This window comes from Cynocephalus volans, chromosome 8, assembly GCF_027409185.1.
Source record: "Cynocephalus volans isolate mCynVol1 chromosome 8, mCynVol1.pri, whole genome shotgun sequence".
NCBI classification, from domain to species: domain Eukaryota; kingdom Metazoa; phylum Chordata; class Mammalia; order Dermoptera; family Cynocephalidae; genus Cynocephalus; species Cynocephalus volans.
The window spans coordinates 24,519,055-24,807,412 of NC_084467.1; the positions used below are offsets into that span (position 1 = coordinate 24,519,055).

At 42.5% G+C, this 288,358-nt stretch overlaps 4 protein-coding genes, 4 non-coding genes and 2 pseudogenes across 18 annotated transcripts in view; 2 read left to right on the plus strand and 8 right to left on the minus strand.

The window, feature by feature from the left end:
* Positions 1-3,796: 3,796 nt before the first annotated feature.
* SDC3 (syndecan 3) lies at positions 3,797-38,359 on the minus strand. The gene is made up of 5 exons (XM_063106775.1): positions 38,222-38,359; positions 9,300-9,417; positions 7,110-7,714; positions 4,848-5,139; positions 3,797-3,963 (listed from the first exon to the last, which is right to left on the minus strand). The coding sequence occupies exons 1-5, from the start codon at positions 38,357-38,359 to the stop codon at positions 3,797-3,799; spliced, it is 1,320 nt and encodes a 439-aa protein (XP_062962845.1).
* Positions 38,360-51,850: 13,491 nt separating this feature from the next.
* Positions 51,851-173,503, minus strand: PUM1 (pumilio RNA binding family member 1). 11 transcript variants are annotated; one of them, XM_063103881.1, is made up of 22 exons: positions 173,407-173,503; positions 168,859-169,232; positions 140,649-140,717; positions 122,130-122,235; positions 121,022-121,200; positions 111,252-111,418; positions 108,913-109,183; positions 99,002-99,095; positions 97,717-97,821; positions 92,285-92,436; positions 85,828-85,966; positions 84,269-84,412; positions 83,167-83,463; positions 81,829-82,065; positions 72,388-72,655; positions 71,008-71,137; positions 69,002-69,136; positions 65,824-65,961; positions 62,907-63,032; positions 61,993-62,114; positions 56,582-56,774; positions 51,851-53,683 (listed from the first exon to the last, which is right to left on the minus strand). In XM_063103881.1, the coding sequence occupies exons 2-22, from the start codon at positions 169,219-169,221 to the stop codon at positions 53,552-53,554; spliced, it is 3,567 nt and encodes a 1,188-aa protein (XP_062959951.1). In that variant the 5' UTR covers positions 169,222-169,232; positions 173,407-173,503; the 3' UTR covers positions 51,851-53,551. The 11 variants fall into 11 exon arrangements, with proteins under 11 accessions (XP_062959951.1, XP_062959953.1, XP_062959950.1 ...); XM_063103883.1 differs by having other exon boundaries at positions 69,008-69,136; positions 97,717-97,818; positions 122,130-122,238; XM_063103880.1 differs by having other exon boundaries at positions 97,717-97,818; positions 122,130-122,238.
* LOC134385365 (small nucleolar RNA SNORD103/SNORD85) lies at positions 55,660-55,744 on the minus strand. Its single transcript, XR_010024345.1, has one exon. It is a non-coding gene; the product is annotated as a small nucleolar RNA SNORD103/SNORD85 (small nucleolar RNA).
* On the minus strand, positions 68,025-68,109 carry LOC134385366 (small nucleolar RNA SNORD103/SNORD85). The gene has a single exon (XR_010024346.1). It is a non-coding gene; the product is annotated as a small nucleolar RNA SNORD103/SNORD85 (small nucleolar RNA).
* On the minus strand, positions 85,636-85,711 carry LOC134385367 (small nucleolar RNA SNORD103/SNORD85). Its single transcript, XR_010024347.1, has one exon. It is a non-coding gene; the product is annotated as a small nucleolar RNA SNORD103/SNORD85 (small nucleolar RNA).
* Positions 86,321-87,679, minus strand: LOC134384877 (KATNB1-like protein 1). Its single transcript, XM_063106670.1, has one exon. It carries the CDS (start codon positions 87,563-87,565, stop codon positions 86,651-86,653), a length of 915 nt encoding a protein of 304 aa, XP_062962740.1. The 5' UTR covers positions 87,566-87,679; the 3' UTR covers positions 86,321-86,650.
* On the minus strand, positions 144,057-144,122 carry LOC134385340 (U6 spliceosomal RNA; annotated as a pseudogene).
* TRNAV-AAC (transfer RNA valine (anticodon AAC)) lies at positions 154,481-154,553 on the plus strand. The gene has a single exon. It is a non-coding gene; the product is annotated as a tRNA-Val (tRNA).
* Positions 173,504-174,119: 616 nt separating the features above from the next.
* LOC134384098 (DDB1- and CUL4-associated factor 16-like) lies at positions 174,120-180,592 on the plus strand (annotated as a pseudogene).
* Positions 180,593-278,491: 97,899 nt separating this feature from the next.
* Positions 278,492-288,358, minus strand: part of NKAIN1 (sodium/potassium transporting ATPase interacting 1) — a 45,472-nt gene continuing 35,605 nt past the window's right edge. Inside the window, exons 2-7 of the mRNA XM_063106380.1 lie at positions 284,798-284,935; positions 282,147-282,227; positions 280,287-280,484; positions 279,420-279,480; positions 278,739-278,820; positions 278,492-278,590 (exon numbers count right to left, since the gene is read on the minus strand). Coding sequence (XP_062962450.1) covers positions 278,581-278,590; positions 278,739-278,820; positions 279,420-279,480; positions 280,287-280,484; positions 282,147-282,227; positions 284,798-284,935 — 570 coding nt within the window. The 3' untranslated portion in view covers positions 278,492-278,580. The remainder of the gene's footprint in view (positions 278,591-278,738; positions 278,821-279,419; positions 279,481-280,286; positions 280,485-282,146; positions 282,228-284,797; positions 284,936-288,358) is intronic.

Genomic DNA, 288,358 nt, shown 5'->3' on the forward strand with positions numbered 1-288,358 from the left:
GGCTCCCACAACCGGTTGTTGGTCACTTTCCCTGCTTGGCTCTCAATTCTTCTAATGGCAACAGTGGCTGAGGCCCGAGGTGGCACCATGGGTCGCCCCTCCCCGAATGACCTCTGTATTTATCTCACACTCTGGCCACAGTACATCCTTTCAGCTTAATTTTATTTCCTCTTATAAATGGGTACAGCACGGGAAATGTTAAAAAAAAAAAAAAACCAAACAAAACAAAAAACCAAAAGAACCAGTTCCTTCACAAGGCTGGAGCTGGAGAGGACGCACGGCGGGGCAGGCGCCTCGGCCTCTCTTCCACTGTCTTTTTCCTCTGCTTTTTCTTATTGAAAGTTTTGGCCATGAACTCAGGACAGGTACAGTTAATAAACAGGTTATGGGGGCAGAAAGGGCAGGGAAGGCCTGGGGGAGGGACAGACAGACTCCCACCCACCCCAGGCCAGGTTCTTGGAGGGCTCTGTACAGGAGAAAGGACTCACCAGAGGGAGGGACACTGTCTTCAGGGGGCTCTCTGGAGCCACACTGCCTACGAAAAATATGTACATGCATTCACCACACTGTGGCCAGGCGGGCACCTGGGGACACTGGGCCATCAGCCCTCAGATGACTCTCGGAGCCCTGGTGTCTCTGTAAATCTGTACACAGTTTGTGAGCTTCTATTTACAGGCAGGCCCAGGGAGGCAAGTCCAGGGTGTGGCTGTCAGGAGAAGAAATCCAGGAGAGCTGAGAAGGCCACTCCTGCTCCAAGAGGCCAAGGTGGGTCTGTGCCCATGGGCCCCAGCCTGGAAGCCTGACAGATGGCTCTGACCCAAGCACCCCAAGCCCCTGCCCACAGTCCTGCCCTGCACTGTACAGCCCTGGTTGCCACTCATATGCCTCCAGTGATCAAGGGGACCAGCCTTTCTGGCCCCCTGGAGAGACAGAGCCTGGGCTTTAAAAGTAACAGCCGAGGGGTGGGCCCAGCCCCCAACTCTAGCCCCTGCCTGCCTCGTGCTCTCTGAGAGCCAAGGCCCAGGAGGCTCTCAAGCCACACAAGCTCCTTCTCATTTGGATTCTCTGTGCTTCCAGGAAGTGCCAGGGCCCTGCAGGGCACTCTCCCCAGGGGCACTGATGTGTCTGCGGACCCAGTGGGCAGGCCCTGCACGCATCAGACCACGTGCCAGGGGCGAGGAGGGGTATAGGTGAGGGCCCTACACCCACATTGCACCTTGGTGAGCTCCAGCTCGTCCTTTTAACCAAACTGTCTCTTGGATTGCCTTGCCCCAGTCATGCTGGCCAGAGCAGATTTGGGCTGGTCAGGAAAGAGCCTGGACGTGTGCCTGGGTCCAGGACCCCAGGCACAAGGCCCTCAGCCTCTTCTCTACAATGCTAAGAATGTGAAGAGAGGCTGGTGCCGGCAGGCAAAACCCCAAGGCCCAAGTCAGAAGCCAGCCCTTAGATATCAGGAGTCAGGCCTGCAGGGCTGCCCCCAGCTGGGCTCCAGCCTCAGTGCCAGAGTCCCCTGGGGCCAGGGTGACCAGGATCTCTCTCCTCCATCCTCCCTGGTTTTTTGGCCTCAACGTGCTCAAACCTTCTCACCAGAACAGCTGTCCCCAAGACAGCAGCCCACAAGGGAGCTGGGTAGAAGGCGCTGAAACTTGGTCTCCTACATTCCCGTTGCCCCAGCCCTCTGCTCTAGGAATTACTGAGGCTGAGCCACCTCCTACAGGTCTCATGGGCACAAGGTGCCTCCCCCACCCCTCCCCTCCTCAAAGGCTGGGCCCAGCTGGCTTCCTCACAAGCCTCCAGGCCCTGCCAAGGGGGGCTTTAGGGTCTGGAGATGGAGCCCTGCCTGGAAGTGGGAGCCCTCAAAAAGACAGGCTGTGGGACAACTCCCTGGAACCTGCCCCTCACTGCCTCAGGCACCCCCACTCCTCACCCAGCAGAAATCTGCTGCCAGGGAATCTCGAAAAGGGAATAGAAATAAAACCTACATTCCTGACTTGACTCTGGGTGGTGGGGGTATGAGTGCCAGCCAGTCACAACTCACACCACAGCCAAGGGTGTGAGCATGCCCCCCAACAGATCTGTGACTCCACATTTAAAATACCTACAGAAATGCCCCCCAGGGGTAACAAAGAAGGGGAAGGAGAGCTGGGGCCTGTGACCCCCACCCCTCCCGAACCCTGTCACCTGCTCTAATCCCTCAAACCTCGGCCCTCAGTGCCTGGGGCATCCTGATGGGCTGCTTCCAGCTGGGGCCATTTGACTACATGGGTGGGCCCTGGGGAGGGGTGGGGCTGAAGGTACAGAAGGGCCCACCCTCACAGGCACTTTGGAGACTTGTGTCCTGGGAGGCAGACTTGTGTCCTAGCTCAGAGCAGGAAGGGGACACAGGGGGACCAGAAGCCAGACCACATGCCCCCTCCCCCCCCGGGACCTTTGGTCCTGGGAGACCCAAGCACCATCCAGTCTGGGGCCAATTTCAGGAACCAATCCCTTCCCTCCTCAGCCTTGGGGAAGGCCTGAGGCTCCCAGTTGGTGAGGGACTGGCCCTAAATGTCCCCCTTTGCAGGCTACAGAGGGGACAGAAGCAGGCAGGGGTGAGGCCAGGCCCGCCTGGTGTGCAGTGCTCTGGGTTTCTGGCACCACACTTTATTCCAGGAAAGGCAAGGGCCCACCCCCAGCATGAGAGCGGGGTCACATGGAGTGTGCATCCACATGGGATTGTGTCTGACATAGGCCGGAGTTGGTGGCAATGTGGTTGGTGTGGGTGCCCTGGGGGGGTCTGAGTGTGACAGGGCAACTCAGGGGGACCCAATATGGGCTGATTGTTCCAGCTCAGTTCCACCCTCCTCAGTGAGCCTGAAGCTAGGGACATGTGTGGTACCAGAGTGTGTGTATGGGGGCAAGGGAGAGGCCACACTGTCAGCATCTGGGTGACCATGACTAGTGACTTATATTGCACTGTCTGGAGAGTGTACAAGAAACGCATGAGGATAAACATCTCTGGAAGAATGTGTGTCTGTGATATGTCTTGATTGGCTGGGTGGTCAGGATTGTGTACGATTTTGTGTGTGACCGTGTGACAATATGTGTGGTAGTGTGGGAGATGGTGTCTGTGCAGTACCTCTTCGAGGAGGGAGATGAGAGCAGCCCCTCCTCACCAGTGGCTGTCCCAGAACCCTCAGGAAACCATTTCCCCAGGGGAAGGCGCAGAAAGAAGTGAGGCCAGGGCGCATGTGCACTGGGTGGGGGGAGGAGAGAATGATCCCAAACCCCAGGAAGGCCAGGACAAAGCAGGGAACACCCTCTCACTCAGGCAGAGAGAGGCCCTGTGACAGGAACGAGAGGCTGCAGTGTTTAGATGACTTCAAGGGCAGAGTTTGCCAAATGTCTGTCCTGGAAACGAGCTTGAGTGCCTCTCTGCCCCAAAAAGGAGACCTGGACCAGCCCAGTGGAGGCCAGGCTGGGGATCAGACCCATCTCAAGCCCCACCCCTTCTTCCACCAGCCAGTCGGGAGCTTCTTTCCTCCTGTCCGGCTGGCAGGAGGTCCTGAAGCCCCAGGCTGGTGGGGGCACGAGAGATGAGCTCGTAAGGGTATAGTCTGGGGCAGGTGGCAGCACCCCCATTCCTCGGGGCGGATCTGTGCGAGGCTGGCAGCCTTGGCAGGCCTCGGGAGGGAGGGCAGAGAAGACCTAAGGCCAGGCTCCCTTCCGGGACCAGTCCCAGGCCTGGGCTGGGAGGCGGGCTGGGGACTGGATGAAGGGCGGTGCCGAGGCTGCAGACACATGGCTCACGGCTCGGCTAGGCGTAGAACTCCTCCTGCTTGTCAGGCTTCTGGTACGTGACACTGGCCTGCTTGGGCTCCTCCAGCGTGTAGCTGCCCTCGTCCTTCTTCTTCATGCGGTAGATGAGCAGTGTGACCAAGAAGGCGGCGAAGAGGGCGCCCACCACCCCGCCCACAATCACGGCTGCAGAGGAAGAGGGCAGAGGTCAAGGCCTGGGGTCAGGGTCCAGGCCAGTGTGGGGCGAGGGCTGGGAGTCCCAACTCTGAGATTGGAGTGGGAGTCACTACCAACTACTGCTGCCAGCACTGGCTTGTTCTGATCACCTAACATGCACTAACCCACAGAACCCTCACACCAGCCCTGGCAGGGAGGTGCCAGGGTCCTCGTCAAAGGTGAGTGCCATCTGTCACAAGATGCTCCCATATTTCATAACCACTAGGAAAGAAAAAACGCTGCCCACTAAACTAGGACACATCCAAATGACAGAGGAGTTAACATAGGAACAGATGTGCATTTCCGAATTGATTAGGTACAGAATGACTGTCCCCAATCCACAGATGAAGAGAAGGAAAGCTGGAGAGGTGAAGTACCTCGCCTGAGGCCACACTGTTCCTAAGTGGGGAACCAGGATTCAGACCAAGAGTCCAGAGACTCTAGGAGATGTGGCCAGGGCAGGTCCACAGGGGCTGGGGTCAAGGATGGGGAAGGTAAAGCCGATGGATGGGTCAGAGATTAGCATCCAGGAAGTGAGGCCCCGGGGAGCCAGCCAGCGTGGCCCAGGAGAGCAGTGGTCAAAGTCAGAGGCCAAGAAGGAGTCAGAGGGCACTGAGGAACATGCCAGAGATGGAGATGAAGTCAGAGTCAGACTTCGTTAAGGGGGAAGGTCAGGAGAGGAACCTGAGGGCAGGTCCTGGGGGTCAAGTCTCTGGCTTTCCCTTCCTATCTGGCTCCTAGGAAAACCACACCCTGACTCCATTCTGGGTTCCTAAAGGGAAACTAAGGCCCAACAAACTACCTCACTCTGGGCTCCTCCCAGGCCTCCCTTTGGTCCAGACCCCAAGCCTTACCTACGAGCACCTCCTTCCGCTCCAGGATACTCTTCTGAGGCAGCTGAGCAGCTGAGCTGCCCGAGTCGATGGCATTGTCCAGGAGGCCGGGGCCTGGGCGGGCACCCTTTGGCAGTGTCCCAGGTGGAGGTGACGGCTTGGCCGCAGCCCCTCCCACAGCCACCACCTCATTGGCTGTGTCTGGCTGTGTGGGCTCTTCTTCCGGCAGCTCGAAGTCCCCACTGGGCCCCCCAGTCACTGGCACCTCTGGCTCATCCCCAATCGTGGTCAGGAAGGACTCTGGAGTTGGGGTCTGCAGAGGATGGCATGAGCCTAGGAGTCAGGCCTCAGCACCCCTTGCCACAGGGCAGCCACATACACACACAAGGCCACCACCACCATTCTGCTGTCCCAGCAGGACTAACGCTAAGCACTCACCATGTGCCAGGCATCAACCCCATGAAGGAGGTATTATTACCTCCAACTTACAGAGCAGGAAGTAGGCTCAGAGAGGTTAAGTGACTTGCTCAAGGACACACATCTAGTAAGTGGCAGAAATGGAACTAAAATCCAGATCTACCCAACTCCAGGGTCTGTGTTCCTAACAATTCTATTTCACTGCCTCTGGTTGCACTTTGGCCACATCCTGTCCCCATCCTGTCTCCATCACTTCCCCTCCAGCTGCTGTTGAGAAGCCGTTTGGGGACTGCTGGGTGCAGCTGTTAAGTACTTGAGCCTGGTGCCCAGTCCACATGCCCGAAGTGGAGGTGAGCCCCTTAGCCTGGAGGTCAGCTTAAGAGCACAGCCCACTGATTGCGATGCCCTTGGGGGCAGGTGTCCAGGGAACCAACCCAGTGACTGCAAATCCCAATAGCTCTCACCACATCAAGGCAGGACAAGAGCTAGGAATCATGAGACTAAACTGGGGGCTATGGGAGCCACGAGGGCAGGGGTGTAGCTACTTCCTAGGTGGGCATGGAAAGAGTGGGCCTGGTGTCCAGGCCAAGAAGAGGCTACACAGGGTACACCGTGGCTATACCAGACTGGGCTTTGTGTGCCAGCCACTCTTGGCTTCCTGCCTGTCACTGTTTCCCATTCCTGCTTGGCTGAGTCTCTGTGAAAGCACCAGGCTGCCTCAGCTGCTCAGAGGAGCCAAGAGAAGGGCCTGCTGGGGCTGGCTGGGGAGTCTGAGGGGCTGACACTGACCCAATGGCAGTTCCATGGCCTGAGGGGCCTCCTCTGTGAGGCCGCCTGCAAGGGGCATTGGTATTCCAGTGTTGCCACCTCCTTGCCCAGTGCACCCAGCAGGGACCAGACCACCTCTCCCACTTCCCTATACTCACTATGCCCAGCATTCCTGACATCTTTATCCTCTTCCTTGCAATCCCCCACCCTATCCATTGTATCCCAAACACACACACACGCCGCCTGAGCCTGGAAGACTGCCCAGCCTTGGAGCCAGCTGCCCAGGTTCAGATCATGAACAGCCCTAGGAAAGTGGCCTCACCTCCCTGTGCCTCCACTGCATCACCTGTAAAACAAGATGACCATAGCGCTGCCCTACAAGGTGGGGGTGGGGGCATGGAGGAGACGGCTCAGGCGGAGCGCTGGGCACCGGGCCTGGCACCCCGGCGGTGCAGCGTGTGAGTGAGGCTCCCGCACAGCCGCGCTCTTCATCACCCCAGACCCATAACAGTAACCACGACAGCATCACAACACTGAGCGCTGGGCTCACTCACCATTGCCAGCCACTCTGTTCTAAGCACTTTGGATATGTCAGAAAGTTTAATTCTCACAACCTTGTGATATGCATTCTATTATTTTCTCCTTTTCATAGATAAGGAAATGGAAGTATAGAAGAGATCGGTGACCGGCCTGAAGTCAGGTGGCTAAAAAGTGGCAGTAGAAGGATTCAAGCCCACACTGCTGGCTCCTGGGTCTATGCCCTTAACCAGAACACACAGGCCCATGGCCCTCCCCAGCCCCAACATACACATTCACCCAATTCCTTCCTGTCCTAACATTAAGAAGCAGCCACCCCACCCCTGGCTTTCTGTCCCTCTCCCATCCCCATCCATCTGATCCACGTCCCCGTCCTGTGACTCACACCCAGCTGTGGTCCTCTGCCCCCCCTCCCATCCCCGCCCCGTCTCCTCCCCGCCCCCACCATCTGGCTCATCTAGAACCTCCCAGTCCTCACCCCTGCCCAACTCCATCCTCCCCACTCAGGCCCTGACCCATCCTCCTCTGCTCTCACTCCCTGTCCCCTCCCAAAGCCCTCACCTGAGCCACTTCTGTAGGTCCAGGGGCAGTGGTTCCCAGGGGCAGGGTGCTCCTCTGGGGAATGTCAGGCTCCTGGGTGGTAGCTGGCCTGGGAAGGGCTCTTGGCCGGGAGGTAGCTGTGCTGACCAACCTGGGTGTTGGGGCCTCTGTGTCCAAGACAGCCACCGTGGTGGGAGGTGAGGGTCCCGCTGGGGTGGTGGCCCGGGCCGTGGCTGCCGTGGTCAGTGGAAGAGGCAGAAGCCTCCGTATACCGGTGGTCCTTATGACAGCAGTGGTGGCCGTGGAAGGGGGCACTGCAGGGGTGCTGGGGGTGGCAGTTGCGCCCACTGTGGCCACAGTTGGGGCCCCTGTGGTGGTGGCAGCAGTGGTGGCCGTGGTAGTGGAAATGGTGGTAGCTCTCTGGCTGGGCTCTTCCGGGACCTTTGTCACCACCAGGGGGCTGGTGGCCGGCTCCGGGGTAGGGCGCTCAGAGGGCAGCTCTTCAAACGGGGTGCCCACAGGCTGGATGTCCGTGGTGGGCAGCGCAGCAGGCGTGGTAGACACCGCCAGGGCCACATCTGGGCTGAACCGCATGGCTGTCTCAATGCCCGACTCCTGCTCGAAGTCTGAGGGGGTGGGGGAGAGGGAGAGAGCTAGGGAGCCGGTTGCTTGTGAGGGGCATGAGGATCCCAGGCAAGCAACTCCCGGGACTGGGGGCTCCCAACCCCCTCTCTCTGCCCAACTCTCCCAGGAAAAGATGAGGGAAAGGAGGAAGGTGCAGCCTGGCCAAAGGGGACCAGTTGCTCATGTTCCCCACCTCCCCTCTGCCTCACAAAAATTCTTCTGGGAACACCTTTTCCGGGAAGCCTTCCCTGACTGTTCCAGTCCACCCAGCCGGTGGCTTCTATCAGGTTGAATCCAGGCAGCAACTAAGTCCCTCCTGGCTGTAAATCTCACTGGGGGATGAAGGGAAGCAAGGGAGGGGCATTCTGGGAAGAGTCAGACCCAAGTGCACCCTAGCACGTGCCCAAGGCAGTGAGTAGCTAAGGGCTCCCCGCAGAGGCACAGGCAGAGGGCAAGAGGGAGAACAAGCTCTTCCTACTGGAGAACCTTCAGCCACCTGGCTGACTCAAAGCAGGGACAAGTGAAGGGACCTGGAGGAAATGAGACTGGGGGTGGGGAGAGGGCAGGGAGAGAGAGAAGCCACCACCAGCTCCTGGGGGCCTGCGCCAGGCAGAGGAGGGGTGTGAGCCAGGGAGGTTCGGGAGTAGAGATGTAACCCAGCAGAGATGGGTTTGTAGTCATTAACTTGGAAGAGGCTTAAAAGAAGTGGGCTAAAGAGGGGAGACCAGAGGCTGGGTGCTATGGACAGCCAATTCTGTGGCATGTAGACCTCACACCCTTGCATCGGACACCCGCCTGTCCCCTTGCTGGGCCCAAGTGCAGCCCCCCCCTCTTTTTGCTACCATTTTTAAAGCTCCTTCTCTGTGCCAGACCCTGACTTCCTATCCTACCCCTCCTGAGGAAGGAATATTTACCACCATCTGCGGATGAGAACTCAGAGGCTGAGAGGGAAGGTGCTCCAGGTCACACAGCTGTTGGGCAGCAAGGCTGGGCTGACCTCCCTCATCTCACACCACTCTGCTGGACCCACGAGGGCTGGACTCACCTTCCCCAGGGCAGGGCCAGTAACCAGATGTCCCACCACACAAGACACCTGCCCTTTGTCATCACTGCCCGAACCCCACCCTTGGCTACTGCTGACTGGACCCAAGTGGGCCAGCTGACCCAAGCTGGGCTGATCAAATTGTCTCTGCTGAGGATTTGCCCTGCCAGAGAGATGGCTGCTAAATTCCTCAAAGTGGCTGGAATCATAATGTGAGCCCTGGGCTACTCAGCAGCATCTGTTTCCCAACAGAGGCTGGAGGACACAGTCCACAGGTCTGCAGAGACCCAAGCAGTATACACAGAAATGCAGAGATGAGACCATGGGGCACTGGGAGTAATGGGCTCTGAGGTCCTCCAGACCTGGCTCCATCCCTGGGAGGATGGTCTGCCCTTCCTGTTCTTGGGGTCCATGACATACCTCTGCCTGACCTCTGCACAGTAACTCCCCCGCCGTGCTTAAGCGAGCCTGATTGGGTTCCTCAGGGGTGGGCGCTGATGCAGACTGGTCATTGCAGACAGGCAGGGAAGGAGGGCGATACTTACAGCCCGAGCCTGACCCCGAGTAGAGGTCATCCAGTTCATCATCAGGAAAGGAGTCGTCGTCCCCAGAGCCCTCAAGATCCACAGGCCTCTCGAAGTTCTCGCTGCGCCAGCGCTGGGCCTGAGGAGGGTAGAGATGGGCACAGCGCTCATCACCTGACGCCAGTGGCCTGAACAAGCCCAGACAGATGACAGGCATGCTCGTGGGTGAGCGACATCCATGTGGGCAACAGGGAGCTGGGGACCAGGCTGATGGTCACTTCCCACCCACTCAGGGACCAGTGGAGCAGCCCATTCTTCCTCCCTGACAGCCACCACTGGGGAGCCCTGGTTGCTTCCCCAGCCCCCGACTAGAACCACTGAGTGACAGAAGGTTTAAAGCAGGTAGCAATGCTGGATTTGAATGCTGGCTCTATCACTTACTAAATGTGGGACCTGGGGTAAGTTATTTAATTTCTTCATGCCTCAGTTTACTCATTTGTAAAACAAGCAGAAGAGTGCCTGCCTCACTGGGTTATGAGCACGCAGTATGCTAATTCACATGCAGTGCTGAGCACACCCTGGTATGCAGCAGGTGCTCAGCATAGGCTGTCACTCTCTGTGTGGCCAGTGTCATCAGCCCCACTTACAAGTGCCTTTCACAGACAAGACCCCATGGAGTCCTCAATACAGGCAGACTGGGGGGGAGGGAAAGGGGTATGTAAAGGTCACCCCATTCCACAGATAAAAGAACTGAGGCCCAGTTGCCCCAGGTCACCAGACAGCAGGTAATGCGATGAGATCCAGCTCCCACTTGGGACCCAAAGTCTCCCACTTCAAATTCCCACAGGTTAGTTCTATCAGGTAGACATGGGTGATGGGGAATTTGGGGCTCTGGGAGGGAAATGCCTTGGATGGGGGGTGGGGGGAAGGAATAGAAGGGAGTGCAGGCTCCAGCCCTAGCCCTGGCTGTTCCCCAAAACAAGAATCCAGCCCACCTCCCCTTTCCTACCCCAGAGTATCTCAACACCCAGAGTCAGCTCAGACTCTGCTTCTGCTGTAAGGGGCTTCAGGGGGTCAGGAGGGGTGACAGGGGCTTCTCCAAGGGTCCAGCTTGCCAGGCCCAAGACTCTTTCAAGAGTTGGAACCTAGAAAGGCCGGGAGCGAGGGCTCCTGTGCTGACTCTCTTCCTCCCGCCTGCAAGCCTGGGGCTGGAGTCAATGCTAAGGACCTCAAAGGCAGGAGTGCAGACTCACAAAGAAGGGCAGCCTTGGCCCTGCTCCTTGGCACAACTCCAGCCACACCTTCGACCCTGGTTGCAGACTGGCCCAGCCACAGTCCCTGTTCCCTAAGAGCTTTCAGGAGGAAGGTGAGATTAACTCCTGAAGCTAGGATATGAAGGACATGGCATTTGGGTCTTAAACAACTGAAATCAAGAGTGAAAGGCATCTCAGGCAGAGGGAACAGAATAGGCAAAGGCTCTGAGGTGGGGAAGAGCAGCCTATGACCTTGGAGCTGCCCCTGTCCCCCTCGAACCTCACCCGGTGTCCCTCTGCACACCCCCAAACACTCGACTCAAGTCACACCGGCCTCTTTCTGTTCCTGGAACATGCCTGGTCTCCTGCCTCTTTCACTCAGGCTATTCCCTCTGCCTAGAACACTCTTCCTTCCCATCCCCTCAGCCTCCAACCTGTTGCTGGCTAACTCCCACTCCCAGGTCACCTCTCTCAAGATGAGTTCCTACTTTGAACTTTCAAAGCATCCTGCACTCCTACTTCATAGCATCTGCCACTACTTGTGAGCTGGAGTGTGCGTTTGTCCAATGGCTGTACCCACCTCCACTAAACTAGACACACAATGAAGGCAGGACAGTGTCCCGTGTCTTGCACGGTGCCTGGCACATAGCAGTTATGCAAAACATGTTTGTTAAGGAATGGAGTTGGAAAATGTGACTAATTCACAAGGCAGGGGTGGGGCAGGGCAGGGTAGGCTGGAGTTGAGGTTGGGGAAGTCAGCCGAAGTCTGATCACAGAAGGCTTTTAGTGTCCAGCTGATGATTTTCTCTCAGAAATTGGTCACTTTTCATCCTGACTGCACATCAGAATACTGTGAAAGCTGAACTCAGTGGTTCAGTAGATCTGAGGTGATGCCCAAGTGTCTGCAATGTTTGGCTGACAGTGGGAGCCATGGAAGGTGTGTGAGCAGGAGAGGGGCTGGATTGGCACTGTATTTTGTGCTCAGCCTCTCACACTCCTGCCACTGACGGGCCCCCTTCTGGAGTTCGTACAGAGCCAGAGAGAGGATCTCAAACCTGGCTTACTGCCCCTAGCCTCAATCACCTGCTCCAAAGCCCTACCCAGCCCAGCCAGGGCAAGAAGCCAGGAGAGGCCCCTTCTCACTGAACGCACACCACACACACACTCACAGTCTCAAAGTAATGAATTAATCAGTATTTACTTTCTACCAGTGAGTCACGGAGTGGAACAATTAGTGTAATTGCTCCTGTGACTAATTGCTGGGTCTTCCTCCTTTTTAGACATTCCAGGAGCAGCTACCATCCAACTTTCCCCAGCTCCCTCTCTGCCCAGAAGAACAAATCCCAGGACCCAGGTTGGGGGAGCTAGAAAGCTCCGTACACCACTAGGCTCCACAACCTGGGCTAGCCAAGCTGGAGTCCTTTAGGGACTTTCTGCTCCTGTCCCCTCCAGTTCTTTGGAAGCAGCCGGGAGTCACACAGCAGAATGGGGACTGAGCAGCGACCAGGGCTCAGGCTCCTGCTTCTGGCCATCTTCACTGTTTCTATCTTTCCAGGCAGGCCAGGGAGTGGCTTGGAGGTCTTTAGCTTGGAGGAGGGATTCTAAGCGGTCTGTGGTCCCTGGGACCCCCAAACTGGGGTAAACGTGGTGGCCAAAACAGGGAGTCCTCAAGATTCTTCAGTGACCAGTGCCACATACCAGCCCCCAATATCCTGTTCCAGAAAGGCCTGCACAGATCCAAAGACCACTCCCCCCGATGCCACACAGACCCTTGAAACAGCCCACCCAGAGACATAGAGAGTCTGCACACAGACACACCCTGACACGCACTCACCTAAAAGCAGCCAAAGAGAGGCACGGTGTGTCGACGTGCCTTTGGGTGCAAACAGGCATATGTATGGGGGGGAGTGGCAGAAGGGGGCAGACTGTGCAGCTCTGAGGCTCAAAGACAAGCACGAGCCTCCTGTGAACCCATCCGCCTCCACTCAGGTAGCTCTCACCTAGATACTATTCACCCCTAGCGCAGCACCATCGACATGACAACTGTTACCATGACAACCATCTGCTCCATGCTAAGGACCAGGAGCTCCAGCTCCCCACAGAGATGGGGAGGGGGGCACAGAAGACAGATCATGGAGGCACAGAGAGGATAACAGGAAGGGGATAAGGAGGAGATAGGGACAGAGAGGCAGAGGACGGGGGAGGCCAGGGGTCCAAGGTGCAGAGGTGGGGAGGGCTGGGTGTGGGTGTGAGAGAGGGAGAGAAGGCGAGAGTGGGAGTCAGAGGGAGATAATTCTCTCACATCTTAATTTAGCCTCCCGCTGATGAGACGAAGCTGGGGAAGGGGCCCACCTCAGTGATTTTCCAAGCCTACGCCCAAGAGAACACTCTTTGCGAATAATAAGCAGCCCCCAGACGGGGTGGTGGGGTGAGGGGTCCCAGTCATGCCTGAGCTCACCCTGGGAATCTCAGCAGGACCTTAATGCTGGGGACACCTGAGGCCTGGCAGGAATGCTTTGGGGGTGCTGGTAGGTTCAGCTCCCAGAGGGACAGAGAGAAGAGGGGTGCAGGGAACAGGGCCCGGAAGCAACAGGGAAAGCCTCAGAAGTCACAAAGTGCCTGGAGAAGGGTGACAAACAGCTGTTGACCCCCAGACGACCCCTTCATCTGCATAATTCCATGCATAATGAGCATAATTATCTATGCCATTCTCTTAAAGGAGAACTGAATCCAAAAGCCCCAGCACTCTGCTGGCCTCCAACTGACCCTCCCTATGCCCTCTCCAGGTACACTCACACCTCCTGTGCCTGACAGGAGGCATCTGCACATCCACGTAGCCAACACACTCACACACTGCAGTCAGCAGACGATACAGCCCTGTGTCCTCAGGCACACAGCGCACACCCCAGCAGATGCACACACGGGACAGCAAATTCCCATCACAACCCGTCCGCCGCTGCGGCCTCCAGGCAGCACAGCCCCGCACCTGCCAGCACCTACTCACCACTTGCTGCACCTCAGCTGTGCATGCCCACCCACCCAGGGGACCACAGACACACAACACAGCCCTGTCCTCACCTCACACACCCACGATACCTCGCACGGCCTCAGCAGTGTACGAGCACCACACACGCACTCACCCAAGGCACGCATGACACGTGTGTTCCCTAAACCACACATCACTCCTGCAGGCTTACACAGCCTTTCCCTCGCCACACCCCCACACCCACCACACACAGACAGTGGGCACCCCCACTGTGGAGGCCCCGGCCCTTCCGCTTCCCACCACCACCCGTCCTGGGAGCAGACACCCCATGGAGGATCCCCCAAGCAGCCAGTGGGGGTCTGAGCATCAGCCCAGGGAGCAGCTGAGGGTTTCCAGGGGTTCCAGAGACTGCCCACCTGAGGCCCACCCAAGGCTGGTGCTGGGAGCAGATCGCCTGCTCTGTCGCAACCCCCCACAGTTCATTATCTTCATTCCACAGATGCAGACACTGAGGCTGGGGTTTAGAATTGAAGTGTGAGCATGGGTCCTCGGTCTCTGAAACCCCTGCCCTGAACACTCCAGGGCCACCCGCAGACCCAGTGCTTGTCCTGGGTTCCTACACACATGACCCATGTCCCCTACTCACCCACTGCACAACATCAACTCAGCAATACCCACAGCAATCCACACCCACCCAGTATCTGCACACACACTCCAGCACACAGCAAACACACTGTGCACTCCCAAACACCCACTCTGCTCCCCAGATGCTCGGCCCACGCATCCCTGAATAGGCACCCCCCGACCAAGTGCACACCCCACTCTCGCATGCCCACCACCAGGCTCCTTCCCCTACATGCACACACACACCCAAACACACAATACTGGGCTGTGACATGGCATCCTTCCCAATGGACTGTCACCACTTACCATTTTCCCTCAGGGCCCCCTATCAACCACCCTATTTTGAACTGACCCAGAATGTCGGCCCACAGAGGCATCTCAGAATCCCAGCCCGGAAGGGACTGGAGGGCCCCCCTCACTAGACACCCGCCCCCATCGATCCTCCCCACAGAGTTTTAGGGCACCTGGGTTCCCCAGGGCCTGAGGCAAGAAAGCTGCCCCTTTCCCTCCCTGGACCACCTCGCCAGGGCTAGGGTGGGTGAGGGACCCAATCAGCTGGGTGTCAGATCATTCTCCTCACATCCACGGCCACCTCTTCCCACCCACGCCTCACTCACTGTGAGCGCAGGGGACACATTCAGGAAAGCCAGGGCATCCTCCCGCCAGCCTCCTTCCAAGCCCATTCAGGAAGTCTGGGATCTCTCATGCCCAGCATCCACCACCTTCCCCTCCCCAGCAGGAGCCTCCCCAGAGAAAGAGGACAGCACAGAGATTAAGCCAGAATGAATCAGCTCCTCCTTTTACTGCCCACTGGCTGCCAGGCAAGCCACTTACTCTCTCAGCACCTCAGTCTTCTCATCTGTAAAACAGGGATGATAATAACAGTATGTAGCTCATAGAGTTGCTGTGAGGATTAAAAAGGTCATGCAGGTACTGGGCTGAGCACAGGACCCAACACAAAGCAAGCGCTGAATAAGTAAATGTAGCCATGATTATTGTTACTTTTACGTTAATATTACTATTACTGTTTCTGAAGACTTTGTCTCATTTATTCCTCAACCTCCTCATGAGGGAAGTAGAATCTCATGCTGTATATGAGACTATTAATGCTCAGAGAGGTTAAGTGGCATTGCCAAAGCCACACAGCAGGGGAGAGTGCAGGGAAAGAGAGGCAGGCTGGATGATGGGGGAGAAAGGTCAAGTGACAGAAACAGACACAGACAAACAAATTAGGTCAGCTGGCAGGGTGCCGGGAGCCCAGCACCCTGTGCAGTGCTAATCACACTGCAAAAGCTAAGAATAAAATCAAGTGTAATTAGTTCTGCCCAAGCTTCCTTCCCCTAATTAGCCATACTCAGCTCCACTCTCCTGGTGACTAGAGGTGACATGAGTAAGGACTGGAGACCAGCTTTAGGTTCAGATTGTCTTGGATTCAAGTTCAGTTCTGCTTACTTGCTGGGTGATTTGGGGCAAGTTACTTAACCTCTCTGAGCCTCTGGTTAAATGGGGACAATAATACATGCTTCATAGAGCTGTTGTGAGTCAAGTGAGATAACGCACTGAAAGTGCTCATGCTGCCCAGCACACAGTCAGTGCTCAATAATCATTTGTTGGTACGCCCATGGCATTTGTTCCCCACCTCAGGCCTCAACTTTAAGGCTAAACTAGGCCTCAGAGATCACTGAGCTCAACTCCCCCTTCCTACAGATGTGGAAACTGAGGCAGAGAGAGGAAAAACCCCTGCATTACCCCAGCCCCTGAGAAGAGGGGTGGGTTGTGGGGAATTAGCCTTCCAAGCAGCACTCAGAGAGGTCAAGTGATTTGCCTGAAGACACACAGCAACTTAAAAGCAAGCTCCTGGAAGCAGGGTGGGGGGGATCTCAGCAGAGCCCCTTGGATCCCTGCAGGCCTGTCCCTCCAGTTCACCCCCCAAAGGCTCTCAGTGCTGTGAGAACTCGGTGCCCCTCACGCTCACCAGCTCCACCCTGGAGACCCAGAGTGTCACCACAGGAATGTGGGCCCAGGCCAGGCTCTGGGCAGCAGGACAGCCAAGGGGGCCACACAATGGACAGCCTGGACTGGGAGGGGGATGCCTCAGTCCCCACCCCCCAACCATCCACAGCTGCCCCAGCTGGGAACCCAGCGCCCCCACATTCGCTCGTTGCTGGAGATGAGGGCCATGAAGACTGCACCTGCTGGGGAAGGGGCCACGGAGCCCACACCCCAGAGAGCAGAGGGCCTGGGGGAGGAGTGCGGGGAGGAGGGGCAGAGAAGGCCCAAGCTGAACTTGACAGACTCCCCACCAATAAAATCAGCAAAGCCGAGACACACACTGTGACACTCTGTCCCTAACACCCCCACTTGTCCTCACTCTTACACTCACATACTCAAGCTCTCCCACCACCCTCATCCTGCCAACATCCCCTTCATCCATAAGGACAGCTCAGAGAAGAAGAAACACCCCTTTGGGCCCATCCCAGGCCAGCCAACTCCTCTGCAAAGGAAATCCTGGCAGCAGAGCCCTCCGTCCCCCAGGCCTGGTTTCCGCCATCAGCTCCAGCCCTCCCTTCTCCACTACCCAGCCCTGTGTTCCCGCCATCCTCCCCAGGATCCCCCTTCCCCACTGCACACCTGCCCCCATCCACACACACACTCCAGGCACAACAGGAGAACAGGCAGCATCCCTGGCTCAGGAGGCCACGGCCTCCAAGAACACGGACAAGCCCCCTTCCCTATTTTCTGCTTTTCCCTTGCCCCATTTGTAAAATGAAAAATTGAGCTTGATGATCTAAGGGCCTTTCTGATTCTGACACTCTAGGCTTCCAAGAATTCAGTCATTGTGCCAAGGATCCAGGTCAAAGAGAGGAAGTAACCTATATACCCAACAATAGGGGACTAGTTAAATAAGTTAGAGCACAGCTATAACATGGAATATTATGCAGCTATCAACAATTGTTTTCGCAAATCCACATTGTCTAATAAGGTCATTAAAAGGCATAAATACATTATAGGAGGCTTTTTTTTTTTCTTTTATCTGTTTCAGAGAATATTTAAGGATATGTAAACATACAGACATTGATGGTCAGGAGGCGGCGATACAGTATGGGTTGTTGAAAGGATCTACAGAAGGTCTATCTCTCAAAACCTGTGTGACCTTGGGCAGACACTTAGCTGTCTCAGCCTGCTTTTCCAGGTACAACAAAGGAAATAATACCCACTTCATGAGGTTTGCTGGAGGAGGCTGGGCATGCCTACATATTAACAAATTGCTCAGCAAATGTTGGCTATTAATACTATTATCATCATTATATTTAAAAAATAGGTTGCAAAAAATACATAGAACTGATCCTGTTTTAATGAACTCACTACCAAAGTGAATTTCCAAACATGGAATTAAACTAGAGGTTCCCAGAGGCTCTCTCTGGGTGATGGGATTACAGCCAGTTTCAATTTCTTCTGAGGACCTTTCTGTAGTTTCCAAATTTTCTACAATGAACTCACAGGACTTCTATTATGAGAAAATAGCACCTTCTTTCTGGGTCCCCATCCCTGCCCTTCTCTGGTCTGTGAAACCCCTTGGCCCCTTTGTTCTGCCGAGTCCCCATCGGGACCATTCATGAGGATCCCTACAAGGAAATCGAAGGCGGAGCAGAAGAAATGAACACAAAGGCCCCTGCAGGAGCTGGCAGGGGCCATACCCACGTCTCACCGCAGACGGGCTGGCATGGCAGGGCCTGGCTCCCTCCCCTGGCATTGCCCGCCTGGCAGCCGTGTTGACCCACAATGCCCAGACATCCACCTGTTTGCCTTCTCCCACCAGCCCAGTTCCTGGCTCTGCTGGCCTGGCCGGTCCCAGTCAGGGTTCAGGCTGGCCACCCTACAGCTGCCCACCCTGCCTCCTGCACCTAGACGGAGGACAACAGCCCGGCCCTGGGAAAGCCAGCCCCTCCTCACACAGGGGCTGGGATGCCTCTGTCACCCCTCCATCAATCCCAGCCACCTGCCTTCTCATGTCACTCCCTCAGCCACCCTCACACTGCTCACTGACTCCTGTCCCCAAGCTTGTGCCTGAGAGCAGGACCACCCACTGAGGCCCCTTTTGCAAACCCAGCAGCCCCAGTTCCCAGCTGCCCACTCCCACGCTCCTCCCACACTATTCCACTTTATGGCTCTGGGAACACAGGGCTCCTTTAGGCTTGTTCCTGCTTCCTGGGCCATCCTTCCCTACCACGTCTGCCTGGCCAGCACCTACTCAACCCGTTAATCAGTACAACCAACTTTTACTAAGCACCTACTGTGTGCCAAGCACTGTTCTAGACACTCAAGTTCCCACAGTCAGCAGGACAGGTATGTCCTTGTGAAGCTCAGTCAGCTTAAACAAGCCTCCTCCGTGAGCCCGCTGGGATGTCACATACACACCAACCACCTCCCTGGTCCAATGGTCTTGGGGACTCTGCGCCTCCACTGTGTTGCCGTTCACCAAGGGAGGGGGCCTGCCAAAACCACGCTCCCATCACCCCAACAGGTGCCTTCCACCAGATCTCACTGAACCCACTCGGCCACTCTGGGAAGCAGGCCCTACTGTCCCCATGTACAGATGAGGAGTGAGGCTGTTAAGCCAGCAGTGGTGGCACAGCAGGACCTGAACCCTGGCCTAGCTTACTCCAAATCCTGTGCTCAGTGATCTCCTGGACCCCTGAGAATGCATTCAGGGATCCCAGTTTCCTTTCTACTGGGCGTTTTTCTGGAGGAGGCCTGGGGTTGCTCTGTCCCTTACCATGAACAGTGGTTCCAGCCCCCACAGAGGGAGCACTTCCCATGTGCCAGGCTCTTCATATGCACACTGCCTCCTTTCTCCTCACAAGTACCTGACCGCTGATGGATTATCATCCCCATTTCACAGATGTGCAAACCAAAGTCCAGGGAGGTGAAGCCACCACCCAGGGTCACAGAGCAACAGGGCCAGGATGTGAACCCAGGGTTAGCTGAATCCCAAGGACCACGCTCTTTGTACTGTAGAGCATGCCCACTCCCAGCCCTCTTCAGTCTCCCCCATCAGAAAGCTCAAGAGCAGGGCAAGCATCAGAGACCATCACCTGCCACCCCACCCCTGCATACAGACAGACTGTCTGAATGTCTGCAAGAGGATAAAAACAGAGGACAGAGCATGCTCACGTGACAGGTGGCTTACCTCAGGTGAGCAGTCCCACCCACCACTCCAATGACTCACCAGCAGGTGCCTCTGGAATTGAGTCTCTAGGCTACACAACTATCCTTGCCAACACCTGCCACAGAGCTGCCCACTCCTGGGGACCATAAGTCTCCATGGGACAACCCAGTGTGTAATGAGGTGCTCCAGCCCTGGCTTCCCACTTCCAAACTGGGTGGCTGGTCAAGTCCCTTTACCTCGCTGGGCCTCGGTTCACCCTCCTATGAAACGGGGACAATAATCCCCAGCACATTGAGACACCAGCGAGAATATACCTAGCAGTTAACAGGCAGTGAGTAGGCGCTAGGACATGACAGTGTGCTCCTACTCGAAGCTCCCCTCTCTGACCACCAAATCCACCCACATGACCTCCCTACACACCATGCTACTCTGTCAACACCAGGGTTATTCCTCAAAGGTCACCACTGCCCAATATTAGCTTGTTTCTTTACTTAATGTCTGTCTTGACCTGCAACAGCTCCTGGGGGCAGTGTCTGGGTCTGTGTGGTCTATCCCCAGGACCCAAAATATTTCCGGAACACAGCCAGCCTCCATCAATATTTGTGCACTGCACACTGCAGATGGGATCACTCCCTACAGACCCACATCATTTACCTCCTGCCCCCACCCTCTATGTCACCCTGGGCCAGGCCCTGCGCCCTTCTCTAGGCCTCAGTCTCCCCATGTGTGAAATCAGGGGGTGGACAAGGTTCTCTGTGGTTGCTCCAAAACCCAGCCAGGAGGACTCCAAGTGAGCTGGGAGGAAGGAAGAGAAACTGAGGCTGATTCCAGCATATTTGGTCCTAAAACATCTATGCAAATTATGTGCAAAAAATGCAGATCGGTGGGCTCCCAGTGGAACTGACAGTTCTAGCCATCTCCAACCAGGTCTGGGCTGGGAGGAAAGCAGCATGTACTGAGCACCCACTAAGCACCAGGCCCTTTACTGACATGACCTCAGTTCATCTTAGGAGGCGGGTGATACAGGCTTCCTTACTCATGGACTCAGAAAGGCCAGGCAGCTTGCCAGAGGTCAGTGAACTCAGCTGGAGAGTCAGGATGGAGTTAGGAAAGGGGAAGGAGGCGGCGGCAGGGGGTAATGGGAGCCCAGTGGTGGGGAAGGTGCTGGGAGAGCAGGCAGAGGCCCCCCGTGCCTGCCTGGTTCCCACGCCCACAGGACCAGCCCTGGAGACAGACCCTTGGCCTGATCTTGGGGACCATCTGAAAGCAGGGGAGGGGGCTCCAGGAACCCGGCCAGCCCTAGGACTCCACTGGGCTGACCCCCAGGCTCCCCCAGTAAATCAAACAGACCCTGCTGGAGTCAGCCTACAGCAGGCCCAGCCCTTCCAGCTGTCCTTGGAGACCGAAAGGCTCCAACACCCTCCCCAGGCACATGCCAAGCATGCACCCTGAGGACACACACCACACACCCACACATAACCAAAATGTCCCTGTGTGCGGGTGTGTGTGTCCAGGCCTAGCCTCCCAAGGAGTCGGCTGTGGTTTCCCTCTTCCTCCTGTTTGCTGGGTTATTTATAACCAGCACAAACACACAGTGGAGATGTGACTCCCCACCCCCGGTCCGAAGCTGTCCCACTGGCTTCTGGGCTCCTCCACTTCAAGGGACAGAACAAGCCAGACTAAGATGGTCTGAGCCACAGAGGCCTCAGGAGTTACCACCACCATCACCAGATGGGAAACTGAGGCACAGAGCAAGAAGGTGGACAAAAGGACTGTGCAGAGGGCTGGCAGAGTCCCCAGAGCCCTGCCTAGGGCCACCCTTGTCCTCAGGGCTGCCTCCAAGCCAAGATGAGGCTCTGTGTGGGACACAGATGGACCTGGGAAAGGGAGGGGGCAGATGACATCTAAGCCCTCACCATCATCTCCTGAGTCATGGGAGACACGTGGGACCTTGCAATGAACAGAAAGTCCAAAGCTAGACCACTTGGGTCCAAATCCTAGCACTGGCCTTAAGCAGCTCTGCAACTCTGGGCAAGTAAGTCTACCTCTCTGAGCCTGTTTCTTTGCCTACTAAATGGGCATAATAATAGTACTGACCTCAAAGGTTGGAAGATTAAATGAGATGCTCCAAACAAGGCTCTCATTCCAGAGCCTGACTACTTCTCGGCCTGGTGACCTGGGGCAAGCTGCCTGGCCCGAGCCTCAGTTCCCCATCAGCAGGTGGGACAAGGACACGTGCCGGAGGGTCACGAGGACTGAAGCACCAGTTCTCCCACACAGTATGTGGTCAGCATACACAGAGACCTTCCTCTTTTCCTCTGCTCTTAGAGGGCCCCATGATTCCTCACCACCCCCAGCTTCTCCCCTTGATAATCTTTATCTCCTGTCACTGAGCACCTACTCTGTGCCAGGCCCAACAGGGGTTTTAATAGATTTCATGCCACTGGATTTTCTAAACGACTCCTCAAGGGATAATTCCCTTCCCACTTTTGCAGTGAGCACCTGGCCTCGTTGAATGTGGATGTTCCCTATACTCGAGGGATGAAGAGATGCAAGGACGTGGAGAACTCGGAGCCCTCACACCGCGGGTGGGAACGTAAAATGGTGCAGCCGCTGTAGAAAACAGGCTGGCAGCTCTTCAAAATGTTAAACACAGAGTTACCATATGACTCAGTAATTCTACTCCTAGGGTATATATTCAAGAAAAATGAAAACATATGTCCCATACAAAAAATAGCATCATTCAGAATAGCCAACAGGTTGGAAACCACTCAAATGTCCATCCATGGATGAATGGATAAATAAGACATGGGACATCCATATAATGGAATGTCATCCTGCAAAAAAGGACTGAAATACTGATACACATGGCAGTGTGGGTGAGCCTTGAAAACATTATGCTAAGTGAAAGAAATCAGTCACAAAAGACCACGTATTGTACGATTCCACTTATATAAGATGACCAGAGTAGGCAAATCCAGAGAGACACAAAGTAGATTAGTGAACGCCTAGGACTGGGGGTTAGGGAGAAATGGAGTAACTGCTGAGGGGTACAGGGCTTCTTTGGGGGTGACAAAAATGTTCTAAAATTGGTGATGGTTGTGCAACTATACAAATATACTAAAAATCATTGAATTGTACACTTTAGGTGGGTGAAGTTAAGGTGAGTTATATCCCAATAAAGCTGTTTTTTTGTTTGTTTGTTTGTTTGTTTGTTTGTTTGTTTAAAAAAGAATGAATGTGAGAATGAAGCTCAGAGTGTAAGAAACTTGCCCAGAGTCACACAGCAGAGCTTGGGCTCAAGTTCAAGTCCTCCAGAGAAGCCCAGTGTTCCTTCTCCTGGCAACACCCTAAGCTTGTTCCTGTTCACACCCTCCCGCAGTTGGGCACCCCCCAACAAAGCCCCAGGTTAAGCTTCCCCAGCCCCCGCCTCTGGACCGGCAAACACTTCCTCTGCGGCCCACAAGTGGGAGAAGCCCAGCTCAGCAACTGCCTCTTCTGTGCTTGCCTAAGGCCACTTTGTCACGTGGGGCCCCTGCAAGGGGGGCAGGCTCAGCACAGGGTATTGAGAGAGACCCAAGGGAAGGAAGACAACTCCATTCAGGCTGGCTGTCATCTCCATCTCTAGACCTCAGTTTTCCCAGCTGCAGCCCGCAGTGGTTCTGGGATGCCCTGACCTGGCCCTCTGTCCACGTGGCCGGCCCCTGACTGCCCTTGGAAGAGGCCTGAGGCTACATCCTTGCCAGGGAAGGGGGCCATAAATCTGTCAGGGCCCCAGCAGTGAAGCACATCTGAATTAGAATGCAAGTCCATCTGTCCTCTGTCCCCTGTGGCTGTCTAGGACAGCCTTAAGGACAGACACCCCTGCCCTGTCTCCAGGATCCAACCCTCGGCCCTGTGCCACCTCCACTCGGCCCCCAGTGCCCAGCCAGCTTCCGCTGTCTATTCTCTGCACAGAGGCCCCACTGCCCTGAGGGCTGGGCAGAGGCTTGAGCACCAGGCCTCTGTCTGGCAGGTGCACAGGAGCCCTGCCTTCTCCCTACCCCCTACACACACCCTTACTGAGCTGCACTCAGGTGAGAAGACTGAACCCCTTAGTCCCCTGCCTTCAGCCCCACCACTGAAGCTTCCCCCTCCCTGGCCTGGTCATTAAGTAAGAAGGAGGAGACCTCACAGAGACTTCTGTCTCAGACTGCCAGGCAGGGACCACAAAGGATCCCAAAGAGGCGGAGGCCAAGAACTCCACAAGGACCCCCCACTGCTCAGTCTCAGTGATGGGGTGGAGGGAGCCAGAGAAAAGCCCAGAGCCCATCTCCTCTCCCCTGACATCCTGCACCAGCCTCCTGTGGTCCATCCATGTGTCTTGCCAACCCCTCCTCAGCCCACAGCCTAAAGGCCGAGCAGAGCCCTCCCCACTGAGCTCAGTCAGACAGAGGCCAGACACTGGCCAGGGCATAAGGACCCTAGGCGCCCTGGACCCCACTCGCCCTACAGCCCAGGGATGAGGCCCACTGTCCACTCCTCACACATCACTGGAACATGGCTTCCCTGACCTAAAACTTCAGGTCTCAGCTGACCCATCCCCTCCACAAAGAATCGCTCCCTGACCCTCCCCAGGCGGGCTCAGAAGCCCCAGCTTCCGCCACCAGAGCCACAATCACACCAGCGTGGCCCTCCTCCTCTGTAGGGAACTCCACCAAGGCCAGGCTATAGTCCAGGGACCTGGTGGCCCACCAGCCCCCACACCCAGGTCACGGGGAATGAATGAATGAACAAATGAATGAGTCTGACATGGTCTAGCCCAGGAATCAAAGCTCTCATGTAGACAGTGCTTATGGGAGAAAGACCTGGGCTGGAAAAGATGGACTCAAAGCAGACGTCAGGCAAGGGGCCGTTGCCGGGACAGTCTTGTTCCCCAAACCCCAGGACAAGGATGGGGGTGGTGATGGCCCCCTCCATGGCGATAGAGGGCTCTCACTACCACTCCTCCCACTATCCCCACTACTAGTCAGCAGCCTGTGGGCACTGCAGTGTGCTGGACCCCGGCCCAAGTAAACCCAATCCTCACAATACCTGGGGCACAATGGTTTCCATCCAGCGTTACAGAGGACAATCCAGCTCAGAGGAGGACACAGGTACCGTGGCCTGCCCAAGGTCGCCCAGCTGACAAGTGGGGGGTCAGAGTTAGAACCCAGGTGGGGCTGATGCCCAAACCACCTTCTGTCCACCATTGATCACAGCCATCCCCTTAGAGACACACACACCCATCTAAACACAGAAGGGACGGAGAGAGGGAACTGAGGGAGCAGAGGGGACACAGTGGGGTGACTCAGCCTGCATAAGCTAGGTACACCTCTGCAGTGCCCTGGGTAGTGTGGGATGGTACTCCCTCCCACAGCGGGACAGTCACCTCTGGGCCATGGTCCCCACTGACCCCCTCCCATCAGGAGCACTCACCATGCCTCATGACCGACCAGCATTTGTCAACAGGAGCTCTACTGATATCCAGGCAGGACCATTTCCCACAAGTGGGACTGTTCTGGGTACTACATCCACTTAGCAGCCCTAACTCCTGCCTGGTAAATGTCAACTGCACCCCATTATTATGACAACCAAAAATGTCCATATACATTTCCAAATGCCCCAGAAGCTGACACCTTCAATGCCCAATTCAGGCCTCACCTCCTCATGGAAGCTTCCCCATCCCATCCTAGTCCCTTGAATCCACCCTCCTCCTCCCTGCTTAGGGTCCCAAATTCAGTATCTCCTGGTTGGGTGTCATTTTCTCACTTGGTCAGAAATGCTCTGGCCAGAAACAGGGGACCCCAGAGATCAGAGTGCCGAGGATGCCTCAGTGCAGAAGATTCTGACTCAGGGCTCCCATCAGGCAGGTGGTTAAATGAAAGGACCTACCTCTCCTGACTTATCTGACCCCAGCTGTCATTTTCCTTAAGGACACACAGCCACACCCTCTTTCCTCCCCCTCCCTAGCATGTCTGCACCCAGGGTTTAGTAAATTACATATAACTGAATCTCTGAAGGAACCCAACGTTGGTTTTTTTGTGGAGAACATGGGGAGGTGGGGAGATAAGTGCCCCTAAAGGTCAGGCAGAAGACAAAGCTCTGAGTCCCTCCACACTCCCCTCCCTTGCCTTAATCACCTCTAAGGAGGCCAGATGACCAGCTGCCCCTCTGGCCTGGGCTCCCTAGACCCTGGGATTAACAGCTGGGATTAAGGATGGACACATTCCTGGTAGCTCAGAGCTCCAGCAACATGCATGCATGTGTGTGTACATGTATACATGCACACATATGCGCACACTCGGGGGTGTTTCTGGGCATGTGTCTAGGTACATCCATGTGTGTGCACCTGGGGGGTGTCTAGGGTGGGCTTAGATATCAGTGTCGGTCTGGGTGCATTCATGTGAGCACGCAGGGCTGTATCTCTGACAGCAGTACGTGTGCATGTGGGGGAGTGTGTGTGTCCCTGTCTCTGTCTCTCTGCATGTGCACACAGGACAAGGGTGTGTGCTCAGGTCTGCATGTTCCTTCATGTACACAGATGGGTCTGTATGGGTGCACATTCCTAGGTGTGCATCCAACCTTCCCGAGGTAGGGAGAGTGTCTCCCAACTTCCTCCATCAAACTCCCAGAGCTGCTGATATCCACAGCCCCCCACAGTGCTGAGGACAAGCCCCCTGCAGCCAAGAAAGGGGGAGGGATAGCACTGGGGGGACTCATGTCCTCCCTGGCATAGGCCACAAACACCCTTTCCCTACACAGATCCTAGGACACCCATGCATCAGCACAGGCACATAGCAACACACAATCACACACATGCATGTACACACAAACGCAGCCCTTTGCCCAAACCTGAGACTTAAACAGAAACATGGCCTTAGCTTCACAAGGAAAAAGGATTATCCTGGGCTCAACCATGGCCTTGCAGAGTATCTCTCAAACACAGAGCTGGAACCCCTTCTGGATCTGAGCTCCTCCCCACAAGCCTCCCAGCTCCCCACTTCACATGAGAACAGGATTCAGCCAAGCCAGGGCTCAGCTCCCAGCAGCCACACGGCAGCCACTGCCCTGGGGGAGCTGTTCTGCCCCTCACAGCTGTGTGACTGACCCAGAACAGCCACACTCCGTCTTTGGGCTCAGTGTCCTCATCTGAACAGCAAGGCCAAAGGCTGATTCCCGTGATTCTGTTCCCTGGAAACTCCACTTCTGGAGGGGCAGAGGAAGGCAATTGTGAGTTCTGGGCCCAGGAGGGGGAGGAACTAAGAGTCCCTCTAGCCCTGGCCCTAACCACCCCCACGGCCCTAGAGACCCTGTTCCCCTAGGGAATCCTCAGGTCCTGGCCCCACTGCACCAAGACCAGGGAGATGAGAGGTTCAAACCACTCAGAGTGAGTGAGACAGAGGCCTCCAGGGAATCAGAGCAGGAGGAGGGAGAGAGAAAGTGGGTGGGGGCGAAGGGAGAGAAGGAGAGGCGCCCAGCAAAGACAGAGGAGGAGGAGGAGGAGGTGAGCAGGGGGCAGACGGGGAAAGATCTCTCCGTAACCAAGCCTGAGCCTCTGCAAGCCCACGGCATGTCCACCCTCCAGAAAGACAGAGTCCCAAAGGACCGGGCACATCCTTCCCTGCCCCACACCTCCTCGGCTAACTGAGGCCGGAGGCTGCGCCCCCTCATGCCCACTGCCCCCTGCAGCCACACTCCACTCTCCACTTCTCCCAAGCTTGGGGGTCACATGAGCAGGGGGCTGGGGAGAAAGGACAAAGCGTGACAACAGGCGACAACCAGAAGTAGAACAGACTGAGGATGTGGGAAAGCAGGGGAAAGAAACAATGTAGCAATGTCGGGATTGGGGAAATGAAACAGAGTAACATGTGCGCTGAGCAGGGAGATGATGTAACCGGGGATAGCGGCTGCTACAGTGTATCCAAGCGCGGGCTCCCAGGAGGTAGCAATGTAGCCCTGTGGGAACCAGCTCCCATGAAGCAATGTAACAGAACTGGGGCTTGGCAAAGAACCCTAACGTGTAGAAGAGCAGCAATGTCTGGGAATCTAGGAGAGGTTGGCAGGAAAGAAGAGGCTAAGGAGGGCTGGGAGGAGGGGTCAGCAAAGGATTCCCAGAGGAGGGAACATGTGCTGGGTTTTAGAGGATGAGTAGGAGTTCACTGGAGAAGGGAACAGGACATGGAGAGGAAACAGCACGTGGGTAGGCATGAAGAAAAGAGAGACAGCCATATGCTCTGTGCTCAGGGAACAGCCAAGGGTCTTGAGTGGCAGCAATGTGGGATGTACAGGGCAGAGGGCTGAGGCTAGAGACGTACACTGAATGCCCTGATGGGAACTGACTTGGCATAGAGTATTGAGCAGGAGGGCAGCTGAGGAGTCAGGGAAGGCTTCCTAGAAGGGGGGGGCGGGGAACTGGACCTACAGTCTGGGCAGAACAGAGACAGGTAAAGAATAGAAACATGGTACATGGTGCCCTGCCCAGGTGCCCAGGTAGTTCATAGTCCCAGCTCAGCCACCAATGCACTGTGTTACTTTGGGCAAGCCACTGTACCTCTCTGAGCCACAATTTCGCCAAATGTAAAATAAGTAGGTTGAACTACAGGATCACAGGAAATACTCACTATGACTTGAGAGCAATGCTTTGGATCCAATTTCCCTTTTGGGACAATGAACAACTTGGACAAGAGTATTTCCAAGAGCCCTTCCAGCTGAAATCATCTCCAGTCCTCTGATCTTTCCCCTGCCTGGGCTAGCCTCAGCCCATGGTCCAATACAGACAGAAAACAGGCAGCAGGGAACAGACCCACATGTAAGCCGAGCAACCCCAGGCCTGGGTCTGAGCCTCCCCCACAGCAGCCACGTAAGTTCAGGTACCTAGCAAGGCCTGACTGGCCTTATCATCCTCTCAGGATAGTTTGCAGTGCACGAGGCAGCACAGAGCCATGCTTACGCACTAGATAGGACTCTGGGGCCACACTGCTCGGTTCAAATCCCAACTATGCCCACTTACTAGCTCTGTGACCTTGAAAAAGTGACTTACCCTCTCTGTGCCACAATTTCCTCTTTTGTAAAATGGAGATAATAATGGTATCTCTCTCATAAGGTTGTTGTAAGGATTAAGTGAGTGTTTACATATGAGACATTTGGCAAAGTGTCTTGCACGTGGCAGGCTCTCCACAGGCATAATTCAATATTAATACTGTCATATTCATGCTCTTATTGGCATCTCACACCAGCCCCTCAGGGCAGCAGGGCACCAGGGCAGCACTTATTTTACAGACCAACACCCTCTACCTGCAGGACAAGACCCAAATGCCTTGGCTGGTACTCAAAGCCCACCTTGTGAGCCACTGGGGTTTCTCAGTCCATTGGTGTCTTCCATGCTGAGGCCCTGTGGGATTCAACCACTGAGACCCAGAACACCCTGAGGCTCAGGGCCAGGCACCCAGAGGTGCCCAATGAGTGCCTATTAAATGCATAAAACAACATGCTCTTATCAGTAACAGCAGCCCCAACAGCAGTGACTCCACCCCAGAGGAAGGTGTGTTCCCCTCTCCACACACGGCCCCTGGCCCCCCAGCCCCTGGCTGGGAATTGCTGCTTTAACCACACTTGAGCTCCCTAATATACCATGACCTTTCCCACTTCTGAGCCTCAGTCCCCTGGTCCCTCACCCTATCAGTGTGCTGCCATAATCCTTCAAGGACAGGGACCAAGGAGGCTTCCTCCATGAAGCCCTCCCTGAGTCTCCAGAGTCAAAACCAACCTCTCATTCCCCTGACTCACTCCCCTGGCCCCTGTCTCATGCTGGCTCCCTCACCTAACTTGGAGCTTCCTGAGGTCACGGACCAAGCTGAGCCCCCAGGGACCCCTAGCACAGCACAAGCCAAACACAGAGGGGGCATCAGCAAACAGTGGCTGAAGTGGCTGGCTGCTCAGCAGACAGCAGGGACTCCCTGGTCCTGGACTCCCTGCCCAGCGCTCCTCCTCTGCCCAGCCCCCAGATGGCCTGGATTTGACTGCTCCATCCCAGGGGCCAGGGAGAGAAATGCTGCTCAGCATGATGGCAGCGGGGCTCCGACCCTTCCCGCAGCCCCGCAGGCCTGTCCTCCCTTCCATGCTGGGCCACCCTAGGTCTGGCTCTGCCCTCTCTGGCCTCAGGTCTTTCTGATAGTTCCTCAAATGTGAGGACTGGAAGGGCTCCTGGATCATCCCATCCAGTCTCCCCATTTCAAAGACATGGAAGTAGAGGCCCAGAGAGGAAAAAAGTTGCCAACTATCATTTGATAAGCGAGTGGCAGTTTCACCTCTGAGACATAACAATCTTGGGAAAAGTATAATAATTAAAATAAAAGTAACCACCCAGCAGCAGCTGCCTTTTAACTAGTTAATAGTGTACCTCCCAACACTCCTCCTCACCCCAGACTAATGAGTCAGGAATCAGGGGCCCCCATTTGACAGAAGAGGAGATTAAGGCTGAGTCAAGAGTTACTTGCCCCAGTTCACTCCACTTCTAATAGCAGAGCTGGGATTCGACCCTGCTGGGAGAGAGAGGCAGGGCTCCCCTCCCTGCTTCTCTTCCATGCCTCCCCCAAAGCCTCACACAGGCACAACACATCTGCCACAAATACACCTCCCCCACGCAAGGCACGGTCAGATGAGACACAGGAAACACACAGGTGACACAACTGAACACTGATGGCCCCCAGCATAGGGCCCTGCATACAGCAGGTGATCAATACATGCTTGCTGATGAACAAAGCAATCAATCAAGAGACAAGCCTCTACCACCACATGCTCACCTCATCCATCCAATGCTCTTGAACAAGCACCTTGGTAGGTACACAGATGCCAGGGTCAGAGTCCCACTAACTGCCTCGCCTGGGGCACACTAGCCTCTGTGTCACCATCTGTAAAATGGGGTAACAATACCTACCTCAAGGGGTCATGGTGGGGACTGACATAAAGCATGTTATGCACCTAGCACCATGCCTGGACATAGCACATTCTCTGTAAGTACCGGCCACTGTCATCATCATCAGTGTTGTCATCGGTGCCTGTGTCTGTCTCCCTGACACAGGGAGCATCTTGAGGGCAGGAACCAGGTAGGATCCAGCTGCAGACACCCCACCCCACTCCCAACATCAGCCTGGCCCTGAGGAGGGAGCAGTGAACACGTGATGGATGACAGGAGGGTAAAGACTGAGACAGGCATGCACACCCCACTGTGGGCCCTGGAGAGGGGAGCAGTACAGAGGTTCCACCAGGCACCCCAAGAGCAAAATCAACCTTCCCCTGCTCCCAGTACCAACAGCCCTCCCCTCCCAGCTCTCTAGGAGCCTTGCCTGTTCAGTCCCTGCAACCCGCACAGGGCCCCCCCAGGCCCCAGCCTGGGGAGGGGGACAGGTCTAATGAGCCACCCGCAGCCCCCTGGTGCCCACAATCGAATTGACAATCAGTTTGCTGCAATTAGGTTTCCCAGATCCCGCTGGTGATTGATTCTAAATTACTCTCATTAAAGTCTGGGCTGGTGAGCAGGAATGGGAGGGCAGGATGGATGGGGGGTCTTGCTGGCAGTGAAGGGGGCACAGGAAGCTCTAGAGGAATGTGGGCCAAGGCTGACCCCAGGGTGAAGCAACACTGGACCAGCAGCCTAGAAGCCCATGGCCCAACCCAGAACCAGGATGAAGACCCTGATGAGCATTATCCCCAGCCCCACCCCCCATCCCAGCAAACCCTGGCCCTGAAGGGGTGTGAAGACAAGATTGGCAATGGGGCAGACAGAACTCCAGAGGAGGGAAGGGACAAGCGAACACCTGCCTCCACCAGTTCTTGGCCGTGTGAGCTCTGGCAGGTGACTTGACATCTCTCAGCCTTTGAATATCAGCAGCCTCCAGGAGTGGTTATAAGGTTCAATGAGGCTATCAATGCAGAATCAGCCCCAGTCCTTGGGCAAGGCCCCAGGCCACTTCTGGGCTATAACCAGTGGGATGGCAGGCTCTGGGGCTGGTCATCTCTCTAGGGCTCTCCCACCCTGAGGTCCTATAGAAACATCAGCAGTCACCAACTGCCGGTCAGGACCTGCACAATGAACAGAACACAGCGAGGTGCTCTCTGGCTGGGAGGAAGATGGAAATCACCATGTCCTGGGCTCATGCTGTAAATAATAAGGACTCTCTGGAGTTCCAGGACTGGAATGGTCATCACATATAATCCTCTGCCTCCAGACTGGACTGCAGGCTGCCCAACAGCTCAGGAAAACCAAATTTCCCATAAACTCGGTGCCCGGAGATACTGGAAAGTGCTTCCTCTAATCTGGCCCAAATCCTGCCTGCTGCAATTGGGAGTCCTTGCCCAAGTTCCCCCTCTAAGGATAGTCCCCACCCCCAGGTGCTTCGGGTGATAAATGATTACTCAAACTTGGTTCCCACACTCTCCAAGGGAAAACTCTACCCCCCCCATAAAAAAAAATAAAAATAAATAAAAGCAATTCTGCAGTAAGACCAAGAGAGAAACAGGAAAAGAGCAAAAACCAAGGCAGGTAATGGAAGAAACCAGCATTTGCAGGAGCAGCCCACTCACTCCTTGTTTACTTTATCACTTTAGTTTATTTACTTTATGACTTCATATTATTAATTCTCAAACACCCCTCAGGTCCCATTTTAAAGAAGAGGTAACTGTGGCTCAGAGAGGTTAAGTGAACTTGCAAAGGTCACACAGCTAGAAACTGGCAGAACCAGGATTTCAACCCTGGACCGTTTGGCTCCAGCATCCCTGATCCTTCCACTACTTCAAGCTGCACCTTCAGGCTTAGAGACCCCCAAACAGACATAGCACCAAGGCCTGAGTGGGGCCCCCTGGGTGGGAAGAAGGCAGGCCTTGACCACTGGGTCAAAGGGGGTTGTAGAGCCCTCTCCACTTGGTATAAAAGGCCAGCATAGGCATTCCCTGCACTCCACTCTCAACAGTCAGGTAGGAAAGGGGCCAGATCATTTGTTGGGGCCATCCCCACCCCCATCCCCACATCTGGGCCCTCAGCCACAGCGCTCAGACTCCCCCTGTAATCACAGCTTCCTGTTTGGCGCTGAAACTGGGCCTGGTCAGTGGGGGAGGGGAGCAGCCTCTTCTGCGACCAGGGCCTGCTCCGGAGGGAGGGGGCCGGAAGTGAAGGCTGCCCAGCCTTCTGGAATCTTGGGAGGCTGGGAGCCAAGGCAAGTGGGGGTGGGGGGGGTCAGTCAACAAATATTTACTGGGTACCAGCCTGATGTTCCCTGGATGTGGTGGAAGGTTATAGGGCACAAAGGCCTGGAGGGGCCAGCAAGACAAGCCAGGTGGTCCAGGACCAACCCAGACTCTGCTCCCCGCTGGGATGGGGGCTAGGCTCCAACCACACTGCCCCCCAGACACAAAATCACAGGGCTCCAAGCAGCTGGGCTGAAGCCCAGAGCCACAGCCTCTTCGTCCCACCCAGACATGGTGGTGGCAGTGCCTTGGCCCTTAAACCACAGGCCCACCCCTTGTGGCCCCCCTGGCGCCTCCCAGCCCACGGGCACACGCCTTGGACCCAGCAGGATCTGCCAGCCTCACTGTTCCCCCTACCCACCTACACAGGAGAGGACACAAAGCCCCAGCCTAGGCTCCAAGCTCACAGTCCTTCCTTCCTTCATTTATTCCCTCATTAATTCACTCATTCATTTGAACCATTCAATTGTGGGCCGGGCACAAAGTGGCCCCTGGGGGATCAGGAGATGTGAGGCAGCCACAGAGCCTGCCCCAGGAAGCTCATGGTCTATCAAGAAAGCCCTCTGATACCACTCCTGACTGCTGGGTGACCCATACCAAGTCACTCCCCCTCTCTGGGTATCAATCACTGTTGAGCCAGAAAGAATCTTATGTGCAGTGGGGCCAGGACTCAGGGACGGGGCATCAGGGACATAGATTTGGGCTCCACTTGGATTCAAGGCAGGCTTGGTCACCTGCAGGTTGGCAGACAGTGAGCCCCCAACGCTGGGGCATCCTATGCACATCAGGGTGGCTTTTTGGACCCCTCATCCTCAGGATCTAAACACTTCCCCCTCTTGTGACATGACCACAAGACCCAGACATGAGCCCCCTCATGCATGCACACACACACCCACAACCTTTTTGATAGCCCTTCACAGTTTACCCAGCTCTCTCCCCTGATCCATCCCCAGTGACCCTCAGAGGAGCTGCTTTTACAGATGACAGAGCCTTGTGAGGCAGTAGACGAGGGCAGGCCCTGGGCAAGTAAGTCCCTTCCCCCATCTGTCACATGGGATAGCATCATCAACCTCCAAGCCTATGGGAGAATTAAATGAGAGAAGATATGGAACATACCTGGCAAGAGCGGGCACTTATTAAACAGTAGCTAATGTGGGCATAATTTGGGGGGTAGGGAGGCCCCAGAGAGGTAAAGTAACTTGCCCAAGATCACACAGCAGGAGGGGGTGGAATTAGGACTACAGCCCAGTTCTACTAGCCTGCCAGGCCCTGGCTCAATCCAATTCTGACACTTTCTGGCAGTGTGACTTTGAACAAGTCACTCAACTTCTCTGTGCCTCAGTTTCCCCATCAGTAAAATGGGGGCTCTAATAATTCCTACCTCAAAAAATTGTCATAAGGATTAAATAAACCAACACATAGAAAGTGCTTGATGGGCTGGGCTCTCAGTCAACATTAGCTGCAGTTTTTATTACTAAGCCCTCAATGGTGTGGGAGCCTGCCTCCCAAATCATGCCCCTGGCCCTTGCCAGACTGAGCAGATGGAGACTTTTCTGGCCTCCCATCCCCAGCTGGCTCCAGTCTGCTCCAGCCTTCAGGAATCCTATCACAGCCCCTTTTACAACGATCCATCCATCCCTCTTCCCCAAACTACTTTGTGTGGGGGTCCCAGCTCCAATGGGAGGGGCAGGAGAAAGACCTGCAGAAGGGCCTGGCTTCTGCAGAGAGCTCTGTCTTGACCCCTCTCACCCACCCCATCACTGCCCCTGCTCTTTCCAGAGCCCAAACCCAGCGCTCCCCAACCCCAGTGCTGCCCTGGGGCACCCACCCCCAGCCTTGAGGTGGGAGGAGCCATTTGTTTTCAAAAGGCCAAACTGCTCTTTTCTCCAGCAGAATCACCTTACACCAAACTCAACAGGAGACAACAAGAAGAAATACACTGAATTCACAGCTGGAGGCATCACACTGCTCCCCAGAGAGCAGGAGACTCCAGGTTCAAATCCCAACTCTGCCGTAAGAATATCGTCTCTCTCTCTCTCTCTCTCTCTCTCTCTCATACACACCCAATAACAGTCCTGTCAGTTAAGTATTTGTCCCCAGTTGACAGGTAAGAAAGCTGAGAGAAAGCAGGCTACAGCTTGCTCAGTGGAATGCAGTGACCATTTTCATAGCTTAACTCAAAACCCTCCTCCTCCAGGAAGCCTTCCCTGACCCCCTCCGGGCTTCCTCCTGGAAAGGTCCCATCTCCTGAGAGCTCACAACAAGGCAGGCTGTGCTCATCTACTTAAGAAGCTCATTTCCTCATCACAACATCCCTGTGAGGCTGACACTGTTATTGTTCCCATTTTACAGAAGAGGAACTTGAGACAAAGAGAAATCCGTTACCTGAAATCACACAGCAGATGTCTATCCCTGGAGCCCCTGCCACCTTGAGAGCTAACTGGCAGCAGAATCCTGTGTTGTCCCTGTGTCTGTCCCCCAACTGCTGGAAGGGGAGATAATTCACCCTAGGGCTTGGCCCAGAACAGCCCATGGGCCCCCAAGTTTTCATTTTTATAGTGAGGACAATGGCACAATGGCCACCCAAGGGTCACATTCAAGCATAGCCTGGAGGGGTGAAGGGTAAGGAGCTCCTGCATGCTTGAAATGGTGCAGTGGGAGGGAGCAGGAACCACTAGGCCTGGGGGGTGGGGCTTTAAAAGAATTCCCTGACTGAGCCCTTCCCCAGCACACACACACACACACACACACACACACACACACGCACGCACACGCACACGCACACGCACACAAGCACAAGCACACGCGCACACGCGCGCGCACACAGTCACCCACCCTTCCACTCCCTACCCTATCACATTTCCAACCACAGAATGGCAACTTTGTAAAAGAACAAGAAATCAACACTTGTCAGACATTTACTATGTGCCAAGCACTTCCAAATTCCTCCCTTTCATTCCAGTATTCTCCCCATTTTACAGAGGTGGAAACTAAAGCACAGAGAGGGTAAGTAATTTTCACAAGATCACACAGCCACAAAGTAGTGAAGTTCCACAGGTGTATTTAAACAAGACTAAGTGACATCTAAAACCCTGCACTTTTAAAAGAACACGTTTCAAAAGCTACAATTTCCAGGATCCTCACACTCCAAGCTTTTCTGGGTGGTGACTTAAGTACAGTAGCTGAGGTGGCCCTGAAGGCAGATGTCCCTCAGAGTCCTGGTTGCCTGGCCTCTCAGGAAAGAGAACTCCCCAGAGGAGATGCCAGGACACACACACCCCAACTCACCATCTGTGGCATGAATGAGACTTGCTACCCCCACCCAGGAAGTGCACACAGAGGCTCCCTCTCAGGCTCCTGAGCAGACCCAGGGGTCATCTCATCCCTCTCCTGGCTCATTTTGGTGCTATCCTTAGAGGACCCAACTGCAGAGGATGCTCCTAGAGCCACCTTAGCCAGGGCTTTTCAGGTCTAACCTCAGTCCCTCCTGCTACCAGGCATTGGCTTCTTCCTCTGCTGTGGCACCCATTAACCCTTTGCCTCCCAGACAAGATGAGGCACAAGGCGGGGGTGCCTCTCCTCAACAGCCTGACCCCTGGGAAGGTGTGAAGCTGGGAAAGAGACACCCCCCACCCCCTCACCTGGAGCCTGAGCATCTCCTCTCCCTCAAGCTAAGCCCACCATCTCAGCCTCTGGACCCAGACCCCAGGGATCTGCTTGCTCTGCCCGCCAGCATGGGGTGTAAACCACACCCCCTCTACCTCATCCTCAGATTCTGGGGCACTTGCATAGCGGAGGCCCTACTGTGCACAAGGTCCTTCAAAGCTCTCCTTTAATTCCTTCCATCCCCTTGTGGGGCATGAATTGTTAGCCTCGTTTTGTGGATAAGGAACAGTTGTTCAGCAAGGGACTTGTCTGGGGTCGCAAAGCTCCGGATTCCTGCCAGATTCCCGCCAGGTCTCCAAGTCTAAAGCATTTTGCCCTAAGGCATTTTCATTTATTTACACATCAAACATTTACTGAGCTCCTTCTGTGTACAAGCACGCACATCATCTCATTTCGTCTTCGTCTTCACCCTCTGAGGAGGGTGTTATTATCCCTGTTTCAGAGAGAAACCTGAGGCTCAGATAAGTGAGAGGACTTACCCACGGATCTGGTGATGGTAGGAGTATTTGAACCTATGATCTTCCAGAAATGTAGCTGAGAAAGGGGTCCCAACTGCTAAGGTGAGCTGGGTCTCTATCCCTCCCAGGGACCTCTCCCCCTCACTCCTCCTTGGGGAGAGCATTGGGGCCACCAGACACTCAACATTCCTCCTCCCCATCCGACAACCCCCAGATGGGGAGGGCTGATGAGGAGCCTGCCGGTGCAAGAAGCAAACTGCCTGTCCTCTTCCAGTTATACAGACCGGCCAACTGAGGCCCAAAGAAGGAAGGGAAGCCTGAGGAATGGGGACAGCATAGCTCCTGGAACCAACAAGGAACGTTGGACCCTAGAAATCCCCAGCTCACGCCTAGCTCAAGGTCTGGACATGTGCAAACAGAGGAACCCACTTGGGACCTGGGTCTCTCGAAGGGGGGGATGTGGTCCTTCCTCCGGCTCCCCCGATGGAGCTGGGACCGAGCTCAAGCCCGCTGCTGCTGCAGTCACTCAAAGGGACACTCAGGGGTCACCGCATACATGCACACTCACCCCTTCCTGCACACACTTGCCCCTGAGGGGTCCATGCCCGGGATCACCCATGCACCTGCATGCACGAGCTCCTGTGTGCACTGACACGCGCTCACACGCACTCCCATGGGTCCAAGCACACGCCCACCATAGAGGTCTTTCCTACACACACCCTCATCCCTGCAGCCACACACGGCCACGGCCGGCGGTGGCCCAGCGTGTCACCCTCACACAACCACACGCAAGGGAGGGCGTGGTGTCACCCCCCATTGGTGGACACATCCTTCACCGGCAATGGCCCACAGGTTCCAGCGCCCCTCACTGAGGTGGACACACACACACACACAGGATCCCCCTCACTCACCCCCTCAGGTCACCTTCACCGAGTCACCCTCCACCTCCCCCTCTCGGGTCCCCACTGCCCTCCCGGCGGCGACGCTGGGAGGAACCAAACGCACAACCTCCCCCAGCAGAGGGAATCGACCCGATTCCCTAAAAGTGGCCGCGGTCTGGGCACACCCACGAGGCAAGAGCCACGCTCACTCCAGCCCCAAGACACACCCAGCGCGGGCCCCGCGACCCGAGACCCCCAGCCCGCCGTCAGGCCCTCCGCACGCCCCTCCGGCCAGGGCACGGGTCCCCGCTCGGGTCCCGGGGAGGCGCTTTTCCGAGTCACCGGAGCGGGGGTGGGGGGAGCAGCGCCGGCCACCCGCTCTCGGGTTCCCGCCCGCCCGGGCTTCCCTCTGGGGAGGGGTCTCAGAAGGAAAGGGAAAGAGCCCCCGAAAGGCGACCGGCGGCGGGGACGGCTTTTGCCCCCCATCCCCCCACAGATGCCAGCAGGAGGGCGCCCGGGGGGCGGGGGGCAGGGGGCGGAGGGGGCGCCCGGGGGGCGGGGGGCGGAGGGGGCGCCCGGGGGCGGGGCGCGGGGATGCGGCCCCGGGGGACGGAGCGGGGGGCCCCGGCGCGCGTCACTCACCCCCGCGGCGCGCCCCGCCAGCAGCAGCAGCAGCAGCGGCGGCAGCAGCAGCCCGCGGGCCCCGGGCCCGGCCGCGGTCCCGGCCCCGGCGCCTGCCCCGTGGGCGGCCCCGGCGCGGTGCGGCGGCCCAGGCTTCATGGCGGCGGCGGCGGCGGCGCGGGCGCGGGCGCGGGCGGGCCTTTGTTCCCGAGGCGCGGCGCGCGGTCCGGCGGCTGGAGCGACGCGCGGCGCGGCTGGCGGGCTCCGGCTCGGCGGCCCGGCTCCGCCTCGCAGCTCCGCGCCCACAGCGGCCGCGCCCGCAGGAAGCGTGCGCCGCCGCCGCCGCCGCCGCCGCCGCCGGGCCGCCCCCAGCGCGGGCGGAGCGGGAGGAGGGGCGCGGGGCGGGGCGGCCGGAGCGCGCCCCCCGCCGCCGCCCCCGCCCCGGCGCGGAGGGAGCCCCGGCCGGCCCGCTCGGGCGCACCCCGTCCCCGCCGCAGGGTGGCCTGCCTCGCTGAGCCTCGGAGAACCGGGATGCCGCGGCTTTGGTGAGGGCTGGAAGGATGGCGTGGGATGCCAGGCGGGGCACGGCCTGGCTCCTTTCAGGGTCTGAGGAGATGGGTCGCAAGCCTCCCCCGTTAGGGTTCCAGGACTGCCATCATCATCCCCTCACACCCAGCCCGTCTGCAGAGTGGGACGGAGGGCGTCTAAGACCATGGCCTTAGACTTGTCTCCAGGATACAGGTGGCCTGTGTGACCTCCGACCAGGCCTGGCCCTCTCTGGGCCTCAGTTTCCCTAAGGTACCATGGGGAGTGTTGACTTCCGGGACGTGTCACTGCGGATCTGCAGAGGAAAAGTCAGGCAGCTGTGTAGCCTCAGGCAAGCGCCCCCAGATCTCTGAGACTCAGATTCCTCGCGGTAGAACGGAGACCACCCCTCAGGGCAGGGCGATGTAACATGTATGCCTCTGAATGGCAGGACCTGGCCCTGGCCGTCTTTTCTATGTGGTCATTGTGCGTTTTTCTCCTTTGCCTTTATCCCCACTGTAGTGATTTTTTTGAGTCTCCATTGGCAGGTGAACTCCAGGAGGCAGGGGTCTGGGTCTGTCTTGTTCATTGTTGTGTCCCCAGCACTAGTGCAGGGCCTGGCACATTCTGGGTGCTCAATACAAATTGTTGAATCAATGAATGTGTTTCCCATTCACCTGATCTCAGTCTCACACAGGTATTTGGGGGAAGATGGGGAAGGGGGTAAACATTTATTAAACCCTGACCACATGCCAGGTGCCCAGCGCTTTCCTTGGGTTATTTCATTTCATCCTCTCAGGAACCCCATAAGGTCGGTGTTGTCAATATCTTCACTTCTTAGATGAGGAAACTGAGGCTTGGAGAGGAAGGGTTGATTGCCTTCAGCCACTCTCTTCTGCTGCCCCTGTGGCCCCACAACCAGGTCAGAGCCTGACATCAGGAAATAGGAATTGAGTTGAGTTGCAACTGGAGCAATTCCCCCAAGGAAAGGGGAACCAAAACCCAGATCATTGGTGCAAATAGGGGAGGGTTGGGCCTGGAGGAAGAGATGGTGGGGGGTCAGCCATGGTTTTCAAGGGTCAAAGGGACCTGTACTTGTCCTGCAGGGCCTTTGGGAGAGGTCCAGAGGATAAAGATCAGCTCATCATAAGGTAAGGCTGAATTAGAAGGCATTCCCTGAGAAGGAATGGGAGTCCAGTCCCTAAAGGGTATGTGAGGCCAGCCTAGCTGCCCTTTGGCAGAAATCCCGGAGAAAGAGGGGGAGACTTTCCAGCTCTGAAATTCAGAAACCCCTAGGAATTCTGAGGTCCCAACCTCTGGAAACCCCATTCCCAAATCTTTTGGAATTTTGACCCGTAGACACCTTGGAGAGATGGGTGGGGAGAGGCTGATGGGGCCAGTAGAAGGGAAGCTGGTTTGAGTTGGGGTAGCATAGCTTGGAGTTGAAGAGCTCTGGCTCTGGGTTGGGCAAGTATGAGAATTCAAATCCTGGATCTGCCAGTTATGAGCTGCGTTACGATGGATGTGTAACTTTACCTTTCTGAGCCTCCATTTCCCAACTGTAATATGGAGATAATGATCACACAAGGTTCATTCAATCATTCAGCAAATATAGAGTGCCTACTGTGTACCCGACCAGGTGCCGAGTTATGAAGACAACATGAGCTCTTCCTGCCATGTACTGGTGGGTTCAACAAAGGTGGCTTATAAAGGAAGGGGCCCTGATGAAGGGATACCATTACCTTCCAGAGGGGCTGAGCAGACCCAGGGAACGCACTGGTTCTGAGAAGTTCCTAAAGGGCCAACAGGGTTAGGATGAGGATTACGAGGAACCAGATATCAGCTTGGTGTAAGGAAGGACCTTTGAACAGTTGGAGCTGGCCACAGATGGCACTGGCTATTCTTAGAGAAAGTGAGTACCCTGTCTTGGGGAGTATGCAGGGCTCAGAGCACTATCTAGCAGGGAGACCATTAGGATGGTCTCCATGCACAAGGTCAACAGTGAGCATGGGCCTGCTTCAGAGGTTCCTGCCAGCTCTGAGACTTCTGGAAGCAGGAACCCCCCTCCCTGACATCCTGGGGAGGAGGTGGGGAGGGGAGCAGTGTGGAGAATCTTAGGCCAGGCCAGGAGCGCCACCTGCTGTTCCTCAGATACACTGGTCACAGCCAGAACTGAGACAGGTCTGGGCCCTGAGGGTCTCATCCCGCTCCCCACCCCCTACCCCGGGTCTTCCTGGAGTTCCCACATGCACGTATTCACCTATCCTCAAGCACATGGTGCATCCACACAGTCACCTCCCCCATGCCTATCTGTGCATTCGAGCCACATCCCAGCATAATCAGGGTCTCCCTTCACTGTGCCACCACCACCCTCATGGCACCTGCCACTGCTCCTGCCAGCACAGCTCTCACAGCCCACCTGGCCCCTCAGAATGCACATCGCCTCCGCTGGGAAGCCTTCCTGACTCCCTTGGGGTGGTCAGGGCTGGGCCTGTCTCACCGGACACCTTGATCATGCCCGTCCTGCACTCCCCACCCTGCTTTTAGTCTCTGCTCTCTGTCTCACCCAGAAGTGGGAACACTGTACCCCCAATGGACAATAGCCACAGAGCTCAAATAGAACTGATTATGTGCCAGGCACTGCTCTGTAAAGTGCACAGTGACATTATCCCCATTTTCCAGATGAGAAACCAAGGCACAGAGAAGTTAGGAGACATGCCCAAGGCCCCACAGCTGGCAAGTGAGAGCCGAGGTCCCCACCCAGGCTAACAGTTACACTGTAAGGCCAGGTCCAGAGGTGTGTTGTGAGACATTTGATGAATGAATTAAAGAGTCACGGACACACCTACCATGGACATACTTGGATGCATCCTGGGCCCCAGGTAACCCCTCTAGTGGCTGTGTCTCACCACCCCCACCCCCACCCCGACCTCCACTCTGGTCAGACTTTCCTCTGCCCTTGGCCAGGCCCTCTGGCTCTAGCAAGGCAGCAAAGGGGTGAGAGGGGGCCTCAGCCAGTGTCTCTGAGCTCCACTTAGGTGGGCCTGAGATACGTATTCAGAGTTGCATCCCCAGGCCTGGCACATGCTGTGGGCTCAGCAACCATGACCTGACTCCACCTGCCCCACAGAGGTTTGGCTGAACATCTAGACCACTCTTCGGAACTGAACATTCCCGCGTAACAGCAGGAGCGGGATTTACGGAGGGCCTACTGCTTGCCAGGCACTTGCCAAGAAAGCTTCCATTCCCACCTCCCCTCAGTCCTGTAATCTGGGTACAACAAACAAACTTGTCTCCCAGGGTTGTTGCCCTGAGGACCAAATGAGCTAACAATCCCAGCAGAGTCCGGCTCACAAGAAGTGCTATCCACGTGTTTATTCTTTACTTCGTCCCCATTTGACAGTTGGAGAATCTGAGGCTCAGAGAAGTTCAGTAACTTACCCCAGACCACACAGCCAGGAAGTGGACAAGCCAAGATTTGAATCAGGCAGTGTGATGAGAGCCCAGCTTTCAGCACTGTGCTGTGCTGTCCCCCGTGGGCACAGAGGGACTTTGTGATTCTAACCAGACCTCCCACACACAAGCTCAAGGCAATCACTGGGCTAGGAAAATAAGTTCCCGTCTCCCCTAGCCACCCCCAGTCTCCATCCTGATCCCTCCCCCCATCCCCCAACCTTCTCCCATCACAACTTCCAGTCCTGCCCAAGAGTCAGGGTGGAGGCCAGAGCCAGGATTTGCTTCTGAGAAAGTCCGAGTGATAGCAGTCTCAGAGGTCAATGATCCTCGAAATTCAGGAACCAAAACAGGATCCTGGTGAGAAGACTCCAGATCAGTAGGGCCCAAATCCGGGGAGACTCAGAGGCTGTCTGCTGCCCCAGTGAATAGAAGTCTCACATGGGCAACGGCCACCAGAAGGATCCGCGGGGCCTGCGAGCGGGAAGAGGCCTGGCCTTCATCCATGGGGCCTCCATCTGTGGGAGCTCCTTCCCACCCAAGGGACCTGGCCTGTGTTAGGGCCTCACAGGGCCGTGCCCCTGGCCTTGGTGCTAGGCCGGGCAGGGTGAGCTCTGCCTGCAGCCCTATGCGCTGGGCAAGACCTTTCATGATGAGGGGGCGGGTGATGCCCGCAGGGTACAGCTGCTAGACATGGAGCCAGGATCTGAACTCAGCCCTCTCCTAGGTCTGTTAGTGGGGGGTGTGCAAACTGTGGAGCTCAGAGAGTCCCTGGAGGTCCCTCAGGGCTGGTGTGAGTGGGAGGGCAGGGAGAAGTCAGATTTCATTTGAGACGAGTGGCCTGTGGCCTACAGAGCAGGGCCTGGGCTGGCCTTGCAGGAGCTGCGAGCAGAGGCTGCGGAGACCCCCCTGTCTCTGGGTCAGGTCTGGCCCAGGTGCCAGGCTAGCTGGGGGTGGGGGTGGCCTGCTCAAGGGGAGGGGGAGAGGAGGGCTCTGGGACCTCAACCTGAGGAAGAGTGAAAACAGGGTGGGTCTTGCCTCTGTGGGGCCTGAAACTCGTACAATTCAAGGGGAATCACAAATACCAAATGAGGACCAAGGCCTTGGAAGGGAACTGTGCAAGTGTGGGGCCCTGAAGCCTCAGCATCACTCATTTTCTGGCAAATTTGCCTCTGGATGGAATCCAAAGCCTGGTTGAGTGCCATCGACTGAGTCCAGCAAAGTCAGAGGGAGATGGGGCAACGAGGGGCTGCCACCACTCTGAGGGAATCGAGCAAGGCCTCACGGTGGTGGTGACTTCTCCTCTGGGCCAGGTAGGCCTTGGAGAAATGGGCGCTGTGAAACAGAATGAGGCTGCGCGAGTCCCACCCTGGAGCAGGGCCTCTGAGGCCGTGAGCTCCAGCTTGAGGCTTCATCCTAATATCCAGTGTGTGGATGAGGCCGAGAACATCCTGGGGACTTGTGCAGTATGACCTAGAATGATCAGAGCCTGTAGGGCCCTGTCCTGCTCTCCCCACGCACCCTACTTCATCAGCCCACTTCACAAATAAGAAAACTGAGGCCCAAAAGGGGAAGTGACTGGCCCAAGGTCACACAGTCAGTCTGTGGCACAACTGGGACTAGAACCCAGGTCCTGGAGGCTCTCTCTTACCCACCCCTTTCTCCTAGACCAGCTGCCCTGTTGGTCGCAAAAATTCTTAGGATATGTACCCCCTCACCCACACATCCCCCAACCAAGACCCTCATTTAAGTCCCCGTCTGGCCAGTCCGAGGTCACAGGACTAGAAAATAGCTGTTGGGGGGTGGGGGCAGGCCCAGGAGCATGTGTTCACACACCTACCTTCTTCCATGTGTGGGGGCACAGGGGGAGCAAGGATGATGAGGGAGGGGAAGGAGGCAGAGGAGATGAGAAAGGTGAGAGAGGACGGCACTGTCCCATAAGCCATGCCACTAACACACCCCCACACCTGGGAATGAATTGCAGGTTTGGAGTCATTTTCCTGGAAGGAAAAAAAAAGCCTCCCTAAAAATATTTTTTCCTTCTCACCTCATCCTGGGGCTCGAGCAGCCCAGCAGCATGTCGCCCAAGGAGCAGGGAGGGGACAGACCAGGGCCTGAGGGGGTGGGAGATCCTGATTACTGGGTCACTCTCTCTCCAAGCACAACTGTCACTGAGATATTTAACACATCTGCATGTTTTTTATTTTGTTTTGGTTTTGGTTTTTTGTTTTGGTTTTCGTTAAGATTCTTGGAGACTGGCATTCAAACCTCAACCAACAGTTACTGAGCCCTGGCGAGGAGCTGGGCACAGGTCTAGGCACTGAGGGAACTAACAGCCAAGGACAGAGGGCAGGAGCGGGCAGTAGACAAGTAACCACATTCAGCTGGGACAGTCCCTGCCCTGCTCCTCTCCACCTGTGTGCCCCTGAGCAGGTACTTCCCTTGCTCTGGGCCTCAGTTTCCTCCTCTGTAAATAGATCAGATCCAGGGAGCCCAGCTTAATTTCCAGCACCCTGCGGGCAGCCCTGCCACTAGGCATGGCAGAGGGGAAGGGCGGCACTGGCGCTGAGGAGAGGTCTGGGGCACTCTGGAGTCAAATCCTGGGTCTGCTACTTCCTGGCCAGTGACCTGGGTCCAGTTTCCTCCCATGCAAGTTAGAGTCAGTGGCGGGCCACAGGGTCTGAGGGAGAAGAACAAGGTAATGCCAAGGGCACCCAGCACAGGACAGTCACAACTCAGCTGGCCACTATTTTTAAGTCACTCTCTGCCTGGCACATCCCAGGCCTGAGGTGGGAGGGCTGGAGGACCCCCCACTTGAACCAAGAGTCAGAAGCTGAGGATGTGGTCCCCTGGAAGTCACTGTGTACAGCCCTGCCCAAGGACATGTTTCCACACTGGGCTCTGAGGCGCAGCAGGAAGTGTCTTGGAGTCCTGGTGCTGGGCAGCTGGGGAGAGGGGGGCCAGAGACAGGCTCTCCAAGGCCCTCACAGGCTGAAGGGCAGGGTGTGCCTCACAGGTCAAGTTCGATGTGAGGAATGGGCCTTCCCATTGCCTGGGACAGTCCTGGGCTACCCCAGTTTTTGTGTTGTATATTATTTATTGCTGCATAACAAACTACCTCAAAACACAGGGGCTTTGAGCAGCAATAAACATTTATTATCTCATGCAGTGTCTCTGGGCCAGGAATTTGAGAGCAACTTAGATGGGGGCATGTGGTTTGGAGTGTCAAAGAAAAATCTGAGGCACAATAAAATTTTAAAGAGTTTGAGTAGGAAGCAATTCATAAATTGGAAAACACCAAACTGAAAAAGGTTTAATGTTCTGATGACAAATCATCAGAGGAAAATATTTATGGGGTAAATGTGGAAGCAAAATAAAGGGATTATTTGATTGGTTGTAATTATACAGTTGCCTCATGTGGCCTGTCCCACTGGAAAGTCCCTAGTTACATAATTATAAGTTTGTTGGCTACTTCTGATTGGTTGAGCTTAAGTTTTGTTTTCCTTTAATATAAGTATTTACAAGAAATAGCTCCAGTTAAGTTTTGTCTATGTTCGCACATCGAGCAAGCCTGAGGTCACTTATGAGGCCCAACTGGTTTTGTCTGCTCAGGGATTCTTCAGGCCTGGTCTGCATTTTAACTCACTTTCACAAAACAAGCTGAGAGTGTAACCAAACAGGGTAGTGGTAGTTACTCTTGGTTACCACTATCGATGTATTCCCTGGAACAAAGAGTCATGGAGATGTTACTATCATCAACAGTTGCATTGGGATGTAAGGTCATGTAGCCACCGTTATCCAAGATTGCACGGTCACCGTAGGCTTGAGCAGTCAGGTTGCTGAACTCTCCAAGTTGTCTAAGCCTGATTGCAATCGCTTGATGTGCGAGTGGCTGCTGGAAAGCATTTAATACCCCTGAGGGATACAGTGCACTGGGGAGGTGAGTACAATGACTGGAAGGGGAATAAGAGCGAAGGGCTGAAAAATTCCCCGGAGCAGATTCCCAGGAGCCAAGATTTAACCAACTAAAGCCCATGAAGGAAGCGGCACCCATCTGATAAAAGATTTATATTTGCTTTTCAAGAACCTTTAAATTTTGGCAATGATTTATAATTTATTAACATAGAAACAACATTTTTCATCAATAAGAGTACCAACTTCTCTTTATGAAGCTGTTAAGGTATCAAGAACTTCTATTTCGGAGCAATATTGAGGCTAAATTGTTCATTTCAGATTGCATTGCTTGAAGGGAATTCAAGGTATTGTTCTATGAAAACAAAAGAAAGTCAAAAGTTACTATTTGGAACAATTATGATTGTAGTTGTTGAGTCCAGGGGGCAGCTAGGTGAGATTTCTAGATTTAAGTTTGAAGTAACTTTGGGGGGTAGAATGAAGATGGCAGTTGAATGTCTCTGGTGTGTCATCAGGTGGTGTTCTGGTGAACTCCCTGAGTGACCCATGTAGCAGCAAGCATGAAGGCTATCTGTACATGGTCTATTGTAGTGATTTTTCTGGAGCTTAAAGTCACCTAGCTCCACCTTACAGGGCTTGGGTTAAGGGCAATTTTAGTTTTTAGTGAAACTAGAAAATCTTAGGATTTAATTTAATTTACAGGTAGATAACAAAGCCTCAAAGAAAATGAACAGGACTTGAATTTGACAATTGGTCTACTATAATTTTTAATTGAAATGCAATGTTTTATAAAGTCACTCCCATTTTTACGAAAAATAATCATAGTTTTTATCTTTTTCTTTTTTCTTTTTTCTTTTTTTTCGCAAAATAAGTTGTTTCATTAAACTGGACCTGATTATTTTTATAAGTGTAACAAGAATAACAATTTCTATGTATATTTTAAAACATATTTTAGTTAGTGCTTTGGTAACACCCAAGGGACTTTACTGACTTTGTATCAGTCAACCTTGGTTTTTTAAAACTATCTTGTAATGAGAAATCTCAAATTGAATCTTTAAAAATCTCTCTAGTCTAAGAAGGCAAGCCCAGGATGGGCCCAATTAAATTCTTTTACAAGGAGAACAGATTCTAATTGAACCAATGCAAATATGCATATTGCAAATAAGAATATTTAATAAGAGTTTCCAAGTTCTGGAGTGATCAGGTAGGGACGAAAAGATTAATGTTCCATTTTTGCTTTTACAAAGGTATATTTTATCAAATTGGTGTAAGTTATAGACAGCTTAAAAGAGGGCAAAAGGCTCCTTAAATCCAGGAAACAAGACATTAAAGTACCAGCAATGTTCCAAACAAAAACTCATAAAATTATAATTATTTTCATCAATTAATTCAGTCCCATATAATTAATTTCTATTTTGCTTGATGTTGGGTTAGCGGTTTCATGAATCCATTAGTCTTCCATTAGAGTTTTGGAAATTTTTATCCCGTTCAATAATACGATCTTAAAGTTATCAAAAACCTGTACTACTTAGAGTCTCTTTTTATAAATACCTTGCAATTTTGTATCATAGCTGCTTTCAAAATCTTTCAGGAAGGAAATCTGGTTGTTTTTCTGGCATACAGCATTTTAAGATAATAATTATATTTATTAGTAATAACATTATATATCAGATTCCCAGGAATTTCATACAATTTCTGGAACACTCATATCAATAGGAAATATAACTTAAAGAAGGTTCAGTATCACTTCGATGCCTCCCATACAGTTTACCATTTCAAATAAGTCTAATTAGCTTAACATCCCTCTTTTAATAAAGAGAGAAAATAAAATTTTTTGAGATATTCCAGGGATGCTGTGGAAACTCCCGAAGTTAATTTGAGGTCAAAAAGACTTAATTTAAAATTTGATTTCGGGAAGCTGTCAAAACATCAAAAAGTTTAAAACACTTTATTAAATAGGATCATAGGTCACTGTGAAACAATACCAGAGTCATAAAAGATTTTAAAGGCAAATACAGAAAGTTACACAATCGTTTTTTAAAAGCTCTGCTTTTTTAATATTGAAAAGACTCACTTTTCTTAACCAAAATCCTGGTAAGAGACAACATGAAGCATAAGAAATTATCTTGATAAAACACAAAATCTTGTTTTCTAGGCCAATTACTTAAAAGGTAAAGAGAAAAACTTTAATAATCAAAAGCAGATCAGTACTCCAAGAAAACTTTGTCCTTTTAACAGACAGAAAACCAATTCTAACTTTGCATCCGTATGTTACTGAGCTTTTTTTTTTTTTTAATATAAATAAAATCTATCTAATCTTAGTGGTTTGGTCACACATAAAATTCCTCTCTCAAAGACTTTCTACAACTTTTTACATTTGCTCCATTTTTGTTTTAGTCTTTTTCTTTTTTATTCTGGAACAATCAGTCATCTTGCTTTAAGAAAAATTACTCTTTTCCTAAATGAAAACACATATCTTGTATAATTTTCTTTATTAAAAACACATTCTACTTTCTTTGTACGTTTTTTATATAGTTGTTTCCTTTCATCCTTATTACTTCTAGTAATTTATATTACATATATTAATTAAAATTCTTAGCCCTTAGTAACCTTAATCTTTAGTAAAAATTAGGAAGTATGTAATTTCATAGTTTTTAATTAGCATGGTTCCTCATAGCACAGGACATGCTTACCAGTGGGCCTTCTTTCTAGGTCCTCTTTAATAAGATGCCCAAAATACATAAGCTTAAGTTTATGTTCAGGAATTAATGTTTCAGTAGTTTATCTTATTTGGACATGATCTAGATATTTAATGGATTTCTATCACTTAATTTAATTTAGTATAATTTTAAGGTTTCAAGTTTTCAAAAAGATTTTAGAAACTTTTCAGGCAGACATAACATTAAACAATGTTGTATGATTGTATAACATTAAACAAAGATGATTTGTAATCTCAGATTTTTGTTGATAGATTTTATAATAGAGATGAGTTTACTTGACTAGTGAAGCTAGGTAGAACATTTACTCTTACTAAATCACCAATATTCTTACTTATTTAAGATTATTGAACTCATGTAGACTTGAAAAGCATTTGGGCTAGCTTCTTTTCTGAGAAAATAATTTATGTAAGCACTTATTTTTTTTCTAGGCCAATTAAATAGAGCTCTTTTAATATTATTTCTAATCATACCATTCAGAGGTAGAAAAATATTACATGTAAATAACATACACATATACGAGCATTCTTCAGAAGATCATAGAAAAGTAGAATTAAAACAATATAGGGCTAACTGGTTAGCTCAGTTCACGCGTGGTATTATAACACCAAATTCAAGGGTTCAGATTCCCTTACTGGCCAGCTGCCAAAAAAAAAAAAAAAAGATAATAGTAATCTTTCCATTAACTTTTTGAAGTACCCTTATATAGATATACATAAACATACAGAGAGATGCAAACAGAAATTCATGGCTTCTGTTCTGAAATTTTAGCCATACGTCAGGCACGTAATATAAAACTTGCTAACTGGATCCAAATTGTGTTCTTGACAGTTAAAGTTACCTGTTCAGATGGCCAAAGTCTTTTATTTATATTCATGGAAAATGTTTTTAAGATTTTTCATTTCCTAGTTTATTTCTGAGTTTCTTTCTTTTCCCTTCTGATGAGTTGTTTCTCCAAAGCCTAACTTTTAAACATCTCTGAGGGATGTCTAAACTGAGATAGGATGTTTTCTTCAAAAAGGAGTTTGGGGGCATAGTCACCTGTTATTAGGAGTCAATCTTATTGAGACTGTGGACTAAATTTTAGGTGAGTGGTAGAGGAGACATCCAATCTCTTTCCCCATTAGTCTTAGGCAGCTGCTTTTGTAACAGCTTGGAGTTGTGTGTTTTAAGACCAAAATTTGAATTTAGTTGCTGCAGATACTCTTGACTCAGTTGGGGATCCAGTTTTTAAATTAAGGAAGTTGGTGTTGAAATACTCCAATGGAAAAGGCCATTGTAACTCTAAGTGATCTTCCTGTAGTGCACCCACTCTCTAGAAAGGCATGGGTCTGGGTCCGTAGCTTCTGAACATAAGATTAGCTTGAATTCCAGACAGAGGAGTCGCAGACTCCTTAGACTCTGATGAACCCATGATACCTTGTCCTCCTAAACTTTTACTTACCTGAACCCTCCAATTGAACCCTATTCAGTTCCTGTCAAACACCCAGTTCAACCTAACACCCAGTTTCACCCTAGTAAAAATTCCAAGGGCTCCAGTATCTCAGGGAAAAATTGGAGGCAATACTAATACTAATAATGTTAAGGGCGACTCCTGTTCATGGCTTACTGTGTGTCCAGCCCTGTGCCAAGGGCTTCCAATGTACCCTGTGAAGTAGAGTTATTACTATCCCCATTCTACAGATGAGGAACAGGAGAAATAAGAGCAGATGACTTGCAAAGGTCACATAGGGCCAGGTGAAACTGGGATTTGAAGCTATCAGTCATAAAACAACTTGGACGTTGGGGTTGTTTGAAAGCTTGCTGCATAAGCCAGGGACATGGCCCCAGAAAGACGCATCAGGCCTTGGGTTGCATTCACAGAGGAATCATGCTGCTCTCCTCAGCCCCACCCATCTGACCTCATAACAGCCTTGTGAGAGTAGCAGGCCTGAGCTACCACTTCGGGTGACAGTTGGAGAAAGCGAGGCCCAGAGGAGTCAGTGATTTGCCAGCGATCACACAGTGAGTTGAAGCAAAGCCAGGGCCTGTGAGCCAGATAGCTGACCATACCCTCCCACACCAAGCCAGAGTGAGGGCCTAGCCCTATGCACTGGGGATGCTAGAGGGAGGGGAGTGAAGGAGGAAAGCTTAGTTTCAGGGCAGATGCGAGACCTCTGGTCTCTGGGTGGGACTCCTAATTCCACTCCTGAGCCCCTCAAGTCAGGAGAGCCATCCCAGTCCTGACCTTAGACCCTTGAGCCCTTTGGCCTCCATAATTCTTGCTTTAGGAAGCAGCACCCTCATGTGGCTAGAGCTGGTAATTACATAAAGTCACAGGTTTCCTCCCTTAGAAAGATGCTTCACTCTCCCAGTCTCACCCTTCTGCAACCCCATTCTGAGCCTCAAAAAAAGAAGACAGCCATTCCTGGGGCTGACAGGATACGGCAAGAACAAGATGGCATGGACAGAGCACTGAAGTGGGAGTCAGGAAACCTCAGATAAAATCCTCACTTGGTTACTAACTCACTGTACAGCTCAGGTCTCCAACTTGTACATATGATGGGCTAAAACATCTCCCCTGCCTTACTCCCTAAGGCTTTCGCGAGGACCAAAGGAATCACAAATACAAACTGCTTTGTAAACTTTAAAGCACAGTGACCAGGTAAAGGGTCATTATATAAACCATGTGAGGAATGCACATTGGAAGGACTCTGGTGGAGTAGAGAGAATGGGTCAAACCGCAGGGCACAGGCCTTTAGAGCACTGGTGTGCAGACCCAGGGGCCCAAAGTGGCAAATATTTTGATTTTTCAATATTAATTGGAAATCTAGGTTTTATGTGGAATACCCTGATTTTGAAAGCACTGGGCAAGCTGAACCCAGTATCTTTGGGTCAAATTGGGCTCAAGAGCCTTCAGATTGACACCCCTGCCCTATTCCAATCCCCCCCCCCCGCCTCCCAATAACAAAACCCCCAAAACAAGCAGAGAGAAAGAGGCACAAAAAAAGGGCTGTCCTGGGTACTACAGCGGGGGGGGGCGCATAAAAAATAAAGCATAAACCCAGATTCCAAAGTTCTGTATTTTTCAAAATAAAGATCACACATTGTTTAGAGACAATCTACACAAGAGTTACAAAAAATAGTTGCCCAGGCATAAGCATACACAGGTTTGTTAATTATACACATATGGTTACAAGTGTGCTTGCAAAAAAGTTCATTGGAAATATACACAGGCTCTGGAAATGTACACCGTGTAGTGTTACAATTCTATATTCAAACAAGGAAAATTGACAGTATGTTACATTCACTTACAAGTAGACAAAATGCAAAATACAGTTCATCTTCTGTACAAAAAGGGCAATTCACACTTTACAAGGTGAGGGGGGCTCTGATTGTAAGGAAAGCTAGGGCAGGGCTGAACTTCTGCACGTCCTTTTGACTGTCACAAAATAAGCAAAACATTACTTTTTAGGATTAAAAAAACACTAGTGTGAACTGAATCGTGTTGAATAACATTTAGAAAGGATCTCGCTATACTGTCTGACTAGATGACAAATAAAGCCAATCTATTTGTTTTCTTTTTAAACATTAACTAGGCTGTATAAAGAACATTTATTCCTTCAAAAGAAAAAAATTTACTTCTGGTTGAAATTACAATTTACAATATACAACACTATATGCTACGACCATAAAAGGTGAGAATATACACTGAATGCACAGGGCTGGCTAATTCTCTTTTCTTACCAAAAAACGTGTTTATGTTGATTCAAACTTCTCCACATTTACATTACAGGTATACAAATGTACAATTGTACAATCAAAAGTATGTTCGACTACTAGGGTACATTATAGATACAGATTAGACATCAAAATGAAAATACTACAAATTTGTATATATGCAAAGTCTACACCAAGTATACACTATATATTTATAGAAGCAAGACCAAAAGCAGAGTTGGATTTTTTTTTCTCATGCTAGATAATCAGATTTTGCCTTTCAATGTTTAACAGAAAAAAATCCAGTCGGCAGTAAACAATCACACCCACCTGGCCTTGAAAGACATTCTGGGTGCTCGCATCTCCTCACAAAACAGACTGCACTATCTTCTTCAGCATAATATAGTCTCCAAAAAAAGCAATTTTTAGAAGTTTCATAAACTTAATGTCATAAACTGAAGCTTTAGCAACTCTGAAATGTTTTTCATTTTATATATATATATTTTTTATTTTTTTTTTATAAACAATGTTAAATGCCAGTTTAGGGTCTTTTAACTAAAATTCGAACTTCTCAGGTTTTTTTATTTGTTTTTGTTTTTTACTAAAATGAGGATGTGGGGAAGAGCTATCTGCAAAACTTGCCGGTGAGGCAAATGAGTTAAAAACCTTTTTTTCATTTTTTTTTTTAAACTTTTTTTGTTAAACCACCCTGAAAGTTTCCACACGTGGAATATAGATACAACATTGAACAAAATATGTGGCCTCCCATGTACATTGGTTACCTATGTACAAGTATCCTATACACCAGTAAAACAGCAGGGCAATTAGTCAATTAAAAAAAATAATTAGTACATGTTATGTAATAAAATTAAATTTACAAAGGCTTTTTCCACTTGTGGATTTGATTCCTTTTTTGGAGGAGGAAGAAATCCTGGAGCAACCATTGCCCATTTCGGACTCTATACTAGAACATTTCTGGTTGCTGGTTGGATGTGCCAGTGGGCCACTGAGGTCAGTGGGAATGGGGGACACAGGTGGCACTGCCTCAGATAATACCATTAGGGGGGCCACAGATGGGCCCTAAGTCAACACCATTCTTCATGTAGTATTTCTCCAGCTTGGCCAGAATGTGCTTGCCATAGGTGTACTTGCGAAGAGTTGCGATGTGGGGCCGGATCTGGAGAGAAAGGACAGTTCGCGTTACACTGGCCTGAGAAGAGATTTGGGCAGGCTCCCGGACACTGAACTGTGCACATGCACACCCACAGCGATATCTTCCACTGGTTCAGCCTAGTTTCCTGAATTCTAGTGCTTTAGCAGCCCATCAGATGAGGAGAGTAGCTCCTATACTTAGCTTTGACAGAGAATGTGAGGGCTCTGGAGGCTAGGTAGTCACAGGCCACTCCCAGGGCCACACATGGAGAAACTGCATCCTAACTGACAAATCGCATCACCCACCACCCGCCAACTGCACAGCACTTCCCTGCAAGCACATGCTCAGGTCTCTCTGGCCCCATGCATGGCACCCAGGCTCTCCTGAACAGTGGGGGTTCATTTCTGGATGCCATGAATCTTGAGCTCACCACCTGACCCTGTCTTTCCAGTTCACAGTGGATCACAGAAAGCTAACAATGACAATAAAAATGATGAACATTTTGTGCCAGGTGTGATTATCCCATTTCACTGATGAAAACATGAAGGCACAAAGTCGTTAAGTCACTAGGCCAAGGTCAAAAGGCTCATAAGGGATAGCACAGGTATTTGAGCCCAAACTGTCTGGCTCCATCAGGAAGCATTTTTCTCCCCGCTGTGCTCTCATGGCCTGTCTGCCCCACCAGTCTCATCTCACCCTCTCCAATCTAAGCCCTGCCTCATCTCGACAAGTATTCTCCATCCTCCCTTCCCCTCCCCAGACCACTGGAGAGGTGTTTCCTCTCTTGAAGCACCTCTTTTCTTCTGTGCTGATGGAGCATTCTATATACCTCAGCCATGTTTGCAATCATTTCCTTAACTATCAGTCTTTCCACACAGACAGTAGAGGACCATGGTTTATTAAGCTGTTTCCCCATCCAAACTCACACCTGCATACCCACACACCCTGTACGAATGCACCAGGGTAGATGGATGCCCTCTAGACTGAACGCTTCAGAAAGGCAACAATTCTTGTATGTTTATAGGTGTGTCCTCAAAACATAGAAGGGTCAAATAGATCTAGAAACCACTTATGCATCCCACACAGGACACCACCCACATCAGATATTATATTCCCACCTAAGAGCCTATGTGGAAATTGCAGTAGGTCTATGCACATGGCTAATGTTTTTGTCGTTAGAACTTGGGGTTCAGGGTCACTTGCTTTTGGTAGCTCTCCTACAATGTGAAATTAAATTGTTTTACTCCATCCCTGCAGCCACTTCACCTTTACATTCTTCTCCACCAAAGTGGGGGGGACTACTAACAAGCCACACGCACACGCACACGCACACAAAAAATATTGTTGAATTCCACTTTTTTTTACTTAATTTAATGAGAGGTGAGAGGAAGTCTACCTACACCTCTCCCAATGTTCCCTTTTGCTAAAAAGTATACCACCTAGTGTCGAAAGAGCTGAAAAACTAAGAGGAATTCTTGGAACTCTGACCACTCTCAACTCCCTCAGTCAACCAGCTGCTAAACCTTACTAATTCTAGCTCCCAACTCTGTCCACTTCTCTTCAATCCCAAAACCATCACCAATCTGTTGGCTTCAGTATTTCAACAGCCTCCCAGCTAGTCTTCCCACTGTCTCCCCACCTCCAAGTTACAATGTCCACTCATCAGCCAGGACAATTATTTAAAATGTAAATTTGATTTTGTCACCACAGTTCTGCCCTACTTGATAATGATAATGATCTGAATATTGGAAGAAAACACCTGCTTGCAATTATTTACAAACAACTTTCTTATCAATGCTACATCTCTAGTACTCAGCAATCAATAAATGAACTCCAAACTTGCTGTGTGTCTCCAACACTCCCTCTGCCTTCACTGGCATCTTTACACACCTATCTATGAAATTCACAACTGTAAGGACTTTGGACTCCCCTAGCCTTCAACTGCCATCAACAACTCTAGTGTGGTGGTTTGGTTTGAATTGGAGGCGGTAGATGTCTTGTCTGGCTCAGAACTTGAGTCCATAACGAAGACTCTCATTACCGAACTTTGTTCTCAGTGAGGGCAAGTGGGTCATCATTGCCAGACAATGGCCAACCTCTCAAGAAGGGATGGGTGAGCTCAGAGCCCAAAGGCTGAAGGTTCAGATTAGAAGCACCCTGAGGCTCGTGGCCCTGCCTAGCACAAGCACAGCTGCAGCATACTCTGCCTGCGGGTTTGTTTTGCTTCCTGGGCCCTATGGGCTGTGCAGTACTGGCTGGATCCACTCCGTGACTATCCTCAAGCCATGAACCTCTTCAGGTGATCTCTGTGTCAGCTCCCCACTCACAGCACCTAACTGTTCAGATTTCTGTCCCTTTTCCCTGTCTAGCTCTTCTTTAGCCTTGTTTTCTCCTGCAAAGCTGCCCCTCAGAGACTGTGAGCAGGGTGAAGGCCCCCCCACCCATGTGCTCACCATTGCTCTTCCCCACTCGACTGTGCTCTGTGGGCAGGGATCAGGTCTAAGTCACCTCTGTGCCACCGGTATGTGGCCAGAGTGGGCTTCAGGCCAATGTGCCAGGCAATGCACTGCAAGGGCAGGAACTTGTTCAATAAATGTTGGTGGAATGAATGAACGAGAAGGAAGAGAGAGAAGAGGAAATAAGGCAAGCAGACTGATTTACCTGACTGATCAGCTGATCCCCTCCCTAGTAATTAGGGAGGGTAATATCTCACAAAAACTGACCTTAAGACTCACACGCCAGTGGGTTATCGGGAGGGTGGATAATGGTGAGTCCACACAAAAGAGAAAAGGAGCACAGCATGGGGCATATTCATGACAAACTCCTCAAAAAGCAAGACATTCTCCTCCTGTGGGATTTAGAAATGAACTCAAGGCCTTGCACACTCTCTCTCCAATTGAGATCCTGCCCAACCTGGCCTACCTTATGCATGACAATCTTCCGCTGGCCTGGCTCTGCCACATCGATCATCTTCTGGACCACATAGTTGGCGTACTGGTCCTTCATCATGGTGTATAAGGCACTGTGGGGACCATCGTTCATGGTGCATACCTCATCAATGAGCACAGCGCGCTCCGTACGTGAGGCATGAGTGACACACTTCTCCACAACATTGCTGTAATGAAACAAATCCAGGGACAACTCTTAGAAGAGGGTATCCTGTTAGGCTGTGCTTGTCTAGCCTCTGTCCCAACCTCAGATCAGCTGCAAGAGAGAGCTAGCATTTGCAGAAAATTAGCTCATCAACTGTTTGGCTCTATATGACTCTCCACCTTAGCCATCTGTGGCGTCCAATTGTGTATCATGTCTGAGAACAGGTCCTTAAGGACATGAGACCCAACCCTCTAAAAGGTGATGGTAACAAGCCTGGTTAAGTGACGAGACTTAAACATAAGGCTCGTGGGACTGGTTAACAGCCCAACTGGTTGATGATTATTACTTCCACACTTATCAAAATCTATCAATTCTTTCCTCGCCTCTGTGAGCTTACTGAGGCCAAGAACCGATCTTACTGATGTCTGTCTTCCGACTGCCAAGCATAAAGCTTAGCACTTAACTAGAGGCTCTACAGACACAGTGAAGGAATATACAAGCTGTGACCACTGCACATGTTAACTACTATTACATGCTGCCTCTTAAGAGTGTAATACAATAGGAAGAACCCTAAGATCTGTCAGCATTTCTACATACTTCACAAATATATTACCTTAGGAAATGAAAAAATGAATGTGAATTAATCAAATCCGAGTTTTTCTATAATCCATGGGAACTGTAAAGACTGATTAAATTACGTGCTGCCATGCTAGTGGATATTTACTATCCAAGAGTGATTACTCATTAATGTTTGGTTTTATAAGACAACATTACTTTGCATCTGTGGCTCTATCAGAATGAAGCTGTGTGGTGTCAAAGAACAATACTTTTTAAATTTCATATATATATATATTATTTGTGCAGCCATGCATCTCTTAACAGCAGGGGTATGTTCTGAGAAATGAGTCGTCAGGCGATTTGGTCATGTGAATATCAGAGAGTGTACTCACACAAACCTAGAGTGTACTTACTGCACACCTAGGCTATATGATATAGCCACCTTCGTATATGAAGTCAGTCATTGACCAGAACATCATTATGCAGCACATGACTGTATTTGTATTGTTGGACCCAAGCCTAATACCTGGCAGAAAGAATATCTGCTGAGTGGGTGGCTAGATACTGAATGTTTTGCAAAGAGCTCATAACTGGGGGAAGAGTTGCTCTGGATCACATAACCCTCAAGTAGAAAAGAACTTGAAAGAGTCCATACCTAGCTAATGTAGACCACCTTTTACTAACAATCCTAAAAGATGGCCATTTAACCTCTGCTTGGGAATTTGCAATGATTGGGAAGTAACTACTTTCTAGGGCAACCTACCATACAGCTGAATTGCTCTGTTAAACATTCTTCCTTTTATATACTGAAGCAAAAATACGGTTTTCTGAAATTCCACGCATTTATCTCAATTTTGCCTTCAGGGGCTGAAAAAGGACATGTATACGTATCGGGGAGCACCTGAAGGCAGGGACAATATCCTATTCTTCCAAAGGCTAGCCCTTTGCATATTTGAATAGTCATCACAAATAGCCATCACCAGACTAATTCCCTACTCCAGAGGTTTTCAAATAAAGAGAGTATTGTCAAATGGAACTTTAAAAGGACTCTCAGTGTTATCTGGTTTTGTACACTGGGCTTATGCATACTTTTATTTAGGAAAAAAACCCAAGAAATTCTCAGCTTAAAATGTTTAAAAACTATCATCCTGCCAGATATTTCTTCAATCTTTTTTCTTAAGATATATGGTGTATATAAAATCTGGTACACTGATTTATTGAGTCTAATTAAGACAGTCACTTTTCTTCTCTCATACAGCAATAGGGGCAAACATTTTTTCCCACCTTCCTTCCATAGTACTATGAAATTCAAGCATGGGGTGAAGGTGTGGCACTGTGGAAGTAAATTTCCTAAGAGCCACTGGCTTCTCCCTTAGCAGAAAGAGAAGTTGAGATATTGCTGAGCTGGTTCAGAGAGCATGAAGCTAATTACCATCTCCAAACACTCAGGCAAAGAACTCATAACTTTTTAAGAGTGCTTGGCTGGGTTGTACTTCATCTACATCAGACCAGCCTCCTCTACAAGGTGGTCAGGATTAGAATAGAACTGTCTGCTAAACTGGGTTGGGTACAGGACACTCATTTGTGTGGATGGAGGACTCAATCCTTAGCACTGACTTGCCTTCCACGAAACCAAGGAGGCAGATCAGCTACTACCATGGGATCCCACTTTTCCACCTTAATACGATGAATATAGTTTCAGTCTTTAAAGTTTACTTTAGCGTTTTTGAAACTGCAGTTCCCAATCCATCTGTGGGTGGTGAAATATATAGCAATTTGGGTGGTGAAATATATAGCCATTTGTGACCAACAACAGTATCAGAGTTAATCACGGGCAATACTACTTCAGAGGGTGTGTGTGTGTGGGGGGGGGTGATTGCCCGTGATTAATACTACTTCAGAGGGTGTGTGTGTGTGTGTGTGTGTGTGTGTGTGTGTGTGTGTGTGTGTGTGTGTAAAATCAATGATGAAAAATTTGTGTGTGTGTGTGCGTGTGCAAAATCAATGATGAAAAATTTATTTTGTACTCTGGGTAACCATCAAAAATGTCTGAAAGCCACTAATCTATTTTACTGGTTTATTTCTATTGATCTATTTTCAAGTTCACTGGCTCTTCTGTCACCTCTAATCTGCTGTAAGGGCCATATAGTGAATTTTATTTCAGATGTTATATTTTTCTTGTCTAAAATGCCTATGTTTTTAAAATAAATTTTGTAATTCTCTATTAACATCGTAGGGGTCAAGGGAAGACATCCCTTTCAACTCCCTGAAGGTTCTCTGAAAAATCACCTGATAAACAAAGATTAATATGAAGAAAAGGCATAACAAATTTTATTATATCATAGTTTTATGTGACATGGGAGCCTTCAGAATGAAGACCCAAAGACATAGGGAAAATTGCCCATATTTATGCTTAGGTTCTATGAAGCAGGTACAGCCATGCAGAGATGTGCTTGGACAAGAAAAGTATGATCTACTGCTAATATACTGAATGGGGAAACCCAGCAAGGCGTGTTTGTTCAGATTCTTCTTGGCCTTTCTGTGTAGCATTCATTCCTCCAAGGTATTTGGCAGAGGACCCTTTCTGGAATGAGTGTCTTGTGACCTACAATTAGACAGGGTAGGACAGAGAATTTCTTTATGGCCAGCTCCAAGACAGAAAGGCAGGGGGAAAGATTAGACTATCTCTATGACCCGCATTAGGGAAGAGGGATTCTAGTTTCTATAGCTTGCCTCAGGGGAGAATGAAGCTGAGAGACAAGAGGACAGAAAAAGGACAGAGGACAAGTTTGCTTTTGAAGCTGCTTCTGAGGCCTTCACTTGGGGACTTGAGGATATATCTTTCTGGGCCCCAACACATCTATCTTTTCATTCATTATAAGCATATTTTCCTTTACATTCTTGAGTATATTAAAATAGCTACTTTATAATCATTCTCTACTAATTTCAACATCTGAGTCATCTCTCAGAACTATTCACTCATTTTTAGTTCATTTTTCTTGAATACAGATCACGTTTTCCTGTTATCCAGACACCATGAATGATACACCATAGAAACACAGAGGTCCATTATGTTTCTCCAAAGAGAATTACCTTCCCAAACTGCAAGCTTCTCCCATGCAGTAGATAGAAGATGAAATCTCAGGTTTTTGTTTTTGGTTTTGGTTTTTGCTGGCCAGTATGGGGATGTGAACCCGTGGCCTTTGTGTTACCAAGGTGTGCTCTATCTAACTGAGCTAACCAGTCAGCCTCTCAGTTTAATTATTTTAGATTTAATTGGGCTGTTTTGAGTTTACTCCACATAAATGTGTTTCAGGGGTCAGCCAGATATTTGGGAAGTTTAAAATTGGGCCTCTCCCTCTCTGGTTCTCTTCCTTTCCAGGATCTCTCTTTGTTGTGGTTACACTAAACTCTGCCCTCTAGGAACACTGGAGATTTTCTATCCCAGTTTTAGCTGCCCAGCATGGAACAGACTGGGAGGTTCCCACAGGCTAATAGCCATTAAAAATAGGAAGTTTCCCCAGCACAATTCTCTTCTTCCAAATGTCAACCACCTCCTTTCTGGTGTCTACCTGCTTTGGTCACTCTCTAGCGCCTTCAGGTACTAGAGAGTACCTGAAGTCACAAAAATACAAGAATTCAGGTAATTCTTGTATTTTGTCCACAGTTCATAGGTGTTATCAGTGGGAAGGGTTGGTCCCACCATAGCTACTCGGTCATTACCAGATCACAAATCTGTTGTAATATTAATTAATACTCACTCTGTATCCAAGGGTGAGAAATTAAATAATCTGAACAAAAAAGTAAACAGGAAAGTGACCCAAGGAAGAGACCTAAGAGATTCTGACCCCTGCTTCTCTGGTCCTGGCAACTGGTCAACAAAACAAAACAAACAAACAAAAAATAAGGTCTTAAGAGATCACCCTGATATTGTTAGGCTTTGAGACATTGGATCTATAGGTACTTTCATTTCTTTTCTCCATTTTCATGCTGTGATGTTCAAAGAGTTCACAAATTTAAAATGAACAATTTAAAAACATCAAGGATGTATGAGTCCTATCTGCCTTGCAATTTATCCTAAAAATAAGAGAAGAAAATATTCCAAAAATAGAAAGTACTGTTATATGGGCAGTAGGATATACAGAAACTACTTAGAAGTCCTTACCACTAACCCCATGGAAAGGCCATTAATTTCTTCTCCAACCTCTGCTACTTATAAGTTACCTAAAACACCTTTCACAACCTGGGAATAACCAGTGCATTTCATTCCTGAGCCTGCACAATATAAAGACTGGAGAAGAGATTATAAAAATCCTAAGGCCTACAGCAGATATGCTAAACTCCTCTCCCTTCAGGCGACAGTGAGGAAACTGAGTAAAGAACATTTCACAATTTGAAACATAAGTTAATGCAATATTGAGTTTACGGAAGTATGATACTTACATTCTTCAGAAACATATTCCCCAGATTCCAAGGTGGCTGATTCTAAGGGAGGGAGACCACTGAAGGACTTCTTATGGTTTATATTTTGTAGTATAACTATTTGACTTTTTAAGCTATGTATACTTAGAAAATCAAGCATTAATAAAAGAAAAGAATGACAATTCATTCTTTCTCTCTATAGCTGAAACACTACTAATCCTTTCTTCTGGAAAACAGTTCATGTAACTCAAAGTATTTACCTTGCAAATTTGTGCTGACTCAATACAAGCACATTGCCTCGAATTTCTGCTACAATTTTGCTTTTATCCTCAGGACGACCATGCTCCAAAACATGCTGGATTACATAATTTCCATATTGATCCTGTTTGAGAGGCAACAATCAAAATTGAATTTATGTGAAAACCAGTTCTGTGGGTTACCTAAGTCCTTACATCTGATTAACACCTATCTTTCTTGTAGCACCATGATGGCTTATCTGAATACTAACACACACGCGAGAATTTTTAAAATGAATAAGTAGTAACAGTTTTCCGTATCATTACAAAACAGGGATACATTACTAGACAATGAAATATCTATGCCCCAAAGTCCTACTTGGGTTCTTCATAAATTACTAAATACAAAAAAGTAGGCCTACGTTCTAATGACAAAGGGGGGGGGGGAATAAAAGTTATTTTTCTCAAATAGAAATGTACAAATGACTCATTGCACCTATCTATAACAGAGAAAAACTGGAAACATTAATGTCTAACAAAACAGGCACACCTAATTATTTAATCATTAATGTTAGAAGTAGAAAAAGTATCAAAGACAGAAAGAAGAAATCAACTAATCCACTTAGTTCATTTGACAATGATGAAATTGAAACCAGAGGGATTAAATGATCCACCTAAGGTGACACAGCTAGTCCATGACAGAGTCCTGGAAGCCAGATCTCCTGACCCCAAGGCCAGGGCTATATTCATTACCCACATTCATAAAACAAAAGCCAAGCTGCAATGAATGAAAATGTGCTCAAAAGATTCAATGGGCACTTGAATCTTAACACCATTAACCTCTTCTGGAAATGAATACCTAGGCTGATAAACACACAAACTCTGGGCTTCCAAAAGCCCACAGGTGTTTGCAGCTCCTCTACTGGCAACTCTACTACCTGTACAAGTTGCTCTGTGTGCTGGTGAAGCTCCTCTAAAATAGGGAGTGTCTGGTCAGGGAGACAGTGCTCCAGGATTCTCTGAATCACTCGGCAGCCATAAGGATGCGTGGACAAAGCAAACACCTAGGGCCGACAAACACAAGGTAAAAAGGCAAAAATGACAGTCACCACTTTCAATGCTTCAATATTGTTTATATACATTATCCCATTGATCTTCACAAATGAGCTTAATGGCATTTAAGCTCTCTCTAGAAATAAGGGGTGTGTGTGTATGTAAATAAACCCACTGCTTAACTGTTTCAGAACTCATAAATGTATATAAAGGGCTGAAAAGGACTTTTCCAAAAAGCCTAAAAATAACCAGAGAGTAAGTAAAGGTCATAAAAACACAATGTTAAGAGTCAACAGTGTCAACTGACAGACTCCAAGGATAGGGTTAAGAACAGAAAAAGGAAGAGCTAGAATCAAATCCTGGATGCTTTCACATAACCACACCAACCACAATGCAATGTTCTGAATTTAACTGGGGCGTTTTTCAGCAATAAGAAAGGCTTCCTCTTTTGTTAGGTTTGGAGCAATAAAAAAGCACATGAGCTTTAGAACCAGACTGCCCAATCTGGATTCTGCCCTTCCTAGCTGAACAACAGACCCCTCAGATCTGTAATTAAGAACAAGAATGATAATAAGAGCAATAACAATAGCTAACATTTACTGGATGTTTACCAAGTGCTAGTCTCTGCCCTAAATGCTTTATGTATGATTTTATATGTGTAGTTTTATGTTTACAACTGCATACTTACATAGTATACTGTATCGTTCTGCTTGAGTTTAGCTTTATAAAAATGCTACACACAGTCTGGAGTAACTTGATTTACTTCACTCAACATTCTATATCCAATATTTACTTACAATACTGTGGGTTTCTGTAGTTTTTTTCTGTATAGGTGTATAGATGCTGTTGGCTTAAAAAAGCCCTACTCATGGACATCTGGATTGCTCAGTCTTTTCCTATCAGGGGAATAATGCTATTTTAAATGTCTAAATAGCTCTCCTAGTGTACATGTGCAGATGTTTCACCAGGTATAAACCTAGGAAATATCTATGTAGAAATCTGAAAGATACTCAATTATTTTTCCAAAATGGTTGTGCCAATTCCAACCGGCAGTGTACCAGACTCCACACTCCTGCCAGCACATAGCAATCGATGGGTAGAGAAAACAGTCTCATTTTGCATTTTCCTCATTACTAAAGGAATTGAGTATATTTACATATGTCTACTGGCAATTTGTGTTTCTTGTGTGAAATGTCAATTTGTGTTTTGAGTTCATTTTTGCATTATACTGTATTGTTCTTGGTGATTTCAGTAGTTCTTTACATATTCTAGTTATCAATTCTTTGACAGTTTCATCTTGAAAATATTCTCTCCCATTTAGTGGCTTGTTTTTACATTTTTTGTTGTATATTTCAATAAATGTAAGATCTTAATTTTAAAGTAAACAGATCTACCCTTTTTTCATGAACTCAGAAACTCCCAATACCTCCTGGGTTGCTGTCTGTAATCAGCAGTATTGTATATATTATCACCAACTATTGTGGTAATTGAACAAACTGCAGAACCTAAAGAATTCTAAATTACATTTCAATCTACGCTTAGCCCTACTCATAACTACACCTGAAATATCTACTTAGCTTTGCCCATTTTCTCCCCCCTTTTTAAAAAAGACCAATTTCACACATTCAAAAAGATGATGTCTTACTCTCCTTTTCCACCCAAACTAGGAGGCCATGAGAATGTTGCTTTCTGGGGCCGAGCCCGTGGCGCACTCGGGAGAGTGCAGCGCTGGGAGTGCAGCGATGCTCCCGGCGCGGGTTCGGATCCTATATAGGAATGGCCGGTGCACTCACTGGCTGAGTGCCGGTCACGAAAAAGACAAAAAAAAAAAAAAAAAAAAAGAATGTTGCTTTCTGGCAAAGGAAACTAACAACTATAGCCAATTCTGAGATAATTCTGGAAAAAGGAAAGAATATGAAAGTAGTAACTCTGCTTGAAAGCTGCTGCTAACAACAGACTTTTAACATGCAGGTAAATAAGGGAAATTAGAAGCTCTTTCTGATTATATGGCCACTTAATACAGTTCAAATCAACCTGATGGGCATCCCCATCCCCTCCAAAAAAATTAAAGCAAGAAGCACACCTTCTCATATTTTAAAAATATATTCACGGATGACCTGCAAGATTAGTTCTGTAAATGACCTCAATTTTAAGAAGTAATAAAAAATTTTAAACATCAGAATAGTACTTAACCAAGGGAAAAATTTATTCTTCACATATGAGATTTCATCTTAACAACTCTTTTTTTTTTTTTTTTTTTTTTAAAAGATGACCGGTAAGGGGATCTTAACCCTTGACTTGGTGTTGTCAGCACCACGCTCAGCCAGTGAGCGAACCGGCCATCCGTATATGGGATCCGAACCCGGGGCCTTGGTGTTATCAGCACCGCACTCTCCCAAGTGAGCCACGGGCCGGCCCTCATCTTAACAACTCTGATGACAGTGTTTTATCCCTATGTGAGCAAACATCTGCATTAACGATGGAGAGAAGGCCCACAGACAGCTCAGGGAAGAGAATTGGAAACACAGACCTAGGTACCTGATACCAATGGACAAAATTATTTTTTCTACAGTCTAAAATATAATAAGGGGGCTGGGTGGTTAGTTTCGTTGGTTAGAGCACAGTGTTGTAACATCAAGGTCCAGGGTTTAGATCCCTGTATTGGACAGCCACCAAAATAAATAAATAAATGATAAAATACAATAAGCACGTTCAGGACATGCCACAAATCCTACCATGTTCTCTGCTCACAATGAAAACACCTGCAATTTGTTTCCCTTATTTTGCTCCTAAGTCACTTACCTGCCCCTTAAATGCATCGATGATAAACTGCAAGGACTGGGGCTGTACACATTCAATGCATTTCTGAACCACATGATTGCCATTCTGGTCTTTCACACACTTCAGGACATGGCCATCTAGTTCCCGAACCATCTCATTCTATTGGAGACAAAGAAAGCAAGCATACCAGAATCACAGCAAGCAAACACCTGGACAATCAATGTTCTCCTTACCAAACATAAAAACAATGAACAGGGAACCTATGGTGATAAAAGTGGAATAACTCAACTGTGGCACGATGACAACATGGCAACAGATAAGGACTTGAGTTTTTACGTATGTTAGCAAATTTACTATATAGTAAAATTTACTCTAACAGTAACCAGTACACAAAAGGATCTCTACTTTGGAAAAGATCTCTTGTAACTTTTAAAAAATGTAGACATCTTCATATAGAAAGGAGCCTATATCAAATACAGATGTTCCAGGGTTATATCCTGATAACCCCGTAAGTAAGTTGCTCAGAACACTTATATGAGCCCATAGTTGAACAAAATCATCTAACACAAAGCATACTTCATAATAATAATAATAATAATAATAATTTTATAATAAAACATAAAAATAATAAAAATAAAATCAAAATTCAAAGTATGGTTTCTACTCAATGCATATCGCTTTTGTACCATCGTAAAGTAAAAAAATTGTAAGTCAAACTATCATAAGTTAGGGACTGTCTGTACACTGTACTCAATAATTAATACAATTCATCATGTTTTTATTATGACAACCCTGTAAGTTATGTATTACTAATAATGACAGTAGTAAATCTAGAGTTTACCCTAGGTTAAGCATACCACTAAGTGCTTAACATGGTTTAACTCACTGAATCCTCCTAAGAATCTTAGGCAGTGGAAACTATTATAGATGGGTGGACCAAGGCACAGACAAAAAGACTTGTTCAAAATCACAGACCCAGACTGCCAAAATTCAAACCCAAGCAAACTGGCTCCAGTGTATGGTAAGTGAGTGTGTGTCAGTAAACCAACTGTCAATTATATACTATCCTGCGCACCCCCTCCACCCAAACATACGAAAAATGTAGCAGAATCAGAATTCTAGCCCAGGCTGTGACTCCAACATCTATGATCTTTCCACAAGGCTACAGGGACTACAAAGTCAGCAGAAATGGTTCTCTCAGTTAATTAATGAATAGTGTACAAACTCAGGGAGTACAGGCAATGGGGGGCGGGGGCAGAGGGAATGAGTGAAGGCAACAAGGGAACATATAGAACGAGAGACATGTTGTTTCGACTGAAGAACCCTCAGGTCTGTAGAAGTTAAATGCCTGTATCATGGCTGTGCCCTGGTGCCTGCTGCCCAATTTCCCTGCTGTCTCCAGTCTCTGTATATTATCTCCACAGTGCTGACTGTATTTATGTTGTTGCAGACTACAAGACACTATTCTGATGTAAATGAACGCAATGTCTTACATCCCTGAGATGTTTAGAAAGTCAAAGTAACTAAGATAGCATCTGACTAAAGGAAATCAAGATTACACGGACTAAAGAAGCAAAAAGTAAGAGATGCAGCTAATCAAATTTCAGAAGAGAATAATTTACTTGGGAAATATAATTATGGGAATAATAGAGAACAATGCATATATAGCAAGAAACACTTATAAACAAAATGAAGGAGAGGTGGCATCCCTGAATATGTTCTCGATCCAAGGAAGTGAAACTTACACCAGAGATGAGTTAATTTCACCTAAAATAATAAACTTGTATCTAGAAAACAATAAATTATCCATAGCAGGAAGAGTAGTTCACACCCAGAAAAAGACACCACAAAGAAACACAACCAGAAGAAAGATATACAGAAATATAAGATAGAAGAGAACAATAGCTTAGGGAAAGGGAGGTTTTTTAAAAACAAACAAACAAAAACTATGTCCAATTAGAAAACAGTACAATTTGAAAAGCTGACACAAAATCAACGATACACCACATTCATGGAAGAAGGCAAAGATGGAAAAAACACATAAGAAACTAGCATACTTCTGCTTTCTTTCAGCAAGTGGGCATTATGATCAAGACAAAAAAAAGAAAATTAAAAAGGAAAGAGTCAACTATCCATGAAAAGTCCAGGAAAAATTAAAATTAATAATGATCTGAATATTTGAAGAAAACACTCGGTTTGAATTGGAGGTGGTGGGTATCTTGTCTGGCTCAGAACTTGAGTCCATAACGAAGACTCTCATTACCGAACTTTGTTCTCAGTGAGGGCAAGTGGGTCATCATTGCCAGACAATGGCCAACCTCTCAAGAAGGCTGAGGGTTCAGATTAGAAGCACCCTGAGGCTCGTGGCCCTGCCTAGCACAAGCACAGCTGCAGCATACCCTGCCTGCAGGTTTGTTTTGCTTCCTGGGCCCTGTGGCCTGTGCAGTACTGGCTGGATCCGCTCCATGACTATCCTCAAGCCGTGAACCTGTTCAGGTGATCTCTGTGTCAGCTCCCCACTCACAGCACCCAACTGTTCAGATTTCTGTCCCTTTTCCCTGTCTAGCTCTTCTTTAGCCTTGTTTTCTCCTGCAAAGCTGCCCCTCAGAGACTGTGAGCAGGGTGAAGGCCCCCCCCACCCATGTGCTCACCATTGCTCTTCCCCACTCGACTGTGCTCTGTGGGCAGGGATCAGGTCTTAGTCACCTCTGTGCCACCGGTATGTGGCCAGAGTGGGCTTCAGGCCAATGTGCCAGGCAATGCACTGCAAGGGCAGGAACTTGTTCAATAAATGTTGGCGGAATGAAAGAACAAGAGGTAGGGAGTGAAGAAAAATGGAAGGTGCGTTGGATGAATATTTGGTTTGTTGGAATGTTCAGTTCAGGTTGAGAAAATGGCAACTTACTAGCATTTTATCTGCTTAAATTCTTACTCACCTGTAAAACTGCACCTACTACAGTCTAAATTCTGATCAAAGGGAAAAGTGTTGGAAATCACTCGTTTTAACACAAGACACTTGATCCACTATAAATTTACAGAATTAATTGCACAATTCATGCTTGCCATGCACAGAAAGGCAGCCATAATCACCAAAATAAAACTGTAAAAGAAAACTAAAGACTGACAGATTTACAGGGTTCACTACATATACCATGGTGAAACATCAAACACCAAGAGAAAAGTTAAAGGGGAAACTTACAATTACCTGCTGGTCTGAGGGAATAAATTCAAGAGCCTTCTGGATAACACGGCAGCCATACATCTGTAGTGCCAACGATAGGACATGGCCTCGAATCCGTTCTGCCAAAGCCAGCTTCTGTTCAAGGCTGCCGAACTAGACATAATGTGTGGGTGAACACCATTACTTAGGTAGAAGGAAAGAAACCAGAGAAAGGAAAGCATTCTTTATTCTGCATCAACAAGCATAACCTCTGTTATCCCCCCTGTTACCTATGATTAACTAAACCTTTTAAATAGCCTTTGTTTCTTTAAGCCAGTCGTTCTCAGCCTCTGATTATGAGAAACCCTTTTTAATATTAAATAAACTTCTCGGATACCCAACAGTAGTAGTTTCTCTACTAGTATCTGCTAAGCAAATTCCTCAAAGTTGGCATTAATTCATTTAATACTATTAAAATATAATTCACTTCATACTATTATATAAATCTATACTCCATTAGTTACAAGAGTGCTTACATTTTTTCTATATGAATAACATGTGTGGGACACAATGTTTCTTTAGGGTTCTAGACAATGTCTTGGGAAGATGCAAGGACTTCTTTCAGCAAATCTACAGCACTTCAGATGTCTGAGGCCCACAAGTTGAAAAGTTCTTTCATCTACATGAAGTTTAAGCCAAAGCACACATGGACACTCTGTTTTGAATTAGTGTTCTACATCATTCCAAGAATTGACATTGTCTATTCATACAAGGCAACAGAGTTGGGAGAAGAAAAGTTAGTCAGAGGTAAGGCTATACAATATTAAAATTCTACTTAGAATGATTTTCCATCCTTGGCTTTTTATTTTCATTTGAATAGCATCATAATGAGAATGGAAGAGAGTATGAATTATCAACCTGCCCAACTTCCTCATTTTCCATAAAACAGAACTAAGGTCCAGGGAAGTTCTCCAGCTTGCCCCAAATCACGTGGCTGTAATCCGTCCTACATTCTGCCACATCATGCAGCATCAGCCTCCGAAGCTGGAGAGCTCTGTATTTTTATATGTGTGACAAAATGGCAGTAAAAAGACATCCTAAAATATAAAATTCTAAACATAAGACATTCTAAACACAAGAGCTGTTTAGATTGGTTTCTTAGTCCACAACTGGAGAATTTAGCGTAAAAGAACATAAGTGTTCATAAGAAAAATTGGGAAGGTAAAGGTTGTGAGTAAGCCTTTTTAAAATATTCATACAAATCAAACAAAATAAGATATTAGACGCTTACAAATCTGTCTTGTGGCAAGTAAGGGACAGAGTTACATATCTCCTCCCACCCCGATTCTTCATCTCAATGTTTTGAGCCACTCTGGATTCATAATTTGGGAATGCTAACACCAGGGAACGAGGTCTACCTACAATGGTAAGAAAAATATCCCTGCCTCTCTGAAATTTTAATTTATTAGCGGAAACAGACATTAATCCAAACAATTTCATTAATTCATCCCAAAAACAATGATAATAAAAATCGACATTATTCAAATTAACAGGTAAAATAAGGAACCAAGGCCAAAGGATTACCAAGAAGAAGCATTTAACAATCCTCATGACCCTAGCTTATGACGAACAATATTGGCACTGGTATTCAAAGACAATTCTCTACAATTTTTTGAATTTCATTTTTCATGATATTTTATTGTGATCCTGCTAAAATAACCTTACAAGGACTATTTCCTCCAAAAGTGACATTTTTAATATAACTATTACAACAATAAGAAATAGCATGCTGGGTCCTAAATGAGGACAATAGTTCTCAAAAGACATTTCCAAAATAGACTGGCATCATCTGGTTGAGTATTTAAACCATATAGAATAGACAGAGTGCTGCTAATAGTTGGAAAAACACTAAAAAGCTCTTCAGAAAGATCCCACACACTTCATTTTAAGGACTGGAATGGGATTGCTATTCTTTAAAAAGCTAGTGAAAATCAAAATGCTCTGGAGATTCTCTAAAGTCAAAGTAAAGAAGAACAAAGGCTTACTTCAAAGAACTTCTGAATAACATAATTTCCAAAAACATCCACCATTAGTTGGTAAGCAGCCTGGAGGATTTCATTGAAGACAAGCTGGCGCTCAGCTGGTGTGGCACGCTCTAGTTTCAGCTGAATGAATCTGAAGTACAAAGAAAAAGCACAGCATTTAAGGAAGACTTGGAAATAAATATGGGTAACTTGACTTATGAACTGTTTCAGTTCAGAAACCGTATGTATAAGTGTGCATATACAAATGCACACAATAAATTAAGTATTATTTGAATGCATCACTTGAGCTCACTTAAAGAAAGAATTTCTAAAAGGGGAATTATCCCCTAACATAACTGAGCTTTTAAAAATATATTAATGTTAGCATATTTCATTACAGTAGGGGACATGTAAAAAATTACATTTATGTGCAGAGTGGCAGGGAAGACAAAAAAGGAGGTGGGAAAAGAAAGGAGGGGGTGGAGGCAGGCCTAACACAGGGTAAACTCTACTTGTCTTTTTTGGACTAGTCCCACGTTAATGAACTCAAAGCATAGGGTCTTTACTATATTCTTTAATTTATATTCATACAAATCAGTATTCATTATCTTCTGAAGTAGTAGCTACTTAGTCTGCCTTTTTTAGTTCAGGTGACTATTGGGAAAATCATGTTGTCCCTGAATTGGGCCTACAAGATTCAACCATGAAATCCTTGCCCACTAGCAAGCTGGGAGAACTTAAGGAGGTAGGCTCTTTAGAAACTGTTTCACTGGACACAGTCAAAGAGAAAGAAATGCAAAAGGAGAGAAATGGGAAAGAAGGATGGGTGATGTCACAATAATTATGAATCATCCCTGGGACTAGGTTCCCTTTCTGTGAAGCCCACTGGAGCAGTCAAACAGGAAAGGGTAACCCAAGCCAGATTCTGTCTTCTATAATAGCCTCTTCTCTCACCTCTACACAGACTCTCACTGCTACAGAGAGGAACAGCAAAGAAAAGTGATAGAGTTGTCTTACTCCTAAGTGCTGAGATACAAAGTTGCATTCGAATAATGTCTCTTTGAGAGCAAAAGATTCTTTGTACATAAAGTAGCAAAGTGTGTGCATAACTTTGTGTTAAGTATTTCTGATTGTTATGAATTAGAAACACCAAGCTACTCTTTCAGAAAGGTAAAAAAAGATTTTAAAATGTGATCCAGACTAAAGGCTATTTTTAAACACTTGTTTATCTGGTGACCCTCATATCCACATCCCTTTGAAATAAATAATGGGAAGCATACTAAGAGGCATGCTTTGTTTAAATTATTATATGAACACTTATTTTAACATATACCTATCTGAGGAATGGAATTTAAGGCATTAAGATTTCAGTTACCTTAAGTGCCAAAGCCAAGTCCTCACCTGGACCCATGCTGGTCTTGGGAAAATTCCATTATATGTCCAGCAATCTCCCGCAGTTGTAAATTGGGATACCGGTTATTTCGGAAATCTTCCAGAAGCCTACTCCTGCCAGAAGGCATGACATCAGACATTCCATATCGCAAGCGAGAGGAAGAAAAAAGAGTGCTGCTAGGGCTGAAGAGGCTGGAAGCACTGCTTGCACTGCGGTACTTGGCTTCAGCGCCTGGAGCAGCAGAGATGTATCTTCCACTACCATTTGTGAGTCCTCCTGTAGATTACAGAATAGAAGAACTTAAGACCATTCTTAAGGAACTTCATTCAAGAGAAGAAAAATCATCCCACATATAAAGCCTGCATCATCTCTGATTTCTTCAATTCTGTTGGCTTTTGTGTTAAGACACAATTCTATTAATGTCAGGACTTTCATAAGGCCAACTCAACAACCTGGAAGGAAACTACTGCACAAAGATTGAGGGGGGGGATGCTTTTACCACTAATAGTAGACTGTTAGCAAGAATAGAGCAATGGTTAGCAAAGCCCTTAGCAAATAAAATGAGGAGAAATCGTGCCTACTGTGTAAACCCAGCACCTGATGACCAACAGTATGGAATCAGAAAATACAAAACGCACTGAAATCTCAGTGGGTTTTCCACTCTAAGCTCTACAGAGATTTCTTCCATTCTTAAATAACCATCACTCCCAACTGAAACATACCCTAAAAAATCAGGGTACCTAGATTAGTCTGTTTTATATAGGGGACCCTCAAAAATCTTTCTTTGAAAGAATCACTTTGTCTCAGAATAGAAGTTTGAAAATCACTAAGATATCCCAAGTCAAGGATTAGACATAAGGTGTAGAAAAAAGGAGATATACTTTGAAATAGAAGGTTTTTAAATTATTCATCACAAATGTGTAGCCCCAAACAATTTCTATTGGTACAGAGCCTGAAATGACTACAGAAGCAACAACCTTTATGACACTAATGCTGCTGGTTTGACTGATGAAAAGGGAATAATAATTGTGAATCCCACAGATAAAAGTGAGGACCAAAAGGCTTACACCAAAATGTAAAACAGCATTATAAATTATAACAAGTATATTTTTTCAATCTTTTTTTTTAAACAACGGTTGTTTGTCTGTTTTTTAACTTTAAATTGAACTATAAAAAGGATATGGAGCCTATTTGGAGTTGATTTTTCCTACTCTTTTTTTTTTTAAAAAAAAAAAAGCAAAGTAGGTAAGAAATACCACATAAACCACAAAGAGCTTACATGAATAACAAAATTCAGAATCCATGGGGAAAATTGCCCAATATGAACTGCTTGTTAACATCTTCATGACTTTTAATGAATGTCTGGTTTGTAGTTTAATGGTTGTTACAAAAAGAGACCTGGCTTGGGACTTCTCCACAGAAGTCCAGGGCCCAGTTTCAAAGGTCTGGGTCTCAATGAAAGTGATGAAACCAAAAGGAAATGGCTCAATGTTAAAATTTATAAAATATTTACTGTGTATTTGTCCTATACCTAGCTCTTTGCTAAAAGTTTTTAATATAACTCTCTAGGGAATTCTCACTGGCATTTTGGAAAAGGAGTTTTAAATTCCCACTTACGTAACAGGACATTAAGGCCCACAGAGATGAAATGCTCATCCAAAGACACAAAACCCAAAATTGTCATGACCAGAATTTAGAACAGGGCTCTTGACTACAGGTTTAGGGCCCTTGCAATTACATGAGCCTCATTGTCAGATTTAGTTACATTCAAGTTTTCTTGTTCTACAGGACATTGCTATTCTTGTCAAATTCCACAGTATTTCTTAACCTAAATGGAAAATATTTTTCTAAAGAAAGGAAGAAAGTAGATTTATATGAAATGAAAGCAGCCATATGACTACTCTTTATTCCATTTCAGAAACATTTTTTTTTCTTCCCTGTCTGAGATTAGGGAGAAATGTGCAAAGAGGTGGTAATAAGGTAGGCCAGTAGGGGCTGGGAGAGTGTGGCAATACCAACAAACATGCCTAAGAAGGAATTGCACAAACACATGAAGTTTTTAAAACAATTTAAAGGTATCTTAAGAACCTAGTCACTGACCAAGGTGGAAGGTATACTGGAAGGTAACTATGTCCTTGGTGACAATGTTGAATGATGGGACAAACCAATCCTGAATACTGCACTATCATATACTTCTGGTTATACAAGCCAACAAATGCACTCATTGTTTAAGCCATTACTGGTTGGATTTTCTGTTACTGTGGCCAAAAACATACTGACTAATCCATAACACAAAGGGCTAGAGTAAATAACAGTTAATATACCTACAATAAAGGTTTATACATTTGCCCTGAAGTTTTGATTTTTGGCTCTGATCTTTGTGGATGCCAGACAGGTATATACACAGGGAGGCAGGTGGGCGTGTATGCGCTCACACGCATGCACTCGCACGCATGCACGCACACACACAGATTTTATTACTGAGAAAGAAAGAAGTATGCAAAACCCTGAAATGGAAAAGAGAAGTTCCCAGATACTAAATGGCAGGCTGACAGTCCACAGACATATTTTTGATTGGGCCAAGTGATATTTCTTTAAACATAAACCAATGCTTAAATTTTTGCTTAAAATTGTAGTTCTGCGGTGGTTTTTGAAAAGATGCCTGGCAAATAGTAGACCATCAGTAAATATTTGTTGACTGAATCTCATTTAGATGGGGAATATGCCAAAATGTATTTTCCAGTTCACAATAGTCTGCACACCTACACGTACTTGCACACGAACAATTATAGCCCTAGAGTTGGGCCCTGGAGGTGCTTGAATATGCAATCCCTGTTTTAAAAGGAACATTTCTCATAAGACCTTCAAAGGAGTCTCTTAGTGATTTCATGGTATTCTACAGTATTGTGACAGTGGTGGATTTCATAGGGTTGTGTCCTATGACAACTACCCACTGAAATTAAGGATCTAAATGTTTTATCTATGTTAACATGTGCTTCAGTTTTTTCATTAAATGTTTTTCTGCCAGTGGCCATCTAGTATTCCATCTTATTGCTATGTGGAGTGTTCTTGTTTGTTTTTTGTACTCACAGATCTAAAAGATGCCTAATGGACAAAGCCCTGCCTTCCCAACTTTAAAGAAAAATTCCCTAGGTCCCCAACACCTGGCTTTGTCTTTAATACAGGTAGAGGCAACACTGCTCATCAACATGTTTTAAAAATAAGTTCTCCCCAATTCACTCCCTAATACCACAACAAGGTAGCCCTAAATTAAAATAAGCCAAAGACTGATGGTCTTTACTGCGTGATAATAATAACTGCAAAGAACATTAATTTCCAAATGGTTAGTTTTACGGATAACTCTCTTTAGGAGAACCAGGGTGAAATCACAAAATACTGCATTTCAATTCAGAATAGCGAAGTATCTAATGGCACATATGTGACAGGCAAACAACCAAAAATTAGTACAGGTTACTGACCAATAACTTAGAAACTCCTATTTCAGTTCAGAAAAGGACAGAAAAAGGCATTTTGCAGTTGAGTCTGCTTTTCCTAAAAGATTAAGGAAGATAGAACCTTGAATTTAAGGACAGAAAGAATAAATTTTGGGAAGACAGTAATTCTATCATGATAATAAAACTAAATGAGTACACTCTTTTGAACTTTTGAGCTCATTTTTACTGGATTTCAACCATGTAGGAATGAACAAGCACATACTCTCTTCCAGGACACATGAAAAGCCCAGGGATTGTCAACTATGCGCTTAATACAGGTTGAACATCCCCAATTCAAATATCCAAAGTCCAAAATGCTCCAAAATCTGAGACTTTCTGAGCAATGATATGGCCCTCAAAATAAGCGCTCGCTGGAGTACTTCGGATTTTGGATTAGGGTTGCTCAATTGGTATGTATTCTGCAAATATTTCAAAATTCCAAAAAATCTCAAATCTACTCTGGTCCTAAGCATTTGGGATAAGGGATACTAAACATGTAATAAATTGTATCTGCTACCTCTTGATGCCTTAGAGTTTTTAAATGGTATAACCTGGGTACTGTGCAGAAAACCCAAAAGCATGGAGAAGCATTCCAGTAGATGGGGAGGGGATGGGTATAGGATGAAGAGATCTATGAGGAGCAAGGACATGAAGCCATTAAGTAACAGACTTTTGAGACACATTCATATCCCTTATTTTTCTTTTTGAGATAGGAGGCAGAATTTACTAGAAATGGGTGCTTTAGCTATAGGTGAGGGCCTAATGGCTTCATCTAACCCACATATAAGCTACAAATGAGGGCTATAGATCTAGTGGTTAATAATAATGATAATATTATTAACTAACATTAATAATTACAAAAATAGTATGGTTAAATTGAGAAATATAACACATACATAAGCCAAGCAAAATAAATACTTGCAGTATCTGCCTTGCTCAGGATCACAAAAAAATATTATATGTATTACCAAGCATGCACATTCATGTGTGTGTATATATGTACAGGGTAAATGGAAGGAAGAGACTGTGAGAAAGAAGATTTCACTTTTTAAAAAGTTATAACTTTATGCCAACAATTTTGACAGCTTAGATGAAATGAAAAAATTCCTAGGAAGTCACCAATTACCAAAATTGACTCAAGAAAAATTACAAAATCTGAACCTGTAATACCTATAAGAGGTAAAGAAACTGAACTAGTGATTTTAAATCTTACCACACATAAATAAATGCCCAAGCCAAGATGGCTTCACTGGTGGATTTTACCAATGTTTAAAGTAGAAATGATGCCAATACTCCACAACTCTTCCTGAAAATACAGGGGAGTGGTATACTTCAAACTCATGCTATAAGGTCAATATCACCCAGATACCAAGTCACACAAAGAAATCACAAGAAAGGAAAATAACAGATACCCTTTGTGAATACAAATGCAGAAATTCTCAACAGAAATATTAACAAACCAAATCCAACATGACCATGTAGGATTTATCCCTGGAATGCAAGGTTGGATTAACATCTGAACATAAATGAATGCAACATACCATATTCACAGAATAAAAACCACATGATCATCAGTAAATGCAGAAAAATTATTTGACAAAAGCCAAAACCCACTCAGGGTAAAAACTCTAAAAAAAAACTTAGACTAGAAGGAAATTTCTTCAGCCTAATAAAGGGCATCCATTAAAAGCCAACTGTGATCATACTTAAAGGTAAAAGATGAACACTTTACCCCCAAGATCAGGAAAAAGGTGAGGATGTGTGCTCTCATCTATTCTATTTAACACAGTACTGGAGGTTCCACCCAGTGCAATCAAGCAAGAAAAAGAAATAAAAGGCATCCAGATTTGAAACTGTCTTTATTCTCAGGTGATATGATCCTTTATACAGAAAATCTTAAGGAACCCATGCAAAACCATTAGAACTAATAAACAACTACAGCAAAATCGCAGATCAATATACAAAAACCAATCGTAAAGCAAGCAAAAAAACAATCCAAAAATAAAACTAGAATGCAATTCCATTTGTAATAGCATCAAAAAACATATATACCTAGAAATAAATTTAACAAAAGAAGCATAAGACACACAAAATTACAAAACTTTACTTAGGAAAATAGTGCTGGAACAACTAGATAACCACATGAAAAAAGATGACTCCTTACCTCACACAACACACAAAATTAACTCAAAATGGATCACAGACTTAAGTGTAAAAGCAAAAACAATAAAATTTTTAGAACAAAACATAGGAGAATATCTTCAAGACCTTGAGTTCGGCAAAGACGTCTTAAGGACTGTACCAAAAGCATGATAAATTGGACCTCATTAAAGTAAAAAACTAGTGCATTTCAAAAGACACCATTTTAAAAATGAAAAATACAAAAGATCAGGAGAAAATATATGCAAAGCACATATCTGTACTTGTATCCACAATGTACAAAGAACTTCAATAACTCAGTAAGACAAACAACCCAAATTTTAAAATGGGAAAAAAATATGAGCAGACAGTCCAAAGATAAACAAATGGTTAATAAGCACACAGTAAGATGCTTTACATCATTAGTCATCAGGGAAATAAAAAATAAAACCACAATGAGATACCATTTCATGCCCAGTAGAAGACAGACAACAACAGATGTTGGTGAGGAAGTGTAGAGAAACTGGAAACCTTATATAACTGCTGGTAGGAATGTAAAATGGTGCACCAATTTGTAATGCTGTCTGGCAGTTTCTCAAATTTACTCCTACAGAAATGAAAACATGTCCACAAAAAGGCCCACACACAGATGTTCACAGCAGCATTATTTCTAACAGCCAAAAACTGATCAAATGTCCATCACCTGTGAGTGAAAGACAAAATGCATACCACACTGATAAAATGGAAGGCAACTCAATAATAAAAAGGAATAAACTACTGACACATGCTATATCATGAATGAGTCTCAAAAGCATACAAAGGGGAAAAAGCCGGACAGAAGAGACCAAATACTATATGTTTCCACTTACATAAAATGTACAGAAAATGCAAACTTAGAGACAGAAAGTAGATCAGTAATTGACTGGGGCTGGGGTAGGAATGGGGATTAACCGCAAATGGGCATGTGGGATCTTACTGAGGAGATGAAAAGTATTCTAAAATGGATTTATGATAATGATTGCACAACTCAAAGTTACTAAAATTTGTTAAATAGTACACTTGAAATGGGTGAATATCATTATATGTAAAACATAACTCAATAAAGTTGTCTTGTTTGTTTTTTAAGTCTGGATTTTAAACTATTACTAATGAAACATCATTGAAGATTAGGTAGGTGCTCAGTGATTGCTGAATGAATAATGAGAAAAATTATGTCACTGATATTTTTAGAATGTCCTAACACATCTGACTACTGGAAGGAATTGTAAAAACTATGCGATGGAGAAAAGATCCACATTGGTACAACAGAGATATGGGAAGGTACGTGCATTCAAACACTTACTAGCTGTGTTGTATTAAGAAATTCATTAAACTATGCTGAGCTTAAGTTTCCACATGTAGAAGAGTTAACAAAATGCTTAGTATGGTTGATTGTTATCCAACAACTGATGGCCGGTGGTAGCAGTAAAGTAGTAGTAATAACAGAAGACATATTAGGTGTGGCTCAATACATAATCGGTAAAGAAATATTAAGTTTCTTGCACCAAAATGACTTTAGGACCTTTGTATGGACATTGTTAGAAACCAATTACCAGACCTATATTTCCTTTAGGTTAAGATTAAGGCATAGATAGAAGAGCCCTTTTCTCAAGGAAACAGACTGAGCTGAAGAAAAGCTCTACCAATCACAACATAGTGTTCCTCAGGAATGGCAAATCCAATGCTGCTTCAACGAGGTAAATTTTTTAAAGGGGAAGATATGTTAAACATAAAACTAGGCAGGCAGCAAAAGTCATTAAAACAAAAAATGAACTCATACCAACAGTTATTTCTTACTTCACAGGGAAGACATGAATCAAAAAGTATTTCATTAAATTGCTAATACACTGAAAGAGGAAAGTCACCATGCACACATATAATATTCCCAGCTTCATTTTCACACACCAAGAGCCAGAGCATTTAGTTCAGGAACTGACAAAATACATTCCACAGAATAAATCTGGCCTGCCACCTATTTTTATAAATAAAGTTTTATTAGAAGATAGCTACATACTCATTCATTTACATTTTGTCTGTGGCTCCTTTCACACTCCCAACAGCAGAGCCTACAGAGACAATCTGGTCCACAAAACTAAAACATTTACTATCTGGCTCTTTACAAAAAAATTTTTGCATTGTTTGTTTATTTAGTACTTAATATGGGATAACATACTTCAAATGTTTAAACCAAGAAATATCAAGATAATATTTCTGGGTCTGATGATACACTGGTTCAAAATATATCCTGGTCATATCTTGTAATAGGATATACATTGAATGCATGCTCTGAAGTCAAAAGGGCGTAATTCTAAATTTGTTCAAATCTGAGATGACCTAGGCAAGATATTAAGTCCTGAGATGCAGTTTCTTCACATCTGTAACATTGTGGATAATACCTATAAATTCCAGAGTTATATGTATTGGACCCAAACTATTAACACTAGCAGGTAAATGTTAGGTCAGTGAATGTTAGTTAGTTCCTTCCTTCTATCCACATATCAAACTCGGACTTTCACTTTCACCCTCCTGATTCTGCATTAATCATCAGTCTTTAAAGCCAGACATTCTGTCACTAGGAAACACTGTTGTAATGCACCCCATTCCCTTATTCATGCCTTATGAACCTACCAGTCAGGAATGTCCCTGCAACTTTTCTATAAAAATGTCCATATATAACATGAGACAATGAGTTCTACAACAGTAGTTCTTACTATATAAAACTTCAGAATACACACACGAATATGTACTATATAAGCATAGTTTTCCCTTAAAACTCTCTCAAACTCAGAGACATCACTCTTAATTCTAGAATAACTCACTATACTACCCACTTCAGACTTCTCTTGACTTTTATAAATCAATTCCCAGTCTTTGTCTTTCTAAATTGAAAGCATCCTATTCGTTTTTAGTCAGTCTTCACTTCTGAGTCCATTCATGGACTTAGTGTCCTGGTTTGCATGATAAATTTTATAATCACTACTTCTAGGTCTCAACTTTCCCCATTTAGGAAATAAATCAATATTCCAAAATACAAACTTGATAAATAACTGGGGGAGCAGAATGTGCACCATGTTTCCCATCTCCTGAAAAGACTTAGAGATTTGCCACCAAAAATGCAAATATAATTTTTTCTTCATTCTTACAGATGCTCTTTGGGATCCTCTTTTTCCTCTTTATTTTCTAGACTCTAGATGGTAATATTCTTAAAATCCCATACATAAATCAACGTAAATATATCACAGGGAAATATACATTTACTCATTAGCATATTGTGTAGTTTAAGAGTATATTTACAAATATTTAAGAATTTGGTAAAAATTTTTAAATAAAACGTTTTATGTGAAAAAGCAAGATGTTAAACACATACACAAAGGAGGGGGATACCTGAAAAGAAATGATGCAAAATATTAATTGTGGTGGTATTTCAAGTGATGTTACTAGGTGAATAAATTCTTTTTCTCTGTGTGTGTTTTCCAGGCTCACTGAAATGAGCCAGTATTGTGTTTATAATGAAAGACTCTCAGAAATAACCAAAGAACAAAACGTTCACACTAAAGCTGAAGTGAATATATGGGGGATGTATCCAAACTCTGAAAAATCCAAAACTGCTAAACTATTTATACATATAGCCTAAATAACATGAGGTATTTAAGGAAAGCAAAGAACACCTAGGACACTTCTGGGATAAAGGGGTTGTCCTTTGCTTGTGCAAAGTACTTGTAATGTCATCAGTGGCAAGAGATTGCTAGAGTTCAAGGTGGTGTTAATGATTCTTACCCAAGTTTAAGCTTGAAGAGGATCCATGTGAAGAGAGGGAAGGAGGTGGTGTCTGTGAATGTCCTGGTCCCTGACTAGGGAGAGGCATGCCCACGGGTCCAGGAGAGGAGGAAAAGCTAAGGCCGTTATAAAAACTGTGTCCAATGGGGGTCAAGCTGCTCGATGTCCTCTTATAAAGGTCACTGCTGCCAGTCAGGGAGTCACGGCGGGAGCCACTGCCAGTGTTGGAGTTTGCAACTAAAATGGAATTAAAACAATGCAGATAAGAGCAGGCCTGTTCTTCGAAGAACAAGCCCAGTGACCTGTTCCTAACGCTTTGATCCAGACTCCTTACCACCGCAAATCTGTCAGCAGAGACAGCCTAACTGTTAATGTAGCAGTTCTAGGGGCAGATAAAGTAATAAAGAGGACATGGCTCAGGTTAACATGAAACTTCTGTTCAAACCATCATACATATGCCAAATTTACTTTCCTTTAGTGTCATATATTATGGGATGGGAAGGGTTAAAAAGCTCTGACGGCCACATGAGCTACGGAAAAGGTGAAAGAAAATGGACTTGAAAGAATGCCTTTCATCAACCCAAAGGTTCTAGTAGAAAAATGGAATATAGACAAAGATTCGTAAATGGGGTACTGCCCCACTACACAAGTCTTATATATGAAAGCCTGTTTTCTCAGTGGGTTCAATGGAGAGTTACAACTACCCCCCAAATCCAATTAACATACTTTCTTTCAACTATGCCCTTCTGTTTTGGGATCACATTGTTTTAAAACCTCTGAAATTATCCCATTGTTCACCTTACTACATTCCTGCTTTTTTTCCTCTATCAAAACATTAAAAATGTCTTGGTCTAATATCCATCCTCCCAATTTCCACAATGTCTACCTTAATTCTGCTCAAAAGACTGGAGAAAACTCTCAACTCTTTAAGGCCTGCAGGCCGACTACTCAGCTCCATCTGACTATGGAGTGCTCAGCCCTATGAACTCTGATGACTCCTCCTCACTCAGTTTTTAGCATCCACACTTCTACGGTTCCCTCCACATTCTTCTCAATGCCTATAAAAATGTCCCCTGGTTTTCAACCCTGAAAACAAACTGACAATGTGAGTATAAATAAGCGGCAACATAAGTATGGACCTGGAATAGACCCCAAATGTGTAACCTGATTTCAACAGTCCACCATCTCAAAGATTATGTGGGATGGCTGGATTCCCACAGGGTTCAGTCCAGATCTGCCTGTGGTTTCTGTCCAGGGCGCCATGCATTGTCAATGTTCTAGAAAGACTGTAAAAATTATTAAAATTCAATTTTAACAGCACATCAGTCTGGTTTCTACCTGCTGTTCCAAACCCTCCAAGGGCTGATCCCAGAGTGGCGCCGAGAGAACTGTTACTTCCAAATCCCAATGATGTGTTGGCAGGCTGGGCAGAGCCCTGGGAGAAGAGGGAGCTGCTCTGTGAATTGCTGCTCAGAGAGTTGTTGCCGTAGAAAGAGCTGGATGCCAGGTTGTTACTGGGCTGCTGCTGGGGCTGGGGCTGAGGCTGCTGGGTTCCTAAAGGGCGAAATGGTCCATTTGTTGTTCCAGCAAGACCACCGGCTGCTCCATTTGCTGAAGCTGCAGCCGCTGCAACAGCTATGAAGAAGAAAGTGAACCGTATGGCTATGAAAGGGATTGGCCACACGTCCAAACTACACTTTCATCCTTTTAAAAAAAAACCTTTTAATGCTGCCTATCTTTTCAAGGCAGACACAAACTTTGTAAAGAACTATACAAATCTGTCTTTGATCCCTCCATCTGAAGTTCTATTTCTACTTTCAATTTGAAGTCAAAATACCAGTGGAGCAAGTTCACTATGTTGGTAGCTTTAAAAGCCTGTAGTTTAAAAGGGTACAAACAACAAATGTGCCCATTAAATACAACTACTTCCTAAAATCTCAAATTCTATAAGTATCTATGTTGAGGTTTTTTCCCAGAAACACTGTCATTCATATACCAAAGTATCTGAAATTCCTATTTTAGCATATTTTACTCTCTTTAACCAAATGTATTACTCTGCCACTTCTCATTCTTCTTTCCCACTTCCTCCACCTTGCCCCATGCCAAAAAACACCCACCCCCTCCAAAATTATCTTGAAATAATTACTTGGATTTCTGTGAAATTAGTCTTGAACTTCTGCCAACCATGCCATTCTGTTTAAAGCAACTTCCTATGTAGTTAGTAGAGCCGGTCTTTACTTATAACCAAATGGTACATGCCCATCAACAGAATCAGAATCTACCAAGGTCACTTGTTGCCTCTGATTCTCTCTTTGAAATATTATAGGGCAGAACTGCTATGCTGAGAATTGTCAGATAAAATATATTTCAACATACTCTAAGAATCTCATCAGTCACCCTTTTAGATCTCTGACAGGAGTCCACTAAGACATAACCTCACCTGCTTGTGCGGCTGAGGAACTAATGATGACTGGGGCAGGAGCTACAAGACGAACAGGAGCTCCAAGACCATTTCTCGCTCCTGCATTCACCACAAGGGCACCAGTTTGGTCATAGTAAGCTGCAGGAGCCAATACCGGATAACCTGGGAATATCAAGCCAACATTATAAATATATACATATTAAACAAATAATTGTCTCTAGGCACCAGCATAATGCAAACAGTCACAAATTCTGCTTCAGGATCGGACAGACCTAGACTTGTATTCTGGCTCCACCCCTTAAATAGCTGAATGACCCTAAATCTCTGGGCATCCATTTCCTCATCTGTAAAATAAAAGTAACAGTACCATCTGCCTCATAAAGTTCTTGTGAAGATTAAGTTAAAAGACAAATGTGAAGGATCTAGTACGATGTCTGGCACATAAGTACACAGTAAAGGGTAATATTACTTACCATCTGCTAAGTGTTAGTAAGGTCATTTAGTGGGATAGGGAAAAACTGTGTTCTTCAAATTGCTGGCCAAGGTTATCACCAGCAATCATACACTTGACAATTTTTTTAATGTTTTCTTGACTAAACAAATAACAGAGGCTAAAAATGATTACAACAATCATAGCACTTTTGTACCACATCATAATCTATGCACACATATCCTGCAAGTTAGTAGGAAAAACATAGACAGGCTTCAATAACAAAATCTTTCAATACTATGTGAGATGGAATCTCCAAATCATAGTTTGAGCCATGAGAAAATTCAGGTGACTTCCTAACAAAATTGCTTAGTAACTAACTAAATAAATGAAGCAAGTTAAAGTTATTCACTGAATTCATAAACAGATCTGTTAATTTGGCTATGTTCCAGTCAGCAAAGGTCCAGGTCTCACAAGGACTGTTTTCAAATGAAGAATATCAGGCTGGCCAGTTATCTCTCACATTGAGTTAAAGCGTAGTATTTTACCACTAAGGTCGAGGGTTCAGATCCCTGGTACCGAACAGCAGCCAAAAAAAATAAAATGAAGAACATTAAACAAATACAATCCCATGCGAAGTACAGGACCAGAGAGGTGACAGTGAACCAAGAACAACATATATTCAAGATATATCTTTATTTCAGAGGTAGGCAGCTAAAAAGCAAGCATCTCTACTACTGGTTTGGAAGAAATATTAGAAATGTAAGGGATAACCTCATCAAGGAATACCAGTAATTTCTTCCTAAATCATGTTGTTCAAAAATATGGGCATAAAGACTGAAGCCCTAGAGTGATACTAAAGTAGCCTGGCTGGCCTCGCCATCTATCTATAGATTGCCACCAAAGAAAAACCACATATTTCAAGCTGTGTGAACATTCACAAATCTCCAACATGTAAGACAGATCAGAATAACACCCTCATCAACTAACTATGGTCTAAGTGAGGGCAAATGTATATCATCCTTGCCTTTGGCTCATCCCCAAATCATTATGAGCCTAACCTTTCAGCACTGCCCATTCTCCTCTATTTCATCCAAAATAAGCAGACTTCTCCCCCAAAGTATTAGGAGCAACAACGCAGCCTTACCTGGCATGCCTGCAGCCAGACCTTGTCCAAATGCAAGGGCAGAATTCACTGCTGCAGCTGCCACTAGTGGATCTGTTTGCTGTCCCTGCTGGTTCTGATTTGGGGTCAAAGGACGCTGGCTGGCTCCTCCACGGAGAACCTGGGAAAGGGAGACAGAAATAAAGCAACTACTTTCTTCTCATTGAAAGTGTCTAAGACTTACCATGTGCTCAAGTTGGGATGACTTAAAAATTAATAGTTGGAAAACATTTTCCCTATAATGGTTTTACATGGCCATGGCTGTTAGGATAGAAATTCCACTAACAACATTTTATATAGTGAAACTTCATTCTTTGCTATGATGTTTTAAACTTTCAAAGTCTTCTCAACATAAGAAAATAGCTGCACACATTTAAGTGTTTTTTTATAAAACACAATCTTAAAAAAATTAATGATGATTGGTCTTTGTGGTTCCTAGTAATAAGTCCTGGCTAATTTTTTCACATAGTATAAATTATAGTCTTATGCAAGATTGCATTAAGTCCCAGTAGTTCTTAAACAATGTTACCAAATAACCATATAAATCCCAAATGCAGCAAAGGTGAGCAATCTCCATAGTGCATTTTCACCTCATTGAAGTTGAAGCTGCTCCTTTGGATTTTTTCCACTTCAATGTGAAGCAGATTGTAAGGGTTTCATTAGTGGTTATATTATGTGGCTTTTTAAAAAGAAAAAATGGATTTGACTTCTTCCACAGTTCTCGGATGAGACTTCAAAAAAAAAAAAAATTCTATAGTCCAGGGATGTTCTGAATAACCAAATGTTCTTTAGTAGACGAAATCTCTCAATGCAACTGTAATAAATAAGCATCTACATCCTTAGCTATATTACCAGTATATCCTGGAACCAAAGTAAGATGGCTTTCCTGTTCCCACAATCCACTTAATTGTTGTTTTAAAATCTGAATATTTCCATCATTTATAATTTCTGTTTTGGATGATAGTTCTGACCACCACCTTTTTATGACTGCTTGAAGCCAGTTTAAACCAACTATTACATATTCTTCAAATTTGCTTTTAAGTAGTGACTTTACTAGAGGCAATAAGTCTACACAGCAGCCAAGTGAAATATAGTGTTTTTCTTCCTGTAAACTATTGGTGAGCACAGGAAGGCAATCTACCACAACTCCAAGATCTTCTATCCTCACCAAATAAGCTACAAGTTCACTTATACTTCTCTTTCTCCAGAAAGTTAAAGCTACGTTCAACCTCAAATTCCTGCTGAACAAAACTTGGGCCATTGTTTCATGGTCCTGAGACACCTCAGAAAAAAACCCACTATATTTTGATGATGGGCTTTCTGTTTGTGAAGAAGTGGAATCACTGGAATTAACCAAATATGTTCGACTGTCATGGCGTAATTTTTCAGTCAGGTGGCCTGCACAAGCCAGTTCATTTTCCTTATTTGCCATGTCACAGCCCCCACTTTTAGGGGACTGTTTTTTTCTGTAACAAGGATTTGGAAAGGGATGATGAACTTTCTTTCTGCGACAGATCACCTTACGTAGTTTATCTGGGCTTTTCACAGCTTGTCCAACTGTTCTATTTGTGTAAGCAGCCAACTGTTTTGGAGGTTTCTTAACCTCCTTCATGTTCTTATTAGTGAAATTAGAGATCTTTTTTCTAGGAAGATCAACGGAATGATCCTCAATATTATTACAAAAGTTCCGTTTTTTAACATTGTGGGTTTCAGATGCCATAATCTCTCAAATATCGGTGCCTCATGGTACCACGGCGCCTCAGCCCAGCCCTGGCGCTGACGAACCGCACCGGCAGCCTAGAGCGTCCCTCGGCTCCGGGACGGGCCCCACTGAGGGCCATTCAAACGCAGCCACGCGCTGAAACTTCATTCTACTATTCTTAGTTGAAACACATTACCTTTATAAGCAGTCGAAAGCCTATAAAAGTGATGATCCATTAACTAATCAAATATTAATGCCTACACCAAGTGGCAGATACCAGAACAAGACAAAGCCCTGCCCTCATGGAGCTTTTATGCTAATGAATAAGAGACAATAAACAGTAATTATATAATGTCAGCACTCTGACAAAAAGTGGGTGAAGAAGAAAGAATCTGACAAAACAGGAGGGGGTGATTCAGATAGGACGTAAGTAATCTACCCACATATTTAAGTTAAAATATGTATCATTAAAAACACACACACACACAAAAGAAGTTATATTCTCTTCACAAGGAATGAGAACAATTTTCTCTACTTTTAAAAACTATTCCCATTCATCAAGGCCTAAATGGCCCCAAATGAGCTAACCAGATTTGATTTAGGAGACTGCTGACCTGTTTTAATTTCTCCTCTCATAAATTCCACAAATGTGTTCATCTAAATGGAGATGAGTATTAGTCGAATTCAGTGCAGAATATCAGTTCAGCCACTGTGATAAAGGTTCTTACTTTTTATTAATAAAATATAGGTATCAAGATGCTGGTAATCATTCTTATTCTGAATGATCTGAGGAATCTATTTCACAAGACCTATATACTCCAGCAAGTAAAAATACAAACCCACAGACCAAGGCTAAAATCACCAAAGCTTCTAACAATGTGTTTTACAATGTTTTCGCATGCACAGTTCTTATCAGATCACTTTTTTGTGTGTGTGTGTGTCTTTTTTGTGACCGGCCGCACCGCACTCAGCCAGTGAGCACACCAGCCATCCCTATATAGGATCCGAACCCGTGGCGGGAGCGCTGCTGCTGCTCCCAGCACTGCACTCTCCCAAGTGCGCCACGGGGCCAGCCCTATCAGATCACTTTCAATTCGATTTCACTCTGCTATTTACAAAAGTTAAACATGCGGTCAAGAACCAGGATACAGATTATTCTTGGTACCATTTGGTAAAAAGAGAAACACCACTAATAATTAATTAAATATTTACTGAAAGAGGATAAGGTAAACAACAATGTACACACTGGCAAGAAGAGATGTGCGGACACTTAATTTACCCAAAGTTTTTAATTTCCTTATCTGTAAATAGTGAAGAGTTAACAGCTGATCTTGAAGATTTGTTGGGAATATTAAAAATAATGTCTACAAGGCACAATGCCTGATACCCAGTAGATAATCAACAACCAATCACTAATAACTATTATTTACAAAATATTACACAATTTATTTGTTTGTGGCCTAAAGAACCTAACCAACTTTACAAGACAAAGAGTGCTTCCTTCCAATTGAATAGATAGAAGAATCAAGGGGGTGTTGCACAAGTGAGTGTTTGGGCCAAGACTTAAGAGATGACTACCCAATAACCCAGAAGAGATTCCACTCTAGGAAAAGTAAACAGCATGTGCAGAATTATGGCAAAAACTAATAGTTCAAAATTGCTGAAGAACTAAAAAAACAATGAAAGCATTGTTTTCACAGGGCATAAAGAACTAGGTTTAGTTAGGGGTTGTGTGAAAGGGCAGGGCTTGTACAGTAGACAAGGTGCCTGCAGACAGAGGAAGTCAAGCCTACTGACAAGTCTTGTTTTAAAGGGAAGGAAAGCAGCATATGTTAGCTTTTTGTCCACTTTCCAGAAATCTATGCGGTACCCATGACTATAAATCAAAGTTCTTAAGTTACCTGCCAATATTCATGCATTTCAATTTCATAAGTAGCTGTCAAGTCTATGAATTTTATGGAAACAGAGATATAAAATTTCACAAGAAAAAATTTTAAAACACTAATAAAATCAACAAAAATGACTGAATACCTATTTGTAAAACACTACCCAAGGAGTTAGTTTACTGCCTATCTTGATGATACAGAAGCTGTTAAATTCTAATTTCTTTTCAATGGTATTGATTCAAACACAGCATCTGAAAGCAAACAATACACTATAAGCAAGTACAGGCTCAATGCAGATATTCTAATCAATGATCATTTATCCTTCTTATTGGTTCTCCACTGTTCTCTCTAGAATCATCTGCAGTCTCTCTTAATCTAGAACATTCAGAAGCCATTCTGAACTCCTCCCTTTCAAAATGTAATATCCAACACCAAATTCCCAACCACTTTTACCAACTGTGTTTGGTACAACCCAATGTCCAGTATTATTATTATTTTTTTTACAAACAGAAATAGAAAAGAAAAAAAATGTCTAAAAGGTCTAAAAGGAATCTTGAAGAAGGATGAAAAAGGAATTAGAAGAGTGAGTGGCTAGAACGTCACTAATTTCCTGAAAGTTCCAGCAATTAGATTTGGAATAGTAAGCATGCCTACAACATAACATATGTATGTTTTCTGATGAAATGTAAGAACCAAAAAGGCCAAAAGTAAAGTTTAAAAGAGCCCCTCATTTTAATTACTGTGACAAAGCAGTTCACTAAGAAAGCTATATCCTCCTCAAACACTTGAAACCAAAAACTGGGGGGCAGGGAGGAACTAAAACAATGGCTGCGTACTAAAAACTTCTTCTTAGTAGAGTATACAGTTATGGATAAAAGAAAACTCTGAAAAGTGAATGATTGCCATGTCCATTTTATAGCAAAAGAATATGCATTCACAGAAGTCATGCAACTTGCCCTAGTTGTAATCAGTTAATGGTAGAAAAAAGACCAGACCTCAGATTTTTAACTCTATACATTACAATACAGTCAAAAAACAGTAAGTTGTGAAGTAGAGACTTGTGTTCATATCTTAACAACTTAATATTTGTGTGACCTTGGGCATACAAATTCCATTTCCTCTATCATGAATGAAATTAGAAGTTGAATAATCTACAAATTAAAAAAAGAAAAATTATAGGTAAAGCACTTAGCTATACACAGAAAGCTTTTAGTAAATAGTAGTTATCGTTATTATTCTTGCTCACTATATTACAGCTAACTTTTAAATACTGCAATTACTTCAGTCTTCCATGTCCACAATTATTTGCAGCCATTTAAACACAAACATCATCACACAAAGAAATGCAGACTTATCCACAAAGAACAGCTATTAGAAAATCTACTTAACATAGATCACTTATTTTGTCCATAAATTATTTACGGAATTTCCTTACACACCTGGTATTAGAACTGCACCACTTAATAACATCCCAAAAATTACCTTACTGTAAAATTACTGACTTAGGATAAAACAGAACTTTAAGACCTGTGTTTTTTCTGTAATTCTGTGGGTTCTAAAAAAAAGTAAACATGTACTTTATGTACTTTCATGTACATTAGTAAGACTGATGAAAAGCAAAGGATTCTTGTTTGAATTATATTATATGCACATGAATGAGCATGGTCTTTTGCCCAAAAAGACAGCTGTTATTTGGCAATGTGTATCAAAAGCCTAAATGCTCTTCATCTGCTCCAGAAAAATTCCATTACTAGGAATTTACTCCAAGGAAATAATCATGAACTTATGCAAAGGATGTTAATCAGTCTCATTTACAACACCAAAATATTAGTAATACCAAATATAATAACTAGTCAAAATAAAGTATGGGATACCCTTTGATGGATTTAAATGTATCTAGTTAATACGTTATTTAAAAGAACATTAAATGGCATGAGAAAGTATGAAAACAGGATACAAACCCATGTGGACAGAATAATCCAATTTTTTAAGCAATTAAATAATAGGGTTAGAATAACAGATACTAAACATATTAATATTATGGTTTTCTCACATAAGGATTTAGGGTGTGTGTGTGTGTGTGTGTGTGTGTGTGTGTGTGTGTGTGTGTGTGTGTGTGTGTGTGTGTGTGTGTGTGTGTGTGTGTGTGTGTGTGTGTGTGTGTGTGTGTGTGTGTGTGTGTGTGTGTGTGTGTGTGTGTGTGTGTGTGTGTGTGTGTGTGTGTGTGTGTGTGTGTGTGTGTGTGTGTTTTCCAGTTCATCACAATTTTTAGCAATAGAGGTATTCTACTGACCAGGGGGAAAAGCCTATTTCAAAAAAACATACGTAATTTTTAGTTTACTATCCTTTCCCAACTTAATTAAAAAGCTTACTTAAGTTAACACAGATATGATAGGTTTATGATTTTTTTCCAACCCAAAAGGTGTTTTTAATTAGGCAGTCTAAAGAACTAGTACCTTCCCTTTGGTGGTAGGACATTTGCAAAACCTTGAAGTGATCTGAAACTGGTGCTTAGCAGGTAAATATAGTATGGCAGCACAAAAATTTTACTGTCAGTCTAAAGATCCACTTTGCCACTTGCTAGCTATGTAATCTTAATTGGACAACCCTCTAAGCAGTTTTCTCATACATAAGTAAATTGAATTAATATCATCACCCCACCTAATTACACTGACCAAGTGCCTGAAACATAAAATACATTCTGTACGCACAATTAAATCTGAGCATGAACTCAGATAAAAACACATAAGACAGAATTCATGTATTATAATATTAGGAGCAACATTACCTATTAACTATATACAATAACTAAAATTCACATTTAGATAGGGTAAATTTTGTTTACATTTACCTGCTGCTGTCCTTGCTGAGCCTGTGGGGTGGTCTGCTGATTAGCAGAATTAGTTGCTGCGGCAGCAGCAGCAGCTTGCTGCTGGAAAAGACTGGCAGGGTATACTCCCCAGGGTGTAACACCATAATACTGGTGAGGGACCACAGCTGGGCCTAAAAGAAGCAAGAGAAAAGTGAAAAAAAAAAAAAATATTTGGACTACTAAGAATCATCTCAGGGCTTCCAAAGACTACATCTGGCTTAGCAGATCCTACTGTAAAATATTAAGAATATATTGATTCATGCTAGCTAATCGTAAATTCCTTTATTAAAAACAGAAAATATATGACATCCTTACACCAAAGTCTTCTAAACTCAGTAATAAACTCCAGACCTAGGGGAAGAAGCCGGACAGGGACAAAACAATGGAGATATTAAAAGGGAGAATAACTAACAGAAGTTGGAAGAGGTCAAATTCAAGAAGAGATAGGGAAATTGGCCTTAGAGGAAGGTGTTTCCCGTGAGAAAGAATGGATGTAGGAATAGATAAAGACAAAGTTTGTTGTCAGAAGGGAAATAAATGAAGGGTTTGTGTGCTTAAAGTGATAGAATATAACAAAAAAAGCTCAGTTGTATCCCACTTTCAATGGTAAGAATGGCCCCTTAGGTGATTGATAGGTACTGGAATCCTAGTGCTTCATTAACTCCAAAAGCGTGAAAATTTATCAGTCTTCTAACAACAAAACACAATCAACTGAACTCCCACTGCTCAATTTCAAACAGTCTTGGTTTTCTTATTTCTGTTCTTAAAATCACAAAAGTCATTCAACAAAATTACATTCAGACATTGACATAAAAATTTAAATTTAAGACAAAGTTGAAACAAAAAATAGAAATAAAAAATCCAACACCTTGACTTGTTAGAGACCTGCTGAGTATCCTAAACAAAACTAAGCTTTCTGTTTTAATACAAATTATCTGTTCACCTTCTTCGGCAAGCTACAGCTACACAAAGAGGAGGCAACAGAGATGTAACAGAGTTATGCACATAGCAACCTAGGCATGACAGAAATCTAAACCATGTAATTTTCTGATGAAGCTGGTGCAAGAAACATCAAGGATATCCATTTGCCAACCAAGAAAAGGCTCAAAGCCGGGTCTTCAAACCTGCTGAAACACATCTCCAATTTGAACTTCCTTAGTTAAAGCTCAGAGTTAAATATCTGCAACTTGATTCATTAAAAATAACCAAGCCTTACATTAGAGTTCCAAATATTACAGCTATTCTGACATACTACCTAATTCTGAAGAAACATATACTTAAGTAAAAATAAACTGGTACACGTTTTTGTTTTCCCATTTTAAACTTCTAGCACACAAATAAGTCAGATTGTATCAATGTCCAATAATATGCTTTGACATTTCTAATTTGGTATTTTCTGTACCTGTGGGTTAAGTGAAGATTAAGAAGCTCTGTTTACAAGCAAGGGTGCCCACTGTGAAACACTACACCTGGGTACAGAACGAAGGCACTGCTTAGAAACGGTATGTTACAATACAAACTTTTTTTTTTTTTTTTTTTTTTTACAATACAAACTATTTTATTACAATAAGCAAATAGGTTCAAACATTTTTAACCTGTCATAACCTGAATAAAATTTAAAAAACCATACCTCCAAGTTAAAGAATGAGAATGATGGGTCCCCAAACTCATCTGACTAGTTTTCATAAAGCAGAATGGCGCTGGGTAGTTGAAAAGAATGAGAGAAAAAAACAAAACAAAGGCCTCACTTGTAAAATGGGTATACTAGGTGTTAAGGGTATGGCCATACCTACACATTAAAAGGATGAGTTGCAACCTGCAATGATAGTCCCGAGATTCCCCTGAAAGGCAACAGAGAGAACCTCTACTGGGCACCGACTACTATTAACATAAACAATTTACATTATCCTGTAAATTTTTTCAACCGGCATTTCTACTACTTCACTCTAGTCATGTGGCCTATGATTGAATTTAGGAATAATCCTTGGGCAATTAATTGAGCTCGGCTCATAAGGATGCCTGCTTCAATTCCTGTGTGATTAACCCCCAATAAGAATACACAGTTCTATAGTTTGGGTAGTAAATATTTCCTGTTATGTGTGAAAGTTCTTAAGTGATTTTCAGTCTAGCTCATTTGATGAGTACAAAAACCAAGATTCTCATCAACAAACTATCATCTCAGTAATGGTAAGTGGGTCATCCCTAAGACCAGCTCTTGTTTCAAGTAACACACATCAAGTTAGTAGAGAAAAGGACCTCTAAAGTACAGAAAACACAACTCAAGATAGCACACACATTCTATATAATATAGTGAAGTGCATGCATGGGCTTTGGAGTTAAACCTGGTTCAAACCCCAACTCTACAACATTTAAATTGTGTGACCTCAAATCAGACAGTTCTGAGCCCCAAATTCCTAATGAAAAAAAACCACTCAGTGCAATGCCTGACAAATAGTTAAGTGTTCGATAAATATTAACGGTGGTTAGCAAAGATCATTTACTAGGAGGTGCTTTCTGTTTTCCCCAAAGTTGGGAGAGGAGGGAGACACACACACCTATATTAAGTATGTTCCCATTACAATCATGCCAAAATGTAAACAATTCTAAAGAAAATGCTATTGCAAATTGTATGCTATATAATAAGTGAAATCTCACATTAATATTTAGTCATGATTAACACGACTTCGACAGCTTTGCCCCCAAATAATACTTACTTGGGAAAACATTCTGTTTGTCCAAATGTTGAATTCAATCCACCATACATTTATGGTCCCACTACAAGGGGCATTCAAAAAGTTCGTGGAAAATGCATATTATGAAAAAACTCCCCATGAATTTCAAAAATATCTTGCACCAGAATAAATTCATATTAACTTGTTATAACATGTCTGAACAGGATCTGAAGACAAAGCACAATCAAAGCCATAGCTACCAAGAGGTGGAAGTCAGGGCTGGCTGGTTAGCTCAGTTGGTTACACTGTGGTGCTGATAACACCAAGGTCCAGGGTTCAATCACTGTACTGGCTAGCCACCAAAAAAAAAATAATAAAAACAATACATATATCAAAAAAAAAAAAAAAAAAAAAACGTGGAAGTGATCCAGTCAAAGCAAAAGTGGATCAGTCAAGAGCAAATGTCATGACACCAGTTTTTTGGGATGCTCAAGGCGTTCTGCTTGCCGGTTTTCTGGAGGCCAAAGAACAATAACATCTGCTTATTAAGAGAGTGCTTTGAGAAAGTCAGCCAAAGCTTTACCAGAGAGTTCTCCACCATGACAATACCCCTGGCTCATTCCTCTCATCAAACAATGGCTATTTTGCAAGAGTTTCTATGGGAAATCATTAAGCATCCACTGTATAATTTCCCACAGTCCAGATTTGGCTCTGACTTCTATTTGTTTTCTAACTTTGAAAAATCTTTGAAGGGCACCCATTTTTCTTCAGATTATAATGTAAAAAAGACTGCATTGACATAGTTAAATTCCCAAGACCCTCAGTTCTTTAAAGATGGACTAAATGGTTTTTATCATCTCTTACAAAAGTGTCTTGAACTTGATGGAGTTTATGTTGAGAAATAAAGTTTACATTTTCAGAAGGCTGGCCAGTTACCTCAGCTGGTTAGAGTGTGGTGTTGTAACACCAAGGTTAAGGGTTCAGATCCCCATACCGGCCAGCTGCAAATAAACAAATAAACAAATAAATAAATAAAGTTCCTATTTTTATCTTTTAATGCCATTTTTCCACAAACGTTTTTAAGTCCCCTTGTATGGTGACAGCAACTGTGCCACGCACAGTCATACAACAAAGATGTCTGCCTTTGAAAGATGTGAAAGCTTAAAAGGAAAAGAAAATCACTCATGTATACATCCACAAGCAAATAAAAACAATGCAGTAATTAATAATAGAAAAACAAGAGAAAATACTTGGCAAAGAAAGACTTCCTAGAAGTAATAATGGCAGCTAAGGAGCTTCGCAGGCAAAGAATGGGAAAAAGAATTTAATAAGGAAGACTAAGGAGACCACAGCATCCAAAGACAGAGACCTAAGCCACAGTGCACTATCTCCCGCAAAGTAAAATCACATCAATATTACTACTATGTATGGTGTGAGCCAACGGTAGCCAATTAGGAGGAGAAGAGAATGGTGCACATGTAGACACTTATACATATGAGACATGGAGAGAGAACCCTATACATAGTGGATCCTAACCCTAGCTAACCCTCAGAATTACTCGTAGCTCCTTAAAAATACTGATTCCTTGAAATACTGTCATTCAGGGCAACATGGATAAGCCAGGAGGACATTATGTTATGTGAAATAAGCCAGGCACAGAAAAATAAATACTGTTTGTTCTCATTCACAGGCAGAAGCTAAAAAAGAAACTCATAAAAGTAGAGAGTAGAATAGTGGTTACTAGAGGCTGGAAAGAGTTGGGGGGGATATAGAGAGGTTGGTTTAAAGATACAAAATTACAGCTAGACAGGAGGAGTAATTTCTAGTGCTCTATTGCACTGCAGGTTGACTACAGTTTTTTGTTGTTGTTTTGGCAGCTGGGTGGTAGCAGGATCCGAACCCTTGACCTTAGTGTTAACAACACCGCACTGTAACCAACTGAGCAAACTGGCCAGCCCAGGGTGACTACAGTTAACAATTATTTATTGTATACTTTCAAATAGCTAGAGGAAAGTCTTTTGAATGTTCCTAACACAAAGAAATGATAAATGTCTTAGGTGATAGATATACTAGCTACCATGATTTGATCATTGTACATTAGATGCACTGAAATGTCACTCTGCAATCCATAAACATGTACAATTATTATTACAATTAGATTTTTTAAAAAACACTGATTCCGAGGAACAACACACTACCACCCCCCACCAACCCACCCAAGTAGGTTGCAATGATCAGCCACATTTGATAATAACTATAGTATAACATATTAGGGTGGAAAAAAGAAATCAATAAAGGGTTTAAGCAGAAGGGTAAAAGAATGAGATTTGTGTTTGAAACCATTTTCTTGAACAACTTAGAGGGGTGGAGGAGGAGAAAGAGGCGAGGAAATTAGGAATATATGAGAGAGACCCATATAAGAAAATGAACTATGGTAGACTAGAGATAGTAGGAGAACTGAGCAAAGGGAGAATTTACAGAAATATAAATAAGCAACTGATGGCTCCATGGATCAAAAATACCTATGCAAGGGGTAACTGATTAATTTGCCTTTGGACATGTTCAAGTCTAAGGGGCCTACATTACAGCTAAGTAGAGATATCAAGCTGACAAGCAGATGACACTGAAAATCTCCACTGGAGACACAGACTTCAGAAAGGGTGTAACAAATGCAAGCCCATCTCAAATGACTTTAATATTAACAGGTGAGAAAATCCCTCATGAAGCAGAATGTCTCACCTAGTGTCGCTGCTGCAGCCAATCCAGCGGTGTATGGGTCTGTCCCTGGGGGAGCAGCACTGATGATGTATGGATTGGGGACAAACGCAGCGGGAGCTATACCTGCTGAAAACACATCTGTCAGTAAAAACAAATGACTAAACTGCAGCCCCACCAAATACCAACACAGCTTAGCTATCCATTCCAGGTTGTAAATGAGGAAAAAAAAGAAAAGAGAGAAGATAGACTAGGTTGAAAGTAAAGAGGAGTTTTAAAAAGACAAAATAAACCCTATACTAAAGATTATGGTGACAATTATCTACAGTCATTTTTTTTAAACCTCTGCTAAAAAAATACTTAAATTAAAACTGTTTATACAGTTTTAAACTCAGCACAATTTCTCAAAGATTATTAAAATTACAACAGGCTGTACAGAGTAATTTAAAAGACTTTTGTAAAATGGGATAGAAGAAAGGATTTATTTTCATCTAAAACAATTTTCTAAACAGTTTTTCTCAACAAAAATGTATGGGTATTTATAAAGACTACCATCTACAACTATATAATATCAGACCTAGGTAAAGGCCTTTATGCCGGGCCTTAATTTATCTAGGTTAGAAGAAGTTTTTTCTTCCACAGCATACCACATCCAAGAACATTTTGGCACATTAAAAAAAATTGTTTTTCTTCAACTGTTTAACCACTTTGTTTCAAAGAGACCTTAAGGGCAGCGTTGGTGGTACAGTGGCGAGCAATGCTGCCTTTCAAAGACACCTTAAGAAGGTTCAGAGGGGAGAAAGATCTAGGCAATAAGACTAAAATGTCCATTGGAACTTTAACAACTGCTACAGGAAAAGGGCAAAGCAACTTAAAAACCAGGAATTATATGAGAATACTTTTAAATTTTTCAATATACACTGCTTGAAAAATGGATTTATAGGCATTGTAAGATGAAAAATTGATATATTCAGTCTATACAACCCCAACTTATTTAATCAATTTTTTCCAAACCTTACCACCAAAGAGCTGATGCTAAGCACTAGTCATTAGTGTAGCAAATACTTTAAATCCAGAAACTGAGGAAGGGCAATAGCTGGATACTAAGGAAATCTTATGAGTTCAGGTCTAGAAGATATGCCAAAAATAAAGAATGTGGCTAGAGACAACTGGACAAGAGGAAGAGGCCATTTACTCTGAGAGATTTGTCTGGAATTTTATAATCTACGCTACTGGGCTTCATAGCATCCAGTTATCCTAAAATGGTGGCCACACCTATACTAAGAGAGCTCTAGGCTTAAGGACTTACCGATGTGAGGTTGATGAGCAGCTGCTAGTGCATACTGCTGCTGCTGAGCAGCTGTCAACTGCTGGACAGCAAGCGCATTAGGTCTTTGGAACAGCTGAGGTAAGAGAAAGACATGGTATGGTCAGAGAAACCATCTTATGAAATAATTTTAAAACCCAGAACTAAAAATTTTAATGAATCTTTCTTTAGGCATGATACTTTAACAGTACTCCATTCTCATGGTATTGCAATGCTTCACAGTCTGTTTTTACTCTACTCCATTCCCACGGTATTGCAATGCTTCACAGTTCTTCTGTTTTCCCTTTCTCTTTCTTCACCTCAACTTGGTGTGCCCAGTTCCCATGGGCTGACTACTTCAAGGTTATATGTCTCCTGAACCACAAACATACATACATATGCAAAAGACCTAATGATTATGGGCAGGTCTACAAGTCCTCCTTGATGCAAGGCACACTTAAAAATTAGACAAATGTTCTACAAAATTACTTACCAGATTGCCACTAGTTCTGTAATCTCCCTTCAGTTTTTTCAAGACCCCACAAATATTTTGAATTAATCCTCACCTAATCACATTTTGGAGAATATGAAAAAGTGTTCACTTCATCCTCTGGGCTGCCTCTTCCTGGGAAAATGTTATTGGATACCTTCCTCAACTAGCAGCTTATCCTAATAAGTAAATCAGACAACTGCCCAGCTTATAGGGGCTCCAGAGTCTTCTAGGATATCTATTCTTTTTTACATGTAGGAAATAAAATATCAGAAGTACAGCTACAACTAACAAAACTTGGATTATAAGCTCAAACCTAGCACATTTCTTAGTTCCCAAGAAAAAAGTTAAAGGGCCTTAAACACTCAGAATATCCCAAGATTCTATCTAAATACAAAGTCAGCCATTCATTCATTCGTTCATTCAACAAATACTTATGAATCAAATAATACCTGCTAGGCACTGTGCAAGGAACTAGGGATATAACAGTGAATAAAACAACACATAATCCCTGCCCTTGTGGAGATTACATTTTAGCGTGAATAGTACCGGTAGAAAGAAAGCGGATGGTGGTAACCTGACTTTGGATCGCCTTGATGGGCCTCCTTCCAAGGAGTCATACTGAAGACTTCATTATTTGCTGAAATAAGACTGAGAGCACTTACTGAAGAGACCTCCCTGGACATGACCTTCAACCTACTTGCTCTTTCTACAGGATTTTTCAAAAGTTCAGCTGACATCACTGGATGATGTATAATGGACACCATGGATCTTGAATTACAGATGTCCTCATAAAGACACCTGATTGTTTCAGACATTAGGAGATAATGTCATTCCACCAACTCAGCTTAATTATGATCATGACAGGACTTACTGTTATCCTACGTGGTGGAGAGACTTTATCCTGTGACTTGGCTATCTCTATGCCTCAAACATATGAGTAGGTCCATTTTAAATAAAAAGAAAATATTTTGAATGTACCAGACAACTTCACATTAGCTTCTTTGTAAAAACCAGAGTAAAACTAGTCTTTGCTTTTATGGCACGAATGTCAAAAGTAACCACCTACGGATTTCAAAAATACTTTAGTTTTTTATTTTCAAAGGTTAAAGAAAAACTTTATTGTGATGTTGGTAAAAAGAAAAAAGATAGTACTATTTTACAGGCATTCATTAAATATCATTTTAAAAAGAAATAGATGAATTAAATCTACTGAGACAAACAAATCAAAACACTTGTCCACTCCAGAAAGGGAGCCAGTCACTATTTAGTAACTGTGATATTATCATTTTTGCCAAGTTGGTTTCACATTTCTATTTTACCTAAAGAACAGTATCTCACAGTATTCCTACCAACAAGAGGCAGTCCACCCAAGCGGAGCAGCTAGGAGGCACAAAACAAGTAAAATAGCAGAAAGTTGTTTTTAAATTATTTCCAGGGTTGTAAAAACACCACATAGTTCCATTAAATATCTACTGTCTCTTTAATCGGTCTCTGGAATTTTCCTGGGCTAAAACCTTTTGAAACATTTAGCATCTCAGACACTGCTCATATTAGCTTCTTCTCTACACCCTTCTTTGCCCTGCTGCAAACAAAATAACTCATTTCATTCAACAAACATTTTTGAGCATCTATTATCAGACAGGCACTGTGACATGGAGCTGGGGAAATAAGACAGTGTATTCAGAACATAAATCTTGAGGATATTCTGACTTACTAACCAAAAATAGTAATCCAATGCCATTCTATCTGACTTCACATTTTTTAATATTACTATATCTATCATGTTAAAATGATAACTAAAAGCATACAAACCTTACAAATGCCCCAAATAGCCTATGTTTGAGAGCTGATTAATATCTTAGTGAGTATGGTGAACAAAAAAGGAATTATTTTCTGGAGAGCATTTTGCAGTCAACAATTTAATGAAAGTAAAGTATGCAGCTACACCAGGCAGATTTGAATAAAGAATGGATTACAGCGATTTTGGCACATTCTCTTTATGTAAATGGTGCAATATTAACTGGAAATAGATTATTCAAAACAAAATTGGGTAATTGGCAAGAGACTGATTCCAAAAGATCCTGCAAAACTCACACAAATGCCATCTGCTGGGCAAAGCACTGAGCTCTGTTAACATTTTCATGATTTTCACAAAGCAAGCCAATACTCCATAAATGAGAAAGAAAATACTGTGAGAGTTGGGGGAAATGCTTATTTAAAGTCAGTATAACGATAAATGTGCCACTGATGATTACAATTCACTTGAGTAGAATTTCTAAGTTGCTCAAGAGTCTGAATGCAGGGAAAAATGTATATTTCAAGCATATCAAGGTTCTTAAATACTGACGGCATAATTTGGGAACTAGACAAACATAGTGACTGACATGCAGATGGCATCTTACAAAGATAGCTAGTACTTTTATTAGTATGGTTGCTATCAATAACAATCACTGGCATAAAAACACTGTTGTTGAGTTTTCTGAATCTGGAAGAGTAATGTTTAAATATGGAGTTAGCAGTTGTTATGGAGTTACCCCTATCCACCTCCCTTCCCTGCCACCTCCCCGCAAGAAAATGTACCACGTGCCATGACTTTTTACCAGATTAAGGCAATATACATAGCGGATAGGGGCTGAGAGAGACTCTGGGGCCAGGCAGCCTTGGTTCATATCTCAAATCCCCCACTGACTTGCTATGAGACCTGGGGCAATGACTTAATCTCTCTGTGCCTCACTCACCTCTCTTAATAGGACAATAAAGATATATGCAGCTCATAAGTTTGTTGTGGGGATTACACATGTAAAGCACTTTAAGCAGTCCTTTAGGTGAGATGTTTCTGATGAATGGGGAGAACACTCCAAAACAGTCACAGCCCCCCTTCAGTGAGAGTCACCCCTTATAGGTCCATTTTAAATAAATGAAATCTCCTCCCCTGAGCAAGGCAGCCCAAGAACACCAAAAGGAGAGGGCAGGACTCTTCCTAGTTTGTGTCAAGAGTCAAAATCCCACTGCACCAGGACCACCAACTGCTGTCAGCAGGCCACAAAATAACAAGGAAGGAAGAAAACCATTTTTGTTTTTGTTGTTAATGAATACTTTTTACATTATACTCCCTTGAGAAAAAACTATGAATATAAGTGAATTTGAAGGTAAGACAACTTCACATATCAAAAGCCTCTGTGTTTCTAGTACAAGGTCCAAAGGAAACAGCCATGAGCTAGAAACCAAAATAACAGATATTTGCATAGCTTGTACTAGATGACCTTCACCAAGTCCCTGAACTTCACTGTGTCTTAATTTTCTTAACTGTAAAAACATAACAGCTGCCCTATTTCATGGAGTTGTCAGGATTCACAGAGAAAAAACCTTCGAAACATTCAAAGTACTACAATCAATGGTGAGATTATAAAATTTTAAGAATTAAGTATATTTTGGAGCCATTCCTCAGTACTTGAAATTTGTGAAAGGTTGCTACTATTGGAAGCTTCCAGATCAAAGCCCAATTTTGACAAGTAACTAATGATTACAATAATTGGTGGTTTAATAGGCACATAAAAACCATGCTGCTAAATTTTTAAAAATAATAATAATCTTCACATTTCTTTAGCAGACAAAGAATCTGTTTCCAAAATAAATAATTTCTGACTTAGGTCTTAGGGAAAGGCAAAACATCCCTCCACCACATAAAGTAATGCTTTTTTTTTTTTTTTTTTTTTGTCTTTTTTGTGACCGGTAAGGGGATCGCAACCCTTGGCTTGGTGTCGTCCTCACCACGCTCAGCCAGTGAGCGCACCGGCCATCCCTATATAGGATACGAACCCGCGGTGGGAGCGCTGCTGCCCAAAGTAATGCCTTTTGAAGAAAACTTTATCATAAATGAAACCTGAGCAAAATCCAATAACTAAACTTCAACTGACCAAATTACTAGTCAAAGTCAGCTCTTTGTCAGTGACCATTCACACAACACTCACAGAATGACCACTTGTAAACTGAAAAGAAAGTTGAGAATATTAAATACCTACATTAAAACTCTGCACACACTTGATCTCACAAGAATGACATTTAATCACTATCATACTTTTAAAAGCAATGCATGCCAATTTTCTCTCCCATCTGATTATAGCTGTGCAGGAATTGGTACTTCAACTATCATTTTCAGAATATTGCTTCTTTGTTAAAATTCATGCTTATTAATGGGTGAGAGTTTTAGTGCAACAGTATACTGTTTTGTAAAACATGCTACATTATGCTATTTTCAGATTAATTGAATCCTAAATAAAGAACATCAACAATCTGATTTATCTATACCAATATAATCCTTGCTTTGGTTTCTGCTACATACATATAATGAAGCCTAGTAATAATTTTTTAAGACACGTTTAGGGAAATATAAACAGGCAATTGTATAGCACCTTACAAAAAATTTTTAAAAAAGAATACTGCTCAAGCACCATAACACAAAATGATATGAACACATCATGCACAAACTGTTTAAAGCTGTTCTTAAGGATTAAGAAGACAATAACGGGAAAATGAGAAAAAAGGGAGAATACTCCAGGGACATCAATAAGCATTTTAAGCCAACAAAATGCCCTAAATTAGGGGTTCTTAACCCAAGATCTTTGTACTGGGGTGGGTGACACTGCATCTTTATTTTCATGAACATCAGAAATTTAGCATGTTCTTCAATTATGATTATAGGCAACAAACCACATTATCGTTAGTAATATATCTGTGACTTTAAAATAGAAATCATGTTACTTTATGATTGTTACAGACATCTCAAAATCTTGTTTATGCTCATTATGATAGCTAATACTCCTACTTCTATTTCATGCATCATGTGACAAAGAATCAAATATACCACTAAGTTTGTTCTTAAATATCTAGACAGCTATTTTTATACAACTGGTTTCCTTTGTAGTCCTACTCTATACTATACATTTTAATACATTATTCTGAGAAGCAGTCCACAGGATTCACCTAACTGCTGAAGGAGTCAATAGCACAAAAAAAGGTTTAAAGCTCCTGCTCTTAAAAATAAACCTTAGAGGGGAGTCCCCGTGGCTCACTCGGGAGAGTGCGGCGCTGGTAGCACCGAGGCTGCAGGTTCGGATCCTATACAGGGATGGCCGATGGAAAAAAAAAAAAAAACACAGCTCTTTTGGGCCGGCCCATGGCTCACTCAGGAGAGTGTGGTGCTGATAACACCAAGGCCCCGGGTTCGGATCCCTATATAGGGATGGCCGGTTAGCTCACTGGGTAAGTGTGGTGCTGACAACACCACGTCAAGGATAAAGACCCCTTACCGGTCATCTTTAAAAAATAAATAAATAAACCTTAGAAGGGTTAAATTCACAATAAGTGACCAGACAAGTCACTTAACTAACCAAAACTCAAGACAAGTAACTTAACTATCCAAAACCCAAAGTATCACAACTACCAATGAATGAAGTTTGCAATGAACTAAATGAAAATTACTTTTCCTTATTTGCAGTCTGCACCATGTTACGTATCTCACTATAAGCTGATACTAAGTTTTATGAAACCAGTTTATTACACCAAATTAAAGCCCTGATTTAGGAAATAGGACAAGAGAGGGAATTATTTATTTATTTTGTCAATTTCCAAACCAGATCCCCTCATAAAATCACAATTATAGGTACCCTACCGTTTGTAGCAAATAACTCAAATTAAGAAAAATGATCACTTTGTTGCTCATGTAAGAAAGCCAAGACAAAAGAGCAGAATGTGCAGCAAAACACATGCCACACTAGATCTCTGGTTCAACCCTCATAATCATTAGTACTGTCTGAGACTCACACCTGGCTCTCAAGCCTCTAGAACCTGGATTCAATTAGCAAGCACACCTGTCTCCTTGTCCTCCTCTACAAGCATCTCCTACTACAGTCAGCCTAGGACCACGTCACGGTCATTCCCAGCTCCATATGTCTGCTCTCTGATCTGCAACAATATACATCCCACCTGTCCTTCAAGTCAGTTCTATGCAACGTTGGTCCTCACTGAGCCTTCCCCTTATCTGATAGCATTAGTAATCCACCAATTTAGGACGGAGTTCCTCGAATGTTCTACAACTGTTTCATGCGGAACCCAAGGTTCCTAGAAGGACACAACAGTTAACAGTTAACTGATTAATCTAGGTAAGAGAATGTCTAAAACTGCTACTAAACTAACACTCAGCACAAAAACTAAACCATGATGATTAAGTCATTCCTTCTTAAAAATGTCTTCTTATTGCCTATAAGACAGCACAGCAAAACCTGTAAGACACACAACACTATCTATTCAACCTCATTAGTCATTTTCTTCAACCTAAACTACCAGCCAGACTGATGACCACTTCTACATTATCTACAGAACACACACCTGTTAAATTCCAATACCTTTAGTTTTACTATTTCCCCCAATAGAAATTTAACTCTCTTCTTGCATAAACAAGTCTTCCAAGGCACAGCTCAAGAACTACCTCCTCCACAAGTGTTTCTTTCCCCAGAGAACAGAGTACACTCCCCCTTGCTCTAAGATTCCTAGGACACGGGCATGAATTGTTCCATCACTTGTCATTGACTACTTCCTTGCACTATTTAAATTACAAAATGAGACACAATGACTGAAGTAAGGGCAACTCACAGGAGCAGAGGGAATCTTGCTCCATTCATGAAAGATATGCTTGGCTACAAATGAAAACAAAAAATGCAAACAGAAGGTTATAATCTGTAGCCCACAGATCTGTGATCCCCCTGAAGTTATCTGCAAAATTGGGTGTCAAAAGAATTATGTACATTTTCCTGATGAGTGGAACCGTGGCTTTTGATCAGATGGCAACAGAGTAACCCTATAAAGGCTAAGTTCTGATCTAAGAAGCAACTTTCCTGGACGTTATACAGTAATATAATGGTAGCTCTCTAGTAATAACCAGTAACTTTCCTGGTTATTATACAATAATTATACAGTTATAGTTATTTGTATATAAGGAATGAGCTAGTATACTAGATCTAAATGACACACATATTAGAAAACATGGCAGGACTCAAAGAGTAGCCCTCAGACCACTTGGCTAAGTTTCAAATTTTAATTTTGGGAACTGTATTAAATACAGGGGATGCACTGACATATTATAATAGGGATAGGGAAAATGTTCCCTAAAAACTTGGTCTGCTAAAGCAATGGAGAGGACAAAAAGAGAATAAGGTTCAGTCCTTGACCTCAAGGAGCTTACAATCTAGTAAGGGATATTAGACAAGTAATCACAACACAAGGCAGAACAGGGTAAGTGCTTTTCTTAAAGGAGAAACAAAGTACTACAGAGTTCAAAGGAGGCAGACATGACAATTTTTTGGTTTGGAGATCAAGAAAGGAAGGTGACAGCGCTGAACCTTGAATGATAAAGATTTAAATTAGAAAAGAAAAGTGCAATAAAGTGTGATGAAAAGCAAAAGGTTAAGAAAGATTGGAGGGATAAAATCTAAGTACACACACCAATTTCTAGTATAAAGAGGATCCCTCCTTCTATATAGGAGCCTTGGGAGGTTGAGGGTCTTGAAGAAATTTAGGAGTCTTAGGCCCATGGTTTCCAGGTATGCTATTAGGATGCCTGAATCTACTCAGAAAAGCAAGAATTATGGCTCATGGGATAAAACAATGATCACATCATATGACAATGGTATATATGTATAATGATGCTCCTATGTTGCACGAACCAAGACACATATGGGAAGCCAGAGTCCAACAACAGATTAACTTTCAAAATAATATTTACTTTCAAAAACTGTTAAAATGGGACACATGGTGAAGGCACCCTGATTTTATATTTCTGAATAAGTAATATCTTTGATATAGTCATGCTAACTACTTATGGGTATGCAAAACTACATTTCTGTTCAAGTCCTAATAACTATCTGGCCTCCGAAAACATTGGAAAAATTATTTTGAAACCAAAGATCAATAAAAAAAAGAATCCCAACTCTGATTATGAAGTAAAGAACAGTTAAATGAAAGAGAATCAGATTTTCATTCATAAGAGAACAGAGACAAACTCTTCGTAAATAATGAGGAAAGGGTTAGACAGGGTTAGACTGTAAATGGAAGCTAAGAACCAAAAATGGCCATAAGAAAGAGAAAAAGCATGGAAAGTCAATTCTTATGGGGAGGTGGGCATACCTGCTGGGAATTATAGGGAGAACAGTATACACTTTTATTTTACTCTCTGGAAAAAACATTGTTAATTAAACTTTATCTAGATATGCACATTCACATCACCCTTAAAGAGATTTCTTTTGGTAAACTTCACATGGTTTAACTCTATTATCTAGTTATCTATCAATCAAAATTCATTTAATATCAGCTATTTATGAAAATAAAGATTCAACATGGTATAACTAGTCTCCAAAGACCGTGAACTAATTTGCCCATAGCTATAAAATTTCTAAACTTCAAATTGAGAGTCTAACCTTTCAAATCTAGAAGTCTGTATTTATGATCCAGTCCAAAACTAAGGAGTAACAGAAATTCACGGTTAGTGAAACTGTTCCCACCATAAGGAAGTCTGTGTGGTACTTAATAAGATAGGGAAGCTACCTGTCCCTTTTTATAATTCAGACAGCCGATTTTCCTTTAAAAAAAATTAAAATAAACAGAAAGATCAGTAAACCCTAGAATTAGGCCTACTATGCCTTCAAAAACAGAAGGTACACACAAAATTTTCCAGAGACTTATGGAATAAAAGAGCTAAGTGCTGGCCAGTGGCTCAGGTGGTGAGAGCACAGTGTTATAACACCAAGGTCAAGGGTTTAGATCCCCATACCAACAGCTGCCAAAAAAAATTTTTTTAAAAAGAGTCAAGCAATTTCACTGTAGATTTTATATTGAGTGATTTGTGTGTGGGTTTTCCCTTAATCACATTCTAACTCTTTGGAAAGGTACCAGACCTTTACCTATGTTATCTATAGTAACTCACTTAATTAGAAACATGACTGGTAAGATAACCTGGCACTGCACTCCTGACAGTGATGGATAACAGAGCTCACTATTTTAAAAACGAAACAAACCAACAGCATCACAACCACATAAATCTTCAGAGAGATTAATTTAGCATCCAAGAGGTCTGTGTTACAAAAGGTAGTACCACCTCACCCACTATCCAGGTGCTGGGGACAGAGAAGAGCCAAAAGAAGTACTTGTAGAGGAAGGTGGTCTCTTGTCAGTAACCTCGGCATGGGACCCAGCTTCTTGACAGGAAAGACACAGAGGCTTTGTAAACCAACATCACTGATGGGTTAATAAGGCTCAATATTGATTACCTAAAGTAATGCCACCCTCCTCCCACCACCCCATTTCAGTTACATGAATAATGTGCTAGCTGGAGGAAGAGTAGAGAAGGTGACAGAGACACACACAGTACCTGTTGTTGAGAATTGTAGTCAAAAAGTCCCACAGTTGCTGCTGCTGAGTCCACAGGTACCTGCGTGCCTGAATAATCAAACTGAAGAGGCTCCATGCCCACATGTTCCATGGGGTCCAAGGGGACACTCTGGGACTCCATGTTGGAGAAATCCTCCACAGGCTTGGCACCATTGGTGCTGGTCAGCTGGGCTAAGCCCTCAGAACCATTCTGGTTTGGACCCAGAAGATCCACTTCATTAGCAGAGTTCTGGCAATTACCAGGGGTACGGCTAAACAGAGAAAGTAAAGGGCATTAAACCTTATTTTGAGTGGGAAGGGACACTACAGCAACCCAAGTTTAAGGACAATGTCCTTGACATAGCTCATTATCAACAGTACTTAAAACTATTTCTACAAAATACACAGAGATCCTTTATGATGATTATGGGGTTATATCCTCTAAAATAATTCTTCTGTTAAACAATCTTTTCCTTTCCACCTAAACCACCCCTTAAATTTACATTAACTGCTACTAATTTACAATCTCTTTACCAAGGGGTCCGGATTTGAGGAACAATGGCTGAACTGGAAAAATTACTGCCTGTAGCATCTATGAAAACAGAGGTCCCAAAATACAGGTAGTAAAATACGCCCCCCAAAAGCAACATCTATTCTTTAAATATAGAGCCAACAGGAAAAAGTCAGTTTCTTGGGGAAATCCACATCTCAGAAAGATTCTAATAAAAAAGTTTTTATGTATTATTGGTATTAATGACCAATGCTACAACTATCTCCCCTTCTAAGAAACCAGAAGAAGCAGACCATTTTGAAATAACATAAAATAAATTCATTATCTAGGATATGTCCCTGCTAAGGAGACAATCCTAAGAATTAAAAGTAACATAAGGATATAATTTATCATCCAAACCAGGACATTCCTAAGAGCTACAAGGGCCACTAATGATAACTATCCTGGGACATGGGTATAAACAAGTACTGTTCTGGATAACCAGGACATAACAGCACTGTACGTAAAAGGATTGCAGGATTATATTATCCAAAATCAGACTAATATATAATAATAATAATTATATTACAGTCAGGAGATTGCAGCCTGTGACTACAATCAACGTCTTTCATCCCTAAAAGAAATCCCATAGCTAGTACATGTTAAAAGCATTGCCATGTCCCTTTCTCTCTCTCCTTCTCTCTGTTTCACAAGCATGTACACACACACGCGCGCGCGCGCACACACGCACACATCCCACCCCCCTCACCCATCCCCAATTAAATACCACAAAACACTGCTAATAGGGTGTTTGAGATTCAGAGTGGAGAGGCCACCTAAACTCATCTGAAAGACCTCAGGTAAGTGTTTATTACTACATGCCTCAAATTTCTTCCAAAGATTGTAATTCTTTACACATGCAAGATACAAAAAAAATTAGGAATACTAAACAACTGAAACTTGTACTACAAATGATGATGCAAAATACATTTTAACTTTAGCTTTGATAGATATTAGGATAACACTGGTGAGTGGGTGGGTGTGGATATACAAAGGTTAGCTTGGGACTAACATTAAAATTATGCAAAATTAAATTCTCTACCTATATATAAGTAAATATAAATAACCTACTGAACAAGAATTTTTACAGATTTTTAAAAATTATATACCGTAAGTAAAGGTTAGGTTAACTACAGAAATGAATACTTGCTAACTGTGGAAGACAAATACACATTATTTTTATACTGTGTGTATTAAATTACAGGATAAAACCGGCAAATCAGTCATGACCAGAGATGGAATGAGAGGCATCCATGGAAGGGATATGATTAAGAACAAGTCATTTAAGTGGCATCTCTGGTTCTTCAAAATGAGGAAAATTACCCACCTACCTCAAAAGGAGCTCGAAAGACTCAAATGAGATAATACACAAGTTCTCAACTGTTTTTCCCTCGAACATGCCAGAGGGATATGACACACTTGCATTAGTAACCATGGCTCTCTAATATAGTGAGTGGGAAAAAACTTGGGAAAAACCCCAAGGCACCTACCCCAGATGATTTTGATACTTGAGAATCACTGAAATGATCTTTTATGGAATCATTCTACATATTCTAGAGCTCTATGCAAAATCTGCCATTTTGGTAATGCATCAGGCATTGACAACTCTTACAAAATTCCACCTTACCAGTTAATTTACAATCTTTGTGGCATGCCCTACACTAGATCAAATCCTTAAAAAGGAAACATGAGAGGGGAAAAAAGAAAACTAAAATCCAAATAAAACTAAATCAAAACAAACAAAAACCCACAGCCCACATTCAAAAATCAGAAGCGTAAAACATACAAACCTAAAATCTTTGACGTCTGCATCAATCCCATTCTGCACTGGTAAACCATTGGTCTTGTCCATCACATCACCCTCCTCCTTCAAATCTCCTAGCTTATCTCCATCAAACGTACCCTTGTTCTTCTTTTCACCTTTGTCGTTTTCATCACTGTCTGCATCCCTTGGGCCCTGTTTAAAAAATAGCTTCAGCTTCACTAATCATCATCAACTAACAAGAATGGGCAACTGCTGTGGACACCAGACTACACTAGAGGCTAATCAGAACCAGTGTCCATGCCCTTTCAGACATTACAGTCTAATTAACAAACAACACAGAGGCAGGAACACTGCAGAAAGTCTTGCCAAATGGGGAAGACAGACATACATTTATGTTACAGAGTTCAGTACAGTCTTACCATACCCAATGTCCCACCACCCCATTTTGTTTTTCTATCAAAAGCACAGCCACAACTTTATACCTCTTAGTCCCACTTCTCTATTCTCAAATCTAAGTCTATATAACAGCTTGATTCCTAATAATCCCCAGGTATGGTAGCTAAAAGTATAGAAAAAAAAGGTTAAGCCCATAAAAAGAATTTCATACTTCTCCGCTGTCCTATGTAAACTCCTCCCTTACCTCCGGATATTGAACTAAATGTGCTATGATAACATTCCAACTCAATTACTCTATACTTGATCTTGGGATATATGCCTTGCCAATTTGCACCAACACCTACCAAGTTCTACCCTATAAGCCTCACAGCTCATGCATCAACAATTGACCAATGACCCTTAACTTTAATTTTTTTAATGCTTAAAAAAAAGCTAGATCTAACTGTAAAATTCTTTCACCAAAAGGACTCCAATAACTATCTGCTATCTTCCACACCTGTCTGTACCAAGGCAGTTTATTCGTGAGATGTAAGTGGGAGCATGTTAAATTGAAGCATTTGATGCAACAGAATTTACCTCTGAAGTGTTCCAAACTATAAAGTTTGAAACACTAGTACTAAAAGAATGGATCTGGTGTCAGACATGTTTATGTCCTGCCTTCTAAGGAAATTAAGTCTCTCTCCTCTTACCAACATCCTAAATTAAGCCCTGGACATATAAAGTAAATGTACCCTGACTTCCAAAAGGAAAAGTGGTATGGTGACCTGACATGGTAGAGTTTCGCAGAACCTTACAACAAAGGGTCCTAAGTAACCTTTGCTTTATAAAAGTAGAGGAGGCAATATTGTTTTTCCCCCACCACTGACTTCTGGTTTAAAGAAGAAACAAATACACCTGGACCAAATTAAAGCTCCTGGTAAAATGCAAGATCCAATCAACAGAAGATGAGAGCTGCCAAACAGCATTTCCAGTCACCAAAACCAAAATTCAGTGGGAAGAAACCAGTAATAGAGGACAGAGCAGCAGACAGTTGTGAACTGATTCACTTGGCACGCCTATAGATACAAAACCAACAGATCCTCTCAGAATAGTTCTTAGAGATCACTGGCCCAGAAAGGGTGATTCACAGATCTTGACATTCTTAAACTTTTCAACTATTAGTTCAGAGGCCATTTTAATTTCAAAGTCATTTTCTGTTCAAATGTGATACAGAAAAAGCAAGATTTCATGGATAATATGAAGAAAAGGAACATATATGACAAGAAATTTAGAAAGGATATACAACTTAGCTTCATCTGGTATCAAGATGGTAAATTACAGATTTGGCAGCCACTGAGATATGCTTTTCAGAGTAGAATCTTTAAAGCGTAAAGCTGTTATTGATTCAAAAGGACGGAATGATAGCCAATTAAGCACCACATTGAGATCCCAAAGCAGAGATGGTAATATGTCAGAGTTCTAAAGGCAACAAGATCTTTTAAAATATTCAGAAGCAATAGCTTCCTCCATACTGCAAAGATAACACTGACAGAAGCTGTGTATTCATTTTCATATCCCTAGCACTGAATACAGCACCTGGCAGAAGTTAATAAAGATAATGAAAATTATTAAAAGGATGCAAAGTCCCGTACAAACTGCTAAAATAAGAAAGATCCTCCTGTTGTCTTTTTTATCATCAAATAAGAGTCCAGCAGGTGGTAACATGACAAACAACTCTCCTTGAAACATAAACAATTAGTGTCAATAGCAAAAGAGTTTTTACAAGGATCATCCCACTGACACGCCTAAGTGATCTTCCACCACAAGTCTACAAATCAAATCACTGGCTCGGGAGATAAGGTTTCACTCCAATTTCACAAAAGGAGTTAAAAGGTCCGCAGGCAAAACTGGGAAGGAAATGGGATAAAGAAGCAGTAGGAAGTTTCAACAACAAGCAAGCAAACTGGTGGCAGGAAATACTCACTAGCCAGATCAATGTTCTGCATTATCTTTCTTCAGTGACCCTTCGCAAGGGTTTGCTGAGAACCTGCTCAGCCCACCAGCATGCTGACTGTTCTGGCCTGAAAATTTGGCCATTAGTAGTTGCATTCCCAATTATACTACCAAGAGCTAAATTTTCATATACTTCCCTGCAATGGCCTGCTTTTCACCAATATTGCACAGACCATTCCTATAAAATAGCAGTACTTGGTTTTCTACTCTGAATAAGCTATTAAAGCCTCAGCTATTCTGGGGGGCCCAAGGGAGGCTTCCATTTCTTCATCTGGATGGCTGTTATATGGGTATTCTTATTCTGTAGAAATTCATGAACATGAACATTTATGACTTCTATACTTTTCCGAACATAGGTCATATTTCAATAAAAAGTTTACTTAGAAAGAAAAAAGCTCATAAATCAACAATGACCCTCAATAAAAATGGCTGGCAGGAAGTCTGACTTCTGAATGACACCAAGAGCACGAGGTATCAAAAGCCTGTTATTAAAAGACAGTACCATGTTTGGGATCATAAAAACAGTCTCTTAGAAATACAAAGACCATAGAGAGAACAGAAGAGGGGAATAAATGGGCAGGTAAGTTTTATGAGATCTTTACATTTTTTTCTTACTATTTACGATAAGGTATTCATAGCTATGTGGTCTTTAAGAAAGTACTGACACGGTGCACAGAACCTACACTCTATCTCAACTGCTAACACTTACTGGTCATGGGACTTTGGACAGGTCATTTAATCTCTGAGTCTTAGTTTTCTCATCTATAAAACAGGGATAATTTTGTTTAAAAAAGAGTTATGAACATCAATGAAATAATGTATGTGTAAAAGCTCTATAAAGTATAAACCATTTTATACAAATGTAATATAATATTAGTAATAAAAAATGCATAGGGATGGTTACGTCTTATGTAACACTATGTATGGTATTAAGATTAAACATCTTAAATGCTCCAACCAAGTGGTTTAACTCTCAAGTACATGTGTATAGCCAGTATGGCCCTCCCAGGGGCACTGTCATTTCCACAATGCAGTGGTTCTATGGTTAGGTTTGAGTGTCACAATCTTTCTCCAATTTACAGGTGTTTGGGGAGGGGGGGGACACCACCACATTGTATTTTGGGCTGCATTATTATTTGGTTAGAGAATGGTGCTGAGAACCCCAAGGTCCAGGGTTTTTATTACCAGCCAGCCACCAATGGAAGGGGGAAGAAAAAAAAAAAAAAAAAAAGGAATAATACAAGTGTCCAGACCCATCCCCCAGAGATCGTGATTTAATTGATCTGTAGAGGCTCCCACAAATGTTACAAAAAGCTTCGCCTCCAATAGCTCTGATAAGCACCCAGAACTGAGAACCAATGTAATTAAGTCCAACATAAGCATCAGAAAGGCAGGGTTTGTGTAGCTTTTTTGGTCACATACTATTACATAAGTCTATTACCAAAATGAATGAAAAAATAAAGGATTAATGGTAACGTTTTATTATGGGCTTCCTTTAGATGAATGTTAACCATAAGCTATCCTGACCAAATTTAGTCAAGTGCTCAAAATGCAAGTGGCTAAGCCCAATCAAAATGTCAAGAGGACATTGTTGGGAGGGAGGGGGGAGAGGGAGGAGAGAGGGAGGTTTCGGTAATTGGCCACAATAATCAACCACATTGTATACTGACAAAATAAAATTTGGAAGGAAAAAAAAAAGGAATAACTGTTAAATTAAAAAAAAAAATGTCAAGAGGGACCAAGAGGTGTGCTAAGAGATCCCAGATCTACAGAGGTGGAGGAATATGAATATGTTCCATTGCTAAATATATAAGAACTGGGAGAAGAACAGAAATAGGTAGAAGAACCACGTATTACTGAGATCAGAGTCCATGAACTTAATGGCTTGGCTTCCTCGAAAGACCCACATAAAGGAAGGAATACTTCCAAGTATACCTATTAATTCTGAATGAAGTCAGAAGAATCAGAATTTAATTCCTCCTCTTACTGCAGTGATCTTAGAACAAAACTCCACAAGGCAGAAGTCACATTCAATGAGATTAGGAATTTTCCTCCCATTTTTATAAAAAGGAATATTTGGTGTATCTGCTTGACACACTGGGTCCAAAAACCATAACAATGTTTACTCCAATATTGGTGTCCCCCATGCACACTTATCTGCTTTTCACCAAATGCCAAAAAACTGATATATCAAATTCCCTTTAAAATACAGCAGCTTACAGCTCTACCAGTACTAAAAAATTTCATGTATAAAATATGAGTATAAGTTTGAAATTGCTAGCCATGTGAAATACTCTTTTAAATTTAACATATTAAATATGATCCTTTTATAAGGAACCCAACTCATAAACAAGCCAATACAGCATAGCAGAAAGCAATATAGCTAAGAACAGAAATTAGAACAATGTTGGGGGCCAGCCCCGTGGCGCACTCGGGAGAGTGCAGCGCTTGGGAGCGCAGCGGCGCTCCCACCGCGGGTTCGGATCCTATATAGGAATGGCCGGTGCGCTCACTGGCTGAGCGCGGTGCGGGCGACACCACACCAAGGGTTGCAATTCCCTTACCGGTCACAAAAAGACAAAAAATAAAAAACAGAGAGAGAACAATGTTGGAATCCAGGCCCTCCACTATTGCACTAATCCTCATTTTTCTCATCTATAAATTAATAAAGACAATAGTCAAAGGGTTGTTATAAGGATTAAATAAGTCAATTCATGAAAATACAATTCTTTTTAAAAAAATACTTCAACGTACTTTATCCAATTTTCACCTTTTTTTCCCACTGCCTTTTTTATAGTAACAACCCCCCTTGCTCCCACTCCACCAAAACTTAAGAATTGCTAGATATCTTATATTATTCCCCCTGGAAAAGAACTGTTATGGCTCTAATCATAGACTTTGTCCGACTGATTTTTCTGAGACATGTATAGAATCAAGCCATCACCAACTACTACATTTCATCGAATCTGAGATACCATCAATTGTAAGACATAACATCATTTTATGTGCTATTAAAAAGGAAACACTGGCAGTTAAACTATGGTATACTATCATTTGAAAGATGCATTCTAATTTCAAAATGAACAAAAGGGGGATAATATGTATTTTAGAACACAGTCTTACCAGGGACTGTGTACATAATCATCACCCAATTCCTGATGTGCAGGAAGGTAAAAAGAATGTTCCCCTCTGCTGTGGTAACCACCAGATCCAAGAGGAAAGAAAAAACATATCTTAAACACTGAGAATGGTGCTTGTTTTTGTTATAGACATGAAGACCAAAAAAAAAAAAATTATTTTCTATAAGTTTTTTTCAAGTTACCTAGTCAATGTCTAAAAGCTTGACACGGCAAAGTGGAGCGTGCAGACTTCTTCCCTAAGGAAAGCTCAAATCTGAAGTGGCTCTATCCTGTAGATAAGTTTCTAATAGCCTCCTGATGATTTAATCTTACAAGGAAATTATGTTTCAGAGCAGTGTTTATCAAACTTTAATATGCATACATCATGGGGGGGGTTCTTGTCAAAAATGCAGGTTTTGATTCAGTAGGTCTGGAGTAGAGTCTCAGATTCTGCATTTCTAGTAATCTCTCAGATGATAGTAATGCTACTGGTTCACTGACTTTCAGGAGGAAGACTTTTATAAGGCTTACAAAGCATTTCATATATATGCCATGACCAAACAGATTAGAATTTGTTGGGTTTTAATTATCCCCATTGCAGATGATGAAACTAAGGTCCAGCCCAAACTCAAACCAATGACTTCTATCTGCGTTACACTGTACAAAGTTTTTAAATAAAAATCAATTAAAGCTAAATAGCAATGCTTACCTAAAATAAATGCAGTGAAGCCTAGAAAAGTCATCAAGTTTTGTTACCTGAATGAATTGCTATGAATATGTATGTATCCTCTAGGCCAGAAAGCAGACACTCTCTACAGAACAAGTAGAAAGACCTTCACAAGACATTTTTTCTAAAAATCTTTCTTCTGCAAGGTTAGAGTGGTCTTTACTCTAATCAAAGCTTTTGGTGGTTTTCCCATTTCCCTAAGCACCATAAACCAGCAAGGTAGAAATTATGACCCACTATTCTGACTGGTTAGGCTTCAACCTATTTGAAGATGATTAGCTGATATTCCAGAAGGCCAACAGCAAGGTCCTTAGATGGGCAATTTCACCCACAGGCTTCAAAAATACAGTAGTTACATCTGATTTTGCAACCACTGTAGGGGAGGAAGATGACAACAGCCCTGTCTTACTCCAGGAATAAATAAAGGATACAAAAAGCAAAGGAAAGAAAAGAAAAAGGGAATGACTTGACTGATATTCTGAGTTCTCCTATTATTCTGAAAACTGCTACCTTGAAGTTTGGAATTCATATGTGGAACACTACCAAAAATTTACAGTGGGTGCTAAGAACAAAATATGGTTATAAGATTCTTCTTGTCAGCTTCAAAGTACTCTTATCACAGAAGCCAAAACTACTAAACTGAGACCATTTATACAATCAAATGAACTGAAAGCAGCTCAGGGAAGCTAGACAAAGAGTTAAATACCTTCATTCAAGCTGTAAGCAGGAAACTTCACTGAAAATGAAAAACCACTGCAGAATGACATTACTTTCTAAGCCACCTTTACCTGAAAAGTTTAAGTATGGATTACCTGTTGTCAGTATCTGAGAATGACCTCTTTGTACTTGTTCTGAGGTCTATAATCACTATGCCATCAGAGATGTTTTCCGCTCTCAGGAGATTAAAATGGGACTTCTCCATGGCTTACTGGAGGTAATGTTGGTACAGCCACCGAAAAGGTGAAAATAACTGGATGCTCTGACCCATAAGCTATCAAGTACCACTCCTTAGAATAACTATCTACAAGAAGAAGATATCCTATCCTCCTTGTTCTCTGAACACACTAGATTTTTAAAAAGAAACAAAAGGCTCACTTTTTTCAAGAATATGCATGCATACCATGACAACCATAACGTGATTCAAGTTTCCCAGAACAGAGCTTTAGTCAGGTATCATCCTAACCAACAGACAGAGCAAAGCCATGTTAGGCATAAGATCAGCAGTATACAACCACAAAACTGATAATACTGTATATCCTAACATGGTGGCTTGATGTCACTGACCAATCCCCCTGTATCACTCTACAGATGCAAATCAAGTCAAAATATGGGATAATAGTTCATTGCCCAGAACTTTCCTTCTGAAAGAAGCTGGAACACAGATTTGAAGAATTCCCATTTATCTTTATGCATACCTCAGGAGCTCAGTAAATTACCTGGCTGTTAGAGAGTCCAATAATATGAACTTATCTATCCTGAGGTCTTAACCTCCTCTGGTTACAATACTGTAAAAGAGCTTTAAAAAAAAAAAAAATCACCAGTCTCCCAAGACAAATAACCCATCTTTACAAAAATAAACACAAGGCTGGTCTGTCAGCTCAGCTGGTTGGAACACAGTGTCATAAAACCAAGGTCATCTGGTATTTGGTATTGTTTGGATCCTCATACAGGCCAGCAATCAAAAGAACAAACAAACAAATAAACCCCCCCCCAAAAAACAAGATATTGAATCCAAAAGATATAGCTTTTGTCATAAAAATAACTGCCTATTGAAATAATTATTTAAAAAGAGGAAAATGAAAGGCAAAAATAATTCAGTCTTACCATTTTATCTTTCTCTTAATCCCAATTATTTTTCTGCCTCTCACAAACTTCAGAATAATCCAGGCACATACCTCCTGGCTAATGCCCAAGAATTAGAAACTGGTCACACACATAACAGAAAGTTCACAGCAAGAGTTACACAGGTTCCAGTTCACTACACTAGCAATTTACTAACAGGCAACACTAACTTTTCTCCTCCATTAAATAACTGAAAGTTACAGGCAATGTTCAGAAGCCAGCACTTCCATCTAGTTATCAGTGCTTATCAGATGCAAAGAATGTGAGGACAGAAAAAGAGGTGAGCTGAGGATAGAATCAAAAAAGAGAAGTAACTCCATTCTTCCCATAAGACAACAGGCAAATGATAATTTGGCCTGGTCTCATTCCTCACGTCCAAACAGCCCCTCAGGAAGGTTCAAATAAAAGAACTTCTTCCTATCTGATCCACAAGTCACTAAATCTGACCTAAGTCTTTGCAGGGTCAAATGACCCGTCGGATGGTTGGCCAGTTAGCTCAGTTGGTTAGAACATGATGTTGTAACACCAAGGTCAAGGGCTTGGATCCCAGTGGGAAAAAAAAAAGAAAGAAAGAAAAAAAAAAGACCCAGAAGCAATCAGATCAGCTTTAAAATGAGTAGTACTCAAGAATTGTACTTGACACTTGAGGAAGCTGCACCAAAAATGAACTACTGTTACTCTGAAGAAATTTAAAGTGGAGTGGGGAGAGCAGGACCAAGCCTCTGATACCCAGGAACAGATATATAACAATAAAAAATGCTATTAAGGTAAAGAAGTGAGATAATTATGGAGGCAAAACTATTAATATAATTTGAGGGAAAGAGGTCTTTTAAATGATTACCAATAGCTGGGATTAGCCCAAAATGATCTCAGGATGAAAGGGCTCTGAAACGGTACAAAACAAGTTGAGTAAGGAAAAGATAGATTCAGGGGGCTTCTCACAGCCTTCCTAACTGTGACCTGGAATATGAATACAAAATGAGGAAGACTCAAATGGAAAGTATCTTAAGAATTTTAGATCTAGAAAGTCGATGATATAAAGAAAAAAATAGTTTTGAGAAAGGCTATCAAAGATGCTTGAGGAAGATTGCTTAAGACTTAAAAGAGAAGAGGCTATAGACAAAGAAGCTGCTTTGGCTACAGTTTAGCATCAGAGAGGTCAATGATGATGAATGCCAAAAAACTGCAGATAAAGAATTGACAGAACTTCTAAATTCCTGACAAGCCTGGTTTGAGAAGCAAAGCTGTTCAAGGGAGGCCAAAGATGGTTCTATAATTAAAGCCTAGTTAGCAAAACAAGAATAATCCTACACATCTGATCCATTTTAAGATTCCTTGGGTATAGGCAAATCACTGCTCTCAGATCTGGAATTCCCTACACACACCAAAGCTTCAGCTTTTTAAAATTTGGGTTTTTTTATTTCTTGTTTTTGTTTTAAACTAAAACTGGTGTTTTCTGGTAGACCAATGAACTGAGATCTACATTTCAGTTCTTACCTCACATTACTATCAATGTGTCCCCCCAAAATATTATTTCTCTATTTTTAAAAAGTTTAGTTTACATCTTCTACTATGTTCGCTGAGCTCTATTTACAATAAAAGTGTTTTAAAATATCCTGTAATTAGTGCTGTATCTAAGGAAACTAAACAGGCATGTTTTGCTTCAGAGGGAAAAAAGAGAGAGAGAGATATAGGAACAAATTCCTCGAGCCAACTTACAAATCCTCCTTTTCTTAGACAGGAATCGCCCGGGGATGAGCTCAACACATACTCCACCATGCTAACGCCTAGTCCCCCACTCTCCGATCGTGGGGACAGTACAGAATTGACCTCACTGTTCACATGGAAACTCTGACCAGGTCTTCTCTGCACCATGATTGGCTGGGAAACTGAATGATCTACAAAAAAGATACACAAGCATGATACAGTGCAGCCAGAGGCTCAAACAAATTAAAAGTGATGTCTCATGGATAAACCAATGACTGGGAATCAGGAAACCTGCCGTGGTCAGTTGAGCCAAAACCTCCGATTATGTCTTTCACTAAGTATGATATTCTATGTAAGCTAAGGAACAGACCACACACCTCATTTATCAAGGATAGCAGAGGAATACAGTAGTTCATGTTTACCTCTTTCAAGCAGATTTTCCTTTTAATATATTTTAATTGGTAATACTGATACAACAAAATATTATTTTACTGCCCTTTTTAAAAACAGCATAATTTGATCTTTTCTGATGACTGTCATGAGGGTCCATTTTTATTTACATTGTGCTGTAACACAGCACATCAGCTTTTGGGTTTTGTCTCTTTCTTTTCTATTATCTCTCACTTCTTTCTGCTGGAAATGTGTCTACCTCTACAAGTTCTCCCCATCCCCTCTTCAGGGGTAGTCTCTCAGAAGAATGTCCGTGACCAGTGACTTGATTTAGCCCAAGTCACATTTAAAGATAGGTTATCTCATACATGGTACACAGGGGCAAGGGAAGGAAAAAGAAACATGAACTTCAAATGGCAGGCATGGATTTTCTAATTCCAAGTATGGTGACAGCAGTACAGAACAAAAAGTTACAGCTGAAATTATGGTCATTTCAAATAAGACTATTCCCCTGAGGCTAGCACTTCAAAAATATTTAAGATTTGATTTTGTGTTAATTATGTTTTAATAAATTACATCATATAAGCTCCTTGATGGCAATTATACTACAGGACAGGACACTGCTTGACATGCTTATGTCGCTGATATAAAATTCATGACTTGCCAATTGCTGCAGAAAGGAGCTCTAAGACAGGCATAAATCACAGTACAGATGCTAGATCTAGATTACCTGATGTTCCCCAGGCACTGTCTCGCCATTGATCACCCAGGAATATTCCTTTTGGTCCATCTTTGCTGGATTCATCTGTTTCCCAAAACTTTTTACCTGGCAAGAGCTGCTGCAAATTAAAAATAATAGATGCTTTTAAAGAATTCATAAAGGATGAAAGTACAGCAGTCAACACTTTCTTTTAGACAAGGGTACTGAAGGTGCTCAGAAAGTCTTTAATTAAAGTGTTCTGACTACAAAGCTGTAGTCAGAACACTACTGTATATTTAGTAAAAGTCATAGAGAGGCCTAAGGCAACGGGGGGGACACAGATCAAACCATCCAATAGAGGCTCAGCTTAAATATCTAGAATTATTCACTTAACCCATGCCATTTTTAAGGGGGTGGAGGGGGAGACTAATATTGGACCTATTGGCTAACTGCTTACTAAGATGACTCTTAGTGAAAAAGAAAGTACCTACAACTATTAAAACACTTCTGCCTATAATGTGTACACACTGACCATGCAAAGTTACTCAAGCTGGAGTATGAACCCAGCTATGAACCTCAGCTATGGAATGCTAGAGGCAAAACTCAGTTCCTTTATACACAGAGATTCTGTTACCCAAAACACTTCCCAACCATAACATTAACCTACTCTAAGATTTTGGAAAGACAGAAAAGCTATTCCCACATTCCTGGAAGAGAAATAAAATCTCCTAACATCTGTTAATTTTAACAATACTTGGTAATGCAATTAAAGTGACTCCACAAACCATTCCATGCTTCATAGAGACGCAGGTATCACTGGCCCTAAACCAATATGAGAACTTTAAACTAGCCTTAACCAAGGAAATGCAAAGTACCCTTCAACCAAGCACAGGACAGTTTTTCCACAAGATCAAAGCATCAGTGACCAGGATTACAAAGTAAAATTTCGCTAGAAACCCTTCATTCTGGATTCTGGTCACCAGCTTTACTCACTAGAATGTCCCCTCTTATTTCCTCTGGTTTTTTGTTTTGTTTTGTTTGTTTTTTCCTTTTCAACTACTATTACTCAGACAGGAAACTAAGAAGTTTGAGAGAGCATTTAACCACTGCTTTTGAGCATAAAAAGGCACACCTGGAGAGTTGAATTTCTCAGAGAAACAGAATAAAAAAACCAGAAAGCACAAAACATTGCTCTCCTCCTTGACAATTAAGGTTTACTTTTTCCAATTTATAAACCATAACCCAATGATAATGGAACAATAACTTTGTCCTCTCTAAAATGACTCTTGGCTTTCCCAACCTGATTTCTGGGTTTCTCAGCATAACTTTAATCTACCCTTAAGTAGCTCTATAAATCTATCTCACAGACATGGGTTACTACCTGGACCAAAGCAGTTTTCCACATACTTTTCTCTTCGGGTCCTAATTTGTTATTTTCTAATCAAACAAAACCACAACAGAAGTTACAATGTGGTCCAGCATTTAACTGCATAGATACCTAAGTTTTCTGGAAGATGAGCAGTTATAAGCAGCAGTCAATTCCTGGTATGCCTCTCAGGTCTGTTCATTTGAAGGAATTGGGGGGAAGGTAGGGAGGAGGATAAAATGAGAGAGCCCAGATCAAAGTTAAGCAGTAGAGTCAGGAACTAGAGTCACTGGACTAGACAACTTTGATGTGCCCTAGGAAATACTACTAAACTGCTCTGGGCCTCATTCTCTTTTTACTGATAAAGGAAATATTTTTCAGGTTGCTGTGATGATTACAAGATATTGCTTAGTGCCTAGCACAATGTCTGCCACACAGTAGATTCTCAATAAATGTATTCAGTAGTATCACCCTAGGCAAAATAGCTGCCAAATCACAGAACAGATACTGAAAATTAATACAATCTATGCAAAAGACAATTCAAGAATTCTTGTTTTCAAACCTCTTTTTCTCCTTTTAGTCTCAAAAAGGCATTTTCCGATAATTACAAATAGAATTTCTTTCCCCAAAGGTTATACCCTTTCCAACTAAAATTCTGTTTTTTCTCCTGTATTTTGTAGGGCATAAGAGCAAGCAGAAGTCCACATCAACTAGTCTTTTGTATACCAGAATGCTATGCTCCACATAATATTGGAAAGAGAGCAAAGGTGATTAAAACCATTCTTATCCCTTAATTTTTTAAGTGTTCATCACCACAGAAACTTGGAAATCTTTATTCAAAACTCAAGATTGGTTAGAGCACAGTGTTGTAACACCAAGATTAAGGGTTCAGATCCCTGTACCAGCCAGCCACCAAAAAAGAAAGAACCTCAGGGAAACAAGCTTCTGAAAGTTCCACACTCAATATGCAAATGTCTGTCCATAATTTGTTAAACTGCTTACTGAAAGCAGCGGCCTTTGAGCTCAAGTCTTCAAAAATCACTTTTGGAGGGCCGGCCTGTGGCTCACTTGGGAGAGTGTGGTGCTGATAACACCAAGGCCGCAGGTTCGCATCCCTATATAGGAATGACCAGTTAACTCACTTGAGAGAGCGTGGTGCTGACCACACCAAGTCAAGGGTTTAAGATCCCCTTACCGGTCATCTTTAAAAAAAAAAAAAAAAAAAATCACTTTTGGGATCCTGTCATCTTTCACTATAGCATCCAGGTTGTCATGGTGCACAAAGCCAGCAAAAGCAGGTGAACATATAAGCAAGGCTGTTTCCAGAGTAAATTCTCTCAAAAAGAAACAACACAGCAAATAAGAAGTAAAGTGCTAAATGTGGAGATTCTGCTTCCAAGTAGTAACAGATGCAACAAGTATCAAAGGAATACATACCAAAAACTCAAGTCCTTAGGTCAGACACCAAGAGGCAATCATTTCTCCCACTATAACAATCAACATAAATATAAATTCTAAATAAATGTTAGGAGGAGCCCAAAAAGTACTAGAATTTCACATGCTTTCCCAAAGTAGTGGTGAGAAGATTGAGGAACTATTATCAATGAAAACAGCAGGGACTGAAAAGGCAAGTTTGGAAGAGATAAAGAAAAAGGAGGTGGAAGAGGAGGATCGCAGCATGCTGACTGAGGAGAGGGGAGTAGAAAGTATGAGATGCGAGGGTGCTCTGCAAATTGCAAAGAAAGCAAAATGCTGAACCAAGGCACTTGGACAAAGACAGAAGCAAACTTAGCAAAGCTTTTTAAAGTCTCTGGATCTTACACAGAACCTAGTATTTCTTTCTTTCTTCCAAAACATCCATCTACACTCCTCAATTGTTGTAGTAAGCAACATCTGAAATGACTCCTAGTGACCTTCACCTCCAAGTGTTCTCATGCCCTTATGTAATTCTCTTCCCTTGGCTGTGGGCTGGGCCTAATTACTTGCTTATAAGTAATAATTAAGTCAAGTAATGGGATGTTACTTTCAAGATTATGTTACAAAGGACTGTGGCTTCCATCTTGCTTGTACTCTTCTCTCTCCTGCGTTCCTGACTGTTCACTTTGATGAGGACAGCTGCTATGTATTGAGCTGCCCTATAGAGGCCCACATGGCAACGATCCAAGAGAGATCTCTGGACAACAGTTCATTAGGAACTGAGGCCCTCAGTAAAACAACCTGTGAAGAACTGGATCTTGGTATCAACTACATGAGTGAGCTTGGAAGCAGACCCTTCCCTTATCAAGCTTTGAGATAAATGCAGCCCCAGCTGAAATCTTTTTTGTTTGTTTGCTTTTGGTAGCTGGCCAATACAGGGATCAAACCCTGGACCTTGGTGTTATCAGTACCACGCTCTGACTGACTGAGCTAAATGGCCAGCCTTCCAGCTGAAATCTTAACCACAGCTTGTGAAGGACCCTGAAGTAGAGGACCTAGCAAAGCCATGCCCGAGCTCCTGACCTACAGGGACTATGAGGCTTCAACAACTGTGTTGTTTTAAGCCACTAAATTTTGGGGTAATTTTTATACAGCAGCAGGTACTTAACACAGCTATGAATATGGGGAGGTATTTTCATATACTCTTAATTACTTCCTCAGGAGTCTGCTTTCAAGAAACACTTGTTCCATTTCTGATATTTAAATCCAAGTGATGAAAGTAAAATACTTTTGAATTTGGAAAAAAGTAATTACCTCCATTCCACTTCATTTTCTTGCCCTACTTTGTCTTGAAGCCCTTCTCCATTAAAAATGACTGGCTTTTCAAACTCTGCAAAATTAAATCAACTTAGACATATTAAGCTTACTGAGAATTAGTAGCAATCACTTATATTCAAGAGTCAACTAAAATAAAGATACCTAACTCTTCAAATCTGACCATAAGAAAAGGAGCTGGAAACTACTGAATTATAAAACAAAGTGATGATGTGTTATCGAAGTGCTATTTCAAATTCAACAGTAACCCCTCTGGAGGTAACATCATCCACAGCACTGGCTAAAATCCTGTTTCACCAACAGGCATAAATACCAGGAGTTGCCAAGTTCAAATATGTCACACCAAAATTCAATCATCAAAAATTTAAATGTGACTATGGTATGAAAAACTAGTTCCTATTTACCCCATCAAGAACTTGGAAAGAAAAGACTATTCTCTGACAGGATAAAAAGCAACAGATCACAGCAGAAGTTTACAAAGTTCACCTTAAAGAAAGACTAGGCAATAAGAGGATTAAAAGATTTGACAATTTCAAAGGAAGACAACGGAAAATTAGGAATTGTTCTAATGAAAGCAAAGGAAACCCAAGTAGTCAGATATAGGCATTACTATCCAGTTGGCACATTTAGGGAGAGGTTAGATGATGCACAAAGAAGTCTATCTCTATAAAATCAATTAATACATGAAGACAGACAGTATCTTAATTACCGTAGACACTAAAAACACCCAAGACCACTTTCCTGGCTCCAACTCTGCTTACCAAGCAACCTTCTTAGGAAAACTGGCTTCCTCCTATAACCAAGCATGCCAATCACTGAACACAATTATGCTTTCCACCTGAGAGTTATTATTTCTCCTTAAAAATTAGTAGACTGCATTTTCATTTTTATACATTAGTGTCTTGTGGTTCTGGTTAGTGTGGATCAATCCCATAATCCAATCACCTCTAAATTAGTAATAAAAGCCCATTTCAAGACCTAAACTGACAACCAGGGCTTGGGAGGTCATATCACCCCAGCAATACAACAGACCTTGTACTCCCCCTTGTATGTCCCATTAAATGGGATTCCTAACTGCCCCACCAACAGTCTGTTCTCAAATCTTTGGAAGACTAACACACACACTATTTATCCCATCCTGAACCACACATTTGTAAAAGAAAAGACTTAAAAGTAAAGAAGTCAGTAAGCTTATTCATGAGGCTTCTGGAGAACAAAATAGTATGAAGCACTGGTTTACAAGCAATGTTAGCCACTTGGAAAGCTGTTAAATTTTGTCTGGAAATACTTTTCCCCTTTTTTCATCTAACAAAAAGGACAATATACAAAGCCACACTTACACAATCAACTCATAAACCCCTACTAAGCACCCTTTAAACACTGACAGGGACAATAAAAAGCTGAAAACATCAAGAATCTCTAGGCTTCTTATTTAAGAAGTAACAATGAAGGGCCAGCCCGTGGCTCACTCGGGAGAGTGTGGTATTGATAACAGCAAGGCCATGGGTTCGAATCCCATATAGGGTTGGCCGGTTAGCTCACTGAGTGAGCATGGTGCTAACAACACCAAGTCAAGGGTTAAGATCCCCTTACTGGCCGTCTTTAAAAAAAAAAAAAAAGAAGTAACAATGATAAAACACATGAATGCTCTGAAATCATTTTTTTAAAATGATTTTAAACCCAACTGGGTGAATTTAATCCTTTTTTGCCTCAGTTTTCTCACCTAGGAAATGGACTGTTGTGAACATTAAATGAGATACAGTGTGTTAAGGTATAACAATGCTGACTCAGCCACTCAAAGAGTCAGCCACTATTCTTGCTTACGAGCAAAGTAGTAGCCAATAGATTTCACAATACTAATGATCTGCCAATGAAATGCTCCTATGTACTCAGCGAGCAGATTTGGTAAGCACAGCCATCACCCCAAGCCATTTCAGTACAAATCCCATATAATTAACAGCCCTAACAAAACACTACAAGAACCATTATGACAGCTTTGCAGAAACTGCAAAGACACAAGACACTTATTAAGGACTGGACTTGTTTGACCATACCACCACTATATTTGAATAGTGAAGTGTCAATAAGGTTTTTTGATGGTCTCAACACTAAATGGGCACTCCAACTACTAGTCTGTACTCAAAAGGAATAAAATTTTAGGTAACTATTAGCACACTCAATACAGGCTACACGGAGCTATCTCTCAAAGCAGAAATTTGGCTTCTTAAGGAATGATACACTTTACCTTGCTGCCATGATCAGGTTTGATAGTGTTATTACCTGGCAACTCAAACTTCCAATGCAAGTTTAGTTTCACTGGAATGTAACCAAATGCAGGAATCAAATAACTGATATTTAACTAGCTGGTAAGACATAGCAAAAGAAATTGTTTTAATTTCTTAGTATATATTCTCATCACACTCTCAATATGTTAAGAGAAGTTGAGGGATGGCAAGTTAGCTCAGTTGGTTATAGTATGGTTCTGATAACACCAAGGTCCAGCGTCTGATATCTGTACTGGCCAGCCACCAAAAAAATGAGAAGTTGACATCAACTCAGAGAAAGCACCTATCAAAACTGACTGAAAAGAAGAAGTGTGATTGGTAACCACTGGTAATCACATGTTCTTGTCTGACCCATGAAAACTGTAATTCTCAGCACTCCCTTCTCAAAATCTTAATGTCCTGGGGGGGATTCATCTAGCTCCTCCATACCACAGACTGTTGTGGAATCAAGTGAGATAGTACACAAAGTGTTTTCATAAATACTATGAACTATACTGATATAAGTTATTACTACAGTTTTAAACAAAAGTTTTACCTTATTAAAATAAAAAAGCAGAAATCAATATCTTTTACAAATCTTTAAAAAAGACAAGTCCATCCATTCACTGTTCTTACAATTCTTTTGGGAAGGCCTCAGAAAATATGTGTGTTCTTTGTCAAGAATTTATCTCAACAAAAAAATTTCAAAAGAAAACCCTATGTTCAAAGTGTTCATAAGAACAAAAAAGTTTGAAATAAACTAAATATCCAAAAATAAGATAGCTGTGATACAACAATGTAAACTCACCAAAACCAGCCATAATAATTATGTAATATTTATAAAATAACATTAAATTTTAATAGTAAAATCCAAGCTTGTACATGTAAAGACTGCTTCTCCTCATGCACCCTTCCTTTTTGGATCAACATTGGCAACAAAAATAACAATGGAAATAAGTGCTTGTTGGTGGATTGGGATTACAGAGTACTAGTTACAACATATACTTTTGTTATGATTTATGACTGATTTTCTAATAAATAAAAATTGAGATTATGGTGGTCTGAAATTCACTACAATAAAACATTTTCTCTTAGGCCGACACAATTCATCTCAACATAATTTCAAAATGACAAAAGTTAGTGGCAATTTGAAAAAGAGGGCTCATACCATAAGTTTAAAATATTTTTAAGCAAGCAGATAATAACTAAGCTTCCAATTCACTTTGAAAACTGTAGTTTAAGGAATGTTAAAAATGTTCAGTGGTTTCATCACAAGCCAGTTATTTTTTAAATTAAAAATAAGTATGTAGGTCTGGCTGGTTAGCTTAGTTGGTTAGAGAGCAGTGTTACAACACCAGGGTCAGATCTTCGTACTGGCTAGCCACCAAAAAAAATAATAAAATAAAAATAATTAAGTATATAAAGCAAAGAGTTTTCATTTTCACCTTCTCTTTCACTTAAGAAATAAGACCTTCCAAATCCTTACCTCATATATCCACTCATTAAGGAAGTATCCTGCATCCTTTTTAGTCAGTTAATCAGTACTTACATGCAAAGATTATTTTTAAATGTTGAAATATTTTTGTTGTTTCATTTAATTCAAATCATAAAAAAATTGTTTAAGAACATCTGCTATAATTTTTTTTTCATAGTTCTCTACTAGGCATCATCACAATCTGGCATCTAGTAATTACTGCTTAATATTTTTACCCTATTGTGGCAAGTGGTTACTACTGAAAATATATTTCCATAGTAGTGGTCTCAACAAAATAATCCCTTTTGGTTGGAATCTAATATACTCCTTTTAGAAAAGAAAAGTCTAATTTGTTGCATAATTGTAATTATGCAGTATATGAAATTAAGAGAATTTTTAAAAAATGTTTTCCTGGGTTACTAAGCACTTCTCATAAGCACTGTCAATAACTGTATCTAATGCCTTTAATTAACACTTCCACCACTAAGTATGAAATCACACAAATCACTTAAGCATAGCCAAAATGAGGTAATTTGATCTTCTCTCCCATATCTGAAAAACCAACACTGCTTTTCTGGCTACTGAAAAAATAAAAGTTTTAGTATCTGAAGTACTCGCTGATGTCAAAAAGCACTATTGAATATACCCTGAAATACAGAGCCTATATTAGCCACTACTGGAAATAACAAAAAGTAGTGAAAGAGATTCTTTCCCCTAAAAGAACTTAAAAGATTAAAAAAAAAAAAAACCAGGAATCACAGTGATTGAATTATAAGGCCTTTCAACATAAGCACATTGCCTAATAGTGTGGTACAAACAAACTTCACAACCTACTGCAGATGAAGAAAAGAACAGTAGCTGACCAATGAAGAAATGAACCTGGGATAGGACTGGTCAAGGAATATGGGGGGAGGGAAAGATTTGGAGTGGGCGAGACAATGCAAAAACCTTTCCGTAAGGAACAAAGGTAGATTCAAATGCAAGTGGAGCAGGTGCCCACCTGAAGACTGGCCATTGACACAGGGGAGCAGTAGAGGGTGAAAAAGCACAACTAATGCCCGTTGCCAGTGGGGCTGTATGGAGCACTGAGGAGTTGGGCTCTAATCCAACAGGCAGCAACAGGGAGCAACATAATAAAAATTATTTTAAAAAGATTAATCTGACAGTCTTCCATTAAATGCGGTAAGGGAAAGCAAATGGATACGGGGAGTCTAAGCAAAGAGGCCACTGCAGTAATTAATCCAGGTGTGAAATGTTAACAGAAGGGACCTGTGTAAGTAGGGGCAAGAAAGGAACTGCTGCTTAGATGCCTCTCTCAGCCTTCACAGCATTTTTTTTAAAAAAAGGAATATGAAGGGCTGGCCCCGTGGCGCACTTGGGAGAGTGCAGCGCTTGGGAGCGCAGCAGCGCTCCCGCTGCGGGTTCGGATCCTATATAGGAATGGCCGGTGTGCTCACTGGCTGAGCGTGGTGCAGGCGACACCAAGCCAAGGGTTGCGATCCCCTTACCAGTCACCAAAAAAAGACAAAAAAAAAAAAAAAAAAAAAGGAATATGAAGTCAAAAGTTAAGAGTCATAGCCCATTATGATGATCAAGAATGAAGTCACTAACATACATAAGCCAGTCTATCACTGAAGTTCTTTTAATTGGGAATCTATTCTGTACGGTCAGCTGAATGCGAAGACTAGATGAAAACAGGATACAAGTATGTAAGAGTATGGTATTCCAAGTTTAAGTTTATAACTCCAAAGGTCGCCCTGTAGATTCACTGTGGGTTGCTGGGGGACAGTAAGAGCAAAAAGAGCAATCAAGAGCAATCAAGTAGAGATAAAAAAAAGAAAAATTGGTAAATCATAAATTTTAGAACAACCACAATTACATAGAAATGAAAACAGTCAGCTCTTCAATTGATGACTACTGTTTAAACTCCAAAATGCATAGGGGGTTCCCATGTTCTTTACACACCAAAGAACACAATCACTATCAAACCACTTCATCCTCAAAACCAAGCACAAAAAAAGACATTGTTGGTGCTTTCACAAAGCAAGCCCTTCAAAAGAAAAAAGGAAAAATCAAGAGACTGTTACATACACCTCAAATTCCATGTTATTTTGTAACAAATTAACCTGGGGGCAAGCTCCACTAATCCTTTCTCCACCACACATCCACACACCTGAATCTACTGAAGTTAAAGCTTTCTTTATATTTTCCCATTTCAAGTTATTTGAACAGAGCCCAAAAAACTTCTCTAGTATCTTTTTAAAACATGAAAGACTGACAGTAAAGTGTGTTCAGAAAATGATGAAAATGCCTGGAGTGAATCAGGCTTTTCATGTGATACAGGAACAGCATGTAAGGAACCAGAGTACTGTTACCTCTGTTATCTGTAAATTAAATATAAATAATATCATATGTTAATATGCACAAACTATACAACTTCATCTATAGCATAACCACATTCATGTTATAATAGTTCTACACTTTATTACACAAATTATTCTTCTAATAGGACTTGAGAGTCCAGTGTGTAAAAGATAAACCCCCAGATCACTTAGGAAACCTATAAGTTCACAAATAAAACTGAAAAAAATCTGATTGCTTCATGAGCAACTCCCCTCACATCCCCAAAGCAAGAAGCAAACAGCTCCACTTGCAGGAGAAGAGTACATCATCTCAAAATGTGACCAAATACTCAAACCCACCCACGCATCCAGTCGGCCTCAGGGTATTTTTAATTACCGAACTTACAGAACAAGGATCTCAGCATGCCAGGTAAGGACAAGTTCCCTTTTTCCTTTATTCCAAGAAATGCATATTTCATACATATGGCTGCTATGTATACAGGAAATATCAATACAGAAAATAAACTGCTTTCTCTACATGCTTGGCTATAATGAAAACCACAACATACATTAATTAATCAAAATACAATGAATTAGCTTTGATGTCTGGTTCCTTATCAGCAAAGTTACAAGAAAGAATTACACATAACAAAATTTAATACAAGCTTGAGCAAGCAATATAACAAAAGTAATTCCACTTTTCTAAACACCATTATGTCTGCTTGTCTATATATAATAAGGATATGTTTGCATGCCCCAGCAGATGGCCCAGAGAAAGTGTCATAATGATCTGGTTACAACTGTATTAAACAAAAGATCCTGTAACAAATTTCTTTCTATCAGATTCAACTTAGATGATAACACAGCATTGCTGATTGACTATACATCTTATATACTCTATGTTTGCAAAAGTAACTATGGAACAGTTCAAAAACGTACATATTTGCAGAGAAGATTGAATAAATGCTCTCAGTTTTGTCTGTTCTTATCCTCCCCTCGACACCCCCACATCAGGGTACAAAAGTCATTCGAACTGAAAATAAGACCAATATTTACTGAATTGAACTGAGATCCCTCAGGGGACAGGGACAACAACTTCTGATGTAAAAGAGGAAGTAAAGAGGAATCCATACTTAGAAAAAAATATGTACTGGTATATGACTCGACACATTAAGCAGATACTGCTCACAAAGTACGTTATTAACTGAAGCCCCTGCCCTCAACGAATTTGTGTATGAGAAACAGAAAACATATATAAAATATATATAAAACAAATTAGGATCATAAGAATGATACAAATCATTTGTTACTTGAATTCCCCTCCACAGCTTCTAGTTGGGAAGAGCAAGAAAGCTTTAAAGAGGAGATGATATTTGAAGCTGGATTTTGAATAATGAGTAGAATCTGAACATACAGAAACCAACAGTAAAAAAAACTCAGGATTTGGAGTAATAGAGATCTGGGTTCAAATAGCTGGCTCATGATTATGATAACCTCTCTTATCCTTGTTTGCCTCATCTATAAAAAGGCATCATAATACTTTAGGACCACTTCAAAAATTGTAATGTACATGAAGTGATTAGGATAGTACTGAGGAACTTGCATATGCTCAATACATTACAACTATTATTATTTCTGAGCCTAACACAACAGGATTTGAAGTCAATCCATATCTTGATACTTATAACCTTAATTGGAGTCATTCTGACCTTAGGGCTCATTTTCCTCATCTAAAATATGGGAACAATCCCTCTCAAAAACTTGTTGGGAGATTCATATAATGATATCATACAGACAATATTGAAAAGCATTAATGTATCATTGTACTTATTTAATTGCTTCACCCTCAAATAAAGTACACTAATATAGATGAAAAACTATAACATTTTAGCCAAAAGAGGATAATGAAAGAAGAGAAATTTAAGAAAGACAGATTAAGAAGTATGTGGATCAGCTATCTCCTGCTGCAAGAGTATGTTCTGCTGCATTCAAACATTCCAAGATAGCTCAACATCTACAGTAGTAGATCTGTCTAGTCTTCCCAACGCAGGACAGAAGGCAGGTATTGGAATGAGTAGGGCTGCACACTAGCCTCAAAGTGACAGAACAGAAACGTGAACCAGGTTCCAAATGTCAGATGTACCCACATTTCCAGGTTCAGAAGATACTTTCTCCTGTCTTGTTCCTCAAAATGCCCAATCCCAATCCCAAAACTATTATGAGCTTCCAGGAACTTCCCCAAACAATACTCACGAAAAGATCACTTCACTTATAACAAGTAGTCATTAACCTAATACTTGTTCAAGTCAGCAACTTACTAAAATATTGCTCCTCCAGGCCACCTGGCCCAGCTAGCTGTTTTCTCTAAAGTAAAACATTTCATTTTAAGAGCAAGGTGCTAAAAATTCCTAAAACCTAATGTTATTAATACAAGGTTAATGAACTAGGCAACTTTTTACCATACTATCTGTACTCAAAAGCTACATTTTGTAAAAAAGGGATTTGTTACACTGCGTGGTCAGATATTTTTATATTAATACACCTCAAGGCATTATTAATTTTGCCTCCCCTCTGCAAGAAGGATACATGATCTTGCTGGCAGACAATACATCTCCTCCTTTCCAAAACTCAATACATTTTGGAGTCAACTAAACTACTTTTATGGCACTCTATTTACAAGAAACTGCCAGTGCAACATAGCCCTTCCAGAACTATGGACTCTAGAAGTTCTTTTAGCTACCCCAAAGCCTCCATTCTACAAGACAGTCTGTTTGCCATAATGAAAGAATATGGAAAAGATTTTAACAGATTTGGCCTCCACATCAGGCTCTCACTTGCACTGGTTCCACAATTACCATCCCACAAACCCTGATGGAAAACTTCAGTGTCTTAGGCAGCTGCTGACATGCAAATTAGTTGCTTAAAAGAACCTAAAAAGTTACAGAATCTCTAAATCACAAGGGGGAAATCACTCTAAAAGGGCATCTTTTAGATGCTCTTTGGTATATCCTAAAAAAGGCAGAACTATTCCTCTATTTAAAGACAAACTACGGGTTGACTGGATAGCAGGGGGACTCTTTTTCCTCTGCTCTCACAGCACAGTCATCAACACAGAAGACAGACATCTGGGACCAAATGTGTGGGGATTTTCCCCCACCAGCAAGCAATCAATCAATTCTGCAGTAGATACCAGCTGGGTGTCCTCCAATTCAATTCAATTCTGCAGGAGACACCAGCTGAGTGTCCTCCAATTCAATTCAATTCTCACACTATCTATCTGGAGATAGCACCAGATGCCATGGGTTGAGTGCAAAGTCCCCAAGAATACCCCCCAACATACCACTTCTGATGCCAATCACAAGCTCCAGGTTATTTTACCTGTGCTTCTGACCAGCTGGCTATATAAATCAGGGTCCCCACAACCCTCTCCTCGGGTTCGACTGATTTGCTGAGCGGCTAACAGAACTCAGGGAAACACTTACTTTTACCCATTTATTATAAAAGATATTACAAAGGATACAGATGAAGAGATGCATAGGGCAAGGTATGGAAGAAGGGGCGCAGAGCTTCCATTCCCTCTCTGGGTGTGCCACTCTCCAGAAGGTCTCCAAACCCTGTGCTCTTGGGTATTTATGGAAGCTTCATTATGTAGGCATGACTGAAGCATGGACAACAACGCAGAAATATGATTGGACAAAAGGGGTGTGATCTAATACTAATAGACTGAGTGGGAAAACCCAGCAAGACCTGTCTGCCCAGATTCTTTTTGGCTTCTCTGTGCAGCATTCCTTCTTCCTGAGTATGGAGCAAGACCTCTCCTGAAATGGGGATCTTATCACCTACAATCAGACAAGGTAGGGGAGGGGGGGAGGGAGAAGGGAGGGAGGTTTTGGTGATGGGGAGCAATAATCAGCTACAATGTATATCGACAAAATAAAATTTAAAAAAAAAAAAAAGAAAAGGTAGGTCAGAAGATTTCTTTATGGCCAGCTCCAAGTCAGAAAGGCAGGGGAAGGTTAGAATCCTGCCTTGGGGATCCAGGAACCATGGATGAAAACATATATATATATCTATATATATAGATATAGATATACATATACATATACATATATCTATATATCGTAATATCACAAGGGCAAACTCCAAGAATCTTAGACCTGAAAGGGTCCTGGAAAACTATCTAATCCAAAATCTTTGTCTTATGAGTGGAAAAAAGCAAAGTCCAAAGAAGATGAACGTTTGAAGCAAGACTGGAAACTGTGGTTTCAGGGTTCTGGCCCAGTGCTCTCTATACTATGAAGTTTTACCTTTCTTTGGGTTAACAGCTCCCCTAAGTCACTACCAAATTCCTCCCTCTATAAGCCATTCTGCTATCTCCACTTATGGACAGAATTCCTATACAAGCGTATGTCAAAAACTTCATCGAAAGATTCATATTCATATTATCCTTTTTTTTTGGTGGGGGGTGGGGGGAAGCTGGGATCCAAATGTTCAACCTTTGTGTTATCAACACCGTGCTCTAACCAACTGAGCTAACTGACCAGCCCAGATTCATATTATCTTTTAATTTTATTTTTCCACGAACTTTCTGAAGTACCCTCACATAATGTCTGAGAATCCACAGCTATAATCTAAATAAATCTCACTTTATTCTACTTTCAATAGAACAGGGTAGGATTCAATATCACTCCATATACAGGAGCACTTCCCAGATTTCTTTCATCATGTTTACAAACTTGTCTATAACCAAGGGTAGATTTTTCTATGCTTCAGTTTTCTAAGACGAAGATGAAAGGCCACATATTTAAATACTTTCCTTTTATGTCAGAAATAAGATAGTATTCACTACTACCTTAACTTCCCTGGAAGTTGTCAAGTTTACTACATGTGCAACATTAAGAAATCTTAAGAAGAAAAAACATCCCTCATTTTTAAAAGTTAGAAAACCAATTATGCAGAGTAAGGTGCCTTTCTGTCAAAGACTCTCAAAGTACTTTCTAATTAGCACTGCTCTACAAATCCATCCTCTTTAAGACATGGACAGCAACAATGCTGCCCTCCTGTAGAAGGGGCAAATAAGTCATGCAAGATCAAAAACAAACCAATGTAGAAACAGAGACCAGAAACCCAAAGTCAGTGAGTTTTCTTCTGTACTCCAAAATAGCCTCTTGAATACTCAACTAACAGGCTAATCTTTTCATATATAAATAAAATCTGCTCAAATATGTGCCTTTAAACTTTTCAGAACTAGCTAAATAAAAGGGACTAGCAAAGACAAGTAGATGAAATATTTTAAAATAATATGTGGCCCTAATCCTAAAATATTTTATCTTCTTTTTTTACGCTGACTTCCTAGAATAGGAGGCACATAAAGAAGTTGTACTATGAATCCTTCAGCTAAGAAAAGCTGCACTTCAGACAATCAGCAAGGTTTGAGAGTGATATGTTAAGTAGCCACTTCTTAGCAAGATTTCTACTAAGAAAAGCTCTAAATCTTTCAAAGTGACACCAAGAGTCTAGTAGTGACTTTGGAGAAACAAAATGTAATAAGAGCCAAGCAGTACTAACTTTACTAGAAATCAGTCGCTTTGAACAGAACCAGTTCCCTTTGAATTCTAAAGATTCATACATTCTTGTACATAGGTATTGTTTACCCTAATGAGGACTCACACATGTACACGCACACACACACAAACACAAATACACATAAAATAACTGCAACAAAAATACACTGTGCCTGGCTCAAAAGTCCATAATTTACTTTAACTTTTATTATTTATATGGGCAAATACTATACTTATACACACTCCCTCTCAAAGAGTTTTACTGCTAAAAAGGAAATTTAGTAAAGTTAAAGTAATTAGAAGCTGTGCTTTTTTATTTTATTACAAAAGCTTATTTTCTTCATTTTTCTTTTGTGCCAGTCTCCCTCTAATGCTGCAAAAAACATTTTCCCAACTTGCACCTATTCAAATCCTAACTAGAAGACGCTTGTCAATTAGTACACCTTCTCCATGAATCTCTAACTACTGCTGCCAATAACCCTTCCTTCTTTAAACTCCAACTATACACAGAAAACTGTTTACTTTTTGTCTTCATGTATATTCATTGTTTCCTCAACTAGCTAAAGGAACTCCTTCGGCACAGAAACCTCACTCCAGTTAGCTTGTCCCCTTCATGCCTAGACACCAGGTTATACTTTCAAAAAATAACTTCAGTAAGTTATGGGGATTATAAAGCATTTTTTAAAAATCCTCCCCCACACCAAGGTCAAGGGATTGGATTCCCATAACAGCTAGGCGCTTTAAAAAAAAAAATTCCTCCCCCAAAATATCAATTTTTATAAGGCTTACTAAAATGAGATGTTTTGCCTCTCAATTATTTTACAAGTATTGGCTTCACTTACTCTAAGGCACATGCTTTGGAGTGAGAGAGGTGCAGGTCAAAACTCCAGCTCCATGTATTACCCTGGGCAAATTAATTCATCTCTCTCAGCCTTTTTTCTTATCTGGGTGACAGAACTGTCCTCATAGGGTTACTGATGAGATAATGCTTACAAACCCCTTAGCATCTACCTAAGAAGTGGTCAACAAATGGTAGTTGTTATTGTTACTTTGTGAAGAACAGGGAAAGAAAGGAGAGTGACACAGCATTACTGCTGGAATATGCTTTGTTAGGTTATTATATATGCCTATATCCATGTCTGAGGAATTATATATGTATATAAAAAATGGCATTTCTTGAAGGAAAATATGATATAAAAGAATTTAACGTTCTCAACTTGTGATTTAAATAAATTCTGTCCTCTATTCAATTAAAATTAAGCCTTTAGAGATTACAAACTGTTGCTTACAAAAGGACATTATTCTTACTTTGTATCATTAATTTAAAAAAAAAAAAAACCACCACCACCACCCAGATTTGGATTTCTGGTAGAGTTGACCAGGTTAGAATCACAAGAGTGGGGAAGAAGATAAATGTAGTTTGTTCTTCTATTCTAAATATCTAACACATCTGTTAACTTTCTTTTCAAACTTTGTTCCAGAAATTAAGTAACAAATTCTTTTATCTAATAACCATATAGGGTTTACTGATGTGCACTGTTTCAATGACATTAGGCAGGCACAGGAAATACAAGGACACCTACCAATCATCTCTTAAAGCTTTAGGAAAAACACAAAAATAGGGTAAAAACCCATGAACCCAAGATAATACAACACTGAACTCTGACCACAAGATGATTCAGAAAAGTTAGTAACAAAATCTTAATACAAAGGAAGCAAGAATCTCAGGACCAAACACTAAAAGATTTTAACTATTCAATGCCTAATCACAAAGGCAATCAATGAATATTTGTCATAAACTAAGGAGAGGAATTACCCTAATTTTGAATCCTCAGAACCTGGCACAGTGCCTGGATCAAATAATATTTGCTAAATCAAAGAAAAAATGTATCCAATCAATGTTATATATAAGAAACCTAGAACATAAATATTCTCCCTCCTATAAACATTAAACCAGATGTGGGAGATTTTAAATATTAGATATACAAAAAACAAAACAGAAGAGACCTAAGTTTACTCTCCAGAATGAGAGCCACAAGAAAATGCCCCATCTGTGAACCTGAGATCTTAAGCAATTAATTAAAACTGTGTGTTCTTTGCCATCACTACATGCTTATGGTCAACAACTAAGAGCACTTGTAGTTGGCTGTACTTTCTTCTAGAATTATGGCAACCATCTATCAAAAGAATAGATAATAAACTTTGGTTTTGCAAATTTTAAACATTACAAACAAAGGAAAGTTCTTATTACTGAATTCTTTCTAGGGGATGACTGGCTCGTGCCTCTACCTTCTGGAATTATTTCACCAGAAACCTAACAACTTACCCTTCACAAAGGAGCTCTAAACACCTTCTTCAAAAAGGCATTACTCTAAAAACAGGTTACTGACATATCTGATTAGCAGCCAATCTAAGACTCCCTCTCCCACTGCAAAAGAACCTAGCCATTGAAAACTGAGGCAACGGTAAGGGCATTTGATGCATATAAAATTTAAATATTTTTAAATTTTTAATGCCTCAATTTACAGCTGACATTAATATAATATTCAATAATTTGTACTCATATATTTGCTGCTTTGATTTGTTTTTAAGACATTAGGCTAAGGTTAACATGCTTCCTACAATAACATAGCAGAATTCTCCAGCACCCCAGTCCTATCATGAGGATGGCAACAAGGAAAAGCAAGCACATACCTCTGCAGACTAGTTCGGACACATTTGATGAAAGACAATTTCAATCTTCCCTTAAAAACAGACCCACTTTTCTGACACTCCAGAGTTCACTTACCTCTCCCATCGCTCTTCCTTCCAGAGCAAGCGCTTGAAAATCATGATTCAGTTCATCCATAGAACGTACCTATTGTTCAGAATAGAGGAGGGGAAAGCTTCAAGTCAGCATCTTGAATTTCACATACACATTACACACAACTGAAAAGCTTTTCTATGTTTATTTTCAGATATTGACAAAGACAATAGCTATCATCAAGTGACTGACATTACCTTCACTTACCTTCAGCCATCAGAGTTCAGCAACAACCCCAACTTTGTCCCCTCCCATTGCCTTTTATTTTCAAAACATGAAAAACACACAACCCAGAAAAAGCAAAAGCAAATTCCATCACATGAGAATTATGTTACCTACTTTTCATACATTTTAATTTAATAAGACCAACATGCTGAAGAGCAATGGTGTTTAGTGATGAATACGTGACCTAAACCTGGCAAATGAGTCAAAAGATCACTTCTCTTCCCCAACAGTGAACAGTTAAGTATAATTTAGGGAACTCACTTAATCCAACCCCCCTTTTTTTTGGTAAACTTCAGGGGAGAATGCTGCAAACAATATAATGGAGTGTCCCAACATTTCTCCATATTAGAAGATCCCTGGGGGCTCCCAGAACCTCAAAAACCAAGGGGGAAAAATAACACATCACAGGAATCCCTCCAAATTTTACCTATCATTAAATGCACTCCTTCTCACAGCATAACAATCTCTTTAGGCTTCCATTTACTCATCTCCAAAGTCATTATTACTAGGTACTATCAACATCAAGAATGAAACATGAAATAGATTGTTTGATACATTTCTCAGTTAAGAGCAAAAAGCCATCTCTGCTGCCTAAGACTGGAATCCCTGCTCATCCCTGGGCAAGAGATTCAAGAGTACAGTCCCTTGTTTATTAAAGAGTAAGTCTCTTCTGCCTGCCTGAAAAAGACTGCTGACTGCCTGAAACAGGAATCTCTCAAATCCCCTTCTCTGATCACCACTACTTCCCAATGTTGGTGTACAATTTTTAACAGCAGGTAAATCAAAAAAGGTCAAGCTAGGGTCACAAGGAGGAGGAAGAGCATGGAGAGCATGAACCATAATACAGTTAAGAGAACCAACTTGAGAATTTAACACGCTGCTCATATCACCTAAGAATCTTAATTTGTCTGAACTAATGCTACACAAAAATAGTTTAATTATTGTTTCAAATCACAAATTTTTAAAACTCAGAGCTGATACTATGCTGCAAATGACACAATGTGTCACTAAGATACAACAGCTTTATAATGCAAGCTAAAAATGTAAATTTATAAAATTCAAAATGAAGCTAAAATTCAGTTATATAAGTACAAACAGAGACAAGGCTTGTTATCATGGCATAACAGCTTCAAAAGGCCATGAAATATGAAAGGTGAGCTATGATCACCTTACAAGGAGTTTCCATTATTTAGGTAAGCATGCTGAATAGGTTCCTAAACTGTACATAGTAAAAATAAAGGGAAGGAGGAAGGATGAGGGCAGGATGTCATCTGGAAACTCTACAAATGTTACAAGAAATAAATGATTTTGAACCTTTGGGCCTGCATTAACATTTACAAAGCATGTAAATCAAATGCACAAAGCTCTATATGTACCTATTCTCTTTTTGTAGAATCTTATCATACATTTAACTAGAACTAGACATTTCTTGGAAATCCGATACTCTACAAATACAGTTTTAACCAGGAATATTTGAAATTCTATTTATATTTCCCAAGGAAACTAACTACAAGGAGTAAGAGAAGGCAGAGAACATGTATTATGCATATTTACATAATCATCACAACAGTCTCACAGTGATTATTCCCGTTTAAGAGATTAGAAAACTCACAAGCCTCAGAGAAATGCCTTCCCCAACACTGTTAAGTAGGTTAGAGCACAGGAGGAAACTAAGGCTCAGAGTGCTCAAATGGCATTGTTTGTTAGGATATTAATCCAGGTCTTCCAATTTCAAGTCCAGTGCCTTTTCCATGTCACCAAGGTGCCTCCTGGCAGCCAGAGGGAAGTTTCCACCCCCAGTATTCTATTAGGAATATAGATAAAACTGCCTTCTGTTTTTGCTGTGTTTTTTGGTGTGAGTGTGCTCTCTTGGACTTCTTGCCTTTGCTGTCTCCTCCCCTACCTTCAAAACTTGCCCATCTGTCCTTGCAGCATTTTCATTTCCCTTCTTTACTATCTTCCAGGCATCACTTTCTCCTCTCTCACCAGTTATTTGTGCTTGCTCACTATCTCTTTCTCTCGTCTCCTCTTTTCCTTCTTTCAGCTCTCTTTTCACCCCTCCCAACCCTCCCTCTTTTAGGGAATCTCCCTCTGCCTCACCTATACAATGAACTAACTCTTCCTTCAATCTCTGTGTACCACCCTCCTACCTCCTGCAGAAAGTTGAGAAAGGAGCCTCACTTTCTGAAATTTTCTCTGCTGCTAGTCCAGAAATCATTTTTAAATCATTTACCCACAGTTGATTAGATCACATAAACCAAGTCATTCTCACAAAAGTGTTTTGGGGTTTTTTGGGGGGGTGGGGTGGGGTTGGCAGCTAGCCATTAAGGGAATCCAAATCCTTGACTTTGGTGTTACCAGCACCACACTCTCCCAATTGAGCTAACCAGCCATCCCAACAAGTGTTTTTAACTATTCAAAACTTTTTTGTTTATAATGGGAGCTATATCTGGTATGGTCAATGACACCAGGAAGACTCTCCAGAAAAAATCCATTCTGGAAAACAAAACTAATGATCAGGAAAAGATGCTCAGGAATCAAAAGAAATCAGAGAATGAAGACACAAATGACTGTAGTAAGAAACATTTCAAAGAAGCCTTTCCCATCATAAAGGAGAAAAGCTGGCTGTCAAAATTATAATCAGATTAAATGCTTCCATCAAGACAATAACCCTAGTCAAGTTCTTGTGCTCTACACCTCCCCTTTCTCTAGAAATCAATTTCAGTGGCGGGTTCACGTCAATTTCTACTACTACTTACTAATTCCTTCTTCCCTTTTTTTCTTTCATACGGAATGCTTCAGGAATGTGTGTCATCCTTCAGCAGGAATCATGTTTTTTTGTTGTTTTTTTTTTTTTTTAAAGATGACCGGTAAGGGGATCTCAACCCTTGGCTTGGTGTTATCAGCACCACGCTCAGCCAGTGAGCAAACCGGCCATCCCTATATAGGACCCGAACCCATGGCCTTGGTGTTATCAGCACCGCACTCTACCGAGTGAGCCACGGGCCGGCCCTTTTTGTTGTTTTTTTTTAAAAGATGACCGGTAAGGGGATCTCAACCCTTGGCTTGGTGTTGTCAGCACCACGCTCAGCCAGTGAGCCAACCGGCCATCCATATATAGGATCCGAACCGGTGGCCTTGCTGTTATCAGCACCACAGTCTCCCCCAGCAGGAACCATGTTAATCTTCTCTGTATCATTCCAATTTTAGTATATGTGCTGCCGAAGCAAGCACCCTTCACTTTTGCTAAATGTCTTTAAGACTCCCTTCCTTCAACTAACTGACCTTATTTGTAAGGTCTCCTGTAATTTCAGAAAACTATTTCCTACTTTTACGTTCAGGCCACTTGCCAAAAACATGTAACTTTCTCATCCCCATCCAAAACTTTCTCTGTTGCTGCCTCTCCCCATAAAGGCACCTCCCACTCCCCTTACCAAAGAGGCAAAGCAAGTTGACGACGTTAATGCCAAACCTAACTCTAAATTCCTCTCTTCATCCTACCTGGGGACATCATCCATATTCATGTCCTATGCTGTAGGATTTCCTTTCCACTTCCAGGTCCCAGAACTTACTTTTTTGAGTCACAATGCCTGCCTGTCTTCTTCTAACAGGGATCCTGTTCTAATAAGAAACATAACTTCGCACACTAAGATGGTGTTTTACCACATAGGATGTTACAAAACCAAAACAGAAAAGCTCAGAACAATGTATCACACTTTGGAAAATAAAAAATTAAAAGTATCACTTCACAAATTTTTATCTTAAGAATCATATTTAAAGTGCCTGCCCTATCCATCACCCCTTGAGAAGTCCTACTTATCATACCCAACAACCCTTGCACTAATCAGAATGGTAAGTCATATACTTCACTGTTTCCTCATCTATAAAACTGAGCTAACATCAGCTATCTTACAAGTTTATTGTAATAATTGAGACAAAATGTCCAATGCTTAGTAGGCACTTTACTCAGCCTTATCCAACTTACCCATTATTCTCTGTAAGTTATTAAAATATCTCAATACATTCAGCCTTTCTTTTTCCCTGCCTTCACTTAGAGGGCAATTTCTAGTCATTCTTTGTTGGGATGGAGTGGCCAGGAGGCTCTCTCTAGTTCAGCATTTATTTCCAAATCAATATATTAGAAGTACCTAGATCACTTGAACATCTCATTTACTTTCTAAAACATAGCATTTCAACGTACACCCATTTTTCAATCTTCTCAATTCATCAATTTAAAGAAACTTCCCTTCTCCATTCACATCCATTCAGAAATCATACCCATTCTCCCCCTCCCCCCCCCCAAAAAAAATCACTGGCTCAAGCCCATGATCTTACAGTTATCATTTTTAAAAAAAGAAAAATCAGTAAGGTGATTGTCTAAGTCCTTCATTCCTTGACTTCCATACCACTATGGCACTATGGTCCCCTAATTCTCCTTTCTATTTAGAATTTGTCTTATTTTTTTACCAGCCTACATTGTAGTCAATGAAAATAAATTGAAACAAACTTAGGTACAAAAGAATTTTGTAAGTTATTACAATTCCGAATTGTAAGTTATTGATCTAATAGAAATATAGATTATTTCATGAATTACAATTGATCAGTTTTTCAAACAGGCATTATTAAACAATGAGCCTCAAAGAGCAGAAAAAAAGCAGACACTAACATGGCCCATGCAGTCCAGAATAAAATCACTAAAAAAGAAGCAGGTTTTGATAGCATTCTGGTTCAGTTTTTGGTCTTGCTTTGCTGGCATTCCTGTCCTTGGACTACTGTCCCTTAACAGTTCAGTGTGTCTGTACAATGAATGATGCTTTCTTGGGACATTTGACCAGTTCCCTGTTGCTTGTACAGAGGAACCAAACTTAGGCACAACAAGCCATAACTGAGTTGGTATTCACTAAATCACACTGGAAGTTTCTATAAAACAAATCAGGGCTAGCCGGTTAGCTCAGCTGATTAGAATGCAGTGTTATAACACCAAGGTCAATGGTTCGGATCCTCTTACTGGCCAGCTGCCAAAAAAGCAAAAAATTAAATTAACTTAAAAATTAAATAAAAATGAATTAACTCAGAGTTATATACTGCAGTTGGAAAACTAAAATTCAACAAACCAACACTTTTGAACATTTTTCTGAAACAGACATGTTTCAAGACACCTGCCTAGACATTTTTCTGTAACAGACATGTTTCAAGACACCTGCCTAGAAATTCCCTTTAAACAGCCAAACCCCTAGAACCTGGTGAAAAACCATAAACTGACCTAATCGGATTGGGCCAGATAGCCAGAGAAAGATAAACTGATATTTCCCAAAGACTTGGCAATTGCACCTGTGATTTTGCATCAAGTATAACATGGTGAATGAGCAGAAAGCAGCAGACAACACAGAGAAGAGAAAGAAAAGTGCTTGAAAGAAGCAGAGACAAGAGACTATGGCGCTGCTAAGAAACAGAAAGCCTCCTAGTGTCCAGAAGGCCCATGTATATATTTCTTACTCTAGGATTCAGAGAGTTCCTGGTGTTCTTTCACTAAATGCCCTGAATTTTTGCTAACTAAAGTAGACTTTTTTATACCTTGAAACTAAAACTGACTTTGGAAAGAATATTTATTTCCTTACAGGGGTAGACTTTTCATCTCCACACCTTTTGTTCTCCTGGAGGATTTTTTACACATGCAAGCCTAGATCATGATAGCTCCATTTCACTAACACAGATCCAGAACAATATAAGCAGAAGAGCTGGTGCCAAGAACCATTGTGGAAAGGAGATACTAGTGAGAAAAAGCCAGGCAAAGACAGGAGAAACTTGAAAAGAAGAAACAGAATAAGAGAATTAACCAAATCTGAATTTAATCATTAAAGGGAAAATACCTAGTAAGTCTGTTCTTCTGCTCCACTATATACCTGTATTATTAACAACGACAGGGATGCCTGGTTAGCTCACTTGGTTAGAGCATGGTGTTGGTAACACCAAGGTCAAGAGTTTGGATCCCCATAGGGCCGGCCTGTCACTCACTCGGGAGAGTGCGGTGCTGATAACACCAAGGCCATGGGTTCGGATCCTATATAGGGATGGCCGGTTCGCTCACTGGCTGAGCGTGGTGCTGACAACACCAAGCCAAGGGTTAAGATCCCCTTACCGGTCATCTTTATTAAAAAAAAAAAAAAAAAAAAAAAGAGTTTGGATCCCCATACTGGGCAGCCACTAAAAACAACACCACCACTACCAACAACAACAATGACAACAACTCATATTACTGAGACTTACTTTGTGCTGGGCCCTGTCCTATAAACACTTCTCTTTTTTTTGGTAGCTGGCTGTTACAGGGATCCAAACCCTCAGCCCTGGCGTTATAACACTGCACTCTAACCAACTGAGCTAAACGGCCAGCCTCAAAACTTACATGCTTTCTGATCTCTTTTAATAGTCATAACAACCCAAAAACACAGGTACCATTATGCCCATTAAGTAAGAAAAGCAAGAAGTTATTACATTCCTTAAATAAAATACAGATAAATCAACATTCTTTCCTAATTAAGGGAGGAAAAAACCAAAAAACTAATCTTTTGGCATAAATGGTTGCAAACCCTATTACATGATCCTATTTATAAATATTTCCATTATTTGTTTACTGTCAATAACAACAATACTTACACAACAGGCACTTTACGGCAAAAGAGACATTATTCCATTTTATATTACTATATTATTCCATTTCTTCATATATGAGGAAACCGGAGTTCAAAGAAGTTACTTGTCCAAAGCTGATAAAGATCAAAATGGAATCCAATTCCTTTTACTATAACTTTTACTACTTCTCCCTATTCTCATCAAAATCAAGAGCAAAAACTCCAGCACACCTGGGGTTAAAAAGTCGCTGTTCCAGCAAATGTGTACAACACTGTTTTTATTCTTAATTCCTTGATGCACAGGGGAAAAAAATGAAGTCACCACAGAAGCCAGAATTAGGTTTAACTTCCATTTTTTCTTGTTAATTGTCATTTACAATTGCTAGCACCTTAAGCAATTAAAGTAAATAGTAGGCTGGATGGTTAGCTCAGTTGGTTAGAGTGCAGTGTTATAATACCAGGGCCGAGGGTTTGGATCCCTGTACCAGCCAGCTACCAAAAATAAAAATAAAAAATAAAGTAAATATTACTGAAGTTACAGATTATCTAAATATTTTGATAGCATTCTGCTAAAATGGTTAACAGACCCAAGTGATAAACTGTAATTATCACAACAGTGCTACAAGACTAACAGAAAATATACACTTCATGTAAATGTCAGCACTTCCTAGACATAAAACAGTTCCAAAAATAAAAAGAATAAACATATTTCAAAATCAGGTAATGTAGCCTATGATACTAATGCCCTTTAAGTACAAAGACCTCGCAAGTGTTGGTTCTGCAAGTCTTTTTCTTTTTAGCCAAACATGATCAAGCTGAAATCAATAATGGTGGCAAGGCCATTTTAACTAGAGATTATTTAATTGATATGAAAGAATCTATTAAGTGTAAAACTTCAGATAATGACAAATCTTTGCTTGTCTAGAAACTACTACCTATAGCCATCTATCTGAATGGATTGCTTATTATTATTATCTTATTCCTGATTTTCAAAAGAGTAAATTCCAAAAACATGAGACTCCTATACAACTGTAAAGAAGACTATATTTACATCAAAAAATGGTCATTTGCAAATAGAGAACACATCAGTCTTCCTTTGCAATAAAAAGTTTCATTCTGAAATACCAATCTTAAAAGATAACATTTGGAAAAAGCAAAAGATAAATCAAGAATGTTCATCCAAAAGTTCTTAAATCAGGTTGTGACAAAACAAAAAAAGTAATCAGGCTCTTTACAAAAAATGAAATTAAATTTCACATATTTGCTATCATTGGAACCTGGAACAATCTTACAGGCAAAGTAGAAGAATCTATGTAAGAAATGTAAGTTACAAATAATTATCTATCCACAGGGCTGGCTGGTTATGGTTAGCTCAGTTGGTTACAGCAGTGCTGGTAACACCAAGGTCCAGGATTCAATCCAACTGCCAAAATAAACAAACAATTGTCCACAAAAAAAGGGCACATATTTGCCTTTTCCAACAAATTTTGGTTTTGCTAATACTAAATTTCTTGAGATTCCCTTTGTCATCTCTTATGCTCATTAATGGACATGTAATAGTAGGCAAAAAATGATTATAAAAATTTCTTCCATAAGAATAGTTCATGAAAGGAAAAAAATTGTGGGCCTCACAGCCATTGATATAAATTTTCCACCAGTTTTAAGACCAGTGAGTATTTTTTAAGAGGTATATAACTTAGTCCACCACTGAAAACTATCAATAATGAAAAATAAGTACAGAAGAGAAACTATCAGCTACTAGGCATGCCTACAGTGTTAGTCACTGTGGATTGAGGCAGTGGAGATTATTTAAACAAGAGAGTAAGGAATAAGTTTTAGTGTTCTATAGCACTGTTGGGTGACTACAGTTAACAACAACTTATTGTACACTTCCAAATAGCTAGAAGATTTTGAACATTCCAACACAAAGAAATGACAAACATTTGAAGTGATATGCTAATTACTCTGATTTGATCATTACACATTGTATACATGTACCTAAATATCATTGTACCCCATGAATATGTACAATTTTTATGTCAATTAAAAATAAACAAAACAAAAGAGGAAAAAACTAATCTGACACTTCTCTAGTTAATTTGCTCTCCCTTTTTGATGGAGTAGAAGTTAGAGAAATGTAGACTACGGTTCAAAGACCACAGTACAGATTTCTTTCTGCTCTCTCCTTAACTCCTGAAATAACATCCACTAAAGTAACAAAACTGCATCTTATTAAAGATACCATGGCCATTAGTCTTACATCCCTAAAAATAATTCCTTCAGCATCGGACACAGTATTAAAAACATGATATGCAATATATACGAATATTTGTAATGTGAGAAATTACCTTTAGTCTTAAGAGTGATAAAATAGCAATGCTGGCCAGTTAGCTCAGTTGGTTAGAGCACAGCCTTGTAATACCAAGGTCAGGGGTTTGGATCCCCCAGCCAGACGCTTCCACCACTCCCCCCAAAAAAACCAGAACAAGAGTGAAAAAAATACAAATGGTACTTTTAGAGCCAGCTTCTTTAAAATGATTCTTACCCTGCTTAAAAGAAAACTTTATTGCTTTATCTGACTTTTCTGGATAACTGACAATATATATCATGAGTTTTATTAATGTTTATGCAATTTGATCTGATAATTCCACTTCTAGAAATGTAGCCTAAACAAATTACCAGAAATATGGACAAAGATCTGTTAACAAAATCTTCAACCTGGTATTGTAATGGGAAAAGTGGTAACCAGTTTAAATATAGAAGGAATTATTAAATACAGCATATATTCATTTATAGAATTTTATGCAGCTATTTAAAATGTTTTTAAGGGCTGGCCCGTAGCTCACTCGGGAGAGTGCGGTGCTGATAACACCAAGGCCCCGGGTTCGGATCCCATATATGGATGGCCGGTTCGCTCACTGGCTGAGCGTGGTGCTGACAACACCAAGTCAAGGGTTAAGATCCCCTTACTGGTCATCTTTTAAAAAATAAAATAAAATAAAAAATAAAATGTTTTTAAAATTTTTAAACAGTGAGAAATGCATATATGTATAAGGACTAAAGTAGGCTACAAATCTATATATATAAAAAGATAAGTATATATCTCCATCTAGAGACATACATAAAACAAAAGTGGAAGGTAATATACTCAAATGTTAACTTAAAACTTTATCAATAGTTTCTGTTTTCTATAATGCCCATAAAAAAATCAAAAACGTATCTTCTCAAAATAAACTTAACATTTATGAAGTCTTTAAAATATTAAAATCTTTCAAACCAATCACCTTTCTAGAAACAGATCATATATAACCAAAATAAAGAATAAGCTTTATAACCTTTATTCATTGTGCAGTTATTTTTAACAAGAATGAAGAAATGGGTAGGATATCCAACAGTAAATAAAAAATTAAGTTAGTTATGGCATAACCACGTGCAGTTTCCACAGGAACAGCACCGTGAAAAAGAACAGAGACAGGATAAGCCATCTATGCCATACATAATAGTAGTTCTTATAGTTAGTACTTACTATTTCCTAAGTAACACTGTGCATTATTTAATTCTCAAACTATGAGACAATTCCTAATTATCTTCCATTCTTCTTTTTTAAAAGAGAGAAAAGTTAAATAACTTGTCCAAAGTTACACAGTCAGTCTGACTTCAGAGTCTGACTCAACCAGTGTCCTATAGTAGAGATCAAAATGTGTTTGGGGAACTCCATTTAGGCAATAAAAGCAACAACAACAAAAATCCATTCAAATCCAACAAAGCTGCACTAGATGAAAGCATGCTAGAAGCCTAGAACTGGAGAAAGAGCTGTGCACATTATCCTGCCACCCAGCTGTATATCTGAAGATATAACAACAACCCACACAGCCCATCTGTAGGCAAACACTAGGATTCTTCTCTTTTAATTCAAGGATGAGCAAAAGGAAATAAATCATGATGAGACTACAGCGAGAAAACTGATTTACCAGGGAACTGAAATCTCATCCTGAAGATTTAAAAGACTTCAGAAAATGATTTACTATTGAAGGAGAAAATTACCATAAATATATAGACATAGACATACTTAGAAAACTATTTGGGGCTGGCGGGTTAGCTCAGTTGGTTAGAGTGCAGTGTTGATAACATAAAGGTCAAAGGTTCAAATCCCCTAACCACCAGCTGCCCAAAAAAAACTATGTGAAATCTTCAATTGAATGTAAGAAGAAAGCTTCTTAGAGGCAGAAATAGAAAACTATTTGCAAAAAAACAGGGTGAAAAAGCCAAAATTGATTTTAAAAATAAAAAGAGATGAGTTAAGATTGGGAAAGACACAAGAAATATAAAAATTCATAACTAAATTAAAATTCACAAGGCAATAAGGAGCAGTAAACAAATACATAATGTAAACAAACTGGAAAATAACTATCCAGAGAAAAAGAACAAAGATTAAAATAAAAGGTAACCAAAAAAAGGAAACCCAAATGTCTACCAACTGATGACTGGATAAACAAAATACAGTATATCCATATAAAGAATATTATTTGGCCATAAAAGGAATGAAGTAGTGATAAATGCTACAACACTAAAAGAACCTTGAAAACTCTATTCTAAATAAAAGAAGCCAGCCATAAAAGGCCACATAGCCTTATAATTCCATTTATAAATGTCCAGAATAAGCAAATCCAAAGGAAGTAGATTAGTGTTTACCAGGGACTGGGGAAAGGGGCAATGGTCAGTGACTGCTAATGGATATGGGTTTCAATTCTGGAGTTAGACAGTGGTCATGGCTGCACAGTGCTGTGAATATACTAAAAATCACTGAATTGTGGATTTTATGGGATGTAAATATCTCAATACAGCTATTTTTTTGTTTTGTTTTGTTTTGTTTTAAAAAAGGAGTCTGGGGCTGGCCTGGGGCTCACTTGGGAGAGTGTGGTGCTGATGGCATCAAGGCCCCAGGTTCTGATCCCTAAATGGGGATGGCCGGTTGGCTCACTTGGGAGAGTGAGGTGCTGACAAGACCAAGTCAAGGGTTAGGATCTCCTTACTGGTCATCTTTTTTTTTTATAAAAAGGAGTCCGCAAGTATTTTCTGTTAACAGGCCAGATAGTAAATAATTTTGGCTTTGTGTGCTACATACGGTCATTATCACATTTTCTTTATTTTTTGTTTTTATTTTCAACTATTTAAAAATGTAAAAACCATTCTTAGCTCAAGGATCATACGTGAACAGGTAGCAAGGTACATCTGGCCCACAGGCCAGTTTCCTAAAACCTGGTTTCAAAATAAGCCACTCCTAAAATTTTCTAAGTGAACATGTGCTAAGTTAATATTGATCCACAAACAAAACAAAGATCTCTTATCAAACTTATAAATTGAACTTCCACAAATGTTATTACGATAAAGGGGAAAGGAAAAAACATCAAACAGAATGAGTGCTCTGATTAATAATTAAGGTCATATGAAACTAAGACAATACTAAAACCACACATTTAAAAAAAAAGATTGCTCACATGAAAGGATGTTTAACATCATTAGCCATCAAGGAAATGGAAAATGCATTCGCAATAACATTATACATCTATCAGAATGGCTAAAATAAAAAATAGTAACAACACCAAATGCTGGTACGGGTACAGAAAAACTGGATCATTCAAACACTGCTGGTGGGAACATAAAATGGCACAGCCATTCTGGAAAACAGTTTGGCAGTTTCTTAAAAAACTAATCATGCAACTACCATATTACCAGGCAATTGTACCCTGGGCATTTATCCCAAAGAAATTAAAATTTATGTTCATACAAAAACCTGTAAATGAATGTTCATAGCACCTTTATTTGTAATAAATAAAAGCTAGAATCTGCCCAAATGTCCTTCAACAGGCTAAACAAACTGTGGTACACCCATACCACAGAATACTAAAGCAGCTATTAAAAAGAATGAAATATTAACACATGCAACAACTTGGATAGCTCTTTAGGGAATTATGCTGAGCAAAAAAAGCCCACCCCCCAAGGTTACATACTCTACGGTGACATACAAAATTTTTGAAATTACAAAACTGTGGAAATGGAGGATAGATTAGAGGTTTCCAAGAGTTAGGAACATGTGGAGGGAAGGGAGTTGAGGCAATGGTAAGAAAATGGGTATGGTTATAAAAAGGGAAGCTGTTCTTCAGTTTCTTGACTGTGGTGGTGGATATATGAAGCTATACAAGTGATGAAATTAAATTGAACTTAATACACACATACACACATACATACATACAAGACCGGGAAATCTGAATAAGAATGGGTAGACTGTATCAATGCCAATAATCCTAGCTGTGATATTAGACTGCAGTTTTGCAAAATGTCATCACTGGGGGAAACTTAGCAAAGAGTACAAGAGAACTCTGTATTATTTTTTATAACTGCACATGAACTGACAATTAACTAAATCAAAATGCTAGTTATAAAAAGACAATTGCTATAAAGAAATAAGACCCAACTTAAAAATGATAGTTTCTGAACAAAAAATTAAAATAATCAAATATGAATACATAACCAAAGGAAGCTTTCTCAAGTTACAAAACTATGCAGATCTAAAGGTCTCACCCATATAGGAAGCAAAAATCACATCCTGACCAAACTGCCCTAAAGTTGGAGAATTCCTTAAGTATCTCATCAGAGAAAAAATACACCTATACACATAGCTTATCCCCAGTTCTCTAAAATATTACATGCTGAGGACAATGAATTAGACCTATAGTCTATGGACCAAAGATTATACATCTTGACACAATGTCTTCTATGCATGAAGGCTGTAGGAAAACAAGAGTGTCACCTACTTGCCCTCTTTCAAGTAATGACTGTATTAAGCACTCCAGCTAAACAAGAGAATTAAAATCAAGCACACAAGGGCCAGCCCATGGCTTACTTGGGAGAGTGTGGTGCTGATAACACCAAGGCCACGGGTTCAGATCCCTATATAGGGATGGCTAGTTAGCTCAATTGGGAGAGCGTGGTGCTAACAACACCAAGTCAAGGGTTAAGATCCCCTTACTGGTCATCTTTTGTAAAAAAAAAAAAAAAAAAAAAAAAAAAAAATTAAGCATACAACACGGATAAACTGTTGAACAACCGTTTAATGGAATACTACTCAGCAATAAAAAGGACCAGTCTACTGTTACATACGAAAATACAGAATCTCAAATGCATTTGCTAAGTGAAAGAAACCAGATTCAAAAGCTACACATTATATAATTCCATTTACAGTATATGACATTTTGGAAAAGGCAAAACTACAGGAACAGAAAATGGACTACTGGTTATCAGTGGCTGGGAAAAAGGATATAAAGGCACACCAGGGAATTTGAGGGAGTGATGGAACAGTTCTGTATCTTGATTGTGGTGGTTACAAGATTCATGTGTCAAAACCTACAACTTGCTGACCAGCAGACAAAAAGAAAAAAACAACCAATCCTACAAAACTGTATACTAAATAATGATGAGTTGGTTTTGTTTTTTGTTTTGTTTTTTGTGGGGGGAGGGGGGTGGCCTGGCTGGTACGATTATGAATTTTACTGTATGCAAATTACATCTTAATTGAAAGGGGAAAAAATAAGTACACAAGAGGTGGAATAGCATTATAAAAGTACTACATTGTTCTCCCCATTCTAAGAACCTAAGTGAAGAAAACAATTCAAACTGCAAGTATTTATAAACAAAAACATGCATTACAGCACCACCTATAATAGCAAATATTCAGAATTATAAAGGATCAATATTAGGAAATACTATATAAAAGAATGAGGCCACTAAATAGAATGGATTATTTCATAGCCTTATAACTGTCTGAAAATTTTGTCATAATCACAGAAAGGTTTTCATTTTACCTCAACTTATTCCACAAATGATTTATTTATTTATGTATCTATCTATTTTTGGGCAACCAGCTGGTACAAGGATCAAAGCCTGGACCCTGGTGTTATCAGCACCACACTCTAACCAACTGAGCCAACCAGCCAGCCCTCCACAAGGATTTATAGTGATTTACAAAATCAAATAACTTCAACTAATGTGAAAATTAAGGAAAAGGGAAAATGAAAAGAGCCTAGTCTACAAAATGTAGGCAATTAAGGCATATGTACTTGCTAGAAATGAGCCATATTTTAACTCTAACCTCTCCCATGGTTAACCAAAAAAGGGAAATAATCAGTAAAAATTCACACTGCCCATTAGATTAAATACAAGCAAAGTTCAAGAAACAATCACCCTTGTTATTCTGATATTAGAACCAAAGAGAAGATTTTCTTGTGTATAAGTATAATCTGATAATTTATTTACATTTTTTAAGTTTTGAATAAAAACACTAGATAGACATATTACAAAATGTAAACTAACAGTAGAATCTGGTAGATAATTCAATTACAGTTGGCAGTCAGTTAGTTGGCTTCTTGGGTGTTTTTATTTTTGTAATTTTTAAATTTTCTATAGTTTCCAATATTTACAATGAGTATTTATTGATCTTAGACTTCAAAAATACCTACAAGCCATTATTTTTAATGGGAGGGGAAAAAACCACATATTGACTATTAAATTTCTGTTTATGAAGATACACTAAATGGAATTAGGCCATGAAAAGCGTCCTTAGTTCACTATTAGAAAAATACAAAATTATACTCGATGCCAGCAAAAATTACCCTTGTTTTATTTTAACCTATCTGCAAAGTTGGTTGATGTATTTTTAGATGTAACAGGAATAAACTCTGGTGCATTAATAACAAAGGTAATCTATATTAATAATCTAACACTTCTCAGAGAAAGTTTCTCAGGTTGGGCAGTCCATTATTACTGTTACAATACAGGTAACATAGGAAATAGGAGCTTCCTCTGTCTAAAAGATCTTCAGCCAAGAGGCCTAGAAAAGGTCTTCCATTCAGCAGCTTTGACACCATCCCTCACTCCCCCACTGTTTCAACATTCCATTGTTTGTAGTATATAAGGGAATAAAGAACTCCCAGAGTAAGTCTATATAGATAAATCATGGCAACATAATTAAGAGGGCAGCTACTGAGCACATCGAATAGCTCATTCTGGACTTTACGATCCAAAATAAGAACATAATACATAAATCCAAAAGTATACCTGTGGCAGAAACTGTTTTAATAGAGTTCTATTTCCTATGAATTAAAAAAAAAAAAAAAAAAGATGTACTAATGACAGTATCAGTGATTCTTAATCAAGAAGTAGGACATAAGAGAAAAAGGAGAGCTTAATAATCTTTTACTCACTGGTATGTATTAATTTGTGTGGTTGGTTTAATTCTTCATAGAATTTCACCTGTTATACAAACAGTAAATCTTCGTTTTGAGAATAATTACTACCTTTAGATTCTTACCTTGTTATGTGTATTATTGTGAGACCACAAAGCATGGAAGAAGTTTCCCCTCTTGGGGTTGAAAGGGACTTTAAGTATGAGGTTTTAAACTTGGAGACTATGGATGATACGGAACAATGTTCGAAACTGATTTAAAAGTCCAATAAAACACGTGGTTTTTTCCCTTCCCTTTAAAAAGTAATGACTTTTAGGTATTTTTGAGCTCTAAAAACAATAAATGCTCTCTGTAAACATTTTGGAATGCATGGAAAATTACAAACTAGTGATAAAGGCTATTGAGAAAATTAAAGCAGGGAAGGGAACAGAGTGCAGTGTGAAAGGCTTTCCAGAGAAGGTAGCATCCTAGCAAAGAACCTGCAGGAAGTGAGAGAGCAATGCTGATGGGTATCCAAGTGAAGATCAATGTCCATACCACTCTGAATCTGCCAGATCTCATCTGATAGCCAAGAGAAGAGCAGTCAAGCAGATGGAACTGTGTGTACAAAACTTTGGGGGATGGGGAATGCCTCTGACTCCAGAGACTGCAGGAATTGTCTTAATGTCATTCCAAGTATCACTAAAACACAGAATTAAATGTCTGGATATAGGCAAAAAGCACATCAGTAGTTGCCACTGGGAGGAAATTAAAAAGGGCCAAAGAAACTTTTAGAGACGATAGGTATTGTCATTATCTTGACTGTGGTGATAGTTTCACAGATATATACTTTGATAAGCCAAAACTTATACATTTAAAATATATGCATTTTATAATGTGAATTACACCTCAATAAACATTTATTAAAAAAAAAAAAAAAATTCTAGCCCTGGAGTAAGTACAGAAGACACTGAATTTCAAAGGATAGAAATACAAAATTTTAAAAATTTTTTAAAAAAAAGAACGGAAAATGTATAAATGAAATAAATGATTAGTCAAAAAACAGACCCATGTATACTGGGAGACTTAATTTATTAAAAAGGATATCTTTCAAATCAGTAAATGGTGGCTGGCCAGTTAGCAAAGTTGGTTAGAGAGTATACAGCCTTATAACACAAAGGTCACAGGTTCAGATCCCTATACCAGGTAAAAACAAAATCAGTAAATGGTGCTAGGATCACTAGGTGCCCATTTGAGAAAAGTAAAGTAGCATCGCTACTTCTTACATATATAGTACACAGATGAATTAAAATGAAACAGAACCATAAAAATACTACAAGACACAAAGGAGTTTGGGAGAGGGATGGCCTGAGAGAATAAAGCTAAAGATGTCCACAGAAAAATACCAATACTTTGATAACATACATTTTAAACACTTTAACTACATATATTATAAAACTCTGTCATTTGCAGGGCCAGCCCATAGCTCACTTGGGAGAGTGTGGTGCTGATAATAACACCAAGGCCATGGGTTCGGATCCTATATAGGAATGGCCAGTTAGCTCACTTGGGTGAGCGTGGTGCTGACAACACCAAGTCAAGGGTTAAGATCCCCTTACCGGTCATCTTTTAAAAAAAAAAAAAATGCTCTGATGACACAATGTATTCATTCATCATTTATGAGGTACATAATATTTATTTACCAGGTGCTGGAGATACAAAACTGAAAGATTCAAGAGAGACCATCACAGTGGTTCTTAACCAAGGTGCAGAGGAGGATCACGAGGGAGAACTTAAAAAAAAAAAAAATACAAGATTCCCAACACAAAGAAATGATAAATGTTAGGGGTGATGGATATGCTGATTGACCTGACTTGCTCATTACACATTTTATACATGTATTGAAATATCACACTGTAACCCCATGAAAAAAATAAAACCTCAAAAAAAAAAAAATACATAAATACATGACCTGTTTCTCATCGCTGGAGATTTTAATTCAGTAAGTCTGGACTTAAGCCCAAGAATCTGTATATTGAAGGAAAAAGTAAATATTCAACTCCAATACAGGCTGCTAAATGCTTTGATAAGATGTGTACCTATTGTATAGGAAATTTACAAATAAAAAAAAAAGATGCATACAAGTATGATAGTGGGACCAAAAGAGGGCACAAAACCTTGGGGGAAAAAGAGGGAATTAAAGGGAATGCTTAGCAGAGATGAAGATACTTTAATTGAAGCATGAAAAATGAAGAAGTAGCTAAGTGAATAAGGAGGGAAGAGTATTCCAGGTACAGAAAACTACATAAATAAAAATAGCACAACTGTGTTGAGAAACTGCACAAACTATAAAAACAGCATGTGTTTCAGAAAACTACAAAGACTTCAGTACAGACAAAATGGAGTGCCATTACAGACAACTGCAGAGGTAAGCTCGGCCAAAACACAAAAGGCCTACTATGCCATGATGAGGAGCTTGCAAGTTATCCTAAAAGCAATAGGAAAGAAAAAAAAAAAAAAAAAGGCAAGGCAAGACATTAGCAAATTGTGTCTTCAGGAACATCAATTTGACAGCAGCACAGAAAATACCTAAAAGGAAGAAAAGAGGAGATGCAGCAAACTAGTCAGAAGACTACTGTAAATGTCTAGTCAGGTAATATGAGCCTATCAAATAAGGGAACGTGAATATAACCTTAGAACTGCTGCAGGCAGGAGCAGGAGGCAAGAATTAAGATAGCTCCTAGTTTGCCTGTAACTGAGATGCCACCCACAGAAAGAGAATATAGGAAATGAAGAACTAATGAGTTCAGTTTTGAACAGCATCATTCCATTCACTGAACACCTATCATGCACCAGGTACTGGGCTCCTGTATAATTAGACATGCAAACTAAACTCTTACTGGTCTTACTGGTGTCCCTAAATGATAAATGTATGAGTGGCAAGTAGGGCTTTTAAAATGTGTGATATGTGTAAGAGGCCTGTGTCTGTTTTAAGGAAAAACTGACTACTCAATGATGGAGAATAGTAGGTCTCCAAAAAGACTGCTCTGTAGAAACATGAGCTAGCCACCCTCAACATACAGGGATATATCATCTGTGAGATCTTAAGATAGAGGTACCACATTTTTCCAACCCAACATTTCCTCATCCACAAATGGAAATAATAAAAACCTACATAGAGTTCTTGTTGGTTCAAATTATATGAAACAACTAGAACAGTTCCAGCACACAGCTTATGAGTATGTGTCGTTATTACTTACAGATACAGAAAGGAAGCACTCAGTACTAAAATAACCTTTAGATCTCATCGGATACACTCAACCTACCCCAGCAACCTATGTTCAACACATTTACTATCTTTTTCTTTTTTTATGAAAACAGAGATATTAAGGGGCCGGCCCGTGGCTCACTGGGTGAGCGTGGTGCTGACAACACCAAGTCAAGGGTGAAGATCCCCTTACTGGTCATCTTTAAAAAAAAAAAGAAAGAAAACAGAGATATTAATGTAAAGTAGATCACTGCATAGTTTGAAAAAAGTTAAATGATTTCCAAGGTCCTTTCCAAGACCAAAATTCTACCAGAAATGTATCGACCATCTGCCTTCATTCTACATAGCAGACCAAGCTCTTAATAGATGGTACAAGGTTTGTCCTTTTTTTCTCTTCCAGTCATTAGAAATTTGGAAAATACAAAATGTACAAGAAATCAAATTACCTACAATCTCCCCACCCACACAAACATAAACAATATTTTACAGTATATCCTCCCAGTCCTTAATCCATGTACATCACTTTTAACAGATACAAAGTGCTTAAACCTCATTTTCTAGAAAAAAATTAACAAATGAAGGAATTTTATCTGTATACAATTCCCTCGTTTGATTTATTGGGTCACCCAACCATACTTTAGCCCGCCCCTCAATATAGACATTCACTGAAATTCCCGTTTTGAAAGTTTTCTTTATAATCCCTTCCTCCCTTCCTGAAACTTTCTTTGAAGAAAACAATATATTATTTTCATTCTTTTTCATTTTACGAGGCTTCTGACCCATAAGGAGTACTTCCCTATTTGGGACAGCTGGGAAAAAAAAGAATAATTTGAATAAATAAACTCTTAACAAATTAAAGAATATTTTTTAATTAACAGCAGGTTTGGTGCTTTTAAATACATATAATAACTAGAACTAGGTTAATGAACTGTTCCCTTGTGAAAGTCCTTAGGGAACTTTCTTTAACAGAGTAAAATTATTTGTCGTTAGCAGATGAATTGACTATACTCATGGCATCTAAAGAGTTTGCAGCTCCCTGAAAACACCTGTTCTCTACAGTTTAAGCATTCCTCTTCCCATAGTTCTAAATGAGTTTATTTACACTATTAGCCTTACTTTCTTCATAGAGAGAAAAGAAAGGTGTCATTAGCACCAGTAAAATTCATTGTTTAGAAAAATTTTAAATCCATAAAGTAAAGTAGGTAAAATCTCCCAACCCCCATTTCTAAAGAGCACTGGCACCAGTGAAGAAATTTCTGTTACTTTTCTAACTGTACATTAGATTGATGTGCCACTTAAAATCTTTAGGTAGGGCTGGCTGGTTTGCTCAGTTGGTTAGAGTGCAGTGTTATAACTCCGAGGTCAAGGATTTGGATCCCCATACTGGCCAGCCACCAAAAAAATAAAATTAAGTAAACTATTTAGGTACCCAAGAGAAATGAAAGCATATGCCCACATAAAAACTTGTACACGAATGTTTATGGCAGCTATATCCATAATAGCCAAAAACTGGAACCTGAACTGATATATGGACAAATAAAATGTGGGAGATCTATACAATGGAATATTACTCAGAAATAAAAAGAAATGAGGTACTGATACATACTAGAAAATGGATGAACCTTTAAAACATGCTAAGTGAAAGAAGGCAGCCACATAGAACTATATTTTGTATAATTATTTACTATAAAATGTCCAGAATAGGCAAATCCATACTGAGAAAGTAGACTGGTGGTTGCCTAGGGCTGAGGAATGACTGCTACTGGATAAAGGATTTTTTTTTTTTTTTTAACTCTGGTCGGTATTGCAGTAGTAAAGGATTTAGGGGGTGATGAAAATGTTCTAAAATTTATTGTGATGAGGATTGCACAACTCTGTGAATATACTAAAAACCACTGAATTACACACTTTAAGTGGATAAATTATATTAACAATAAAGCTGTTATTAAAATAATAATAACACTTAGGCCCCCAATTTCCACAAACCTAAATCAGTTTTCCTGATGAGATTAATAAAAATACTAAGGTACTTCAAAACCATAGAAGAACAATTGCTAAAGGCAATAGACAAATCCAGGTCAGCTAAATCTTATGGAACCATTAATAAGGCATCAACAAAAATAAGTTCTCAAAAAATTTTACACAACAAAATATGAAGATCATTACTCTTCAACTGCAGGTCATATCACCAATGCCATATACACCTTTTAGGGCCAAGGTCTTTAACCAAATTCCCAAGTATTAAACTCATCCAATTTATTGCCAATCATTGACCCCCAATTCTCACAATATTCACATCAAAGAGAAAAATGCCAGGGCAGTCCACAGCTATACACTGAGCTAAAGCCATAGTCCCATTATAGCTCCTTACCATAAACAGAAGATAAACTGAATGTAAAAAATAGGGAAGACCATTATAGTAAGAGGACCCAAATAATAAATAAATAAATAGGGAAGAGAGGATCAGAAATCCCTACAGAAAAAAATAACTAAAAAATAACTAAAATTAAAAAAGAAGAAAAACACATTTAAAAAAATCCCTCCCAAAAAAAAACCAAACAAGAAAACCCACAAAACTATTACCCTACCCTCAGCACTTACTATTCTCTTGGCATTGTTTCATTGTCAGTCACATGATTCTCTAAGAGTGTTTAAGTCATACAGAGTAACTAGATAGATAGACTCTAATTTAAGTATTCATTCCACCATATCCAGAAGCATAATTCTGTACCCAGTCTTAGCCTGTAGAAGGTATTCAGCAAATGCTGCTACCTAAGAGAAAAAAGACACATGAACAAAAGATGTGTGTCTCTTCTGCAAATACAGAAAGGTGTGCTGAAAAACAAGAACAGTCATGTGAAGCTTCACAAGTGGGAAACATTCTGAGAAAAGCGTGGTTAGGCAATTTGGTTGTTGTGCGAACATCAGAGAATACTTATACAAACCTAGATGGTATAGCCTACTACACAACTAGGTTATATAGCACAGGCATTATAATCTTCTGGAAGTACCGTTGTATATGTGGTGAGTCACTGACCGAAATGTCGTTTTGCAGCGCATGACTGTAGTAACATCCTATTACTTTACAGGTTACAAAGCACTAAAATCTGAAACATGCCTCTTTCTAACTGCTGTGGTTTCCTCTTACTGAAAATCTCCTGACTCATCCCATTCCCCTCTTTTCATTAGCCATGGGGACGCTCAGAGTAAATTCTATAACCCACCATTCTGGTGGTACATATTTCTAAGTTCTTCACTTACCTCACTTCATTTTCCTGTCATACCTTTACTCTCCCATTGTCACATCTCACTACCACCTATCATATAACTTTTTTTTTCACTAATTCACATCAAAAACCATTTGAAACAAAAAAAGGTAAAAGATATATCATAACTTTCTGTAAGTTGCCATCTAGGAGGAATATACAATCAAGTACCATACAGCATTAGAGAAGGGCATCTGACTGAACACTTTTCTTCACTTTGGAATAAGAGAATTCTTAGAGTTATAGTGAAAGAAGGCCTGCTGATGATTTTTTTGATCAAAAGAACATAAAGTTAGGCCTTGTGAACTCTGCATATAATGAAAAACACTCTAAGTACAGGTGTTAAGAGAAAACAAAATATGCAAGATGGATTATTCAGCTTTAGTGCATGTTAACTAAATGCTATTGGCCCAAATGCTTAGGTCCCTAAGCAATCTACCTAGAAAGACCACAGATTTATGGTCCAACAGAGTCCATCACCAGGGACAACCGAAAGGGATCTCCAGGAAATGATGAGAATCCCCAGTTTGGGGCTTACCTGGGCTCCCTCCCAGTTTAATATAGTAGTTCCTATTAATTACAAAGTGTAAGGATTAACTCACAGCACTAGAGAGTAAGAATAGTAGACATGTCAGGAGTGGGTGTTTGGGATACCACTGTAAGAAGGCAACACCAAGTGAAAGAAAAAGAGAATAAAAGTAGAGTCATCCACTCAATTTTGCCTGGCTACCTAGAATTATCCCACAGGCTGTCAATCTACGGTATATACAGATACATCCTAGCACCAAAAAACTGAAACCAAGTGTATAAACTCTGTGGAATTGTCTTCCAAATTTCCTTTCCCCCAGAGCAGAGCTTTTATCTCTGTCCCTTATAATCCAGTACAGAGGCTACAGTTCAACCAATCCACCTTAAGACTTTTCCCTATTTCATCACTCACTTTATCCCACAGCAGTATGTAGGGAAAACAGATTTCACAATAAGAGAACACAACAATCATAAGTCAAAGACTTGACCTTTAGCTTTGCATGATGAAACTTTCAATGCCATTCAGAAAAAAAAAAAAAATTCTTAAATTATAAAATTTACTGTTAGGTAACATTTTTAAATACACAACTCATTTATGTAAGAAGATGTGTTTTCTAGTATTTTCTAGTATTTTGATATACACCCATTGCCTTAATTGTTTACTATGGGTATAATTTTACAGGCGGGAAAAAAAAAAAAATCGAGAGACTTCTTTCTCTCACTCCCCTCCAAAGACCTCAGTTTTGCCCAAAAATGGGGGCTTTGATGTTTCTAACTATATCAAATACAATAATTTTATGTATTTAAACCAAATGATACTTAGTATGTTTATATTCTTGTAGTAGAAAAGGAAAAAATACAGAAAAGACCACAAAGAGTTTGCATGTTACAACTTTTTAAAATAAACATACAAACAAATCTGAACACCCTTCTTCACCCCAAAATATTATTTTATGGTTTCTACTTTCACCTAATTTAAAATATCTCAGCTTGCAAGATTTTTAAAGTACTGCATGTTACCTCCACACATATTCTCCAGCTGTTAAGTGTTTTAAACTTTTATTTTAAGGGCCTTATAGTAATTACCTGTCAAGTTTCATACTTAGAAAATAAGACTTAAATATGTAAAAAAAAAAAAAATCATATATATATTTGCACAGCCTAAAGGGTTCACTACTAAAAGAGGGGAACTCAGCCACTAAGAGGATTTGCTACATCAAGCAAGAAAAACCTAACTTCAAAAGGTTAAAAAAAAAAAAAAAGTAATAAAAGTGATTGCTCATAAATGGGAGTAATTATGAGAGAAATAGACATAAAGTACCTTGCACAATAACTACTCCCTTCCCTCCAATACTGCTGGCTGAAATCACAGTCTGTGATATTCTTTACTTCACCAGCTCACTGGTGAAAGCATTCTGCCAATTCGATCTAAAACTGTTTCATTTTGCCAAAAGGCCATTTAAAGAAAAGGCTGAGGAAATAGGCCCACCAGACAGGAATAACAGCCCAGTGGTATGGTAGAATGTGCTGGCAACAGAATCACTTTATATAGATAAAATATACAGAGATAAGTTTCCCCACGTTACCACTAAGAACACCCATGCAATAAAAACTGGAAAAAAAAAAAAAAAAAGAACTTTAGCATTATTGCTCTTGTGGGGGAAAAAGGACTCTGAATTATAGAAGAAAAGTCAAAATTATTTACATTCATCTCCTTACTATCAAATTTATAATCTCTAAATTTCAATTATGGCAAAATAGTTCTTTGACCATGGAATGTGCTACTTTGTTGCAATAGTTTTGTTTTGTCTGGTTTGTCTTGCCTAAGGAGACAGAAGTACATATAAAGGATGGGCACTAGAATCAAAAAGACTGATTTCAAAACCAGGTTTTACCTAGTAACTAAGCTTCATTCAGTTTTTTACCTCTCAAAAAAGCATACTACCTCCTTCAAAGGACTGTTCTAAGGATTAATTGCAGCAAATACACAGTCCAGTGCCTACAATGTAAGTGCTCAATAAATGTTTCTGGCTGGCCGGTTAGCTCAGCTGGTTAGAGTGCAGCCTTATAACACCAAGGTCACAGGTTGAGATCACCATACCAGCCAGCCACAATCAATCAATCAATCAAAATAAATATTTCTATTATAATCAGTGATTCTCAACCTCCTTTCCACTCCGACCTTCCTGACAGAACAGACAACTTCTTCTTACCCCTCCTATCAATAACAATAGCTGATAAGGGCAGTTATTTTCCACCTAGAGATATGCCCCTCCACTCTTCCAATTACACCACACTCACCACCATTATGTCCAGGTGGCCTCTACATATTGCCATGTGTTTCCCAGCAGCACAGCTGAGATATAAAACCCACTCCTTTCAAAGTGTAAAACTGAAGAACTTCTGGTCTTCCCTCATTCAATCAACACAAAAATTTCACAATACCTCCTGGGAAAGGGGCATGAAAAACATAAGTCTCTGCCCTAGAATAGTTCAGTCCAGGAGGTGAGATCAACACCAAAACCAGTAAATTACAATACACTATAATAACTGTGGGAGAAGTAGTCTGTGTGTAGCCCACAACTGCAACATGCCAACTACCCTGAGTTCCCTAATGTTGTTCATTATATCATATGTCTGGCCCAAAAGAACTGTGTTGTGTTGATGAATGCCAGTTCCAAGTTGGGTCACTGGTTTAGGTCCCCTGGGTAGGGAACAGGTTTTGCCATTTAATATTAACTCAAGTGTGCTAACTGACCTGGATAAAACTGCTCAGTAAGTCAGATGTGATTCCTTATGATAGGCTTCAGCATAAGACAGAGGCCAGAGTAAGCCTTCAATAAACACTTGATGACTTGCACAGCACAACTAGATCTTAGATCTTAGTGCTCTGCCAAGAACTGACCTAGAATTTGATTTGCTCAACTAGCAAAGACAGGCTCGGCACTTGATTCTCCTTTCTGCTTTCACTCATCGGGCTATCATTAGGAAAGCCAACAAAGATTTTATGCACCTGTACTACAGATTTTAAAAAATCAACATTTAGGGCCGGCCCATGGCTCACTTGGGAGAGTGCAGTGCTGATAACACCAAGGCCACAGGTTCGGATCCTATATAGGGATGGCCAGTTCGCTCACTGGCTGAGCATGGTGCTGACAACACCAAGCCAAGGGTTAAGATACCCTTACCGGTCATCTTTAAAAAAAAAAAAAAAAAAAAAAAATCAACATTTATGACCTGTAAACAATATTTAGCCAAATAAGGCAGAGATTACAGGGTTTCCACTTTTACCCCTCACAGAGATGCTACCCAAATCAAATACCTCTTACCTTGATTTCTCTCTACATATACAGCTGCCTACAGTATACCACCTAGATAGTCTGCCTTCCCCTCAAACTCAACATTTGTACTACCAAATTTAATCAATCACCTTGTCCCCAAGCCAGACCCCCTCTGTACTCCATTTCCTTTATTACTTTATTTTGCCAGGGAGAAAGGATTTCTAATTCAATCACCAAATCCTGTGCATGTCTGAGTTCCAACCCCCTTTTCCACTGCTCATATCAGGTATGTTAGAGTAGTTATCCAATTACCACTAACTCTTACCCACTCCAATCCCTTGTTGCCAACTCCATCTTCCCAGAACATGACTGGTTAAGGCCATTCCATACCTACACACTCAAAAACCCTGCTGCCTACTGAATTAAAACCTTAGCCTGACATTCAATGCCCTTATCTTTGCAACCATGTCCTTTTTCCCCAATTTTATTTAAAAGCCAAAGGGTTAGGAACTCATGCATCCAATAAATTTCTTCTGAAGCTCTAGGATATGTTAAATTCTAGGGACTGGAATATGAAATAAATAAAATTTGATTCCCATCTCTAAGACTCCAAGCAAACAGGATGCAAATACAGTGCCTTAAGTAATAGGTATATAATAAAAAGTTTCCTAAGTGCACAGGAAAAAGCTCCTTTATATTTCTTATATAATATTTCATATATTCCCTTATATTTCTTGGCATCCCTCACCTACACATTCTTATGAGGCAGCACTGACACTGAAGATTCTGCCAATAAAGCAGAGACCTATGATCAATGGTCTCGATAAATTTCTGTTGAATAAGAGGATAAATTCTATTTGTTTCTACCACGGTAAAAAATGATGGTACACAGCCCTTTTTAGAGGGGTCAGGGGAAGCATAACTGAGAATTCAGACTTGCAAGTGTGCTTATGCCTAATTGTTTCTGAAGCAGAATAGAAGCACTAGAGGCCTAGTGAAAGATGTCAGCTTTTGGTTTTTGTTTGCTTGTTTGTTAATCAGTACTCAGATTGGCATATGAACCTCTGCAAATTCAACCTATACCCAACTTTAAAGAACAGTCTGATCAGAACAGTCTAATCTTTTCGTCACTATCAGGAAGTCAGGAAACTCAGATAAAGCTAAACTCTCTTCTCAGTAAAATATACTATGATTCCAGCTATGGTTTTGGATCAATAAGATAAAACATGTTAAAATGAACCAAAACCAAACAAGTTCTTAGAACAAGACACAGACAGTTAAAATATAAAAATCAAAACCACTCCTCTCTGACACAAAACATTAGTTAAGTCCCATTTCAAATAAATTTCACTTGAGCAGCTGATTTGTTATCAAGTTCCCACTACTTTCAACTATAACTTCAAAAACAAGTTACCTAACACAAAAGATTCTAAGATATGTATTTGTCCTATAAACAGACAAAAGAAACAGTTCTTTAAAGTATATGTCAATGGGAAAAAAAATATTCTTTCTTAAAAAAGTATTCATAGCAATACACGGTGCACATTAAAACAACCTTGTTTTTTTTAATGAATTGGTAATTTACTATTTAGCACCAGAATGATAAATGATCCAGTAACAAATATCACAAAAATCATCCTTTAAAACAAGTGACTGTTTAGTTTAGACCAAACTAAATTAGGAATTTAAGCTTTTAAAGACATTCACTGAAAGCAGATGTCCTAAGTGGACAGTGATTATAAAGAGTTTCAAAGCTGAAATAGTGAACTTTTTTTACCTGATGTTCTGCATGAATGTTATCCCCAGTAGGCCATCGATGTTTGCTATTATTATAGCCGCCTCCACCACTTCCGCCTCCCCCAAGCTGCTCACCATGCTGCCTCTGAAAGAAGTAGTCCACCATAGCGTCGTCCTGGGAACGGCCTGCAACTCCTATGGATCCTGGGACAGGGCTGGAGTGTGTTCCAGCTGCAAGAGCCTGATTTGCAGCTGGCTGTGGCTGCGCTTGCGACCCTGTTCCAGATGTCAAAACAACAGGCATGTTGGGATTAGCTGGTTCTTGAGGATGATGTTTCAGGTGGGGGCTGAAAGAGTCCTGCCAAAGCACTGCTTTTCTCTTCAAGACACATGCAACGCTCATTCCACCAACACCTAAGGAAAAACATGTTACAAATACTTAATATTTGCATTTTTTAAAGCATAACTTGACTTATACCAAGATAAAAATATAAACCATGTCTTCTGCAATACAATCATGTTTGATCGTTTCTACCAAGCAGCTAAATGTTTTATAATATATACACAATTTCCTAAACTGAGCCCTCCATTTTTAAGTTGCCTAGTCTCTGTGTATGGAAATAAATGTTGTTGATGGCAGGCATTCTGACAAGGTATTGAGATCAGTACTCAATACTACAACTATACAAGGGAAGCTTATGTTACCAAAAGGTTACCAAATCAGACTTCAATTAATGGCTTCTCCACTCAACTTATTTGCACCTTAAACTAACTGTGACAGTTTTTAAATGAACAAGAGCTTTTGAAAATGTCACAACTTTACAGCTGCAGCAGACATATGCCAGTAACCAGACAAAAACCCAATCCCATATATGATTAGCAATGGCTCAGATTGCTTGAAAAGACTCTTTAAAATGTCCAATATATTTATAGGATACTTCTTGAAGAAACAAAACCATCTGACCAAGGACAGCAAAAAAATGTTCTTAGCCTAAACCCTCCCCTCAGCTGCTGTTGATGGGGAAAAAAAAATCTTAAATTTTACCAATAATTTACAATTATAATTATAATCACATTATTCTTCCATTACTGCTTCCACTTCTACAAACAGGATGAGATCAAACCATATTCGAACACTTTACTAGTGTAGAAAGAAAGCCTCACTATAAAAAACCAGAGGCCTCAGAGTAATAGTGTAACAAATATATCACAGACATTACCTTATCACAAAAACACTGAAAGGTAAGGATTATTACCCCTATTTTACAAATGAAAACACTAAGTTATGTGATATTTCCAAGGCCAGTCAGCTACTGAGTATCAGAGAAGGGACTCAAACCTCAATCTGTTTTGCACCCAAGATGAGTTCTTTCTACCAACCCCTTGTTACTTCCCAGTAAACAGTATCTCTCATTTGTATCTTCTACTCTTGTCTAGAAGATGAAAGAATCCCTGAAATGTTACTATGAAACATTACTATTTCAGTTCCTTAAAATCAAAAACTATATTTGTACATAAGGTAGAACACTTGTCAGCCTGTGGGTGCAAAAAAAAAAAAAAAAGCTACAAAGTAAAAAATCAGTTTCCAATTAGGACACACCTGTCCACAGCCACTAGCATCTAATTTCAAGGCTATCAACCTAACAGTCCACTGTTACAAATCCTTCTCTCCCAAGCCCAACTGCAACATTTAAAAAACAGACTTATGAGAATCTATTGTCTCTCTTTATTAAACAGTTAAACCTCCTGATAAAGTAGCAATCGTTCCTCACAACTAATTCATGTTTTGAAGCCAGAATAAGAAGACACAACGGAATTTCTAATTTGTTCAAAGCCCAATTTGGAAATACCTATTCTAGGTTAATAATTCTAATATATTAGAATTTTACCAGAGTACTGGAGTAGTCTAGCCTTCTAGATTTCAGTATCTGCTTTCATGAATAAAATCCTGTCCATGCTCAAGTACCAAAACCAAGGGCTGGCCGCTTAGTTCAGTTGGTACAGCGCAGCCTTATAAACCCCAAGGTCACAGGTTCGGATCCCCATACCTGCCAGCCACCAAAAACAAGTTATCAAAACCAGAAAGTCATAGCTGTGTTTCACCTTCGGTCTTTGCAAAGCACAAACCAGCCTAACACCTTTCTGCTTGATTTCCAAAAGAACTCATTACCCTCCTATTACCAATACTGGACAGTCCCATTTTCTTCTACAACAAAATCTGAATCTAACAATCTTTGTTCTAGAGCAGGCCATGAATCCCAAAACCCAAGTTTTGCCATTAAACTAACAACCTCTCTCAGCCTATTTCCACAGCTAGAAAATGAGAGAAATCCTTTCTCTATGCCTCACAACGTTTCCTGTTTTTTAAAAATCAAAATAAAATAACAGATATAAAAGTTTCTGGTAAATTTAAAGTCATCACACTGAAGACCACCAGTTAATAAGGCTAGGGAGCTCCAATCCCTAAAAGAATTCCTAAAGTAACAAATGCAATCTTTTCTGAAATGAAATAAAAGACCTGTCAAAATAGCTATCTAACAACGAATTTCCATATGAAAAAGTTTACCACTGAGACACACTGAACACAACTTCATTCTAAAAAAAGGAATGGGTGGAGGGGAGATTCCTATAAAAATGTTCAAACAAAACAATTGGCTTTTGTAAAGCTATCTGTATGCCCAGAGACTTCCTGCTTTACCTAATGAGGCAAGGCAGTTTCTCAGACAAGAAAAAACCTGGCAGAAGGGACAGTTTAAAAGTAAGCAAATACCTAAGCAATTAACATCTGTCCTCAGAAGTTTTGTAATATGTTGGCAACTACAGCACAAAAATTAAGAACTCAGTCACCTAAATATCAGAAAACATTTAAATTGTTGATACCTTCTAGGGAACTCTCAAAGCTCACTACAAAGTTAAGTGTGGCATTTGAAATGTGGTTTTTTACAAAAGACATTATAAAAGTAAGTATTCGCATTTTAAGTAACGAACATTAAGTGCTGATTCTAGCTACTTTTCCACAGCTTTCAAACCGTTTATGTTAAGGTGTTTTGTTGTAGTTGTTATTTATTTGTTTTAATTCAAACAAAGGAACACAGTTTAATCTATCTCCATAGCTCACCTTTTACTAAAATGCTTAGTGGTTTAAAAGGTGTTTATTTTTACCACACTGAACAAACATTCTGTGGTCATAAATTTATTTTAAAGCAGTTCATCTCAAACCCAAACTAAACAAATTCAAATTTCAAAACGCGGTGGCCTTGGACAAAATGAACTCAACTGTGGCTACGGCAAAACAGTAACTCACAATTCAGAATCTCATGAGTATTTCCCAAAAATTAAGATAAAGAATCTACAGCCCCCAAGAATGTTTTACTAAGTTAAAATTAGCAATGGGTCAAAATGTTTATTTTGCTTACTAAAACTGCATCGGAAGCCGCATATCTTGGGGGAGACTTGTCTTGGTGACTTTTTAAGTGTTTTCATAAAACAAACAAAATGCTTAAACCTACAAACCTATTGTTTCAGAAGTAACTAACTTTAAAACAGAACCCAAAAAGCCTCATAAAATCTTATTCTGAATAATCCCAGTAATAGGAAGTAAGCAAAACGAAGTGTTTTCTTAACTGAACAATGGAGGGTAACGATCCTTCAAGTTATGGGAGGGATAAAACCTTCCCTAGTAATGTGATGTGTGGTTTGGGGGGGGTTGTTTTATGTTGTTGGGCGGGGTGGGCTACAGGGCAGGGGGAAAAAGTTGCAGGAGCGTCTTCTCCACTTGACGTGGGAGTGGTACTGACAAGTAAAACAAATGATCTATGTTTACCAAGCACGTTTTTGAGGGCTAAAACTATCTAATACTGTATATCTAGATGTTTTTCCTACTATCAAGAAGTGAACCCCTCTTCGAGTTGAGGGAGACACACACCAACAGACGGGAGGCTCAAAGAGGAAGAACCCACCCAAAACACAAGCTCTCACGGAAACAAAAGGCCACAAGCACCCAGGAGCCTAAAAAGCGATCTGAAACTTCCTGGTCGCCACTTCTCGACATTTAAGGCTCCCAAAGTTCCCCCACGGTGGGTCTCGCCTGTGGAAAAGGGCTCCAGTTGCTTCTACAGCGATTGATTGTTTCTCCTCCTTCGGCGCTACCACGGCAGCTCAAGAAGTCGAAGAGATCAAGGGTGGCACAGAATCACACACTTCATGGCCACACAGAAGGTTCAGGGCTTCGCAAACCCATCAAAAAAAGAAACCCGAATGGCAACATCAATCTTCGGGGGTTCCCAACAGGGCCGAGCAGAAATGTGGAGAAACGTCTATGCCCCGGGCCCGGGCCTAAGCCCCCCGCATTTTCCTCGCTGCGACCCCGCTCCCCACCCCCTCCCTCCTTTGATAACAATAGGGGCCTTGCTGCTGACTCCAAAACATGTACGAGGAACAGCGAGTGAGAAGCCTCAGCCAGGGCCCCGGCGGCTTTTCCAAAGCCCTTCTCACCCCCCCAGCGGCTCTCCAACACCAATACGAAAGTACAATCTGCTCGCTGGGGGTCCAGGGCAGCGTTTGGGGTCGGCGGGGTGCGGATACTCACGGGCGGAGCGGTAGGATGAAGATGGATTTGAGCCCCCCGATCTTCTCTCTCCGGCGCTCTCGCTCCCCCTTACCTTTCACTCCGACAACATGGCGGCCCACTGGGGACTGGGCTGGCGCTGTGCATCATGGGATAGACTCTGGCCCCGGCTCCGGTGGTGGCAGCGGCATGTGCGGAGAAGGCTGGCGGCTCTGGAACAGGTTGCCTGGTTGCCATGACAACCCAGGGCCTGCGTGAACTCGGGAAACTCGCAGGCAACACAACCGCTGCGCGCGCGAGTGGCCGCCCGCTGGGCGAGCGCGCGCCGCCGAGGGCAGGAGGCGCGCGCCCGCGGGCCCTCACCTGAGCGCGCACGGTGCGCGCGGCGCCCGGCTCCGCGCCGCACAGGGCTGGGCACGCGGGTGGGACCAGCGACGGTCACCGGAGGCTTGGGCGGGGCCCCGCTCGTGCCCGGGTGATAGCGGCCTGCAGCGTTCGCTCTGGCCTTAGAGCTGCTGGGTTCAGACCCCTTGACTGCAGCTTTCTAGCTCTGTGGCTTTAATTCAATCTACCTGCCTCTGTTTCCCCATCTGTAAAATGAAAAAGAAAATGCTAATAACTCCTTAACGGAATGGCCGTGAGGATGAAGTGGAGTAATACATGTAAAGTGCTTAGTACAGTACCTGGGATTTGTAAGCAGGACCACGACATAATTTGCGAAGGTCCGGGACGAAATGAAAATGTGTAGCCCCTTGTTCATAAATTATTACGAATTTCCCGATGGAGACGGCAGAACAGTAGACCAAGAACATGAAGCCAACGCTGCTTGTGAGCAGTCAATGTTAATGTTAGCTGTTGTCATTCTGTCCAGTTTCAGAAATGAATGGAAATGAGGCCATTTGAGGAAAGTGACTTTTCAGATCACTAGTATTTAATAAGATATATTTATACTATATCAAATTAACTCAAGATGAATCGAAAATGTAGGAAAGCCACAATACTGTAAAAAACAAGAATATATTTGGGGGTGGGGGACGCTCTGTAACTGGAGGAGGAAAAATGTTTATAATCATGTATCAATAGATCATAAAGAAAAAGAAGGAACGAAATCTAAACATCTGTGCAAGAAGAGATGTCATCAACGAAATAAAACAAATGAGAAAATAGCTTTAAAATATTTGCAATGTACAAGGTGGGTAAATGGTTAGTTGTCATGATAAATATGGAGCTTCTATAATCAGTTTTTAAAAATCCAAAGATAGATAAAGAAATAACAAAATCACAAATGACCAACAAACATATAACTAGCCTGGTGCTGAGGGACGAAGTGGGAATGGATATGGGGTTTCTTTTGGGGGGTGTTGAAAAAGTTTTAAAATTAGATTGTGATGATGATTGCAAAACTCTGTAAATATGCTAAAACCACAGAACCATAAACTTTAAATGAGTAATTTTTATAGTATGTGAAATATACCTCAAAGCTGTAAAAGATGAGAAAAATAACTAAAAGCAACTTTGAAATATAATATTTTCATAAGTTAAATACTAAAACAATTGTTAACATCATGTTTTGCCAAGTGTGTGAGAAAATCAGCACTCATTGTTTGAGCATATTTTAGTTTTATTTTTTTAAAAAGAATGTTACTTTTGTCATTTTTGTTTTAAAAAATGAGTTTGCCAAATCAATAGCTGCCAAAACAATAAAATAAAATAAATATAAGTGAGATTTTCATTTCTGAACAAGACTTGGAAGTTAAAGACTCTGAACTCTCTAGGGCCGGCCTGTGGCTCACTTGGGAGAGTGTGGTGCTGATGACACCAAGGCCACAGGTTCGGATCCCCATATAGGGATGGCTGGGTTAGCTCACTTGGGAGAGTGTGGTGTTGGCAACACCAAGTCAAGGGTTAAGATCCCCTTACCTGTCATCTTTTTTTTTTTTAATGTTTTTTTAAGGTTCTGAACTCTGCCACTTCCTGGTTGAGTGACCTTGAGCAAGTCTCTGACTCTCAGCTCTCTCATCTGTGAAATAAGGATATCAATACTCTTCTCACAGGGTAGTTATGATGGTTAAATGAACTAAAATACGTAGTGTCTAATACAGAATTAGTACTACAATAAAATAACTTGTAGTTGTGGTCTTGTAGTCACTTCTGAATCCCGAGACCAACTTAGGGCAGGTCGTACAGTAATTGCTCATTAAATGTTTGTTACATGAGTGAATTCAGCAGCTATTTACAGTGTCAACACTCGAATTTAACAACCCTATAAGTAATATGTTGTATTTAGAGATCCAGCTCTAGAACCAGACCAGAAATTACTTACTTAACTTCTCTGAGCCTCCATTTTCTCCCCTGTAACATGGAGTTATTACAACAGAACTAAATGAAATAAAGCAGATGAAGTGTTTAGCCCCATGGGGCCAGGCAGGACCCTGCAAAGTGCTAGGTAGCCATAATAGGAAAACATGCAGTAGGAAACATAGCAGGCATGAGAAAGTTACAAACTTTTCAGAATCTTACCAGGCTCTGTGTTCCATGATTTCATTATAAGATTCGTGACTAACTCCTTAGTTTTAACTTCAGCTTGTATTCCTCAGGCATACAGATTCTAATGTCAGTTTAGCCACAGCCATGTGGAACCAGCCTTCAGGCCCCTCCCCAGACAAATAATGCAATTCCTACAGAATACTTGTCACCCATCCCTGACCTTTCTTAAGGAATTGCTTTCAAAGGACCTGAAGCCACTTCCCAGCCTCAAATATAACCCTATCAGAGCATTGCCTCCAGCAAACTCATGAGACTGTAATGTTATCAAATGCTTACCTGTGTGCCATGCCCTGTGCTGAGACTTGTATATTAAATTATTTCATTTTAGACTCCCAAAATATCTCTATGACATTGACAACATTATTATTCCCGATTAAAGATGAGAAAACAGAGGCTTGGAGAAGTTAAGGAACTGGATTAGCATTTCCAAACTTGTTGTCTAACTAAGCCTATTTGCTGAGAGTTATCTGGGCAAAATTATGTCAAAATCATGCCTAAAACTTGGAAATTTTCACAATTCATCTAGTTAAATGCATATGTAATGAATAATATCATCAATTTGGGAAGTTTTATGAAACCTAAAATTCTAATCAAGCTGACTTGGGGAGAGGATTAGGATGGATTTAAGAAGGACATTTAATCTAATCAAGAGAAACTTAATCCATTCCACTGTAACCGAATCAGAGAAGGATCTACAGAGATCTCAAAACAGAAACTTTAAGTGAAGACCATTCAAAAGGCTGAAGACCATTCAGCCTTGGTTCAGGAATTTCAAATGTTACCTCTTCCTTCCTAAGGTAAGAGGTTCCCAAAGTATGGTCTGAAGTTTATTGTTGAGTTGGCCAACCTGACCATGCCAACAGCTGAGTACAAGTTCCAGAACGGAAAAATGCTTTCATTCTCTCTTACAACCAACTGTTGTTCGCTAGTAAAGTCACTATAATGTGGCATTTGTAAACTGAATGTAAAGTCAGTATTTTGGATCCTCCAATTTTCTGGAAGGATATTTTGTTATCAGTGTTGATTTGAATTGCTTTCTCAACTGTGTTACATTGTATTTTTGTATATTTGTAGAATCTCCCTTGGCTGGCACTTCATTGTTTTGGTGCTTGGGTAATTGCTACACAGTTTGCATTTCCATTGTCATTTTGTTTCTTAGCGGATCATGGCTATTAGAGTGCTTTTCCCATAGGAAGATAGGAGTGAGGGAGGGTCTGGGCTTCCAGTATTGGTGACTAGGTAATTCTGACCAACCCTCCCACTGAAGAAAACTAATAAAACTGAAAAAATATAAAAATCTCTGCTTATTATTAATAGAAAGCTAACATGTTAGTGAAGCATTATTGAGCCAGGATCTAGGAAAGGAAAGAAACTGTAGTATGTGAGCCCCACATTTAGAACTACTTTTCCAGGTGAGGCATTTCCTAAGAAACAGCTAAAAGGATGAATGAATGGTGTTTTTAACAGCCTTGAATAGTCAGGAGAACAGAGACTGGAGTCCAGAACCTGCTAAGAGAGAGAACGCCTAGTGAACAACTTTCACTTTGAGTTGGGATACCGAAGGATTGCACCGTAAAAGTAAAGGTGAGTAGTGTAGATGAACAGGCATCACAACTAAGCTTCAGGCAATCTCAATCCCTGAAATTGCATGCTCAGAGTGCCAGTGCCTTTAGATACCTGACAGAAAATAATCCTCTCTGGATAAAGATATTATCATATTAGGCCTCAAATTATTTCTATGAACAATTATGCAAATACAACATTTGGTCCACAAAAACAATCACACATACTAGAAGACACAATAACATGAACAAGACCCAGCAGAAACAATAGACAATTGAAAAGGACCCCAAGAACCACAGATATTGGACTTATTGGATTGTTCATTATGTTCAGGAAAATAAATAGGTGATGGATAATTTTAGCAGAAAAGTAGAAAAAATGCAAACAAGCAAATATAAATTATTTGGGGGGGGTGACAAATTTTTTTATTTTTTATTTTAATTTTTTTCGTGCTGGCCAGGATGGGTGATCCAAACCCGTGACCTTGGTGTTACAACACTGCACTCTAACCAAATAGAAATCCTCTAACTTAAAAATATAACCCAATGGATTAGGCTTAACAGCAGATTCAATACTGATAAAGAGAGAATAAATAAATTTAGAGATTGGTCAGAGAAAATATCCAGAATAAAACATAAAGGGGGACTGCCAAGTTAGCTCAGTTGGTTAGAGTGCAGTATTATAACACCAAGGTCAAGGGTTCATATCCCCATACCACCCAATATCCAAAAAATAAAATAAAGAGACAAGGGGTCGGCCTGTGGCTCACTCGGGAGAGAGCAGTGCTGATAGCACCAAGGCCACAGGTTCACATCCCTATATGGGGATGGCCGGTTGACTCACTTGGGAGAGTGTGGTGCTGACAACACCAAGTCAAGGGTTAAGATCCCCTTACCAGTCATCTTTTTTTAAAATAAATAAATAAATAAAGAGACAAAAGGATAGAAAAGAGAGAAAGGAGAAGGAGTAATAGAGGAGAGGATGAATCAGTTTAATGTACAGGAAAACCAGAAGGAGAGGAAGGAAAGAATGAGACAGAAGATATAATTGACAGGAATGAGCTAATTTTCCAAAACTAATGAAAAAATGAGGCCATGGATTTGAGAAACTCCTTGCATTCTAAGCAAGAAACCCCAGGAAAATTAAGACTGGTATGTGGGTGAGGGTTGAGGAGACGGTGGCTGTTCCTTCAGCCATCCTCAAGTGACATTGGGTCAAATCAGGGCAGTGCAAAATCCGTGATGAATACAGAATGAAAGCAAACCCAATACATGCAAGAGATGGGGGAAGTAAGGTGGATTGTTGGCAAGAGAAAGATGGCAAAAAGGAAGAAAAGCTAATACCAAAGGAAAAGAGAAATTAGAGAGTTCATTATTAAAATCCCAGAACTAAAATTCTTGACAATACAATCATAAAGGGTCTCAGGGAGGAATTCAATGGCACATGAGAAAGATACAAAAGTACTTGTTTGGGGCATTGGCTCAGCCAGAAGTGGTGTCAGCAGGGAGAGCGAGCAGAGCAGCTGTGTGACAGTCGGGACAGAGATGGTGGCAGTAGGCCTAGTGGGGTCCTGCATCTGGGCTGGAAAGAAGAAAGGATCCTCCTTGGCATATATAAAATTGGTCATATGCCCACAACCTCTGAGGTCCCAGCAAGAGTCCTAACATCTAGCAACTGTACCACCACGACAGGCCCCCTAAAACTAATCCCAGCAAGCATATCTAAAGGTTAAGGCTACTTTTCCAGATAGTCCAATAGCTAAGTCATGTTTCCAAGGACATTTGCATCACCTATGGAAAACATCGTATTCTTGCACACCAAATGTCCTTGACAGCTCACCTCATCTCCCCTGCTGCAGAAATATTGCTGCACCCACAGACACCCAAGGCAACTACTGAACTTCTTTTCATTACCAAATAGGTGTAATATCACTGCCAACAAAACACAGTGCACAAAATGTCTCTTCACAATATCACTACCGATTGAGACCATGCTAAGAAAATCAGCTTGCCTAAATGAAGACTCTTTCCCTTCTTGGGTAGTCAGGATTTGAAGGAGTTACTCTGTGACCTATGCCACTGGTGAGTGACTAACAGTTACACACTGAACTCATCCTGAGAACTGAGATGTTCTTCTTTGTAAGTGAAGAATATGCAACATGATCTTGAAGAACTGCACAGTGGTACAGGCCAGAAGCATATTTTGTGTGTATAATGGACTGAGAGACAAATAAATCTTGGTGAAAGGATTTTTCATCTCTTGGTGTTTTTTTGTTTGTTTGTTTGTTTGTTTGTTTGTTTTTTGTGGCAGTGGCAGGTGCAGGGATTGAACCCTGGACATTGGTGTTATCAGCACCATGCTCTAACCAATCTTGTTTCTATTGCAAATGTTAGTCAGTGTTCTGCTGGCTTACATTGTTACCTTTTTCTGATTCCTTACTCAGTTTTATTCTAGTGGGTACCAGATATCCCTCTCTTGACCCCTTATCAGAATCAGAAAGCGAGGAAGAAGAAAAGATTGGCTACCTAAATAACAGTTCTGGGGAAGAATGAGATTCCTCCAAAGAAGAAGACACCAGGGTATCCAACTTAACACCTCTTGAGAGTCTTGCTTGGCAGGTTAAGTGTCTTTTAAAATATTCCCATCAAACCTTTAAATACTAATCCCTTGTTCTATCATGCTAATTTCTTGCACCCAAGCAAGCACACTGGTCCATATACTTTCAGAGATAGGTCTAAGACTCTTCCATTGCTCCCACTGTGTCGCCAAACTACAACCAATTCCTGAGTGGCCCCCTCTGGCCTTTCGTGGAATCCCACCTTTTCAAAAGCCACTTACAAGTGCCAGCCGGCTCTCTAGGGATCATGCCACTCCGAATGGAGCACTGCAATTTACCACCAAACAGTTAAGTCGAATATCGGGTAGAGCCACTCCCATACCTGAATCTAAAACAGATCCCTAATGCATGTGTTTCTGGTTGTTGTTGTAGGTGGATAACTAAAATAGTTAAGGAAATAACTCACATCGACCCATCAACACTATTTACTCCCACACTGACTTCCAAAAGGCATTTAAACTCCTGACTTCAACACCATAAAGATCCACCATTTGCTCTGATATCCATGATGTTGCTAATTGAGAAAGGGGTACAGAGTTAATCATCACACAGCCCACAGCTGAGAAATTAATGTCTTCCCAACCAAACTATGCCATGCCCTGGAAAGTCAAAGTACTATCAAGTACTGAATATATACCCAAGGATTCTATAACTCCACTGCAGAAAACGTGCACTGTGAGTATACCCTTTGACAAATGCTATGGATAAAATGAGAACTTCAATGGAGAATTAGTCAAAAGAGACCATGTTACAAAACATAAGTTGAATACTCTCCACCCACAGTTCTCCTCTGTCAACCCCTCCATCCCCGATCCACTCTGCCTATCTGAATGGACTTTAACTAAACACCTAATTTTTAAAAAGCTGCTTTTTTAAGGAATGATTTCTTCCATAATGTATACATATTTTATTTACTTATATATTTTTGGCCGTTGGCTGGTTCAAGGATCCAAACACTTGACTTTCGCATTATAACATCATGCTCTAACCAACTGAGCTAACCAGCCAGCCCTATGTACCTGATTTTTAATGGGAAGGAAAAAGTAGACCATGACCCCTTTTGTTACCCAACCTTCAGAACAGCCATGTGGAAAGCAAAAAGTTGGCTACCCGAATAGTACCTTTCTAAGTTTATTCTCTGACATTCATTTCTAAGAAGACAGTTGAATTAAATTGGATAACTATACATAGCAAAATAGTAGGAATATGGATTTCTATCCCAGCTTTTATATAGATATGCCTACATATGACACCCTTTAGGGGTTTCTATCTTTTGTTGGAGGAGGTGCAGTTTCAAATCTAGCCTACCCTACTCCAAACTTATTAAGGTCCCTGCGATTACAGCATGTTCATTCTATATCATAGGCTCCCACCAGGCTGTCTCTGGCTAAACTGGCCTATAAAAGCATCCCTTGGGATTAAACAGACACCTGTTCTGTAGGGAATGTTTCCTGAATTTTGGCACTCAGACCTTTGTCAAGAGCAAATAAATACATTCCAAAAAGTGAATGGGAAAGGATTAAGAGCACATATATGCTTTCAGTATTAACTGCTAATGGATTAAAATATTTCATCTGTATAACATTTCCTGGAGCAGAATTTTTGCACTTTCCACATCCACTGCAAACTTTTCAGGCACTCTTCTAATTTTAAAGAAATTTCCTATAGAAAAGCTCAGCCTAATACAATCTAAAGTTAAGAGGTTTATAAGCATTCTTTTCCTAAGTAGATTAGTTTTATATTTTCTTCTGGCTGAACCAGGAAGAGTCTGTGCCCTTATAAATGAGTCTTGCTGTGTTTATTTAAATAGGTTAAAATGTGGAAAGCAACATATATAAAATAAAATGCATGAGACCATTACATCTTTTCATAAACCCTGCAGTAAAGATTGAAACCTGTGTATGGTCTTTGTTGATGAATGGGCATCTAAAGGGAATCAGAAAACAGATTGTTAAAAATGTATAATATGAAAGAAAAAAATTAAAATATAAATAAATAAATAAATAAAAATGTATCATATATCCTCTTCCTTATTTTAGTTTTGCTTTTTCTTATTCTCCATAATTAAGTGCTGTATACAAAGTGGCATCAAAAAATTGAAGCAATGATGGAATTAGAAATTCTGTAAATGTGTAGCACCTTTAAGGAGAGAAAAGAATATTTGTAACCTAATGAGTATTTCTTTTGAGCCTTAGTTATGCTATCTTAAGGAAAAAGGAGGAGTTGCAGTAGGTAGAAAAAAAATTGTTAGTGGAAGTTATTGACTTGAAATCATATTCTGAACAGATATAATGTAGGAGGGGGAGGGGAGACAGGGAGGAGAGAAGAGGAACAGGTAAAGGGTCATGAAAATCAATTACTCTGTATTTTGAGAAGTTAAAATAAATAAATAAAGAGAATTTTTAAAAAAGAAATCATATCATTCTGATAGATTCTGATACACTCAGTATAACTGAATGTATCAGTACACTCAGTGTAACGGAATGTATCGGCACACTCACTTAGTGTAACAGAATGTATCGGTACACTCAGTGTAAAGGAATGTATCGGCACACTCAGTTAGTGTAAAGGAATGTATCTGCACACTCAGTGTAACGGAATGTATTGGCACACTCAGTGTAACGGAATGTATCGGCACACTCACGTAGAGTAACTGAATTAATCTGTACACTCAGTGTAACAGAATGTATCGGTACACTCAGTGTAACTGAATGTATCTGCACACTCAGTGTAACAGAATGTATTGGCACACTCAGTGTAACGGAATGTATCGGCACACTCAGTTAGTGTAAAGGAATGTATGGTATGCTCAGTATAACTGAATGTATCTGCACACTCAGTTAGTGTAAGGGAATGTATCGGCACACTCAGTGTAACAGAATGTATCTGCACACTCAGTGTAACGGAATGTATCGGCACACTCAGTTAGTGTAACAGAATGTATCTGCACACTCAGTGTAACGGAATGTATCGACACTCTGAGGTAGTGTAACTGAATGTATCGGTACACTCGGTGTAACAGAATGTATCTGCATACTCAGTTAGTGTAACGGAATGTATCGGCACACTCAGTTAGTGTAAAGGAATGTATCGGCACACTGAATTAGTGTAATGGAATGTACACTCAGTGTAACGGAATGTATCGGCACACTCAGTTAGTGTAACGGAATGTATCGGCACTCTCAGGTAGTGTAACTGAATGTATCTGTACATTCGGTGTAACAGAATGTATCTGCACACTCAGTTAGTGTAACGGAATGTATCGGCACACTCAGTTAGTGTAACGGAATGTATCGGCACACTCAGTTAGTGTAACGGAATGTATCGGCACACTCAGTTAGTGTAACGGAATGTATCGGTACACTCAGTGTAACAGAATGTATCAGCACACTCAGTTAGTGTAACGGAATGTATCGGCACACTCAGTTAGTGTAACGGAATGTATCGGCACTCTCAGGTAGTGTAACTGAATGTATCTGTACATTCGGTGTAACAGAATGTATCGGCACACTCAGTTAGTGTAACGGAATGTATCAGAAACTGTGCCTATGTAGATGTTCTGTGAAATTGGATTTTAAAATGTTACAAGAAACTGTTTCCTTTTAAGTGGGAAAAGGTAGGGAACAGGTCTAAAACTTAAAATATGTTGAAGTTTATTTTAAAAAATTTTTAAAGTACTTGGTCGTTAGGGGAAATGTAGACAAGTATAAATTTTAGAAATTAATAGAAATGTGAGTATGAGTTTTAAGGTAAGGGCAATTACCATAAAAATAAAAATAGCATTTATAACTTTGAAAATGGCAGAAGAAAACTGAATCAGAAAAAGTGAAAAGAATAGCAAAAAGAAAGTACAGTAAATGGGAAATATAAAATATACCAGGAAAAAGTCTTTAAAGTTATTCATATAAATGTAAAAGAGTTAAACTTACCAGTAAAAGACAAGAACTCAATGATTGGATGAAATTATGAGCGTACTTAAAACAAAAATAAATACCAGCTAAATATGAACCTATCAGAGTACTGCCTTGTAACACCAAGGACATGGGTTCGGATCCCTGTACTGCCCAGCTGCCAAATAAATAAGTGAGTAAGTAAGTAAATAAATAAATAAATAAGAACCTTAAAAAAGCTAGTGTAGAGGGCTGGCTGGTTTGCTCATTTGGGAGAACATGGTGATGACAATACCAAGGTTAAGGGTTTGGATCCCCAAGCCAGCCACATAGAAATCTTGGTGGTTTTTGTTTGTTTGTTTGTTTGTTTGTTTTTTGGCAGCTGGCCGATGAGGGGATTCAAACCCTTGACTTTGGTGCTATACACCACACTAACAAACTGAGCTAACCTGCTAGCCAGAAATCTTTAATATCTGATATAATAAACTTCAGGCTAAAATATCGTAAGGGCTATCCTGTATGACACTATAGTGGTGGGTACATGTCATTATACATTTGTCAAAACCGATAAAATGTACACCAAGAATAAACTTTAATGTAAACTGTGACTTTGGGTGATAATGATGTGTTAATGTAGGTTCACTGATTGTAACAAATGTACCACTCTAGTTGTAGAGGGTTAGAAATGTTGATTCTCTTTTGATTTTTAGAATAGGGTTTTTAGGTAATGTATGTATGGGACAAAAGCCCTCCATTAAGGGGCATAAGCCCACAGATAACATGGCAACAGCCCATCTAATCAACTCTAATCACTGTTTTGGTATGGGGTTGTATACTTTAATGATTTTAGAGCTAACAGGTGGTTGACATACCAATCCTGTTAAGAGATTTTTTTTTTTTTAAAGATGACCAGTAAAGGGATCTTAACCCTTGGCTTGGGGTTGTCAGCATGAAGCTCAGCCAGTGAGCGAACCAGCCATCCCTATATGGGATCTGAACCCATGGCCTTGGTGTTATCAGCACTGTACTCTGGAGTGAGCCACGGGCCAGCCCTTGTTGAGAGATTTTAAAGAATTGCTGTAGGGAAAAATGTGAAAAAATCTTTGCTAAGGGCAAGCTGTCCGTTAGTGTAAACTTTAGAGACAATTATACTTAGATTTAATCATAAGAATGTAACTTTTGCTTAAATCATTTAAGGAGAGGTTATATTTTAGATAAGTATCACGGTTTGACCAACTTAGCTTTTCACAAATTGTACTTTGGAATGTCACATTGTTAATTTTACTGATGTTACTAGTTTCCATTGTTTAAGCTATACTTAGCCATAGATAACTTTTGTCACACTCCCCATGTCTTTGTGTCCTTTTGAAATGGTTGAGTCAACTGATTTTTCTTATGAAACTTCCTTGTATTTACAATAAAAAACAGAAGCTAACTTTGAATTGGGGCTATACCCAGTTTTCTCATTCTAACAGAGGTGTTGCTGAGGTGCAGTCCCTTCGGGCTTCTCATTGCATTCATGTTGCTTTGAGTAATCTTTCTTGCATCTCCTTTACACAGAGAGAAGTGTAACATCTAGTGTGGGTGCAGAAAATGGAAGAAGCTGGATGTGTGTGGGAGTAGGGAGTACATGGGAACTCTCTGCACTTTCTGCTTAATTTTGCTGTGAGCCTAAAACTGGTGTAAAAAATAAAGTCTTACATATATATATAATATATATATAATATATATATAATATATACATAATATATATATTAAATAAGGGTGAAGAAGTGTGTTATGTATTGGCAAAATGAATATATAGCCATCATAAGCCTTTATTCATCAACAACACAGTCTCCAAATATAGTAGTGTAACTGGCAGAACCACAGGAAGAAACATGATCATTATAGTTAGAGATTTTAACATACTTTTTTCAGGATAAATAGAGCAAGTAGACACAACATAAGTAGAAATACCAAAAATCTGAACACAGTTAATAAGCTCAGCCTACTGGCTGTATGTAGAACTTCATTCCCAACCAACAGAGAATTATGGATTTTAAAAACATATATAGAGCATGCATTAAACTATAAAGGAAGCCTCAAAAACATTCCAAAAAATCAATATTATACAGACCATGTTCTTCAGCCATAAAATACAAAACTGAAAACTTAGTTTTTGTTGTTGAAAACTACAAATCCTGTATACTTGGAGATTAAATACCACTATTAAGCAACCACCGAGTTAAGAAAATTGTAAAGGAAATTACTTAGAAATTAAGAGTAATGAAAATGCTACATGTCAAAATTTGTGAGACAGAGCAAAAACAATACTGGCAGGGAAGTATGTAATTTAAAGACATTTTAGGGAATAAAATTGTTCAAAATGAACAGGCCAAAGACTCCACCCAAGAAATTAGAAAAAGTTGCAGAGCAAGCCTGAAGGAAAGAGAAAAGAGAACCATGTGGATTCTTACAAGAGAAAGCTAAGGAAAATACCAACAGGATAGTCAAACTGCAAAAGATTTGCCGGCTGTTACTCTCTGTGGAGATGCCTGTGGTCACTTCTCTGATCTTGCAGAACTTTTAAAAAATTATAGAAAATTATTAGACCCACCTATCTATTCATGGGCAAATATGTAAATAAATGCTTACTCTGTGACATTAAAGGTATATCATCCAGGATGCATTACTCATACAATATTGTGAGGAAATTATGAAAACTGAAACATTACTCAAGCGCTTGCCTTTTAAAATGAATGTAATAACAAATGGGAATGCCGAAGTTTAGAAATGTTGTAGGGATTTATTTGCTAACGTGTTGGCTTAAAAAAAAAAAAGAGTGGCTTACTCCTCCATGTAGCCACACATTTGGATATAACATTTGTGATATATTTAACCTAATCAGTGGATTCACGCTGCTTTTTTGTGATCATCCACTTGGAAGGATACCTCACAATCAAAATGTGGCCACCATTCGCAGGGTGTCCAATTGGTGCTATCCTTGTTTTCGTGGCAGGGACAAAAGTTGCTATCGTGGAAGTGGTTGACACATACAAATCTTCCTATAATTGACCTAGCATTCAGCATCATTTTACCTGGCATATCCGTGATTATGTCCTATAGAAAGCTCCTGGGAAAACTTCACGTTGTATGCCAAATTATATCTGGGTTGTGTGTGTATGTGCCTTTTATAAAAACAATAACAATCTACATGTATTGAGGCTAAAATTTAGTACGTCATGTCTGAGATAAATCATTTCCACAGTACATTTGCCTGATGTATTAGGTTTTACCATTTTCTTCTGTATTGTTTAAAGAGAAAAGGTAACTAACTCCTTTTTTTTTTTTTTGCATTTACTTGTATATTTTAGCTTTATTATTAAACTGGCAAGACTGAAAAGAAATTTGAAAATATATTTAAGGGAAACAATCTAATTTCCACTTTTGTTTTATTTTATTGGAATGTACTTACATGAGTAACTTCACTGGAAAGCAAAAGATTGCCTTCGCTGCCATGTCATCAAAATATTTAAAGCAAGTTCCCTATTTAGGATAAAATTATGTAATGTCTGGGATCTGTTTCAAAATAATCTAGAGTGAGGGAAGTAGAAAAGGGTCTGAATGAAACAAGATTAGCCATGAATTAATAGGTGTTGAAGCTGAAAAAATGAATGTGTGAGTTTTATTATACTATACTAAAAGTAAAAGGCCAAGAACAAGCAAGATTTTTAAAAATCTTTTCATTGTAGAAAATTTTAAATGTATAGAATAAGTTAAAAAGTTAAAAAATAAAATTTAGTCGTGGCTATCCTTAGTCTTTTATTCTTACATATAAGAGTATGTTTTAGAACAATCAACAGAGCAGAAGGACAGCCTACGAATTGGAGAAAACATTTGTGAACTATACATCCAATAAGAGATTAATATCCAGAATATACAAAGAATTCAAACAACTATACAGTAACAAAACAAATAATCCAATTAAAAACATGGGTAAAGGAGATGAATAGACATTTTTCAAAGGAATACGTACAAATGGCCAACAAATACATGAAAAAATGCTGAACATCACTAGTCATCAGAGAAATGCAAATCAAAAACACATTGAGATATCATCTCACCCCAATCAGAGTGGCCATTCTTAAAAAGACTGAGAATAACAAATGCTGGCAAGAATGTGGGGAAAGGGAAACCCTTCTACACTGTTGATAGGACTGCAAACTAGCACAGCCATTATGAAAAACAGTATGGAGGTTTCTTAAACAACTACAGATAGAGCTACCATATGATCCAGCAATTCCACTGCTGGGTATATATCCAGAGGAATGGAAATCATCATGTCGAAGGGACACCTGCACTCCTGTGTTCATTGCAGTTCTATTTACAATAGCCAAAATATGGAACCAACCCAAGTGCCCACTAACAGATAACTAGATAAAGAAAATATGTATATACACAATGGAATACTATTCAGCCATTAAAAAAAAGAATTAAATTCTGCCATTTGCAGCAACATGGATGAGTCTGGAGAAAATTATGTTATGTGAAATAAGCCAGACAAGCAACAGAAATACCATCTGTTCTCACTCATAACTGGCTACTAGGAAAGAACAGAGGGAGGGAGGGGAGGGAAGAAAGGAATGAAGGAAAGAAAGAAAGAAAAGACCACAACAATAAGTTGAACTTTCAGAAGGAGAGAACAAACTTAAGGATGCTAGAGATGGGGTTGGGGGAGGGATGGAAGGGGTTTGGGAAGTGATATGTAAAGCAAAGGGCATAAAGGAATATCATGATTTATAAGAATGAACATGTTAATAATAAATAAAAATTTAAAATAAAAGAGTATGTTTTAGAATCAGCTTCTAATCCAATTCTGTATGATTTTGATTAGAAATGTATTGAATCTATAGATCAACTTGTAGAGAATTGCCATTTTTCTGATATTAAGTCTTCCTACTATGAGACAGCATCTATCATTTTTAGGTCTTCTTCAATATCTTTCAGTAAAGTTTCATAATTTTTTTACTTCCAGGTTTTATGGGTTTTTTGTTAGATTTATTCCTGAATATGTCATCATTTGGTTACAATTTTAATGGTTTCTTTATATAATTATATCACATAATTGTTACTGGTATAAAGAATTGCAGTTGGCTTTTGTGTATTGGCATTATAACCAGCCAACTTGCTACACTCTATTACTCTAATAACTTGTCTGTAGATCCCTTTGTGATTTTTTAATTAAAAACAATCATATCATCTGTGTATAATGACAAGTTCATTTCTTCCTTTTCAATATTAATGCCTCAAATTTATCAAGTTTTATTGCACTGCCACCACATTGTTAAATAGAAATAGTGATAGGGGCGTGCATATCAGGTTCATGATTTTTTTTTTTTTTAAGGCGTTTCAAGTGAAGCAGTGAGACTGGAGAAAGAACAGAGAAATCTCAAACTGGTCGTGATGAATCAGTTGTAAACACACTGCACTCGGACCTGCCAGGTTCATGATTTTAAAGGGAATGCTTCTAAAGTTTCCATGTTTAGGCTAACATTTGTTGTAGTTTTTTGTTGATGCTGTGTTTGAGTTAACCTTCTACTTGAAATTTATGTTGGGGCCGGCCCGTGGCTCACTCGGGAGAGTGCGGTGCTGATAACACCAAGGCCCCGGGTTCGGATCCCATATATGGATGGCCGGTTCGCTCACTGGCTGAGCGTGGTGCTGACAACACCAAGTCAAGGGTTAAGATCCCCTTACCGGTCATCTTTTAAAAAAAAAAAAAAAGAAAAGAAATTTATGTTGAATTCTCTAAAATGATTTTCCTGAATTTATTGAAATGTTTATATGATTTTTTTTCTCCTTAATATGTTATTATAGTAAATAACACCTATAGATAGTCTAATATGTAGATATATTATTCCTGAGATAACCACAACTTGGTCATTGTATATATTTTTTTATTTGTTATTGAATATTATTCAACAGTATTTTGTTTAGGATCTTTTCTTTTCCAATATTTATCAAAAGATAGGGATTTTTTTTATTGACACATAATAGTTGATACATACTTATGGGTACAGTGTGATATTTCAATACATTCATATAATGATCGAATCAGGGTAATTAACATATTTATCATCTCAAACGTTTATCATATCTTTGTGCTGGGAACATTCAAAATCCTCTCTTCTAGCCATTTGAAAATATTCAATAAACCATTGATAACTATAATCATCCTATAGTGCTGTAGAACACTAGACTTATTCCTCCTATCTAGCCATAATGTTTACAATCTTTGCACCTATGTTCACAAGTGGAGTGGGTTTGTAATTCCTGTCCCTGTTCTTCCTTTATCTCGGTTTGGTAGCAGGGTTATATTGGCCTCATGGAATCTGATGGAAGAGGTATTCCCTCTTCTTCTGTGCTCTGAAAGAGGTTGTATAAAGCTAAAATGATCTGTTTCTTGAAAGTTGACAGGAGTTGCCTGTAAAACCATTAGGGCCTGGTGTTTTCACTGTTGGAAGTTGTTTACTGCTTCACTTTTTAAAAACTTTTTATTATGAAATAATTATAGATTCACAGAAAGTTGCAAAAAATTTACTGCCAAATTCTGTGTACCCAGTTTCCCCAATAATGACATCTTGCATAACTATAGTATGATTTCCAAACTAGAAAATTGGCTTTGGTACAGTCCACACAGCTTATTCGGTTTTACATGCACTGAATTGTGTGTGAATGTGTGTATACTTTTCTGCAGCTTTGTCACATATGTAGAGTCATGTAAACACCACCACAGCAGAAGTACAGAACGGTTCCATCACCACAAGGATCCCTCCTGCCACCTCTTCATCTATTACTACCCCTCCCACACACAACTCCATTTCCAACCTCTAGCAACACTTCTCTGTTCTTCATCTCTATAACTTTGTTACTTCAAGAATGTTTTGTAAATGGAATCATGGAATCATATGGCATGTAAACTATTTTCTTTTTTTTTTTTGGTGGCTGGCTGTTGCAAGAACCTGAACCCTTGACCTTGGTGTTATAACACCACGCTCTAACCAACTGAGCTAACAAGCCAGCCCTATGTTCCATTACTTTATTTCTTTACTTTCTTTCTTCTTAGAGACTTCCTCAATCTGACCTTCATTTCATTTTTCTTTTTTTTTATGGCTGGAGGTTGTAGGGATCCAAACCCCCTTTTTATTTTTTATTTTTATTTATTTATTTATTTTTTAAAGATGACCGGTAAGGGGATCTCAACCCTTGGCTTGGTGTTGTCAGCACCACGCTCAGCCAGTGAGCAAACCGGCCATCCGTATATAGGATCCGAACCCGTGGCCTTGGTGTTATCAGCACCGCACTCTACCGAGTGAGCCACGGGCCGGCCTCAAACCCCCTTTTTAAAAAAAAATTTATTAATATTATTTTTTTTACATTCTATGATGTTGTGATGGAGCAGTTGGGAGGGATGGGGAGAGGGGAAATGGGAATGAAATGAGATGGAAGAAGGAGAAAGGAGGAGGGGTGGGATTGAGGCCTGTGGCACCCCCCTCATTTCTTGTTGTTGTAACAGCATGCTCTGACCAACTGAGCTAACTGGCCAGCTCCCTCAATATGATGTTAAACCTCAATAACTCATTCTTAAGCGGTATACATTCAACCATTTATCCCATCTGTAATGTCCTTTATTTCATCTATTATATTTTTCATGGCTAATATTTCCACTTGGTTCTTTTCAAATTACTTTATTTTTCCTATGGTGAACACTTTTCGTATCTCTTTAATGTATTTTTATCATTGTTATGTTAAATTTGGGGGCCCTTTGTTTTTAAAACCTTTGTTTCTGATAATATGGGTAATCTGGTTTGTTGTTTTTCTTTCATGGTAGTTGTTCTCATCCGATGTCCTCTGAGTTTGGCCTGTCTGCTCATATTCCCCTGGGGTTAGTGACTTTTCTGAGCGGAAATGCTTCTTGAGGAAGTGGGGAGGAGGAAAGGCCAGCCCCAGTGAACACCACAAAACTCTTTTTGCTTTACCTACAAACTATAACCAGCACTTGGGACGTGGAATGGGTGGGGGTGGAGGTTACCCACCCAAAGCTGGTCAGGCACCATCTGTTTCCCATTATGCTCATTTGACCACTGGGGATCCTTGCTCCGTAGGTCTGGGCCGTGACTCCCAGATTTCTGCAGTGGGTTCCAGGGAACGATTGAACCAAGGCCTTGGTGGGGGAGACAGAAAAGGAGAATTTAAACTGCTTTTTACTATTTTATCCTTTCTTAACCTACAGACCACCCTCTGCCTGGTACTGCACATGCCCATGTGCTTGCAGTAGAGCATGCATACACACACGAACCAGTTAAAAATAGTCTTCATTGGGGGCCGAACCCGTGGCTTACTCGGAAGAGTGCGGCGCTTGGTGCACAGCGGTGCTGGGAGCGCTGAGGCCACATGTTCGGATCCTATATAGGGATGGCCGGTGCGCTCACTGGCTGAGCACAGTGCGGACGACACCAAGCCAAGGGTTGCGATCCCCTTACCGGTCACAAAAAAAAAAAAAAAAAGTCTTCACTGGGATCCCCATACAGGTCAATTGCCAAAAAAGAAAAAGAAAGAAAAAGTCTCCTGAGAGGTTTTTTCCTTTCATTTCAGTTCCTTATCTTTTGGATCTGTTTCAGCTGGAGTTTCTTCAGGAAGAGTGCCATTTTGCCATTTTAGTAGGAAGTGGAACCATATGTTTAATCTTGATTTAATCTTGATTCCAAACTCAGATATCCCACACCGGCCAGCCACCAAAAAAAAAAAAAAGAAAGAAAGAAAAAGAAAAATTAAACATAGCATACCATAATTCCACTCCTAGGTATGTACCCAAGAGAATTTAACTATATATCCACACAAAAACTTATACATAAATGTTCATAGCAAGATAATAGCCCAAAAGTGGAAACAACCGATGTTCATTCATTGATGAATGAATAAACAAAATGTGATATATTCATGCAATGGAATATTATTCAGTCATAAAAAGTGAATGAAGTCCTGATACAATGTGGATGACCTTGAAAACATTCTGCTAAATAAAAGAAGCCACAAAAGACCATATATTGTATGATTCCGTTTTTTTGAAATGTTCAGAATAGGCAAATCCATAGATTTGCCAAGGGCTGGGGAGAATGGGAGAGTAACTGCTAACGGTGTCTTAGTCTGTTCTTGCTGCTATAACAAAATGCCACCAACTGGGCAATTTATAAATAACAGAAATTTATTTTTCACAGTTCTGAAGGCTAAGTCCAAGATCAAGGTGCCAGCAGATTCAGTGTCTGGTGAGGACCTGTTTCTCATACCTGGCAACTCGTTGGTGTCCTAACATGGCAGAAAAGCAGAAGGGCAAAAAGGGATTAGGGCATTCCTTTCAACCTCTTTTATGAGGCCACAAATCCCATTCATGAGGGTGGAGCCCTCCTAAATAACCTCCTAAATGCACCACCTCTTTTTTTTTTTTTTTTTTTTTAAAGATGACCGGTAAGGGGATCTTAACCCTTGTCTTGGTGTTGTCAGCACCACGCTCAGCCAGTGAGCTAACCGGCCATCCCTTTATAGGGATCCAAACCCGTGGCCTTGGTGTTACCAGCACCGCACTCTCCCGAGTGAGCCACGGGCCGGTCCTCTAAATGTACCACCTCTTAATACTATTGCATTGTCATTTAAGCTTCAACATAGGAGTTTTGGAAGATCACAGCAAATGGGTTCAGGATTTCTCCTTGGGATGATAAAATGTTCTGAAATTAGATAGTGGTGATGGTGGCACACCTTTGTGAATATACTAAAGAGAACTGAATTATACACTTTAAAAGGGTAAATTTTAGTGTCTGTGAAATATGTCTCAATTTTTTTAAAAGATAAAGGTAATCTAATAAAGAAAAATTATAAACTATTTTCACTCATAAGTGGAAACATGAACTCCTAAGTAAAATATGAGAATTAGCTAACCAAATCAAACTCAGACACCATAGTGTAGTGTGGACTCCAGGACCAGACTGCCTGAGTGACCTTGAGCAAATCATTTAACCTCTCCATGCCTCAGTTTCCCATCTGTAAAATGAGTATAATAATAGTACCTACCACATAGGATTGCCATGAAGATTAAATTAATAATGTTTTATTATAAATAATGTTATGTTATAAAGTAGTTAGAACCATGCTTGGCACATATTAACCATTCCGTGGGTTAGCTAAATTATAATAAAAAACATATCTTGATTAAGTAGGATTAACCCCATGGAAAAAACCATAGTTCAATATTTTAAAAATCTATCAATATAATGTATATATTGATAGATTAATGCTGAAATAACATAAGATTACCTCAACTGACTTTGGAAAAAGGCTGTTTATAAAGCTCACCCTAGGGGCTGGCCCATGGCTCACTCGGGAGAGTGTGGTTCTAATAACACCAAGGCCACGGGTTCGGATCCCATATAGGGATGACCAGTTGCTCACTGCGGAGAGTGTGGTGCTGACAACACCAAGTCAAGGGTTGAGATCCCCTTACCAGTCATCTTTAAAAATAAATAAATAAATAAAAATAAAGCTCACCCTATTCTTATAATATTTTTTAAACTCAGAAAAACTAAGAATGGAATCTTTTTTTTTTTTTAAAGATGACCAAGGTGACTGGGTTCAGATCCCCATACTGGCCAGCCACCAAAAAAACTGACAATGGAGGGGCTGGCAGGTTAGCTTGGTTGGTTAGAGCTTGGTGTCATCACACTAAGGTCAAGGGTTTGGATCCCCATACCACCAGCCACACACACACCCCTATATAACTGACAATGGAATAAAAAACAAGAAATTCCTGCAAATCAACATTGGCAAAAGATATATAAGCAGGCAATTTACAGAAAAGCAAAAGGCTAACAAGCATCTCAGGCTTATTAATCATCAGAAAAATGCAAGTTGGAACCATGGTGAGATATCACTTCACACTGATAGACTAGCAAAAAATAGAAAGTCAGATAATGTGAATGTTTTCAGGGAGGGACATATAGGATCCCTTGGGCACTGCACCCACTTTAGGGATCAATATAAGAGATCAATATACCTGACTTGATCAGATTAAGGATAAGCGTGTCCTATGACCCAGCAGTTCACCAATCATATATCCCGAATAAATGTTTACAAGGGTCCCAAAGGCAGCTTGTGCAGGACGTGCATCATGGCCTTGGTTGCGGCTGCAGAGAAAATGATGCACCAGGTATGCATCACTGTGGGAGAGAAAGGATAAAAATGGGGTGGGTGCTCTCAAGGGAATGTCATGCCTGGGTTAGAAGAAATTGACTAGATATACACATAGCACCACAAATGGATCTTTATTTCTTTATTTATTTTTGGCAGCTGGTGGGTATGGGGATCCGAATGCTTGACCTTGATGTTGTCCGCACTATACTCTCCCAAGTGAACTAACTGGCCACCCCTGGATCTTTAAAACATATAGGCCGGCCTGTGGCTCACTCAGGAGAGTGCGGTGCTAACAACACCAAGGCCACGGGTTCGGATCCCATATAGGGATGGCCGGTTGGCTCACTTGAGAGATCGTGGTGCTGACAACACCAAGTCAAGGGTTAAGATCCCCTTACCAGTCATCTTTTAAAAATAAATAAAAAAATAAAAAATAAAACATACTGTTACAGAAAATTTTTAAGTAAGAAACACAGTCCCATTCTCATAAATTAAACTCACATGCACAAAAATACTATTATTAAAATATTCTAATTTACAGTAATTAATTACAATTCCAAGGAAATACATTAAATAATCGACCTTGAGGAGAGAGAGGGAAAGGGATGGGAGCAGAAAGAGCAAGGGGGAGAGAAGGAGAGTGGCAGAGGCCTCAGGGGCCGTTGCAAAGTCTGCGATGAGGAGCCACTGCCTGGCTGCGACAAAATCTGACTTATGTTTCTTTAAAAACCACCCTGGCTGTTGGATTAGGAATAGACTATGGAGGGCAAGGCTTGGGTGGAAGCATGGAGACCTGCTTGGAGGCCTTCCAGTAACCTGGAAAAAAGATGATGGTAGCTCAGACGAAAGTGTTATCAGTGGAGATGGTAAGAAGCAGCTGGATTCTGGGTATTTTTGAAGATGGAGTTAACAGAATTTCCTAAATGAAGGAATGGGACAGGTGGAAGCGTGAAAGAAATGAGAGGAATCAGAGACAGTAGCATACCAAGGGGGGTGAACATGGAGATGAGATGGTCCTCTCCGGGTTTAGGCAGCCAGGAATAAGGGAATGCATTATCTGTAGAGAATTTTAAAATGATAGTCAAACTGACTAAATGTTGATCTGCTGTTTATTATGATCATGTGCCAGCAATTTTTTTTTTTTAAAGATGACTGGTAAGGGGATCTTAACCCTTGACTTGGTGTTGTCAGCACCATGCTCTCCCAAGTAAGCCAACCGGCCATCCCTTTATGGGATCCGAACCCATGGCCTTGGTGTTATCAGAACCACACTCTCCCAAGTGAGCCATGGGCTGGCCCATGTGCCAGCAATTTTAAACAATGTCTAAAAGTTACAAAATACTCCTCCCCACTATGGCGGACCACTCCCACTGCATGCCCCACCAATCTTGGTATGTCACTGAGATGATATAAGGGTTTGGGGGCTAGATTACTGGAACGTTGTCCTTAATTTTGTTGGGAAAGGCTATTAAAGGAGGCGGGGTAGGGAGAGGAAGAGATCAGTTCATTTTTTAACATTTTAAATTTGAGATATCTATATTCAACATTCAAGCAGAGTTCAGCAGTATTTCTAGGTAGAATACGTTAGTCTGGAGTTCAGGAAAAAGGTCTGGGCTGAAAATATAAATTTGGAGGTTGCAGTCATACCAATGGTATTTAAACCAAGAGACTGGGGCTGGCTGGTTAGCTCATTGGTTAGAGCGTGGTGTTATAACACCAAGGTGGAAGGTTAGGGTCCCTATACCAGACACCTGCCCCCCAAATTTTTTTTTAAAAGTAAAAAATATTATGTGAATTTTTTCATGAACTTTTTGAAGACACCTTGTATGTGGGTATAGGTCTCAAAATTCCCATTGTTTGCTAGATTATTTCGTTAACTGAATCTCCACTCTAAAGTCAAAACACATGGGCCAAAGTTTTGTAACGTTAGAACATAGCAAAACGTTGGGCACATAGCAAGTGCTCAGTAAATGATAGGTAAGATAGTGTACTATTCCTAGCTCTTTATCTTCAATAGGCTCAAGTCTCTCTGCATTGGCTACTACCCCATCCTTACTTTCCCCTTCACAGCCAAACTACTTGGTGGCACTTTTTTTTTCTTAGTGGCTGGCCGATATGGGGACCTGAACCCTTGACCTTGGTGTTATAACACCGTGCTCTAACCAACCAGTATGGCTCACAGCCAAAGTACTTGAACAGCTGTCTACACATACTGTTTCCACTTTGCCTCTCAGTCACTCTTCAACTATTGAAATCTTGCTTCACTCTCACCACCTCAAATAAAACCTCTCAATGCTAGATCCGGTGAAGAAGACTCTATCCTCTCTCTGATCTCTCATCTGACCCCACTGACTATGACCTATTTGAAGTTTTCTCTTTCCTTGCTCCTAGTAATACCACCCTCTTGTGCGGAGCACCTTCTACCCCTCTACCCACTCCCTTCTCACCTCCTTCCTGGGCTTGTCCCTACTGTTTGGGTAAGACCACGGATGGCCTTTGTATACCCAGGTTCCACTCTCTCTTCAACTGCTAAGAGTGTCCCCATTTTCCTGCAGGGAACCATCCTTCCACCACTCTCACTCCTCCAAACCCACGACCAACATAGGGATAAACTTATGGCCCATGCATGGCCAAATAGTCAGGGTTCAGGAAATGTTTAATGACTCGATGTGGATCATTGAGAATCATCCCAGGACTTTTGCTGGAACTATTAAGAAAGAACTATGTTCTTCCTATGAATGTTGATAAACTGGTAGGATACAACCCTGGATCTGCTTGTTACCATCTTTGCCCCCTCATAGGAAGAGTCTGACTGAGAAGAAAGCTAATCAAGAGGTGAACAAAGACAAGACATGGTGACTGGTGGTGCCAATGACATGGAGGCCATGGATCTAGCCATACCCACAAGCTAGTCCTATCTCCTGAGTCAATAGTTTCTTTCATTTTGTTTCGTTTTTGCTTAAGCCAGTTTCATTTGGGTTTCAATCATTTACAACTGAAAGAATCTTGAAAGATGTGTAGCCTGCATCTTATATGTTGCTGTTATCCGTGTTTTTATCCTGGATTCTCTTCTCTTTATCAGTCTTTACATGGGTGATTCTATCCATGCAGCTATAATGTACGTACTAATTATGCTCAAATTTAAATCTCTAGTACAGTCTTCTCTGCCAAGTTCCAGATTCCCATAGCCACCAACTGCTTATTAGACTCTTCCACATGGACATTCCACAGATATTAAAAATTTAATGTATCTAGACCTTCATATAGCATATTTTCCTTCTCTCCAAACCTACTACTTATCCCCATGCCTGTGAAGGGCATCACCATTCACCCAGTTTCCAAGAAAATTATATGACTTCTCTTCCTTTTTTTTTTTTTTTAAAAGATGACCGGTAAGGGGATCTTAACGCTTGACTTGGTGTTGTCAGCACCACGCTCACCCAGTGAGCCAACCAGCCATCCCTATATGGGAACCAAACCCGTGGCCTTGGCGTTGTCAGAACCACACTCACCCAAGTGAGCCACGGGCCGGCCCTGACTTCTCTTTCTGTTTCAATGACTCAGCCCAGAAATCTCAGGTTATTGTATTTTCTTTACCTATATTTCTTCCTCCAATTCACCACTGAGTGTGTGGTGAGGATTAAATAAGATAACCCATACAGGGTATTTAGAATAGGGTCTGAAACAGTAAGTCTACCTGCCTGTGTCTTCCATTAGTCCCAGAGGCCAAGGGCTATGACTGGACCATCTTCATACCTCTAGCGGTTAGCATGGGGCCTAGTAGGCTCATTGAATGGATGAGTGATTAATGAGATGGTAGAAGAAGACACACTAAAGAAGCAATCCAAGGATACATTTTTGTGGTCTTGAGGAAGGTAGGAAAAGAAGCAATAAAAAACGCTTTGAGAGAGGGAATAGATGGAATAGGATGGTTCTGCATTTCAGGAAGCCAAGGCAGGGATAAGCTTAGGTAAGGACGAGGTTACCAATAGAGTCCAGTACTTTAGGAGGTCAGAGAAAATGAGTAGAAGAGAATCCACTTTGTAGGACGATTGAGGGTGATCTTTGCATGGAGTCATTTCAGGCTCTATCTGTAGCACTCACCTCTCTTTCTATCCCCTGCTGACAGTAGTTGTCATGGGATTAGGCTAAAAGAATGCTCCTCATCTGGGAATGGCATCCCCTCCCATGCCATCAGTTACCATCTTGCCATAGGATACTGATGGAGTTTGGATGTGTTGTCCCCTCCAAAACTCATGTGGAAATTTGATCTCCAAATGTGGCAGTGCTGGAAACTGATTGAGTCATGGGGGCAGATCCCTCATGAATGGATTAATGCCCTCCTTGGGGAAGGAGGGATTAATGAGTGAGTTCTCACTCTATTAGTTCCCGCGAGAGCTCTTTGCTTGAAAAGACCCTGGCACCTTCTCTCTCTTTCTTGCTTCCTCTCTCTTCCTTCCTCTCGCCATGTGATCTGCTTGTACCCACCGGCTGCCTGCCACTTTCCACCATGAGTAAGAGCAGCCTGAGGCCTGTGCCAGATGCAACTGTCCCAGAATCGTAAGCCAAATAAACCTCTCTTCTGGGCCGGCCCGTGGCTCACTCGGGAGAGTGCGGTGCTGATAACACAAGGCCCTGGGTTCGAATCCCATATAGGGATGGCCGGTTAGCTCACTTGGGAGAGCGTGGTGCTGACAACACCAAGTCAAGGGTTAAGATCCCCTTACCGGTCATCTTTAAAAAAAAACAAAACAAGGGCCAAGCCCGTGGCGCACTCGGGAGAGTGCGGCGCTGGGAGCGCAGCGACGCTCCCACTGCGAGTTCGGATCCTATATAGGAATGGCCGGTGCACTCACTGGCTGAGTGCCGGTCACGAAAAAGACAAAAAACAAAAAAAAATTAAAAAATAAAACAAAACAAAACAAAACAAATAAACCGCTCTTCTTTATAAATTACCCAGTCTCAGGTATTCTGTTATAGCAACACAAAACGGACTTAAACAGATACCATCCTCCCACAGGATCACTTCCACAGCCAAATCTCTGAGTGTGGTTAAGGCTGTGCACACACAACACCACCATATTTCATTGGGTGCCATTCAAATAGTAGATAGCAGGGCTGGCTGGTAAGCTCAGTTGGTTAGAGCTCGTTGGTGATGATAACACCAAGGTCCAGGGCTCAATCCCTATACTAGCCAGCTGCCCCCCCAAAAAACACAGCAAAAAATAGTAGATATCTTTGCTATTTCGATTTTTTTTTTTTTTTTGGCAGCTGGCCAGTACAGGGATTGAACCCTGAACCTTGGTGTTATCAGCACCATGCTCTAGCTGTTTTGAATTTTTTAAAAAATATTTTTATTATAATTTTGCTGACTCCAAAGACACATGATTTGTATAATAACTGTAACAATATTCAAGAATATATTGATGGGCCCAGCCCGTGGCGCACTCGGGAGAGTGCAGCGCTGGGAGCGCGGCGACACTCCCGCCGCGGGTTCGGATCCTATATGGGAATGGCCGGTGCACTCACTGGCTGAGTGCCGGTCACGAAAAAACGACAAAAAAAAAAAAAAAAAAAAAAAAAAAAAAAAAGAAAAAGATAAAAAAGAAAAATAAAAAGCTTTTGGGCTGAGCCTGTGGCTCACTCGGGAGAGTGTGGCGCTGGGAGCGCCGAGGCCGCGGGTTCGGATCCCATATAGGGATGGCCGGTTTGCTCACTGGGTGAGCGTGGTGCTGACAACACCAAGTCAAGGGTTAAGATCCCCTTACCGGTCATCTTTTTTTTAAAAAAAAAAAAAAAAAAGAATATATTGATAAACTGTCAAACATGCCATATATCATTCCATTTTGACAGTAATCAAAAAAGCGCATCTCTGGCTGGCCAGTTAGCTCAGTTGGTTAGAGGGCAGCCTTACAACCTCAAGGTCATGAGTTCAGATCCCTGTGTCGGCCAGCTGCAAAAAGGAAAAACAAACAAACAAAAACATTTCTCTAATATCTTCTAAAATAACCTAAATAAACAAGAGCTATTTTGTTGACTAAATTATTGATCAGTGATCATTTGGCGGATGGGGAAAAGGTATCAATGCCGTAGCCAAATATTTTATATTACAGTTTATACCATCTGCCATTTATTTTCTATACCTTTAAGATATTAAGTTCACAATTAAATTTACTAGTACTTTAATTGTGACACAAATTACCATGTAATAACTAGCATGAATCTACCATTAAGAATATACAAAAAGAGGCCGGCCTGTGGCTCACTTGGGAGAGTGTGGTGCTGATAACACCAAGGCCACGGGTTCAGATCCCTATATAGGGATGGCTGGTTAGCTCACTTGGGAGAGCGTGGTGCTGATAACACCGAGTCAAGGGTTAAGATCACCTTACTGGTCATCTTTAAAAAAAAAAAATAAGAATCTACAAAAAAAAAATCTACAAAATAAGAATTACACAAATATAACTTAGAGATTACTGTATAACGACCTGCTAATTGTATCACATCAATTGTTTATTTATTATGGAAATGCCATTACTACAAATATTAAATACTGCTAAAGTTTGTTAGCATGTAACATTGATTTTTTTAAAATTTTTTATTGTGTTAAAAACACACATAATACAAAATTTACCATCTTACCCATTGATTTGGGGGAAGAGGTGTTGCAGCTGGCTGGTACAGGGATCTGAACCCTTGACCTTGGTGTTATAACACAGTTCTCTAACCCACTGAGCTCACTGGCCAGCCCTTTCCCAATTTTCAGTGGAATTAAATACATTCATAATGTTCAACCATAACTACCATTTATCTCTATCTCTTTCCATCTTGTGAAACTGAAACTCTATACCCATTAAACAATAATTCCCCAATTTCCCCTCCCTACAGCCCCTGGCAACCACCATTCTACTTTCTGTTTCTATGATTTTGACTACTCTAAGGGTCTCATATAAGTAAAATCATAAAAATATTTGTCTTATTGTGATTGGCTTACTTCACTTAGCATAATGTTCTCAAGATTCATTCATGTTATAGCATATTGCAGACTTTCCTTCCTTTTTAAGGCTGAATGATATTCCACTGTATGTATAGACCGCATTTTAGTTATTGTGAATAATGCTGCTATAAACACAGCTGTACAAATATCTCTTTGAGATCTTGCTTCCAGTTCTTTTGGGTATATACCCAGAAGTGGAATTGCTGAATCATATAGTAATTCTATTTTTAATTTTTTTGAAGAACTACTGTACAGTTTTCTACAGCAACTGCACCATTTTACATTTCCACAAACAGTGCACAAGTGTTCCCAATTCTCCACATCCTCAACAACACTTATTTTCTGCTTTGATAGTAGCCATCCTAGTGTGTGTGAGGACATTGATAATATTTTAAAGTGCTACAAATAGTAACATAAAACACTAAATCATGAGATTATTTGTCCCCAGACATCAGAAAAAAAAATTTTTTTTAATCATGAGATAAAAAAAAAAAAAATCATGAGATACAGAGAAAGAAATCAGAAAGCTGTTAAAATAACTTAATTTATTTTTAAAATACGTATATAGTTACTTACTATGATCTAGGTATATCTTAAATACTTTGGTTCTACAGGCCATGCTTAGCAACACTTCTAAATCACAGGATATCTGGAGATATTAGATGGACTGTCAGAATAACTTTATTTTAGACGGACTTTAGAGATACTGGTTTTAGCAAAACATAGCTAAACATAGCATAACATTAATACATGGACTAGGATATGAATTTACCTGCAACTCCCATACTCCATAACTGATGAAGAGAGAAAAAAAAGAAAAACACACACAAAAATCCATTAGACCAAATTACTTACTGCCTATCCATGTACCTGACCACATAATTTTGCATATTAAACAACTCTGGATGAAATTTTCTATCTCAGATAAGAATTTTTAAGTTTCCAGGGCCGGCCTTTCGCTCACTCGGGAGAGTGTGGTGCTGATAACACCAAGGCCATGGGTTCAGATCCCATATAGGGATGGCTATTTAGCTCACTGGCTGAGCGTGGTGCTGACCACACCAAGTCAAGGGTTAAGATCCCCTTACTGGTCATCTTTTAAATAAAAAAAAACAAAAAAAGAATTTTTAAGTTTCCAAATAACAACACAGGTACAAAGTTTTTGAAAACTTAATACTCAAAGTTACAGAAAAAAAATCACTATATCCTGGTTACTTTATTCTATTTCAAAGAATTTTATATTTTGTCTACATTGCAAAGTCTTTGGGGATGAAAAATAATAAATCAACACTAAAATGAGAATGAATACAAAGGTTGGCAGTTATTGCATATTCCTAATACACATGAAGAAAGTAAAATACACACCAACCAAATTGAAATTTGATTCCAAAAAATATATATATATATCCATGTGAAAATGAGAAAAAAAATTGGAAGCTGTTATTGAATATATGATACTTATGATTCAGCCTTGGTAAGGGACTATCTAGGCTCATCCAAGAACACTGATGAGTGTGATAAAGGGAAATTTTCTTTATTTGGCAGGAATCACAGCAAAATTTAGTACAATTATGTCAGAACATTTATGTAGAATATAAATACTGATACAAAATATCACACATTGTTTAGGGAATAAAAGACAAAACTAAATAATTATAATTATAGATGCAATGGATAAGATCATGTTGAATAAAGTAAGAAATGTTAGACATGAATCAATTATTTTATTTTATTTTATTTTTTCTTTCTTTTTTTTTTTTTAAGATGACCAGTAAGGGGATCTTAACCCTTGGCTTGGTGTTGTCAGCACCACACTCTCCCAAGTGAGCCACGGGCCAGCCTTAATGAATTATTTTAGATATAACTCCAGGAACAAGCTATCTAGAACACATAGTTATTTTAGATTTGTTGCTTTCCAAAATGCAAACATATCTACATGTGAATATTTAGGGGCATTTTGCTTAGCAGGTGACATGACTAGGGAAGGATTTCTTCTTCTTTTTTTTTTTTTTTTTTGGTGGCTGGCCTGTATGGGGACCTGAACTCTTGACCTTGGTGTTATAATACCACTCTCTAACCAACTGAACTAACCAACCAGCCCTAGGGAAGAATTTTAAATTCTCAGTAGACTACTTACAAGAACTAAACCCAGGGCTGGCTGGTTGGCTCAGTTGGTTAAAGCATAGCTTTGTAACACCAGTGTCTAAGGGTTCGGTTCCCTGTACCCGGCCAGCTGCAAAAAGAAAAAAACTAAATCTAGACAAAAATAACCCAAGGGGCCACAGACTTGACAATGCAACAAAAACATGGGGATGCCATTATGGATTGCAACAGAACACCCTTGAAAAATAATTCTGGAGAAACCTGTCTTCTTTGTGTATTCTTTAAATTTAGTAGTGAACAACATGATAAAATATTCTTTTCACGTCACTGAATTTTTTAATATTATCAAAGATCTAGCAAAATTTCAGTGTTAATTAAATGTTAGAGTATTTTGAACACATATTTTCAAACATAAATTTTCAAATGTTGAATGTTGAATGTCAATGTTTTTTTTTTTTTTTTTTTTTTTTTTGTCCTTTTTCGTGACCGGCACTCAGCCAGTGAATGCACCAGGCAGTCCTATATAGGATCCGAACCCGCGGCGGGAGCGTTGCAGCGCTCCCAGCGCCGCACTCTACCAAGTGCGCCACGGGCTCGGCCCTGAATGTCAATGTTGAATCTATGATGGGAAAGTAGAGTGGATGCCATCATGTCACTAAAAATTCAAGAGGCAGCATGCAAAGCCCTTTTTAGAAACTGTTAATTATATTAATAAAGAAATAGATTCTAGAATTCAAAGTATACTCCAGCAAATTTCGACTTTTAAATGTATCTTCTCAGGGCTAATATGAAATGGTATTTAGGTAAAATCTTATAAATAAGTCATACATGAACCAAAATTTAATATACATAATACCCTCAAAAGAATTGGAAAAATTAAAATATTCTTTATTTTCAAAATGAAGCAAGCTTTGTAAAAAAAGTTATTGATGTCAAATTACAGAATTTCAACATTAATGCTATTACTCGTGTAGAAAATGCTAAGAAAAAGGTGGAAAACTCATGTGATTTCCAAGATCCAAAACTAAATTTCAAAATTATTTTGTTTTATTTTTCTATACTGAATTCATTAGTAACATCCTTAAAAGAAAGATTTATAATAATTAAAAAATACCAATGGCCTTTTCAGTGTTCTAATGTAGAGAACATATACAATTTGAAGAATTATAAGAAATATGGATTACTACAACTCTGCAAAAATTTACAATTTAAATCAACTGTATACATAGAAGGAAGTGATTTTGATGGGACACCTATGTATCAAGAACTAAAAATCTTAAGTTATTTTCTATAATCTAGTATGACAACCATTGAAGAATTGCAGTATATTTGCAACAATAATTTTCTATTATTTTATGCTCAGTATTGGATTTGTGTAATTCATACAGAATGACTTAAAATTTGTTGTAATTGTTATTCTTGAGAAATGACAAACTAACTTACATAATGTCTTACTGGGAGATGGGGCAACTTTTCTAATTCTCCAAAACAGTGATCAGCAAAGTACAGCTAATAGGCCATATTCTCAACTTGCTTCTTTTTTTTTTTTTTTCCCTTATTTATTTATTTTTTTTTTTAAAGATGACCGGTAAGGGGATCTTAACCCTTGACTTGGTGTTGTCAGCACCACACTCAGCCAGTGAGCGAACCGGCCGTCCGTATATAGGAACCGAACCCGGGGCCTTGGTGTTATCAGCACCGCACTCTACCGAGTGAGCCACGGGCCGGCCCTTTTTCCCTTATTTTTTAAAGATACACTTTTTTTGGAAGTGCAGTTTTAGGTTCACAGCAAAATTGAGCAGAAGATACAGATATTTCCCGTATATTCCCTACCCCCACACGTGAATGGCCTCCCCCCTTATCAATATCCTCCACCATAGTGGTACATGTGTTTGTTTTTTTGGCAGCTGAGTAGTACTGGGCTTGAACCCCGGACCTTGGTGTTATTAGCATCACGCTCTGACGGAGCTACCTGGACAACCCAGAGTGGTACATTGGTCACAAATGATGACCCTACATTGACATGTTATTATCGTCCCATGCCCTATTTTTATATGACCCCTGAAAGCTAAGAAGTGTTTTAACATTTTTAAATGGTGAGGGAAAAATCAAAAGAAGAATACTATTTCTTGACATGTAAAAATGATACGAAATTCAAATTTCAGTGTCCATAAATAAGGTTTTGTTGGAACACAGTTACACCCAGTTGTTTAAGTACTGTCTGTGGCTGCTTTCATGCTCCGACAGCAGGGCTGAGGAGTTGCCACAGAGACCTTGTGGTCTGCAAAGCCTAAAACATGTGCTGTCTCTTTAAATAAAAAATTTGCCAAACCATGCTCTAAAAGGCAGGAACCCTACCCCTACACAGGGCAGCCCTGTAGAGACTTGAATCGAGGCAAAGTTCCCTCCAGACCTCCAGATCAAACAGCCACAGCTGCCACCTGAGCATTTCAACCTGACGGTTCACAGACACCTTGAACTCAGCGAGGCCCATCCCCTTCCCCAGATCTGCTCCTTCCAGCAACCCCATCAACCCAGTTGCTCAGGCCAGAGCTTTGGTGAGTTATTCTAATTTCTCCCCACTTGAAACTCCTTCCCTGCTCCTCCATTCCATGAATCATTGCTTTTGTTTTTATTTTTTAATTTTTTATTTATTTTTAAATCATCGCTTTTGTGTCTTCCAAATCCATTTCCTTCTCACACACTTCCACCACCCTGGCTGAAGTCATTAGCATTTCCCACAGGATGTCTGGACCAAAGATAGTCCTCAGTGGGGACCCTGGCCTCCATTCTCAGACCCTCTATTCATCCTCCACCACGTAGCTGGAGGGATGGTACTAGAATCTGACCTCATCGTTTCCCTCCTTCCGTCCCCTCCGTGGTAGATAGCTAGACCACCATGTTTGCAGGTACCTGATGTCTTCTGGTCACTGCACCGTCTTTCCTCTGGCTCTGCTCCTATTTCTCTGTGGGTATGATGGGGTTGACAATCCCAGCATCTGGCCCCACCGGCCACCCCTAGATGGGCACATGTCCACCCTGGTTAGTCAGTTTCTCTGTCCTGGGAATTTTAGTCTTGAGTGAAGATGCATAGGGTAGAAATACTGATTTAATTGATACAATAGTTGGCTGCATAGGGTAGGAATTAGGGGTGCAGGCTCTGAAGCCATAATGCTTAGGTTCAAATTTTGGCTCCACCGCTCACTAAACTGTGTGAGTTTGGGCAAGTCACAAAACTGCTGTATGCCTCAGTATCCCCACCTGTGCAACAGGGAACATAAAAACAAGTCACACCTCTTGAGGCCTCACCATTTGAGAATTAAACAGGCCCATATGTGTGAATTGCTCAGAGTAATTCTTGGCTCTTGGTGGGAGCCTAGTAACATAGTTGTCCTTACTAGATGGAGAGTCAGCACACAGATCCGTGCAGCTGGGATCCTAGAGTAGCTCCTCCTCATCCTCTTCTCTGGTTGTTCCATTCTTCTTAGCTTTCTTCAGTTCTTTTAGTTTTGGTGGCTGGCCGGTAAGGGGATCCAAACCTTTGACCTTGGTGTTATCAGCACCTCACTCCAACCAAGTGAGCTAACCAGATAGCCCTTCTTTAGTTCTTTTTAAGATATCCCTTTATCTTTCTTAAAATAGTTGGGGTGGGATATTGTTGCTTTTAACTGTTAAACAAAAATTATGGGAGGCCGTTGTTTTGGACTGAGATCCTGCACAAGGCCCCAACAGACCAGACCAAACCAAAATGGAGTCACTTATGCTAAATACCACATAATCAAACTGAAACTTTAAGGAAGCAGATAGATCGCAAAGCAGACCAGTTTTTCCTGAAAACAGGAAGACTCCAGTCTGCCTGAGTCCCCTCTGCTTTAACCTTTACCAGAAAAAAAGTAACCTGAAGTAACCTAATATTAACCAATAAGCTTTTTTTTCTATTCTGTTTCCTTGTTCACCTTATAAAACTCACTATTCTGCTATTGCCCAGAGGGAGCTCTCATTCTGTTCTGTAGAATAAAAGCCAGTTAGATCTAAAACTAAATTAGTTGTAATTTTGTCTTTTGACATAACCAGAGAACACTGGCCAACACTCTCTCTGTGGTTTCCCATTATCCTGAGACACAGGTCAGAAACCTTAGCAAGGTGGCCGGCTGGTTGGCCAGTTAGCTCAGTTGGTTAGAGAACGGTGCTGATAACACCACAGTCCAGGGTTTGATCTCTGTACCAGCCAGCAAAAAAAAAGAGAGAGAAATCTTAGCAAGGGCTCAGAGTCCTTGGTGACCTGGCCCTGCCAACACCCCAGCTTTATCTCTTGCCATCTGCTTCCTAATGAGGAATGTCCTCTCCCCAGTCCTGCACAACTGCCCTCCCTCATCCCCAGGTATCAACCTTTCCCCCCTACCCATTCTGGTAAATAGAAATGGATCACACCCTCCTATTCCTGATTGGCCTCTGTAGAAGGGCAAGGCCCTGTCCCCTTCCCAGTCCCTGCCCCAATGCCACAGGTTTAGCAGAAGAAACTCGTGATAATCAGGGCTGGCCCATGGCTCGCTTGGGAGAGCATGGTGCTGACAACACCAAGTCGAGGGTTACAATCCCCTTACCGGTCATCTTTTTTTTTTTTTATGTGACCGGTAAGGGGATTGCAACCCTCGGCTTGGTGTCACCTGCACCACGCTCAGCCAGTGAGCGCACCGGCCATCCCTATATAGGATCCGAACCCGCGGCAGGAGCGCCATTGCGCTCCCAGCACCGCACTCTCCCGAGTGAGCCACGGGGCTGGCCCTCCCGGTCATTTTTAAAAAAAAAAAAAGAAACTTGTGATAGCCCTCAACCATCAAGATTTCCTCACAATTTACTCTCCTCTCCATAGTCTGCGTTAAGAAAAAAATTAGGGGTTTTTTTTGCATTTTCCAAATAAAAATGCTTTTATAATATATAATATTCTTTTTTTAAGAGGCCCCCCACAGATCCTAGAGGTTCTGCTACATGCCCTTTCCTCTCCTTCCCTTTCCCACCTCCCTGTCCCTAATTTCTTGGGCACAGTTGCTGTCTCCTACTTTCCCCTGGTTGGGAGCAAGCTTTTGGAGGCCAGGACAGCAGTTTCCCCACCTCAGAGGCCTCAGGGCCTATCCAGGGTAGGGGCCAATCAATGTTTAACGAGTGAGTGAATGAATACATTTTATTATTTGTTTGTTTATTTTGCGCTGGCTGGTACAGGGATCAAACCCTGGACCCTGGTGTTAGCAATGCCATGCTCTAACCAACTGAGCTAACTGGCCAGCCCAGAATGAATACATTTTAAAGGGCAAGAAAGAAAGAGGGGAATTATGCTCTTTCACCTGGGGGCCTTTCTACTGAGTCAAGGAGGCCTGTCCAGGCAGTAGCATGAAGCCCAGGAGGAATCTCACTTTTTGGGAAACACTTTCCCACAATAGCTGAGGACAAGTAGATGGTTTCTTGTCCAGTCCTCTGCTCCAGCCACCCCTCCAGGTTAACCTCTCCCAGAGTTTTGCCCTTGACTCTGATCTCTCTACATTATAGGTGGAAGGGAGGGAGGGGACATGGTGACATATGCAATCTCTTCCCCAGCCCAAGGGGTAGATAAAGCTCAAACATCACAAGTGTCCTGGAAGCCAAAGAGAAGATACAAACTGTTAGCAAAGTCTAGCTCCTCCTAGGGTTGGGAGTGACTGTACTTTCATTTGTGTTTTCCAATTGTGCTGCCTAGAATATGTATTACCTTTTAAAGGAAAAGCAAACCCAGAGTAAATATTGCTTTCCAAGCTGTCTTTTTGTGTGTATGAATTGATTTGTGGTTTATTATTCTTTCTTTTCGGTTGGGTAGAAGCCAGACTCCTTCCCCCAATGTACACAAAGACTCCACACATACATAAACCTCAGAAATTAAATCATTATCCAAAATGATAAGTATGAAGAAGGGGGTGGGCCCTAGAGTGGAGAAGCGGGGAGGGAAGAGCCCAGGTCCTGGAGAGGTTCCCGTGTGCAAAGCTCTCTGGGTAAGAATAGGAGCAGATTCATTGGAAAAGTGCCCTCTGCACTGTCCCCCCGCTGCAGACTCGACCCCCAGGCTGGGAGGTCTGACCTCAGCCAGTGAGGGGGTGGGGGGATGGGGATGCAGTGCCTGTGGGGGCAGCCTTCAATTTTGCCACATTCCCTTTCTGGCCTCAGTTTTCTTAGAAAGAAATTATTTTACATCTGCTCTTTTTCTATAAGCATCTTTCAAAACTTTTTAGGAAGCAAAACAGTTAAATTATTTTTAAAATAAATGATTTTGGGCCGGCCTGTGGCTCACTCGGGAGAGTGTGGTGCTGATAACACCAAGCCACGGGTTCAGATCCCATATAGGGATGGCTGGTTGGCTCACTGGCTGAGTGTGGTGTTGACAACACCAAGCCAAGGGTTGAGATCCCCTTACTGGTCATCTTTTAAAAAATAAATAAATAAATAAATAAATAAAATGATTTTCGTTTTTTTAAATAAATGATTTTAAGCAATGGACTCTCTTTCCCTTCATTCCCTGTCTGACCATCACCAGCAGGGTCACTGGAGTGGGGGAGGGGAGGGTCAGGGCAAGATGTGCGATGTTCAGTGCAGGCCTACCTCCACCAGCTGGAATCTCAGCAGGAAGGAGCAGCTCTTCTCTCGGGCAAAGAAGGAAATGATTCCCCCACAAAACACATGACCCTGGACCCTTCCAGGGAGTTGCAGAAATTCACTTTACAACCAGCATAAAAATTCTGAGGATTTTAAAGTGCAAAGGACTTGCTCCTGGTTCTCCTAAGGCTGTCTACTGTTTAATTAAGAAAACCACTGCTGTGCTCAACAGCTGAAGAAACACAGGAAGGATCAGGAAGCAAAGTTCTCCCAATTCTATCTCCCCATTCTGCCTCAGAGTCCAAGTAAAAGTTTGGCTCCCAAAATAGGGCAGACTGGAAGGACCGTGTGGGCATAGACTGCACCTGCTCTGGAGCCAGGCCAATAAGTGTGGGTTTGAATCTGCGCTGGATTACCTCAATTCCCTCATCTGTAAAATTATGCCACAAAAGACTCCAGGTTCCTGCATTTTCTAATCTGTGGTTTTCTAACCTGATGCACAGGAGCATCACATGCTTGATACATACTAATTCATTTCATCCAGATCACAACCCTGTGAGAGAGGTGTTATTCTCTTCATTTTCCCTAGAAACCTAAGGCACAGAGAGGTGAAGAAACTTACTAAGGTCACACAGCTCCTGAATGGCATAGGGGATAATGAATGTGCTTCACACAGAGCCTGGGTCTTGATCAACTCTCAGTAAACACAAGTCCATCATCATCATCAGCTATCTTACCCAGTCGGAATTCTGCAGTGACAGTCTTGACCCTTGCTACACAAATGTTATGGAATCCTACGTGCTCAGAAGGAGGAGGAGAAAGAGGAGACTGAATTGAAAGGAGGAGGGAAGGAAAGGAGCAGAAAAAACAAAACAAAACCATTCATTAGGAACTTTGCTCAACTCACATTATAAACCTATTCACACATTTTCTTCCTGAACTTCGATGGTTTTAGGTTTAACATTTAAATCTGTAAGGGAGCTGGGCTTCATCTGTATGAGAATCACAGTGTTACAGTCATCTGTCCCTGTATCTTTTTTTTTTTTTTTTTAAAGATGACCGGTAAGGGTATCTTAACCCTTGACTTGGTGTTGTCAGCACCACGCTCTCCCAGTGAGCTAACCGGCCATCCCTATATAGGGATCCAAACCTGAGGCCTTGGTGCTATCAGCACCGCACTCTCTCGAGTGAGCCACGGGCTGGCCCTATCCTTGTATCTTTATCCAGTCTCTCTCTGAGAATTATCCCTCCCCAAACGTGGGTGACCTGGTGAGACCTTAAATCTTGTGGTCCTAACTGCTCTGCTACAGAGGTTGACGCATACTGAGCTGTCCTCATACAAAGAATCCTTTTCCCTATAATCCTGCAAAAAGTAACTGCTAGCTGTGGGAAAGTACCTTCCCACTCTGCCCTCTGGCAAGTTCTTACTAATCCGCAAGACCCACCCTTGGTTCTGAATGCCTGTTTCTCCCAGCGTCTCCTTCACCCTTAACTGGCAATTAGAGGTTCACACTCCTGCCTTTCCCTGTCACCTGCACACAACACCCCATTCCCACCATAGCAGATGCCTCTCATCTTACTCAGTGAATCACACTGAGAACTTCTTCACGGCTCACATCCCATAGCTGTTTCTCTAGCCAAATCCTGGTAGACAATAGGTATTCCATTAACGTTTGTTGAATAAATACATACACAGACAAGTGAATTGAATGCTCACTATATGCACTTGGCTTTTATATATAACATCTTCATCTATACATATTTTTCTTTTCTTTTCTTTTTTTAAAAAAAGATGACCGGTAAGGGGATCTTAACCCTTGACTTGGTGTTGTCAGCACCACGCTCTCCCAAGTGAGCAAACCGGCCATCCCTATATAAGGATCCGAACCTGTGGCCTTGGGGTTGTCAGCACCACACTCTCCCAAGTGAGCCACGGGCCGGCCCTCATATATGTATTTTTCTAATTACAAAATAATGCACAATAATTATAAACTATTTATTATAGAAGTCTATGAAACACGAATGTCTCCATAATCCTGCATTGTGATATAACCACTGAGAACAACTTGATAAACAAATATTATTCCGAATTCTTACAACAGTTGTGCAAGATGTATTTTATTATCCCCATGTTCCAGTTGTGGAAACCGAGGCCCAGAGAGGTGAAGCAACTAGACCAGGGTCACACAGTGGTACGTGGTTGAGTCAGGATTGGCAGGGGCACCAGTCACCCCAGTGACTTTGTTCCTTTCACTGAGATCTACTCATGCATCCACAGATTAGAAAATGCAAGAACCTGGAGTGTTTGGTGGGATTAAATGGAATTATAAGTGCCATGCAGCCAGCAACGCCTAATGTGCAAGAGACTATTCGGAGTAGCAGGGTCTTCTGAGGGGCTTTCACAGACCTCTCATTTTCAGTCTTGCAGGGATTCTAGTGTTCTGGAATTTGTGTGTAACCCAGGATCATACTTGGTCTTCTCTGGAAGGGACAGCTCCTAGGTAACTTATTCATCAGCAGAGGAGGTCCTAGATCTGGGCTGAGCCTGATGAACAGTGTGGTGGAGGGATGCACCCTAGACAAGGCTCAGGAGACTGGAACCCCAGTCTTGGCTCTGCCACACACTGTTGGTGTGATGACCCTGGCAAGTCACTTCACTCCATGCGTTTCCACTTTTTGTCTGTAACATGAAGAGAATAGAATCCACCCTCACTGAGTCACAGGGTTGGTTATTGGGAGGTGATAGGCATGCAACTGGAAGGGCTGATCACCCCTGCTCCTAAAGCACCGTGTGTTTCCCTCTTTCTTTGTTCTTATTCCATATTAGAAATATCTTTTTACCAGTTTGCTACCCCTGGGAGAAGTAAGGGAAGCAATCTATATAAAGAAATATATACAAATGCCAAGTCCTACATATGTATGAGGTTTCTTTTACAACGAGGTGGTAAAGCTTGCAAACTCCAAACTTCTGGGATCGGGCATCTGGGCTGAATGTTATTTGCCTATTATATTAGCATTTTTCACTGCTTATTCTGCCCAACCTTTATGTCCCTCTGTACATAACTTTTTTTTTTCATTTTTCCTCTTCTCATCTTCTACTAAACCTCTTTCAACTTTGAACATTTTCCATGAGCAAAATCCTGCTACAGTGCTTTGCATTAATTAAAGGAAAAATAGTATAAAATCCATTAATAAAAGGGGGGGTCTTGCAAACTCCAGAAATGAACTAACTGTCTCAGTTCAAATTCCAGCTCCACCCCTTAATAATTATGTAAATGTGGTCAAGTTACTCTGCAGGACTCTCTGGTTTCCTTATCTGTAAAATAAGGATAATGACAGCACAAACCTCATTCTGTTGGTGTGAAGATTAAATGAGCCATTATATGTAATGTACGTAGAACAGGGTCAGCCAACTATGGCCTGTGGGCTCAGTCTGGCCTGTTGCCTATTTTTATGCAGCCCATGAGCTGAAAAGATTTTTACATTTTAAATTTCATTGAAAAGTTAGTGGAAAACAATTTTTTTAAAAGAAAATATAGTTTTATTATTATTTTTTTACGTTCTAGGATGTTGTTGTACAGCAGTTGGGCAGTTGAGAGGAAGAGGGAGAGGGGAAATGGGAAGGAAATGGGATGGAAGGAGGAGCAAGGAGGAGGGGCAGGATTGAGGCCTGTGGCACCCCCCTCATTCCCCCAGGTGAGACCAGGAGGCTTCCAGTGGTGGCTTAGTCGTTGCTGGGCTAGGTGCAGATGTCAGGGGGGTGTGGCAAAAGCCCTCACCCCCCCAACTCCAGCTCAGGAACCTGGTCAGGGCCCCTCTTTGGTGGTGAGGTTTGGTGGTTGTCACTGGGCTGGCAGCACGTGTCATGCAGGGGCGTGGCCAAGGCCCTCAGCACCCCCACGGCCTGGCTCAGGAGAGCCCAGGGGGGTTCCTGCAGTGGCTCAGTGGTCGCCACTGGGCTGGCTGTGTGTCAGGGGAGAATGATCGAGGCCTTCGTCCCCCACCCTCAGGACTGGTTGTGGGTGTTGGAGGGCATTGCTGAGGTCCCCAGACTGCCCCCCTTTCTGGCTTGGTAGTGCAAGGGACTTCCAGTCCTTCTAGGTGTTATAGGTGTTCTCTGGTCTTACTAGTTAATATCAAACTTTGTCTCTGGTTGTGGGTACTTTGTTTTTTCTTTCAGTTCTGTTTTGGATTATTTGCTATCCCCACCACTTAAACTCTTCACTGGAACTAATTTGTTGTCCTTTGCTTACTTATAAAATGGGGGAACTTCCTGTGGGGACCAGTACTTGATCTGTGTGATTTAGCTGAATTGCTGCTTTGCTGCTGATTCCCTAAGGAAGGCTTTTTGTGCAGCTCAGGGTTTAATGGTTGGCTTTATAGGTATTTCCAGCTCTCATGCGATCAGGTGCATCTGGGTTGTGTTGAAACTCTGGTCTGGGCCTGAGTCTTTTCATCAAACTCCACCCCCTGCAATTTTATATCCCTAACCAGTCTCCTCTGAGTGGTCCTGCACTGATTGGGGGGCAGATCAGCTGTCTTTGCTTGTGCCCCAGTGTTCCCCTGATGGGCCTGTCTCCCCCATCTCCTGTTCTTCAAACACTTCTCATGGGATAGGCCATGCTTCAGTCCGTTGCAGTGACTCACTGGCCTCTGAGTGGCTCCTTTTTTTCAGCTGTTGTGGCTCCTTGCTCCTATGTGGATCCAAGGGAACCCAATTAGTGGTCTTGCTGATCTGGGGGTCACCACAGCCCTCTTCTCCCCTGCTACTTCCAAGCAACTTCATCCAAAGGGCTCAGCTGTGGCTTTTGCCAGCACCTGCTCTGTGCTCAGCAGCTCCAGCCTGGAAGCGGCCAGGACTCAAAATGGTCAGAAAAGTTTTTTCTTTCTCTCATCGTGGCCTCTCCTGCATTCATGAACTCCGTAGGTCTCTCCTCCTCTTCCCCTGAGCTCTAGTGGCCCCAGCTTGGCTGTTGTTGCTTTTCTATAGTTGTAAATTGGTTGATTTATGGGAGAGAGTGACACTGGGGACCGTCTATTCTGCCATCTTGACAGGAAGATGTGGAAAACAAATTTAAAAAAGAAAAAACAGTTAGTGGAAATTTGTTTTCTCTCTTGTGAGATAAGTACCTACATGATATCCTCAATTTTGCCTCCTTGCCTGCAAATCTTAAGATATTTACTATCTGGCCCTTTATAGAAAAAGGTCATCAATCCCTGGTTTAGTATCATTCCTGATCCTTAGGAAGAGTTCAATGAATTTTAACTATTTGTTAAGATAATAAGAGACAAGTATCTACCTGTCTCTATTTTTTTTTTTTTTTTTTTTTGGCAGCTGGCTGGTACAGGGATTGAACTCTGAAACTTGGTGTTATCAGCACCATGCTCTAACCAACTGAGCTTAATTGTCCATCTCTGTTTTTATAGGTAGTGAAATTGAAATTTAAAGATGGAAAGTGACCCTGGCCACTTGTACGATTCTTGCAGCATTATACTGGGGAGTTTGGGATTCTATAAGGTGCCCTGGGGCCCACCTGTGCAGGTGTCTCCTTTTGACTCTTCCAGTTTCCTCCTTAGGCACCATGTTGGAAGAGACTTAAACACCTCCTGGCCTCAGCACAGGAGGTGAGATACATATTCCTTTTACTTGTAGGTTTCTTCTCAACAAATCTGGGGATTCTTGTAACCTGGCATAATCCATCCACCATACATTCATAAAACAAATATTTATGGAAAATCTACTGCATCCCAGGTGCTGTTCTAGACACTGAGAACACAGTAATGAACAAGCCTAAGTCCCTGCTGTCATGAGACATAGTTCCAGTAAGCTCCACAAGAGCCTGTGAGTTTGGGAACCAGCATCTAAACACTAGTCATGAGCCCCTCATTGTTTTTTGGACCTTGGTGTTATCAGCACCACACTCTAACCACCTGAACTAACCAGCCAACCCCACATTCTCTTCTTTCTGCCCAGAGTCTGACTTATTGAAGGTGAGGTAGATAAATGTCTCTTAGTTTTTCTCCCATGCTTCCCTGCCATGGCTCACAAATGAACTTGATGCTGTGGTCCTCTAGATTCTGGCCTTGATAATATGTAAATCCCCAAATCCTTACTCTCTCAAATGCCTAACTCTTGCAATGACTCTCTAGATATTATCTCTGCCATGACTTTCAAAAGCCTTTTTTGGATTCCAATGCCAAGAATTTTGAAACTTGTGATAAGCTGTAACTTCCTTTGTTCTCTCAAATGCCTAACCCTTGCAATGACTTTCTAGATATTATCTCTGCTATGACTTTCAAAAGCCTTTTTTGGATTCCAAGGCCAAGAATTTTGAGACCTTGTGATAGGTTATAATTTCCTCCTCCTGAGAAAGCTATTGTCTCAGTCTAAATGGTAATAGGAAGGGTATCAGGTCCAAAGATGGTCAGGAAAATGTAGGTTAAGAAAATTTTCAGGGCTGTCCTGTTACTCAGTTGGTTAGAGTGCAGCCTTGTAACACCAAGGTCAAGAGTTTGGATCCCTACTGGCCAGCTGCCAAAAAAACAAAAAAAGAAGAAAATTTTCAATAGCTCAAAACATTATCTTATTCTATGAGAATACCAATACCATCCCTCAATTCACAAATAAGGAAACTGAGGCTTAGAGAAGCTAAATGAGTAGGTCAGATTCACAAGGTCTTTTATTTTTAGGCTCAGTTCTCTAAAAGCTACCACTGTGTATTATTTCTTTATCCTTGGTTCCTTGAAGAAGTAGGCATCAATAAATATTTGTTAATAATAATAGATGTAAAGCATAAATGACTTCAAGTTCTGTGTTTCAATAATAATAGCTAACTTTTGTGCACATGATAATGATGGTAACAAATATCTTTTGCATACCCATTACTGCCAGGTCAGTACCTAGGCAGAGAGCTGTGCTTATACGTGTTATTCCGTCCTTAGAATGGCTCTTTGGAGTAGGCAGTATCCTCACTTTACTGATGAGAAAACTGAGTCTTGGGGACAAATTTAAGTGAGGTTGGCTAAGTTTACACAATGGTAAGTAACAAAACTGAGATTTGATCCCAGATCTGTCTGATTCCAGGGCCCAAGCTCTTAACCTCTCTTTGTGTTATTTTGCATTTGCTGATCAGGGAAAAGTCCAGTTGTTGGTGAAGATGGAGACTTTGGAGTTTATTGTTTCTCTGCTGGGACTGAGAGTGGGACAAGCAGGCAGCTGGGTGGGTTTCTGCTCACAGGCCTCACTACTGCAGCTCAGAACAGGATGGAGAGAAGTCTCTACAAGAGGAAGACTGAGGGTGGGCAGACTGGAGGCTGAGAACAGCTGCAGAGATAAGAGACGCAGCCAGCCATGCTGACCCCAGAGCAGAGGTTTGTGCGCCCATGAAGTTGAAGCCTCCCACCGCATGAAATAGGCAATGGAAGTCTGCAGCGGTATAAATGCTCACAGTTTGGAGTCAGGCAGACCTAGACTTGAATCCCAGCTCTAGATACCCTTTATGTGGCCTTGGGCCATCCACTTTCTGTCCTTGGGTATGGAGGCAGAAGTGACCTTAACAACCATCCAGGTTAAGGCCCTTCCTTTGCAGTTGAGAAATGTTGAATTGTGTCCCCCTACAATTCATATATTGAAGTCTTAAGCCCTATTACCTCAGAATGTAACCTTATTTGGAGATAGGGTCTCTATAGAGGTAATCAAGTTAAAATGAGGTTGTTAGGGTGGGCCCTAGTCCAGTATGACCAGTGTCCTTATAAGAAGGGTAAATTTGGAGACAGACATACACACAAGGAGAACACCACGTAAAGACGAAGGAAGAGATTGGGGTGATGATTCTACAAGTCAAGGAATACCAAAGATTGTCAGCAACCCGCCAGGATCTAGGCAAGATTCTCTCACAGCCTCAGAAGGAACCAGCCCTGGTGACAACTGGATCTCAGACTTCTAGCCTTCAGAACTATGAGTCAACGAATTTCTGTTGGTTAAGCTACCCAATTTATGGTACTTTGTTATGGCATCCCTAGCAAACTAATACAGAAACGGAGGCCAAGAGACCTGTATTGTAGCCCCAACTAGAATTAGCAGTATAACAACACTTAATCCTTTGTTAAGCTCAATCTCCTGTATAAAGTGGGATCAGGATCCTATTAATTCAACAAATATTTTAGTCACCTATTATTTTCCAGGCCTGGGAACTCAGAGGTGACTAAAACTCAGCTACTGCCCTTGGAGAGATCAAACTGGGAGCAGGAGACTGAATTTGTTGCCATTTATAATGCAGTGAAAGATTACTGGTGGGTTGATAGAAATCTGTACAGAAAAAAAAAAAGAAGTCAGTCATGTGAGATGATGGACATGTTAATTTACTCGACTATAGCAATCACCTCACTATGTATCTGTATATCAAAACGTTACGTGTCAGGGCTGGCCCATTAGCTCAGTTGGTTAGAGTGTGGTGTCATAACACTGAGGTCAAAGGTTCGGATCGTATTGCACACCTTAAATATATACAATTCATAAAGAATGAGGGCTGGCCCGTGGCTCAGATGGGAGAGTGTGGTGCTGATAACACCAAGGCCACGGGTTTGGATCCCTATATCAGGATGGCCGGTTAGCTCACTTGGGAGAGCGTGGTGCTGACAACACCAAGTCAAGGGTTAAGATCCACTTACCGGTCATCTTTTTTAAAAAAAGAGTGATTCGGTTCCCATACCAGCCAGCCTCCAAAAAAGAAAAAGAAAAAGAAGGAAATCTGTACAGAGTGGGAGCAAATAGGAAGAAAAGTCAACTCCTCCTGGGAGGTACTAGGTGACACATGAGCTGGGTTTTGAGATTATTAAACCTTTCATTTGTTTGTTGTAGCTGGCCAGTTCAGGGATCCAAACCCTTGACCTTGGTGGCTATCTGAACCCTTGACCTTGGTGTTATAACACAGCACTCTTAACAAACTGAGCTAACTGGCCAGCCTATGAGCTGTGTTTTGAAAGATGGGTTGGTGTTCTCCAGGCTGACAAGGCAAGGCAGGAGGCATTAGAGGCAGAAGAAACAGCTTGGGCAAAAGTCCGAAGACATGAAACAGCAAGATGTTTGGGGAACTGCAAGTGGTTCAATAGTATCCTCCAAGAAAGTAGAAAGATGGGAAGTAAGGCTGTCCCCAAGAGGTAGCATGGTCAGTGGGGTAGATTGGAACATGGACTTTCGAGGCAGGTAGACCTGGGGTGAGATTGCCTCCTACCAGGTATCCAGCATGACCTTGAGCAGGTTAGGCCCCTGCTCTGGCCCTCAGCTTTCTCATTTATTCATCAATCCAGCTATTAAACACCTACTCTGTGCTGGGTAATGTGTTAGGTGTTCATAATACAATGGTGAACAGGACATTCAAAGCTAATAGGTTCTTGCTCTCATGGAGCTTAAAGTCTATGGGGACCTGTACTGATCAGCTGCCAAAAAAAAAATGTCTGTGGAGAAAGACAGGTTATAAAAAAATTATGTCTATTAATATCTTAGTTGGGGCTTCTATAATAAAGTATCATAGACTGGGCGGCTTATAAACAACAGAAATTTTTTCCCCACAGTTTCAGAGGCTGGAAGTCCAGGATCAGGATGCCAGCATGATTGGATTCTGCTCAGGATCTTCTTCCAGGTTGTAGATGGCTGAGTTCTTGTTTTATCCTCACATATTAGAGAGCAGAGCAAGAGAGCTCTCTGGGATCCCTTTTATAAGGTCACTAATCCCATATATGAGGTCTCCACCCCCATGACCTAATCATCTCCTCAAGGCCCCGCTTCCTAACACCAGCACATTGGGGATCAGGATTTCAACATATGAATTTGGGGGATACAGATATTCAATTCATTGCAGTTAGGGTTAGGTATAGCTGCAAATGCAATGAAATCTAACTCAACTGTGTCTGGGTGGTGGTCTCTTGTCAAGAAACAGGTCTCCTCTCTTTTTTGTGTCTCCACCATGCTTGGTCTTAACCTCAATATCCAAGAGGCCGTATCTGCACTCCAGATAGGAATGAAGAAAAAAGAAGTTGGTCAGAGGATTGTGGGTTAGCGTTAAGCTGATTTAACACGGCCTCCCCCTACAACCACACTTGACTAGCTTTAAAAAAAAAAAAGGAACAAGGAAAAAGAAGGGGCATGTGAGGTCACAAGATAGTCTTCTTAAGAAGAGTTCCCACTTACAGACACTTAATGACTTAAAAGCCCTTAAGGAGAGTTTCTTAAGAATAACACACTTTCAGGACTAGCTGATTAGCTCCGCTGATTAAAGCAGCAGTGCTGCTACCACCAAGGTCAAGGGTTCAGATCACCATACCAGCCAGCTGTGGAAAAGAAAGAATAGCACACTTCCACCTCTACCCCACTGGCCAGAGCATTTTCCTGCGGCCGTGCTAGATACAAGGAAGTCTGGGAAATGCAGACTCTGTGCCCAGCTGAATATGGGGAGTTCTGTTATCAGAGAAGAGGAGAATGGGTACTGTGAGACAACTAGAGGAGCTGCCACGGGCACTGCATGGAAATGGTTCTGTTGTATCAGAATTTGGAAGGCAGCTGGGCTCACCACTCTAACACCAACGAAGAATTTGGGATTTGGCCCCAAAGTGTGATGAAGAGGTGCTAAATACCTCAGATTCTAAAAATAACCACAATAATTGGGGAGACTCCAGGTAGGGCCAGCTTCATGGGCATGTGACCTCTGCAGTCACACAGGGCCGCATCCTCAGAAGGGCCCCATGCTTGGTTTAATGCAAGAGCAGAGGAGAAAAACACAATATGCGTGTGTCTGCCATGTGTGTGTGTGTGTGTCTGCCATTTGTGTGTGTGTGTCTGTCATTTGTGTGTATGTGTGTCAGCCATTTGTGTATGTGTGTCTGCCATTTGTGTGTGTGTGTGTCTGCCATTTGTGTGTGTGTATCTGCCATTTGTGTGTGTGTGTCTGCCATGTGTGTGTGTGTGTCTGCCATTTGTGTGTGTGTGTCTGTCATTTGTGTGTATGTGTGTCAGCCATTTGTGTATGTGTGTCTGCCATTTGTGTGTGTGTGTATCTGCCATTTGTGTGTGTGTATCTGCCATTTGTGTGTGTGTGTCTGCCATTTGTGTGTGTGTGTGTCTGCCATTTGTGTGTGTGTGTATCTGCCATTTGTGTGTGTGTGTGTCTGCCATTTGTGTGTGTGTGTCTGTCATTTGTGTGTGTGTGTGTGTCTGCCATTTGTGTGTGTGTGTGTGTGTCTGTCTGCCATTTGTGTGTGTGTCTGCCATTTCTTACTGCCCCCATTTGTATCAGATTTTGGAGAGAAAGAGAAAGAGGAGGAGGAGGAGATGGGAGAGGGGAGAGAGACGGGAAGGAAAGAAAGAAAAATTGTAGTAAATTGATTACCATACATTAAAAAATCTAGTGAGTGGTTGGATAATTCAGCAGTTTCTTGACATCATCAAGAAACCATGTTCTTTCCACATTTTTGCTCTGCCTTCTTTGTTGGCGCACAGGCTGGCTCCCTTCTGTGGTTGGAAGATGGCTATGTCAGTGTTCAGAGGCAGAGAGGAGACTGCCTTCATTGTGGCTCTTTTTTCTTTTCATACTGGCAGGACCAACAAGGTACATTGTGTCTCTTTCTTTTTTTTTTTAAAGATGACTGGTAAGGGGATCTTAACCCTTGACTTAGTGTTGTCAGCACCACGCTCTCCCAAGTGAGCCACAGGCCGGCCCTACATTGTGTCTCTTTCTAAAAGATAAATACTTTGCCCAGAACTCCTTCCAAGGAGATGTCCCTCTGTATCAGTCAGAGTATTTATTTATTTATTTATTTATGTTATTTTATTTATTTATTTATTTTTAATTTTTCTTTAAAAGATGACCGGTAAGGGGATCTTAACCCTTGACTTGGTGTTGTCAGCACCACGCTCACCCAGTGAGCTAACCGGCCATCCCTATAGGGGATCCGAGCCCATGGCCTTGGTGTTATCAGCACCGCACTCTCCCAAGTGAGCCATTGGCCGGCCCTCAGTCAGAGTATTTAATGTTTAGACTCTAACAAACAGCTAAGAAGGAAAAGGTGATATTTTAAATATTTTATTTTATTGAGTAAAATATATGTAACATAAAATTTACCATTTTAGCCATACTTAAGTGTACAGTTCGGTGGCATTAAGTACATGCACACTATTGCACAAACATTCCCACTGTCCAAGTCCAGAACTTTTTTTATCTTCCCAAACTAAAATGCCATATAATTTTCACATAGGAATTAAAACTTTTAGATCAAGTTTAAAATTTGGATTTTCAGACTGGACACTGTTTCTTCCTTTCCCTTTCCATTCCTTTCCTATTTCTTTTTTTCTTTTCATTTCCTCCCCTCCTTCCTTTCCTCTCTCTCTCTTTCTTTTCTTTTTCTTTTTGGCATCTGGCCAGTATGGGGATCCAAACCCATGATCTTGGTGTTACAAGGCTGTGCACTAACCAACTGAGCTCTCTCTCTCTCTAACAGCTTTATTGAGCTATAATTCACATACCATTTTATACTTTAGGTACGTGAGTTATATCATGTATCTAAAGTGTAAAGTCAATTGGTTTTACTATATTTGGAGTGGTGCAACCATCACCACAACCAGTTTGTTTTTTTTTTAAAGATGACCAGTAAGGGGATCTTAACCCTTGACTTGGTGTTGTCAGCACCACACTCTCCCAAGTGAGCTAACCGGCCATCCCTATATAGGGATCCGAACCTGTGGCCTTGGTGTTATCAGCACCACACTCTCCAGAGTGAGCCACGGGCCAGCCCTACCACAACCAGTTTTAAAACATTTTCATCACCCCAGAAAGAAATGCCATGTCTATGAGAAGTCATCCCCCATTTCCTCTCAACATCACTCCCCCCAGCTCTAGACAACAGCTAATCTGCTTTCTATATATTTTGCCTATTTATGGACATTTCCTATAAGTAGAACCATATAATATGAGGTCTTTTATAACTGGTTTCTATTTCTTGGCATAATATTTTCACAGTTCATCCATGTTGTAGCCTAAATGCATTGGTGATATAGTGGTGAGCATAGCTGCCTTCTGTGTTGTAGCCTGTATCAGTACTTCATTCCTTTTTATGGTTGAATAATATTCCATTGTATGGATATACTACATTTTATTGATCCATTCATCAGTTGATAGACATTTGAGTTGCTCCCACTTTTTAGCTGCTATGACTAATGCTACATTTATAAACATTTGTGCACAAGTTTTTCTGTGAACATGTGTCTTCAGTTCTGTTGAATGTATTCCTAGGAGTGAAATTGCTAGGTTATATGATAACCATGTTTAACATTTTGAGGAACTGCCAAACTGTTTTCCAATGCAGCTGCACCATTTTACATTCCTACTAGCAATGTATGAATGTTCCAGTTTCTCCACATCCTAGCCAACATTCGTTTTTGTTTGTCTTTTTATTATGGCCATCCTAGTGGGGTTGACAAACTTTTTCTGAAAGTATCAGGCAGTTACTCATTTTCGATGATGTAGTATGAAAGTAGCCATAGACAATACAGAATGAATGAACATGTGACAGGTTCTGATAAAACTTTATTTACAAAAACAGGGCTGGGAGGATTTGGCCCATAGGCCATAGTTTGCTGATCCCAGCTGTAAATTATTGTAATATGTCAAAGAGGACACAAGTTTAATATCTGAAAGTGACTGGGAAGTTATGGGATCTGACCTAGATGTCATTAACAAGGGCTCTATTACCCAGCTGATGGTAAAGATGGAAGAAATATCTAATTACCATGTTTGTTACACCAGCACTAATGATGAAATGTATAAGTGCTGTGGAAACTCATTCTATGAGTGCCCAATCTAATTCAAGGTAGAAATGGAAATATGGGCGAGGGGGGGTGGCAGTGGCAGGGGGAAGGGGACAATGAGAGGTGGTAGCAGGAAGAGAGAAAGGACATTCAGGTAAAGAAAACCAAGTAGCAATAACAGGATTGCTATGTTTGAGGGAAATGAGAAAACTTCAGTGTTTCTGGAGTCCAGAGTGTGCAAGACAAGTTTGGAGAGGTGCTGGAGCCAGGTCTTAAAGTTCCTTGTAAACCAAGCAAAGGAATCATGAGTTTGATTTTTATTGAGTGTAATAGAAAGACATGAAAAGATTTGAGGATTTAAGAGCTGTGTTTCAGAAGAATCACTCCGGCTGCACAGATACACTCACCTATAAAATGGAAGCTTCCCAGTGTTGCTGCGGCGATGAAATAAATTATGTTTATGAACCACTTAGCACAATGTCTAATGGTAAATACACAGTAAAATTGTCATCAGTAGTAGGAATGATAAAAGTGACTCATAAATCAGATGTGATTAGATACCTAAAGGAGTAAATCAGAAGTAACAACTGTGGTCTTAAAGCATATTTTCTTTGACTGGCACCATGTTTTAAATTTTTAAAAATTAGTTGCCAACATTTATATGTCTGGGCTGGCCAGGCTGGCCAGTTAGCTCAGTTGGTTAGAGCATGGTGTTATAACACCAAGGTCAAGGGTTTGGATCCCCATACCAATCAGCTGCCAAAAAAAAAAAATAATAATAATCAGAAGAGCTGGCAATTTTAGTATCCCCTACCCAGATGGCAGAGTTCTTCTGACTTGTGTGTCCTTTGGCAGCTGGCTGGTATGGGGATCTGAACCCTTGGCCTTGGCGCTATAACATCACACTCTAATCAACTGTGCTAACCAACCAGCCTCCAAGTTGTCTGGTGGCAGCTACCTTCTTAGAAAGGGCACAAACCTTCAGTTTGCACCAGTCCCCTTCTGGCCCACTTCATTCATTGATGATATCTGCCCAACTCCTCCAGGCATTTGAATTTGAGACTCAGGGAGTAAATTAACTGTGTGACTGAGGATGTGGGGAGAAACCAAAACTTTGACCCAAGGTACCCTGGGAGTGATCTCATGCAACAAGGCAGGACTCTAATCAACTGCGTTGTAGCCTATTTGCAGAAACGCTAAGGGAATGGGTGGGGCATCCTAAGCCTACAGAAGAGAGTTACAAATTAACAGTGTCCCTCTAACTTAGAAATATTTTGGTTACAAGTAACAAATACAAATTTCAGCTAGCTTAAGCAGTTAAGAGAACTTTATTAAAAAGTAACTGGGGGGTATACATATTTCAAAACATGTACACAATACATACATAGAATTTTATTTGTCAACTAAAAAAATAAAATAAAACATTGAAAAGAAGTATTTGGTGAGGTTATGGTTCAAGTTGGCAGACTGACCTCTTGCATTATGTTTTTCTCTCTGGAGACCCAATTAATATGACGGCAAAAAAAAAAAATTTTTTTAAAAGATGACCAGTAAGGGGATCTTAAGCCTTGACTTGGTGTTGTCAGCACCACGCTCACCCAGTGAGCTAACCGGCCATCGCTATATAGGGATCCGAACCTGTGGCCTTGGTGTTATCAGCACCACACTCTCCCGAGTGAGCCACAGGCCGGCCCGACAGCAAAATATTTTATAAATGGTATATCTTCACCTAAAGAGGGGTGGGAGAAGATTCACTCAACTTGAGGTTTCAACAGATTTCAGGATGTTGGAAAATGAATGGCAAAGACTTGACTGATAACATATATTGGAGAAAGCAGCAAATTAGGAAGCATGGGCAGGGGGGTGTAGAAAGAGAGAGTCTCCCTTTCTGGCAGAATTCTAGGGAAGTTTTTGACTGGAATAAAGATTTGGAGTCAGAAATGGGCTGTCAATGTAGGTACTAATCAAATGCCCCACCTGACCACCTTCTGACCACACAGAACAGTAGACTATCATGTGAGGGTTTTTCTCTAAAGAAATCGAGCAAACTAGGGCCGGCCCGTGGCTCACTCGAGAGAGGGTGGTGCTGACAACACCAAGGTCGTGGGTTTGGATCCCTATATAGGGATGGCCGGTTCGCTCACTTGGGAGAGTGTGGTGCTGACAACACCAAGTCAAGGGTTGAGATCCCCTTGCCAGTCATCTTATATAGGGATTAAAAAAAAAAAAGAAAAGAAATCGAGCAAACTCTCTGGAGACAATGAAGAAAGCTGGAGTAGAAGCTGCTGCTCCAAATAAATTTCTCCTTGAGAGGTCCCATAACAGCTCCTCCAAAATGAAGCCTTCAGTCAGAAATCCAGCAAGTTCACACAAGTCCCAGAGAGCCTTTACATTGTCTCCTTCTTAGAAATGCACACGGCACAAGGCTTGCCAGACATTTGAGGAAAGCCTGCTGGGTGAAAGAGGAAGACCAGTCTAAACAAGCAGGAAAAAAAAGGACCTCAGAGGTGACAAAGATAATTTAGGCGACCCTAGTTAGTATCCTTAGGAAAATATGAATTTATTGTATCTATTAAACAACACCATGCTTTGAAAAACAGAGAACCAGAAAAATCTCTTGGAGCTAACAATCTGATAGCCCAAATTTTTTTAAATTGCAGCTGAAAATTTTGAAATAAAAAGTGATAAAATTTCCCAGGATTCAGAATCTTTGAGAGTTGAGCCATGAATAAACCGAAAATCTGAAAAGACCAATCATCAAGAAGAGATTGGAAATGACCAAAGCTCTATTATTTTTAAAAAGATATGAGGGGGCCAACCCTGTGGCTCACTCGGGAGAGTGCAGCGCTGGGAGCACAGTGGCACTGGGAGCCCTGAGGCCGCGGGTTTGGATCCTATATAGGGATGGCCGGTGCGCTCACTGGCTGAGCGCGGTGCGAGTGACACCGCACCAAGGGTTGTGATCCCCTTACTGGTCACAAAAAAATAAAAATAAAATAAAATAAATAAATAAAGATATGAGGCCAGACATTGATGAGGAACAGTATATTTAAATGGTCTGAAGGTAATGTCCTTCAAATTATTTATCAATTGCAAAGAGAAAAACGGTAATTTTGCAGTGAAGAAATCTGAAGGACACCACATTAATCAAATGGTCAAAGTTAATGTCACATGTTTGGGACAAGCTGACAGTGTATCAGGATACTAGGCACTGAGTACACAATGTTACTTCTGTGGTATTTCTGCTAAAAATGCATACCATTAATCTGATCATGAGACAACATCAGACAAATGTAGTTGTGGAACATTCTACAATACAGCTGGCCTGGACTCTTCAAAAATGCCAAAGTCAAGAAAAACAAGTAAAGGTTGCGGAACTGTTCTAGATTAAAAGAGAGTAAAGAGACAGGACAATTAAATGCAAATCATGACCTTGGATTAGATCCTGGACCTGGAAAAAAATAGCTCAATGGGGCATTATTGGGACTATTGATGAAATTTGAAAATGGACTGTATATTAGGTAATAGTAATATATTAATATTAAATTTTCTCAATTTTATAACTGTACTGAGGTTATATAGGAGAATGTCTTTGTTTTGAATGCAGAGAGAGAGGATGAGAGAATTGTGCAGGGAAAATGTAAACAATTGTTGAATCTGAAATCCCTTGTACTGCTCTTACACTTTTCTGTAAGTCTAAGATTATGTTCAAATAAATAAAAAATCATTTTTTAAAAAGATACCAGATCCAGGGCCAGCCCGTGGCTCACTCGGAGAGTGCGGTGCTGATAACACCAAGGCCACGGGTTCAGATCCTATATAGGGATGGCCGGTTAGCTCACTGGCTGAGCGTGGTGCTGACACCACCAAGCCAAGAGTTGAGATCCCCTTTCTGGTCATCTTTAAAAAAGAAAAAAAAAAAAAGATACCAGATCTGATAGTTTTACTTCTGAATTTTCTCTAATCATTACAAATCAAGTCTATCTAGGCTGGTCAGTTAGCTCAGTTGGTTAGAGTGCAGCATTGTAACACCAAGGTCAAAGATTGAGATCCTCCTACCATGCAGCTGTGGAAAAAAAAAAGAAAAAGAAAAAAATGACAATGAGCCAATTAAAATAAAGAGGAAAAAACCCATAAGATTATATGAATTGAGGCTAAAAAGGTATTATGAGTTGTTCTAATAAAAACTCTTAAGTAAACTATGAATAAATAAAATGATATGTTTGTATTAGTTTTATTAATAGCCAAAAAATGGAAACTACCCAAATGTCCATCAACAGGGGAAATGAAAAATAAATGTTTTATATTTATATAATGGAATGCTATAAAGCAATGAAAAAGTCAAGGCCAACAATATAAGTGAATGTCGTGGACATAATGTTGAGTGAAAGAACTCAAATGTTAAAGAATACATACTGTATAATCACATTTATATGAAACTTTATTTAAATAGATGCCATATAGTTTATTTACTTGTTTGTTTAGCTTGCTAAATATTTATTTATTTGTTTGTTTGTTTGTTTGTTTGTTTTAAGTGCCTTTATTACAAATTTAAAATCTGGGAAATTTCTTTTTTCCCCACTCAAATAGTTTATAAATGTGGACAGTGGAGCAAGTTTTTCATTTAAAAAGATCATGTTTGGGCCTGCCCCGTGGCACACTCGGGAGAGTGTGGTGCTTGGGAGCGCAGTGACACTCCTGCCGCGGGTTCGGATCCTACATAGGGATGGCCAGTGCACTCACTGGCTGAGCATGGTGCGGGCGACACCAAGCCAAGGGTTGAGATCCCCTTACCGGTCATCTTTTTTAAAAATAAATAAATAAATAAATAAATAAAGACGACCGGTAAGGGGATCTTAACCCTTGACTTGGTGTTATCAGCACCACACTCTCCCACGTGAGCCACGGGCTAGCCCAAAATGTTCTATATCTTGATCTGAGAGATGGTTCCATGGGTACATTCGTTTCACAAATTTAATGAGATATACCTTTAAGGTTTTTACACTTTATTGCATCTGCTATACCTTGATTCCTTTAAATATGGGTAAATAAAAACTACTTACATAGGATTTTTTAAAAAGCCAACAACTTATTTACCAAAAATCTACACAAGCATCATTCTAAATGGTTGAACTCCAAGACCATTTTCTTCAAAACTGGCAAAAGATAGGGTTATCTACTATCATGTTATTATTCAACATTGTTTTCAGAGGTTTTATCAAACTCAGTTAGATAAGAAAACAAAGTAACCAGTATAAATATTGGAAAAGAACGGATAAAATTGTTATTTCTGGATCCCTTGAAGCTTCCACACCATCTCTCTGGTCTCCTCTACAGAAAACAGTCTTTAAATAATTGAGTAGTCTTCTTGTCTGCATTTTTATTCTCCTCCCATTTTTTCTTGAATCTACTCTAACCAGGCTTTTTTCCCCAGTTCTCCACTGAAACAAGGTCACCAATGGCCTTCGTGCCACCAGATCCAATGGCCAGCTCTCAGGTCCCTTACTTATCCCCTCAGCAGCATCCCACCCACTTGGTCTTTTCCTCCTCTCAGAAACCCTTCCTTCTTTGTCTTCTGGGACATCACATTCTTGGTCCTCCTATGTCTCTGGCTGCACTTCCTTTGTTTTCTTTGCTAAATCCTCCTCATTTTTCCAGCCTCTAACCAGTGGAGTTCCCCAGGGCACAGTTCTTGGACCTCTTTTTATCTCCATTCTCTTCCCAGGTGATACCATCCAATTCCATGGCTTTCAATTCCATTTCTGTTCCCACAACCCCAGATGTGTATCACCAGCTCTGACCTCTTGACAAGGAATCCCACTGCCTGCTGAACTTTTTCACCTGGCGGTCTCATAGGCATCTCAAATTTAGCATTTGGCTAAAATTGAATCTTGATTTTCTATTCAAAGCCCACTCTTTTCCTGATCTTCCCTCATCGCATTAGTAACAGCTCCACTCATCTGGTTGTTCAGGCCAAAAATATTGTGTCCTTGATTTTTTCTCCTTCTCTCATGTCCCCCTTCTCCAATATATCAGCAATGTTCTCCACTCTGTCTTCAAAATATATCCCGTTTGGACACATCTTAGACCTCCCCAGTCACCACCCTCAGGCAAGCCACCATCATCTCTCTCCCAGACTATTTAATTTAGCTTCTGTTTTTCACCTTTGCCCTCCTATAGTCTATTCCCAAGCCAGCAGCCAGAGTGATCCTTTCAAAACTTGTCACTTCTCTGCCTAACCCCTTTATCTCCAAAGCATATCAAGCACATGCTCACCTCAGGACTTTTACCTCTGCCAAGAACATTCTTCTAGTGATTCACATGATTCAAGTCACTGCTTATATGTCACCTGATCAGAGTGGCTTTCCCCTGTGAATGTGTCTAAAATAGCCCTCTGGTCACTTTCTATCCCTAAGCCTGCTTTAGTATTTTTTTTTTTTATGGCAGTTATCATCCTCTGATATATTTTATATTTATTTATTCATTATGTATCTCTTCCCATGTATTTTTATCAAGTGAAAAATTACAGGCTACATACAGCACATATACAGTAAGGTCTGTTCTATTTATATATTTGTATGTAAGTGAAAGGCAGCCTGAATGGATAGGGGCAAAACAGTTCATGGTGGTATCTGTGCTTGTGGATTCAGAATGGTTGCTCCCACTTCACTCCCATGCTCACCTTGATTTTGTTTACTTGTATTTTCTAATGTTTTCAAATTAACTTTAGATCTGAGAGAAAAGATAAGAGAAAGATAAATTCAAAAGGAGGGATGACATCTAATAGAATTCCAAAAAAAGAGAATAGAAAGAGAAAAGACATTTTAGTGCTTCAGAGACGGTCTAATAACACCAACCTTGAAAGGGAAGGGGTTGGTGTCTCAATCTGGTCATTTCTAGAATGCAAATTTCCTTCCTTCCTCCTGTCTCCATCTGGCACCAGTTTGGAGACGCAGCCACTGCCAGGCCACCTACACACACACACACACACACACACACACAGAGAGAGATAGAGAGAGAGAGATTAGGAACTAATCAGCCTTATGTTTACCTAAGAGGGTTCACTCCAGGGATCCTTCCCTGGACAGCTAAGCCCTTAGATGACTTTCTGTATCCTGGGCTGAGAAACAACCAGCAATTTTTAAGCAGCTTCTCTTGCCAAACTAAAAATTAAGGTCTGTCTCTCCAGGCAGCCCTTCCACCTTATTAACAGCTAAGAGACCATTAAAACCTGCTTGGTCCTGCCCTTCCCTAGCCCCACCCCATGGCCTGGAAGAAGCAGAAAGTCTGAGCCAGACATGCTATGAGGACCCTAACTTGATATGCCATGGCTGCCAGTCTCCTTATTTATAGAGGACCAACATGAAACTCCAGTGTGAGCACCATGCTAAGGTCACATGTCCAGAGAACTACCAGACTCAGATCACACCCTGGTCTCCTGTGCCTTTTTCACTCAACCATGAAGGGAGGCTTATCATATGGAATGATTCTATGCAGAAAATTGTAGTCAGCATGAGCAGTGGGTGTCACCACTGGTGTGCTGGTAAGTGGTTAATAAAGGGCTCTCCAGGGTGCAAAGGCAGCTCTGGTTTGTAGCATTTGCCAATTTCCTTGATGTGAATACTCTCACTGTGGCTGATTTCAAGCTATCAACTTGACATCAACCTGAAAACTAAACAGTCAGCTCTCAGAAGCCAAGGTGAGCAGAATCTAGCACACCATGGTCAACTCAGGGCCCCTCCTGATGACATACAGATCCAGGGTTCTGACACCTTCTAGTCTTGCCTCTGGGCCACCTCAGCAGGACCTTGGTGTTTCAAAAAATGTCACTTGTAAGGATTTATGTTAAGGCAATGTGAGCAGAGTGGGGCAGAAATTTGGAAGTCCGATAGGTTTAATTCCTAGTAATAGTCCCACTGCCTATGACCCATGCTACCTAGCTTAGCAGCTTCACCTTTTTGGGTCTCAGTGGCCTTATCTATAAAATTGGGATAATGATACCTGAGAAGGTTGTTGTGAGAAATAAACGAGATAATATTCATGAAATACATGACAATTGGTTTATATTGTTCCTTTCTATACATTACCATGAATATTGCTTATGATGTAACACTATGTTTAAAAACCAGAACCTATGGCCAGCCGTGGCCCACTCGGGAGAGTATGGTGCTGATAACACCAAGGCCATGGGTTCGGATCCCTATACAGGGATGGCTGGTTTGCTCACTCGGGAGAGCGTGGTGCTGACAACACCAAGTCAAGGGGTAAGATCCCCTTACCGGGGCCGGCCCCGTGGTGCAGTCGGGAGAGAGCGGCACTGGGAACATGGCAGCGCTCCCGCCGCGGGTTCGGATCCTATATAGGGATGGCCGGTGCACTGAGTGGTGCTGCCGTTCACGAAAAAGACAAAAAATAATAATAACAAATAAAATAGATAAATAGAAGTTTAAAAAAAAAAAAAAGATCCCCTTACCGGTCATCTTTTAGAAAAAAAGAAAAGAAAAGAAAAGAAAAACTAGAACCTGGCTTCTCCTATGCTTAATTAGCAATAATGCACAGGTTGTACTGGGATGGGGATGTAAGAGATAAACAGGGAAGAGATATGAAGGTCCTTTCTAGGGTAATGCAAATATTCCTTATCCTGAGAAGGGTGTGGGTTACAGGGGTGTAGGCCTTTGTCAAAACTCACCCAGCTGTACACTTACTAGCTGAGCATTTCATTCTATGAAAATTACACCTCTAATTAAAAGGTGAAAAAAGTGTCTTGCAGCAGACGTACCAAAAAACTAAAATAAAAATGAGAAAAGTGGAGAAGGAAGTATGATTATGGTTTACAAGTGACTTAAAAGACTTATGGTTACAGTGCAGTGCCGATGACACCAACGTCAAGCGTTCAGATCCCCATACTGCAACTGCCAAAAAAAAAGACTTATCAACCTACCTGCCCTGTTAGCTCAGTTGGTTAGAGCATGGTGCTGATAACACCAAGGTCTGGGGTTTGTTCCCTGTACTAGCCAGTGGGGGCGGGAGGGGAAGAATTATCAAGCAAAAAAAAAAAAAGTGCGTACAAATTAACAAATGAATATGAGAAAGAGCTGGATGAGCAGGCAAGGCCAGGCTCAGACCCTCCTCCTGGTCTGCTTGGAAGTGGCATGAATCTCTCTCCAGTACAGAGGTGTCCAGGCAGTTGCTGATCGTGGTGACCATGGGGGCCCCAGGCTTGAACAAGGGTACTATGGTATTGGGCATCATCACACAGCAGCTAAAAGATCTCTCCAGTAGGCAATTGCTGCTCCAAGACCACATCCTGACGGAGCCAGAAGTCAGTGTTTAGTCAAGACTTTCATTGTCCACGGGATTTTCACCCAGACAGTCTGACTCAGCTGAAAACTCTCCCCCAGTAAAGCTGGCTGTTAGACAAAGTCATCAACCCAAGCCTGTCTTTGAAGACCGTGAAGCAATACCTTCCTGCCTCCTGGATCCTTGCAACCTGTGCCTTGTGTAATGTCCTGAAATTGACCCCACCCCCCAACCCACTAGCATCTGTGATCTGATGGGAGACTGTTGCCAAGAGACGGAAGGCTTAGGAAGCCCAAAGGAAGCCTGCAATATTAAAGGGAAAAAAAAAATGTCAGAAACATTCTCCCAAACAGAAACTAAGAAGATCTGGACAATTTAAACCCTTTCCTACCAAAATAAAAAACTGACACAAATTAACTAGAAAGCAGCAGTTACTTCACGATGAAAAATGAGTAATTAGTAAAATGAGTATAACCTCCTTTTCCTGCCATTCAAAAGATACTTAGCCTTAGATTTCAGCAGAGAAGTTCTTTCAAGTTGTGCTCCTGTTTCATTTCCACTGATTTTAATCTAGGTACCAAAAGATGTGCAAAAAAGTCCATTAGTAAATTTTAAAATAGCCTAATGTCCTCATTTGTATAGTGGTGAGTAAAAAATAAAATAGTCAAATGTGATTTATTTGGTTATCTCCTGTGAGTGAGCAATTAATATAGAAATGTCTAAACATCTCATTATACTCAACTTAAAAAGCTTTTTTACAGTAAAGAATAAAAGAGCAATTGGTTATCTCTTTTTTCCTGTAAGAATAACATGTTTATAGTGTTTCTCTAGCTTTCTGAAAAAATAATAAAAAACTACTTAATACTAATTTGGGGAAAGTATCTCAACAGGGGTGTTTGTACAGACTAATACCAAAAAACACATTTCATACTCTAGGACACAATTTCAGTTGCTCTATACAGGTATCTACAAAATGCAATTCTGAATTAAAATAATCTGACTTGCAGATTGTATATTGCAGAATATAAATTGACTGCTGCCTTTAAAATAAGAAACTTGAAAACAAATTGGCCAGGTATACTGAGTTTACTTTGTTGGTGAACATACCTTCAGTTTATTTGTTTCAAAAATAACCCAGATAGAATTTTCAATAGTCAATCTGCTATAAAAATCCATCAAGTGACATTTAGGAAAACATGACTTTTATTTTATTTATTTTATTTTATTTTATTTTATTTTTTAAAAGATGACCGGTTAGGGGATCTTAACCCTTGACTTAGTGTTGTTAGCACCACGCTCTCCCAAGTGAGCTAGCCGGCCATCCCTACATAGGGATCCGAACCTGTGGCCTTGATATTATCAGCACCACACTCTCCCAAGTGAGCCACAGGCCAGCCCAGGAAAACATGACTTTTAAATGACTTGCATTTATTTTTCTTTTGAAAGTAATGTGTGTTGAGGATTATAATTTATGCTAGAATTTGACACTATGATACGAGTGCTTGAATATGCACAAAAGTTGCTTGAATTATCTCCAGGGGAAAGTTGAATTAGATCCTGTGTTTTCAGAGGTTTCTCAGTTTAAGAAACATGTGCATTGTAATTGATGGAGTTTGGTTGTCTTGTCCCCTCCAAAACTCATGTGGAAATTTGATCTCCAACGTGGCAGTGTTGGAAACTGATTGAGTCATGGGGGTGGATCCTTCATGAATGGATTAATTCTCACTCTGGGGGAGAAAGGGTAGTGAGTGAGTTCTCGCTCTATTAGTTCCCACGACACCTGATTGTTTAAAGGACCCTGGCATCTCCTCTCTCTCTCTCTCGCTTCCTGTCACCCTGTGATCTGCTTGTACTCACCGTCTGCCTGCCACTTTCTGCCATGAGTAGAAGCAGCCTGAGGCCCATGCCAGATGCAGCTGTCCCAGAATCGTAAGCCAAATAAACCTCTTTTCTTTATAAATAACCCAGTCTCAGGTATTTCTGTTACAGCAACACAAAATGGACTAAAACAGTAATCCACTTCCCAGATTTTTTTTTCTGCCCAAATATGCCTTGGTGGGTAACAAACTGAAGCACAAAAGTGGAAACAAAAGATAACCCTTCGTGCTGTGTACAGCAAGCATTTTTTGTCATTAGGAAATAGAAACACATCAAGCATATCTGGAAAAACATCTCTTGCAGTCATAATTACTAAACAGGAATAGCAATAAAAAGACTTTACATAGTTAGAGTCATAGGTTAAGGAGGTCTTGGAAAGTACTTTAGTTTGCTGCAGAACATCATTAGGTTCTTTGTTCCTGGTGAAAGCAGTTGACACTGGCTAGCTCTCAGGCCCTCCCATCTTAGGGCTATTGAGTGTAATCTGAGCGGCTATTTTGTAATCATTATGGTTCTCGGATTCCTAAGGAGGCAAAGGGGCTGTGTGCTTGTGGTGGCCAGGTTTGGAGTTGGATAGGGCAGGAGCAGCTGACCAGAGACAAACAGGTCACTTGGCTATGTATAAAATGATGCATTTCACTCTGCCTTTACTTTGTGCTAAATCAAATGAATATTTATATGCTGAATGTTATTACCTGCATTTGGAAATTTGTTTCACCTCCTAATATTTTACTTGAGGCAGTTAACATACCAATGCTAGCATTTAGTTTTCATGTGACTTTTCTGCAAAAAACATTTTTTTACATACTTAATAAGTTTTAATTCAATGTTGGTCTTTCAAAACAGGCAAGGTTTTCAAAAGGATTACAGCTATGTTTTACTTTTCACATTTCCTTCTTTATAAAACTTTCTACATTGCCACATTTTAATGTTAGTATCATGTGCTTTTCAAAACTACTGTAAAATATTGGACGATATGAACCATCACTAGGTTCTAAGGCATTCTTTACATGCTCTATTATAATTAAATTGTAAGAAAAAATAAAGGTAATACTAAGAAATTGACTCAGAAGGAAAAAAAGGAAAGAAAAAAGAAAGGAAAAGATAAAGAAAGTAAGAGATATGGGGGCAGACAGCTGTGGTTTTTTGCTGCTCACTCTGTGGTGATCCTGATGGGGGGGTGGGGGCCAGGGAGGGAGCTGTGGCATCTACTATCCCAAGCCACTGTCTCATTCTCCCTCAGGCAGAATGCCAGGCAGATCTGGAAGAAAGGGCATTCCAACAGAAGACAACTCATGAGAAGGTGGCAGGACTGGATGTGGTCTTGGGAGAGCAGGAGGAGTGGAAGTGAGCAGGAGCAGAGTGGTCCTTTGAGGGGAGTGTCTCATTGAGGGGAAGGGTCCCTGATGGTTTCTTAGCTACTTGAGCTTTAATCCCAGACTATGAATGAGTAACCCACCTGCCCTGTCCTCAGTTTCTTCCTCTGTTCAATGGAGATAACAGGACCTATCTCAAGGGCTATTGGGAGGATTAAATGAAATAATACACTGACACTTGCAAGGTGCCAGGCACATCACACGTCTCAATAAATGTTAGTTGTGATTATTAGTTATTATGCAAGCAAGAGTAGCTACCCTCTTACATTTCTGTATTAGGTATGACTCTTTGTTTCAAGTGATAGAAACCAAGATTAGACAAATGTTTTTGTTATGTTTTGGAAGACACATCACCATGGAAAGCTCAAGGGTCTAGCTTGCACTAGTTTCAGGGACAGCTGGATGTGGGGGCTCAGACCCTGCCCAGTCTCTCATCTCTGCTTCTCTCTGCCTGAATTTCATTGTTTCTTTCTTTTTTTTTTTTTTTTTCTTAATTTTATTTTGTCGATATACAATGTGGTTGATTATTGTGGCCCATTACCGAAACCCCTCTCCCTCCTCCCTCTCCCCCCTCCCACCCAACAATGTCCTTTCTGTTTGCTTGTCGTATCAACTTCAAGGAATTGTAGTTGTTATGTCTTCTTCCCCCCCACCCCGGTTTTTTTCTTCTGTGTGTGTGAATTTATTTATTTATTTTTAGCTTCCACCAATAAGTGAGAACATGTGGTATTTCTCTTTCTGTGCCTGACTTGTTTCACTTAATATAATTCTCTCAAGGTCCATCCATGTTGTTGCAAGTGGCAGTATTTCATTCGTTTTTATAGCTGAGTAGTATTCCATTGTGTAGATATACCACATTTTCCGTATCCATTCATCCGATGATGGACATTTGGGCTGGTTCCAACTCTTGGCTATTGTAAAGAGTGCTGCGATGAACATTGGGGAACAGGTATACCTTCGACTTGATGATTTCCATTCCTCTGGGTATATTCCCAGCAGTGGGATAGCTGGGTCATATGGCAGATCTATCTGCAATTGTTTGAGGAACCTCCATACCATTTTCCAAAGAGGCTGCACCATTTTGCAGTCCCACCAACAATGTATGAAATTTCCTTTTTCTCCACAACCTCGCCAGCATTTATCGTTCAGAGTCTTTTGCATTTTAGCCATCCTAACTGGGGTGAGATGGTATCTCAGTGTAGTTTTGATTTGCATTTCCCGGATGCTGAGTGATGTTGAGCATTTTTTCATATGTCTGTTAGCCATTTGTATATCTTCCTTAGAGAAATGCCTACTTAGCTCTTTTGCCCATTTTTTAATTGGGTTGCTTGTTTTCTTCTTGTAAAGTTGTTTGAGTTCCTTGTATATTCTGGATATTAATCCTTTGTCAGATGTATATTTTGCAAATATTTTCTCCCACTCTGTTGGTTGTCTTTTAACTCTGTTAATTGTTTCTTTTGCTGTGCAGAAGCTCTTTAGTTTGATATAATCCCATTTGTTTATTTTTCCTTTGGTTGCCCGTACTTTGGGGGTCGTATTCATGAAGTCTGTGTCCAGTCCTATTTCCTGAAGTGTCTCTCCTATGTTTTCTTTAAGAAGTTTTATTGTTTCAGGGTGTATATTTAATTCTTTAATCCATTTTGAGTTGAGTTTAGTGTATGGTGAAAGGTATGGGTCTAGTTTCATTCTCCTGCAAATTGATATCCAGTTCTCCCAGCACCATTTGCTAAAGAGGCAGTCTCTTCCCCAGTGTATAGGCTTGGTGCCTTTGTCAAAGACCAGATGGCTGTAGGTGTGTGGGTTGATTTCTGGATTCTCTATTCTATTCCATTGATCAGTGTGTCTGTTTTTAATGCCAGTACCATATTGTTTTTGTTATTATAGCTTTGTAGTATACTTTAAAGCCAGGTAGTGTTATGCCTCCAGCTTTATTTTTTTGCTCAGTGTTGCTTTGGCTATGCGTGGTCTTTTGTTATTCCATATAAATGTCTAGATAGTTCTTTCCATTTCTGAGAAAAATGTCATTGGAATTTTGATGGGGATTGCATTGAATTTGTATATCACTTTGGGTAGTATGGACATTTTCACTATGTTGATTCTTCCAATCCAAGAGCATGGGATATCTTTCCATCTTCTTGTATCCTCCCTAATTTCTCTCAGCAGTGGTTTGTAGTTCTCATTATAGAGATTTTTCACATCCTTGGTTAACTCAATTCCTAAATTTTTTTTTTTTTTTTTTTTTTTGGTGGCTATTGTAAATGGGCAGGCTTTCTTGATTTCTCTTTCTGCATATTCACTATTGGAGAATAGAAATGTTACTGATTTTTGTGTGATTTTGTATCCTGCTACTGTGCTGAAATCATTTATCACCTCCAAGAGTTTTTTTATAGAGGTTTTAGGCTGTTCGATATATAGGATCATGTCATCTGCAAACAGGGACAGTGTTGACTTCATCTTTTCCAATCTGGATGCCCTTTATTTCCTTCTCTTCTCTGATTGCTCTGGCTAGTACTTCCAACACCATGTTGAATAGGAGTGGTGAGAGTGGGCATCCTTGTCTAGTTCCTGTTCTTAAAGGAAAAGCTTTCAGCTTTTCCCCATTCAGGATGATATTGGCAATGGGTTTATCATATATGGCTTTGATTATGTTGAGATACTTTCTGTCTATACCTAACTTATAGAGAGTCTTTGTCATGAATGAGTGTTGAATTTTATCAAATGCTTTTTCAGCATCTATAGAGATGATCATATGGTCCTTGTGTTTGATTTTATTAATATGGTGTATCACATTTATTGATTTGAGTATGTGGAACCAACCTTGCATCCCTGGGATGAATCCCACTTGATCGTGGTGAATAATTTTACATATGTGTTGCTGTATTCTGTTTGCTAGTATTTTAGTGAGGATTTTTGCATCTATATTCATCAAGGATATCGGCCTGTAGTTTTCTTTTTGGGTTATATCTTTACCTGGTTTTGGTATCAGGATGATGTTTGCTTCATAGAATGAGTTTGGGAGATTTGTGTCTGTTTCAATCTTTTGGAATAGTTTGTAAATAATCGGTGTCAATTCCTCTTTGAATGTTTGGTAAAGTTCTGCTGTGAATCCATCTGGTCCTGGGCTTTTCTTTGTTGGGAGCCTTCTGATAACAGCTTCAATCTCCTTTATTGTTATTGGTCTGTTCAGATTTTCTACTTCTTCATGGCTCAGTTTTGGGAGCTTGTGTGTGTCCAGAAATTTATCCATTTCCTCCAGATTTTCAAACTTGTTGGCGTATAGCTGTTTATAGTAATCTCGAATGATTCCTTGTATTTCAGATGTATCAGTTGTAATATCACCTTTTTCATTTTTCACTTTTGTTATTTGAATCTTCGCTCTTCTTTTTTTTGTTAGCCATGCTAATGGTTTGTCAATTTTATTTATCTTTTCAAAAAACCAGCTTTTTGATTCATTGATCTTTTGTATTGTTTTTTGGGTTTCAATTTCACTAAGTTCTGCTCAGATCTTTATGATTTCTTTCCATCTGCTAACTTTACGTTTGGATTGTTCTTGTTTTTCTAGATCTTTAAGGTGAAGTGTTAGGTTGTTCACTTGCCATCTTTCCATTCTTCTGAGGTGAGCATTTAATGCAATAAATGTCCCCCTTAATACTGCTTTTGCAGTATCCCACAGGTTTTGGTATGATGTATCATTATTTTCATTAGTTTCAATAAATTTTTTGATTTCCTGCTTGATTTCTTCTTGGACCCATATGTCATTAAGTAGAATGCTGTTTAATTTCCATGTGTTTGTATAGTTTCTAGAATTTCGTTTGTTATTGATTTCTAGTTTTAATCCATTGTGGTCTGAGAAAATACATGGGACAATTCCAATTTTTTTGAATTTGTTGAGACTTGATTTGTGACCTAACATGTGATCTATCCTGGAGAATAATCCATGTCCTGATGAGAAGAATGAATATTCTGAGGTTGTTGGATGGAATGTTCTGTAGATATCTGCCAAGTCCAATTGGTCTAGAGTATTGTTTAGATCTTGTGTTTCTCTGCTGATTCTTTGCCTAGATGATCTGTCCAATATTGACAGTGGGGTGTTCAGGTCTCCTGATATTATGGTATTAGTGTCTATTTCCTTCTTTAGGTCTAATAGAGTTTGTGTAATAAATCTGGCTGCTCCAACATTGGGTGTGTACATATTTATGATTGTTAGGTCTTCTTGATGGATCCGTCTCTTTATCATTACGTAGTGTCCCTCATTTTCTCTTTTTATTGTTTTTAGTTTAAAGTCGACTTTGTCAGATATAAGAATAGCTACTCCAGCTTGTTATTCTTTTCTGTTTGCATGGTAAATCTTTTTCCATCCTTTCACTCTTAGTCTAAGTGAGTCTTTATGGGTGAGGTGAGTCTCTTGAAGGCAGCATATAGTTGGGTCTTCCTTTTTAATCCAGACAGCCAGTCTGTGTCTTTTGATTGGGGAATTTAAGCCTTTTACATTAAGAGTTGTTATTGAAAAGTGTTGATTTTTTCCTAGCATTTTATTGATTGTTGTTTGGTTGTCTTAGGTGTCTTTTGTTCCTTGCTTTCTGATTTACTGTTTGGTTTCTGTGTTTGTTGGTTCCTTAGGTTGTAGATAGTGTTTTTGTTTGTTTGTTTTCTCTTCATGAATGCCATTTTTATTATACTAGTGGGTTTAGATTTTTCTTGGGTTTTTATGGCAGTGGTAGTTATTTTTCAGGAACCAAACCCAGTACTCCCTTGAGAATTTCTTGTAAGGGTGGTCGTTTGGTGGTGAACTCCCGCAGTTTTTGTTTGTCTGATAAATATACTATTTGCCCTTCATTTCGGAAGGATAGCCTTGCAGGGTAGAGTATTCTTGGCTGACAATCTCTGTCTTTTAGTATTTTGAGTATATCATCCCATTCCTTTCTGGCTTTTAGGGTTTGTGATGAAAAGTCTGATGTTAGCCTGATTGGGGCTCCCTTATAGGTGATTTGATGCTTCTCTCTTGCAGCTTTTAAGATTCTCTCTTTGTCTTTGAGTTTTGCCAATTTGACTATAACATGTCTTGGAGAAGACCTTTTTGGGTTGAATACATTTGGAGATCGTTGAGCTTCCTGGATCTGAAGATCTGTGATTTTTCCTATACCTGGGAAGTTTTCTGCCACTATTTTGTTGAATATGTTTTCAATGCAATCTCCGTTTTCCTCCCCTTCTGGAATACCCGTGACTTGGATATTTGAGCACTTAAGGTTGTCTGATATCTCTCTCAGATTTTCTTCAATGCCTTTGATTCTTTTTTCTTTCTTTCTTTCTTTTTTTTTTTTTTGTCTGCTTGTGTTATTTCAAACAGCCCATCTTCAAGTTCAGAGGTTCTCTCTTCAACTTCCACAAGCCTGCTGGTTAAACTCTCCATTGTGTTTTTTATTTCGCTGAATAACTTCTTCAGTTCGGCAAGCTCTGCTACATTTTTTTTCAGGGCATTGATTTCCTTGTACATTTCCTCTTTCAGGTCCTATATACTTTTCCTCATTTCATCATGATGTCTAGCTGAGTTTTCTTGTATCTCATTCAGTTTCCTTAGAATTATCACTCAAAATTCCTTGTCAGTCATTTCAAGGGCTTCTTGTTCTATAGGGTCTAGAACTTGGGATTTATTATCTTTGGGTGGTGTACTTTCTTGATATTTTGTATTTCTGGTATCTTTTCTTTGATGTTTATTCATTGTGGCAGGGGGTTTCACAGTCCACAGGTTTGACACTATTGACTGACTAAGATGCTGCTGTGGTTGCCAGTTTGGTATGGCTACCTCAGTGACTACTCAGTTGGCCACTAGTACCTTGCGTGTGTGGTTGCCTCGGGTCTTGGGCCTCTCCAGGGAGCCACCTCGCTGGTCAGCTTGGACTCTGCCGGGCTGCTGGGTGATGGGGCAGTACTGCCTAAATAATATAACGGAGGCACAGCATGGCTTGGAGGAGCGCTGGAAGGGACGCCACGTGGACGAAGCCCTGACCTTGGCCGGGGCCTTTACAGCAGGGCCTGGGACCTGGGCGCTGCTGGTTCAGAAGTGGCTCATGTTAATGCGCGCTGGTTTGATTCTGGGACAGCTGCATCTGGCATGGGCCTCGGGCTGCTTAGTTTCTGAGGTTGAGAAGTTCAAAGTCCATCTGGTGGTGGCGACAGTGACTCAGGGGTCTCACATTGCAGGATGGTGAGAGCAGAGCTGAACTTCATTGTTTCAAACTTATGTGAGGGTCATGTTTAGTGGCTATAGAATCTCCTATCTTTATAACCCAACAAGAAGTCAGAGTCACACTCTCTAGCTCTGGGCTTAAACAATCTTGGGGTTAAACAAACTTTAATATAACATGGCCAGGGAGGTGGGGGCCTGTAAGACTGAAGAGCACCCATTTGAAATACATGGTGTATGTGGGGGAGAGAGAGACGGGACTATTCCCCAGAAGAGTAAGGTATAGTTCTGGGCAGATGAAACAACAGAGTTCACCCAAACCTCACTCCCAAAAAAGTACATCCATGGACATATTGCTTTTTGCATAGAACAGAATTAATGTCCTTTGTTTACAAAGATTTTTTTTCTTCAGCAGCTGACCAGTCTGGTTATCTGAACTCTTGACCTTGGTGTCACAAAACTGCATTCATTTATGAGGATTTAATATCAACGACCAGACTCTTTGAGTGTGTTCATGCCTATGTGCAAGTTCAAGTGAGCATTTTCCCACTGAACTCATGTTTGAAAGACTTGTTTTTCTCTCAGGAATCTTGTAACATCTTCTTTTGGTCTCTGCTGTTGTGAAATTTCATACTAAAGTAACTTGACATGGACTAATTTTCATCCAATTTTCTGGGAACTTTGTGGCAACCAATGTTGTTTCTTTGAGGATTTCCTCCCCTCTGTTTCCTCTGTTCTTTCTGGAACTCCGGAAACTCATATATTAGACCTCCTAGTCTGGCCCTCTATACTTTCTGATAATTTCTCTCTTATTTTCCACCTCTGTTGTTTTGCTCTAGTTCCTGTGATATTCTTATAACTTTATCTGTATCTCTTCTAATTTTCATTGCTCTTATCATAATTTTAATTCCAACACTTGTTTTATTTTATTTTTATTTTTGGCGGGGCCTGGCTGGTATGAGACTCTAAACCCAAGACTTGTTTTGTACGTGTGCAATTCATCATTTCATACAGAAAAAAGTTTAAGCATTTTAAACGCATCTCCTCATGCAAAATAAAGAACAGAGTTCTTTTCATGACATTGGTTTTCACAGTATCAGGTTCAGCTGAAGAAGGTAGTTTCAACTTCACACAATCAGTAGCTAAAACTGAGATGCCTTTGTGCAGCTGCCAAAGTGATGATTTCACCGGCTTGCATGGATCTTGTCAACACTGCATTTTGGACCAAAGGAAACCACATTTGGAAGCTGTGGAAATGGGAAAGGTGTCACTTTAGACTAACACAGTGTCATTAGTAGGCACACTGACAACATGTCAGATGATTTAGCATAAATCCAGAAAACAGTTAAATATGAAAAGGCTTTCATTGAAGGGTGATGACTCTACAGATCGTAGTAACTGTTGTATTTATGTGATCTCAGTTAGAAGCCCCAACGGGAAATGTCTAACTCTTCCGAAACAAAACTTCAATAAGTCTTGGTTTTTGGCCCCACTCTTACTGCTAGGCCAGGGCCACCTGGTTCAACCACCTCCTGAGCTTTGGATGAAATTAGGTGATTTCTTAGCTGTGCCCTGGCTGGGTTAAGATTCAGCTCGATCACCCTCTCATTGTAATGAGAAGGAACAGATATTAAAGTGTGTGTACAATCTGCCATATTTAGCTGGAAATAGTGATTTTTCAAAAAAATGTTTTAATTTTGTTTTTAGTACCAGAGAACCTTTTCTTCAAAGGGAAACCACTTGGAAGTCTAATATATTAAAGAGAAAAAATGGGGCTGGGTGGTTAGCTCAGGTGGTTAGAGCATGGTGTTATAACACCAGGGTTGGATCTTGTACCTGCCAGGAGCAAAAAAAAAAAAAAAAGTACAGAAAAAAATGGAGTTGCTTTGGTTGTAGTATAAATGAGATGCTCTCTATATGGGTCATTTTCTGAATCCCTTAGTGGATTTCTTAGACCTACGTTTCATTTAACTTCCTGTCTCAATTAATTGACAGCAGTAACGAAATTTTTCCAAGGCCATATTCTAAGCCAGGCCCCATGCTTGCTCCTAAGGATGCAGACATGGACAACAAAGTCCCTGCCCTCAGGGAGTACACAGTCCAGTGGGGGAGACGAGCATGTACATAAAGAACTATGAGTTTTCAGGCCATTTCAAGGAGAGAAATGGAGGGGGAATCAGTAAGGGACTGTCTTTGAGTTGCTACTAACAGAAACTCGTGCGAACTAGCTTACGCAGAAAGGGGGGGAGTGGGAGGGCTTATTAGAAAGACATGGGGCGGGGGAGAAAAACAGGGGTATGTGTTATACCCATGGGCAAGACATGCAGGTGGGAGGTCCTGGACCCAGAATCCAGCAAAGCCTCAGCAAGCAGAGCCACCTTTCTGTTGGCATCCATCCTCTGGTGTCACATGGGTCCCTTCTGTTTTCTCTGCTTGATTCTTTGTGTTTTCTACATCTCTTGTGAGCAAGTTCAGTTGGCTCTACCCTCAAAATATCTCGAGAATCTGACCTTTTTCACCAACTCCACCCCTATGTCTTTGGCCCAAGGCACCATCACCTTATGCTGGAATCTGGCAGTAGTTGCCTAACAGGTCTCCCTGATTCTGCCCTGCCCACCAACAGTCTATTCTGCACACAGCCGCCAGAAAGATCATGCTTTAAAGGATAAGTCAGATCATGTCACTCCACTGCTCAAAACTTCCCAGTGGCTGCTCCATCCACAAGGCCCTCCAGATCTAGCCCCTATGGCTTCGCTGACTTTATCTCCTACCAACTCCCCCTTGCCCACTTTGCTCCAGCCGCAATGGTCCCCAAGCACACTCCCACCTCAGGGCCTGTGCTTCTGCTGTTCCCTCTCTCAGGACCACATGGCTTGCTTTCTCCCTTTCAGAATTTTTTTTTGGCAGCTGGCCCGCATGGGTATTAGAACACTTGCTCTTGCTGTCATGACACCATGCTCTTATCAACTAAGCTAACCAGCCAGCCCTTCTTCTTTCAGATTTTTACCCAAATGTTACCTTCTTAGTGAAGACTTCTCTGGATGCCTTAACTAACATCTCAGAATTTGCCTTCTCTTACCCAGTCACTTCCTATCCTACTTCCTAGGTTTATTTATTTATTTTTCTCTCCTTAGCTCTTATCACCTTCTAACTTCTATTTTTCTCATTTATCTTGCTTATTGTCTCCTCTCTCCCTGCCCCCAACTAAAACATAACCTCCACTGGGCAGGGATTTTTGCTTTCATGGTTCATTGATGCATCCCCAGCACACAAAATAGTGCCTGGCATGTCGTTGCTGCTCAGTAAATATTTGCTGAATGAGTGAAAGTCTGTGTCCCTCTTGTCTCTCTGCATTCTGCTTTTTTTTCCTACTTCTTCTTGCTTTTCTGAGTATTTGGTGGTAAACTGCTGGGTCAGTTCTGGAGCTCTGTGACAATTTCCAAATTCTCAAAACAAAGATGTGATTGGCCCAGTTGAGTCAGGTGTTCACCCCAGCTATGGTCACTGGGGCAGAATCATATACATACCCTTCTCTGTGGTAGGCGACAGTTCCCAGAGAATCAGGGCTGGATAAACACATCAAAATGGTTCGCGAATGTGAAGAAGCAACCTGAAATTTATCTTTCTTTTTTTTTTTTTTTTTTTGGTTTTGGTGGCTGGCCAGTGAGGGGATCCAAACCATTGACCTGGGTGTTATCAGCACCACGCTCTAATCAACTGAGCTAACCAGCCAGCCCTTAATTTTTTTTAACCAGAAAAAAAAGTATTATATATTGGTTCCTTTTACATTGTGGCAAAAATACCAGCCGATTTCCTGCCACATTCAACTTCCCCTTCTGGCTTACCCTCCCCCAGCTCCCTCAACCTTCCTACTGCTATCTTGGCCAGAGAGAAATGGCTGGGATGGATCTTTGGCTCAAAGGAAACCAGTCCTTTTGTTGGGTTGAGCCAACAAAGACCCTTTCCCAAAAATTTGAGCAAAGAGATCCATGTTTCTGGTATGCGTGTCATCGTAACAGGGAGTGCATCCTGTGGTGTTGTTGCAAAACAGGGAGGTTTCCGAATAATTAAAAGATTGAAGTATTGGGATTGTAAAATGGAAACATAGAGTTGGAGGGCTTGTCCATTATACAAGGAAACTGGTCTTTGTTTGGGAAGAATTAAATGTAGCATTTGAAGCGTGCACTACAGTGGTGTTTTAAATGGGATATGCCTCCAAGTTTACATCAAGTGTTCCTGGGGATTCTGGCTATAGATGACAAATACAACAATAAGATGAATTTTCTGCCCTTGCTATGATTTGTGAAGAATTGACTATAAAATTATTTTCCCATGGAAGTCCCCAAACTTGATAAATTTTAACATCCATAAGATGGGGAGGAAGATAAAAATCTTAAATACCCACATATTTACTAGGAAAGAGGACAAATCATCAGCTAAAGTTTCTTTGAATTATTTAGACTTATCTGATTTATCAAACAATAGTTGTAAATCTTCTAGGGGCTCACAGGTGTAGTCAGGAAGTTCTGTTCTCTCTTCTTCAGGTACCTGTAAAAACTCAGAAGAAACAGATTTTATCCTAGACAAATGTACCCAACTATGGATTCCTTGTAATTTTACGGCAGCAGGAGTGCTTAGCAAACCTTGATCGGGTCCTCCCATTTTGGTTGTCACTGATCTTCAGGAGAGTTTTCATTCCATGTTTTCATAAGTATAAAGTCCCCTGGTTGTGCGGAGGCTTTAAAGGGCCTTTGAGAGGGGGTAGGGAGTACATTGTTCCCACAGGCTTGTCAAGCTTACTGTACTTTGGCCAAATCAGTAATGTGAGTCACCTTAGATGGGTATCCCCATCACATAATATAGCTGTGGTGAGAAAGGGCCTTGTCAGCTACTGATGCCCTTTGGCTTCCAATACAGTCTGTACCTGGCAGGGAGTTTGAACTTCTAAAGTTTGTCCTGAAGTTAATTTAGTTGCTTCCTCTACTGATAAGGCGGTAGCTGCGACTCTTCATAAACATCCTAGCCAGCCCAGAGTTACTGGGTCAAGTTGTTTTGAAATGCAGACTACAGGTTTGGGGTATCTCCTAGTTTGGGGGTTAGTACCCTCAATGTTGTTCCCTGTTTCTCTGCCATGAACAAGGAAAAAGTTTTCTCTAAATTTGGGAGACCCAAGGCAGGGGTAGTGCTAAGTTTTTCTTTTAAAGAATTATAAGCTGTTTCACAATTATTATCCCATTTAAGAGGGTCAGGGCCATTTAAGAGGGCCTCATAAAGGGGCTTGGCTGTTAGTCCAAAGTTTGGAATCCATATTCTACAGAAGCCAGCCATTCCCAAAAAGGTCCTTTGTTTCTTAGTTTGTGGGGTCTAAGGGATAGTATGACCTCCTTGCATGCTGAAGTCAAAATCCTGGTCCCTGGGGTTAAAATAAATCCTAAATATTTAACCTTTTGTAGAGTTATTTGGACCTTTAGTGGGGACACGTGGTAACCTTTTTTCCCTAAGAAGTTAAGAATCTTAATAGTATTTTGATCTGAATTTCTTTAGTGGGTCTAGTAATCAATAGATCATCTACATACTGGAGTAGGGATCCTTGGTCTAGTTTTAATTCTCTCAGATCCTTAGCTAATGCATTTCCAAATAGGTGGGGGCTGTCTCTGAAGCCTTGGGGTAAAACTGTCCAAGTAAATTGTGATGTCTCATGAGTATCCGGATTTGTCCATTCAAAAGCAAATAAATTCTGGGAATTTTTGTGTAATAGTATGTTTTAAAAAATGGATCTTTTAAGTCTAGAACTGTGAACCATTTGGTTCCTTCTGGGATTTGGGTAAGAATTGTGTATGGGTTAGGAACAATCAGGTCAATATGAATCCCAGCTTCGTTTATTGCTCTTAAATCTTGAACAAACCTGTATTCCCCATTTAGTTTTTTAATTGGGAGAATGGGAGTAATACAAAGGGATTGGCATGGTCTGAGTAGGCCATATCTAAAACATTTGTCAGTGAGGGGTTGAATCCCTCTTTGAGCCTTAGGCTTTGATGGGTATTGGTGTTTATGTGGGTAGTCAACATCAGGGTTTTGTTTTGTTTTTTTACATTCTAAGATGTGGAGCAGTTGGGGGTAGGGGGAGAAGGGAAAGGGGAGGAGGATACGGTGGGAGGAGGAGGAGGGAGGGGGTGTGGTCGAGGCCCACAGCACCCCCCTCATTCCTGCAGGGAGGGGAGCCCTTGGTGCTTCCAGCAGCCGCTTGGTGATCATTTGCTGGGCTGGATGCAGACATTGGGGGGGCCATGGCTGAGACCCTTAGCCCTCCTCCAACCCTGGCTTGGGAGCCTAGGGGGCTTCCAGTCCTTCTGGGTTTTATAGGTGTTCTTTGGTTGTGTTAGACCTTTACTAGTTAATATCAGAACTTTGTCTCTGATCTGTGGGTGTTTTGTGTTTTCTTTCAGTTCTGTGTTGGATTATTAGCTGCCCCCACCACTTAAACTCTACACAGGAACTAACTTACTGTCCTTTGCTTACTTCTAAAATGAGGGAACTTCTTGTGGGAACCAGCACTTGAGTCCTGTGGTTGAGCTAAATTGCTGTTTTTCTGCTGATTCCCTGGGGAAGGCTTTTTGTACAGCTCAGGTTTTAATTGTTGACCTTGTAAGCACTTCTGGGTCTTGTGAGGTCCAGTACACCTGGGTTATGTGAAAACTATGTCTGGGTCTAAGTCTTTTCAGCAAACTGAGTGGGCATGTGCTGACTGGAGGGGAGATCAGCTGTCCATGCTGTACCCCACTGTTCCCCACTGTTCCCCTGGTGGGCCCGTCTCCCCCACCCCCTGCACTCCAAACACTTCCCACGGGGCAGGCTGTGCACCGTCCCTTGCGATGACTCACTGGCCTCAAGTGGCTCCCTTTTTTGGTTGTCTGTGGCCCCTTGCTCCTATGTGGATCCACAGGAACCCTGTTAGTGGTCTTGCTGGCCTGGGGGCTACGAAGGCCCTCCTCTCCCCTGCAGCCTCCAAGCAACTTCATACAAGGGGTACAGCTATGATTTTTGCCAGCTCTTGCTCCACATGCTCATCGGGGCCAGCTTGAAGTGGTGAGGGCTCAAAACGGTCAGAGCAGTCCTTCCTTTCTCTTACCGTGGCTTCTCCCGCCTTCACGAACTCCATAAGTCTCTCCTCCTCTTCCCCTGAGCTCTAGCAGCCCCAGCTTGGCAGTTGTTGCTTTTTAGTAGTTGTAAATTGGTTGATTGTGGGAGTGAGTGATGCTGGGGACCATCTATTCCACCATCTTGATTCTGATTCAAACATTAAGTTTTAATAAGATTACAATGGGTTGGGCATCTTTTGCCCTCCCTGGGACATTAGTGTCCCAGACATCTGGGTCAACTGCAGACTGAACTACAGTAGGAATGAGCTTAGTCAGGGCATCACTATCCCAGCTGGTTAAGGCTAATATGTTTTGTAAGAATCCCCCAAAGTGGATAGTAGTTTGTAGTCAGATAAGTATATCTTGTACTAAAAGTGGGGTGGGGCATTCTGGCATAAGCAAAAACTGATGGGTGAACATTTGTTTTTCCAAAAGGCAGTTAAGAGGCATAGTGAATTGCTTAAGTTTTGGCTGTCCATCAATGCCAGTAATTATACAAGTTTGAACAGACAGTGGCCTGGGAAAATGAGTTAGAACAGAGTAGGCAGCTCCAGTACAAGTAAGAATTCAATGTTCTTACCTGCCACTTCAAGGATTGCCTGAGGCTCCCCTGTGGAGATGGAGAGATGTCCTGTAGGAGCCACTGGGGGCCTCAGGCCCCATCAGTTCTCATCTCGTCTGACCATCGGTGGAGTGGGAGTTCCCTGTCCGCTTCAGGACTGTGGACATTCCCATCTCCAGTGGCCCTCTTGTTTGCAAAGAGAGCGGGGCTTCCTGGTCAGGACAATTCCTTCTCCAATGTCTTTCTTGGCCACAATGATTGAATAGTTATAACCTACAAGCTTGGAGGGAAACCCGTTTGTATTTTCCCTGAGTCTGGGAGCCTGTGCAGGATTTCCTGAGAGTGGCGGGGGGCTTAATGCAGCTGCCAGTAATTGAGTCTTTTGTTTATTTCTATGGTATCTTTCTCTCTCTGCCACTCTATCCCTGTGGTTATAAACTCTGAAGGCCACATCTAATAATTGACTTTTAGGGTTTTGGGACTCCAGAATGGCCTTTTGTAATTTTCTCCTGATATCAGGGGCTTCTTGGGTAGTAAAGTGTACCCCCCAAAGGGTTTGTCCTTCCTGGGAATCAGAGTCAATATTAGTGATATTATAAATATTATTAATTATTATTATTTATTATATAAATAAATATTATTATTTTCTAATATCATCTATTAATCATCCCTGAAACAAAGCAGGATTTTCATCTTTTTGTGTGTGTAATTTCTTCAATCTTATCGTAATTAACTGGCCTGGTAACACATTTTTTCATTCCCTCAATTATACATGTTATCATATGATTTCTTCATTCTGGATTGGAGGATCCCCTCTGGTAGTTCCATTCAGGGTCTTGTTCTGGAATAGCAGTGCCTCCCACCCAATAAATGACATGTCTTTCATTTCTGGCTGCTAGGCTGTGCACGTGTTGTCTAGCAGTCCCTAAAATTCTATTTTTCTCTTCCACTGTACAGTAGATTGACAGTAAAATTTGTAAATCTTGCCAGGTTAAATCAAATGATAAGATTATTTTGATAAACCATGCTCTCCATGTAAGCTAACCGGCCATCCCTATATAGGGATCCGAACTCGTGGCCTTGGTGTTATCAGCACCACACTCTCCCAAGTGAGCCAAGGTCTGGCCCTAAAGCATGAATTTTTAAAATCAGAATCCTGGTATAAGGCCATAAAGGCTTGAATATAGGGAACTTCTTTCTATTTTTGTTCTCTCTTGCCATATAGGTCTAATTGTGAGATGGCATTATAATGTAGGAAGCCGTTTTCTGGACAGACCACTTGATCTCCTAGTTGATATCGGGGCCATGCCATGTTACCATAGAAGATAATAATAATAGAAGAAAAGTTGAACTTTTTTGTTTGGTTTCCATGAACAAAACTGAAAGTGACAAAAAAAAAAAGGCAACTCAGTGGCCAGAATTCAATGTCATGTTCTGGCTTGTAAAGTGAATGAGAATTGAGAAGAAAAGTATATTATTTGGTCAATACAAATTACTAGAGCAAACACAATGGAAATCTGGCTGTGTTCCACAATCAGAGCAAATCTTTTCCATGTGCTCTAAAAATTCTATGAAATCTGAGCTATTTATCAATGTGGAGAATCCACGAGAGATCCAGGATGAAAAGGGAAGGAAGGAAGGAGGGAGGGAGGGAGGGAAGGAAGGAAGGAAGGAAGGAAGGAAGGAAGGAAGGAAGGAAGGAAGGAAGGAAGGGACAGACTTGAGAAAAAAGGGCTTGCCTCTCACTAGAGGGGTTTTCCTGGGGTTCTCCCTTCCACTATGAACAACGGATCAGGTATCCCCAATGCCTATCGGGGTGAGCTAATGTTTCACACCTTATCTGTCCAGAAATGGAAAAGAGGAAAGAGAGAACAAGAACAGGACAAAAAGGAAGGAGAAATCAATAAAATTCAAGCAAGGGCCAGGATCAGGGAGTCAGCCTGGGATGAGCTGCCACTGCCCATTGCTTCCCTTGCCAGGCCCTGGAAAAATCTACGAAGAAAGTAAAGTGGCCACACAGAAGGAGAATGATTTAAAAACTCACCCGTCCATATAAAGAAATCCGGTTGGTGCTGTGCAGACGCTAATTTCGGTGGTCCAATGGGGCCTCCTAATCATCCCTTCTTGGTCACCAGTAAGATGTTGCTGGACCGGGCAAGATTCCCAAAGAGGGAGGGCTTCAAGACCCTCACCAAGAGAGTCCTTGGCTTTGTGCAAGAAAGAATTCAAAAGCAAGCCTAATAGTCAAAGAAAAGTTTACTAAGAAAAAGCTCCTTCACAGACAAAGCAGTGGTCTCTCCTCTGAGTTGAGGATAAGACCCCCTTATTCCTCAGGCGAAGGCATTTGTAGCCTTTTATGGGTTATTCAGCTATATGGAAAAGTACTGCTTGTATTTGACACCTTATCATTTATGTTGATTAATGACACAGTGTATGTTCTGGATGCCTATGGATGATTAATGTGCCCCTTTCTGGAGTTCCTCATTCTTTGAGGAAGGGGGGCTAAGTCTCATGATCCTCATCAGACCAGGCTGTTATTTTTCCTTTCTAATTTTTATTTTTTTGGCTGGTGCCAGTTCAGGGATCTGACCCATGACCTTGGTGTTACAAGGCTGTGCTCTAACCAACTGAGCTAACTGGCCAGCCCAGTCATTTTCAAAGTTAATGATCAGGAGCCTGGCTGGTTAGCTCAGCTGGTTAGAGCACAGCCTTGTAACACCAAGGTCAAGGGTTTGGATCCTCGCACAGGCCAGCTGCCAAAACAAACAAACAAAAAGATAAAATAAAATAAAGTTAATGATAGGACAGGCGGTTTCAAGTCACTCCTGTCTCCTGGCCTCAATCCTTCTACTCTCCTATCTCAAGCGGGGGAGAAAAACATGAAACAGATAGTCATATGGATAATTAATTCATTAATTAGAAGCATAATTACCAACGTGAATTCATGACCAGACTAAATAATTATCTACAAGTGCTCCAAAAGTAAAATACAGTGTGCTATAAAGATAGGACATGAGATGTCACCCAGCCTGGGGCTTCAAGGAATGCTTTTCTGCTGGGACCTCAAGCATGGGTAGGTGTTAACCTGGCAAAGAAGGAGAGGAAAGAATATTGTAGAAAAAAGAACTCTGCTGTGCAAAGGCCCTGAGGTAATAGAGTAAGGCACAGTCAAGTAATGGAGGGGAGTGCAGGGTGGCTGGAGTGTAGTTATCGAGAGAAGAAGAGTGGGAGATGAGTCAGAAGCTATGGGCAAGGCCACCTCAGGCCACCCTGCTGCAGTGACAAGGGGCATGGATTTTATTCCGAGCTCGGTGGCAAGCATTACTTCCAGGGCTCTGACGAAGGGAGGAGCCTGACGTCACAGGCAGTTTAGGAAGGTCACCACCGTGGAGGCTGGTCCACATGGGCTCACGTGGAAAGACATTCAAGACAGATGCTGTAAAAAAGGCAGGTTGCCAAATGAAACACACAGAGCTACCCCTGTTATTAAAAAACAAGCAAACAAAACACAAGTCTGAGTGAAAACGCACAGTCGAAAGTCTGAAAGGACACACACATCACTCACAACACCATCTGCCCTCTCAGGGAGTGATGGATTTGAGATTTTTGAAAGTACACATCGCTTTATGCTCAGTTTTGTTTGAATTTTACAGCAATAGTAAATGTCAGCATTGCTGTGTCCTTAAATAAATGATCACATAAATAAACAAGTCCGGTTCTAATAAAAGCAAGTAAACAAATAGGTTGTTTTTCCAGAAGCAGACTCCAAGATGGGATTCTTGCACAGTGATTAAGGAAAGGCTCTCAGGAGCAGGTGGTGAGGAAGTGGGAACACGACAGTAAGGGGAGGAAAGCCAGCAAGGACGCGATTTGCACCGTCAGCCTGACCCTACCTTTGTTTTTTGTTGTTTTTGGCAGTTGGCCCTACAGGGATTGAACCCTGGACCTTGGTGTTATCAGCACCAGGCTCTGACCAATTGAGCTAACCAGGAATTCCGGAGTGTTGTGCTGCCTTGGAGTTGTCTTGCCCTGAGGCAAGGGAGCTGGTCTATCATTTCCCTTCTATCAGTCGCAGGCTAAAGCCCACCCAGAGATGGGGTGGGGGAGGGGAGAGGGCGGGAAGGTAAACCCCCAGGTATTTCCAGGCACTGTTGCCAGGTGATCCACTGGAATCCAAAGCACCTGCCCCGAAAGCAGGGGAGGAGCACACAAAGATGATTAACGGGACCCAAGAGGACCCGGACTGAGCGTCAACAGTGTCCACTATAATATATATACATATATATATATATACATTTTTTTTAAAGATGACCGGTAAGGGAATCCTAACCTTTGACTTGGTGTTGTCAGCACCATGCTCACCCAATGAGCCAACCGGCCATCCCTATATGGGATCCGAACCCGGGGCCTTGGTGTTATCAGCACCATACTCTCCCGAGTGAGCCACGGGCCGGCCCTATATACATATTTTTTAATCTGTAATATGTGCACATGGTTGAAACAAAAAAACTCAGATAGTACAAAAACGTCTACACTCTCCCTAGGCCTCGTTGCTTTGCCTCAGTAGAACTGTTACCAGAGATATCTGTGTACATTCAAGAATGTAAGTCTATATTTCCTACCCTCTTTAAAAAAGAAAACAAAATCAATAGTAGCATATCCTGTATGTCTTTTCTCACTTTCCTTATTTCACATCTTGCAGATGGTACCACAGCAATACATTTATATATACCCTATTCTTTCCAGTGATTGCCCTTGTATTTGCCAGCAGCCAAAAAAGAAAAAAAAAAGAAAAAAAAAATCTCTCTCCCCAGTGATTGCACAGTATTATATTATACGGATAGTGCTTACTTTCTTTAAGCTTTCTCGTATTAAGGGACATTTAGATTGTATCCAGTTTTTACTACAACAGACAAGACTACAATGAATATTCTTTGTATCTGTCTTTGTGTACACGTGCAAGTATATCTGGTAAGTCAGATTTGTACAAGCACAATTGTTTGATCCAAGGTTATAGGCAGTTGAATTTGAAAAAAAATAGACAAAAAATTGCCCTCCAAAGGCCTGGTACTGAATTACACTCCCACCAAAAATTATGAAAAATTTTTGTCAGGTTCTTTAACTCAGATAAAGGCATCTTTCTGGGCTGGCCCATGGCTCACTCAGGAGAGTGTGGTGCTGATAACAACAAGGCCACGGGTTCGGATCCTATATAGGGATGGCCGGTTAGCTCACTAGCTGAGTGTGGTGCTGACAACATCTTTAAAAAAATAATAATAATAATAAATAAAATAAAATAAAATAAAATAAAAAAAGATGACTGGTAAAGGGATCTTAACCCTTGACTTGGTGTTGTCAGCACCACGCTCACCCAGTGAGCTAACCGGCCATCCCTATATAGGATCCGAACCCGCGGCCTTGGTGTTATCAGCACCACACTCTCCCAAGTGAGCCAAGGGCCGGCCCCTGGTCATCTTTTTTAAAAATAAATAAATGAATAAATATAAATAAAGGCATCTTTCATAGGTAACTCTCTTTGACTGATGTTTCTGTCTTTTTTGGGCATTGAAGCAAAAATGAAATTATAGTTTATGAAAAGGAAAAAAAGCATTTTAGGTATAAGATCATTCATGTGAAATAACATATTTGTTTTTAAAATTAAAACAATCGTGGCTGCAGTGTGGTGAGTGGACATAGAGAACAACTGGGGATGTGGGGACCTGCATCAGGAGGTGATTGGAGTGGACAAAACAAGGGAATGGGGGTCGGTGGCAGCAATTGTTTGGAGAGAACCATTCCTGGGAACACTGCGGATCCTTCTGCAGTGTCCCTGAATTTTTCACCGCCCCCTTTTTTACTTGATCCAGGTTGAATGATGCTCAGTTTCTTGTAACCAAAGAGTCTTCACCAGATCCCTATCAAAGACCCTCGTACTCCTGGAGTAGACTGCTACCTGACACTGGCCTTCTTCAGGTGCATCGTCTAACCATAGCATCATTCCAAGACAGAAGGAAGGGAACTCTTTGTAGCTGAGCGCTTACATCTAGGCCCTTAATATCTATTACCTAAATTAGTCCTGTGGTGTTGTGGTGAATCCCCGCATCTCATATCTATTCCACACCTAGATGATGTGTCCAGGTTAATCATGGTAATTTCAACCCTCTTCACAGTGATGGTTCAAGAATGGTCATGTGATCCACTGGAACCTAAAGCACCAGCCCCGAAACCAGTCCAGTGGGACTGAGAAGGATCTGCTGGAGGGTTTCCTCCTAGGACAGAGCCACAGGATGATATGGTCTCCTGTTTCCCTGAAAATTGTGATGCTTGAATGTGCATGAGGAACTGGAGCTCTGTCTTTCTCCCGGCCTGAGGATGAAGCCACAAGATTGGCAGAACAGAGTGATGGCGAGAAGCTGGGTCCTTGATGGAATTATGTAGCCATCTACTCTCTCTCGTCCCACAGTCTTTATACATGTGTTGCTGAATTTGCATCACTGGTAAAATGCATTTGCTATGCTTTACCTGAAAATACGTGCTGTTAAGATGACGTCTGGCAAGCAGTTGGCTGAGAGGTGTTAACAACTTCAGCTGATGCCCAGGAGAGATTGCGTCAGGACTGTAACATGCAAGACCTTGGCCTTCTGGGTATATGAGAGAACATAATAAAGGCAGGATGTTGTTCTTCTCAAATAGTAAAACTGTGCTAAAGGCACCTGACCCAGCATGATACCTGTGAGCATTTTGGAGGTTTTGTTTGTTTGTTTGTTTGTTTTTTCAAAAGATGACTGGTAAGGGGATCCCAACCCTTGACTTGGTGTTGTCAGCACCGCACTCTCCCAAGTGAGCTAACCGGCCATCCCTATATAGGTATCCCAACCCATGGCCTTGGTGTTATCAGCACCGCACTCTCCCAAGTGAGCCACGGGCCAGCCCTCTTGTGAGCATTTTGTAGACACCATGCAAGAGCAAGATTCTGTTGTCATGACTACACTGTAATTACTTCTAATTTGTGCAGTGTGATTTTTAATTGGCTTTTAATCCTTTCAAAGTTGCCACCAGAAATTCTTTAAAATTAAAATGTGAAACAAACACAAAAAGATCGAGAATGAACTTCTGCTACATAACAATGCTGTGAATTAGCAATGGAGGGTCAAGAATCCAGTGTCAGAATTTGGGCTTCAACCCGAGCCTGTTTACCTCCAAAATCTCACCTCTTTCCAGTACAAACTGTAGGCACAACTTCCCAGGTCCTGCTACATAAAGTCAAAATGGAATGGCAAGTGTTTTCTGAAGAAGACTTTTGTTGCATTGGCTTGCCCGGAACTCCTTCTCTGTCATTTTGGAGATAAAACCTTTTGGAGGGGGGGGCAGCTGGCCAGTACAGGAATCAAACCCTAGACCCTGGTGTTATCAGCACCACTCTCTGACCAACTGAGCTAACCCTCCAGCCCTGATAAAACCATTTTAAAAGGAACCATTGTGTGTAGTTTGACTGATGCTGATTCTGACCCACCTACTGCAGGGTGACAGAAATGGACTTATTATGACCATGTTCTGCCCAACAGAATATCCTATTTGCCTAATCTCAGTGATTGGATAGGAGAAAAAAATGGGAACTTGCCTCTAATTCAGTCAGTTAGACTCCTCCAGAGATATTCCCTCCCAGAGCTATTGGAGAAAATTGCCTCTTTCCCCTTGAAGTTGCTAAGCTAAATTTTGGTCTGCTGGAGGCTATCATACTTCTCACATAGACTGTAAAGCAAAAGAAATGAGAGAGACCTCAGAGATGTCATTTGAACTCCTGGACCCAGCCATATCTGAAGCAATAAGTTTTATATTTCAAATTTTCTAATCTCATTTTTTTTCAGCTTGTTTAATCTGAGTTTCTGTCACTTTTACCACGTATTCTGGCATGAGGATCTCTGCTGCTTTTAGGAGAATCGGTCCCATCATATATTAACACCTCTGATACTGACACATGTGCTCTTTGAGACTCTCATATACATGAAGATGCTTCACATACAACTCAGGGTCTTCACTAAGAACTTTCTCAAGAACTTTGGGATTCTGTTCATTTTGCATATGTACCATTTGGGATTCATGTGAAAAGGAGTCAGTTATTCTGACTCCTTGAGGTTTCTTTTGGAGCACAAGAGCTCACTTTGAGTTATAGAATCCTCCTTCAGGACAGAGCAAAAGGAACTGAGTGCTAGCCAGGAAGGTGATATTAGGCAGGGGGGAAGGGGTAAAGTGTGTATTTTACAGTGTCCTGTAGAGCTAATTGTGCAGGCTTTGTGCTTAGTGACTTGCTAGAATCCTGTCTCCACCATTATTTTCTGTATGGCCCTGGGCAATTCACTTTTTCTAAGCCTCAATTTTTTCAACTGCAAAATTGGGCTAATAATAGTAACAATCCCACAGATTTGTTTTAAGGATAAATGAGATAATGTGTATAAGCCAAGACTCATTTCATTTTCAAATGACAAAATCCCAAATCAAACTGACTTTAAGCATAAAAAAGAATTTATTGGCTCACATAATTGTAAAGGCCAGGAGAAACAGCTTCAGGCATAGCTGGATCCAGGGGCCCAAAAGATAACATCAGAAGCAACTCATTAGACTCGGTTTTCTTTTGCTCTGGCTCCATTCTCAAACAGGTCATGCCAATCCTTTTTTTTTTTTTTTAACCACAGCTTCAATCCTAGTCCACACCACCATTTTCTTTTTTTCTTTTTTAACAATCTTTTAAAAAAGGTGACCGGTAAGGGGATCTTAACCCTTGACTTGGTGTTGTCAGCACCACGATCTCCCAAGTGAGCCACGGGCTGGCCCCACACCACCATTTTCTCTACCTTAATGACTGCAGCAGCCTCCTGACTTGTCTCCCTTCCTCTCTACCCTCAACCCTCATTCCCAGTCTCATCTCCACACAGTAATCTTTTAAAAACGTGAATCAGATCAAGGGCTGGTCGATTAGCTCAGCTGGTTAGAGCACTGGCTTTCATTGGTTCAAATGGGCTGGATACATCCCAGAACCAATCACTGCTGCCAAGGGGCTGAGGTGCTCTGACTGGTTAGGCTTGAGTCACATGCCCCGGAGCTGATGGAGGTGTGGGCTGAGTGGAAGATAATTCCCCAGAGAAAAATTGGATTCCTGTTTTACCAGAAGGGTGAAGTAATGCCGGGCAGCAAAATTAACAGATGCCTGTTTTCAGTGTTTGCATAGCGCTTGACATATAGGAAGTGTTTAGGAAAAAAAAAAAGGCAGCTTGCACTGCCTGCAGGAAACTGACCAGGATCCACTCCATCAGCATTCATTCATTTAACAAATTTTTATTGATATCACTCACTTCCAGGCTTTGTCCTAAGGTAATCTCCGACTCTCTTGAAACAAAATGCAATCATGTGACTTGTCTAGAACAGTTCCTGGCATACACTCAACAATATTTATTAGGCTTTTATTAGCATTGGAAAAGAGCTCAGACACTACAGGCAATTCCTCTTCTCCTGGGGCTTATAAGCAGGTACTTCAAAAAGTTCATGGACAAATAGAATTAAAAGATACATATTTCCATGAACTCTTTGAAGGTCCCTTATATTCTAGTGGGAAAAAGATACTCATAAAGAAAGTTCAATTTAGCCAAGGGCAAGGATTGGGATCCTCGCACCTACCATCTGCCAAAAAAAAAAAAAAAAAAGTCCAGTTTAAATAGAGACACCAGCCACTCACAAAACATACCTTCCAGGGAGAAAACATGAATGGCCTGGAGCTCTTCTTTAATAATCTTTTGTACCTTTGGGATTATGTACTTACATTAATCGTTTTAAAAAGTAATGCCATGATGAGATACACAACACCCCCCAAAATAAAAAGATTGGCAACGCCAAATGCTCAGGAGGATGTTAAGCAGCTGGCACTCTCACACATTGCTGATGAGAATGTAGAGTGGTGTAACCACTTTGGAGAACTGTTTGGCAGTTTCTTATAAAGTTAAACATACAACTACCCTATGACAGACCCTGCTCCTTTACCCAGTAGAAATAAACACCCATTTTTTAAAATGTTAATTTACATAGGCAAAACATAGAAATTGGAACAGTGGTTGCCTGGGATGGGAGGTGGGAATTCACTGGGAAGGGACTCAAGAGAACTTTCTAGGGAGCTAGAAAATTTCTATATTTCGATAAAGGTGTGAGTTACAGGGGTGTTTTCAATTGTCAACACTTATGGAACTGCATGTTTAACTTCTGTGCATTGCATTGAATGTAAATTACACCTCAATTTTTAAGAAAAGTAATTGCAATTATTTTAACAGGGGACGCTACAGCATACTATGGAAATGTGCCGTAGGGTGACTCCTTAAGGGAGTGGGTGTGCCCGAGAGATCAGGGAAGGCCCTTGCTGAGAAAGTGAGATTTCAAATTTAGGAAGACAAATTGTCCGCACCAGGTGGGATGCAGGGAGAGGGTGAATTCAAGACAAAAAAACTTAGCTTTCTGTAGTGGAGATGTTCTAAAGGCAAGTACCTGACATTTACTTCGTGCCTGCAGCTTTCCTATGTGTGTTTTCGCATTTAATTTAATCTCGCAGTAAACCTTCGATACCAACATGTTGGCTTCCATCTCATAAGTGAGGAAACTGAGGTTCAGGGAGGTCAAAGGACTCGCTCGAGGACAACAGCTAGGACGTGGCGGAAGCCAGGTTTTAGGGCTGCAGGTTTGGTGTCAGTTTCTCCGAGGCATAACGTGAAATTGTAACCGCAGACTCTCCAGGTGGGGAGGGATGGAGCAATGGAATGTTCTACGGAACAAAAGAAGGGCTCGGCCAGCGCGCCCGCACACCCATCCCCAGGCGCCAGCCTCCAGGTCTCCAGAGGGCCGGGTGGCGGTGGCCCCGGAAGTCGGCTGGAGAACAAAGGCAGTCCATGGGGCGGGGGCGGGGCCCGAGCCGGGGGGCGGGGCGGGGGCGGGGCCTGAGTGCCGGGTGGAGTCTGCGCGCTCGGCCGGCTTCGGGCGGCTCCACCGCGCTGCTCGCTCCGCAGCCCGCCTGCCGGTCTCCGCCACGCCTGGCCGTCCTGTGTACCGCAGGTCACAGGTTCTGCGCTCGCGGCGGAGTCCTGGAGCAAGTCCTTCCCAGGCTGGAATGACGGTGACCGTTCTTGAGTCGCGGGTCGTTGGAGGGTGGGTTGAGAGAATGGAAGTGAGAGGAAGGCTTATTCATCGTCCCCTTAACTGGCATGGACTTTGTGCTTAACCAGGAAGAACTGTACTAACAGCCGTACTAATAATTCACGCCAAACGTTCATTTATTCCACACGACAATGCCATAAAATAAGCAGTGTTTATCATCCCCATTTGACAGCTGAGAACACTGAGGCTCATTTAGTGAGCAGCTAGTAAGTGGGAGAACTAGGACTTAAACCTGCAGTCTGATTTTTTTGGATCTTTTTCACTCCAGAGACCACCCCCGCTTTTTCTTTTTTTTTTTTCTTTTTTTTTGGGGGGGCGGATAGCAGGTAAGGGGGATCCGAACCCCTGACTTTGGTGCTATAAGGCTGTGCTCTAACCAACTGAGCTAACTGGCCAACCTCAAAACCCATGTTCTTAACCACTATGTAATTATTGCCTCATTATTTATTCACTCATTCATTCATTCAGAAATATATACTGATCCATCCTACTCTGCTAGCTCACGTCGTGAATGTAAAGAATAAAGCTAACAAGTTTCAGGCTAGTTCGAATACAGTGAACCATTAGTGACAAGAATAATTTTTCAATTAAAATTGTAGTGCTGGCCCGTGGCTCACTTGGGAGAATGTGGTGCTGATAACACCAAGGCCGCGGGTTTGGATCCCCTTACTGGTAATCTTTAAAAAAAAAAAAAAAAAAATTGTGATACGTGGCTAGGTGGTGAAGTGTAGGGAACTATACAAGAGTGGTGTTTTCTGAGCAGTGAGTGCTTATTATGTGCCAGGTTCTATGCCAAACCATTTATGATTTGACGGGTCTTTTGCCTACTTAAGATCTAAGTTCGACTTACTGGAACATGGTATTAAGCAGGATTCTGGGGGGGGAGGTGGTGAAGGGAAGATTTACTGACATACTCTAGGAGTGTGTTTTAGTTATGGCTGGATCCTTGTGGCTCAAGAGAAGGTTTCAGGGTTCTATCGCTCTATCATCCCTCAATGGCTACAAGCAGTTCTAGGCTTTCATTTATTTTGGAGCGCTGGGTCCCAGACGAAGAGAGTGTGTACTTCCCAGTGGCTCCAGCATAAAAAAGTAGGCTTGGGGGGCCGAGCCCGTGGCGCACCTGGTAGAGTGCTGCGCTGGGAGCGCGGCGACCCTCCCGCCGCGGGTTCGGATCCTATATAGGACTGACCGGTGCACTCACTGGCTGAGTGCCGGTCACGAAAAAACGACAAAAAAAAAAAAAAAAAAGTAGGCTTGGGGACTATTTCCTCTAAACTCCTCGCAGTTGTCCTGAACGCTTGCAAAGGTGAACCCCAGAGCCTTATGCCCTGTGCAGGGCTTGGCACAGTAGGAGTTGAGGCATTAAACGTGTGTTGCATTAAATTCGGGGAACGAGTGTTGGTCACAGTGGAGGCTTGGAGATAACTTCGTAAGGCCTCTGGGCAAAGGCTTCAGGGAGATAAGCAGATCATGGGGTGGAGAGAAGGCAGAAGGAAATGGAAATGGCCATTTCTCAGGCCAACCTCTATGACAGTGGGACAGTCCACTTGCCCTTTGCCATCTCAAGAGGGCAGGCTGGTGCTGCAGAGGCAGATGGAGGAAGGCTAAAGCTGGCAGGAAGTTCTAAGCAGCCCTCAGAGATGCCCCAGGCCAGGGAGCAGTCATACCCCCAGTCACACCAAGGACCCTTCCTGGACACAGGGTGGCATACCAAGAAGGTGGACAGAAATGCATACAGGTGTGTTCACCCTGGAGGGTGAGGGGGTTTGGAAATCAGTGTCCTTGGGCAGGTGACATCACTGCTTGCACCTCAGTTTCCTTGTCTATGAAATGGAAACAGTGGCAGTATCAGTGAACGAGCCAGTGGCAAATGTGAAACTCTAGACCAGTGAGTGCCTGGCACAGAGTGGGCATTGGAGCAGCAGTAGCTGCAGGGCTTGGTGCTGGAGCTGCGGGTGTGGGAGCTCCTGCTCTCTCATGGATCACCATCCAAGCTGTGCTTCTTAATCTGATATTCAGGAGCCTCTAATGGCAGACTGGGGTCCTCATGGCCTTGCGCTATTTCTGAAAGCCAGAGAACTGTCCCATATTTAAGTAGGAAGAGATTGCTCAAGCCCACATAAGAGTGCCTGTTGTGGGCTGGGATGATCAACGCTCCAGAAGGTCATGTGGTGAGTCCTGCTCCCACAGAGTTTGGACAGCTGTTATTGGCAAACAGAAACAAATTAATTATTAACCAAAGTTCTGTTTTTCAAAAATAGGACCTGGGAGGGGGTGGTAATGTTAAAAGTCGGGAACCATGATCTAGTTTACATTCTTCTCTTCACCCCGATGTTATTTTACAGGCAGAGACACTGAAGCTCTAGTTTGGAGCTCAAAGATCGCATTCTCAGAAGTGGCCCTTCATTTGTTGAGACTGGGGGCCAACGGTTGTCACTGTCCTACGCTGGAAAGAAACTAACATTTATTGGGGGCCTTCTATGTGTCAGGTGCTTTACAGGCATTCTCACTTAATTATCACAATATCTCTGATATATTATGCCATCTTACAGATGAGAAAAATGAGGCTCCCCTGTACCAGCCAGCTACCAAAAGAAGAAAAAATGAAGCTCTAGTTAAGTGATTTATCCAAAGTCTTGCTCCTCACCTGTGGTCACTTATTTCATCTTTCTATAGCAGTTGTTCTCGGCTTGGAATGATGTCATCGCCCATGGACATTTGACCATATCTGGAGACATTTTTGGTTGTCACACTGCAGGGTAGACGTGCATCTTGTGGGTAAAGCCTAGGGAATGCTGCTAAGCATCCTACAATGCGCAGAACAGCCTCCCACAGCAAGGAATTATCCAGCTTAAAATGACAATAATGCTGAGTTTGAGAAATTCTGGTGTAGGGAAATCTATGCCCTTCCTTCTGGGTCACCCCAGGAGGCCCATCCTGAATCCCTACCTGGGAGAGGTTGCTCCTTCCTGCAACGCCTGGGGCCATGACCTGCTAACAGTGTGCTCATTGTGCTTCCTCTAACTGGAGCTCTCTGGGTAAATGGATTGATATTCAATAAATGCTTGTTGGCTTGAAACACAGGTAATGCCTGTCTTTGGTCTATTGACTTATGCTTCCATTATACTGGTGGCTTTTCTGGGACTAAAATGTATGTGAAAGACCCCACAGTCTCTATGTCCTTGCCAGAGAGATAGCAGGCTTTCTGTCACTTCAGGTGTGCAAGTCAAGGCTGTATGACCACTTGCCAGTGTAGATGGAATATAATGCAGAGGTTAAAAGCACAGACTTTTATGTCAAAAAGATCCTGATTCAGGTCCTAGCCTGCAACTTACTGTGCAACCCTGGGCATGGTACTTAATCTCTCTGAGTTTCAGTTTTCTTATTTATGAACTGTAGATAATAATAGTAACTACCTTACAGAGTAGTTGTGAGGATCAAATCAGATAATCCATCCACAGTGTTTAGCACAGTGCCTGGCAGATGGGCAGCATTTTGAAAATGTTGGCTATTACTATTATTAGGAGATGCAATGGGGTTTCCACTAAATGATATCAGATTCCTTCTAATTCTGAAAGTCTCCAAACATGCTAGGCTCTCTCACACCTTTGAACAAGCTGTTCTTTTGGCTTCGACTGCTGTTCTCTCCACACGTCTTCCAAACACGCTCTTCTTCGTCCTTCACGTCTGGTTCAAGTGCTACCTCTTCTATGAGGCCTCCCTTGAAGGCCCTCTTCTTCTATGCTCCCTGCATGACTCTCCACTCTGCCCTGGAATCATATTGCCATTGTAGCAGGTATCCTATTTTTCTGTTTGTTTTTCTTTGCTTGTTTTGGCAGCTGGCTAGTACAGGGGTTGAACCCTGGACCTTGGTGTTATAAGCACCACGTTCTAACCAACTGAGCTAACGGACCAAGTTTATTCTGTTTTTTTGTATTTTCTCCCCGTTTAGTCTGAGGGCTCTTCCCAGGACTAGGGACTGGGTCAGATCTCAGTGCTGGAACACACGTGGAGGCAGCGATAAACATCCATAAAGTGAACTTATGTGCCTGATTATAGGAGATCCTCCAGTAGGTTTCCTCCATAAATATTTATAGAGATGGGCCGAGCCTGTGGCGCACTCGGGAGGGTGCTGCGCTGGGAGCGCGGCGACGCTCCCAGCGGCCGCGGGTTCGGATCCTATATAGGAATGGCCGGTACACTCACTGGCTGAGTGCCGGTCACGAAAAAGAAAAAAAAAAAAAAATATTTATAGAGTGCCTGCCCTGCCCCAGGCACCATGCACTCTCCACCAATGAGGAGACCAGATCCTCTTGTCCCCAGTGCTCCAAGTCTTGAGCTTTAGAATCCAGAAGGTCATACAGAAAAATGGAGGACACAGGTGAGAGAGGGGTAAAGGTGATTGAGAGTCTATTTCTTCTAAGCACCTGTTTAGTTTCTTAAAAGTCATGTAAGAGTATTATAACAAGAATCAGAGTCCCTGCAATGGTTTGAAAGTATGTCCACAAATTCTTTGACAGTTCTCCCCTCGAAAGGTGGAGCCTAATTGCTTCCTCCTTAAGTGTGGACTGCACTCAGTGAACTTATTTCTAATGAACAGACTGCAGTGGAAGTGATGATGTGACACTTCCGAGACTGAGACTAGGTCTTCCAAGTCTTTCTCCCTCCTTCTTTCTTTTTTCTTTTTTTAAAGATGACTGGTAAGGGGATCTTAACCCTTGACTTGGTGTTGTCAGCACCACACTCTCCCACGAGAGCTAACTGGCCATCCTTATATAGGGATCCGAACCCGTGGCCTTGGTATTATCAGCACCACACTCTCCCAAGTGAGCCATTGGCCGGCCCATCTCTTTCTCCCTCTTTCTGATCACCACGCTAAGCACTGTGGATAGATTGTCCAATTTGATCCTCACTTGCTTTGGGGCATGTTGGTGGCCATGTTGCAAGCACACTCAAGTAGCCTAATGGAGAGGTCGGTGCAGAAAGGAACCAAGGCCTCCTGCCAATAGCCACATGATTAGGCAGTCTCAGAAGTGGGCCCTCCACCCCAACAGCCCTGGCCTAATTCTTAACCACAACCTCATGAGAGACCCTGGCCAGTACCACCCAGCCAGGCTGCTCCCAAATTTCTGACCAACAAAAACTGTGAGATAATGTTTGTTGATTTTAGCCGGTAAGTTTTAGGGTAATTTGCTATGCAGCCATAAAAAATGAATAGAATCCCCTAAGTTCTAGGGTAGTAGTTCTCAACTCTGGCTGAGCATCGGAATTCCCCATGAGAAAGTAAGTTCCGTGGTTAGAGACAGAGCCCAGGAGTCAGAGTGGCTGGATTTGAATGTCACTTACTAGCTGTGCAACCTTGGGTAAGAGCTTTAGTTTTTCCATCCATAAGATGGTGGTAATAGAACTTACCTTCTTAGGATTGTTAGGAAGACTACATAATATATGTCAGTTCTGTCTAGAAGGTATGCTATAAGAAAGAAAGCTAGGCCCTGGCTGTCCTGTTCATTGCCGTAGTCCCAGTGTCTAGAACAGTGCCTTAAGCATAGTAAGTGTTCAATAAGTATTTGGCAGAGAATGAAATCAGAAACTGAGACAGTTCAAAAATACCAGTTCTTATCAGCGTCCTGGTTTTCCTCCTCCCTCAGCCTTTTCTGCAGGCCCCTCCTGTTCTCCCACTGTAAATGTGGAGGTGCCCAGGACTCAGTCTTCAGCCCTCTTGTCTGTCTACATTCACTCTCTTGATGATTTGATTCATTTTTGTAACTTGAAATATCATCTCAACACCAATGATTCCAAACTTCCTTTTCTATCTTCTCTCTCTCTCTCTCTTTTCCACTTTCTGTTTTTGGCAGCTGGCTGGTATGGGGGTCCAAACTCTTGACCATGGTGTTATAAGGTTATGCTCTAACCAACTGGGCTAACTGGGCATCCCTGGAGCTCTTTTCTCTTACAGCCAATTGCCTCCTTGACATCTCCACTCGAATGCCTAACAGGCATCTCAAACAATGCATCCAAACCAAAATGCCAGAATTCCCCCCTAATATGGATTGAATTGTGCCCCCCAAGTTTTATGTATTAGAAGCTTGATTCCATAGGCCGGCCCGTGGCTCACTTGGGAGAGCGTGGTGCTGACAACACCAAGTCAAGCATTAATATCTCCTTCCCGGTCATCTTTTTAAAAATTAAAAAAAAAGAAGAAGAAGCTTCATTCCTGTTGTGACTGCTCAGAGAGTGGGAAATCCTGTCATGGTATTTGAATAGTGGGGCCTTGAAGAGGTGATTAGATTCTGAGGACCATGCCCTAACAAATGGATTAATAATGTGGTCATGGGCATGGTTCTGAGGGCTTTAAAAGGAGAGCACGTGAGAGTCTCTCTCTGCTCCTGCCTTTCTCACAATGTGATACCCTGTGTCACCACCAAAGACCCTCACCAGATTGTTCCCTAGACTTTGAACTTCCCAGTATCTGCAACTGTAAGCAATAAATTTCATCATCTTATAAGTTACCCAGTTCCAGGTATTTTGTTATAAGCAACAGAAATGGACTAATATAGAAAACTGGTACCAGAGAAGTGTTTCTTATAACAAACACTTGAAAATGTGGAAGCAGCTTTGAAACTAGGTGTTGAGGAGAGACTGGAAGAATTTGGAGTGACAGCCTAGGAAAACCCTAGATGCTGGTGGGGAGAGCTTAGAATGTTTTAGAGACTGGTGGTGATGAGAATGTTAATAGAAATATGGATATGGACAGTAAAGGCCATTCTGAGAAGATCTCATATGTAAATGAGAAGAGATTTATTGGAAACTGGGGCAAAGATCACCTTTGCTGTGAACTTGCAAGGAAAGTGCCTGCATTCTGTTCATGTGCAAAAGTTTTATGGAATGTGGAACTTCAAGGTGCTGACCCAGGGTACTTGGCAGAAGAAATTTCTAAGCAGCAAAGCATTCAGTAAGCTGCCTGCTACTTGCAACAGCCTATGCTGAGTTACGGAGGAAAAGGTATGCCATAAAGCCAGAATTTCCCAACACCTGCAGCCAGCCCAGCAATGACCACCCAACCATTGCAGGAAGTGCCCTGGGCTCTCCTGAGCTGGGGCGCTGGGGGGCCTCGGGCCTCAGCCACGCCCCCACCACAGGTGCAATCAGCCCAGTGACAACCACCAAGCTGTAGCAAGAGGGCCCCAGGTTCCCAAGCTGGGATGGTGGGGGGGGTGTGAGGGCTTTTGCCACACCCCCTGACATCTACACCCAGCCTGACAATGACCAAGCCACTGCTGGAAGACCCCCGGTCTCCCCTGTGGGAATGAGGGGGGTGTCAATCCTGCTCAATCCTGCTCCTCCTCCTTCTTCCTTCTTCCATCCATTTCTTCCCCTTTCCCCTCCCTCCTTCCTCCCAACTGCTCAGCAACAATATCCTAGAATGTAAAAAAATAACATTAATAAAATTACATTTTCTTTAAAAAAAAAAAAAATAAGCCAGAACTTGTAAATTCAAAGGAAAGCAGAGGGCAAAACATTGGAAAACTTTCAGCCTGGCAATGAAAGCAAGGGTGTAGCCCAGTGACCGGCTAAGGAGATTGGTACAGAAGAAAGGGATTACCAAGAGAAGGGAAAAAAGAGCTTGAAGGCATTTCAGAGATCTTTTTTTTTTTTTTTTTTTTGACTGGTAAGGGGATTGCAACCCTCAGCACAGTGTGGTCTGCACCGCGCTCAGCCAGTGAGCGCACCGGCCATCCTTATATAGGATCCGAACCCGTGGCCTCGGTGCTCCCAGCGCTGCACTCTCCCTAGTGAGCCACAGGGCTGGCCCACATTTCAGAGATCTTTGAGGCTGCCTCTTCCATTACAGGTCCAGAGGCCTAGGGAGACAGAATGGTTTTAGGGAACAGACACCCTCCATGGGCACCTGAGGCACCACCCCCTGCAGGCTCACTGCCCAGGGCCACCTTGGGAAGCTGCTTCCTGCACCAGCAACCTGGCTGCTTTGGCTGCTCCAGTTATTACAACTGTGGCTAAATTGGCCCCAGATGTGGCTGGACCCACAGCTTTGGAACATATAAGCTGGAAACCTTGGAGGCATACATGTGGTGTTAAGTCTGCAGGCTTGCAGAATGCCAGAGCTGCGGTCTGAGGAGCCTCCACCCCGATTTCAAAGGATGTATGGAAAAGCCTGGGGGCCCAGGGAGAGATCTGTCACAGGGGTGTAGTCACTGCAGACAGCCTTCACTAGAGAAATGCTGAGCAGAAACATGGGGTAGGAGTTACAGCAGAGAAACCCCATCAGCACCATGCCTGATGGAGCCATGGGAGCAGGACCACCATGGAGACTCCAGAATTGGGTAGCTACCAGTGTGCAACACCAGTCTGCGAGTGCTAAAGCATGGCCTCAAACCAGGAAAGCCACAGGAGTGACACTGCCCAAGGACTTGTGGACCCAACCCCCACACCAGTGTGCAGAGGGTGTCTAACATGGAGTCAAGGTATATGATTCTCCAGCTCTGAGATTTAATGTCTACCCTCCTGGGTTTTGGATTGTTTAGGACCTGTTACCTCCATTTTTTGGCTTGTTTTTCCCTTTTTGAACAGGAATATGTACCCTATGCTTGTCCCACCATTGTACCTTGGCAGTAGATACTTGATTTCACAGATGGGACTTTGAACTTTGGACTTTTGAGTTGAAGCAAGTTAAGACTTTGAGGATGGGATGAATCTATTTACCTGTGAGAAAGGCATAAACTTTGAGGGCCTGGGGCAGAATGGTATGGATTGAATTGTGTCCCCCAAGTTTTATGTATTAGAAGCTAGATCCCAGCTGTGACTGTTAAGAGGGTGGGAAATCCTATTATGGTAATTGAATGGTGGGGCCTTGAAGAGGTGATTAGATTCTGGGCTGGCCCCGTGGCTCACTTGGGGGAGTGCAGCGCTAGTAGCGCTGAGGCCACGGGTTTGGATCCTATATAGGGATGGCCGGTGCGCTCACTGGCTGAGCGTGGTGTGGACAAGACTGTGCTGAGGGTTGCGATACCCTTACCGGTCAGAAAAGAAAAAAAAGAGAGAAAAAAAAAAAAAGAGGTGATTAGATTCTGAGGACCATACCCTAATGAATGGATTATTAAGTGGTCATGGGTGTGGTTGTGAGAGCTTTAAAAGGAGAGCACGTGAGAGTCTCTCTCTTCCTCTCCCTCTCTCCCACCTCCACTATCTTGCAACGTGATACCCTGCATCACCACCAAAGAAGACCCTCACCAGATGTGTTCCCTAGACTTTGGATTTCCCAGCCTCTGAAACTGTAAGCAATAAATATTGTTTCTTTATAAATTACCCAGTTTCAGGTATTTTGTTATAAGCCAAAGAAATGGGTTCACACACCCCCAAAACCAGCTCTTGCTCCCAATGGCAGCTCCATCGTTCTACTTGGCCCAGGTCAACAATCTTGGAGTTCTCTTTGACTCTTTTTTAGTCATATCCCATGTTCAATCCAGCAGCAAATCCTGTTGGTCCTACCCTCAAAATAGATTGGAATCCAGCCATTTGTCTCCTCCTCCACTGCTGCCACCCTGCCTGAGCCACCAGCATCTCTCACCTGGGTTATCTTGATGGCATCCAAACTGGTCTTCCTGCATCAGCCCTTGACCCCCTGGTCTTCTGGGGAGAATCCCTCTATTGTGCTCTATTCCTCCGGTGGTTTCCCACTCCACTCAGATTAAAAGGTGAAGCCCTTAAAATGTCCTCTAAGGCCAATATCATATCTGATGCCACCCCCTCTTTTACCTCTCTGACTTTATCTCCTGCTATTGTGGCTCTGAACATGCCATGCTGGCCTCCCTGCTTCCCTCCAATATTCAGGCATGCTCCCACCTCAGGGCCTTTGCTCTTGCTGCTATCTTTGTTTGCTTTCTGCCTAACCTGCTTCAGGTCTTTTAATAAAAATCTTTCTCAAAAAAAAAAAAAAGAAAAAAGGGGCCGAGCCCGTGGCACCCTCGGGAGAGTGTAGCGCTAGGAGCGCAGCGACGCTCCCGCCGCGGGTTCGGATCCTATATAGGAATGGCCGGTGCACTCACTGGCTGAGTGCCGGTCACGGAAAAGACAAAAAAAAAAAAAAATCTTTCTCAGTGACCAGCTGGCTGGTTAGCTCACTTGGGAGACTGCGGTGCTGACCACCCCAAGGTCAAGGGTTCAGATCCCCCTGCTGGCCAGCCATCAAAAAAAAAAAAAAAAGGAATTGATTCCTGATCTGTATTTCCTTGTCCTGTTTTGCTCCAGGACATGTATCTGATATATCATATTTTACTTTACTTATTGTATGTCTCCTCCCAATAGACATCCTCCACAAGAACAGGGATTACTATCTATTTTGTTCACTCCTGTATCCCCAATTCCTGGCACATCACATGTGCTTAATAAATGTTTGAAGGATGAATCCATATGCTTGAGCCCCCATTAATTAGAACCTCTTATGCTGATGGGGCCCAGGAATCTGTATTTTAGAAAGGCATCCCAAGTACAGTGAAGGTTGAGAATCTCTATCCCAGAATGCTAGCATTAAAGCAGCCTGTGAATATCACACGAAGTCCAGCCCTCTCATTTCACCCATGCCATCACAGAGGCCAGAGCAGGGGGAGGAGTTGCCCAAGGTCACAGGTGGTTGGGGTGAGGAAGAACTAGAATCAAGGTGTTGGACACTCAGCACAGGGCTCTCTCTGCAGCTCCAGCTTGCCTGGGCCTGCTCAGACTGGTTCCAGGGCAGACTGAGAGAACTGCTGAGTCACCGGAACTCAGGCCCAATGCAGGGTGTGGCCTCCAACGCCTGGGTGGGAGTGGGGCAACGTGGAGCCGCCTTCAGCTATTCCAGGTGACTGAGGCTGAGGCTGGAAGAGGGAAAGACAGAGCTCAAACTGGCCCCACCCACTCCCTAGGAGCCCTCCCTTCCCGGAGCCTTGCCTTCAACCCAAGTAACCTAGTGGTGAAGTTAAACCAATGCTTGGAGCCAGGGCTATGGCTCACTTGGGAGAGTGTGGTGTTGCTAACACCAAGGCCACAGGTTCAGATCCCTATATAGGGATTGCCAGTTAGCTCACATGGGAGAGCCTGGTGCTGACAACACCAAGTCAAGGGTTGGGATCCCCTTACCAGTCAACTTAAAAAAAAAAAAAAGTTACGTAAATGCTTTAATCTCACGAGTCGATTACAGCCTTTGAAATGGCTAACCTATTAAGAAAATAATTGTCCCCATATGGGCCAGCCACCGGAAAAAAAAAAAAAAAAAAAGGAAAAATAATCATAAAACTGTCAGTAACAAATGAAATTGAGCTAAAATATAATTCAGCTTTGGGTAGATAGTCCCAAAGTCCAGCTCTTGATATGAGGCAGTTAGCAGGTATAATCTGGCAGGGCCTTCATAACAACGGAGTAGGTGGTTTCAAAACTGTTTGAATGCTTCTTTACCTGGGTCTAGGATTTTGCAAACCTTGATCACCTGAGGCACCGGTGAAAAACAGATTCCAGTCACTACCCTGGAGATGTTAAATTCAGTGTTTCTGAGCAACTGAGCCTCAGGAATCTGGGTTTTAAGGGATTCTTATGCTCTGCAAGATTGAGAAACACTGCCCTGTCCCTAGGAATAACAAATCTTTGAAAGGAATGAGGCCTTCATCTATCTCATCCCTAATCTGTTGTTTAGAAATTACAAGACCCAAATTCCAGTGGAATGAAGAAAACACTAACATGTCTATAAATCCCAGTAGACTATTGTACTTGTCAAATGCACCTTGGAAGGCTGGCCAGTCAGCTCACTTGGGATAGCACGGTGTTGATAACATCAAGGTCAAGGGTTCAGATCCCTGTACTGGCCACCTGCCCCCTACCCCAAAAATGCACCTTGGACCAATTCATATTCTATCACTTCAAAGAATGCCTTGGGCACCTTTATGACTCAGTAGTTGTTGGAAGATGATCTGTCCTACATGGGTTATTCCAATGTGCAGAGGTTGCTGGGAGATGGGCTTCACTGGACTACCTGGGAAAATCAACTTGAATGGTTCCATGGAGTAGTGAATTCAGGATTTGGACCCACGTCTGCCTGACTCCCGCAGTCTGTGCTGATGATTATTGTACTGGTTTTCCCAAATTTACACACAGAGCTTGTCACTACACACATACCCATTAGAACACATGCTCTCACACAGAAATGAGAAACCCTAGGCCTCTTGCAGACAAAACACTACTTCCTGCTTTCCTTCAACCCATCCTTCCAGCCCTGCCGATTCTCTCTAAAGGTCAACTCTGAGAAGCTCCCATTGAAACCCTCCAATAGCTCCCATTGCTAGCACAGCAGGCTGATGCACCCTGGTTTGACATTCAGGACCTCTACAACTTACATACAACTCCTTCCCTGTGAAAGCCAGAAAAACAGCCCCCAAAGACATCCACATCCTAACCCTTGGAACCTGTGAATGTGGTGTATGACAAGGAATTTTGTAGGCGTGATTAAGTTAAGGATTTTGCAATTGGGAGATTATCCGGGTTTATCTGGGTGGATCCATCTAAAGGCATGGGTCCTTAAAAGCTGAGAACCTTTCCTGGCTGTGGCCAGAGAGATGTGATGATGGAAGAGGGGTCCAAGAGAGGAAATGTTGCTGGCTTTGAAGATGGAGGAAGGGGCCGTGAGCCAAGGAATGTGGGTGCCTTCTAGAAGCTGGAAAATGCAAGGAAGAGGATTATCCCTTAGTGTCCAGAAAAACATGCAGCCCTGCAGACATCTCAATTTTAGCCCAGTGAGACCCACATTGGACTTCTACAGAACTGTCAGATAAATTTGCATTGTTTTAAGACATTCAAGTTGAGATTATTTATTCATTTTGACAGCTGGTCAGTATGGGAATCCAAACCCTTGACCTTGGTGTTATCAGCACTGCACTCTAACCAACTGAGCTAACCAGCCAGCAGTCGTGGTAATTTGTTATGATAACAATAGGAAACTAATACATTCCCTACTGCAGTGTCCTCCAACCAGTTCCCCTCCCATTATTCCTAGGCCAGACCCGTGCATTTTACTACCATTTCTCATGCTGTTGCCCCCGGCTGGGGCTTCTCAGATCTCTCTCTCGAGCTCCTGTGAACAGTCACCTGTTACTTACACTTTGTCCTCAGCACTGACCACCTGCTACCAGCACTCCTGCCTGGTCATCCCGTGCACTCCCCACTAGAGCCGGAGCTCCTTGAAGGTGGTGTCTATGATTTCTTTTCCTCTGGACCCCATGGCCAGGAATGGTCCACAGAGATTTGTGTAACAGACCTGGGGCATCCTCAGATAAGAACCCCTGGTTCTAACCCCCTACCTGCATCAGGACCACCTTGAGGATCTTGATAAAAATCTCAATTCTACTAAATCACCGTGGAAGAACAGGAGATGGTTCCACATGTATTATGGGAGAAGATTTCTGAGATTCAAAATTTTTTTTCCCCCTTTGGCAGCTGGCTTGTATGGGGAACCAAACATTTGACCTTGGTGTTATCAGATGAGATTGAGAATTAAGTGAAAGAAGCAGGGGACTGAAGAGTAAGTAGAATATCTTTCTATTCTTATGAAAAAGAAAAATAATATTTCTATAAATGCTTAAATAATTGACTATCTTTGGGAAGATACGAGAAATAGATGAGTTTATAATCTCCCTGGAACCTTCTGAATTCTGTACCACAAAAACATATTACCTGTTCACAAAAATAAATAAAATGTAAAAATTTAAAATACTGATTCCTAGGCTGTATCACCAGAAAAGGATCCAGGATGTCAAGGGTAGGACACAGGAATCTGTGTCTAAAGCACAATCTGCCAGCTCATTCTATACCAGAAAGTGAACTGTCAGGAAGAGGGCAGAGCCCACATAAAAATGTTATTTGGAAGAATGAACTTAAAATGCAATTAAAGAGAAAAATAAGTAGAGAGCTCTCCAAGGGACAGTGAACCACACTGATTTAGTCTGACCTCTCCTTTTTTTTTTTTTTTTTTTTTGGTGGGGGTGAGATGAGGAAAGAGGAGAGTGACTTGCCCAAAGCCACACAGCCAGTCAGAGGCACAGGCCAGTGCCCAGGAATATATGGTAATGACAACACATTGACTCCCAGCCCTGCCTGCCCGTGTGCAGGGACTGCTCTCTTAGGAGGTCCTACTGACCCAGAGGGCAGGACAGGAAGATAGAGAAGAAAACATCATCTTTAATCAACCCACCTGCACAGAAACCAGGGGTGCACTCCCCACCTTACAAGGTCCCAGTGAGAAGAAAACCTGGTCTCCTGTAAAAACGGTCCTATAAAAACAAAAGGCTTCAAAGCACCAGTGGCTAAACCCGTTGAGTAGAAAGGGGCCTGGGGGGTTAAGGTTGGGAAAAGGGAGGGCCCAAGGCAGGAGTTGGCCCAGTGGCAGAACAGCAGCCCAGCCTGAAGGGAATTGTCCCCCTCTTGAGCTGTACCCGCCAGCTGACTGGGCTGACCACCTGGGCCTCGGTGCATGTGGCAGCCAGAGGAACTCCAGGGTTGGCTGCTGGGCACAGCACTGCAGGTGGGATGGGGGCGGGTAGCAGGAAATTTTGCTGGCCTAGCTCAGGATATTTGGGCCTTAGAGAATAGGGAATGTTAGATCAGAGGGAGGAAGGCAAGGAGCAGAGCGGTCACCATAGACAGGCTCAGGTGTGCAAACCACCAGCACTCCCTGGGCTCCCTCTGGTTCCCCCATGCCTCCCACCCTGCTTCCTAGCCCAGGGCACCTCCAATTTCACAGACTGAGATGCTGAAGCCTGATCCTCCTGCCTGTGAACTCACCAGCCAGTACACAGGATTGCAGGGTCCTCAGGGTGTCTGTGGAGGGAGGTGCGGAGAAAGAGCTCTCACCTCTACTTGCCACAGAAGGGGGGAAGATGGGAGAGCTGGCCCTCCTGATCCTCTTCTCCCCATTCTGCCCTTTCAGAACTCCCTCTGGGGCTGTTAGAGGTTGCTTCTGGACATTGGCATGGCCCTAAACACTGATGATTTGTAAACACTGGTGTCCAGGCAGCACTTGAGCAGCCTTCTTCTCTGGAACCACAAGTCTTCCAATTGGTGAGGTGGACGGAGCCATCAGGGGTTGGTTGCCAAGGGGATGAGGGACCATGGGTGTAGTAGACCCAGCCTCAGAGACCTAGAAGAGGGTGGGGTGACCAAGTTGGCCCCACTTTATTGGAAGAGAGAGCTTGAAAGGTTTGCCAGAAGTGCACAGAGGCTGAGTCTAGGAAGGCTTCCTGTGGGTCTGGCTGAATTCAGGGCTGTGGGCTCTGTCTGTCTGGTTTCCGGCAAAAGGATGAAGGACTATATTGCTTTAAGAGGAGCGCTGGGGAGTGGAGATGGTGATGAGTGTGGTGGAGACCACATGGGCTCTAGAGTGTCCAAACTGAAAGGGGGATTGGAAATGGAATTCAGAGACCAGACACTGGGTTTTGGAGTCTGAAACTACAGGAAGTACACTGTGTTCAAGGCCCATCTCCACTAAAAGCCTAGCTGTGTGACTCAGGCAAATCACTTCACATTTCTGGGCGTCAGTTTCCATATCTGCAAAATGGGAATTATAATTCCAGTCTAGCCCAAGAAATTTAGAGTCAAATGAAAAGGCTGGAAGAGTCCATCTGCTAAGGGATTATTTTAATCACTTGGGGTGAGGAAACTGAGGCCCAGAAAAGGTAAGGGCTTTGCCAGATGTCACACAGACAGTGATGGAGCTGTGATTAGAACCCAGGACCCTGTTCCTAGTTCACAATAGCTTTCCCAGGGCTAGTGAATGAGTGTGTTGAGATGGGACGAGTCTGTCCTATTTGCTGTTTCTCTCTGGACAGAGGCCAGGATGCTGGGTGAAGGGTGAAAGGGAGAAGCTGGAGAAGGGAGAGAGGCCCCAGCTCATGCCAAGGCCGAGATTAAAAAAAAAAAAAAAAAAAAATACAAACCCCGTGATCCACCTCCCCCACCCCGCCCCGCCCCACCCCTGAAGTCCGGGCTGCAAAGAGCCAAGTCCAGGTCCAGGTCCGCTTCTCCGGCTGCAGACCCAGGTGGGGCCGGCGCAGGCTGCAGTCGGCCCGCGAGCCGCCAGGGGGCGCACCTGCCCGTCTCGGCCCGAGCTCGCGGCAGCCGCGGTCTGTCCAGCCGTCAAAGGCGCGGCACGGCCGGGGTGGGCGCGGGGCAGAAGCTACCCCGACCTGCAGGAAACGAAGGTAGGTTAGGGGACCAGACACCGGCAGTGTGGGGGCGGAGAGATCCGGCTGCCCTCCCCACCCCTCCATCTCCTTTCCCCAACACTAACGCCCGGGGCCCTCCACCCCGACCCAGCTCCGCGCCGTGACCCACGTGTACAGAGGCTGCAGTTGTAAGTGCGACGTCTTCTGCGGTGCCTGGTATCCGTAGGAGTCAAAGCCACCGATGAAGTCAACTGCGGAAGGGGCGGTGGAGCATGATTAGGGATAGGTCGGTGGGGGCGAATTATGTGAGGCTGGGTCCTGAATGGGAAGAATTTGAGGGCACGATCCCCCACCCCGAGGAAGCGGAGCCAAAGAAGCCAGGGGAGGGGAGGGGAGGGACAGACTCCTGCTCAGGGCCCCAGGGGCAGGGCTTTTCTGCTGGGGCCTGTGGGATGGGTCTCCCAGGCCGGGACGCGCGGAGGAGCCGGGCCAGAGGGAGGTCAAGTTCCCCAGAGGACAGAGCCCAGGAGGCGGGGTGGCCCTATGAGGGAGGGCTCTTGGGGGTGGCGCTGGATCAACAGAAGTGGACAGGACCTCCGATAGGGGTGGGGCGAGATTGGGAAAAGGCGGTGCTGGGGCCATGGAGTGGGCACCTCGACGTCTGGGCCCCAGCCCAGAATGGGCTGGCTATGCAGACCCCCACCTACCCCTGCCGCCTCTTTTTCCCCTCGAAAGAGGCCCCTGGGCCACCCGTCCTCCTAGGCCCGTTCCCGGCCCCTGTCCAGGGTGCTGAAGGTGCGGGGGGGCGCATGGCCAGGCTTCCCCACTTCCCTCGGGGTGCCATACTCACAGCTGTCCTCCTCCTCCAGGAACACTTTGCTCACGTAGCAGGCAAACACGAAGCCGAATAGCTGGGGGAGGTGACAACATGTCAGGGAGGGAAAGAGGAGAGGGACCCCCTGCTTCGAATCCCTGCCTTCATAACAACTTCAAGGTAAATGCACCTTAAAGTCAAACACACCCAGACCAATTCCCTATTCTAGAAATGTGACTTCGGACAAGTAATTATTTTATCTCTCGGATGGCCCTCCTAGAAATGGGAACTACTACTATATGGGTGCCACTTTCTTATTCTCAAGACTCTGAGATTGGTATGGTCTTTCCTTTTTTGTGAATAAGGAAACAAACTTGGAGAAGACAAGTGACTTGTCCAAAGTCACTTAGTGGGTGTACTGGATACATATTTTTTCTTTTTCTTTTTTTTCCTTGTTTGTATTGGATATTTATTTATTTATTTATTTATTTTGGCAGCTGGCTGATACAGGGATTGAACCCTGGACCTTGGTGCTAGCAGCACTGCGATCTGACCAACTGAGCTAACTGGCCAGCCCTGTATCAGATATTTAAACTCAGGATTGACTCATAGTCTGATGCCTCATCCTATTGTTTTGTTTTTAATTTTAAAAAAATTTCTGTCTTTTTTTCTTTTCTTTTCTCTTTTTGCTTCATCCTGTTCATTAAGCCTGCTCACTCCCTTTGTGGGCTGAGGCAGAGATGAAGGCAGGTGGTACAAGATATGGAAACAGATCCAGGCAGAAGCACAGGTAGGCTGGAAGACCTAGGTGCATCCCCTCTTAACTATGGCTAAAGAAAAGGGTTGGGGTGGAGGCCTCCACCTCTGGGGAGGTGTGAGAGGTGGGGGGACAGAAGGACTCACTGCCAGGAAGATCTGCAGGGCGCTGCTGAGGGCTTCGATGTAGGGATAATCAAGCAGACAGCCAGTGACGGAGATGACATGGTGGTCCTCCAGGGCCAGGCGGGAGTTCAGAACAGGTGTCACCAGGCAGCCTGGCCCATTCTCCATCCACCAGGAACGGTGCAAGGATGTGTTGAATGTCATGATGAAGTCCCGGTCCTGGGGGCAGAGGGGCCTGGGATATTGAGTGGGAGAAGGAGGGGTGGGGAGATTCCACCCCAGGCCCCGGGAGACTTTATATAAGGCCTGTTTCACACAGACTGAAGCATCAGCTTCTTGTCTTGCTTGATTTGTGAAGAGCAGGAGTCTGCACCTGCAAGTCTGCATCTGGCCAGTAGGTGGCGCTTGATGGCCACGCAGGCCTCACTCTACCATCACTGAGATGGAAAGGGGCTGGTAGTGACCCACAGGAGTCCCAGAATGTCAGGGTCGGAAGGGACATTAACAGTGACCGGGTCCAATTTCCCAGTCATTGGTAAAATCCTCAATTCAAATCTCTTCACAGCCCATCTGGTCTCTCCACTGCTCTCCATGTGTGTGGCCCTGGGCAAACCTCTCCTCTCCTTGGTCCTTGGTCTCCGCATTCGTTAGAAAAGGAGCTGGCCTAGGTCCAGAGTTCTTACCCAGGGTGTGCATCCTCGTGTTCATCAATCCATTCACTCATTCAGTCAGATAAGTATTCACTGCACGCTGACCAGAGGCCAAGCACTGAGATGTGGGATATCATTCATCCCCTCAGCAACAACACGAAGTTGAGTTGCTAATATCTCCACTAACGAGGAAACTGAAACTCAGAGAGGATAAGTCACCTGCCCAGGGACACACAGCCAGGAAATGTTATTGCTGGGATTTGAATCTAGCAGGGTCAAACTACAAACCCAATACTCTTATTCACATATTTTGCCTCTTTTATGTCTAAAAATACCAGTTGTATCTCCCAACGCTTGCTCTTCTTCAAGCTAAACAGCCCCGCTTTCTTCAATAACTCTCCATGTGGCATGAATTTCCCCTAAACAAACTCTCTTTCCCTGCTGAAAAATATTGATCAGAACTGGACCCAAATCTCTGTGGTCTATTACGCATTGAATTCCGTCCTCACAAAAGTTTAATGTGTTGGAGGCTTGGTCCCCACAGTGACAATGTGGGGGTGGGGAATGCTATTATGGTAACTGAAAGGTGGAGCCCTTGAAGAGGTGATTAAATTGATGGTTTAATGGTGGTGGTGGGCATGGCTCTGAGAGCTTTAAAAGGAGAGTTCGTGAGGAGCTATCTCTTTGTCTTTGCTTTGCCATTTTCTGCCATGTGAGATCCCTGCATTGCTGTAATGCCACCACCAAAGACCCTCATCAGATGTGTTCCCTGAACTTCAAACTTCCCAGCCTCTGAAACTGTAAGCAATAAATTTTGTTTTCTTACAAATCACCCAGTTCCAGGCATTTTGTTACAAGCAACAGAAATGGACTAATACATGATCTAAGCAATACAAAGTGCATGGCATTTTCACCTCCCTTGCTCTGAACACTCTACCTCTGTTAATGAGGCCTAAGAGTAGCATACTGTTGGTTTTTACTGAGCTTGTGATCAACTTGGGGAACCCCAGTCCATCTTCACATGGACTGTTCTTCATCATTGGTTTTGAGAAGAGCAGAGGAGGTCAGAAAGAAAATGAGGTGGGGAACGGACATACGATTATTTAGGTGTGTAGAGAGAGGGAGGTCTCTGAGAGATGATGCCCCAGACTGACACCATATTGGAGCCCTTGGGGTAGGGGTTGGGAAAGGTCAGGCTCTGCCCTGTGGCTCTGCCAGGACTGAGGCTTACCTGGGACAGCTGTCCAACCTCTAGGTAGAAGCAGATGATAAATGCATTCCAGCCAACCCAGAGCACCAGCCAGGCTGCGTACTGGGGAAAGCAGAGGTGGGATCAGGGTGGGGCCTTGGGGAGTGGGATGGGGCATGCCAATGGAGACAGAGCTCAAGGATTTCGCAGGGGAAATTGTGATAACACCTCACTCAGAGAGAAAATTGTAGTGTACAAATCATTTTCACATCCATCCAATCCTTACAACAGTCCTGCAAGGTAGGCATTGCTCTCTCTTTAGAGATAACCAATTTACTAGCTGAGAGAAGGTTTAAACTTTCCATGATCACACAGCTAGAAAGAGGTAGGGCTGGCACTCAAATCCAAGTCCTCTGATAGCTAATTCTGTCCACTCTGCTGAGAACAACATTCACTAGACCAGCATTCTCTATAATATACTGGAATCACTTGGGGAGTTTGTTAAAAATGCAAATTCTTGGGTCCTGCATCCAGACCTACTGCTTCCGAATTTCTAGGAATGGTGTTCAGGAGCTCTTTGAACAATCCTTAGGGGACTGTGACTCAGATGACACTTGATGGTAAGCCACTAGAGGGCGAGGACCTTGCCTACCTTGTTGACAGCTGCCATGCCAGTGCCTACACAGAGCAGGCAAGCAGTATGGATGAATCAGTCAAGATTAGAGGAAGGCGGCCAGTTAGCTGAGTTGGTTAGAGCGTGGTGCTGATAATACCAAGGTCCAGTGCTTGATCCCTATACTGGCCAGCCACCTGCTCCCCACCTCCAGAAAAAAAAAAAAGACTACAAGAAGTGGCTTATAAAGTGTTGCTTGTTAGGGCACAGCTGGTAACTAGACGTGGGATGTCAGAAGGTCTGAGGCAGAGCACTAGAATTTTCAGGGCTGGGGCCGGCCTGTGGCTCACTCGGGAGAGTGTGGTGCTGATAACGCCAAGGCCACAGGTTCAGACCCCTATACAGGGATGGCCGTTTAGCTCACTTGGGAGAGCGTGGTGCTGACAACGACAGGTCAAGGGTTAAGGTCCCCGTACGGGTCATCTTTAAAAAAAAAAGAATTTTCAGGGATGAGGTGGGGAGGAGGGAGAATGAGGGACCTCTTCACTTCCTAGGAAGAAGCCTTAATTCTCATAAGTGGTTGAGGTCCTCTGTGAGAAGATAAGCCGAGTCAGCCATGATTTAAGGATGCTGAGAACTTCAGACCAAAAGAAAAGTTATCCTGCAACCTGGTGACTGAGTATAAGTGTGTGACATCATCTCACTCATGGCTGTTGCTGGAGTCTGGATACAAGAGGATGAGGGGAGCGGGGAGAAAGGCTGGGGTGAGCAGGCTGTGCCAAGGCCCCAGGATAGAAAGGGTGCCCAGCCTGGGCCCTAGAAGCTCTCACGTTGTCCCTCCTCTCACTTCCCTCCTTGCTCTGTAAACTGTGCCTGAGGGACCAGGGGCAATTGGTGCAGCTCCAGCAACCCTTCCACCTGGCTAGAGGGAGAGGGCTGGCCTTGGAGGGGCTGGAGCAGCATCATCAGGGCAGCACCAGGACTGCTTGGCCCTCAGTTTTCCCACATCCCAGATGTGGCCGCTTCTGGGGTGATCAGCATCCTACCCATGGCAGTGAGCTAGAGAAGAGGAGGTCAGAGCAAGTTTGGGAGCTGGATGTTTCCACCCAAGTCCTATGCTTGCAGTTCCAGTGGCTGTCACCTGGCAGACAGCGGTGCCTGACGCCTTCCTAAGAACATGGAACCTCTCATGTGAGGTGAGAGAGATTTTTGTTAGGGCCCTATTCACCTGGCTCCTGTGAGCTGGGCCTTGGTGGGTGTTGTGGGGAGAAGTTCTGGATGAGTGTGAGGGAGCCCTGCTGGTAGCACAGCACTGCCCATCATGGGTATTGTAGGTGTCAAGCATGTATGTAGTGCTCTAGTAAAAAGCCTTTTCCCTCAAGAGAGCCATGTGAAGAGGCCACTGAGAAACAACGGGATATGGGTAAATACAGCTGAAAATCCAGGAGTTTGATAGAGACCATCAGGGACAAGTGCTGGAGGAAGCTGGGACATAATCAGGCTCCTGAGGTTGGAGGGGAGAGAGGCACTGAGCTCAAAGCCACACCAGCTGCTCCAGACCACATCCTCAATGAGCATCAGTCAACCGGGACAAATGCCAAGCCTTGCTGAAGCCTCCTGAAGCAACCTGAGAAACTTAGCAACACGAAGCCCCTCCCTCCTTTGTGTCTCCCACTGGCTTACTGAGGCAGTGTGTGAGGTGTCAGGGACCTTTGCTCTAATCCCCGCCCTGCCTTTATTAGCTGTGTGACCTTAGGGAAGATTTGTAATCTTTCTGAGCCTGAGTTTCCTCATCTGGAAAATGGAGAATTTAAGATATACCTCACAGGGCTGTTGTAGAGATGAGATAAATCATGTGAAACCCTTAGGCACTCACAAAAGGATATATCTTATTTATATTTGAATTAAGAAATTCTAAAGAACAATGTTGTCTCCTCTGAGCAAAAAGCATTGGGATTTGGACATTTACCCACCAGCTGTGTTGGAGCCAAGACGAGTTGGTCCGGGTGCCCAGGGTTGGGTAGGGTTGGCACGGGTGAGGAGAGAGGGTTGGCTTGGGAAGGGACTAGGTGAGCCATACCAGAATGAGGTACCGGGAGCGGTACTGCACGGTGCCAAAGATGCCCAGGATGACTGCCATGATGTGCAGGAAGTTGGCTAGGATGGGAGCCCACTGGTAGCCCAGGAAGTCAAAGATCTGCCGTTCCAGTGCAGCCACCTGTGGGAGAGATGGGCTGAGGCCAAGTTACCCCCTGACGGGGAAGGACAGGGACTCCTCCTGACCTTGTAGAGCAGGGGACAAGTTAGCATGGTGATAAAGCCCAAGTCTCAGAGCCATCCAGCCCCTCAGGACCAAAGGGATGCTGGGAGGTGGGGGCAAGTCTGTTGGGGCTATAGGGGGAAGGTCCGTAAGATTGATCATCACTTTGGGGTGGCTGGAGGGAGACAGGAGCCAGGGTTCAGAACACCTTCCTCCCTGCAGAGGAGATCCTCCCACCAACAGCTCAAGCGCCTGCCTCTTCCCCATGTGGGAAAGCCGGTGGGGTCAGGACCAGGATCCCAGCCCTGCCTGCCCCAACCCTGGCCAAGGGCTGACTCATGGCCCTGTAGAGCTCAGGGAAGGCCCTGAACCTGACTCACCTCCTCCCCAGGATACCTATCTGTAGGTTACCCTGGCCTGTGGGATCCATGGGCCACAGGGAAGGGATTTTTTCACTCCCTTCCCTGAGGGAGCTATGGTCGATTACAAAATGGCCTCAAATTCTTCCTCTTCCTGTTTCCATGCTCTTGGGTAGTGCCCTCCACATTAACTCTGTACTTGGTCATGTGACTTGCTTTGCCCAATGGGACTTTAGCAGACATGATGCAAGCAGAGGGTGGATAAATGCATGTGCACTGGAGCTTGCCCACTTGCTTCACTTGTAACAGAGACCACCTGTGGATGAGCCCAAGCTGACCTGCTGGGGACGAGAGGCCACATGGGAACCTGAAGCACCCCAGCTGGCAGCCAGTCAACCATCAGACAAGTAAGTGAGGCCTTCGTAGGTCACTCAGAGTCTAGGCAACCCATCAGCTGAACCCAGACACAGCCCAGACCAGAGGAATCTCCCAGCTGACCCACAGAATCATGAGCTAAATAAAACGGTTGTTTTAAACCAGGTTTTGGAGTGATTTGTTATGCAGCAACAGCTAACTGATACATATAGGAATCAATCCTGTTCCCGGCAGCCCCCTGGTTCAATCTTTCAGCCAATACACTCAGGAACAAAGGTGCCAAAGATATCTATTGTGTCTAACACCCCTTCTACTGGCGACAGGATCCATCTCTTTGTTTTGGAGAACCACCTCCGGCCACTCCGTCCATGTGGCTTGGGTGGGGCTGATCCCACTTCTAGTTTCTGGGTGGGCAGGTAACCCAGACCTAGCCAAATAATCAAAGACAGAGTGAGGGGTTCAGAGACAGGCACTAACCCTGTGCTCTGCTCCTGAAATCGCTTTGGATATTTGCTGGAACAATCGGGACCGAGCTGCTCTCTACCTGCTATGATACCTGAATGGTGTGGTGTCAGTTTGCAGGTGCTGGTGGCTATCTTTGCCACCTCAGGATAGCCTGCCCAAGGCAGAAGCCACAGCAGAGGGACAGAGGGATAGTGTGGGAGGAAGACTGAACAAGCAAGGGGAGTTTCCTGGTGACACTGCTTTAGGTTGTAGGATCTAGTCATGCCTAAAGCTAATTCTCCCTCCGTGTACTTGTGATTTCTGTCACTTCCAACCAAGAGTCCTAACTAAAATAGGAGGGAGAGAAGAGGGTCTAGCTGGAGACGGAGAGAAGATTCTGATAAAGCGAGAAGATCCCAGAAGCCTTTTCCCTGGTAGGAAGGCAGGAGGAGGTGGAGCCGATGTGCCCACACAGATGGCAATGCTTGGGCAGAGACCAAGGGAGCTGCAGGCTTGGGCAAGGGGCTGAGGGGGACCCGATGGTGCCAGGCCCAACCCTGGCACCTACCCATCTGGCTCCAGCCTGCCTCTTGTTGGTGAGTCCCCTCCCAGGGCTCTGCAGATTGTAAAGAGCTTTTCAAATTCATCTCTCACTGGATACTCCTTGGCAGAAAGGCAGAGCTAGGATCATTACTCATTTTGAGGAAAGGGAACATGAGGCTCAGGGAAAGGAGATGAGTTGTCCAAGGTCACAGAGCAGGTTGGTGGCAGAATAGGACTTTCTCTGCCACCTGTTCCATCTTGGCACCTACACACCACCTCTCCCAGTTGGCACTGGCCTGGGAGTCAAGAGGTGCGGGTTCTGGTTCAGTCTGCCTCTGACTCCTGGGTGACCTTAGGCAGGTCACTTTCCCTGCTGGGTCTCGGGCTCCTCTTCCATACACAGAAGTCACTGGACTAGACAATCTCCAAGGGCCTTTCCAGCTTTGACTTCACTGGTTTGCTGACCTTGGGAGAGAATCTCCCCAGGCTTGTTCAGGGCCCACTGTCATGGTCTCTCGCTGCTGTTCCCATCCCGAATATTCTTCCATTCTTCCCCCTTCCACCCTGACTGTGCCTGGCCTTGGGAGCCCTGGTGGTTTGGGATCCAGCTTGATGTTCTTGACTCAGATGGCACCTGGTCCTGGGGGAGAAGGTTCCCATTAGAGGATGGAGGAGGAGGTTGTGACAGAGTTGCCCAGGCTCATAGTTTAGCTGGGGAGACACCCTTCCTGAATATGTCCACTGAAGAGATGACACCACCTCCACCCACACCCTGCCCCAACTCAAAACTCCTCTCTGTTCTCTGTGACCTCATTGATAGAGTGAACATCATGGGATAATTAAAAAAAGAAGAAGAAAGAAAGCAGCAGCAGCTTTGCAGTCACTCAAATTCCAGCTCTGCTGTGTGAGTTAGGGCAAGTCACTTTCCCTCTCTGAACCTATTTCTTCAGTTATAAATAAAGAAGATAATTCCATCCCTGATAAGTTATTGTGAGGATATGGAGATGTCACATACATGAACAGACAACTAGACTTGATAAATGGTGACTGAAGAATAGAACACTTCACAGTCTAAGCTTCTCAGTTTGGCACTGAAGGCCCGTGAAGATCTGGCTCAATCCTTTATTCCCTGTCAGCTCTGCCTCCAAGTGGCTGAAACAAGAGTCGAAGTCCTACTTTCATTTCCTAATTTTCCTTTATTCAAGTCTTCCTTGGTCTTCAAAGTGCAGCCAATTCCCTCCTTTTGCAGGAAGACCTCCCTGACTTGCCCCCAGGGACCTCTCTCTCAAATGAACTCTCAGCCATCACTCCAGCCTCCCCTCCAACACTCATTCACTCATCCAGACCCACTTACCCACCCATCCAACGCCTGACATGCCTGCATCCATCCAGGCATCATAAAAATGATATGTTTATCATTTATGAATTCGCACAATGTTTGGTCTATGTCAGGCCCTATACTGGCCCTTGGATGCAGAAGTAAGTTGTGTTCCCCACCCTTTGGGCACTCAGTCTAGTAGAGGAGATGGATGGGAATTTAGATAATACAGTAGTCCCCCTTATCCATGGTTTTGTTTTTTGGAGGTTTCAATTACCTGCAGTCAACTGTGGTCTGAAAACATTAAATGGAAAATTCCAGAAATAATTCATAAGTTTGAAA

Excerpts from the sequence above, each read along its gene's own strand:
- PUM1 (XM_063103879.1), bottom strand. The coding sequence starts at position 169,221 with ATGAGCGTTGCATGTGTCTTGAAGAGAAAAGCAGTGCTTTGGCAGGAC. Across the intron at positions 99,096-108,912 it reads ACTACAATTCTCAACAACAG|CTGTTCCAAAGACCTAATGC; the intron begins GTACTGTGTGTG and ends CTCTTACCTCAG. Across the intron at positions 92,437-97,716 it reads GGCTGCAGCAGCGACACTAG|GCCCAGCTGTGGTCCCTCAC; the intron begins GTGAGACATTCT and ends TGCTTCTTTTAG.
- SDC3 (XM_063106775.1), bottom strand. The coding sequence starts at position 38,359 with ATGAAGCCTGGGCCGCCGCACCGCGCCGGGGCCGCCCACGGGGCAGGC. Across the intron at positions 5,140-7,109 it reads GACCTACAGAAGTGGCTCAG|ACCCCAACTCCAGAGTCCTT; the intron begins GTGAGGGCTTTG and ends CATCCTCTGCAG. Across the intron at positions 3,964-4,847 it reads GCGGAAGGAGGTGCTCGTAG|CCGTGATTGTGGGCGGGGTG; the intron begins GTAAGGCTTGGG and ends CTTCCTCTGCAG.
- LOC134384877 (XM_063106670.1), bottom strand. The coding sequence starts at position 87,565 with ATGGCATCTGAAACCCACAATGTTAAAAAACGGAACTTTTGTAATAAT.